The 288,358-nt window shown below is 42.7% G+C and overlaps 1 protein-coding gene across 7 annotated transcripts; it reads right to left on the bottom strand.

The window, feature by feature from the left end:
• Nucleotides 1–93,432: 93,432 nt before the first annotated feature.
• Nucleotides 93,433–274,333, bottom strand: CDK5RAP2 (CDK5 regulatory subunit associated protein 2). 7 transcript variants are annotated; one of them, XM_063081771.1, is made up of 38 exons: nucleotides 274,133–274,333; nucleotides 264,679–264,746; nucleotides 261,732–261,799; nucleotides 244,974–245,084; nucleotides 241,287–241,363; nucleotides 234,804–234,927; nucleotides 232,136–232,290; nucleotides 226,665–226,827; nucleotides 225,437–225,487; nucleotides 224,469–224,588; nucleotides 221,942–222,034; nucleotides 215,805–216,023; nucleotides 193,931–194,101; nucleotides 191,405–191,548; nucleotides 182,989–183,086; nucleotides 177,664–177,794; nucleotides 176,028–176,137; nucleotides 173,615–173,743; nucleotides 167,878–167,973; nucleotides 165,413–165,597; nucleotides 156,854–157,286; nucleotides 151,252–151,483; nucleotides 147,481–147,603; nucleotides 142,529–143,102; nucleotides 140,466–140,698; nucleotides 129,998–130,046; nucleotides 127,091–127,263; nucleotides 122,431–122,550; nucleotides 117,985–118,101; nucleotides 115,724–115,913; nucleotides 114,633–114,754; nucleotides 113,267–113,515; nucleotides 110,341–110,424; nucleotides 109,075–109,334; nucleotides 106,097–106,240; nucleotides 98,748–98,874; nucleotides 93,983–94,029; nucleotides 93,433–93,529 (listed from the first exon to the last, which is right to left on the bottom strand). In XM_063081771.1, exons 1-38 carry the CDS (start codon nucleotides 274,186–274,188, stop codon nucleotides 93,473–93,475), a joined length of 5,703 nt encoding a protein of 1,900 aa, XP_062937841.1. In that variant the 5' UTR covers nucleotides 274,189–274,333; the 3' UTR covers nucleotides 93,433–93,472. The 7 variants fall into 7 exon arrangements, with proteins under 7 accessions (XP_062937841.1, XP_062937842.1, XP_062937843.1 ...); XM_063081772.1 differs by having other exon boundaries at nucleotides 176,028–176,134; XM_063081773.1 differs by having other exon boundaries at nucleotides 234,804–234,924.
• Between the last annotated feature and the right edge of the window lie 14,025 nt (nucleotides 274,334–288,358).

The following is a 288,358-nucleotide window of genomic DNA, read 5'->3' as shown; positions in this document are numbered from 1 at the left end:
ACTTTCTCTCCTCTCTTTCCCTGATCTACTGTAAAAATCTGAAGTACATAAAATGTATTTTCCATCTTTTTAATAAAAAAAAAATAAATAAAAAAAAATAAAACCAAAAAAAGAAAAAAGAAAAAAAATGGTTGTAGAAGCAGGAGAAGATTTTCACATGAGGCTAAAAGTGAATTGTCTGTATTTGGCTGGAAATGCTGCAAATGTCATCTGACTCTGCCAAGGAATTGTCTTTCTAAATCACACAGCTTTTTGAATGAATAAGAAAAACAACGGGGGCACCCAAGCTGGATGGCTGATTTAGGACTCAGGTCCAAACAAGAGGGCAGACATTTCCCTGAAGGATGGATGGGAAAACAAGCAAAATATTTGCTCTCCCACAAATTTCTCCAGCATCACCTAGACAGTTTGATATAACAGAAAACCTACAAATCCCAGGTCTGCCTTTACCATCTGTGCACCCTTGAGCAAGCTGCTCCACTTCTATGAGTGTCCATTTCCTCCACTGATGAGAGGCAGCACAGGACCCCCCCTCAGGGCTGGTGAAGGATAACCGGGATGCTGTGTGAAAAGCACCTAGCAGTGCCTGGCACAGAGCGACCACACAAAGTGTCAGCTCCCTTTCCCTCACTATGTGGAGCAGGAACCCTGCTTGCTTCGGAGTTGAATGATTCCTATATTAGTCAGCGTTCTCCAGAGAAACAGAACCAATAGGATGTATCTATGCATAGAAAGAAATTCGTTATGAGGAATTGGCTCATGCAATTATGGAGGCTGAAAAGTCCCAAGGTCCTCAGTTGGCAAGCTGGAGACCCAGGGGAGCCGACCGCATAGTGGGATTCCAGTCTGAAGGCCAGCAAGTTTGTGACCCGGGAATTGCTGATGTATCAGTTTGAGTTTAAAGGTAAGAAAATAACTGATGTCCCAGCTCAAAGGCAGTCAGGCAGGGGTAATTTCTTCTTATTGGGGAATGAGAGGTCGGGCTTTTATTCTATCCAGCATTTCAACTGATTGGATGAGGCCCACACACATTGGGGAGGACAACCTGCTTTACTCAGTCTATCAATTAAGTGTTAATCTCATCTAAAAACACCCTCGAGGAAACACCCAGATAAATTTCCACCAAATATTTGGGCACCCTGTAGTCTATTCAAGTTGACACATAAAATCAGTCATCACAATTTCTAAAACTCATCTCTGGTGCCAAGATCATCCAAGAGGACAATGTCACATCTTGCATAGAAGTGTAAGTTTGAATACTTTCTATTTTCCATGCTCCTGGGAGAATCACAGCAACTAAAACCCAGGAGGTATGGCACCACAATCTTTTGCCATAAAAAAGTCACTCTCTGAGTCTGTTTCCCACTTTGTTAAAAGGAAACAACAATGCCTTTGATAGTAACAAGATACTATCAAAGGGTTAAAAGGAAGAATGTTATGCATGTGTGTGAGAGTAATGTACTGTGAAGTGCACATGTGCAGGAGAACTCAGGGCATGGCCCCTGCACTGGTTGTACCAGTTGGCATGTATTCAGCTGCAAGTAACAGAATAAGCCGATAAACCATTCTTTGAGCAATAAAGATACATAATCATCTCACATAACATGAATCCTGGATTCAGGTCCAGGATTGATTTATTCAGCAGCTCAATACCATTCGAACACTGGGTCAGCCTCTCTGATGTTCTCATGGCCTTTATGTCAGAGTCTCAAAAGGGCTAAAGTAGCTCACGTTCATCACAGGACAGTGACCAACCTTGGAAAGGAGGGAAGGATTGGGGAAAGGGCTTGCTCCTCCTTCATATTGTGTTCTCAAAACAGGAAAATCTTTCTGGGACTCCCCCAGCAGACTTTTCCTTCCATCTTATTCACATGACCTTTGCCATGAAGAATAGTATCACCATGATTGTCTTGGATCAATCCTGATTAATCCCCTGGTGTGGGGCACATTGCCCCCGTCCAAAATCAAGACTTGGCAAGCAAGAAAGAAAAGAGAATAATTGGATGTTCAGCCAAGACTGTCTCCCACTGCTGTCTATGGGGGCTGGTCAATTAAGAGCAGTAGGTCAGTTCGAGGCAGTGTGTAACATGGCTCTGAAAATAAACAGGACTTGGGCAAAGCAAATTTGTCCTTAGATGAGACAGGCCACTTTTTTTTTTTTTACTTAAGGACTGTGTCTCTATCTTGAGCCAAGAGGATCTCAAAAACCATCAGGAGATGGGAAGGTAGCATGAACTAAAGAGAATCTGATTTTAGAAACCACAGGCAACTCTTAAGCAATAATATCAAATTGACGTTATATGATCACCAAACAGGCTTGGGGAGGGTTGAATTCTCAATAGTAAATAGCAGTTTATTATTAATTCCTTTACTTTGCTCTAAAAGGTATGTCTTATTAATTTTGTATTATGCTTACTTGGTTTTACTATTTGCTCATGAATAGTTTATCTTTTGTTCATAAACTTGTAGAATCCAGAGTTCTTGTTTCTCTTGTTTCTGAATCAAAGATCTACATTCGTGGAGCTGCACTGCCAGCCTCTTAGATCATCAGCCGTCAAGCACCTGATGCCTGCTTGCTCCTGGGGGCATCTGACACCTGTTAGCCCCCAGGGAAGTAGTATCACAAAACAGAGGTAAAACTCTGTTAGAAATCTGTAAGACTGAGTCAGAAACACTGCTCATAGTAGGTGCTCAATAAATGTTTGTTGAATTAACTAATTTTCAAGTCCAGTAAATAAATCATAGCAAGAATATGACATCTTCCTCAGCTCCCTCCTGGAGTAGGTTATAAAGCTGGTTGGTTGGTTGGTTGGCTGGTTGGTTCCTACTGTGTGCAAAGTACTCTGATCTGTGCTGATCCTCAAAGCCATCTGGTGTGAATCGGACGTGCAGACTAATTCATCCATTTCTTCACCTTCTTCAAGGCAGGACCTATGCTGAGCTCTGGGGAGAGAGAGAGAGAGACAGAGAGAGAGAGATAATACCCAGTCCCAGCTGGAGGAGAGATCGTGACAGAAACCAGCAACAACCATCCAGAGATGAAAGTGTTGGGATAGAGGGTGGAAGCGTCCTGTGAACAGCAGGAGGCAGCAGATCACGTGTTAGGCACATGGGTTCTGGCCTCTTAGAATCTCCACACTACCTCTGGCTTGCTAGGTGGCTTTCTATGAGTCACTTAACCTTGCTGCCAGGGTTGTGGTGGGAATTAAATGGAAAATGCATGGAAAGTATTCAGCACAGGGCCTGGCCAAGAGCAAAAACTCAACACATGTCAGTTATTACAATTATTCTCAGGAAAGCCAGAGGAGACTTGATGGGGTGGGGGAGGGGAGCACTCCAGCTGAGCTGCAGAGCCTGAGTGGGTGTTTGCCAGGCAGGACCTGGGAGCGAGGGCATTGGGGACAGTAGGAAGAGTGGAGGCGAGGCAGAAGGGCCAGGTGTGTTTGGGGAATTGTGAGGGGCTTGGGATGGATGGAAACAAAGCTGGGTGGACAGGAAGACAAATGCTGAGCTATCACCAGGCTGGCTCCCTCTCCCAAGACCCTTCACGCTCCTGCACTGAAGGAGCTGGATGGGGAAGCCACAAAGAAGCAAGAAAATGGTGAGAAACCCCTTGGGAAGTGGTCTTTTTCGAACAGGCATGAAAGAGTATCTTTGACCTAAGTGAGGAGGCAGCCCAGCCAGATTGCAGGCAGACAAAAAAGGAGAGGGCAGGTAGAGGTCCACTCTTCCTTCTCAGCCACTGTTGTCTTCTGACAAATGGTGTCTCTTCTATACCTGCAGGGACTCACACCTGTGGCCCAGGTATCCTCAGGAGTAAAATCAGAGATACAGGAATCCTGTGCTTGAGAAAGGCGAGGAAAGAGAGGTGGGGGCTACATAACTTCCAGCAGTCCCCTCCCCGTCCCTTCCCCCACCCCCCGCACTCCCAGGACAGGGGGGACCACAGTCTAAGAAAGGTCTCCTCCAAATGCTGCTTTTGCGGGGAGCAGCGGGTGAGGCACCAACCCGAGGACCTGTCTGGTGGGGTGAGGGGTAACTGGCTATGGTTTTATGGTGCATTTCCTGAAGTTGGCCATCAGCCATACACGTTGCCTGTCAGTAGCCCACATCCTCAGGAGGAAAACACATTTATAGAGAAACATGACTAGATATCTGAGTATCACAGCTTTGCCAAAAGAAAACAACAACAGCGTTCTGGAATATAGATTCTATCAGAAATAGAAATATTATGCTAGAGGGAACAAGAATTTAAAATTAACCTAATCAACATATGACAATAGGTAAAGGAAGATATTAGCAATGTGAAACACGAAAAACAAAACAAAAACAAAAGGACCAAGCAGAAATATTGTGTATGGGAAATAGACCTATTTAGATAATAACCAGAGCAGTTGGGAGAAATGGCTGGAGAATGAATTATACAAAGGGAAAAACATCCAGGAAATCTCTCCAAAGGAAGAATTAATTAATGGCTGAACTAATCAAGTAGAAGAAAAGTTAAGTGAGACGGATGCAGAAGCAGACGTGCTAACACCCAGACAGGAGGGCAGGAAAGGAAATGGAAATGGAGATGGAAAACCATTTGAGATAATAATGGAGATAAATGTCTGCAGTGTAAAAAAGGATGAAAGAATTCAAACTAGAGAGTTTAAGAGAGCAAAGAGAAGAGGCCGGGAAAAGCCGCAGCCAGATGTCTTGTGGTGAAACGTGAGACTTGTTCACGACAACGGAGAAAACAGGACGGAGTTAAGATGAACTGGAGGGAGAGGAGGGAAGAACGGTGGGTCCCAAACCTGAGCCTGGCCTGAGCCCCCACTAGTTCCCAAATTAGAGAGCGACACACCCACTCGGTCATCTCACGGTCCCTGTGGTTTTCCTTCAAGTCCCAGTTTGTCAGGCGGGCCTCCTCCCGTGATTCTTCCTTCAGTGTGAGCATCACAAGGACAAAGACTCCACCTTTTTGCCCCCAGCATAGATGGAACGCACACAGGCGCCACTGAATAGCTGTCAGTCAAGTGGACTAATTCATATGAGGGGTCTTCAAAACTTTATGGCAAGATTTGTATTATCCTTTAATTCTATTGTTCCACAGACTTTTTAAAGTACTCCAGTATTCCAATCAGAGCGTCTCACTGCCCAGTGACCATTCCTTGTGCCCCAGTCTCCTTCCATGGAAGCCTGGCCTACTTGGCTGGGATCTTGACATCCCATCTAACCATGGCCAGCTCCCCATCCCCCAGAGGACTGGATCCGGCTTCCCCTACCCCTCCATGTCAATCACAGGTTGGAATCTAATAGAATCCAACCAAAGGTTCGAAACAGGAATCTGTTCCTCCTCACACTATCCCCTCCTCCCCAGTCCACCTGCTCAGTGCCAGTATTGGATTTCATGGTTGCAACACTTGCCTAAAACAGACCAAAGTCAGAGAAAGGAAGGCATTGCCATAGTCACAGGGCACCAGCTGAGAATCCCCGGGTCTCCTAATTTCCAAAACAGTATGCTCTGTCCTGCTCCACATTGCTTTTAAAGGACACCCAGGAATGCAAGTTTTCCAAAGTGGGTAACTTTGGCAGTGGTGAAGCGCAGATACTCATAAAGTCAGAAAGCCACTGCTGTCCTCCTTCTGTCACCCCTGTGTTTAGCTCTGGAGTCAGACAGATCAAGGTTCCCATCCCAGCTGTGACACTGACTAGTGAGGTGACCTTTGACAATCACTTCTCTCTCTGAGCCTCAGCTTCCTCTCCTCTAAAAGGGAGGTATTAATCCCTGAGTCGCAGGTGTGAGGATGAAAGCAGATCATGTGTCTGAAGTGCTTAGCACCATCTATGGCATACAGTAGGCACTCAATAACTCCACCTTCCCTACCTGCTTTCTTCCTGTGGCTCAGTGTTGCAGGGAATTCCAAGAGCACTGGGCCTTCTCTTTCCTGCTCATCACTGTATCTCCACACAGTGTCAGAGGCATGAGAGGTGCTCAATGGATATTTGTTTACTGAGTGAATGAATGAGACATTTTCCACTCTGATTATGCTAGGGGATTGATGGGAGGTGTTAGGTTGTGTAATGGCCTTTGTTGGTGTAGAATAAGTCATTGAAATGGAGCAAAGGAATCCTTTCTGTCCTATTACCTAATTCAAGACTATTCTCACCCAGGAATTTATTGGGCCAAGCCCACTGTGTCAGGAAAATGATTAAATTCTTAGAAGATGAGTAGTCTGTTATGTCACACAATATCAGCCTCTAGTACTTAACATTATAAGCTCTGCTAATAACTCCAGGTCACCTGCCTAGGGAAGAAAGATAAGGTTTTGAAAATTTTGCATATTAGCATGTATAATCTACCACCCAATGTTGTTGACGCTAAGACCCAGATATTTTAATTCACTTCCCCCCACTTGCCTCTGAGAACACAGTTATTTCAGGAGATGTAAACGCAGAGGGATGGCTGCTATATGGTTCCACTGTGGAACATTTATATCATTCCACGTACAGGCAGTTTCCACATGTATTGCCAAGATAAGCCCCTTCCCTACAGGAAGGAAATGCTTCTGGAGCTAAACATGAGCAATAATATCCTCAAGTTTGAGTCTGGGCTCTCCTAGTGATCTTCTGTGACTTTCTGCAAATTGTGGAATTTCTCAATGTAACTTCTCAATTATTCATTTATTCACTGCTTTCTTGCACTCTCTTAATCCACTCTAACTTAATACTGGAATATCGAGGTACTCTTTTGCGGCAGATTTAAGATGGCTGCTAATTAGCGACCTTCCTCCAATCAAGAGGTGGGCTGTATGCGCCCTCTCTTTGAATCTGGGCGTGCTCTGTGGCTGCTCCGACCGACAGGATAAAGCAGAGATGATGCTGTGCCCGTTTTCAGGCCCAGACTTTAAGAAACCAGCAGAGTCTACCACTTGTATTCAAGACCATTCTCTCTGGAAGCTCTGAATGTCCTTGAAAGAAGTTCAACTTCCCTGAGGCCACCACATTGCAAGCACACATGTGAGTGCTCTTGTCAACAGTCTCAGCTGAGCCTAGCCTTGGACTACGGCACCAGATGTGTGAGTGGGGAAGCCATCTCGGAAGTAGCGCCCCCCAGCCCCAGCTGTACCAGCAGATGCCACACTGGTCAGTGATTAACTGCCCTGCTGAACCTTTGCCAAATTCCTGACCCAAAAATCATGAGCAAAAAAATAAAATGTTTTAAGCCACTGAGTTTTGGAGCAGCTTGCTAAACAGCAACAGATGACTAAAACATCATCCTACAGGGAGCTTCAGAGCACGTCATGATTCAGTCTGAAGGCTTGTTTGCTCTTGGGTTGTCGTTTGTTGTTCATTCAGAGAACCCATGTCTGTAGAAAAAAATCGAGAGAGAAGATAACACCTAGAAAGCAGGAGATCAAAACAAACAGACCACTTAGAAAGAGAAAGTGAAATAGCTAAAAAAGATTACAGTATTTATTTGACCATTCTACTAAGGAAAGAAATGCAAAATTGAAATAAGAAGAAATAGTCTTTCACTTATAAAATTAGCAAAGTTTATTTTTAATGATAATCGTCTGAAGGGAAGTGGGGCATTGGATAACCTCACAGAGCGCCAAAAGGAGTAAAACGTGTGTACAATATTTCTGGAAAGCAAATTGCTGGTAAGTTTTAGATCCGGGTATCTCTCCAAGAAAAGTAATCTGACACATGAACAAAGATTTATGCACAAAATATGCTCATCACAGTGTCATTCATCACAGTAAAATATTATAGGTAAAAAATCTCAAATGTTGGATTTTGGGGAATGGCTAAGTAGACTGAGCTGCGTCCACAAGATGGAATATTGTGCCGCCATTATAAATGAAGCTTATGAAGTGTTCTTAATGACACGGAAAAATGCTTAATGACATAACATTAAGTAAAAGAGCAAGATAGAAAAAGGTTATAAAGTATGAGTTCAACTACTTCGAAAAGCATAAAAAGACTGGAAGGAAATACGATAAAATGTTAACAGTATTTATCCGTGGGAAGTGGGATTATGGGTGGTTGTTTTTCTTATTTATTTTTTGCTGTATTTTCAACATTGGGACTGCATTACTGCTGCAATCTGAAGTGTTGTTTTTGTTTTTTGTTTTTTTCTTTTAAAAAGAAAAGGGATGGTCAATAGCTATAAACATTACGTCCAAGTGAAGAGGCATGAAAATGGAGAAAGCGGTATTGGAAGTTTTTTGGGAGTCCCTGGGATTGAAAACCTGTGGTAATACAGACCTTTCAAGGTGAAGTTTGCTTTTCTCCTCATCTATGATAGGAAAAATATTTGCTGAGCACGTGAATGGTGCAAACACAGTCTGCTTCCTCAGCGGGGTTTGAATTGATAAATAAACCCCACCTCATTCCCAGGATCTACCTCTGTGCTCACTCACCACATGAGACTTGTTTGGAACTGAGAAACAGAAGTTCGCTGAGGCAAATAGAAATAGGTCACAGTCCAGGTAAATTGTCTTCAGACTCAGAGTGACAAAGACCTTGAATTTCAGAAACCAGGAATCTGCTTCTGTGTGGGTCCTTGGGCACCTGTTTCAGGCTTTTCTGTGGCAATTTTATATGGTGTTATTTATGAAGAAAGGAATGAGAAAGCAGAACTCCTCAGATACTTAGAATTATAAAATCTTGGGTTTACAGGGGAATTTCAAGATCATATTTCTAGTCCAAATCTTTGTTTTACTAATGAGAAACAGCAGCATAAAGAGGTGAGGTGCTTTGCTAAAGGACAGTCAATGAGCCAGGGCAGAGCTGGAACTACAGCCCAGGTCTCCCGACTCTCGCTGCACTACCCCGTTTCTCAGCACTCCCTTCCCTGGGCCTTACTGGCATCAACTCACTGGGTGATGTTCAGCTTATTTCTTTGTTTCTTTGCTTGTTTATTGTCTGTATCTCTCCATGAGGGCATGGACCTTGTCTACCCGGTTCATGGTAGGTACTCAATGAAAGGAAAAGCCCTGGCCTGAGCACGAAAATAAAACACACCAGGAGACAGGGACTCAACCAAAGTGTATTAGGCAGGCAAAATGAACAAGCGGGCTGCCCTCTCGGAAGTGGGAGCAGGAGCCAGGAGAGTCGGGGTGGGCCTTTTATATCCAGTTAGGCTGAGCTGGGCTGTTCCTATTGGCTAGGAAGGAAGGGGAGGGAAGCGAGCGGGGTTTAAGCTGAGCTGGGATTTTTCTATAGGTGGAGAAACTGGCACACATGGGAAGGGGATGTGGTGGTGAGGAAGAAGGGGGTGGGGTTTTTTTGTGATTCTTGGAAAATGTGCTATTCTAGGGACCTGAAACTCTCTGCAGCCATTTTGGGTGTTCCTCTCGTCTGCCCGCCACCATCTTAGCCTAACACTCAATAAATATTTATTAAATGGACAGACAGATGATAGATGGATGGATGGATGGATAAATGGACAGATGGATAGACTACCTGAGGCAGAATTATGTAATGAAAAGATCATGGGTTCTGGAGTCCTGTTAACCTGGGATCGAATCCCAGCACTGCTACTTTTCAGCTGTGTAACCTCTAACAAATAACTCAACTTCTCTGAGCTGCAGATAATTCTCTTATAAAATGGTGGTGATAACACTTCAAAAGGGTTTCTGAGAATTAAATGATATATCTCATATATATATATGAGAACACTTTTCTCTAAATTCCTGCCACCTAGTAATTGTTAATTAAATGTTACCTTCTCTTCTCCCTTTCATAAAACAAAGTGATGGCTACTGTCACTTGAGTGTTGACAGGGAGTTACCAGTTTTATCTTGGCTTCTGATGTTCATGTGTGATGAGCTCATCTGCATATTCTGGGACAAAAACTTCTCATATTATGTCCACCAAAATAAGTGTCAGGTCAGTTCGACAGGATTTGTCAAGCATCTACTGGGTGTCCAGGTTGAAGCTAAGACCTAGGGAGGACAAAGAAGTATGGTCTTTGCCTTCAAGTTTTCATAGAGAAAGACGCCATGCATGTTCAGCCAGTGAAGAAGTCTATGTATCCATGGTTTCCCAGGTCAGAGGAGGGGTAACAATGTCCCTATAGCAGGCACTGATGGTTATAAGACAAACAGCTCCAGCCTGCTCAAAATTGTCCCCCTTGTACAGGTATTCCCAAAAGACATGCCCCATGAGCTCAGACTCTTAGATCTCCTGGATGAGATGCAGTGTCTGCTATTTCCTCCTCAGTCATGCTGTGTCTGGCCTGTGGATTCACCTTCCTCCAAGCTCAGTGGTGATGTCAACACATGAAGAGCCGCAGATAAGACAGAGCTCGCTATGTGATGAACAGTTAAGGATATTAATCTCTCCTGGAAGAGAAGGCCTTTGGCATCTCTTTATATCATGTGTGCCTCCACTTACCTGTCTCGTCCCATCAGTCATGGCACACTTTACACTGAGCTCAGAATCCTTCTCAAACCCAGGGCCATTCCAAACAGATCAGATTTGCAAGTAAGAGAATACCTCTCTGCCGCTCTTGAGTCAGTCACTGATTTGGGGTGAGATTTGGGAGATGGCATAATTTAATAATAGAAGTGTAACATCTTGAGTCAAACAGACCTGGTGTGACTAGTTCTCCCATTAACCTGCTATGTGGCATTAGCTGTGTCTGTTTAGTCAGGAAGTCTTCCCTCTCTGAGACTTTGTTTATTTCTTTAACAAACACTTCGGTAGCACTTACTCTATGTCAAGCACTCTTCAAAGCACGTCATGAATTTAACTTATTTATTCACCACCACCCTGAAGGTGGGTGCCATAATTATCCCCATTTTACAGATGAGGAAATTAAGATGCAGGAAGGTTAAGCAGCTTTCCTGAGATCAAACAGCTAATAAATGAGGGAGCCATGATTTAAACTCTGCCCTTAACCAATATACTACAATTCTTCAGTTCCTTTGGTTGAAAAGACAGGTTTTAAAATGCCTCTGGGGGGAGAATGAGAGGTTGGTTAAGGAATACAAAAGTACAGCTAGATAAGAATAATACCGAGTGTTCTACAGCACTGTAGAGTAACTATAATTAACAACCATGTATTGTATAGTTTTAAGTAGCTAGAAGAGAGGATTTTGAATGTTTCCAACACAAGGAAATAATAAATGTTTGAGGTAATTAAAAAAATCAGCGGTTGCCAGGATTTCAGGGAATGAGGGAGGGGTGGGTGGAGAGGGATGAACCGGGGGAGCACAGAGGATTTTTAGGGCAGTCATACTATTCTGTATGATACTGTAATGTTTAATACATGACATTATGCATTAGGCAAAATCTATAGAACTGTACAATACAATGAGGAAACCCTAACGTAAAATTAAATTAATAATAATATATCAATACTGAGTCATAATTGTAACAAATGTACCACACTAATATAACATGTCAACGGTAGGAGAAACTGTATATGTGGGTGTGGGGAAGGTATGGAAATTATCTGTTCTTTCTGTTAAATTTCTCTTTAAAACTAAAACTGCTATAAAAATAAATAGAATAAATAAAATGCCTCTGGAAGAGCAGATGTAAGAATGAAGTGAAGTGAGATAAAGATAAAGTGAGAAAAAGATAACAAAACTAAACAAATACAGTATCCCCCCCTTATCCATGGGTGATACTTTGCAAGACCCTTAGTGGATGCCTGAAACTGCAAATAGTATATAACTATATACTATGTTCTATGTTCTATGTTTTTTTCCTATACACACATACCTATGATAAAGTTTAATTTATAAATTAGACACAGTAAGAGATTAACAACAATAACTAGTAATAAAATAGAACAATTATAACAATATGCTGTAATAAAAACTATGTAAATGTGCTCTCTCTCTCTCAAATCAGAACCTCAGATAAGGGGGGGGGGTCTATTGTACAATAGAGTTCATCAACAAAGCCAAAAGTTGATTCTTTGATTTATCAGAATGAACCACATGTGTGGCTGTAATACAAATCTCAACAAATTTCAAGAACTGAAATCATGCAGAGAAAGTTCTCAGAACAGTGACAGTAAGCTATAATTTAATACTAAAACAAAAAAAAAGTTTGCTAGAAAAGTTCCTATACTTTGAAATAAAGAAATATATTTTTAGATAACCCTTGGGTCAAAGAAGAAACAACATTGGAAATTAGAAAATATGTTTGCCTGAATGATAATGAAAATACTACATCTCAAAACTTATGAGATGAAGCTAAAAATGTGTATAGAGGGAAAATTATAGCCTTAATCGCATATAGCAGGAAAAAAGGCTGAAAAAATAATTATCTAAGCTTCATCTCAAGAAATTAGAAAAAGATAGCAAAGTAAAACTGAAGGAAGTAAGAAGAAAATAAAGAGCAGAAATGAATGAAAGAGAAAACAAAATACAATAGAGTTGATTAACAAAGCTAAAGGTTGATTCTTTGAAAAAGAATAATATTGATAAACCCCTGGCAAATCTGATCAAAAGAATAAGAGAGAGCACTAATAACCCATACCCAATGTCAGTAATGACAAGGGACATCAGCACAGGATCCTATAGAAATTCTAAATATAATAAGAGAATATTATGTAGTTCAAAGGATACAAAGTAGTAGATATGTAGAATGAACAGGTCTAGGTATCCAATGTACAACATGAGGACTATAGCTAATAAAATTGTATTGTATTAGGAATGTTTGTTAAATAAGTAGATTCTAGCTGCTCTTGTCACAAAAAAAATGTAACTCTGTGAGATGATAGATATGTTCATTTGCTTCACTATCGTAACCATTTTATTATCTATATATCTCCCACAACATCATGTTATAAGCCTCAAACATACACAATAAAATTTGTTCTTTTAAAAAAAGAGGATGTTACAAACAACTTTACGACAACAAATTTCCAAATATAATTGAAATTGACAACTCGCTAGAAAAACACAATTTACTAAAATTGACACAAGAGGACATAAATAATCTGACTATAGTCTACCATCTGTTAAAGAAATTTAATTCATAATGGAGATCTTCCCACAAGGAAAATTCCAGGGCTGCACAAGTGGCTTCACTAGTAAATTCCACTCAATACTTAAGGAATAATGCCAATCCTACAAACTCTTTCAGAGATTATACACCCTTTCAAACTCATTTTATTATACAAGGCTAGCATAATCGTGATACCAAAACCTGACAAATTAATTATGAGAAAAGAGAATTAGAGACTAATTTCTCTCATGAACCCAGATGCAAAAATTCTCAAAAAATATTAGCAAACATAATTTAATGAGTTGATACATTTCCCTTGTTCAAGGCAGCTTAGCACACTAAAGTGGCTCAGAATCCCAAACCTAGAATTAGGGGTAAACTGAGGTTTTCTTTTTCTGTCAGGAAGCTGGAGGCCCTAAAGGGTCAGGGATGCCATTATCAATAATTTTTGAGTACATAAAGAAAGAAATAGAATGATAAAAATAGAAACATTGTGATTTTTATAGGGAACAGAAATGAAGGGAAGACATACAGGCAAAATCACCTGCATTTGGCCAAATTCAGCCTGAGAGAGACCAGCATAAGTGCAAATGACAGAGTAAAACTGATCCCACAGGCTTTCTAGGATCCTTGACCTCATTGTGGCTTAAAAGGGTGGGAGCAGGAGAAAGTGAGTGGGGAAGGAGACTTCAAGATTCAGCATTTCCATATCTGATAATGGGCTTTAAGAGCTTTTGGTTTATGACGGAATCTGATATCCTGTGCTCCCTCCCACCTCTAGTCTCTTCCCTGAACAAGGAAAAATGCCTCTTAGCACAGCAGATTCAAAAGCAGAGCTTCAGTTGAGATGACTGTACACTCATGTGCCCACCCCTGGTTCGAATGAAATGATCTCATCCCCTCTGAGCTGGGTTGACTGTTGAGATAATCAGGGCCCTGCTGGAAAGAAGGGAGAGGCCATAGGCTGATCCACATTCCATGCCTCTGCTCTGAGCTCTCTGGAATACCAATGCATCTTCAGTCACTGGGAGTTGATAGGGACAGTTAGTGTAATTGAAAAAATGTCAGTGGATGGGAGAACTTCTAAGACAGACACTCCAGCCTTCTCTTTTCCCATGGGTGTGACTGGCCCAATGTTACCCAGGAATGAAAGGCCAGGTCCCTTTCTGCTCTCCAGCCACTCTCAAAGGAGCTGTGTTTTGTGGGAGATGAGCAGAAACTTCCACACTCAGTTCATCACTGACTTCATTTATTGGGCAGATTTTCTACCCTAATTCTTTGCCTCCTTTTCAATCTTGAAATGAGAGAGGCCATGAGCACTCTTCTAAGCCTCCGCCATTCTCTAACCTTTCTTTTATTCATTCACCCAACATCAAAGCACCCAGATATATAAAGCAAACATTATTGGATCTAATGGGAAAGATAGACCCCCAATACAATAATAGGTGGGGACTTCAACACCCCTCTCTCAACATTGGACATATCATTTAGACAGAAAACCAACAAAGAAACATTGTATTTAAACTGCACTGTAGACCAAATGGACCTTACAGACATTGACATAACATTCCATCCAACAGCTGCAGAATACACATTCTTCTCATCAGCAGATGGAACTTTCTCTAGTATCGACCACATGTTAGGTCACAAAACAAGTCTCAACAAATTTTAAAAATTGAAATTACATCAAGCACTTACCCAGCTAGTTGAAGTGAATGGGCCACAAGCTTTAGCACTCTGACACTAATTATCAAGTCACTTAAGGAAGTCAGTTCCCTTTCTCTGAGCCTCAGTATTCTCACCTGTAAATGGGGCTAACTTGAAAGACCAAACCTGAAAAGTAGTAAAGATTAACTGTGAATTTATTCCTAAAGCCTATGGTGCAATGACGGACATTTAACTGGTTCAATAAAAGTTCATTTGTTTCCTCCCTATGTCTTGGCACTGGTTTTATAAAGGTGAATCACATGTTTTTGCCTGACATCAAAAAACTCATAATATAACAAGGAAGGTTAAATATATATACAGAAGAAGGATTATAATATCTGGATAGAAGAGCATGAAAAGTCACATAAATGTATCCCAGTGCTAGAAAGTGGAGAGGAGAGGGAACAGCACAGCTGAGCTACCCAGAACAAATTCTCAGAGAACTTGACATTTGAACTGATCCTAAAGTTTGGGGGTGGGGACAAGATTTGGATATTCAGAAATGGGAGGGTGGTGGCACTCTGGCAGACAGGTAAAAACAGACCACTGAAACTAAGGTATAGAAGCAGGAAGGTCAAGGGCATGAACAGGGATGGAGCAGCAGGTGGTCTGTTCATCTGCTAAGTGAGTCTTTTAGACTACACTTTCCTTCTTTTGGGACAGATAATATAAGGGTCAAGGGCAGGGAGGTATCCATTTGTCCCACCTTTATTGCATATCATTAACCCAACACCCTTTCCAGCTGCTGCAGAGTTTTGACTCCTCAATTTCCTAGGGAGTGACATACTCTCAGCTGTATGTCACCCACAGAAGGGGTTTTAGTCTGGGGAGGTGGGGGCCGAGGGCATGCTCACAACTCAATGTCAGGTTCCTCCGGGGGCCCCATACCACTGATGGCCCCACCAGTGCCCAGACAAAACAGAAACTAGGGCATCATCCAGAGCCCTCTTTTTACCTCACCCCTTTCCTGTCAATCCCTAAGTCCCACTGAAACTTCCTCCTAAATATCTCTGATGTCCATCTGCTTATCTCTGTAACCACTGCCTCCCTGCTGGCTCAGGCCCCCATTCTCCCAGCCAGAGTTCTATCCAAATCACAGGTTCTGCACACCCTGTGCAAAACTCTTTACTGCCTCCCTTGGTCCTGGGACAAAATGCACACTCCTCTCCAGGGCCTTCAAGATTCTCCCAGATCTGGTCCATGCCAATGTCTGCAGCCTCACCCCCTGCACTCTCCATCGGACCCCATTAACATTCAGCAAGAATGGACAAATTTTAGTTCCTTGAACCCACTGTATCCTCTCTAACCTCCAGGCTTTGTACACATTGTCCCCTGCAGCTGGAATTTCTCTCCTTCCCTCCTGACCCTCACCCCACAATATTTGCCTTCACCCAGTGTTAAAGGTTGCACTACATCCTCTCCAAATTCATGTTAAAGGCCTAACACGCAGTACCTGTGAATGTGATCTTATTTGGAGATAGAGTCGTTACAGAGGTAATCAAGTTTAAATGAGGTCATTAGTGTGAGTTCTAGTCCAATACTACTGGTGTCATAAAAGAGGAAATTTGGAGACAGACACACAAAGAGAGAGCGCCATGTGAACATCAAGGCAGAGGTCAAGGTGATGCATCTACAAGCCAAAGAACACCAAAGATTGCCTACAGAACACCAGAAGAGGAGAGAGCCCAGGAAGAGATTCTTCATCACAGCCCTCAGAAGAAACCAGCCCTACTGATACCTTGATCTTGGACTTTCAGCCTCCAGAACTGTGAGACCACAATTTTCTATTGTTTAAGCCATTCAGTTTGTGAGAGTTTGTTAAGGTAGCCCTAGCAAAATAATACATCCCATTAACTCTGAATCACCCATCAGAGCTCAACTTAGATGTCCTTCATCCAGGACATCTTTCCTGACCCCACTCACACACACACACACACCCCCAGCCTGTCCTTCCTTGTGTCATAGCACCCACACACTGCATGATCTCTGCTTGGGCACTTTTCTCTCTTGAGACAGCTCTGAGCACCACAAGGACAGGGCATCATCTATCCAGCTAACCACCATGTTCCAGAGCCCAGCATGCTGCCCAGGATGAGAATGGCTCAATATGTGTTAGTTGGAAGAATGAATGAATGAATGAATGAATGAACATGCAGAGGCTAATAACACCCAGGGCTAAAATAATGAATCCAAAGAGGAGTGACTAGAAATTCAAATATTCAGTGTCCCAAAGGTGTGGCACACTCTTGCTGGATGCAGGGGCAGCTCTGAAAACTCACTGCAGGTCAGGCAGACCCCAGCCTGGCTAGTGCAAAGTGGTTTTCAAGAGGTCCAGGAGCCAACTTGTGAAGGGCAGGGATTGCTGAGAGTTGGGTATGGCATGTGTATCCCAAATGGGAAGAGTTTCATCTGGATTCAAATTTCAGCTTCAAATCAGCAAAATCCAGACTGTGGGAAATTTGAAAGGACTGATTCCCTGGTTTCATCAACAAAATACCTCAAGGAAATAAAATAGAGATGGAGAAGGTATCTTGAGATCAAAATAAAATTAGGTTATCAACCTAACACAACATATAATCCTGATTCAAATACTAAAATAGAAAGAGTTGGGGAAATGTGGACACTGAGAAGATATTCAATATATTAAGAAATTATTGTTAATTTCATTTAGATGTGATAATGATATTTTTTAAGTTCTTATCTTTTCAAAAGACTATCTGAAATATTTACACATAAAAAAATTTTTTAATGTACAGCTTCACTATTTACATGCTGTGTGACATTGGCTCTTTGAATCTCAGTTTCCCCATCCATAAAATGTGCATTGCAATATTTCAAGGCAAAGAGCCTAGCAAATGGTAGGTGCTCAGTAAATGGCAGGGGTTATTAAACCAGCCCTTCCCTGTAGGAGATCCTCTCTGGAACCAGATCTTCTGACTGACGTGGCAGCCCCAGGGATGACCCTTCTGGTGGGGTCTCAAAGAAGAAGGAATCTGGATTTCCAAGGTGAGCCCACTGAGAGTTCAGACTGAAGGTCTCTCTGGACCAGAGTTCCAGCCCCACAGTGGATCCCAGACCAAGGCCAAGTCTGCCCCTTGAACCTTTCGTGAGCTCAGCCGCACAATCTGAAAGCCAAGAGACAGAGCTGGTGTCAGTACATGAAATCTCCTAGATGACAGTGCCTCCCCACACCCTCGAGCTCCAAGCAAAGCCACACAGTCCCATGGCCTATGGTCCCATGGTGGGGCATGGACCTGAGCAGCAGCCACCCTTCTGCTGTGATTATAATTAAATTGGTTTCCTACATCCTCTGGGGACTGCTCTGCCTTCTCCCTTTGGTCATTTAACCTGTCAGATGGTTCCCCAGGGTCACAAGCACTTCTCAGAAAGGCCTTTGATTAAAATCCAGTGAAGCTGAAAACCAAGCTAGATTCATAGGAGAAAGAAATCTCAGCCACTACCTCAGGGAAGTCAACTTAATTCATGTTTTGCACCAGGAAAAGGCTGGCACCAGAAGTGAGCCTTGGACCACAGGGACTGACATCTTTGAGCACCTATATACACACCAGGCCTATGAATTACATTCTCCCATTTGATTTACCAGGTGTGAGTGGCCTTCCTGTGCACCTCCCTCCCCTGGGAACCCTTAAAGTCAAATCAGAAACCACAGGCTTCTGCTCACTCTTCACCCTCTAACTGATATGTCATTCCACCGCGTCTCTGCCCAGAACATCATCTTTCCATGACAGTCAAAAGTGACCACCCCCAACCCAGCAAAATCAAGCCCCCTTTTCTCCCCTCCTGCCACCCATGTCCTTTCCGGCACTTACTGCACAGCATGATGGTAAGCTATACACATACCCACTGCCCCCATCACAAGACTACAAATTCATTGAAGGTAGGAAGGAAATAGGTATTTTAAAACTGGGAAATGTCAAAAGAAGGGCTAGAATAGTGGTGGACTGTGGAGAACAGTTGGAGGAGCTGGGGTGGAGAAAATAAGAAATAAGAATAATGATAACAAACATTTGTTGCATGCTTCCTACACCCTGGGCACTGAGCCAGGTGCTTGGCCTTTGGAATTACATCCTAAAGCCACCGTTTCACTACAGATGGAAACACTGAGGCTCCTTATGGAAGACATATCTCCTCCTGCACAAACACATGGAATCAGGAGCCAGAGTTTAGTTAGGGGACACAGTTGAAGACACCCCCCACTGTAAAGCTAGGGCTCACAGACCCCTCGAGTCTGTTGCACAGATTGGGTTACAGACCCTCCACACGCAGGTCTATGAGCTAGGTAATAGGGAAAAAAAATTCTGGGAACCATGGGTATAGAAAAATGAATGGGTTTTATTCAGATCTAGGAGCAACTGTCCTAGTGGCTTCTCTGTGAGCTCTGAGAAGCACTGCAGATCAGAGCTGTTAGTCTTTCATACTTAAGTCCACAACCCTGGACACCTGGGTGCCCATACACAGCTTACATTAAGTGGTAACAAGGAACACCTGAGGGTATTTACAGCAAATGCTCGGCAAGATTCTGAACATCTGAGGGGCCCTGACATTTTCCTATTTTTCCCAACACCCACCTTCACTGATTACATCCCAAGGACAAACTAGCAAGCTGGAAGGAAACCTACTCTGGAGGGTAGGGAGGTGCTGCCAAAATTGTTTTTCACCTATTCTGTTGGTTAGGTTGGTGGCTGCCATTTATTTTGATTGTTAACACATTGATTTTGATATGATACACTGTGTTGTTCAGATGTGGTTTTATCATCTTTCATCAACCAAATTATTATTTTGAACTGAAATGGCAAAATATTGTCTAGAACTATTTTTAAAAACTCCCTCATGATTTGACCTCCTACAAGAAAATAACTAATTGTGAGTTTAAGATGCTTTAACCCTACCCCCTTTCTGCCCTCCTTGAAATATTTCTAAAAGACAATTTTTCAGAATGTGAGTTTTCTTAGGAATGTAGTTGTGTGATAGCTGATCAGGCTGTATTAATCCCATTTTACAGAGGAAGAAAGCAAGCAACAGGCTAAGTGACTAGACCATAGTCACCACAAAGTTAGGAGTGGAGCTGGGATGCATGCAAGCGCAGTCTGGCTCCAAAGCAAATCATGTTTCCACAAGCAGGAAGCACGTTGCCAGAGCCTGGCACTCTGCCTGGCCCATGATACTCAATCAATGGCTATTAGAAGAAGATGAAATTTGGACTTCCAGGGAAGAGCTCTTTTCTCTTCTTTCTCAGAAACAGTCAAAATGCCTTCAACTCCCTTCTCCAGATCAGTTCAGATGTCAGCTCTTTCCATCATTGTGGTAAGCAGAATTCTAAGATTTGGGCACCCAAGACTCCCAGACCCTCGTTATTCAATCAAACACTAACTGCTATGAAGGGATTTTGCAGATGTAATTAAGGTAACTAATCAGTTGACCTTAAAATAGAGATAATCTAGGTGGATCTAACAAAATCACCTGAGTGCTTTAAAAGTAGAGAGTTTTCTCTGGCTGGCTGGTAGCAGAAGGGAAGTAAGAAACTCAAAGAATGCCAGGGACCTGATATGCTGTTGCTGGCTTGCAGCTGGAGGGGGCCACATGTGGGAGCTGAGTGACCTATGGCTGACAGCCAGCAAGAAAATGGGAACCTTGGTCCTACAACCACAAGGAACTGGATTCTGCCAACAGTCTGCATAAGCTGAAGTGGGTTCTTCCCCAGAGCCTCCAGATAAGAACCCATCCTTCAGGTATCTGTATTTCAGTTCTGTGAGACCCTAAGCAGAGAACCCAGTCAAGTGTACCCAGACTTCTGACTTAAAGAGCTGTGAGGTAATAAGTGAATGTTGTTTTAAAAACTAATATAATCATATTAAACTTTCAATATGTTAGCTGTATGTATGACCTCACCTAGTTTGACCAGGAAATCAATTGATTTATTATAATTACTTACAGAGCAGGTGGTACAGGGCAGAATCTTTCCTACCTTCCCAGAATTGGCAGTGAGCATCACAGCTGAGAAAAAGATTGTTAAAGGCCTGGAGTCTTGGTTCAGAAACCAGTCACTGTGAGATAGTGGCATTGGGGTTCTGTTTCTCCTTTCTGTGGGCAGACTGGGGATGAGCTGGTGGGTACATGTTAAAAGTTTAAGAGTAACTACTAAAATAGTAGCAAAACAGTGAGCAACTTCCAAATCAATAAAGAAAAAGGAGGGTGTTGGGAAAAATAGGAAAATGTCAGGGCCCCTTGGATGTTCAGAACCTTGCTGAGCATTTGCTGTAAATATCCTCAGGTGATCCTTGTTACTACTTAGTGTAAACTGTGTATGGGCACCCAGGTGTCCAGGGTTGTGGACTTAAGTATAAAAGACTAACAGCTCTAATCCACATTGCTTCTCACAACTCTCATAGAAGCCACTAGGATAGTTGCTCCTAGATCTGGATAAAACCCACTCATTTTTCTATACCCACGGCTCCTAGAACCTTTTTTTTTCCTATTTCCTAGCTCACAGACCTGCGTGTGGAGGGTTTGTAACCCAATCTGTGCAACAGACTCGAGGGGTCTGTAAACCCTAGCTTTACAGAGGGCATAAGGAAAACTTTATCATTCAAATGGAAGATAGTAAAGGAAAGAGAACAAGATAAGCAAAGAAAGAAAAACTGGTAAATAGAAAACATGGGCAGCAGTAAGTTCAAACACAGCAATCACGTAATATAAACTGACCATGCTCCACTGTTTAGAAAAAAATTTTTCAAATTAGATTTATTTTAACCTTCTTGGATACTAGCCACACCTAAAATACACCTCCCCTGCTTCCCTCCTCCCCCCCACCCCAAAACTAAAAGTGAAGAGGTAAGAGAATATATTCTAGAAAAATGCTAGCTGGAACAAAAATTCTATAACAATTTTAATTTCTGGCAAAATAGGCATTAAAACAAAAATATTATTAGGGATAAAAAATAACAATTCACCTTGAAGATTCAGTAATTCTGAGCCTGTATATACCTAACAAATAGCCTCAATATATATGATACATACATTGACAGAATTATAAGAAATTGATAAATTCTCAGTCTTTGTCAGAAATGTTAATACACCTCTTTCAGAAACTGATAAATCAAGTAGACAAAAAGCTAGAAAGAGTTGACAAGATTTGAGCAATTTAGGGATGAAAGGGGGAAAGGATTACATAGAATAGAAAGTTTTTTTTAAATATGAACAGTGTTCTGGAAAAAATATATGTATTACAGAAATTCATTCCACAAAAATGGAAAACATGAACACATCAGAAAAGGCCAATATCATTTACATAACGCTAAAAGCCTAAATAAGATGTGAACTAAAACTAGCAATTTTTTTCTAAGACAATTTAGTCAAGTAGCATTTATCCCCATTATTTATGGATGGTTTAACCTTTAACAATCTATAAAAGTAATTCGTCCCATTAATAAATTAAAGAAGAATAGTTATATGGTAATTCCATAGATGCAGAGAAAGATATTTAAGAAAATTAATGTACATTCAAGATGGAGAAAAAATTCAGCAGGCTAAGAATAAAAGAAAATTTCAGTAGCTTTCTCAAATGTGTACATGCCAAGAACCAAAAAGCAAGTATTATACACAATGGTGAAGCATTAGCAGCATCTTTCAAGTTGGGAGCAAACCAAGGATGTCCCACTATCACAACTTCTGCTTAACATTGTACTTGAGGCCCTAGCCCACACAATAAGATAAGAAACAGAAAAAAGTGCGAAGACTGAAAAAGAAAAAACAAAATTGTCATCGTTAACAATTGCTATGTCTGTCTACACAGAAAATTCAAGAGAATCTACAAATTAATATTGAAACTAATGAGAATTAAACAAGGACACTGAACACAAGATCAATGTATAAAAATCAACCACTTTATATATTCTAGCAATAACAAATTAGAACTTTAATTTTAAATTTCCATTTGTAATAGTAACAGGAATTATAAGGTTCCTAGATCTTTAAGAAAAATTATAAAATGTTATTAATAATAAAAAATACCTAAATTAATGAAGAAATACAGCATGTTCTACAGGCGAAGACTCAACATTAAAATTGGCACAAATAAATTTACAAATTCAATAAATTCCAATGAAAATTAAAATCGGGATTTTTTTTTTTTTTTTTTTTTTTTTTTGTCGTTTTTTCGTGACCGGCACACACCGGTCAGTCCTATATAGGATCCGAACCCGCGGCGGGAGCGTCGCCACGCTGCCAGCGCAGCACTCTACCAAGTGCGCCACGGGTTCGGCCCTAAAATCGGGATTTTTCACAGAACTTGACAATCCTTTGTTTTCAGAACTGACAATCTGATTATAATATTCACATAAATCCGTAGAGAGTCAAGTGTACATTACTGAAACATAACTTTGTAGTCCATAAATAGGTACAATCAATACATATCAATTTAAAATTTTTTTAATAAAAAAAAGAATGATCAAAATAATTTCAAAAGAGGATAATAAGAAAGACTTGACCCGTATATCAAAATTTCCAGTAAAGCTAAAGTATTTTAAAGAGCATACTATTCCCCCATGGGTAAACGAATAAACCAATGGACTGGGATAGGAAGTATACATGTATTTCGAAGTATATATAATATATTGTATATATATTTTATATACGTATGAGTATATATATGACTTGGTTGGCATTTGCAATCAGGGGGATGAGAAATGGATTATTAAGTGTGAAAAGCAACATTTAAAACTTTTTTAAAATAGCCCTTATCTCTTACCTATAAACTAATATTTCTATTGATGACACGATGTCTGAAATTGTTTAAATACCCCCCCAAAAAGTGGGAGGGACACAGAGAAAACAGATGAGGCAAAAGTGGGATGAAGTTGGTGGTTGCTAAAACTAAGGGACAGGTGCATGGTGACTCGTTGCTTTATTCTCTCTACTGCTGCATACATTTGGAAATCGTCATAGTGGGTTTTTCTAAGTTTTGGAAGAAGATATATGAGGATATCTTTTGACCTAGGGTAGGTAAGGATTCTTAAATAAGACATGAAAGATACAAATCACAAAGAAAAAAATTGATAAATTTGACTACATTAAAATTTTAAACTAACATGTGGCAAAGAATGTCTTAAATAAAGGTAAAAGATGGGCCCAGGACTGGGAAGAAATATTGTAATGCACTACATAACTGACAAAAGATTAGTATGCAGAATAAATTAAAAACTCCCCACAAGTCAAACAACCCGACAGAAAAATTGGCAAGAGGTATTCAAACAGGGCTGGCCGGTTAGCTCAGTTGGTTAGAGCAGTGTCCTAATTCCAAGGTCAAGGGTTCAGATGCCCACACCAGCCAACTACCAATTTAAAAAAAAAAAAAAAAAAAAAAAAGATGTTCAAACAGTTCTGTAAAGAAGAAACATAAACATATGGAAAGATAATTAACCTCATTATTAATCAGGAAATGCAAATTAGAGTAAGATCTCCTTTCACACATCAGCTTAGCAAACATTAAAAGGTCGGATATTACTGGGTATTGGTGAGAAACAGAGAAATAATTCCCATATACTTTTCATGGAATTTTAAGTTGGTACAACTCTCTGGAGAATAATGTAGCACTCTGTAGTAAATTCAAAAATATTTATACCTTGCACCCCAGCAAATCTGCTTGTGTTCGTTCATGGTTCTTTGCATGCAAAACTAAGATAATCTCTAATGTATACCTAGAAATAGAATTGCTGGAATGTATTCAATATTACCAAATATCACACCTAAATCAATGTACGATTATACGATCAACAACATTTGAGTTTGCTAGTTTTTCTATCCCCTTTTTAGTGTATACCAATATGTAATAGATAAAAAGCAAATTCATTCTTATTTTAAATTTCACTTCCTTAGTTATGGGTGAGATTGTGCATCTTTCCAAACATTTATTATGCATTCGTATTCCTTTTTTCTAGAAAGGGCCTGTTTATACTCTTTGCCCACTTTTCTCTCTTGCTCTTTTCTTAGGACTTCTAAGAACTTTTATTAGTAAGGAAATGTTCTCTCTGCCATTTCTTGCACGTACTTTCACAAGTTCAGTATTTGCCTTTTGACTTGTTTATGGCATTTTTGCCATACAGAAATGTTTTAAATTATATGTAATGCATTTCTCTATATTTTCTTTTTTGGCTTCATGGTTTTATGCAATGCTTAGAAGAACCCTTGCCACTCCAATATTCTTTTAATTTCACCCACAACTAAATCTAGTATTCTATGGTTTCATAATTTACATTTAAATCTTCATTGAATTGCAATTTATTTTGTTATAATAAGTGAAGTAGGAATATAGCTTGCCCCATCCTCTACCACCAGCAACCAACCAGGAGACCCAATACCATTTATCCATCTTTTCCATCCTGTTTGAAATGCCACCTTATTCAACACTAAATTTCTCATGTTCTTAGATCTGTTTCTGGACTCTCTATGTATGCTCAGTATCATATTATTTTAATCATTATCATTCCACATTGTGTTCTAATATCTCCTAGAGTTAGTCCTCTCCCTCATTTTTAGATGTTTTCTGTTTTTTATCATATGTTTATATTCCCATAAAAACCCTAGAATGATTTTACCATTACCTATTAGCATTTATAATTAGTATCATATTGAATTTATAAATAAATTTAAGGAGAATTGCCAATTTTACAATACTGATACTTCTTATTCCAAACAAGTAGAGCCTTCCATTTAAATTTTTGTTTTAGTTGATGGTTGTTATGTGCTGAATTGGCCCCTAGAAAGTTTGTAAGTTGAAGTCCTAACCCCTGGTACCTCAGAATATGATCGTATTTGGAAATAGGGTTTTTACAGAGGTAATTAAGTTAAAATGAGGTTCTTAGAGTGGGCCCTAATCCAATATGACTGGTGTTCTCATAAGAAGCAGGAATTTGTTTTCTGCGCTTTTGAGTGTTTTTTTTCATCTCATTTTATTTTATTTTCCCACTCTTTTTTTTTTATCATTATACAAATGTAAACATTTTTTATGTCCCTTTACCAATTTCTCCCTTACTCTTCTCCCCCTACCAAGAAGAGGGAATTTGGACACAGACACATCAATATTAAGACACAGGGAGAAGATAACCATCTACAAAGCAAGGAGAGAAGCCTGGAACAGATTCTTCCTTCGTGGTGCTTAGAAGAAACCAACCCTACTGACACCTTGGTCTTGGACTTCTAGCTTCCAGGACTGTGAAACAATACATTTCTGTTTTTTAAGCCACCCAGTCTGGGGTACTTTGTTATGGCAGCCCCAGAAAGCTAATACAATTAGTGGTAACTTTCCAACATCCCCCTCCATATCAGTCTAATAATAACAATATCAGAAAAAGCAGGTAGAGTTGGCAGAACTGGGTTCAAATCCGAATTGTACTATTTACTAGCTTTATGACCTGGTCTAAGTCATTTACTTTCTCTGTGCCTCAGTTTCTTCAATTGCAATATGGGAGTGATCATTCTTTGTAGGTTTTCTGTCAAGATTAAATGAGATAATGTAGAAAAGATATAAGGAAGGTAGATTCAGTAGGACTTAGTAACCAATAGGGTGAGGAAAAGGAGGACCCTACAGTCTCTTTCACTGGGTGCTGTGGATTAATTGAATTGTGTCCCCCAAAGTTCACATATTAGAAGCTTAATTCCCACTGTAACTGTTGAAGGTGGGAAATCCTATTATGGTAATTTAAAGGTGGGGCCTTGAAGAGGTGATTAGATTGTAGGACCATACCATAGTGAAAGGATTAATAATGGCCAGGGTCACTGTTCTGAGGGCTTTGAACGCAGAGCACATGATAGTCTCTCTCTGCTCTGCCATTTTTTGCCATGTGAGACCCCTGCATTGCTGTAAAGCCACTACCAAGAAGACCCTCAACAGAGGTGTTCCCTGGACTTTGGATTCCCCAGCCTCTGAAACTGTAAGCAATAAATTTCGTTTTCTTACAAATTACCCAGTTCTTACATAATACCCAGGTATTTATGTTATAAGCAACAGAAAGGGACTAATACACGGAGGGACTCAGTAAGACAAGGAATACAGCAGAGAAGCAGGTTTAAAGACAAGATGATGAGGTCAGCTTCAGGCATGATGATACTGAAGAATGTCAGAGCCCTGAGGGCCACCAACACTTAAGGAACTCCCTACGGAGCTCACGCTAACAGAACACATCCTAGAATACTTCCCTGTTTTACAGGACTTGAGGATGACAGCATTTGCAGTCTCAGTTTACAGTTTCTCTGTAAAGAGTGGAGGAGTTCATCCTTCTTGGCCAAGTCAGCCTTCGGTGTCCCCCTCCTCTACCTGTTCTCTTCAACTATTGTCTGTAGCAAGCTCAATGCCAAGGCCTCCATCACACTTGTATCCATTTCCCCAATACTCTCCTCCGAGTGCTGACCCAGCCCTCTTTAATGGATTTCCCACAAATCCCCATTAAAATAAACCCACAAAAAATTTCTCCAGCCAGAAATGATGAAAGCGACTGACAATACCCTTACACACACTGAAGAGTCTTCTCCCTCAAAGAAGAATCCCATCCCCTGTCTCCATTTTAAATCTCTACCTCCTCCCCTACCCCCATCCTTTTTTTTTTTTTTTTTTTTTTTTTTTTTTTTTTTTTTTTTTTTGACTGAACACGCCTGTGGTGGCAGCAGTAAAACTTGAACTTATGGAGCTGAGTGGGAGGCAGCCCAGCAAAGGGATTATGAGCACACACAAGCCTGGGAGCTGGAAAGACCTGAGTCTGCATCCCATCTCTGTCATTTACCAGTTGTGTGACTTGGAGCAGGCTACCTTCTATCTCAGCCTGTGCTGCTATGGCAAAACACCTGACCCTGGGTAACTTATAAACAACAGAAATTTATTTCTAACAGTTCTGGAGGCTGGGACATCCAAGACCAAGGCACCGGCAGGTTCGGGGTCTGATGCGGCTCAGTCTCTGTTCCAAGAAGGTGCCTTGAATGCTGTGTCTTATGGAAGGGACAAACACTGTGTGCTCACCTGGAAGAAGGGACAGAAGGGCAGAAGAGTGCTTACTTAGTTCCCTCCAGGCCTTCCATGAGAGTGGAGCCCCCACCCCTTAACACTGTTGCATTGGGGATTAAGTTTCAACGTGAATTCAGAGGGGGCAGAAATACTCAAACCATAGAACCTCTCCAGACCTCAACTTCTTCATCTGTAAAATGGAAATAAAAATTGAACATTCCATTTAGGGTTATTATTATTAGGGTTAAATGAGATAACCAAAACACTCAGCATACAGTAAATCCTGGGTAAACTTTAGTTACCTGTTATGTCCCTAAAGGTTTGGGCTTGAGTCTCCACAGCACATTTCCCTAATTCACGGAGGCAATTGAAAGGCTCCCTTGACCTTGTGAAATCTGGAACTTAATCTTGAAGGTGTAAGAAATGCTTATGGGCTTGGAAGCAGAAAAAATCCAAGTGAATTCAATTCATCTCACAAGTTTTCATGTATCTGAACACCTGTGGGAACAATTATCCTTACTTCCATGGTTAAAGTAGATAATGAATAAAAAGTGTCTATATCAATGTCTGGCAACGAGTAGGTGCTTACAACTGAAAGCTGAATCAGCTTAAGGAGAAAGTAGAAAGAACTTTGTCAGTGCTACAGAAGAAAGAGTGAAGAGGGGACACATAGTCCACAACGAGAATATAAAGTATTAAACTAGGTTTTGTTTTTCTTCTTCAATATTGCTAAACTCTCAGAGTCTTCTATAAGAAATTATCCCAGTTCATTAAATCAGGCTAATTCCATGCAGGCCAAGGACAGTTTACATGGCTTTGTTTGGCCTTGGATGTTGACTTCCCTTGTGCAGAGTTATAGATAGTTTTGACATTTACTGCTCTGTTAAATAAGAAGTTGGGGAGAACACAAGGGGCGGGGGCAGGAACATTTTTTCCAACAGAAAAGGAGTGTCATTTATGGAGCAGTATCAGGCATCAGCGTTGCAGGGAACAATTCAGATAGGGAAAATTAAGTGAATGTTCTGTGATGAACTGTCTCTGCGCAATCAGTCATGTGACGGTAAATTTGGCTTGAGTGGCAGCCGTGTTAACAGACTAGAGAGAAGATTGATGCCCGTCCCAGGCCAGGGAATGCAAAATCCAAGTGAAGAGCTCTTTCAGAACTGTGCCAGTCAGAGTATAAATATGCATCACCGGCTTCTAAAGTGAGTTATGATTTCATTCTCCTACTGGTACCTGAAATCTAGAGAGGGCATTTGTCTAGTCCCTGCATCGGGGGTGACAGCTATAGCAACGTGGTCACACAGGGGAGATATCTGCTTGGCAGATAAATCAGACACCATGAAGGAACCTGTTGTTATCAATTTGATCTTGGGGAGTGGGGATCTCCCTGCGTACAGGAGGTATCATCAGTACATTGAACAGGTCTTCCCTTCACTGAAGCGTTAGCAGGCGCTGTTTTCTCCAGCCTGTCATGTCTCTGGATGGGCTGGTGTGCAGCCCTCTGTCTCCACACTTCACACAAGATATTGGCTGGCAATCCCACGAGAGTGTGGATAATTCAAGGGCAGATCCATGTCCAGTGTTTGTGTGTCCCCACATCCAGCACGGGAGCTACCACTGTTTGTTCATCTGAAATGAAAAGAGCTCGGGTCTGACATATATCCTGCACAGTAGTAGAGAAGACACTGGAATAGCAGCCCTGAGCACACAGGACTTCTTTTTCTGGGTCTCTGTAAGGAGGTCTATGACCTCTGAGTACATCTTCAATAGCCAGGGCTCGTTTCACCTTATTTTATTAAAAGTCATCAGTCAAGTTCATCCCCTTCTGGGGCTCACCATCTAACCATTGAAGTCACAGATTCCAAATCTCTACTTCAACCCAGACCATTCTCCTGGGGTCCACGCCCATATGTCCAACCTTCTTAAGGACATCTCCATCTGCATGTCAAACTCAGCCTGTCCACGTGAAGCTTAGCACCATGCCCCTCTTCGTCCCATGTCCCTTGTCTCAGTCAACAACATGGTCACTTCCCCAACTGCTCAAGCCAAAACCCCAGCAGGCATCCTTGACTCTCCCACCATAGCTTGACATCCATGATGAGCAGATTCTAGAATGAAGTTAGATTTCTGTTTGGGTAGAGTGAGTCCTGACTGGGGCACTCCTCAGAGCTCATATTCTGAGGCTTATCTTCCCTTTAGGTTGTCAGAGTGGACTTGGCAAGGATGAATGAACAGAGCTGACTCCATCATTCTCCATAAAAGGAAAGGGTTGAACAAGTTGAGTGTTTCCAAACTAGCCCCGCAGAGCTCTTTGTCTGCAGATGGAGAAACCACATGCTCAATGATCTTTGAATTTGAGAAAATCATAAGGCAGACTCCCAGGAGGGGATTCTTTGGAGACTTTTGTGCTCTCTGTTTCCCATAAAGTATCAAGAGACAGAACCTGAGGCTTTGCTCCCTTTCCCCCATTGTGGAAACCCAAAAGGTAACCCTGAAAAGGAAAAAATGGAGGGAGGGATGGCTGTCCCACATGACATCATTCGGATGATTTCAGCAACAGCATATTGTGCTCAGAGGCAAGAGGGTACCAAAGAGATCATTGCCTCTTAAACCCCTGTCACTTTCCACCAGGAAAGCTCATGGCTAGGTGCTCACCAGATCAGGGTGAAGACCAGCTTAGCATGAAAGTTAAGAGCACACACAGGCTTTGGAGCCAGACAGCCTTGGGTCAAACCCCAGTTTGGTTGCTTACTCACTGCGGAAGCTCAGGCAAGTCACTTCATCTCTCCAAGCTTCGGTTTCCTCATCAGTAAAACGGGATCAGTGGCTCTACCTCACAGGGCTGTTGTGAGAATTAAGTGCAACTGGACATGTGCAAGTACTTTGTCTAATAGCGAATGCATAGCAGGTAAGTGGTTACTCTCGCTTTTACTAATGACCACAATCATCTTTCTACTTTGAATTCTAAATCCTTCCAGTCCTTGAAGGACTGTCTCAAGTTCCCTTCCTCCCTGAAGTCTCCTTGGATAACTCCTGCCCTGACCACCTGACAAGGAACTGGCACCTTCACTGAGCCAGATGCCCAGCCAGGAGCTGGGGAGACAAAGGTGACCGAGACTCACTCCTGCCCTCAGGTGGGTTATGGCCCTCAGCAGAGTCCAAACACCCTACCCACCACTTCTGCACTGTGTGAAGCAGGAAATTCTACTCTTCTGAGCTCAGATTTCTCATCTACACCCACATAAAAGAGATGCTGCTATTCCTTACCTTCGTGGGTGGTATTGAGCATGGGAAAGGCAGGCAGGCAGGCAGGAAAGGGGAAGGAAGTGAGGCAGGAAGGAAGGGGAGGTTGGATAGGAAGGGAAGGAGGGGGAGGAGAGGGAGGGAAGGACTAGGAGGGAGAGAGAAGGAAAGTGGGAAGACCAGCCTGCCCTGAGATGTGAACGGGGGAATGAATGAGTCACTGAGGCGTGAATCATATTTGTCCCGGCTATCTCCAGGTCCCACAAGCCATGTGGGAGGATGCCCGATGCCATGTCTTTATCATTCTACCTGGAGAGAGATTTCATTTTCCCCATTTTACAACCCAATTTTCAATAAGTGAAACTTGTTTAAAGGCCCGCTGCTCCAAGAAACAGCATCATCAGACAGACAACCCGTACCTTCTCCCATTTAGGGATATTAATAATGCATGGCAAAAAGCAGCAGCTTTATTTTATTTTGTCCTCCAAGTCAAGCTCTTTAAATCAAATATTTAGGGAGGGAATATTTACTCACATGTCCTCCAGGAATCATTTCTGGTCTTAAAGGCAAACGCACTCGGCAGCAATTAAGGGCTGGATCATACAGCAGAGGATTCATAACTTCCTGAACTCTCACAAAAACCCAGTGAGGTGCCACTTTCAGCATCGCCATTTTTTACAGAAGGAAACTGAGGCTCAGAGAGGTTAGTCAGCTCATAAGCAGAAGGGCAGGGACTCAAACCCACGCTGTCTGACTCGGAGCGTGCACCCAGCCTGATGGGAGTCGGGGGAGGCTGAGGCCAGAGGCTGAGCAGGTGTCAGCCAGGCTGTCTATGGGTGCCCACCCTTGCTGGGGGCAGGGCAGGGGCATGGGGGTGACATGAGAAGAGGGAGCAAAAGAAGTGAAAGCCCTGATTTAAGGGTGATTTAGCCCATTTGCAGAATTGAAAGAAGCTGCGGCCGTGGCCAGTGCTTGGAAAGCTAGAGGGAGACAAGAGCCCAGGAGGGGACTCAGGGGGCTGGTGAAGGAGCTTGGACTTTATCCAAGAGTCCTGGGAAATATAGGAGGTATTGGAGAGCCAGGAGCATGGGGGTGACCAGCACTGTGTTTTAGGACAATCACTGGAGAGGAAAGGACATGCTCTGAGGTGCCGTTGCCCAGCCCTGGGCCAGGAGGAAAGGATGCAGAAAAAAGGATGACCTGGGCCTTCTCTTGAGAAGGGGCAGCAAACTAGTGTTTACTGGACACTTACTCTGTGTCAGGCACTGAGCTAGGCCCTCTACACAGGTCATGTCCTTAAAGGATGGCCCTTAAGTCCCCACTTTATGCAGGAACCTACTGAGGCCTAAGGTTATGCAGGAACCTACTGAGGCCTAAGGAGGTCAAAGCATCCACAGCCTAATAGTGAAGGCGAATACAAATATGGCCAATACAATGCACTGTAGTCAGAATAGTGGTAGCAACCAGCATTGATTCAGTACTTTATTAAGTCCCAGTCACTGGGCCGTGCATTTCCCCAATAACTCCTCTCAACAGGTCTGTGGGGAAGAGATTGCTATCCCCATTCTACCAATGAGAAAAGTGAGGCTCAGAGAAGTTAAGTAACTTGCCCAAAGTCACACAGCAGCAAGGGGCAGAGCATGCTCATTCTTTGCCATCAGGTTTCACTGCCTCTTCTGCTCACTGTCCTGTCGCAGTGGTGTGTATCCAAGGAGCACCAAGCGCACAAAGAAAGGTGCTTAACCAGGTCAGTGAGGGTTGAGCTGGGCTTCAATGAGAAGGCATATCCCAGGCAGAGAAGGAGGGAAAGGGCGTTGCACGCACTTGATAGCACAAGACAGTCAAGTGCAGGAGGGTTCAGACCGTCTGCAGTGGGGGGAATGTGGCAGGAAATGAGGTCAAAGAGAAGCTAATTAGAACCTGCCAGATGTTAACGCCAAGCTAAGGAGGTGTGACTATTCCTCAGGCAATCGGAGACTGTCAGAGGGAAGGGGTTCAGATTCCTATGTCAGGGAACAGTTTTGGACACTTCAGGGAGGATGGATTGGAATGCAGGAAGATGGCAGCCAGGACGCTGGTTATTATAATCATGATTTTGATGTACCCCCATTGACTGAGCACCGCCTGTGCCAGGTACTGTACATACTTCCTGTCTTCCCATTGTGCAGATGGGGAGATAAGCTGAAGTAGGGCATGCCCTGGGGGAAGGTCCCCTCTGCAAGGCAGCAAATTAAAGCTGCTTCTCCTACCTTTGCCAGGTCAATCTCCCCAGTGATGAACGAACCACCTCTACTGTCCTCCTGGGAGACTAAGAACTGACAGTGACTTTTGTTCCTTCACACCTGCCTTCTACGGGTCCTCCCTGGACACCTACCGTGTGCTGGCCCCACATTGGGCTCTGGGAAGGAATCCTGGGCAAGACACACAGTGTTTTTATTGCTGAGTTAATCAAAAGGGAACAAGTCACTCTGAATCCTGGGCTTGCTGCTCCAGTGCCATCCCCACCCCCCAACTCCTGGGCTCTCTAAACAATTACATCCAGGCACATTAGCAGCCATGAGCTAAGTGCTAAAGTGTGTGTTTCCTGCTCAGAGGCATGGTTATCGCTGACTCTGCAAAGGTTGCTCTAAGTGCTTGAGAGCTGGGGAAGGGTCTGGCAAGAGAGAGAACCAGCCAGAGGGTGGCCCACAGCTCTCCCCTCGTGGAGCTCAGAGCCCCCCATATTCAAAGAGCAAGCGCTGGTGGGGAGGTTTGGGAGGGGATCTTGCTTAAATGCATTTTTAAAAGGCATGACACCAGGCAATCTTTGCAAGCCACAAATGGAGAGAGGGATGGCCAGGGAAGGAAAGGGGGGCTTGTTAATGGAACAAACAGGTATTGGAGTAGAGAGTAGAATGAGGATTGTGGAAGAAAGCCAAAGCCCTCTCTTTGCCTGGGATTAAGATGTTTCAGAGGGCTCCCAGGTCTAAGAGACCAATCAAGCTCCATTCACATCCACAATATTTATTGAGAATCTACCTTGATGAAGGTCACTCCACTGGCTGCCAGGATCACCTTGCAGCTTTGAGAGTCAAATGACATTAGCTCTGACCCCCAACTCACCATGCAGGTCAGAGACCCCAAATCACCTCCCTCCTGCCTCTGGGCCTCCTGCGAGTAGGATTTAGATTTCTCCCTAGACCACCCTGGTTCCCGGTATGTGTTTTTGCTACAATGACTCTGCTTATGGACTGCACACACTATCCCTTTTCCATGCTGCGTCACCCATACTAAACACATCCTGACCTACTCTCCCTCTCCCACTAGCACTCCTGCCCTCAGACTGTGTGAGGCAGACTTTGCTGAAGTTGTCTTTACAACTGGCAGAATTCCCAACACTCTCCAGCACACACATCTCCATCCAAGGCACCATCCTAGGTCCAGACATCCTGCTCTCTTCCTATGTGGTCTGGTCCCCACCTTTCTCCTGCCTAGTCTCACCCACTCTCTTGCACCCTGAGATTTTTCTTCACTTTCTTGAAGGTGTCATACTTCATCCTGCCTCAGGACCTTTGCACAAGACATTTATCTGTCTGTAATGGTCTTTCTTTGTTTTTCCCCTGGAGGACTCCTACTCAGATCTCAGCACAAATGTCACTTACTCAGTGAAGACTCCCATGACTCCCCAAGGTAAATGATACTCCCCACCCACAATCTATCCTGCTACTTCATTGTTCTCTTGCTTTACTGAGCATATCACAATTTTTTTTAAAAAAATGAACGGTAAGGGGATCTTAACCCTTGACTTGGTGTTGTCAGCACCATGGTCTCCCAAGTGAGCTAACCGGCCATCCCTATATAGGGATCCGAACCCGTAGCCTTGTTGTTATCAGCATCACACTCTCCCAAGTGAGCCACGGGCCAGCCCTCTGAGCATATCACAATTTATAAGCGTGTGTATATTTGTGTGGGAGGAGGGGCGTGTGTGTGTGTTAAATGTCTCTCTCCCTCACCAAACTACAAGCTTTATGAGGGTATGGATCAAATGTCTAGTGGACAGTCAACAAAATTTGTTAAATGAATCAGTGAATGAATGAATTGCCTGCTTGGAAGACAGAAGTAGTGTATGAGGAGCGATAAGTACCCCTGTCATATTGAGAGAGAAAGCAATGCCTCAGTAGGATTTTGAAGTACAAAAAGATGTTCCCAGAGGGCTCAGATCAGAGAGCAGGGGCTGACAATCCTCAGAGAGAGAACAGCCAGGGGATCAAACAGAATGGATGTTTGGGGGAATCATGCATGGTGTATTAGTCCATTTCTGTTGCTTAAAACAGAATATCTGAAACGGGGTAATTTATAAAGAAATAGAACTTATTTTGGAGGCTGGGAAGTCCAAAGTCCAGGGAACATATCTGGCAGGGGCCTGTTTCTTGGTGATGACTGTCCGCAGCAATGCAGTGTGTCACATTGAGAGAATGAGCTGAGCAAGAAAGCTAAGCTGCTCACTCACTCTCCTTTTAAAGCCATCAGAACCATGCCCATGACCACCCATTAAACCACCAGTGGGTTAATGCATTCACACAGAGACAGTCTTCACAATCTAATCTGCTCTTCAAGGCCCCACCTTTCAGTCACCATGATAGGATTTCCCACCCTCTTAACACCATTACAATGGAGATTAGTTTTCCAATACATGAACTTTGGGGGACATATTTAACCCATAATATATGGCTTAGTCTGACTGGGAAGTTAAACGTAAGAAAAAAGGGGTTTGGAAAGAGGCTGGAAAGATGGGCTGGAGATGGAGTTGGAGATGACAAAGCAAAGGGGAGCCATTGAAGGGTTGTGAGCAGTAGAGTCATGTGACCAGAGGTTTCAGAATCAGGACTGTGATGCCACTTGGGAGGGCTGTGCTGGCCGGGCCATCAGACACTGCTGTGATGGCAGGGGTGGTGGGTGCCTGGGTGACTAGGGTGTGTGCGCTGAGGTGAGCATTCACCCAGGAGCAGGACAGACTCACTGGGGGAGATGGATGATCTGGTTTGGGACATGTCAGGTGGGAGGTGCCAGAGTCATCCAGATGGATGTGTCTGTGAGGCCACGGGATCTGTGGATCAGGAGCACTAGGGAAGCACCTAGGCAGGCAGTGTCAGCATGGAGGTGGCAGGTGAAGTCAAGGGCATGGGTGAGAGGACCCAGGAAGAACAGCTACAGAGCTAGAGGTCCCTAGATCCTTTCAGCCCTGAAAGCAATGTCATGAGTGCTGGGAGCTTTGTTTGTGAGGCGCAGGGGAGGAGTGGAGTTTACACGCTCTGCTCCAGACCCAGGAGCTGAAGGGAGTGGGAGGGATGGAAGGGTTTATTGTCCCCCATGTCCTTGCATCAGGCGTCACTCAGGTTGGCATCTGATGGCTGGCACTAATGAAAAGGCATGCCTGTGGCCCGTAATCAGGGGCATGTAGAGCTGGGTTGGGCTGCCAAAGGCTTCTGGCTCTGTTCCCCTGGTAGGTTTGAACCTGATGTGTCTTTAGGGGCTTGTGGCTGGTCTTCTGCTATGGGGATTTTTATTCCAGATGCTGGCCTTACAGAGGGTCATAGGTCAGAGGAGTGTTCAATAGCAAAGGTCAGAATCTATATTTCATAAGGGACAAAATAGAACTAGTGTGCTCAACCTAGAGAAGACAAAGCCACAAATCCCAGGAGGCTGCCCTGAGCCAGGGGTAGTGAGCTCTCTGTCACTGTGAGTTATAAAGAGAATCCAAATCTTGAAGAAGGGACTGACCAATGTGACTCACTGGGCCCCTTCTGACCTCAGATTCTAAGACTTTACAATTCACATGCAGGGTTTTCTCTGGGTATCCACTCTCACAGCTCAGGTTCTGGAAAGTTCTACCTAGCATCTCACCTCAAACCCTCTGGCTACAGTCTCAGCTACGTTTGCTCAGGTTAAGCATTCTGGAGCCACACAGTCCCCCTTAGCCCAATCCTCCCAGACCCTCCTTCTGCCCAAAGACTGTCCCCCCACTGCCCCATCTGTGTGGTCCCATGCAGGTGTTTGGCACCAAGACAATGGAAGATAAGCAGCCAGTTACCATCATTATGCACATGGAAATCCATCACTAGCAGACCCAGTTTATGCACCTCCCAGAAAACCACTGTTGCTGGCAACCCTCTGGGAAGAGTACTTGGCCACGAGTATGCTTCACTAAGCCACAGAGGAGAATTGGGGACGTTTACTGGAGGGACTTTCGTTGAGCTTTATCTCCACCTTCATGGTGGGGGTTCTGGCATCAGCGTGTTCCACCTACACAGCTGAACAGAGCTGCTGTGGCAGCTGCTTCTAGCCCAGTGTTGCTGGGTTTGACCTGATAGCCTCTCTCACCCCTCGTCCCTTCCCTGTGGCCATTGATCTGCTAGACGCCATGGGACATGCTCAGTGACCACAGGGAGCACAGGCTCACCCAACCAGGACCTGAGGCTGCAAGACGCAGGCAGACAGGTGGATGCACTGCTGGCTCACGCCCGCTCACTGGCTGTCCTAAGATTTAGCTCCCCCAGGGGCTGCTGAAGGGGTAAAGTGGTGCCACCTGGAAGTGCAGGGGAGTTTTTATCACATGAGAACCAAGTTTAGCCAGTAGCAGAAGGGAGCCAGCAGAAAAATTCTTCTGCCTTCCTCCCTAGAACAGATTTTTGAAGATATAATAGCTTCAGATGGCCCCTCTGATTGTATCTTGGGAAATTGTCATGAGCTGCACAAAACTGTACAGCTCAGTGATGTACTCCCATAGATGTGCAGAACTTCTTTGCCACCTCACCTTCTTTACCCCCATTCGTACTTTCTTTAGAAGAAAGGGAAATTCCCCATTAGTGATAATATGTAAGCTTTCACCTCTGGTTCTCTTTTCTAGGGAACTCAGCCTAATTGATTACAATGTGGCCAGTGAGTTCTTCATCCCTCAAAGGATGAACCGCAAGGACCCAAGGTTTCATCTCATTGATTCTCTCTTTCAGGGCCCACCAGGGGGTTTTCTCAGGTTCAACTTTAGTGACTAATAAGAGTATCCTAGCCATCCTCAGCCCCAGTCTACTCAGAAGGGTACAGGACAGGGACATTACTTGCCAGCAGGGCAGTGTCAGGGGTTCCTAAACTGCAGGAGTCCTTGAAGTGGTCCACACAGAAGTACAGCTCAAGTCATGGAGACAAGACCCACATCAGGCAAGTTCAAGAACTTTCTTGTCCCACAGGAGCGATATTCTTGTAACAACACTTAGGGCTTCCTAAAAGGGACACACTCAGCTACCAGGATCATGGCACTCAGTGAAGCTCAAAGATATGGCTTCCTGTCAGATATCCATAGTTCTGTACATTCACATGAAGTCTCCCAATAAGGAATCATTTCTGCTACAAGTGACATTGCCTGGTAACAAAATTGACATATCCTTTTTATCTGGATACCAGGGGAACAGAGCTAGCAAGTTAACTGAAGGCAAAATTCTCATGCAGAAGAGGAAAGGGCTCTGTTAACCCCTCTCATCCATACCCTCATTACATGAACTCCAGAGAAGCAGAGACTTGCCCAAAGTCTTACAAGTCCAGGACAGGGAAGAGAAAACATTCTAGGTACTTTGCATACCAAAAGGGATTTAATACCTGGGATTCATGGGACAAGACATGGAACTGTATCCAAGGAAAAGAAAGTCACTGCCCCTACTGCTGACACACCTGCTCTCCCCTCTGAGCTGGTGACTAGAACCTGGAACACAAAGTCAGCTGCTGCAAACACTCATATCTCCATGTCTTTGCTTGTGAGCAGCAATACAGGGATGAAGATGGCCTCCTCTTCCTCCTCCTCCTCCTGACTTTTGCCTTCCATAATCTCATGAGTGCATCTCATCAGTGGAACCTAATTTACACCCACACCTAGCTGCAAGGGAGTCGGATGTTGATACTAGGTGAGATATTCAGTGCCCCTGGCATATGACTGGTGAGTCCAGGATCTACCCACTGTCCCTCCCTTCCAGGCCAGGCCTCCCTTTTCTCTAGACCTTCCTGGTTCTTGGTCCTTTCCCTCTGAGCCTTCAAGCATTGCTCCTAGCTCTTCAAACAATTCTCCATCTTCCCACCTATCATGGCATAGTACAATAGCTCCCAAATGTCCAGCAGCAGAAACAAAGTGGTCATAGGAGCAAGGTGGCCAGATGCTCCTTCTCAGAGCAAGCTGATCTCTTTCTTCTGGGATAATGATCTTCCTTCATTGTTGATGTTTATTCATTTTGGATTATTATTATTATTATTACTATTATTATTTCCTCTTCTCATACTATCAAACCCTCAGTCTGCCTTGGGAAAAAACTGCTTAGCAGGTCATATTGAACACCTCCTCAACCTTATCCCCAACATGGTTTTCAGTAGTGGAAAAAGGGAAAGACGAGGAGTCTTGGGCAGCCTCACACTGCCTGGCTAGGAATTAGACAGCTTGGGGAAACCTGGGTGTGGAGATAGGAGACAGGGTTATCTCCTTGCCCCAAGACAGAGGAGGGAGAATATACAGGAGGGGGATTTGAAATCTACTATTGCCAGGTCTGTAAATCATAGACTAGAGCAACCAGTAGCCCCGCTGAGGTAAGTTGTATTGGTGGTGCCAATTCTTCATCTCTACATTCATAACCCTTGACGTGTAACTTTGCAGGATACTCCTATTCTGAGGAAGGGAGCAGTGAGGGCAAATTCTCCTCCCCCTGACTCTAAGCTTGGCTATATGACTTACTTTAACCCATGGGAAGTGAGCAGTCATGATGGAATCTAATTCTTAGAAGTGCTCATACTTCTCTCATCGCCAGGAAAAAGACATGCCCAAGCCAGCCCACTGGTCCCAGGAGGAAGGGAGAGGCAAGTGGAGCAAGCCCCCCCACCAAGACAAGCCAGCCTGGATCAGCAGGTCCCAGCCAAGCCACAGGTTCACAGCAATGAATCAGTATTGTTTTAAGCCACTGAATTTGAGTTTGTCTGTGATACCACAATTTTACACAGGTAAATAAATGATAGTGCAACACAGAACCATCCCATAGGCCTGATCCTTCTCTTGCCTTCCCCACTACCCCCATGCACCCCAACAGTCAGGGGGAATGACCTGCCTACCAGTCTCTCTCAGGGGGCATTAATCCTAAAAATATTCTGTCCCAATCAACATTGGCCTCGGCATCAGGAGATCTGGGTTTCATGCCTGGTGTTAAGCTTCAGTTTTCTCAACTGTAAAATGGACAGAATGTGGTCACATAAGCTTATATTTGTAGAACATGCGTCATGTGCTGGACACTGTCAGGCCTTCACACAATTTGGGGAGGTAGTTGCTTTTATTATTCATGTGTTACAACTGAGGAAGTTGAGACGTGGGTGACATGACTTATCTAAGATCACGCAGTCATCAAGAAAAGGAGGCAGGATTTCAATCCAGGATTTTGAGTTCTAAACCTGAAAATTTGAATCCTGGCTCCTTCATCTGTCACTAACTGGTTCTTCTAGTGTGTTTCTGAACTGCAGAGTGGGGACCTGCCAACTCCATTTCCTGGACTCCTTTATAGCTGGGGTTTCGAATGTGATTAGTTTCTGCCAACTAGACATTCTCATGCAAGATTTGGGGAAAGGAAATGCCTCAGCTGCTCCTTCTGCAAACAAGCCAGTCACAGGGGTCTCTGAGGCAGCAGTTTCCAGAGGTTGGCCCCTCTCCTCATAGCTGTCAAAGGCAGGGCTCAGGCATGAATCCTGGAGAGGTAGCACAGCTCTAGCCTGCAGGGAGCAGAAGGGTTGGGAGGGGTGTCTCAATCTCCAGGCACCTTTCTGACTCCTCAGCTTCCTAATCTTAGCAGTGGCAGCAGCAGCTCCCTTGGTGACCCAGTTCTGTGCATGGTTTTGGGAGATGCTTCTGCAATTTCACCCTAAAATCTGTTTCTTCAATGCTTCCAATGGTTCTGTAAGCAATATAGCACTTGGTGCTTGCCAGGTATTTTGGTGATGTTTGTGCCTGAACCCCAACCAATACAAACACAAACATCGCTCCCAAATTTCTTATTCCAACATGGCAAAACCGAGCATACAATCCAGCAATCCCACTTCTGGGTATATACCCAAAAGAATGGAAATCATCATGCCAAAGGGATACCTGCACTCCCATATTTATTGCAGCTCTATTTACAGGAGCTAAGACTTGGAATCAACCTGTGTCCATCACCAGATGATGGGATAAGGAAAATGTGATATATGTACACAGTGCAATACTACTCTGCCATAAAAAAAAGAATGAAATTCTGCCCATTTGCAGCATCATAGATAAACTTAGAGAAAATTAAGTGAATTAAGCTAGGCATAGAAAGAGAAATACCGCATGTTCTCACTCATAAGTGGGAGCTAAAATAAAGAAATAAGTAAGAAAGAAAGAAACAATCATAGTAATACATTGAACTTTCAAAAAAAGAAAGAGAACAGAACTGTGGTTATTGAGGCAGGAAAAGGGGATAAGGAGGGGGGTTAGCAAGCCATTAGTTAAGGGTCACAAAGATTTATTACGTTTTGTAAACATGAGTATACTAATTATTCTGATTTGATCACCACATATTGCGCACATGTATTGATATTCAATTCTGTACCCCACAAATATATATAATCAATTATGTTTCAATAAAAAACTATCCAAAAAAAATAAATACATACATACATACATATGTTGAGGGGAGGGGAAGAGATACATATGTTGAGGACAGCCAGAGAAAGCAAGAGACTTAGTCAAGATCCCCGAGTGCTGGCGTGTCCCAGACTTTCTGAGTCCAAGCCTGGGCTCCTTCCTTTCCACCTTTAGTAACAGGAAAGGTAAAAGCCAGGGGATGAGTAACAAGAACCCACGAGCCCAGGTTCAGGGTGCACTTCAGACAACGAGTCTGTTGGTCTGGAGGCATCTGTTCTTAATTTAGAAAAAGTTGTGTAAGTTGGCACTGAGTGTTCCAAGGAAGATGTCAGGCCTAAAGCCAAGTTTCCTGACTGTAATCCCTGCTGGTCCCCAGGTGACCTGACTACAAAGCCCCACACTTGGCTGGAGTGAAAATAGGACATTATTGGAGAAAACAATAAAAGGCTGATAAATTGTTCAAATGCAATAAACACAAGTTCTAGAAGACATATGCTTCAAAAACTAACCAGATTTGTCAATATTAAAAGCTATCTCAGTAAGAGTGAAAAGCGGTCGCCTCCAGTGAGTACAATTGCAGGAGGCAGAGCCTGCTTCTTTTCTTTTTCAGGCATATCACTTGATTTTTAAAGCTTGTGCATGTATTGTTTTTATTAAGCAATATTTAAGTATTAAAATAGTAACTAATACATATGTAAATAATTATGTTATACATCAATATATATTTGAATATATTTTACACATATGTAATATGAGTGTATGTGTAAATATGTACATATATTTGGAAAGTGCTAATTTCATAACAAAAGATACTTATCTAAGTTGAATAAATTTGGCTTTACAAAAAACTGATTTTTAAAAAATGTACTACTCCTGAATTACCTTTTTCAGGATTCATAAATATATTTTATCTTATACCAACTATATCCCCTTTTAAGTTTTCATGCCAGCCCTGGTTTACAATGTGATGTCTTTTTTTTTCCTTGCATTCTCCTTCATGTTATTTTTGCAAGGCTTGGCAAAATGCTTGTGTAGCAGCCTTTCCATCGATTATCACGATGTTAAGGGCACATTTTTCTGCTTCCATTCTAAGAAACTCTGCATTAAACGGATCTCTTCTGTCCCATAAATTTTCTTAATAATGCATCTGTTGGATTTTTTAAATTAATTAATTTATTTATGTCCCATAAATTTTGAAAGTTTGGAGTACAACTCTTTGGCTCCAATATCACAAAGCTGCAGTTGCTGAGGACTCCCGTCCATTCACACACGAGAAGGCAAATTTACCCGACTGTCATTGCCCAGATTTCGGTATCATCTGAGCCTTGGCTCTGGAACTTCCAGGACTGAGGCCGAGGATGGCATTCAAGGCCCTGCTGAGAGTAGTGTCCTCAAGGCCTCTAAAGTCTGGCCACAACCTGCTTTTGAAAACTTATGTCTTGCTTACTCCCTATCACCCGTCACTCCAGCCAAATGCACTCTCCTAAGCCACACCTGTAGCCACTGTTTTCTCCTGCCAGAATGCTGTCCCCTGACATCCTCACATGTCCACACCCTTCAAGGCAAGCTACAGTAATAAAAACAGACAATAATTTGAGCATTTACTACATGCCTGAGCATACCTCCAGGGATTGTAAAGTAGCAAGCCTTTACTAACTCATATATAGTAAGTCCCTTGTATCCATTTCCATTTCATCTGCCCAACCATCCTATGAGGCCCACTCAGGAGAATGAGTAACAGAGTTAAGTAACTCACCTGAGGTCCCCCACCTAATAAGGAGTGAAGCCACACTGTGCACCAGGCAGCATAGCACCCGAACCACACTCTTCTCCGTGACACTATATAGGGTTCTGGGGAGGCAGTAGGTACATGATAATAATTGTCACCATGGAAAAAGGCTATAAACACCTCAAAAAGTTAAGCATAGAATAACCATATGACCCAGCAATTCCACCCCTGGCTATATATCTGAGAGAAATGAAAGCACAGGTCAACACCAAAACCTGCATGTTAATGTTCATGGCAGCATTATTTACAATAGCCAAAAAGTGGAAATAACCCAAGTGCCCATTGACAGATGAATGGATAAACAAATTATGGAATTAGCATAGAGCGGAATGTCACTTGGCCATAGAAAGGAAGGAAGCAGTGATACGTGCCACAGCACGCATGACCCTCATCACTGCAGGGCGTTGACTGGGAGGCTGTGCATGAGTGGGGGCGGGGGAATGTGGAAATCTCTGTACCTTCTGCTTAATTTTGCTGTGAATGTAAAACTGCTCTAAAAAACAAACTATTTTTTTAAGAAGTCACAGCATGAGTTTGCCAGGGCTGCCCTAACAAAGTACCACTGACTGGGTGGCTTATCTCCTCTCAGTTCTGAGGACTAGAAGTCCAAAATCAGGGTGTCGGCAGGGTGGCTTTCTCCTGCGCTCTCCTTGGCTTGTACATGGCTGTCCTTTCCCTCCGTCTTCACATGGGCATCCCTCTGTGTGTCTCTGTGTCCTAATCTCCTTTCTATAAGAACACCAGTAATATTGGATTAAGGCCCACCCTAAGGACCTCAATTTAATTACCTCCATAAAGACCCTTCTCCAAATACAGTCTCATTCTAAGGTATGGGGGCATTGGGACTTCAGTGTATGGATTTGGGGAGACACAATTCAGTCCATAAAAGTTATATACTATGATTTCTTTTATATGAAATGTCCAGAATAGGCAAATCCACAGAAACAAAGCAAAGCAGATTAGTGATAACCAGGGAAGGAGAACAGGAGAATGGGAAGGGATGGGGTGAGGAAATGTCCAGACACTGGACAGAGGCGGCGGCCGCAGGGCCTTGTGAATCATGAACTGCAGATGGTTAATTGCATGGTGTGTGAGTTTCGCCTCTGGAGAGCCCCATTCCCCTCCCCTCCCTCCCAGCCAAGCTGCGAGGTCGCTGTGTCTCTTCGCCCAGGGGAAGAAAAGCTCCTGGGGGCTGACAAGGCCCTGAGTTTTCCTAAATATGACATAAGATTGTTTGCCAAAGAAAGAAAGAAAATGGCCCCAATTTCACGGGGACGTAAATGAAACCAAAGCTCCAAGCAGAATATTAATTCAAAGAACCAACTGGTGTGTGGCTGAGATGGGCCAGGTGTGAAGTCTATTCTTTGGTTCTGGGCCCCATGCCAGCGCTGGCTGGGGGGCTCTGTAAATGCCGTCGGATGGCCCCAAGCTTGGACCTTTCTATTGTTCTCTAAAAGGACAACCGTTTCCCAGATTTTGCCTGAAAGCAGGAGTCAAAAAGATGTGTTACTGAATGGGGAAACTCAGCAGACTGTATTACTGCCTCGCTGGGGCTGCAGGCTCCAGGGCTCTTGTGGGTCTGGGTTTCCTCGACAGTGTCTCATTCCATCCTGGACCCTCAGTGACCTGCCCCAGGCCTGAAACAAAAGAGATGCTCAACTAAAGTTGGTGGAGAGGAGGAAGGGGGGAAGAAAAGAAGGAAGGCATTTAATAGGAAGCAAATAACATGGTTAGAAATGATTTATTTGATCTTGGTTTCCAATCATCCCAGGCCCAGTTCCTAGGTGACCCAGGCGAGAATGTGCTGGGAGCCTTCAGGAAGAAAGAGGGCTAAAAACCTTGATTCTTAGTGTCTCTCCAAGTTCACGAACCTGATTTGTTTCATCAGATACTCTACCCACCCCCTAATACACACACGTCAGGGCCCACACACTTGCCTTGGCCTCTGAGAGTGCTCCCAAGACAGAAAAGAACTCCTGTCCAGTGATGCTCTCCCATGTGCCCAGGGGTAGAGCTGTAATCTGTGATCCCCAGTAGGACATTGAGTCTTTCCTCAACAGTCCACACCACAGCTCCTGACTTCCCCGGCAATCCCTCCCCTCTCTCTAAGCTGCTCCCTCTTCACCTCCTGCCCTCTTGTAGGGCCTCCATCTTCTGGCCGTCTCCACTGGAGCTCTCCAAGGGACCTGGATGCAGGAGACCAGCATCCTGGCTCCCTTTAAAGCTGCTCCAGATCCTGCATTCTCAGCTGAGGTCCTGGCGTCACCTCCAGTGGCTCCCTCTCCCACCCCCACAGTCAGTCACCCACCATGTCCAGTCATTATCACCCTTCTCGTCTCCTCCCATGCTCCACCCACCACCACCTTTCTCTAGAACTGCTGCAACAGGTCTTCCGACCCCAAATCTTGCTCCTCCACAACCCTCCACGCTACAGCCAGAGTGGGTTCCCCAACATGATGGTCTGACCAGGGCAGCATCCTCCTCCCCCAGGATGAAGTCCAAAGCCCCCAGCCCTCCTTCAGCTGGTGCCAACCCACCCTTCTCACCCACCTCCCGCCTCTCTCCAGCCCAATCACTTCCCGCAGTCACACTCCCCCTCCAGGCATTCCCCACACGAACCGCCCCTTCCCCTCTTCCACGCCTTCGCACACGCTTTGTCCTCTGCCTGGGATGCCTTTTCCTCTTCTCTGCCTAGTAAATTATTCCTCACCCCTCCAAAAACATTTGCTCAAATATCAGCTACTTATGAAGCTTCTCCACTGTCCCAGGCAGAGGTAGCTGTTTCTTTCTCTGTCCTGTCATAGTAGAATGTAGAAAGCATCTGTCAGGACTTCCATCACAATGCATTATAATGACCCACTTATGGTATTTGTCTCACCCACTCAGTGATGATGAATGCCTTGGATTCAAACTCTATGTCTTGCTCGGAAAGTGCTGAGGAATGTGCTGAGAGTAGGGTAGATGACACTAAGTATTTGTCGGGAGGAGGAGAGGGAGAGAGAGAAAAAGAGAGGAAGAGAGGGAATGGGGGGGAGGGAGCAGGAGACACATAAATAAATTCATGGTGGAGTCTTATCTGCCCTCTTGGATCCTCAGACTTATTGCTGAAGAAGGGAGTGCTTTCTTGGGAACAGGAAATCCTTCTTGGTTCCTCAGTTTCTCCAAAGAGACCCATCTCCAGAAGACCAAATAAATAATGTTCTGAAGATGATATGGGTTCAAACAAGCACAGGCTTTGGAAGACTGGAAACTGTACAAGACTCTGTTCTTCCTTCCTGTCAAGACCAGCCTAGGCATTCACAGCACAGGCCGCATCACCCACCTTCTTGGAAATGAAGAGACTTCCCCTGTAACCCAGGCCATGACTGTGGTGTCCTCCATCCTGGGCTCCTTGACAACATCCATCACTTGAGGGATGGGGAGAACTGTCATTTACAAAGCACCTGCTCTTGACACCTGCTCTTAACCATCTCGTGAAGAGATCAGGGAAGCTAAGATCTCGCAGCCAGTGGTGACAGAGCCAGGAACTGGAACCCAGGTCTGTCTGAGTCCTCACACTTATTATCCTCACCACGAGCTCCTGAAAGTGCTCAAATCTCCAATTAAGTGCTGTGTTTCTAACTCCTTCCTTGACCACATGATCTGCATCTCTGGCTTGTCAAGGATTACATCTCAGGTTTCCCTTTGTCCTCAGCACTCACCATAGTGTCTCGCACATGGCAAGTTGTTGCTAGGTGACAAAGGCAGGGGGCCCTGTGAAGTAGAGAGAGCCCAGGACTGGGGACTGGGAGACCTATGTCACATCCAGCCCAGTTCACTAACTAGCTTTGAGTGTTAACTGAATACTTATTCTCTCTGTTCCATAAATTCCAAATCTGTGTTTGGGCTCAGCCTTAAATGACATGCTCAGATTCTTTTTTTAACCAACATATATTGAGCACGTGCTGTGTGCCCACATATACTGTGTACTTTCCACACACAGACTCACTGAATCCCATACGAGATTGCAGGATTCCTCCTTACTGGAAGGAAGAGAAATGTCTTTGAGGTCAATGTTTTTTGTTTGTTCATTTTGTATGATCTTCAATTCTTTTCAAATGTGCGTCTGTGTTTTATCTCAGTGGTGGTTTGCAATCTTCTTAGAATGTAAAATTGCGGAAGCAGGCCTGTCATGTTAATTCGTGCTAAATTTTGGATTGTTTGCACTAAGACTTTTTATGACTATTACTTAGTGAATTTTCCTATTTTATGTTGGAATAAAAAAATCTGGGAGTGTACCAAAAATGTCTAGAAATTACTTGGTCTTCAGGGACATCTAAATGTAATGTGAACATGGAATTGGACTTGAAATGTGCTATAATACAGTTGTACTTTGGATTTTTATGGCTGGTTCACATGGAGCTCAGGCCAGCTGATAGCATGGGAGCTCTGCGATTTTATGAATATTGCTCCTTCTGGGTGGGAGTTTACATGTTTCATGTCTTAGGCTAATCTTTGTTAATAACTTTGGTAAAAAGGAGAATGTAGAATCTGATTTTAAAAGTATGTACCAGAGGGACTCTAAGAAATTGGAAGGGTAGTAGAGGTAACAATGGTTATAACAAAAGGAAAAATATAAAGGAAAAAGGAAATAGATTAAAAGAGTGAGGTTCCATCATGAATATTGCTGGTAGGAATGTAAAATGGTGCCACCACTGTGGAAAAGTCTGATGGATCTTAAACATAGACTTACCCTATTACCCAGTAGTTCCACTCCTAGGATATACCCAAAAGAATTGAAAATAGAGACCCAAAATTCATTGCAGCATTATTCACAATGGCCAAAAGGTGGAAACAACCCACGTGTCCATCAACAGATGAATGAATAAACAAAATGTGATATGTGTGTGTGTGTGTGTGTGTGTGTGTGTAACGGAATATATATGTGTACTATGTATATATATGTAATGAAATATTATTTAGCCACAAAAAGGTACACATTATATGATTTCACTTACATAAAATAGGACAGGCAAATTCATTGAGACAGAAAGTAGATTAGAGGTTACCAGGGGCTGAGGGGAGAGGACAGTGGGGATTTATTGTTTAATGATGCAGAGTTTCTGTTTGGGGTGACAAAGACATTTTGGAAGTAGACAGTAGTGATGGTTGCCCAGCACTGCAAATGTAATTAATGCCACAAATTATACACGGAAAAATGATTTAAATGGCAAGTTTATGTTATATATATTTTCCTACAATTTAAATTAAAATTTTGGAACAGAGGAAGAGGAGAACTAAAAAAAAATGCAAATAGGTATCTGTGGTCTGACTAGGAAACATTTTGGTTGTTAAATTACTAATACTTTGTATTGTGTTCATAGATTTATAAATAACATCAGTAATTACAGAGTATCGATTTCTGTTCCCTTAAAGTTTTTTTTCCAAGTCTGGAGGAGGAGGGGGAAGGCAGGGGGGAAGAAGAGCAGTAGTCATGAGGTTCCAATGGGGAAAAGAAACCTAGGGGAGATTTTTAAACAAAGTCTTGAGCATCGGGATTTGTCTGTATTCAGCCTTTGATTGTCACCTTTATTAGGCATTGGGAGATTCTGTCTGCGATACTAGAAGTGTATGCCCCACATTTGACCTTTAGCCTGAGAGCAAATTGCAGTAACTGCCCACCCCATAGAATGTGACATTTGTGATAATACACACTGCAGGGATGCTTAGTACAGGAGGAGTTGACATGTAGAAGTCAAGGGGCCAGGGCAGGTGACTCCTCCTCCTTCCCAGCACGCGGACCCTTTTTAATTGTTCTGGCTACAACTTTACTCTTGATTCCCCAGAGTACTCTGAAATGCAATGGAAACAAAGGAGTTTGTCAGCCCCCAGGTAGCAGAGTGGTGAGAGAGTTTAAATTTAGAAGACATGGCACAATAGTGAAAGATGAACTGAGGGGTGGCAACACCTGGAACAAAGAGGCCATTCACAGTGGTCAAAGGAGGCTGCTTCTGGGCCTGGCAAAGAGGCAGCCGACAGGATAGTTGACACTTTCTGTTGCTTTGTATACACAATTATAATATTTCAGAGGATCATTACTCTAATGTCATTCATTCATAATGACAGCAAAGTAATAAGAAGGAAGGAAAGAAGGTAAAAATGGAGGGAAGGAAGAAAAAAACCAAGGGTAGTTGAGGAAAACTACAAATGAGCTCCTTTTTATAAGGAGATAAAATACATAAAAGGACACTTGGGAGAAGTGGGGGGATGTTGAATGTGAAGTATTGATCAGGAGGAATCTATGGTATAGGAGATTGGAAGAGTATCACGGTGGCTAAAACAAAACAAAACAGCAGTTGGTAAATTCAGGAACAAGTCTGCAAATCAGTCAGATGTTGAGAGGAGAGAGAGAAAAGCAGGCACGAAAACAAGCAGAACTGTGCAGTGGCCACATTGTTTAATTTCAAGAGGGAAACCCACTTGGGAGGGACAAAAATCGCCATCAAAGCCACCTGCTAATACTCCATTACCTACCTTCTGGTAATGACATTGTAATAGGGGAAAGACAAATAGAAATGAAAAAACAGTAAATGTGGAGTACACTCATTTCCTTTTGTCACTGTAAGAAATTGCCACAAATGCAATGGCTTGAAACAACACAAATTTATTACCTTACAGTTCTGGAGGTCAGAAGTCTGAAATGGGTCTCACTACACCAAAATCAGGGTGTTTGCAGGCCCACTTTCCTGCAAAAAGGAAGGGCTCTGGAGGAGAATCCTTGCCTTGCCTTTCCCTCCCTTCTAGTGGCCATCTGTATTCCTTGGCTCGTGGCCACTTCTTCATCTTCAAAGAGATGTGTTTGAAAATGCTATGCCATTTTCTAACTATGACTTCTCTTCTGCCACCTTCTTCCAGTTTTAAAGATTGTGATTACATTGGGCCTGTCTGGATAATTCAGGATAATCTCCCTATTTTAAGGTCATCTGATTAGCAATGTTAATTCCATCTGCAACCTTAATTCCCCTTTGCCATGTAATATAACAAATTCCCAGGTTCTGGGATTAGGACACAGATATTTTGGGGGTTGGATATTATTCTGCTTCCTACAGGGGGGGCCACACACGGTGCAGTTAGCACCATCCTATAAAAAAAAGTATGAAGAGTTGTTCGGTAGGAGATTTGCCACAGACAAAATTGATATCTAGGGAAAGACTATGACTTGTGACCAACTTGACACTCCAGCCTAGGGAAAAATTTCCCTTCCAAGTCCTGTCGATCTGTTGTTTCTCCCCCTAGCTCTAGTCAAAGTCTGTGTTCGGTAATAAATCACGTGGCCATATATCCACATCGCCTGGGCAGGTTAACCCATCTGCATCACTGCCCAGAAGCAAATCTCAAATCCTCCTCAGCCAAGTCTGGAGACCAACAGATGCTCACCTTCCTGGGGCTCCATGTAGGGAAAGAGTAGGGAATTCCACTGCTTATACTTTTCCTCTGTCTTTACCATCACTCCAGAAGGTTGGACCTATCCAGAGATGGGGAGTGAACCAGGAGTCCACAGTAGGTTTTACTATTAGACCATTTGTAAAGGTGAGGAAACTAATGCATAGAGGGATTGAATTACTTGTCCACAATCAGCTGGCTAGTAAATGGTAAAACTGGGATTTGAATCCAGATCTGTCTGACCCTCAAAGCTGAATTTTTCATTCAATAAGTATTTAAATGCTTACTATGGGTCTGCCCTTATATTGGATTATACACAGATATAAGACTCAGTAACTGTCTTTTGTTTTTTGTGTTTGTTTGGTGGCTGCCTGGTACAGGGATCACACCCTTGTGCTTGGTGTTATTAGTACCTTGCTCTACTAAACTGAGCTGACTGGCCAGCCTTCTCAATAACTGTTTTCACTGGCTTTAACTTAAAGGAGACACTGGCATGTATTCAGACAATTAAATAAGGCGACATAGTTGTTTGTAGATCAGAAATCCTTGGAAGCTGTGGGAACTCATAGGAATGACAATTAACCCTGCCTTGTTAGCCAGGGAATGTTTTCCATAGAAAGGGTCATCTAAGCTGAGCCATTAGATTAGGTGGGAATTACCTAGGTGACGAGGTTAGAAAAGGCATTCCAGGGAGAGGAAACAGCTTGGGCAAAGGCAAAAATGTAGGAGAGATCCTGGAATAAATGAGAAACCACCAGAAGTAGATGAGGCTGGAGAATATGGTGAACTGGCAAACTAGGGAGAGGGGAGAGGGAGATATGAGAATCCAGGCTGTCAGGAATCACAGGTTCCTGAATGCCTAGCTAGGGGCTTAGACCTCTTAATGCCTAAGAGCCATGGAAGGCAAGTGTCAAGACCCAATCAATCCACATCTTCTAAAGATCATTCTGACAGCACCATGGTGGAGCACGGATTGGGGAGCAAGCCTCAAATCAAAAAGCCAACTTAGGAGATTGTGGCTGTAATTCTGGTGAGAGAAGATGAGGTCTTGGATTTAAGGGGTGGTAGTGGGACAGAGAGGAATGAATGGCAACCTATTAAGGATGAAGAGTTGGCAGCACCTGTGGTCTAATTAGATGTTGAGGGTGAGGGAGGCCAAGACATCTGGGATGACACACCTGTTTTTGGTTTGGATGGAAGGAGCTGCCAGTCACTGAGATACTGGAAACAAAGGATATTTGGGGCAAAGTAGGATGAACTTAATGGCATTGTAGGCGAGCAGTAAATCTTGGTGACTTTGGACATGTCACTTAACCCCTCCAAGCTCCAGTTTCTTCCTTCCTCAAATGGAAATAAATAATATACCTCTGGAGTTCTTGGGAAGATTGGGATGAGACGGTGGATGGGGACCCGTCTCATAGATTCTGGAGTGATGAGGGAAAGGTTATCAGATGAAAATGCCATTCGGTTCCGTCAAGTGAATAGGCTAGGAGCCCTGTTTCACACTGACCACTCTCCCTTGGTAGAGACATCTTCGTCGGGGCGAGGCTGCGGGTCTGCGTCAAGGGGTTCAGCACCTCGGAGAGCGACGGCACCTGCGTGCCCGCTGCTTTTGGTGGGCGGGTGGGTCCGCTTTCGCGAACTAACAAGGATTTGCATGACGGTCTACGATGTCAATGCAGTCTGTCCCCCGACTGGCGCGCTCCAGGCGCCTGTTGCTCAAATGCACAGCCAAAGCAATGAACTTTGGCGGCGGGAAAGGCTAAGGTTGGTATGAAAAATGACAAAATACTCATCAGCTCATAATTACCATTCCAGACGTGTTTGTTGTTCTCCGACCCCAAGCCTCGCTAGGCAGTGCCCAAGACAAACGGACAGACTCCCCAGGTGACAACATTCAGAGAAGGAGTCATCATCAGGCCAACCCTGTGAGGCATAAAGGGCTGAGATTCTCAGTCCAAGTTTGCAGAACAGGAAAATGAAGCTCTGCGACGGAAATGACTCGGCCAAGGTCACAGAGCTAAAAAGCCACAAAGCTCAGCCTTGAATCTGGGACTGTGGGCTCCTGGTCCTGCCTGCCTCTACATGTGCAGTCATTCATTCAACTTTTTAGTATATTCCAACATAAGTGCCAGACACTGTGCTAGAATTACTACAAAGTGTCATATAAAGAAGTGGTTAGGTGTCACATGTAGGAGGAAGGGCATAGTCAAAGGGAAGTATCACGTTAGAAGAAGCAGACAGTTTGCATTCAAGGTCCAGATCTGCCTCTTTCTACCTGTGTGAACTTGGGCAAGACAATTCACCTCACTGAGCCCTGGTTTCCTCATCTGTAAGACAGGCATAATATGCATAATTACCACCAGGATTATTCTGAGGGTTGAATAATAGAATGTTTATAAAGCATCTAATACAATGCCTGACACATAACTGGCACTCGATATGACTTTGTTAAATGAAATAATTAAGAAAAAGCATCATGGGGAAGGGAACTTATGAACTCAGTGATGGTGGTGAAGAGTCATCGTTTTATATTCACGTGCACTCTCAAACAAATAACTGCAACACTCAATAGCCCTAAAGAAGAATTATTTTTCCCCTAAAACCCAGAGACCTCTGGGGAGGAGCTTGTGGTCCATTGAACACTCCAACTCATCACCCGCTGCCATGACAATAGCAGAAACATGGTTTAGCTAATTGCAAAGATTGGAATATGTCTCTGAAGGAAGACAGGTAATTGATGCTCTCCAGAAAGCATTTCTACCCCCAAAGTCTGTGCTTCCACTTATGCTGCAGGTTAGTAGGACTCTAACATTTATGCTTTGGCCCAAGAATAAAGAGACTTGGGATCTAGTGCCAGCTCCATCACATATGAGCTGTGTGACAGGTAAACCAACAAAGCCTCATTCAGTTTCTTCATTTTGAAGTGGTGATGACAACATTGTCCCAAGAGCAACTGTCTATCCTAACTTTGATTCTCCCAAGGTGAATTTATCCGATATGTGCTTATTGAGCACCTGTGTATACACTGTCCTCTCTTAGGTGCTGAGACCCTAATGATTAACTAATGCCTGGCTTCTACCATCCAGAAGGTTCCAGTCTAATGGAAGAGGTAATGTGTAGTAGGTTGTATTATTGTTCAAAATATTCACTGCTCCTCCCTGTAAGAAGAGTATAGTTTGAGCATATTGACACCTTTTCAATAAAATATAAGCAAAAATGATGGTGTATTTTTTGAGAGGAGGATTTAAAAGTTATTGTGTGGTTTCCCCATATCTCTTTTCCCTCTTCCCCAAGAATGGCAATGTTCTAGAAAAGAGTACTTTTGGAATAAAATTAATGTGGGATAGAGCCACAGCTGACCTGTAATAAACATGAAGCATGAGCAATAAATTAACCTTTATTATGAAGCACTGCGCTTTGGATATTATCTGTTGCTGAGGCATTACCTAGCCTATCCTGACTGATAGAAATTGGCACTAGAAGTGGAGTAATGACAAAAATAATAATAACAATAAAAATATATGGCATTAGCTTTGGAGCTAAATGGGGCAGCAGGAAAACTCACTGGAAGCTGGAAAGAAAATACCAATGATATATGGTGTGGAGTGTTTGGTAAAACCATTTTTTACGATAATTAGGACGGCAGAAAATACACCAAATTAATTTGTGGGTTTAGGCAAACAGTCTGGAAAATACAGTATTTGTAGCATTTTTTGGTTATTAGTCACACTTGACAAACTAGTTCAATAAAGAAATGAGCTCAGAAAATATTTAGCCTGTTTAAAAGCAGAAACGAAAGAGACTAGCATCTGTTTTTCACTTCCAACTGGTGATTGATAAAACTTAGAAGCCCTTTGAGTATCAAAGGCTGATGAAAACTCAGTCTACTGGTAAAGACCAAATCAAGATTATAATTATAGGTTTTATTAGAATCCCCGAATTGACTAAGGTGGCACCCAGTGATTCCTTTCTGTTGGACGAAATGGCTCAGGGAAAAGAGATTAAGAACATTGCTCTTCTACAGAAGTCTAAGATTCTCGAATATCTGCAATTCAGACAAGAGAGAGATGTTTCTAAATAAACTATAGGCATGGCTAATGGTACATAGGGCTAACTAAAATTTTGAGAGAATGGTGCTAGCAATGGAGCCACCAACCTATACGAAAAGACACTGTCAAGATGGAAAATAACCCAAAGGCAACCAACCTTCCGTGGTTCGATGAAAATAATATTTCCCATTGCCTTTTTCAAATGTAGCCAAAGAGAGTAACGAAAAGGGAAAGACCTCCCAGGAAGTAGAAAGCCATTGAGAACACTGGATGGGGAGCTATTCCCAGGGCACAAGCACAGCCTCAGTCAAGGAACGTTGCCCCTCCTGAAAGTAATGAGCCTTCATGACATCTGCTCAGCAAAAGGAGAATTCCTATGGACCAGTGACTGCTGGGTGCCACATGCTTTCCCTTTCTGAAGAGGAGAGTTATTGTGGTTATCCTGTCCCTGATCAATCATCATATATTAAGGGCGTTAGCAACAGAAAGCTTGTTTTTAGCTCATAGGTCACCAGATCAAGAGGTCCACATCAGACCTGGGTATAGAGGCCATCTCACGACCCTGGACTTGGAGCATGATGATAAAATTGGAGAGACTTAAAACTTATGTCCCTTAGGGAAGGAGTAGATTCAAAAAGAAAGAAGGTTGTGACCAAGATTGTGACCAAGAGGGATGACTGTGGTAGCTGTGTGATCTTTCAAAATAGTCATAGCCCCTCCCAGGGGGAAGATTCTATATTGCGCTCCCTTGCCATCAGGCTTGGCCATGTGACTGGCTTTGGTCGATGAAACATGAGCCAACGTCACACTTGCCTCTTCCAATCATAAGCTATAAAGGCCATGGTGTAACCTGATTTTCCTCCTGCCAGGAGACCAGCACAGGCCCAGATAGGGGCCTCTTCTTTAGCTGGATCTCAACAGAAGTGACCTGGGACAGAGTTGAGCTGACCTGTGATGGTTACATAGTGAGCAAGAAATAAGTAAGTGGTTATAAGCCACTAAGGATTGGGGGCTGGTCAGTTACTGAAGCAAAATCTAGCCTATGCTAACTGATATACAAAGTATGTAAATAGTAAGGATAAGAGAGGTTAGAGACGCTATAACAGAAAAAGCAAAGCAAGTGTCATGGGACTGCAGGAAGAGAAAATTCCTGCCAAGAGGATCAGGGAAGACTTCCAGGAGGAGGTGATATTTGAGGAAGGCTTAGAAAGAGGATTCGGACATATGAAAATGGAAAGAGGCTCTATAGAAGGAGAAAAATGCACCAATTCCCCACCAGTGTGAGAATGTCAGGGCATAGATAAATACATGACAACACGGTTCACACACTCTTTCTCAAGGCAGAGGTCCCCAGATGGATTCTTGGGGTTCTGTAAGTTCTTACAATGATATTTTAATTTAATTTTGTCAGTAATTCATTTGTATAACAATCCTCTAAAACTATATTTCAATAATTTTAACTGTATTACATATATTTTAACTGTATTTCCCAGATCATCATGATGGCCACCCTGTTTCAGTGTCCATGCTGTCCTTTGATCTGGTTGGCCTCATTAAGTGATCAACTAAAGTAACAGCATTTAGCTTTTAATGCTGAGGAATAGAGATGTATTTATGAGCTCTTGAGTTTGTGAAGCTCTGGTTTAGACCACATAAAAGTGTAGAGAGAGCTAAGTGTAGGTCAAAAAGTCCAGAAAGAGGCAGGAAGTGTGGCTGAGAAGATACCTGAGGGTTAGATGTTGAAGGCCTTGAAGCCAGAGTGGGGATACAGTTTTTCAATTGTCCAGCTTCCGATACTCCTTAAACACAATCCTCCAGATATGAAGAAGAAACTCTGTGCATCACCCACAAACAACAGTGTGCGAGTCAGGGAAAGGGTAGGTTCGGCTGCAGGAACACGCAACTCCGAGGGCTCATTTCTCTCACACGTTGCATGGCTGGGACAGGTTAACCGTGACTCTGCTCCACGTTGTCTTCTCTGCCAGTCCCAGGTGATGGAGCCTCTGACCGTCTGGGACATTGTCAGTCTTACCAGCAGAGACAACAGAGAAGATCATGGCAAGCCATGTACTGGCTCCTACAGTTTCTGCTCACAAGTGAAACGTATCACTTCTCTCCACGTTTCATTGACCGGAGGAAATCATGTGACCAAGCCTGATGAAAATAGGTGGGACAGGGAGGATCAGGAAGTATAAGTGAGTAATGACGTAATCTGCCATACAAAGTGAGCCAGAACCTGGGGACAAGCTCAAAGCCTGAATTTCACGTAACCACCAAAGCTCACATAGGATTTGATCTTTCCTTCCCAGAGGCAAGAAATCACTGAAGCGAGGGAAACGTTGAGTTGGTGACAGCGCTGGCTGGACTGATTCCTGGCTGTGGAAGCAGCATCCCTCCAAAGGTCTCTTCGTAATAAACGAATAATAAACATTCCACTGAAATCTTTAAACGGATAGAGGAGTTTAATTATAATAATTTAATTTTCAGAAGCAAAAGCTGCTTTTATACAATTATAGTGAGGCAACTTTTAATTAACTTTGGAAACTTTCTTTTGCTTGAAAAACCTAATTAAAAATACTTAGGGAACTATTAACATAACACAAGATTCAGGAGGGGTGAGAAATAGTATTGGGAAAGTATGAAAAAGAGACATAGGATAGTGTCTTTGGGGAGTTAGGGTCACCTAAGTCTCCCAAAGCATTGAACAGTTCCTGTCCCTCCCTATGCTCCTGGGACACCAAGTAAAGAATTTGCCGACAATAGCTTTGCAGGATTCCTCTAAGCAATGCGGTCTGGTGAGAGTTATGCCTTTTTTTTTTTTTTTTTCTACTTTGGGGGAATACAGAGGAGGGGTTGGTGGTTAGATTTGAGGGTCTGAGGAAATTTCAGAAAGTGAAATGACACCAAAAATTAGCCTCCCCCAAAAGAAGACAGCAGAGTGTATGTCTTCCCATGTTGCAACTTATTTACTACTGAAGAGTGCCCCAGGGCATAAGAGTATGGTCCCAAACACAGTCAACCCTCAGAGAGTGGCCCATGATCCAGCAACATCAGCATTACCTGTGAGCTTGCTAGAAACACAACATGGATTCTCAGGCTCTGCCCCAGATCTACTGAATCTGAATGGGCATTTGAACACGATGTGTACTTGATGGGTGTGCACAGTAAAATCTGAGCAGCACTGGGCTAGGCCACAGTCATCTCCAAGTGCGATCTGCCAAGGACCCACTTCACAATTCCTTGGGGGGTTGGTATAGAAAGCAGAGCCCCAGGACCTATCCCAAACCTGGTGAAGAGGAATCCCTGGAGATGTGGCTCAGGAACCTGCATTTCAAACCAGCTCCTCCAAGAGATCTGATATATGCTAGAGTTTGGAAACCACGAGCATATTCTAGAGAACTCCATGCTTGGGGTCAGGAGACCTGGCCTGCACCTTCTGGGGAGCCCCTCCACCTTTTCTTGGCCTGCTTCCTCACCTGTGAAATGAAGAGAGCAGCATCCATCCTTGGAAGTTTGCTGAGTGGCAGCTGAGGAAGTGGATGGGAGCCACTCTGTAAAGGACAAATGGTTATGTAAATCTTAACATTCCTTGCTGAAGATGACAGTATCATCCTAGGCTGGTTCCACTGAAATCAGAGAGCCAGTGGGAGTTAGTAGACCAAGATTCTAGCCTGGATTTACCACTAACTCACTACAAGGCCTTGGGCAAAAAAGACCACCCTCTCCGGTCTCTGTTTCTCAACCTTCTCAACAACCAAGCCAAAAGCTGCAAAATGTGCAGGACATCAGAGATCGAGGTCATCTTTCACACCACCGAGGGCCCTACAATCTGTCATTTGCAGAGAAATGCCCTCTCGGTGGAACCCACCTTCCCAGGTGAAACAGGCAGAGTTAGAGGGGGCTCTACAAGGGGGGCTTCAAGCCCATGGGGGCTTTAGGAAAGGAGAGCAGTCCTCTCGACTTCAGACATGTGTTTACAAATCATTCCCCATGGCTTTCTCAGTAAGTTTCTTCTAAAACTAAAAAAAAAAAAAAAATTGATTCTCAAGTGACTGCAAATCCCCCAGCCCTCCTGGCCTTGCACCTGCCCACCAGGGCTTCCAAATATAATCAGCTGACCCCAATTCCTGAACCCAAGGGCCTCCATTGGGGCTGTGCAGGCACCGCAGTCAGGAGGAAATTTAATGTTATACTGACCCCCTGTGGAAGTCAGAGGCGCCGCCCTGCTCCCACCTCGAGCATCCCCCCCACACACACGCTCCTCACACCCACCCCGCCTTCTAAATTGGGCCCTTCTGACAGCAGCCCTGGACCCCTCAGGAAGGGCTATCCTCCAGCTGCCCCCTCTGAGGCAGAGACCACTGGGCAAATCTAGCGGCATCCTGGAGAACCGCCACCAAGATCAGAGGACAAAAGAAGCACGTTCTCCCTCCCAGCCCACTGTCACCTGCCAGCACACCACCATCTCCAGCCAGACATCGCTACAGCCTTCTCAATGCCTCCCAGCCCCCAGATTCATCCTCCTTTGGAATAAACCCTCTCTCCTGCTCAAAGGTGTTTACCAGCTCCCTGTAGCCTACAGGATTAAGTTCAATCCTTGGTCCGGCTTCCAGGACTCCCCAGGATCTAGCCCCAACCTACCTCTCTAGCTTCTCAACAAGCTCAGCAGGGCCAGGAGCGCAGAACTGCTCCCACACCCCATGGCTCGCCATGCCATGCCGTTGCTCAGGCTGTGCCCTCCACCCAAGGACCGGCCCCAGTTTCCTCTTCCAAGTCTTTCCCAGACTTGGAAGCACAGCAGAGATGCTGTCTCCCGGAGAAGGCTTCCCTGATCACTCTTGCTCCTGACAGTAGGAGGCCAGCAGTCTTCATCTGCACCAGCTCCTGCCTCTTCCCAGGTGTGTGACAAGTCACTTCCCCTCTTGGAGTGTCAGTTTTCTCAGATACGGAGTAGAGGAAATAACTCCAGCCCAGCCTGGCTCCAAGGCAGGTATTGAGATGTAATGAGATGATGGAGAGCTTTGGAGACCATAGGTATGGGCCTGTGTTGCCTCACGTTATGGTGGCTTGTACCATGCTTCATCTTGTGTCACACAGAGGTTTTGTTTCACACATCAGCGTTGAATGACTGAGAGTAGCCATTGGAGCCACGAATGGCAAAGTCGAGCCTGGAACCCTGAGGTCCAACTCTGTGTTGGATGCTGGTGCCACCAAGATGCCCACAAAGAGCCTCCCACTAATGAAGGAGATAGTCTCATGGGGATTACAGTCCAGGTTGATGAGGGCTGGGATGGAGATCGGCACCATAGTAAGGCCCTAGACCCAGTCTTGAGGGTGTGGGAAGGCTTCCTGGAGGAGGTGACATCTGAATTGGGACTTGAAGGACCAAATTGAGCTGGCTGAGAGAAGAACATGAGGATTGCTGCGTGTATCCATGCACAAAGGCCCCAGGGTGGGAGAGGCCTAAGAGCCCAGCGTGGCTGGGGCCCAGGTTGGGAGGGAAAGGTTAGCAAGGCAGGAGGGGCCAGATCATGCTGAGGACTCCAAACATGAGCACAGTGGGAAGCCAGAGGTGACATGGTCAGTTTATTATCCCAGAAACGCTCCTTTGACTTCAGGGTGCAAAGGAAATGGGGGTGAGGGGGGAGACTGCAGATAGGGAGGAAGTGGAGAGGGGGTGGGGCAGGCATTCCAGGTGACAAAATCCCTGTCTCTGGACTTTCTTCAGCAAAGGAAAGCCCCACTTAATGCTTCAAGTGTAAAGGCCTGTAAAGAGGAGAGTGCCTCAAATACCTTCAGATCACAGAGGCCAAGAGGGCCCACACATCAACCCTCCCTAGCCCAGCCCCTGCGCCTGGCCCTGCCTCACCTCCCAGCCTCTGCCAGCTGTCATGCCACGTGCCTGTGCGAACTATTTCCCATGCAGAGACGGCAATCCCATGATATCAGTGAGCAGATCTCCACCAGCCTGATTTGTACCCCAAAATGTGGGGGGGCTATGGGGACATGCTGAAGGAGGGCATTTTCTGGGCCGTGAGCCAGAGAAGTGGGAGCTATTAGTGCCCAGAGCCTGAAATGGTAAGCATACCTGCTTGCCCAGCCTCTGCCTTTCTGCTGGCTGTTACATCCCATCCTCATGAGACTTGCTGGCATCAAGTGTCAGTGGGATGGAAGAATAAAATATGCCAGTGTGAGGACCCAGGCCAATGACCATAACACCCACCATGGGGACAGTAATGGGACACCTCAGAGACAGCCTCCTAGCTTCCTTCACCCATCCCTCAGACCCTTTAATCTTCACAGCTGAGAGTTTTCCCTCCATTTGCAAATTTCTGGCGTGTGTGTGTGTCTCTGTGTGTGTGCATGTCAAGGTTCTGTGGGTGGAGGTGCTTGTATAGAAATGCATGTGCATATGATATAAGGTGTGCACAGGTGTGAGTTCCATTGTGGGTCTGTTATCTACACCACAGGCATCAAAGACAACTTTCTAAAATACCAATCTGACCCCCACATCCTCTTCTCTCCTTGATTTTTAGGACAGCATATTGGTCTGTCCACGTGCAGCCTGGGAACATAGGGCACAGTGGTTGGTGTCCATGATCTGAAGTCAGGCACCCTGGGTATAAGTCCCAGCTCACTTCACACTAGCTGGTAACCTTGATCAGATGACTTGCTGGCTGAACCTCGGTTTACTCCACTGTCAAATGGGGACGACAGTCAAGCCTGCCACTGGAGGAACTGGTGCATGTACCGGGCCTCGCACATGACTGCATGACGCCATCAGCTCTCATTCCGAGCCCGCCACTCACATGAGCAGGTCACCAGCCCAGCCTGGCCTTCTCCATCAAGCCTGCTCTTTGTCCAGCCATTCATCAAACACCCAACTGGCCCCTGTGTGGCAGGCACTGTGTGAGTCATGGACAAGCTGTGGGCACCTGCCTTTGCAGTCCCGGGAGATGCTAAAAGAGAGCAGGCAATGACCGAGCCACTCAGGAGCGCTGTGGGAGCGCAGTGGAGGGCTGGGGATCAGGGGAGCCTTCCTGGAGGAGGTGGTATCTAAGCCATAACCTGAAGGATTAAGAGGCACCAGCCAGGAGAAGGCAGGAAGGAGAGAGCACCAAGCAGAGGCACAGCCTGGGGAGGTGAGAGAGACAGAGGCTGAGCTGAAGAACTGGAAGGAAGGAGGTCTAGCTGGAGCAGAGAAGGTGAGGGATGGTGTAGGGAGAGGGGACATGGGGAGGCCAGCACAGACATCCCACTAATCAGAGTGGGCATTAGGGAAAGGGAGCTGGAATCCTCAGAGATGCATTTTGGCTGCAGAGAGGAAGGTGTGTGGGTGGAGACCAAACCAGACACAGGAAGACCAGGGAGTGTTTACTGTGCACCAGGCCCTGCCGTCAGCACCTTGTGTGGTTATTAACTCCTTTCCTCCTCACCAGAAGCCAATGAAGGAGGTCCTTCTATTATCCCCATTTCCCAGATGAGGAAGCTGAGGCCCAAAGACTTTAAGTAACTCGTCCAAGGCCACACGAGACTAAGTATGCAGAGTGAGGGGAGAAGAGCCAGGCCAGCTTCCAGGACCAGAGCCAGAGTGTTCCAAGGCCTTGAATAAAGGGCTGCTTGGGGGCCAGGGCTCCACCTCACCAAGCTGGGCTGGGATAGGGTTCCAGAACCCTGGCTTTGGGGCAACAAGACCTGGCAAGACTTTCCTGTCTGCTATTCTGCAGCTAGTTGAGTTCCAGCAACTAATGTCTCCTCTCAGTTTTCTCGGCTGCAAAATGGGCGTGATGAACCCCATCAGGCAGACCTCTCATGAGGATGAGTGAAAGGCGGGGTGTCTGGCTCAGAGGAGGTGCCCACGAGAGCTCTTTCCCTTCCCTCCCTGCAGGGCAGCCTGCTGAGGTCCGATGGGCAGCTGGCAGTAGAAAGCAACTCCCCTATCCTGCTTCATTCATACCTCATAGGCTCACTTCAGTGCCCTGAGGGGGAGCACCATGACTCGTGTTCAAGAACCTCCTGGGTACTCACTGTTGTGCTCACCGAGAGCATGTTGTGGAGGACGTTATTTATCACAGCTGGGAGGAGCCTCTCCCTGACACCCAGGAGGAGTGGTTTTCTTAGCTTTTCTCAGGAATAGCAATGGCTCCTCTGGGCAACAAGTAAGATGTAGATGCTCCTTTCCCTCTTTGCTTTGGCTGCTGGGGAGCTCAGAGCTAAGTATAAATTTGATCATTCAGCCCTATCAGTTTCCCAGTGCCCATTAAGAAGAAACAATGTGGGGGTCCTTTCCACAAATGCAGACAACTTCCTGATACACATTTCGAGAATAAACTACTCTTATGACACTTGTTTACTCCTAGCCTCAATTTTCTTATTTTTTCCCAAAAATAAAAACACACATACCACTTGAAATTCCACCCCTCAGAGATGAGTGTTCACGTGAACATTTTAGTGAACATCCTTCCCGACAGGCATGAAATGAAAGTATAAATTTATAAAAATGAGATTGTATAATTGACTCAACTATATATCATGGATAGTTTTTCATGTCAATGAATATAAATACATACGACTGCACGTTATTCTATAATATAGATTACCATAACTTATTTAGCCAGATCCCTATTTCTATGCATTTAGATTCTTTCTCATCTTTGTTAATTACAAGGCAAGCAGCCATGGAATTCCTGATGCAATCATTTTTTTTCTCATTTGTGTGATACTCTTCTTACAAAAAATTCTTAGAAATGGTCTCTTATTTTGTTTTTAATCTCTGTTTTGAAAGTGATTGTGAACATGAACACAGAATTCTACCATATTTTGTGAACAAGAATAAAAAATAATGAGAAAATAAAATAAATGATGACATATTTATCCATTTATCAAAATAATGAAATATTTCACCATAAAAAGGAATGAAGTACTGATACACACTGCAACATGGATGAACCCCGAAAACATTCTACTGAGTAAAAGAGGCCAGTAACCAAAGACCACATATTGCATGACTTCATTTATATGAAATTTCCAGAATAAACAAATCTACAGAGACAGAAAATAGATTAGGGGTGGCCTGGGGCTGGGTGGACTGGGGGGTTGGAGGGTGATAGCTAAAGGGTATCAGGTTTTCTTGGGGAGATGAAAACGTCTGAATACTGATGGGGTGATGGTTGCACAATTCTGTGAATACCGTTCAATCGTACCATTGAATTGCTCACTATGAGTGGCTCAATTGTCCCACTGAAATTGTTCACCATAAATGGGTGAATTACATCTCAATAAAGCTGTTATGAAAATAAATAAAACTGTGAACAAATCCCAGGGAGCCAGAATGGAGACCAGGGAGTGGCTAGAGACAGTGGAGAGAGGGGAGCTGGCATCACAGTGTTTCTCATTCTGGGGAAGGAACCAAGAGGCAGTGTCTCAGCTTCCTCATCCTAAGGCAACAGTGGCAGCAGTGTCCCTCTGAGGTTTTGGAGGGCACAGGAGACATCCCAGGCCTGCAGGGCCTCCCACCAGACCGGTGGCTGTTCCCAGCCCCACCTTCCCAAGCAGCTGGTTCCCCCCACCCCCAGCCCTGAAGGCCAAACATAGCGCAGGTGGAGCCTTCTCTGGTGCTCACATCCCTCACATCGTGGATGGCTCGAAGCACTCTGATTACAGCCAGGCTTTGTCGTTTCCCTGAAAGTTACTAATCAAAGCTAAGAAGCAGCAAACTGAACAGAAGAGAAGAGGAGGGAAAAGAGCTCTGAGAGTCCCAGCGGCCGGGAAGGGCAGGAGGAGGAAGTGGCCCAGTTGTGACAGTTTCTCACCCCTGTGTTCTGGGCTGGATCTTTGGGATCATCTGGGGATCTCTCCACCGCAAGTGGAAAGTGGGTGGGTGTGGCCAATAATCGCACCCGCAGCTCCACACGGGCATCAGCCTCCAGGTGCCTGGCAGAGAAACGAGCCACGGAAACCTACCGTCTGCACTCCAGCAGCGGGGGCACGGGGAGAAGGGTGATCGCCAGCCACAGGCTACCAGGCAGCTCCCGACACCCCAGGGATCTGTCCCCTTTTCTGTCACCCTCCCAAGAGCCTTCCCCGCAGCTAGTCAGCCCACTGAGTGGGCTGGAACGTCACATGGGCTTAGAGTCAGGCGGAGCTCCCATCCCATTTACTAACTCCAGGACCCTGAGCAAGTGACTTCCTCTCTCTGAGCCCTGGTTTCCTATGAAAAGGAATGATGACCACAATCTACATTTTTTTTCCCCCGAAGTATTGTGGAGATCAAATAAGCCAGCTGCTAGGCAAAATAAAAGGATTTAGGGCAGCAGTTTCTAAATACCAGACCAACTGCCCCAGAATCCCTCTGAATGCATATTAAAATACAAATTCCTGGGTCCCCACCCCAGAAAGGAATGGTTCATTGGATGTGGAATGGATCCCAGGAATCTGTATTTGGAACAAAAGCCCTTCTAGCACTTCTAGTGGTGGAGTGGCCAGGCATGGGGAAACTCTGATTTACAAACCCCAAGGAGGGGGGTGTCTGACAGTCAATGACAGGTAGTGCTGGGCAGCCCTGCATGGGAAGCTGTCAGCTGAGCCAAGTTACTTTCCTACTCTGAGCCTCGATTTCCTCACCTAGAAAGTAGGTGATCCCACCTACCTTTCAAGTTTGATTGATTAAGGATGCGAGGTACTCCACACATAATGGGATCCTTCCATGACAGTATATTGATCTATTGACCTAACAGCTAAAAAGTATTTCATTAAACGGGTGTACCGTGATTTATTTAACCAGGCCCCCTCTAATGGGCATTTAGGTGGTTTCTGATTTTTCTTATAAACAAACCTGCAATGCTCATCTTTGGACATGAACCTTTGCACCCAGGTAAGCAGTCCTGGGCAGCCACCATGTACCGGGTGCCAAATACTTAAAATGTATTTATCTCATTTGAAATTTACCACAACTCTGTCAGATTTGACATACAAAGAAACTGAGACTTGGAGTTTTAAATCACATGCCTCTGTTCTCATAGCTAGTAAGTGACAGGGCCATGATGAAGGCTGAGGTTGATTAATTGCATTGGTGGCTCCAAGTTTTGGTGCCTCCCTGTATCCTGCCCTTCGGTAGGCCCCTCCCATGCTGATTCTGGGTGTGGCCATATCACTTTAGCCAATGAGACAATAGCAAACCAGATGCAAGCAGAATTTTGAAAAAGCATTTGTATGTTTCTGCTTCCTCCCTCAAGCCCCTGTTGAGCCATAAGAACACGTCCAGGCTAGTTTCTCAAAGAATAAGAAAGCACATGGAGCATTCAACCCGAGGCCATCCTAGACCATCCAGCCCCCAGCCCATCTGCCAGCTGATCTAAGATCCGTGAACGAGCCCAGCCAAGATTTGCCAATCCATCTCAGATCAGCAGAGCAGCACAGATGATCTGTGGACTCTTGAAAAATAATAAACAGCTCTTATATTAAGCCACTAAGGTTTGGTATGATTTGTTATGCAGCAATAGCTAACTGACACAAAGCCAGCCTCTGACTCATAATCCCCATAATCTCCAAGACCTCCTGCCTTCGCTAGGGATTAAAGCCCTATACATAGCCCACATGTAACAGACACTATGCTGACAGACCTAGATATTTAAGCCTAAATAAGATACGGCCCCATCATTGAGGAACTGCTCATCCACTGAGAAAGAACCTAAACAAATTATTACGGTTCACAGATAGGAACCTGAGGCTCAGAAGGGGCCTCTGATTACTTTTGTGATTGCACTGAAGTGACAAAGAGAAACCCCAGGACTCCTGACCCTAAATCCAGAGTTCCTGGGGCCCCTCAAACCTTTAAGCATGTTTGAGTACTGCCAAACGATATGTGCCCAGGTCCTGCCCCTGACTATGCAGGACAGCACCCCCAGAGACAGCATCCTCCTAATTTAGTGAGTCGGGTAGAAGAGCTCTAGTTTCTGTCTGAGGGCATTAACTGCAAATTTATATCTGAGGCCCTGTGTGCAGTTTTTTATGCATCCTTAAATACCAAAACATAATTACCAATGTCAATACATAATGTTTATTTCTTTCAGAACCGACATTTTAATTTTCCCGAGCAGGAGGGAAAAATGATGTGCATAAAAATAATGATAAATATTAAAAGTCTCCCAAATAAGAGACCAGGATCACCCACGTAATCCTAAATTTAAATGCACTCATGATCACAGCCACATTAAAGGTCTGATAAGCCAAATTAGGTTCCATGTAAGCATAATTAATCTTCTTTTTCAATGAAGATATTACAAGGGCGTTAATTTGAATCCTAAAGGCCTTTGGGAAATTGAATTATATAGATAAAGCAAATATTTGACCTTTTGCAGATAATTACTATTTAAAAAAATTCACAATGCAAATGAACACCAAGTAAACCTTGGGTGTTACCCGGCCCTGCCAAAATAGAAGTCTTTATAAATATTCAACGAGAGAAGAGGCAGGTATTCTGATCTATTTAGCCTCCCAGCTTTTCATTTCAAATTTGGAAGCATAAAACTCCAGCCAGGGGTCCTGGCGTTTATTAACAAATAATTGAATGAAAATTGGCCAACACCGATTATGTCAAATTTGCAAATTATCTGTTATCATTCATAGGTCATTAAATTTCAAAAGACAGTGAGTAATGGAGCTCTGTTGCTACAGCTATGATCCCTGGGCCAGCATTAAATAGGGCTAATGCTCATCGAGGTAAATGACTTGGCAGCATTACTGGGGCTTCTGTCACCTCCGGGTCAGGTTTCTGGATCCCCAGGCAGGGTGGGAAGGAAGAACCTTCCAGAATATCACCTCCCTTCCTCGTGGCCACCTGACATGGAAGAAAAAGCTGGGGCCAAATCCTGGTCCGGCAGCTCACAGGCAGAAGGATGTCACACAACTCTGGATTTGGTTTTCCCAACAGTAAATGAGTAGTATCACACCAGTGGCCACGACCCTTGAGAATATGAAATGAGATCAAGGATTTTGAGTGCTAATGCCTGAGGCACAGGCTACAGAGTTGGACAGTTGCATTCTGGTGCCCCCGCTGATGATCAGGTTTCCAAAGTTTCTCAATCTGTAAAATGGGTCTACAGCAATAACACAATATCCTGAGATTCTTGTGAAGATTAAATAAGAGAGTTTATAAGACCCTTGCAGAGAGTAAGTGTTCCCTGAGGGTTCACTCTGTTTCAGAATGCTGCTTCCCTATGCTCCCAGAGAGTAAATATGGTGCCTTGCCCCCCTTCCCAATTCCAAAGCATACAGCATCTCTGGGGCCTGAAGCAACACTGCTTAGGTCCAGAATTTCACACAATTCCTCCTGAAGACTGTTCCTGCAGCTTTCGGAGTTAACCCATCTCCAGAAAGATGTCCAAACAGCCTAACACTGAGTTCTAACCTATGCACGATTCTAAGGGCTTTGCATGGTTATTTCATTTAATCCTCTAACGATCATCTAAGGAAGGACTGCTTTTATCCCCATTTCACAGATGAGGAAACTGAGACACAGTGAGGCTAAGGAAATTCGTGAAGTGGCAGCACCAGGGCTCACACCCTTAACCCATATGCGGTGCTGCCATCCACACCATCCACAAGGCCAGGCTGGGGCCATGCCATATGTTGTCACCACCATTACCCTGGCCTCCATGTCCTCTCTCAGTGGACACAAAGATAGGAACTCACTCCTCTCCAAAAGCAAAGGCTTTTATGTCCATCAGCCCACTACAGCACATGCCCTAAGGTCCCCCTGGCCAGGCCTGCAGTTCCAGGGGACCTTGTATGTGTGACACAAGGGCCTGGCCTGAGGATCTACCTGGTCCCCTGCACCACCAACACTGTAAGATGGTGCCTGCCTGAGGCCCACATGCTAATCTCTTTTGGAAACACCCTCATAGACACACCCAAAAATAATGCTTTGCCAGGTTTCTATGTATTCCTTAATCTACTCAAGTTGACGCTTAAAATTAACCTTTACAATATTATTGCCCCCATCGTTTTTGTCTTTATCCTTTTAGTCTTCCTTCAAAGGGGGCTTGTTGAGATTGTCCTCGACATCGCTGATTTGACTTTCCAAAAGTCAATTCCACCATCGATGCTTACCACTGTAGTGATTCTATTGCCTTTTAGATCCCTTGCAAATCTCCCTTATCTCAGCCATCTCTCTATATATTTTATCAAAGTATCTGTTTATCTCAGCTCTTCTCTCCTTATGGCTTTCTGCTCTAATTTTATAAAAGCCACTTCTTCCTGGCATTTGGGTAAGGGTCCGCATGTAATTCCAAAATTTCCTTATGGATCCAGAGAAAACACTTTTCAGAGGCCTAGCCATCTTCTGAACCTTGAACAATATTCTCATTCGTTTATTTGGGAATATTTTTTCACAAGCCCTAAACCATTTCTTCAAGAAGGATGCAAAATATTGATCAAATATTTACTAAGCCTCATTATTCCCCAAGCACTGCTCAGAGTGCTGGAGACCGGCCACACCTGCCACTCGGTCGCAGGTCTTCTCTGACTCGCTGTCCTTGCTTGATTCTGGACATCCACCATCAGGAGCTCTGGCTACCCACTGGTCCAGAGAAATTTGAAATTTGTTTTTTGTTGGTACATGGTGTGGCCTGAATGTTGGTGTCCCTTTAAATTTATATGTTGAAGCCCTAATTCCCAATGGATGGTATTTGGAAGTGAAGACTTTGGGAGGTAACTAATTTAGGTAAGTTCCTGAGGATGAGGTCCCCATGATGGGATTAGTGTCCTTATAAGAAGAGGAAGAGACCAGAGACCTCTCTGTCTCTCTGCCATGAGAGGAGACCGTGAGAAGACAGCCATCTAACCCCTCCCTATTTTGCTAGCATGCTTGAGATCTTATCAGAATAGAACAAGCAGGGGCTTTGGCAAGACAATGATTAGGACAGAGGTTTTGTTCTCAGCAAGAGAAGTAATTCCTAATATTCTCAGGCCAGTAGGAAGGTCCTCTAGTAACAAAGACTAGGAAGAAGCACCGTATAAGATGATTAAGGTATACATATGGCTAAAGAGCTAGCACAGTACCTGCCTTTAAAGAACATATATAATTTAGTAGAGGAAAAAGACAGAACACCAACCACATCAACCAAGAAAATGTTTGCTTGCATATTTGATTACTTTACAGGTGTACCAATTTTACATGTTTTAGCAGCATATACTGAAGTACAAAGGGGTGAAATTACTTGATGTCTGGGATTTGTCACTCAAGTGCAGCCCTAGGGGACATTGGTCTCACCTGGGAGTTTGTTAGAAATGCACGTCCTCAGGTCTTACCCCAGAACTACAGAATCAGAAGCTCAAATTTAACAAGATCCCCAGATCATTCCTTAGCACAATAAATATTGAGAATTACTGATTTAAAGGGCGGGGGGAGCACTGGTTTAACAAAGAGAAAAAAAAAAAGAAAAAAGAGAGTAAAGCAAATAGAGAAGAATGTTGATAACTGTTGGATATGGATCATGGGCATGTGGGAGTTCATTGTGCTAGTCTCTACTTTTGAATCGGTTTTTAAATATTTGAAGTTAAAAAAAAAAAAAAGGCACCAATGGGTTGGCAGAGGAAAAGTAGAGCAAGACCAAGACTGTAGAGGTCACCACAGGGCTTCCAGGGAGGCTGAGAGAAGCTCTGGGCTCCAAGTCACAAATGCAAACAGCTGTGCTGGCCCTAAAGATGGGGACGTCATCAGGTGACCTATCAAGGGGCTGCGTTTAAGATGCTGGGGATACCTATAGTAGAGCACCAACACCATTCAGGATCAATGAAAAAGACTCACACAAGTCTGAGATTTTGGCACTCTGAAGACAGAATATCTTAAAGGCTTCCAGAGAGCAAAAACACACAATGTACCAAGGTTACCCACACCACTGGATGCTGTAAGCATGGAGCAAGTCCTTGGTATTAGTTTCCTAAGATTGCTGTAACAAATTACCCCAAACTTGGTGGTTTAAAACAACACAGACTTATTCTCTTACAATTCTGGAGGTGAGAAGTCTGAAATCAGTTTCACTAGACAGAAATCAAGGTGTCTGACTGCATTTCCTCTGGAGGCTCTAGAATAGAATCTGTTTTCCTGTTTCCTTGCCTCTTCCAGCTTCTACAACTGCATTTCTTACATTTCTTGGCTCATGGCCTCCTCCTTTGTCCTCAAAGCCAGCAGCAGAGCATCTTGCTTCAGTAATTACATTGCCTTCTTCTTCTAGACAGATCTCCTTCTACCTCCCTCTTATAAGGACACCTATGATTATACTTAGGGCCCAACTAGATAATCCAGGGTAATTTCCCCATCTCAAGGTCCTTAATCACATCTGCAAAGTCCCTTTTGCCATATAAGATAAAATTCACAGGTTCCAGAGATTAGAACCTGGATATTTTAGGGGGGCATTATTCAACCTACTACAGCTTCTAAATCTTGAGGAAAACTGGGCCGACCCTGTGGCTCACTCAGGAGAGTGCGGTGCTGGGAGCGCAACGGTGCTGGGAGTGCAGCAGTGCTCCCGCCGTGGGTTCAGATCCTATATAGGGATGGCCAGTGCGCTCACTGGCTGAGTGTGGTGCGGATGACACCAAGCCAAGGGATACAATCCCCTTACCAGTCACAAAAAATAAATAAATAAATAAATAAATAAATAAATCTTGAGGGAAACTGGTTTTATCCCTGGTGCTGTGGATTGATTGAATTGTGTCCCCACAGTTCTTATATTAGAAGTTTAATTCTCCCTGTAACTGCTGAGGGTGGGAAATCTTATTATGGTAATTAAAGGTGGGGCCTTGAAGAGGTGATTAGATTGTAGGATCGTGCCATAGTGAATGGATTAATAATGGTGGTTATGGGCATGGTTTGTAGGGCTTTAAAAGAAGAGTGAGTGACGAGGTTAGTGTCTCTCTCTGCTCCACCATTTTCTGCCATGTAAGACCCCCGGGTCACTGTCACCACCACTAAGACCCTCACCAGACGCATTCCCTGGACTTTGGACTTCCCATCCTCTGAAACTGTAAGACCAGGGTTCTATACAAAGCCAAACTATCAAACAAGGGGAAGGGCAAAATAAAGATATTTTACAATTCCCAAGAACTCAGAATATTTACCACTTCTGCACCCAAATTTATGGGTGCAGAATATACACCCAAAAGCATGTATATTAAGAAGCTTCTACAGCAAAATAATAACAATAATTTTAAAAACATTTTTGGCAACAAAAAGACAAACAACTCAATGATAAAATGGGCGAAGGACTTGAATAGACACTTCTCCAAAGAAAATACCTGATGGCCAACAAGCACATGAAAAGATTCTCAGCATCATTAGCCATTAAGGATAATGCAAACAAAAGCCAGAACTACCACTTCACACCAAATACGATGGCTAGAATTTTTTTTAAAATGGAAAATAACAGTGTTGAAGAAGATAGGGGATGGGGAGAAATTGGAACCATCATACATTGCTGGTAGGAATGTAAACTGGTACAGCCATTGTGGAAAACAGTTTGGCAGTTCCTCAATAAGTAAAATGCTGAATTACCATATGGTCCAACAATTTCACCCCTAGATATATACCAAAGCAGTAACTCAAACAGATACTTGTATATAAATATTCATAGCAGTGCTATTCACAATAGCCAAAAGGTGAAAACAACCCAGATGTCTATCAACTAATGACTGGACAAATGAAATCTGGTAGAACCATATGACAGACTATCACGCAGCTATAAACAAGGAATGAAGCAGTGATACATGCTACAGCATGGATGAACCTTGAAGAGTTTGTTACTTGAGAGAAGCCAGACACAGAAGGTCACATACTGCATGATTTCATTCATAGTAAATCTCTACAGAAAGTAGATTAATAGTTTCCAAGGGCTGGGGGGAGGGAGGGATGAGAAGTGACTGCTTAATGGGTACACAGGTTTCCTTTTACGGTAACAGAGAAGTTCTGGAATTAGATATCAGTGATGGATGCATAATGTTATGAATGTACTTAAGGCCACTGAATTTTACACTTCAAAATCATTAAAATGGTAAAATTTACATTAAAAAAGTGTTAAGGAAGAGAAAAAGAGTAGATACAGGAAACAATGACATCTAAGAACAAGTTATTGAAGGAAAGTGCAAAGCAAATTAAAAGAGAATCTGCTGACCCTGGTATTTAGAACATCCCCTTTGAGCAGTAAGGGGTTCGTGACATAAGATTACATTCTCTTCTCTACCGCTCTAATCACATCTCTTGGTTCTGCAGCGAACACTTCCATAATCTAAAGTGTATAAATGATATTTTTATTGGGTTTAAAATTTTAGAACCAACCTATAGAGAAATCATGAAAGACCATTATGGTAACAGAGTGAATATAAATGTTACGAACCTTGACAGTGGAAGAATAATTATTTAACAAGAATTAGGTATAGGCAGGAGAAACAGAAGAAAGTGTAAGTACACTGATCTCTTTATTTTTCATAGCAGAGATCAATATTCATAATCCAAAAGGAATAAATCAAAAAATACATGCTTAGTACATTATTAAAACTTAGAAAAGCAATCAGTAGAAGAACTAAGAATAATACCTTTTACTACAAAATTCAATAAGGGACAGGAAAGGTAGAAGACAGTAAAACATGCTCAGTTCCTCGGTGTTCTTAGCAGGAAGGCAACAGGTACTTTCTAAAGGAGGCGAGTCAAGAAATAGAACTGCACTTGAAACATCAATTGTTGGCAGACGTCTGTTTTTGTCTGGTGACAAAACTCTTCTCTCCTTGGAGATACCCATTTGTGTGGTTAAGGTAGGGAGACCTGTCCCTTTGACCACAGGGATGGTCACATGATCCAGCCTGGCCAATCAGAGTCTTCTCTGGGACTTTTTGGCCCACCTTTTTGGGGAAAATGCTGACTTTCAGCCAGAGTGGTCAGGTCGAGAGAATGTAACTAGTACTTTCTGTGTCCATCTTCCTGCTACTGGGCACGAGTCCATATACAGACTGAAGCAACCTCAGAGCTGACAACATTATTGAGTCCCTGGATGTGTCTGAAGCTTGTGTCACCTTTCGGATTCTGTTATCTTACCCAGTGAATTCACCTTTTGCTTAAAAAAAGAAAATGGCTAGGGAAGCCATTTGGCTCATATACTGTGCTAATGTGTGGTGCTAACCCAAGGAATCTGCCAGAAGGAAAGGGAGTTCACCAGCATTGAAAGGAGTTAGAACAACAGCCCATGTGATGACCCTAAGACTTTCAGGATTAGGCCACAGATGGTTTTTAGCAGCGAGAATGTCACCCAGTGGGGTGATGACAAGGGGTGTGGCCAGAACTTGACATTTGATGGCCAGACCGAAGTGCAAATCTCACCATCCAGGAGCTGTGCAACTTAGACAAAATTCTTAACCTCTCTGACCTTAACTTCCTCTAATCTGCAAATAGAGATAGTAATATCTATCCCATGGAGTTGTTGAGATGGTGGAATAACGGAGGAACGTGCTCTTCATAAACTATACTGTTTCATTTTTTATGATGACTACTTCAGACTCTGTGTTATCAGTTAAACTGATTCTGTTCTCTGACCACAAATTGCACCCCTAATTCTACCCGACCATCCCATAAATGTTGCCTTAGAGCCCTGGCAGTGAAGGGGAAAGAGTGAATGACTCGCTGCAGCCGCATCCAACTACTGCAGGAAAACAACTATCTCAGCAATCACAGGTCACTCAGCTGGAATTGTCATTTTCTCCTCCTGTCTCTCCTTCCTCTTCCTGCCAGGTACCTTACCCTTCTGTCTAATTCTTTTTGTAACTCTATGGCGCATTTACAAATGCCATCCATCCTCATGCAGAAGCAGAGGGATTTTTGAGGGCAGCAGGATATGATTTAGGTCATCTGAGCCTTTGGATATAGTAAGAAAAACCACCGTGGGAGGAATGGTAATGGTTTTCCACTAAGACAGTGTCACTTGCAAATTATGTGGTATTGGCTTTCTTTTGTAAACTTTTATGGGAGTTTTTTTTCTTATTATAAAAGTAATATTGTTTCTTATAATATTTTTATTGTAAGTAATATAAGTAATATTGTTTATTGCAGCAAACAGAGAGAGATAAAGAAGGAAATAAAAGTCACCCAACAATCCCACAATCCAGATTTAAACGCTGTTAACATTTTGGAGGAGTCTTTTCCACTCGGTTTTACTAACACTCCTGAAATCCTATCACATATTGCATCCTGCTTTTTCCATCCGACATTATATTGTGAGCCTATCTCCATTCCACTAAAAATTCTTTAGGATTTTATTTTTGGCCAGCATCATACTCCAGGGTACCAAAATCTATTTAATCAAGCTCCCGTTATTGACTATTTTAGGTACTTCTAGTTTGTCACTACTGATCACTCAGCCTGAAGTTTTCATCTGTTCAGTAAAAGACTTTAACTGTTTGTATGCATTGTCATGACTGATGCCTTTAGCCCTGCAGCTCTCTTGGTTCACAGGAACATGTCCAGGAAGCCAGGCCCCAAAGGGTGCCAGCACCACCCACACAGGGAAGGAAAAGCCCCCTTTCCCCAAAGGCAGGGTTATTTTCCAGACTTCCCTGCCCTTCCTTGCTTCTGATCCTCTCTGAGAGCCATGCCAGTTCTCCCCGACCCATCTCCCCAGTTTTGTGTCTCTAGCAGCAGAGGCTGTGGTCTCAGCTGTGCCCTCCCAGAAGGCTGGGGGCTTCTTGTGCAAATAAATCCCTCCCTGTAAGCTCCCAGTCCCAGATGGTAAATGTGCAGTTTTTTAAACCCCCAAATCAGGTCTTACATCCTAACCCCAGAGCAATAGTGCCTACTGACTCTGCATGACTGTCTCTCCCCCCAGCTGTCCTCCCTGCAAGAGGAAGGGCACCAGAGGAGGTTAGAGGGCCAGGGAGGACCAGCCAGAGCTCCTGGAGCGAGCATCCCATCATTCAGGTCAGGAAATAGATGGAGCTCCACTAGGGAAGGGATGACATTGCCTGCAGTTTCCACTTTTCTCAGGATCTGTGCCCCTCGTCCAGCCGAACGCATCCCCAGCAGTGGCCTCCCTGTCATGGGCCCTCACCCGACAATGCCTAGCAAAGGCCCCCAGCGGATTTCAGGCCCTGTAAAAGGAGCAATTTGTAATTTGGGCTCACTAATGGATCCCTGAACGAAGGAATTAATTACTGTCTGTCAAAATTAGACTTCTCCCTTCCTTCGAGATGCATCTTCTTTTTATTCTTAATTAATTTTTAAAATTACGACGTCAGTGCGAAGTCTAATTTATTTTACTTTTAGCATTATTTCTCTGATAAGCAGTTTCATTTTATGCCAGGCACCCACCTCAGTGCCAATTTGTCACATCAGCTCTCACTTCGAGGGGCCGCATCAGACCTGACAGAGCAGGCACCGGAGGTCTCAGCCTGCCCCGCACCGAGCCATGAATGCATCGCACTAACCCACTGCAGAGGCCCTTCCAGGCTGTTCCATGAGCATCTCCATCCCAGGACTGATGGAGGGGGCGACCCTGAGGCCACGGCCTTGCGAATGAACAGCCGGCTGGGGTTGGTAAAGAGCATCCGTGTTTGTCATCTCACAGACCCTAAAGAGACCCTTCTGAAGCAGAGCCTGCCATCCCCATTTTACAGGTGAGGAAACTGAGGCCCACAGAGGAGAAATTCCCAGGCTCTCACTCCAGATCTGATGACTCTTCTACTTCACCCTGGTACCTATCGGGACTTTTTGTAAACTGTGAGTTGAAGGCCTTTGATTTAGACCCAGATGCTGACACAACAGGTCCTGAGTGACGCCAGCTTGAGTTGACTCAATACCCCTCTTCCCTTCTGGTAAACACCTCCCCTTCTCCACCCTTGTACGGGGCTCTGCTCCCCTTGGACCACCTTCCCATACCCCCTTCTGGCCAGGAGTCCAAATAAGAGGTGCTTGCTTCATTGGGACCCCCTCGTCCTCAGAGATTGCTCACAGCATGGGCCCACGTCTCTGTGCAAGCCAGCTGGAGTCTTCCCTGGGATCTGTGTCTCTGCAGCTGCAGGGTGAGAGGCGCTTTCCTCTCTGGCTATGAAGCTGAGAAGGTGTGAGCCTGGCAGCTGCTGCAGCTGTGTGTCTCCACTCCCAGCCCACCTAGGAGAGCAGGCAGTCGGCCCACAGGGGCAAGGAGAGACGAGAGGCCTGGGGAGTCCCCAGTGCCAGCTCCTTCTGAGGCTGCTCCGCCCTGCCCCCCCGCCCCGCCCCCCCAGTTGATTACACAAGACACTAAACACCCTTCATGATCTAAATTGGTTTGAATGGGCTTCCTTCTGTCACTTGTTACCACAGGATTCTGAGTGATACAGATGGGCTTGTAGAGCCTGAAGAAAACAGGAGTTCAGCCTGATGTGCCCAGGAACTGCCTCTAGTCAGGTGACACTAACACCGCGGACTAACGGGCTACAAGTGGGTATTCTGAACCTAGAAATGACTTGTCCCGGCTGCTCAGTGCCCTTCTCCCTTCCTCAGGATGAAGCCACAGGTGGGCAGCTGGTATGCGAGGCCCTCAGGGCCAGGCCCATCTCCCACTCCAGTGTCTTTACACACAGCCTCTGCATGTCACTTGCACGCAGCAGCATCTCAGTGGGGACAAGATCTCGCCATGCTTCTCCTTGCCACCACACTTCTGCACATTGGCCCCCTCAGCCAGGCCCTCCTACCCCCACCTGCCTGTTCACTTCAGATGACACCTCCTCTGAAAGACCTCTCTGGCCACCCCAGAAAGAGCAACTCACCAGTCCTCTCTCTGTTGTGCCTGTCAGCCTGTGGTCACTTCCAACACCTAAGTGGGAATTGCCAGCTCATGTTGGTCCCCTACCATGTCGTGAGCTATCTAAGGACCATGCATCCATCTCAACCCAGTGCCCAGCCCTAGACCTAGCACCGGGGGAGCATCATTCATCAACAAGTATGGTTGAGCCAGTGCTAGGTGCCAGGCACCATACCAGCTGAGCAAGAGAGACGAGGTCCCTGCCCTTGTGCAGTTTACAGTCCACGGCAGGAAAACAGATGGTAAACAATAAGCGTCACACACACGAAAATGTCACAGCATGAAGCAGCTAAGTGGAGTCAGGCGTGCAGGGGGCGGGCGGGTTGTGATTGGGAACAGGGGGTCAGCGGAGGCCTGAGGCGAGGCCGGAGGCCATGTGGGTGTCAGCAGAAGGGCTTCCAGGAAGAGGGAGCAGCTGGGCTTTGAGCAGAGCGTGTCCAGCGCGTTCAGGGAAGAAGCTCAGGAGCCAGGGTGGCCGGTCTGGATGGAGAAAGGAGGGAGGGGAGGGGCTGGAGGCAGGAGGCTGGGAGGAGCAGGTGTATTTGGTTACGGAGCTCAAGAAGCGCTTGTTGAACAAATTGTACTGAAAATTGAGAAAATCTGTTACTGGACTCAGGTCCGGCTGCCCGTCCTCTTGCAGAGGAAAGAAAAAACTCAGGAGTCAAATGGTTGGTGTTAGAAAAGCTGATGCATGCAGCTGAAGGAGATGGTGGGCTGTCCCATCTCAAAGATTTACATTTACTGAGGGGTTTTTAAAGGAAGGGCAGAGGGAATGGAGTGTGGGAGGTGAAGAGCAGGAGAGCAGGAGACGTGAGCTACAAGGGGTCCGTGTCTGTGGGTCACGTACAAGGTCTCGCCAAGGCCTCATCTGGTTTCTGTTCTCATCTTCGCTGTTATCTCAGGACCCTGCAAGATTTTGATTTGTGCCGGTGTACTTGGCTGGTGCCCAAGGTCAGCTTCAGTCATTTGGCCTTGATCATGTCTCAAAACTCTACAAGTCTCAAAGAAAGAACTGTTAGCTTTGCAAAGTACTAATTAGCTTCTCAGCCTCGTTTTCCTACTTAGCGAGCGAGATAAGAAAGTCAGGGGATGGGAAGAAAGAGTGGGGAGGAAAAAAACTGTCCTTTTTAAAATCCTCTCCCCTCTCCCTCCAGGCAGCTTTAGGTCCCAACATGGCTTCAGTCCTGCTCACTCCAACAGATCCTTATAGTCCAAGTAGCAAGAATTACATAAATCACTAAAATCGGGGAACACAAATGGCATCACGTGGCCATATGGCGATCGGAAAACAGTTGGCCGGAGGAATTCTTGAGCCAGGAGTGGGACTGGTGTCCACTTGGGGCTGGCAGAGTGGGCAGCATGAACAGAGGCAGCAGAGGCTGGATTCGATCCCTGGGGCTGCCATAACAAAATGCCACAAAGGCTGAGAACAACAGAGATCTATTCTCTCATACTTCCGGAGGCTGGAAGTCTGAAACCAAGGTGTCGGCCAGGCCACGCTCCATCAAGACTCTGGGTGGCATCTTTCCTTGCCTCTTCCAGCTTCTGGTGGCAGCCGGAGTCCGTGGCATGCCTCAGCTGGCAGCTGCCTTGCTCCAGTCCCTCCTGTTGTCAGATGGCCATCTTCTCCCTGTGCCCATGTCTTCACATGGCGTTCTTCTCCCTCGTCTCTCCCTCTTCATCTTATAAGGCACCGGTCAAATTTAATCCCTTAGACCCACCCTGCCCCATTATGACCTTGTTTTAACTAATTACATCTGCAATGACCTTATTTACAAATAAGGTCACATTCGAGGTGCTAGAGCTTAGGACTTAACACATCTTTTGGGGAGACACCGCTCAACCAGAGGCTTAACCTACCTCCCAGGGACTCAGTGGGTGACTTTGGGTGCTCCGCTGTCCCTCTCTAGGCCTCAGTCTGTCCCCTGTGAGACGAAGAGCTGGCACGTCATCCGCCAGGCACGCTGCTTGCGGTTCTCCAGCTCCTTTTGAGGAACCTGCACCCTCCTCTTCTCACTGCGCCACCTCTGATCTCCAGCCCCGCGGCGTGGGGACAGGAGCGCAGATGATTCCAAACTGTATCTTCACCATAAAACCAATATTTTGAAAAGCCTTTTGATGTCACTTTAATGGAGTGCGGAAAACACCATTCAACCCCCCGCATTTTTAATTTCATCCTTTTTGCTAGTTTTTTTCTCCTTGAAAGCTTGTGTTTGCTTTCATGTTACACATTTATTTATTTAGTTGCTTGTCAATTAGTGTCTATTCTCCAAGCGACAAGCACATTAGCAGCTGCAGAGATTGGAATTAAAATTTGCAGCCCAGTTGGTGCCACCGAAGCCGCGCCTACCCCACTGAGAAAACAGCACCTCTTTGTCATTTCAAAAGATGACCTTCCTCTGTCCCTTCTTCCCGTTCCTGGCTTCAGATTTAATTCCTACTGACTCCTCCACGGTCACTGCACAGATGTGATGGCTTTGAGACGGAATTTTTTCAATGCACAAAAGAAGAGCATGTTAACAGTGGCCTTTGATAACAGTCAGTGTAAAACAGGAGTCAGCTGGATTTGAATAACACACTCTAAATTGCCAGTCTGGGGGTTCTCACTCAGCCAGCCTAACACTCCAAGCCTTCATTCAGCAGTTCAGCAAACATTTAGCAAGGTGACGCGACATACTGGAAGCAAACAGCCCTGGCTCCAGTACCAGCTCCTTGATTTCTTGGGTACATGGCTCGGAGCAAATGAATTAACCTCATGAGTTTTACTTCTTCTGCAATATGGGAGAATCAAGCCCAACTGCAGAGGGACGTTGTAAGAACTGAGATCGTTGGTGCAGAGCTTCGCAAACTGGGCTTTGGTGTTTGATTCTTCCAATGAACTTGAGGCATTTACTGGCATGTGTTAGTCGCGTAGCCAGGAGGGCTTTGAAGAGAAGAGATGGACAGAGGAGAGGAGGAGACAGGGTGGAGACGTGGGCCTGTCCCTAGCCCATCCTAGGCCTAGATCTGACCACTGTGCACCTAAAGGCTGCAGGCAGACGGTGGAAGGATCATGAGACCCCAGCCCAAGTTCAGAGCCCATTGGCTCAGAGCCCAATCACAAGGCAGACAACCAAGTTGCTGCGAGGGCAGCATTTTCCCTTTCTCTGTTCCCAAAATGCTACTGCACAGATTTGGGTAATGGAGGTTTGGGACAACTTTTGCTCCTTCACTGTGAGCTCAGCAAACACTTGTTACCACCACATGTCCCTTTGAAAGGAATCTTTCTCTGCCCTCAGTCTCTTGGGTGTTGGAATTGTTCCCTTGTTAGCTCCAATAGGATAAGAAGAGGTCCCAGGAGACAACATACCTGAGTGGGATTCTTCCCAGATCACAATAGAAAACAGCGCCTGCCTGGGACTGATGTTCTCTCTCTGCTAGAATCAAAGCAGCCTGGGGGTAACTGTCCCAAGGATCCCCTTCAGTGAGAAGCAAGGACAAGACCTGGCTTGAGACTTGGATCCCAGGACCCGCTGTGTGACCTCGGGCAGTTCTCTCCTCTCTGAGCAGTTGCTTTGGGAATGAAATGAAGATGAAGCTTCAGTCACAGGACTGCTGTTGAGAGATAACAGTGAGACGATATACTTAAGAGGGCTTAAAAGCGGTGGCTCAAGCAGCTGGGCTGATGAAGACAGCCGTGACGATGATGATGACAACATACTGAGAAAAGACGACTTTTGTTATCCAACGCGCGGCAGGCAGGACACCAAGGGTTCCCTCTTTTCTTCAACATTCTTCCTGGCTGGCCACACCCTGGCCATGTGGAAAACCTGAGGGTCAGTCTGAGGCAGGGAGGCTGGGAGACTGGCATTCCTGAGCTGGGTACGCTTAAGCCTCCTGACTCGGAGCCAGAGTGATGCGGTGAAAACCTAAGTCAGAGCACACCCTCCTCCACTCCAAACCCTCCAACACCTGCACATCTCACTGAGAGTCACGGCCAGAGGCCTTCCAAGGGCCCTCCAGGCCTGCATGGGCCCCGTTTCCTTTGAGCTCATGCACTGCTGCTCCCCACCCTCCACACCCTGTCTTCCTTCCTGCCTCTCCTCAAAGACCCAGGCTCCCCAACCTGAGGCATTGCTCTAGAAGTTGCTGCCTGGCCTGGGACCCCCTCACCTTGTCTCTGCTTTGCTCACTCTCTCCCCTCCCCTCCCCTCCCCTCCCCTCCCCTGCTTTCCTGTCCCTTTTGCCATAGCACATAGCAGAGGAGGCCAGTCGCTGGTCTGTTATGCTCCCTCACTGCTGGACTCTAGGCAGGGTCTTTGTGTTGTCCATGGAGATGTCCCAAGAGCCTGGAACAGTGTTTACCACAGAGTAGGAGCTCTGCAACTATTTGTGGAAGGATGACAACTGCAGGTGATGAGGCCTGACTCAGGCCCAGGAGGGAGGTGCAGTGAGCAGCCCAGACCTGAGAGAGGTTCAGCGGGAGGAAGCTCTCAACCTGCTCTGTGCAGCAGCAGCCCCAGGGCTTCCTGCGAAGAGGGGATTCCTGCACCTAGCCACAGACCCACCATACCTTTATCTCTAGGGCTGGGACCTCTGATCTCTAGGATTAACAAAAGAAAGCAGTCAGGGTTGAGAAGGCAGCTTTGTAAGCATGAGGGAGGGGTGCAAGCCGAGGGGATGTGAGTGCTGATCCCAGCTCTGCCCCCAATTTGGGGTCTCTGGCAAGCACTTGCCCCCACAGAGGCTCAGTTTTCCCATCTGGACCAGGAAGGTGTTGGGCTGCTGGTTTTCAATGAGTGTCCCTTAGAGCTCTAGTGCTTCATGGAGGGACCTCAGCATGGGGGTGGAGGCTTAGCAGGCTCCCAAGTGGTCAGGACCCTGGGTAGCCCACCTTAGCTTCCCCAGAGCTGACCCCTCTGTCTAGCTGGTATATTGTGGTTCCACATGAGATTCTCTTTGAATAAAGGGTTCCAATTCTCAAAGATGTTTGGGAACCATGGGCCCAGATACTGGTTGGGACTCCAGGAATGCTGGCATTAGCAGTTCTGGGTGTTAGGCAGGTGGCCTCGTCCCTCAGGGCTTCACTTTCTCCATCTATCTAATGAGGGGGTTGGACCAAATGACCCCAAAGTGACTTCCCACCTGGGAAGCTCGGTTATTGCCGTTTCATGACAGTAGAAACATCATGAGGAAGCATGGGAACCAGGTGAAAATGGGGAGATGGTGTCTGCAGACGGACAATTATCACAGAGTATAACACTCCAATGGCAGAGTCTTTTATATTAGAATAGACATTATGGAGCACAGTTCCATCAAATGAATATAATAGACTTGTTTTATATTATAATGCACACTGTAATTACACATTTCAACAATTCCTTCAATGCATTTTCTAGAAGCTTTCTGAAGTAATGGAGTCCTGCACCCATATATAATAACTGGCCTGTGGGGAGGACACTGTGGCTGGGGACAGTGAAGCCTCACAGCCAGCAGGCAGAAGCAGCTTCCGGCCCTGGGCCCCGTGCCTTCTCACTAATCTCTGGAGGCTATTTGGAGGGAGCTCTCTGTCCAAGCATATGCCCACCTAGGGGGATCCTCTCTATGACATTTCCAAAAACTACTCACAGCAGGCAGCCTCTGCATACACCTTAGGGACAGGGAGCTCTCTACCTCACAGGCTGTCTATTAAACAGGCCCTGTCCCCAAGAAATTACACTACAAGTACTTGGCAGATATAGTGGATTGAATTATGTCCCCCCAAAACTCCCTGAAGCTTGAATTGTGTCCCCCCAGTTTTATGTGTTAGAAACTTAGCCCCCACTGTGACTGTTCAGAGGGTGGGAGATCTTATTATGGTAACTGAAGGGTGGAGCTTTGAAGAGGTCATTAGATTATAGGACCGTGCAGTAGTGAATGGATTAAAAATGGTGGTCAGGGGCATGTTTCTGAGGCTTTAAAAGGAGAGCACGAAGAGTCTGTCTCTCTCTCTGCTGTCTCTGCTTCCACCATCTTGCAATGTGAGACCCCTGAGTCACTGTCACCACCATCAGATGGACTTTGGACTTCCCAGCATCAGAAACTGTAAGCAATAAATTTCATTTTCTTTATAAATCACCCAGTTCCGTGTACTTTATAAGCAACATAAACGGACTAATACAGCAGATGATCTGTAAATTCATATGATCATATTTATATTGACTATTTAAGGCACTGTATTAGTTTTTACAGCTGCCATAACAAATTACCACAAACTTATTGGCTTAAAACAACACCAATTTATCTCACAGCTCTATAGGCTGAAGTCTGATATGGATCTCACTGGGATAAAACGAAAGAGTCAGCAGGACTGTGTTCTTTTCTGGGGTCCAGAGGGGAGAATCTGTTTCCAGACTTTTCCAGCTTCTGCAGGTCACCTGCATTCCTTGACTTGTCTCTCCATCTTCAAAGCCAGCCACTCTGACCCTCTTCCCATTGTTGCGTGTCTCTCTGACCACAGCTGGGCAAGATTCTCCTCTTTGAAGGACTCTGTAGTTAGAGTGGCCCACCTGAATAATCCAGGAAAATCTCCCATCTCAGCGTCTAACTTTAATCACCTCTGGATATTCCCTTTTGCCACATAAAGTCACATGTTCACAGGTTCTGGGGATGAGAGTACAGGCATCTTTGGGGGCCACTGTTCTACCTACCATAGGCACTGTTTTATCATAATACCACACAGGCCGTGAGTTCCTCTTCATCTATAAAAAAGACATAATAATACCTTATAGGATTAAATTTGACAATATATATGTAGTGCCTGGCATATACATATTTGACAAATGGAAAACAAATTTGATAAACCAGGGGCGAAAGCATCAATGATAAAATCCACTTTGTCTATGACCCTGCTCAAGCAAGGCATAGGAAATGAGCACAAAGCTCCCAGAGCAATCTGACAAGTCATGGACAGAATGAGACTATCCACCTCTCTTGTTTGGACTCTACACCTCTATTAATGCAGCCAAGCTACCATTAGCACTTAGATACCTTCTTTCATCTCAATTAACTTAGCTGCTTACAGATGATTAAACCCTAAGTCTGTCTTCAGGTGCAAGGGGGCAAATGGGATCATGCCCGTTTTATAGGGGGGTAAATTGAGGTTTGAAGAATGGAGGCCCAGAGGTGGGCGATGCCTGAGGTGCATCTTTAAGGAGGAGTGGGGGCGGCCCAGGATGTGGGAGACAGGCATTTCAGAACAGGAGACACATGTGCACAGCCCAGAGCTGCAGGAGAACACGGCCTTCAGGGGTCTGTAAGGAGTGTGGCAAGGTTGGCAGCTCATGGATGCGAGCAGGGGCATGCAACCCAGGATGAGCCCAGATCAATGGGAGATCAAGGCCGGGGTTAGATAGCGGAGGGCTGGGGTGCCAAGGAGGAGTGGGGACTAGGTCTTGGGAGGGTTTGTGAGCAGGGAAGGGATATGGCTGGGCTTGTGGTTGACAAGCTCATCCTGACTGTGCACCAAGACCCAGTGGAGCAGCAGGCAGGGGAACCCATGGGGAGGCTGCTGCCCTCACCCAGGCAAGAGGCACCCAGTGCCTAGCTGCAGGCAAGTGGAAGAGGTGGGGATGGAGAAGACAGGACAGAGTGGAGAGAGGTTGAGGAAAGAAGCTGAATACACTGGGCTGGTAAGAGGAAGGAGGCAGCCAGGGACGACTTCCCGCAGAGGCGTGGAGCAGCTTCAGGGACAAAGGAGCTGATTCCAAAGCCCCAAGGGAGGTGGAGGTTTGGGTAGAAAAAGGGAGGTGTTACTACCCCCATTTTAAGGATGAGGAAATTGAGGCCGAGAGAGTTTCGATCACCTCCGGAGGTCAGGCAGCTGGCCAGGCAGCTCTCCAGGCAGCTGCTTGAACCTCCCTTCTGTCTCAGGACAGAGGAGCTGCCTGCAGCAGGTCACCAGGTCACTCTAGAGCAGTGCCCAGAGTCAGCATCTGAAACAGGGATCCCAGGCAAGTCCCGAGGAGCCCACCCCCAGGCTGGTGTCCTCCCCACTGCCCCGTGTGAGTAGGAGGCTGGCTGCCTTTTCTCACCAGCCTTCCTGCAGCAGCAGGAGAACACAGCGGGCATCTGTGGCCTCACACCCACCCATGGGGCTCGCCCACCTTGGAGGTGATCTTTCCCCTCAACCCCAACTGGCCTCACATCTAACCTTGTTCCGTCTGTCTCCTCCCTGGGCTTTCTCCTTTCGCTTGCTGGAGCAATTACCAATAGTTCCCCTCTGCCAATAAAAAAAAAGGCCTAAATCCTGAGCACTTCATATCCACCCTCACATTTGATGCCCTGGCCACACTTCACTGTTGCTAGGGTTTGAATATGGTTTGTCCCCACCACAACTCATGTTGAGACTTGGTCTCCAACGAGGCAGTGTTAGAACTGGCATCTTGAAGAAGTGATTGGGTGGTTAAGATGGATTAATCTTTTTCCTGCAAGACTGGGTTGGTTCTAGCGAGAGTGGATTATTCCCTGCGAGAGCAGGTGGTCACAAAGCGAGGCTGCCTGGCCTGTTTGGTGCTGTTCGCACACGCCTGCTTTCTCTTCCACTTCTCCACTATGTGTGACACAGCACAAGGCCCTCCCCAGAAGCCAAGCAGATGTGGATGCCATGCTCTTGAACTTTCCAGCCACCAGAATCGTGAGCCAAATAAGCCTCATTCCTTTGTAAGTTACTCAGCCTGAAGTGTTCTATTACAGCAACACAAAATGAGCTAAGACAAGTACTATGGGTCCCTCAGCAGCCTCATGCCTTTGCACAGGCTGTTCCCAGCCCCTGGAGTGCCCTCTTCCCACCACACCTGTAATATTCTGTGTACTTTGAAAGATGCATTAGTCACCCTTCCATACTGTTCCCTCCCCATGAATGCTGCCACACCATTGCCTGAGCCGGAAACCAGCAGCCTGGACCCTCTCCTCTTCCTCACCCCTATCCCCAGGGCATATCTCCACAGACACACACAGGTCCCAAACCCTCCTAAGTGTCTTGAGTCCACCCCTGCCTGTTTCTGGGCCCTGCCCAGGTGAGGACACTGTGGCCTGGACCTCTCAGCAGCTTCTATCCCATCCCCTCTCCCAAATGCACATCTACCCATGTTTCTTCTGTGCTGCTCCATGATGAGACCCCCTGCCCCCCAGCCCCGCCAACATTACTGACTGGATTCCTTGCTCTAGCCAGTCCAATGCACCATCTGCAGGCCTCTGCCCTGGCTGCTTCCTCTGTCTAGAGCCCCTCCCCCCAAACTTCTCCACCCCACAAATTCCCAGTTGTCAAGCTCACAGACCCTTCAAACCTGTTGGACAGACTGGTTCACAGACCCCTGTTGGGCTGGGTCATAGAACCTTCAAACTCATTGTGCACAGACTGGGTCACAGACTCCTTAAACCCGTTCTGTGCAGGCTGGGTCACAGACCCCTCATATGCAGGTCATGAGCTAGGTAATTGGAAAGATCCTGGGAGCCGTTGGCAAGGTCGACATGCTTCATTGGGACACGAGCTCAGCCCCCAGCCTCCTGAGCAGCAGCAGTTTACATCGGTCTCCAGCAGCCTCTAGCAGCAGCAGTCCCCTGGTGTCCTGGGGGGGGGGGGCACTGTGGATTAGAGCCATTTGTCCTTTATACTTAAGTCAGATAACCATCGACACCTAGGTGTGAGTCAGATAACCAAGGGACACCCAGGCACTCATGCACGATTAACATATTTACATTAAACAGGTTAGGTCATGCTCAGCAAGATTCAGAACATCTGAGGGAGCCTGACCATTTGTCCGTTTTCCTTACATCAGTCATAGGGTCACCTTTGCCACCCACCTCCAAGGCCAGTACATAGCCCCTTTTCTGGGTGCCCATGGCCCTTGTCTCTATCTGTCATGATGTAACATAGTTAACTATGTGTTCTCCTCTCCCCAACACCTAACCAGAGCGCCTCAGGGGCATACACCGGGCCTGGCAGCTCTGGGCAAAAGTAGGTGCTAGAAAAGGTTGAATTTGATAAAACCAAATGTCTCCATATACCTCCCCAAACTGAGAGTATCCACACTGCCCCCAACAAGTGTCTCTCTCTCTCACAACTAAACACACACACACACACTCCAGTTGGGCTCCCAGTCATGGCACCCATTACCAAGGAGCCTGTAGTCTGGTCACCCCATATCTGTGGCCCTTGACCCCACCACTGTTTGAAGAGGGAGAGGCCTGGGTGACTCTGTTCTCTTTCTTCTCTGTGTCTGCCATCACCGGTCACCCAATGTCACAAGTGAGCTGGGACTACACGTTGTTCTGTTTGGAAGGAGAAAGTGGCATTAATACAAACAGAGGAATTTTTAAAGCTGAAAACATGTAATTAAGCTCTCGTGTGAATGCTGTTAACCATGATGATTACGGCATCTGAGAAAGGAACGTCTGGGAAGGTGGGTGGCACCATGGTGCAGTTTTGTTAGCACTGGGATTAAGGAGGAGGACTCACCATGCCCAGTGCTGCCCTCTGGGGTCAGTCGGGGGCAGTGGCGTCCCCAAGGATCCGGTCGAAATGGACAGAGATGACAGGGACCTGGGAAACAGTGAGAACAGAGAGACCTACCAGGAGAGTTAGAGGTCATATTGACAGCGCAGAGACTGGCCGGGGCTGGGCTGCGGATCACTGGCGGGACCCTTTGAGCAGGCGCGATCGCACTCCAGCCCCCGCCATCTCCGCACTAACATACAGAACTGAGCTCACGCCAGCACGGGGGGGTTGGGGGGGTCTGTGTTCTTTAGCCTGCAGACCCACATTTTAATCCAGCTCCACATCCTACTGCCATGCGATCTTGGGCAGGCCATCAGGTCACTCTGTGGCCCAGTCCTTCATCTGAAAAAAGCAGTACCTCCCTGACAGGGCTGTCACGAGGATTGCCTGCAATAATGTTCCGGAGACTGCTTGGCTCCCAAGACCCCTGAACAAGTGTTCCCTATTAGTAGTAGTACTTGTCTGCTCTCCCTACCCATCTGAGTTCTTCCAGGAGGTGGGAGCACCTCTGGAAATGTTTAGTGAGTAGATGTATTTGCTGGCCTTGTGCCAGATACCAGGGCTAGAGGGGTAAGCAAGTCATACCAGGTCTCAGGCTAGTGACAGAGAGAAGCATTACCCCCCCCCAAAAAATCACACTCACATGCACAATCAATCTAAAGTCACAATGGGGACCAAGTGCCATTGAGGGAGAATCACCCTGCTATGACAGTATTTAATAGGAGCTCCTGATGGGGAAGACTTTCTGACTGGCCTCTGTGGCATGAGTAGGAGTCAATTAGCAGGGGAAGCCAGGGTGAGAACATGCTAGGTGAGGGAAGCATGTGCAAAGGCCCTGTGGCCAAAGAGGAAAGCCCTAAGAGGCTGGAGCACAGGGAACTGACAGCAGGCAGCTGGAGACTGAAGGAATGGGCAGGTTTCAGCACCCTCCCGGTCAGGCTGCCATGAGACACATCCATTTTTAAACCAGGCGGAAAACATGATCAGCGCTGCATTGTAGAGAATCACTCTAGCTGTGGTAGGGGGGGCATTTGGAAAAGGTAGGGGTGGATGTGGGGAGGCCAACTGGGAAGCTACTGCAGTTAAGTGGTCCAGGTGAGAGTCAAAGGTCCCTTGGACCAAGGTAGTGGTGGAGATGAATGAGGCCATGGTCTTGGGAGATAAAGCAGATAAAGTGGTCCTGATCACAGACAGGATAGGAAGACAAGAGAGGTAGTGTGACGGGGTCTCCAGCATACGCTGCTGGCTGGAGGCAGAACCTTCACTGAGATGAATCAACAATCCCGTTATTTGGCCAGTGTCCGGGCTCCACAGTGAGCCAGTACTCATCTTTATCTTTCCACGTCTCATAGTTTTTCAGATAAGGAAACTGAGGCTTAGTTCTATTAAGAGCCCAAGACACTGGGCCTCTGGAGCTGCCCACACCCACCTCACCTGGTGCCCAGCAGAGCATCTGTGGCAAGAGGTAAACACGTCTGGACCCTAAGGCGGAGTCCTGGGCTTCTCAGGAGACAGGATGAGTAATCTTGATAATTGAATTTTTGAGTTAGACTTAAAATATGGCCAAGATTAAAGAGGCAATTTGGCAGGCCTGGGATCCCCCAGGCAGGTTTCTCGGCCTCCACAATGCAGAGAACTTACTAACAAGATCGGTCTTTCTCGTGTTCACAGGCCCATTTACAAGCAGTTCTTGGGGCTGCTGTGTCGAGGAATTCAATTGTGGGTCCCTGGGCCCCTACTCTGGTCTCAGGCGACCATTTGTTGGAAAGAATAGGGTGAGAATACTTGGTTTGGTAATGCAGGGAAGGACTGCAGTTTTTCAAACAGACAGCATTTCAGGGGGACAGGATAATCCACAGGACAGATTTTAACAGACTAAAATTCAAATCCTGACTACCCACCCCTCCACTCAGTTTTCTCATCTGTAAAATGGGGCGGTACAGATTAATGAGATGACTGCTACCCAGGGGGGTGCCGGTCTGCAGGGGAGAGGATTTCTCCTTTCAGGCTCATGACAGGGAAGTGGGCAGGTGAGCTTTAGAAGTTAGCTCCAAGCACCCCTCCCAAGGTGGGGCAGCAGGAGGCCCCATGCCTCTCTCCCCTCTCCCTCCTTCTCTCTATATATTTAGCCCCTGCAGCTGTTTCTCTCAGGTGCGGTCCTTAAGCACACCTGGTGATTAATTTCACCAAGTGGAAATTGAAGCATATTCTGATCACTGCTTCAAAGCCTCCTGAATTCAGTTACTGGTAAAATTAACTCACCAGGGACAATGGAGCTTTATCCAAGGTCCAAATTGTCCTTATTTGCAGTTTGCTCTTGGCCCTAATCCAGCCCCCCCCCCCCCAAAACAGGCTGCTTGCTCCTCCACCCACCAGAAGAGGGAGGACCTTCAATAGCCCAAGGGTGTGAATATTTTACATGACTCAATTTAAATTTGGGGATAAAAATATACTTTGCTTTGGATTATGGTGTCCTACAAAGCTGTGGGTGACCTGAAGTGAAAGACCAGCTGGGCTCCCAGAGCCCTCTCCTCTGCAGGCCCTGCTCCCAGACACGCCTGGGCTTACCAACCAGATGGGCCTGGGATGTAGCAGAATCAAATGGGGATCTTGCCTCACATGCCCTTGCCAGTGACCAAGTTCAGCTCCCATAAACTGTGTACTAACCATGTGCCAGGCAAGGTAGTATCACTCCCCCGTAGGTATGTCTGAACCCAGGTCTTACTTCCTAGCCTTGTGTTTGCACATTGGCCACGGGAACTTAAAATGGTACTTCAAAAACTTGCCTGAGACCAGCCACTGACAGACTCTGAAGAAGAGACTGATTTTTGGAAAGGCTCTTTTGTTCAGCTACTTCCACATTTTGAGGCTCACAACAACTCTGCAATCAGGACTGGGTAGAAGAGTAGCTCCCGCTTTACAGGTGCAGAGACTGCTGACAGAGCAAGAGACTTGCAACTAGAACCCAGGCCTCCTGCTCCCTCCACAGGGCCCTGCTAACCCATCTCCTCTGCAGACCAAGCTTCCATTTAAGAAAGTCAATTGGGTGACTTCTTGAGAAAGGAACTCCACATGACATTATGCCTAAGTCTATTTTCACACACTGGCATGTATTAAAATGAGGTACATGTGTGCAGATATTTCTCAGGAAGAGAGCATAGGTGACAGGAACCCAAACATGAAGGTTCGTACTGACCCTTGCCTCAGCCCCTCACTTAATGGATGGGGAAACAGGTGGAGAAGTGGGGCGCCCACAGTGAGAGGCCCACTCCCTTGACTCCCGGCCTGGGCCTCTACTCCCTATGCCTCCAGCTGATGCAACCACGTCACCACCAATAATGCTCATGTCTGGGGAGCTGCGGAGGCAGCAGGGGACAGCACAGTCTGGGGTTTGGAAGGGTAGGAGGAATCAAGGCCTATGGATGAGTCACTCAGGATGTCCTGTGAAAACAGGAGTGATCCTGACCACCACCAGAGTCCCCTACCCAGGCTATGGGAGGCTCCAATGAAGTCACGGGGGGAGGGTGCCTGTAAACCATACTGGACTAAACGTTAGTGGAGGTGTTACACTCCCCTCAGCAACTTGGAGGCAGGGTCTCCCTCCCATCAAGCCTCCTCCAGGGCCTGGTCCTGTGTTTGGCTGTTTACTGAGCACCTTCCATGTGCCAGCACTGGGCCAGCTGGTAGTTCTGTGGGGAATGCAATGCTCTGCTCTCCAGGGCTCAGGGGAGGATTCACAAACAAGGAGTATGGGGGCTGCAGAAGCAGAGGGGAGGCACTTTACTCAGTATCAAAGGCTTCCGAAGACGGGGGTGGGGGGATTTCTGAAAGACCATTCAGAACTAGCTAGAAAAATGGTGGGACATGCATTCCAAAGAGGGAGCATCCTGGGCCGAGGCTGGGAGGGGCAGCGTGGCCCGTGCAGTGAGCTGGAGACAGTTCAGTTCACCTGGAACATGGAGTGACGGGCTGGGGGTGCTGGCACAGGCCAGATCTGGGAGCCTCGTAAACCTTGTCATGGGCTGAGGCTTAGAGCTGAGGGGAGCAGAAGCTACTAAGGCGCTTTGGGCAGGGGAGCTTCCTGGTCAGAGGCATGATTTTTCTCAATACCTTGACTGTTGCAGGGTAGAAGAAGTAAGACTTGAGAAACTGGATGTAAAAGGAACTGGAGACAAGGAGCCAATGGATAGGGGACAGGAAAAGGGACCAGAGAGTAGGATCCCCAAGAGGTCACAGCAGGAAAGGGGATGACACACGAGCAGTCTAGAGGGACAGGAGGTTGTAGTCAGAGGGCAACATGTCAGAATCAGTTATTTCAGAGAGAAAACTGAGGGGCATCCAAGTGGACACTGAGATCCCTGGAATGACAGCGTCTGCTATGTGGCATCTAGCACTGGGCTTGGGGCTGTGAGGCAAGAGTAGTACAGCTTCATGTCAAAGCGTGGCTGGGGAGTCCCAATCTGTCACTGCCTCTCAAGGGAGCCTGGGCCATGCTTAAGCCTCATCTGCAGACAGGGCTATGCCCTACCCTGTTACTTCTCAGGGATACCAGGAAGCTCAGGGCAAAGGTGAATGACAGGGTTGCAGCAAGCAGGCGCACCAGGCAGCAACGCGCACAGCTGAGTGGCTGATCACTGTCGTCATTGGGACAGGGTGAATGCCAAGACGCAGCTGCGGGCTTCACTTTGCTCTTTCCTAAACTGGGAACAGCACCACCTCAGAGGGCTGCTCTATGCCAGGACAGAGAAGCCGAGCACGTTCAATGCCTGTGACCACACTGCGCAGGGTTGATCCTCTGTGGATCCCTGCATGGGCTGCGCAGTGAGCTTGGGGCAAGATCTGAGGGTCATGCGACTGCCTGCCCCAGCCTGTCCCATTGGGAGTTTCAGACCTGGGTTCTGTGGCTCCACAAACAATAACTGAATCATCAGGTTGACATGAAATGAATACTTAATGAGAATCTTCAAACCACGATGCTGGCTGAGAATTAAGCAGATCCAGGGTGGTCGTGAAGCCCAGCGACATGTGCAGCCTCAGTTCCAGGCACCTGCCCCAGACCCAGACGCAGCGCCCCAGAGCCCAGGGCCTTTTTCATACCTTGTAGCAGAGCACCTGAGCCTTCCTGACAACAACCCTCAAGCCAACTTTTGGACAGAAAACATTACGGGAAAAAATAGATTTTCTTTGTCCAGACAGCCCTTTCTTCTTCAATAAATAGGAACCACGCTTGGAACAAAGAGACAGCGTGAGCTCGGCGGGGAAACACAAGCTTTATTGGCTGCAAGTTCTCCTCAGGATCCTGGTCTGCTGGGACTGGATGTTCCTGGATGAGCACCCCCGGGCCTGAGCTAGGAAACAGGAGGGAAAAAAGGAGAATCGTAAGCCCAGTGCGAGGTTTCTGAAGTAAGATCCCTGACAGAGTTAAAAGCGAGATTGTTATTCTGAAATGGCTTTCAAAGACATACTGTTTGACCAGTCAATATTTATACCACAAAATGATAATGAGATCATCCATTCATTCAAGAAATATTTATCAAATGCCTACTATGTGCCAGGCACTGTTTGCTGTATTTCTCACTGGTAAAAATAGTATACGGATTTAAAAATTAGGACAACCACAGACAACATGGCATGATAAAATGAAACTTTTCATGCACTGCTGGCAGAAAAACACAGCTCTGTGGAGGACATGTCCCCTGCTTTCACTTTCAACTTCATTTTTCAAAAGAAGTCACTTCTGGCCCTGCACCCATCCCTATCCCCAAATGGCTTTCTAGTGAAAAGACTCAAAAGGACATTACCTCCAGGTTTCCTCTGGCCTTCCGAAGGATTTTGTGGGTTACGACCACTGAGGAGAAAGCAAAGAATGGGATGATTAGAGACAGAGAAGTCCAGGAGGTCAGTGTGAAAGCCAAGTACAGGAAGGAGCCCCCAACCCCAAAGGGTTCAGACAAGTGGACAACCCTAAAGCAGACCAGAGAGAGGTATGACTGCCACCCACCTCCCCCCGTCCCCCGCCCCACTGCATATCCCAGGACCAAATAATCCATCAGAAAGGGTGGACCACAGACACCTCTTCAAGTCCTCTCTAAGCCACAACCTCACAGTGATACAGAGGGCAGGTATCCGGCATTCTTTGGTTTCCTGGGCCCTCTGGGAAGCAGCTGTGGGAAGGGGGAAAGCCCCGCTCCAAGCAAACCCATATGTGGAGTCCCAAGTCCAACATCAAGGAAAGTTCTGTTAAGTCAAGTCTTTACACAGCAGTTCTTAGAGAGAGCTCCTAATGGCCTGCGGCAGGAACTCTGGGCATGTTTTCCTCCTTTGCCTGCCCTTCAGCTGGTAGATCAGCCAAACATGGTTCCCCTGGGCAAGTCACACTCTGCCTGGACAGAAGCAGGTTGGGTGGGATGATTGCAGGGGTCCCTGTCACCTCTGACACGCTGAGCTGTGCCCTGGGCAGACCCCAGTGTATCAGAGCTCCCAGGAGGAGCAGGAGTGCCCTACCTTTCAGGAAAGCAACTGTAAAGTAAGGTCCCTTCCTCCCTCAATCTTTTTCTCACCCAGCACAAACTCCAGCAGCGGCAGAAACGCCACCGTTGAACCTAGTTGGGAATCTGTTCTATATAGGGCTTAGTGACGCTGGGGAATCAGCTTACTCTTGGGTGGGACAGACAGAAGGCTTTTGGAGCCAGGCCTTCAGCCAATGGTGCCCAAGACTGAAACAGATTTGCCTCAAACACACACAGCCCAGCTCCTCAGTGGCTTAATCAGAATAGGTGCTATGCGGTGGCACTGAGAAAATATTTATTTCTTGCCTCACAAAAATTTCCATGTGAAGGTAACAAAATCTATGTACAGTCTGTGACACTGGGGAAAGGGACAGATGCTGTAGACTCTGTTTTGAACTGAGCAAAACGAATTTCAGACATGGCCACTGCCTCTCTGTGCCCCCACCCATACCTCATGCTGCAGGGCAGAAGTTCTTAACCTGGAACCATGGATATGCTTTGGAGAGTCCTAAATCCCAGGACACTATATGCAAATCTGTGTGTGTGTGGACATAATGTGTTTTTCTGTGGAGAGAAACCATACCTTTCTCGAGATTCACCAAGGAGCCAGTGACCCAGAAAAAATTAAATATCGTGGTTGTAGAGGTTAAAAATAATTTTAAAAGAATAGTGAATGTACCTGAAGAAAACTCACAGTAGAAGAGCTAAGGATCACCTGGCCCAAGTTGTGAAGGGACCCTTACATCTGAGCAGCACCGCCCACACTTCAAAGCACAGAAATCCCCTCTGTGAGGAGAAGACTGAGGGACAGAGCAGTAAGGAACTTGTCCCAAATCAAGACTTGCCCCAGTGCACAGACGTGACTCGCACCCCGGCCTGCCTGCCTCAGCAGAACGCTGGCAAAGAAGACACCAGGCTGAGTGGTGTCCCCCTGGCGACAGGCAGTGTGCCAACCGTGACTCCACTGAGTACCCCCAACCCTAGGCGCAGGGTCACTGCCCTCACTTTGCAAATGAGGACCTGAGGCTTGGAAGTGAAGTGGGTGGTTCCAGGTCACGTAGCCATTCCAAGTCAAATGGCCAGTGAGTGGCAGGGTCCTCAGGTCTCACTGGGACATCCTTTCCTTTCACTGGGAGCAGTATGGTATCAACTCAACCCAGGCAGGGGACTGGCCCTGGCCCTCACTCTTCTCTGTCACTGTGTGGGGAAGGAAGAAGCGGGGACACTATTTTCACTTAGTCTCTTTACAGCCAGAAGCAGACCTGTGAGGCTGGCAGGATTTGGGAAATTTCCTTTTTTTTTTTTTTTTTTTGTCTTTTACGTGACCGGTACTCAGCCAATGAGTGCACCGGCCATTCCTATATAGGATCCGAACCCGCAGCGGGAGCGTCGCTGCGCTCCCAGTGCCGCACTCTCCCGAGTGCACCACGGGCTCGGCTCGGATCTGGGAAATTTCTAAGGACCTGACTTGTCAGGATGAGCTGTGGGGCCCGGCACAGAAGGAGCAGCAGGCCCGGGTCAGCCACCAGCTGTGCGACCAGAGGCAAGCCCCTCACCCCACTCTGAGTTGAGCCTGCTCCGTGCCAGGCCTTGGAGATATGGGCAACACCATCTCAGGAGGGACAGTGCTAGGAGACGTTGTGGGTTTCTTACTATGAATGATTTGCCACCCCCATACATAAGATTCGGTCTGACCTAATGGAAAGAAAGAGGAAGAGAACTCATAGTTGTTGAGCATCTACTCTGCCCCAGGCACTGTGCTAAGTACAATACAGTGTAGACAGCATCTTCATCCCCATTTAACAGATGAGAAAACCGAGGTACTTTTTTTTTTTTTTTTAAATCAAGCTGTGATTAGAACCCAGGCCCACCTGGCCAGCTGAGTCCTCTGGAATTACTGTCTCCATCAGCAATGAGGAATTTAAAGCTCAGAGTTAAAATCGTTTAACCCAGGTCACACAGGAGAGCAGAGATTTGAACTCTGTTCATTCAGTAATTGCACGCTCACTGACCCAGAATGAAGAGAGCCAGGGTTCTGTCCTCTGGATCTGTCACAGTAACTTAACCCATGTGAACCTAATTCTGCCTACATCTGCAATGTCCTCCCCTGTAAAGAGGGTTACTACATGTGCCCTGGGGCTGCCTGGGGCTGGGCTGCCGAGGAAGAGATGCTAATGCAGAAAGTCTGTTCCTGGACTTGGGGGTTGTACAGAGCATCCTTTCCCATCCCTCTGCTGCTCAAGAATCTAACCCAAATGTTCCGCAGCTACCTCAACATGACACTGACTGGCAATGTCTCCCTCCAGGTCCCCTCCAGTGCTCCTCTTCTCTATGAGGGACATGAGCCCTTCAGCCAGAACACTACAGACATCCATCACTCCGCTGGGTCAATGACCTTACTGTCTTTCAAAACCATCCCCTCTCTTTCGTGGGCCTGCCCCAACCCCATCAGGCCTCTCCACTGCCCGCCTGGGGGACTGCCACGGCCCCCAAAGGTTTCCCCTGCCTACTGGCTCCTCCATGCCTCTAATACACAAATGGGCACATCAGTCCCTGCTGGCCCATAAGGCTCCTGGCCCCTACTTATCCCGCTCACAGCAAAAGCCTTGGCATGCCCTGAGCATGTCCCTGAATACTCAGTTCTCTCTTGCCAGATCCTGTTCCTGTCCCTTTGCTGTATGACTAAACTACTCACCCCTCAAGACCCAATCGGTCTTGAACCAGAGGCCTGAACCACCTCTCCAGCTACCTGAGATGCACTTGGCCAATCATCCTGCAGCTAAAGTTTGTACCCAACCCCACTCGCCCCATTAAGCCCAAGCTCCTTGCTGGCAGCAACTGTCTCATTCTCCTCTGTCCTCAGAGCCCAGCACCAGGGGCAGAGAACAGGAACTAAACGCCTGCTCAGTGCCTGGACTTGTCTTTTGCAGTCTCACAGAGTCTGTCTTCAGAAGGTCCCTGGGGGTGGCTAAGGAGAACTCCTACTCGGCAATAATCTATGTTCTGTGCTTCCCAGAAATGGCCCAGAAACGTTGGCCTTTGATAAGAGAGCAGTGCAAGGCAGGCTGGCACCTCCAGAGAGGAAAGCGCTGCAGTCGGCACTTCTGAGACAGGTAGATGACACGCAGACACGTGGGGCCTGGCCAGGGCTGCGCTGCGAGAGGCACTAATGGCAACTCAGCAACCGCCTGCTCCTCTAAACATGCAGGGTACGGGAGTGCTGGGGGCTTCAACCGGGAGACGGGGCTTCTCCCAGACAATCTCTGAAGTAGCCAGACCAGAGCTGGGGCTGACATGACACAAGCTGCTTCATCTCCCCAACCCTGAGTTTCTGTATCTGCCTTGAGAAGTATTTCTTAAATCTTCCCTCACACCCCGCCCCCAATCCTCACTCTCCCGGCTAAGGCCCTCTTTCTATCCTGTCTGACTAGTGACAGATCTCCTCCTCACCCATGGAGCAGCCACCAGCGAGCCTTTCTTGCATGCAGATGTGACAGGTTGAGCCTCTGCTCTACACGCAAGCCACCTGAGCCTGCCACCTCAGGCCTTTCACATGCAGGCCCTGCTCTCCCCAACCCCTTGCAGCTTTTATTCCACCAACAGGAACTGGTTTTGGTTTCTCACATACAAAAATTTATTTCTTGCCTCTGTACCTCTCTCCATGCTGTTCCCTGCCTGGACTGCCACTCCTGTTCCATGTGACAACACCTGCTCCTCCTTCCAGACTCAGTTCAGGTATCACTTTGTCCAAGACACCCATCCCACTCCTACCTCAGTGCCCCCATGACACCCTATGCATGTTCCAGAGCATACCACACACCCGTCTCCACAACAGCATGACAGTTCCTGGCACCAATTGGTCCCTCTACAAAGGTCTGTTAAGTGAATACATTTGTCTGTGTGGGTCAGAAAGGATGAAGTATTTAAAAAAAAAAAAAACAAATAGGAGGCATGATTATAAATGGTCTGGGCTCCGAAGTGGGCGGTGCAGGGCTGCACTGTTAGCCCCCGGGGCGGGGAGCGGTCGGACAGGGCAGCCGCCCCAGAGCTCACATACATTGATCAAAAACGGCTTTCTCCTGGTGCTTGCTCAGCTGCAAAAGCTTCACAGTGTTTTGCAACTTCTTTTCCTGTTCAAATAGTTTTTTATGTAGTTTGCTGATCTCTGCCTTCATTTCTCCAACCTAAGAAGAAGAATAATTAGAAAATGAACTAAGAATATAAAATGTCATATTACATAGGAAGAATTACAAAAACGTATAGAAAGATACTCAACTTCACTAATAAATATATTTGAATAAAAACTAGAAGACTTTTTCTGCTGACCAGTTTGGCAAAATTGGACAAAATCCAGGAGGGTGAGGGGAGAGTGCTCTGGTGGCCGGTGTTGGAAATGTAAATTGGCATGGCTTGGCCAGAATGCTCTGGCAAGATCTACCAAATTGTAAAATGTGCTAACTCTTTGACCCAGCAATTCTACACTTGGGCATCCATTTACCCCAAGGAATAGTAATCTAAACACAAGAAGATGTCTACATACAAGGATGTTCATCTCAGCATTATTTGTGGTAGGAAATAATAAATGACTTGATTTGCTTCAATATGGATCTGGATAAATAAATTATGGTACTTACATATAATGGAATAATTTTGCAGCTATTAAAAATGATGTTGTAGAGAGTCCTATTTATTGATATCAAAAGATGATCATAATTAGTGACAAAAAGAGCCCAGAACAATACACACTGTATATGAGGCATTCCTGATTCATAAAAACCGAATACATACATATGCATAGATGTAGATATCAAGACGTCATCAAAATGTTAATAGCGATTATCTACAATATATAATTTCAAATTGAGTTATTTTACAAAAATGATAATGCTGATTTAAATTTTTTTTTTAATGTTTAAATCTTAAAAAGACTGTATAAAAGTATTATTAGGACGATATGATCCATTAGGAGAACCTATTTTGATTTTTCAGAGTAGAGTGTGGATGGGCAGCAAAACCAGTCCCCAATCTTGAGTGGAATACACACATAATAGAGACTCTCTTAACCAGCTCCTAGGGTTAAGGACACTCACTTTCTCTCAGTAAATACGCTGGCACAGGCTACTCTCTGCCAATGCTCCTGAGAGGAGAGAGGTTGAGTGGTCAGTTTATGAAGAGTCACTTTAGTTGTTCCCAAACTTGTTTATGGTAGTTGTGCTTGTAATCAAATTACATATTTTAATTAAATATTAAGTGAACCCATTAAATATACATAAGAAAAGAGAGAACCAGTTGTATGAAAACTAACAGATGCTTCAGGAAAGACTTGATAAAGGCAAGTCACTAAAAAACACATTTCTGGCAAATTAGGTGTGGGTGACACAACTATAGAAAATGTGGGAAGAACCTAGTCTAGAAGAATTCTATATTCAAAGTGCTTTGCAAGTGTCTAAGATTTCTCTTCATCTTAAGGAAACAGAAATTGGAAGTGACAGACATACATTATAGATGTGGTTTATGAAAGAAGAAGATGTGCAACTCCAGTCAGCAGACCCATATTCAAAGAATAGGCCCTGGTCCTACATCAAAAGAATAGCAAATGAATGTATTTATCTGTTTCAAGTTAAACTAAAATGTTTAAGGTATGTATCATTTTTTTGATTCCCTGTCTTAACCTACTTTTAAGATTAACCAATCATGTCAGGTACAAGGACTTCAACGGCTCTTCCCAGATTCTAATCTTAAACATTAGGTTTGCTTTGATTCTCTTCCTCAGGCTAAGAGCACACAGAGATATGGGTTCTGGTCATGGCTCCAGAGGCCGCACATTCTTGGACAAAGTACGCTATAGTCATGGCCTTAGACCACATTTGTAGAATCAAAATGATAACCCCTGACCCATCTATCATACAGCAGTAGAGTGAGACTCAAAGGAGAAGGTGGAAGACAGATCGTGCCCCCTGGCACGATCATTTCACAGCTGCCTGCCTAACCCCTATTCCTCTTTCTAAAGTCAGCTCAGGCGTCTCCTCATCCAGGAAGCTTTTGTTGCCACCCCTTCCCCACCAGGAGTCTAGGCTGGTGACTGCTCCTCTGGGCGCCCAGGGCGGTCAGTGCCATGCCATAGTGGACTGTTGTAACTGATCTTTACTTGTTTACTTGCCCCACTGACTACAAACACATTTTGTCCCTCGGATCACCAGTGCCTGGCACAGAGTAGGTGCCGTGACACTGTTTGCCAACTGTCAGGTTAATTTTCATTGGCTCTCTCCTAACACGCTGTACATATTCTATCCAGCACTTAAAACAAGGAATTTTAATTATTTATGTGTCCACTGTTCCACTGGATTCAAACCCTCACTTTTACAGGATGAATACACTATGGTAAAAACAGCATGGGCTCCAAAGCACAACTCCATCACTTCCGAGCTGTATGATGTTGACCCAACTCATTTAACCTCCTGGAGTTTCAGTTCCTACTTCTGGAAAATGGGAACAATGTTATCTAAGGTCATAGTAATAATACCTGAAGGTCACAGTAAGGAATAAAACGAGATGCTGGGTGTAAGCAGAGTGCTTGGCGCCCAGCAGGGGCTCATCACGACAACTCCTACTGAGAGCCACAGAGCCAAGCGCAGAGCCAGAAGCTACTCCCCTCTCAGAGGCCTCATACTTCTTTGTCAGTTCTGACTTCTGGGGCAGGTTTTTTTTTGCTTGTTTGCTTTCCTTTTTATGACAAAAAATCTCAAACATTCACAAAGGTAGGCAGAATTGGATAATGAACCCACAGGTACCCATCCAGCTTCAGCAATTACCAGTTCATGGCCAAACTTGTTTTATCTACATCCCTGCTCCTCTCCCCAAGGTTACTTTGAAACCAAGCCTAGTAACCAATTATGTCATTTCATCTGTAAAATATTTTAGTATATATCTCTAGAAGAAAAAAATTCTTAAAAATAAAATATGACAATTCCTTAGTGTCACTAAATACGGAGTTAGTGTACACATTTCCCTGATTGCTTCATATTTTTTTTAAACAATTGACTTGATTCAGGACCCAAATAAGATCTACATTTTACATTTAGCAAATAACTTTCTTTTAATCCAGTGGTTCAGAAAGCTACCTAGAGGGCTTGTAAAAACAGACTGCTACAGCCCACTCCCAAGAGTTTCTGATTCAGTAGGTCTGGGGTGAGGCCCCAAAACTTGCATTTTTGACAAGTTTCCAGGTAATGCTGATGCTGCAGGCCCAGAATCCACACTTGGAGAACTACTATAAATCTACAGGGTTCCCATACGACCCAGCTATCCCACTGTTGGGAATATACCCAGAGGAATGGAAATCATCAAGTCGAAGGTATACCTGTACCCCAATGTTCATCGCAGCACTCTTTACAATAGCCAAGAGTTGGAACCAGCCCAAATGTCCATCATCGGATGAGTGGATACGGAAAATGTGGTACATCTACACAATGGAATACTACTCAGCTATAAAAACGAATGAAATACTGCCATTTGCAACAACATGGATGGACCTTGAGAGAATTATATTAAGTGAAACAAGTCAGGCACAGAAAGAGAAATACCACATGTTCTCACTTATTGGTGGGAGCTAAAAATTAATATATAAATTCACACACACACACACAAAAAAAAAAACTGGGGGGGGGGGAGAAGATATAACAACCACAATTACTTGAAGTTGATATGACAAGCAAACAGAAAGGACATTGTTCGGGGGGAGGGGGGGAGGGAGAAGGGAGGGAGGTTTTGGTGATGGGGAGCAATAATCAGCCACAATGTATATCGACAAAATTAAATTTAAAAAAAAAAAAAAAAAAAAAAAAAAAAACTATGTTAGCAGCCATGAGAAGAGTCCTATAAGAGGATCCTGTGCCAAGATCTGAAAACAACACTATCATTATCACTATTTTCTAAGGCCCAGGGAGCTTAAATAAACCTTCACAAAGTAGCTCAGCTAGTAAAGTGGTACCACCAGGATTTGAACCCAGGAAGTCTGACTCCCAAGTCTAAAATCTTACCCCTCTATTACTGTATTCTAGTTGTATTTTTGTGTGTGTGCTTATGAGACATTCTCAGACCTGTTGAGAGTTATCATTTTTTAATTCCCTTTGTTTTGCATAAGAATATCACATACATTGGTTTTTAGTAGATACCATAATAAAAGTGTATGTCTTCTAAAAAAAAAAAAAATCTATAGGGTTCCCTCCCTCTTCCCTTTTATTTTTTAATTGGCTATGAATATTCATGAGATACAAAGCTGATTGTCACCCCTCTGTCCATGATGTGGGGGCCAGATTCAGACTGGCAGCATACCCATTACCACAAATTCCATTTGTACCCCGTGTTCCCCACCCAATTATTCCCAACCTCCCTCCACCTCCCCTTTCCCCTCCAACTCCACTTTGTAGCCCAAGGGATGTTCTCTCCCTCTGCAAGACCAATGCACCACTGTGGTCTTTCTTTCCTTCCTTCTTTCTCTCTTAGCGCCCACATATGAGTGAGTACATGCAGTATTTATCCCTCTGTGCTTTGCTTATTTCATTCAACATAAGTTTCTCCAGGCTCATCCATGTTGTTGCAAATGGGAGAATTTCATTCTTTTTTATGCCGGAGCAGTATTCCATGGTGTAGATATACCACAGTTTCCTTATCCAATCTAGAATGAAATATATTCTAAGTTCATATTGTACATTTCCTGCCACAGACCTAGAATCAAGCCACTTTTTCAAGGAGCCCTAGTTCCTTTTAGTGGGAAAAGGTACTTAGAAACCACGACTTGGGCATTAGGGGGGCTCATGGGCACTGGATCGAACATTGTTTCTAAAGTCTTTTATGTGGAGAGAGTAAATTTTTATAACAGAAAATACATTTTGAGTTCATACTAATATTGCAATTCAAATTTAGGATTACAGGGTCTTCATTTCTTTGATTTTATGTCTTTTCTCTTACAGTAAAAATCTCAGTTCCTGATAAAATTAACAGTTGTTTTATCTCACAAATGTATTAGCTTCAGAATATCAATAAATATTATTATGATTAACAATATAACCACTGAAAACAGTTTAATTTTATTTTTTTTCCCAGTTCTTTTTGCCCTTAGAGTATTCCTACTAGGAATGTATGGTCAAATTACCGTGTTTTAGTCATTAAAATGTTTCTTCTTTGTGCAGTTATACTCCCAATGCCATATACAGTAAGGTTTGTTTTTCTCATCTTGCTATATAAATTTTTAGAAATTGGTTTTTTCCCCATTTTTACTTACTTTATTTATAATTATGTAAACATTTATATAGTTTCAAAGTCAAATCTATAAAACAAGGTCTATTCACAGAAATCTAACCCTCCAATCTCTCCCCTCCAATCCCTACAAGTAGCCTGTTTTGTCCTCCACTTTTAAAAATTATTATATTTGTATCCCTCCACACAATTCTCTTAGATAAACTGATGCATATGACACATTCTTTCCAGTGCAGTCCTATGAACTGCATGGGATGGTATATTAAATGCAAAAGGCAAATTAACTACACTCAGAGAAAACGCCAGGTAGTAAAAAAACAACTGGGGTTGCTGGTGAAAACTTGGAAATCTGATTTACACACATTCCACACCAACCAAAGCACCGTATGAAACATAGGCAGTGACAGAAAAGTGGCTAGAGGCAATTTAACACCACACAGGGGGTCTGTGTACACCAGCAACCATACTGGAACATCTCTAAGGTCCTTTTTCTAGCTCTAAAAAAATGTATGATTCTAAAGTGAGCATCATCAATTACCAAAGAAACCCTTGGAAAAAAGAGGTGAACTGTCATGAGGAATGACCAGTCCCTGGACTAATTTGCAGGCAGAGGAGGATCAATGTGGGTACAATCTTTGTGTGTCTGCATCTTATATATTATAAACGTGCGTGCGTGTACACAGACACACATATATAATAAGAACCGTACAAGTGTTCTATTTAACACTTAGCACTACTATGTGCTAAGGACAAAAACATTGCATTCAGAGTCAGTTGTTAAGCTCAGGCATGGTTGCTTTAAAAATCATACAAGGCAAGTATTAGTTTGGGAGTACGGTAAGAAATCACTCCTTCATTCAAAAACATGAACAAAATAGACATGGTCCTCTGAAAGGAACTAGGGGAAGATAGACAGTAAACAAACATATATAATTTGTGATAAGTGCTATGAGGAAACAGAAGAGGACACTGACTGAGTGATCAGGAAGTCCTCCGACTATAAGGTAACATTAGGCTAAGACTTGAAAGGTGAGAAGGAGCCAGCCAGGAGTGGGGTATGAAACATTCCAGGCAGTCAGACCATCTGTGTCACCTCAGCCTAAGATGGAAAAGTGCTTGTTGGGTCAGAAGAAAGGAAAGGCAGATGTGGGGCTAGAAACCCAGTGAGTCCCACTCTTCCTCCCAGACATTCTGTCTTCCACCCGACACCCACACCAGCTAAAAGTGGGTAAAAAATGGTTTTTCTGTGCAACAAATGGTTATGAACTTCCTTAGCTTAGTACCTCCAAACTTACTCCCCAGGATCCCAAGAGGGAAACAGGACAGGTTCATTAGAACCTTCAGAGCAGAGAGAGCTGACTTACTGGCTACTCCACGGCCACATTTGATAGATCTGAGAGCTGTCAAAAGGGGTTTAACTAAATGAGGTAAGGACAAAGAATGCAAATTTCCCTTCTGCCCTCCTGCTGGCCTTTGACAAGAATTTATAAATTAGATAAATGAAGCAGAAAATATCTATCAGGCCAGCAAGTAAAGAGTTCTAACTCTTCCTTAACCTGCATGCTCCTTCTTTCAGGGAGGCTTCTCTGATTAGCCAGAGTGGGTGCTCAACTTCTCACAATACTACATGAATCCCACAGACAGAAATCAGGGGGTAGCTTCCACTCCGCCTGACTCCTGATTTGAAGCCTGTCATTCCTAAGTAGTTTAAACAGATTTTGTATAAGACCCACTCAAATATGATGATGAAAGCTATCAACAGGAATCAGAAGGTCCAGAGAAAGGTATCTAAAATGAAAGGAATTATGAGTAGAAAAGAATGAACTAGTCCATGAGGACAAACTGGGACTTAAAGCTTATAAAATAAAAGATAAACTTTGGGTTCAGATATTTATGCTTTCAGACAGGGTTCCACTTAACAAAGATGCCACAGGAGCGGAACACAGGCAGGTCAGAGCTGCAAGCCGAGCCCACGGGGTGCTGGGGGATCAGGTAAGAACACTGTGAAGCCATAATAAGCACGGTGCCTTCACTTCTGTCTGACACACGCCCCAAAGGTGCAGCCACTGTGGGCCAGGTCCTGGGCTGAGCACTCAGACACAGGACCCAGTAGCATCCTTGAGCCTGGAATCATGTGTCATCACCTACCTGCTCACAATGAAGGGTACCCTGGCCATCTGTGGGGAGGGAGACTCTCCAGAGAAGCTTTAGCAGCCTCGAGGCCTCTTCCAGGATCAGCTTGGCTGTGCTCACACTGGTGACAAACTTGCTCAGAGGTGCCAAGTATGAACCCTACGTAGACGGATGAGAAGGCTGTTACATGCAGTCTTGAAAAAGATTATGGACAAGCAAGCTTTCATGGGCAGCATAAATCTCCAGACTGCAGGGCTTGTGTTTCACATGCTGAGCAAGAGCCTGGTGCCACACGACACCAATTTACTGTTCTTAAAGACTGATGAATTATAGATTATGGGAGAATTTCAGCGGTGATTTAGCCCAATCAGGAACCATGATTAATAACCACCAGCATTAACTATAGTAACTACGCCAAGAAGAGGATCTGTAGTAGAGCCACTCACACCACTCTGCCGCCCACAAAGAATCTCCGGAGCAAGTGACACCAACAGCAGGTGAAGCAACATAAATGTGTTTGTCATTAGCAGTCCCTGTTAAACAGCCCTGCTTACTACAAATATGATATAGGGGCCTTGCAAAATCTCTCTCGCCCTTTCTGCTGGCAGATGCAAATAAAAAATGGATGATGTAAAGGGCATGAGAAAACAAAGAATGTGACCCAGAGAAGGGGAAATGCATAAAAAGAGGAAGAAAAGAAATTAAAAGAGCATTTGTCTTCACAAGTAATAAAATAAATACAAAAATAAAACAACACACCCTTTTAAGATATCAAATTGACAAAAAATCATTATAAATAAAAATATTCAATGAAGGACAAAGGTGTAGTGAACAGATGCTCAATCTTTGAACAGAGATAGAATTTTTAAAAAAGTAATACAGCAATTATGTTATCATCAAGAGCCCTAAAAAGTTCACAGCCTTTGAACTAGCAATTCTACTTCATACCTAATCAAAAATATGATCAGAGATTTATGTATAAGAATGCTCATCACAAGTCCAACAACCAAGTGCAGAGTAAATAAATGATGGGATATCCACTTATTAGCTTACTTGGCAGCCATTAAAAGTCAAGTGCTAGAAAACACTGAATGAGACAGAAAAAATATGAATATGATGTTAACCAAAATATATGAACGTCATGTATTTATGAGTAGGTTTGATGAATTTTACGAATGACCTAAAAGTATATACAGCTGATCCTTGCACCACATGAGTTTGAACTGCATGGGTCCACTTATACACAAATTTTTTCAATAAATATGTATACAGTACAGTAAATCCATTTTCTCTTCCTTGTGGTTTTCTTAATAACATTTTCTTTAGCTTACTTTATTGTAAGAATACAGTGTACAATACATATAACATACAAAATATACGTTAATTGACTCTTTATGTTATTGGCAAGGCTTCTGGTCAATAGTAGGCTGTTCACAGTGAAGTTTTGGGAGAATCAAAAGTTATACAGGGATTCTGAATTGCACAAGGAGTCAGCACCGCTAACCTGCACACTGTTCAATGGTTAACTGCAAATCAAAATTTGAAGTGCTCACCTCTAGGTGGTATTTTTATAGATGTTTTGTTATTATGCTTTTCTAGAGTTTCTAGCTTTTGTATAATAAAGATAATAATTAGCAAAGAACAATAATCTTATGCATATTTATTAATCTATTCAACAAATATTTACTAAGCACCTATTCCATGCTAGATTCTGCACTAGGTAGTGGATATACAACACTGATCAAAACAGACACTATCCCTGCTCTCCTGGAGCTTATTAACTAGTGGAATATAAAATACAAAATTGATTTTTATAATATAGTAAAACAAAATAAAACAAAAAGTAAAAACAGGTATCACAAAGCAGGGGGCTCAAATATCTCCTGTTAGGACCTGAGAAGAGGAACCAAAAAATGCAACTCATGGAAGCTCAGAGGTCTGGTCCAGTCTGGTGGGGGCAGGGAAGAAAGGTGGCTGAACTTTGCAGGGCGTGAGTAGAGGTACCTCAAGTACCTGGCGCGGGCCCTCGACACGAGGTAACTGTGCAATGAGGAGGATCCTGGGGGAGAGCACGAGGAACGGGGGGAGGGAGAGGCCGGGGGAGTTCCCAGCCAGAGGGAACAAGAAGAGCCAGGGCTGCCGATAGGACGTGGGTGGCAAGCAGGGACAACGGCACACGGCCCAGCCTGTTCAGAGTGGAACACTCGGGGGGACAGCGGGAGATGACAATGGGGAAGCAGGCAGAAGTGAGAAGTCCCTGGAGTCAGTACCCAGGGACAAGTGGTGAGGGAGGTGACCAGTGCTGCCCTGTGAAGTGAAGCAGCCTCAGGACCCAGAAAGAGGCCCCGTGGAGGACAGAGAACTGGCTTCAAACACCGATCGCCGCCAGTGACCTCACCTCAGCCTCTTAAGAGTGAATGACATCACCAACTGCACAGGTTGTTCTGAGGAGGAACTAAAAGAGCATATAAAAAGCTCCTGTGCAAGAAGAGACAGGAGCTGCCAAGAATCTTGAGGGGGATGAAGGATGTCTCACTGGCAAGCTGCTCACAAAGCAGTTGTAGAAATGAAGGTAGGGTAGGGTATGCTTCTTGAGGATCAGAACCTGTGTCTTCACCACAGCAGCCCCAGAGCCTGAGCACACAGGACTGGGTGGGGGATGGACAGGTGGACTGGGCGGATGAATGGCTAGACACGCTGAAGGGCAGGTGGACAGAAGGATGAGTGAGAGACTGGAGGAAAAGTGGCCGTCGTGGGAGCAGTACAGCAGATACCAGTGAAGCAGTCGTAGTAACACATGGTACAAACCTCAATGAGTTGCCCCCCACTGGACCTGACCTCTGGGCCTTCCTGGGCTACACTTTCTGGTCCCTCTTCTCAGGGCCTTACCAAGGACAATGGCGCCACTTGCCTCCTAGTGCCCTCAGCCAACCCCTCCCACTTCCTGCTCCCACTGAGGACCACCCTTCTTCCAGCTCTGTTGCTCACGGTACCTTTGTTCCTAGCTCTTGACCTGTGGGGCTGGGAGCCTCTTGGGTTTGAATGTCCATTTCGGCAAGGAGCTTCTGGCCCTGGCTAATCTGCTTGCACAGGGCATCATAGTCCTCAATCAGGCCCAGGATGTGGCGGCCACTCTTGCTGGCCCACAGGCGGTGGCCAGTGACCAGGAGGGGCATGCATGGGGTGCTGGTTGCTGAGCTTCCACTGTCGCAGGAGAGGGAGTCCATGTCATTCCCAGAGAGTGGAGGAGTCTCTGAACATGCAAAATGAGAGGCAAGATGTCAGACCTACTTGGGGCAGCACACCGTGTTCAAGGAGCCTACAATGTTGAAGTCAGCTAGGAGGACTAAGCGACGCCTCCATGTCCAAATGCCACTCAACACAAACTCAGAAGGGAAAAGAGGACTGCCTTCTGGACCTCAATCTGTGTGTTACCCCACACTGGGCTTACAATTCATCTTGTGGGAGAGGCTGAAGTCAATTCAACCAACACTTACGAACTGCCCCCTCTGCAGAAGACCCACAGATGAATCAAGCTGGTGCCTGCATTCCAGCAGCCCAGGGTCTAATGGGAATATGGGCACTGCAGGAGGTACAACAGCAGTGATAACGAGCCTGAGCTCAGAGAAAACACAGTCATCTTTGCAGAGAGGGAGAGATAGGGGAGGCTGCCTAGAAAAAGCAACAGCTGAGCTTGAATGAACAGGTAGCAAGAACTACGCTATACAGCGGTAAAAGCCTGCTGCTGCTTTTTACCTTTGGATCAACAGAAGTACTGATGAATAATTCTGACTGGGGACAACAGGAAAGTCATTTCACAGAGAGCTCATGATGAGTCTTGAAGAAGTAGTAGGACTGTGACTAGCAGAGACTGGGTCAAAAGGGGTCTGAAAGTCACTGTGAGAGGCGAGTACAGGCCTGGTTGCAGGGTGGTGACCCATCTGTGTGGGTACACCAGTGCAGAGGGATAAAGCTGGACAGGCCCACTGGGACTGCATCCTGGAGGGCCTCAATAACCACACTAAGGTGGTCACACTTTAATCTAAGGCTACAGGGACCCAATGAAGTTGCTGAGGTTGGTTACACCTAGGAATGGAGTAACTGGCTTGGATTAGGAAACCACCAGCTAGAGATGCTGAGGACCTGAAACTCCAATTCCCTGCCAAACCTCCAGGAGCTGGGACCAGGGACCCCCTTTTCTTCAATCTAAAAAGTCCTCCTACCACACCCAATGTTGCCAACAGGCTTCAGCTTTATACCCGATTTTGGTGTCAGTGTCACTGCCTGGATGGAATCAAACAGATCAAATGAATTATCAATTGCCACAGGACATTTGTCACCATCTAAAAAACAAGGGAAGAAAAATAAACTGTCAGTTTCACTGGCATCAGCATAAGAGAGAGAAGTAAATGAGAACAGAATCCACATACACACACTGATTTACTCAGATGCACACAAGCACTCACTGAAATCTTCACTGGGCATCTGTTCTGCCAGGCCCTGTGCAGGACACAGGGAGTCAGAGTGAACAGGCCCGGCCCCTTCTCTAGAAGAACCCTCTTGTCAAACAAGTAAACAGACAGTTTCACTTCAGTGGGATCAGGTGTAGGGGGAGGAAAGTAAGGGGCTGTGGGAGCTCAGGTGAGAGGCACTAACCCCCTCTTGGCTTCCCCAAGGCTAACACCTGCGTTATGTTTTAAGGCTGATTGTGACTGACCTACGGGAAGGAGGAGGGAAGGAGATGCCGGGCAGCAGAATGAGCAGGTGCAAAGGCACAGAGGAGTGAAACATCATTCAGGGAGGAATAAGCAGTTCCTATGGCCAAGGCTGGGCTGCCAGGAAAGGCAGTAGTAGGGTACGAGGCCACAAGCATGAGTTCTTTGCAGTCCACTCAGGGGCCGTAGGCAGGGCAATGTCAGGCTGAGATCTACGTTCTGGATGAGGGGAGTGAGTCTGGAGGATGCTGCAGTAACCTAAGCGAGAGAGGAGTGACCCGCAATAGGATTTGGAGGAGGACACATTTGAAACACTATAAGTAGGCAAAATTAACAGATGCTATACAGATGACCTGCACAACACATAATTTGGAAAGCACTTTCACATCATCTGAAATGGCAGAATGGCAATTGTAATTCAGGTTTCATGGAAGGGGAGACCAAGGGGAAGAGACAGGAAGTGATCGGCCCAGCATTACCCAGCACGTCAGTGGCAGAGCAAGGACTGTGTGCAGGTCTTAGTATCTCCACCTGAGCTCCTTCCCCCACCCAACCCCTAGGGGCGGACTGACTGCACACCAGCATATCCCAAGAGTGCACTGCGATTCCCAGGGCTCAGTGGAGCTGGGCTCTGAGAAGAATCACTCTCAGCCAAAGACAGTGGCCTTGAGAACAGAACTTTCAAGCAAGTGTGCTTTAAATACAGTCCTGAAAAGTCTTCTGCAAAGGAAAAAGTTGCTGCCTATGATATAATTCTAATCTTGACTCAAGGCAACTGGAGAACTTTTGTACTGAGGTGGCACCATGAATGTGAGTGCTCTCTCCTGGATGCCTCTTGCCAGACATGCCTAGGGCCGCCTCTGGACAAATCTCAAAAGCAGGTAAAGGCTGCTCAATGGCCTCCACACATCAGCTGCCCAAGTCTCCTTCCAGAGCACCCCAAGCACAGACATTCTCCCTGCTTCAATTTTCCCTAGCAGACCCCCATAATCTCAAAGCCTTCAAAAGGGCCAGAAGCACCTATATTTAATAATGCTCAATGCTGATGAAGTCACGCTAAAACCACTATCTTTATACACTGTTGATGCAAAGACCATCTAACAGGCGGCAATACAGCACATTTGCAACCCTTTGAGATTCCCCTAGTAAAACTGTATTCTAAGAATATTGTTTAACAGCAAAAAGCATATTAACACTGATGTTTATTAAGCTCCAAATCAGAGACCACTTTAATAATTAATGGGATAATTAATGGTTTGATGACTGACAATCTATAAAGAATCTTTAGGAAGCCCATGTGCAAGCAAGAGGAACATTTATGATATAATATTGGGAAATATCTATGATGTAACATGAGCCAAGAAAGGACACAGAATGGCACAAAAAACAATTTGAACAATATGAAGTCATGCTTGTATCTGATTAACAAATGAAAAGAAACATGCAAAGTCAAGAAAATGATCAATGTGTAGAATCATGAAGGATTTTTTTTCCTTCATTTTTTTTTTTCATATTATTTACGGCATCTTTTTGGTTAAAATTTTAAAATCCTTATCAAGGAGAAATCAGTGAACCAATCACTACAAGTTCTAAAGCAGACTGGGTGCTCCTTAACAGATGTTTATTTTTTAACTTAAAGGCAATAGACTTCATTCCCATTCCAAGAAAAGACAAGTCCAAACTCTTGTACAGTACTTCTTTATAAAATACACTGACTTTCCTTGTCCCACCAGAGGCACAACCCACCCTGTGGGGTTTAGGATGATAATCCCCAGCACCTGAGGCTCCAGAAGTTCAGATGAGGCTCAAGAACAGCCCTGACTCAAAGCTGGAAATGGTTTCTAGCTCTAGCTCTGCCACCTACTTGCTGTGTCACTTTGGGCAAGCCCCATAGACCAAAGAGAATGGCCTGGCTGACTGCTCTGAGCCCAACATTTGCTGGTTTGTTCTAGGCCCTGTGCTGGGCAAGTTGTAGAGGTGTTTTCTCCTCTTTCTGCTACCCTACGCAGCCTCTCCAGGGCTAGACAATAAACCCACAACACCAAGTGCAAAACAGAACCACTTTTAAACCTACCAGGATGCTTTCTGGATCCTGAAAGACACTGAAAGCCAGAGTAAGAGGTTTAGATTCTCTGTTAAAGGCAGTAAGAGGGACTGAAATGGATTTCAGCATCAGAGTGCTGTGGGCAGCACTAAATGGATGGGAGGGAGCATGACCAGAGGCAATGTGGGTGGCTGGAAGCCCAAACTCCACTTCCCTGAGAATCAAGACGCCCCAGACAGAGATTACACCATTTTGCCAAAGGTGACAGCTAATTAGTGGTCAGATTCCCTGGCTCCTAGGGTATAGCATGTCTGCTGTCAATGGAAAGACACCTCCATAGGGCCAGGACATCATTCTGAAGTTCACGTCACACACAGATGGCACAGAGCTGCATGTTCAGAAAGTGAGGAGAGGCACATGCAGTACCATAATCGTCTAGCTGAATGGGCTGCTCGGGGATGGACAGGGATTGAGAAGGCAGGGTGGAGGCTCCTTCCTGCGCCTTCTTTGCCCCCTTCGCCAGCTGCTCCTCGAGCTTGCTCTGCAGGGTGCTGTTGGTTTCGATGCTCCTTTCCAGTTGTGCCCGCAGGGCCTGGATCTCTGTCAGGAGGCCGCGCAGGTCACTGAAAGGATCCTGCCCTTTCCAGCCTTCTCCTGACACCTCTGCTCTGGCCTCTGCAAACAAAGGGAAGCCTTTACATTCTCCACGATCAAAGGGTCAGCCATCAAAGGAACTCAGCAGCGTTTTAAACCTGCCACCACCCTCACCCTCACCCTCCCCTTCCTAAGAACTAGGTACAATTTAAAATAACAACTTGACTTGAAAAACAAAAATATTGGCAGACTTAATTGCTGCTATTCCACAGGCTAAATAAGAGCTAGAAATTAATTCTCATTTCTGGCCATAAAAGCCTAGCAAATTGCACACCAAACCCCGAAATTATGTCTAGTAGTAATAAAATCTATTTGGCTGGAATTATAGAATGAAAGGGGATGATTTTTAAGAGCCACAGTATATTAAAAAGGCACAACAGCAAGAATAAGAAAAGCAACTTGAGGAGAAAATGAAAGCTGTGAGATGACCCTTTTCTAGATAAACTTTCAATAGGGAGAAGCCATCTGGAAAATTAGTTTAAAAAAAAAACCTGCCACAACTCAGTACTGATTCTGAAATACTCGACTTTATAGTCGATTCACTCTGATCTGGTATCTCTCTTGGGGTATAAAGAGGACCGAGGCCAACAACCATCCCCAGAGCAATGTCTAGCACGTGGGAGGTGCTCCACAAATATTTGCTGAATGAATGGGGAAAAAGAATTACATACGAGCAGGAAAATTATAACGAAAGTTATTTCTTGAGTGCCTACTATGTGCTAGGTACTGTACTAGGATGGTTTTAAGAAATGGTCTCATTCAACTTTCACAACAACTCTACACCATGGACATTAATAGACATGTTTCACAGAGGCAGAAACAGGCCCAAAGGGTGATGTGACCTGCTGAAGGTCATGTAGCCGGGAATGAGGGAGGGAGAGTCCAGACCCATGCTGGCCTGACTCCTGAGACTAAGTCCTTCCATGTTTCCTGCTGCAGCTTCAGAAAAAGGGTGGGTCAATGAGCTTGCTTCAAAATATACCTTCTCTGCCCATGAGGCAAGCCTGGGGTCTGATGGCAACACTGCAGGAAGGAGCACTGCACCCTGCTGTTCCTGCTGCCTGTGGCCTAGGTGAGCTCACACCCAAGACACAGAAGCCCCAGGACAAGAAGAGCATCAGACCAGAGCGCCCAGTACCTCTCGGTCTCCTGTGCTCTTCATCCAGCTTCTCGTACACCTTCAGCTCCACTCGGAGGGACTGGAGTAGCTCGTCATTCTGTGAGAGCATCTGCTGCCTCAACTTCACCTCCTCCTGCACCCTGAAAAGGACCCACCAGCAGCACAGGAGGGTTTAATTCTACCTCAGGGCAGCTTACTCAAACCCCACAGAGCAGGCCAATTCCACACTCAGCCAGAAGAGTGCTGACAAAAACCTGACAAGTATGATTAAGAATTCCAGTCCCAGCCACCATTTCCCAAGTGCCCCTTGTGCCCAGCCCTTTACATACGTTATCTCATGTCATCTTCACAGACACACCGAAAGGTAGGCACTCTCTAATCCTCCATTCAGAGATACAAGGAAGTGACATTCAACAAGGTTATGTCTCTTATCCAGGGGTGCACGGCTCAGGAGAAGAGCCCAGACTTAAACCCAGGACGTCTGTGACAAGATGATCATCTGACTACATCACCACACCCCCTGGGTAACTGAGCATGAGGATGGGACTCTAAAAGAGTGGGGCGTTCACGAGCGGGGTAAATTGCAAAGAGCGATCAGTCTGATCCTGTTAAAACCTAAGGCAGACTCATGTCACTCCTCTGCTCAGAACCTCCTGGTGGCTTGCTATCCCACTCAGGGTAAAAACCCACAGCCCCTTCCATGGCCCTTTCTCCAGATGCACTGGCCTCCCTGCTCTGCTTGGCACAGGCCAAAGCCACTCTGCCTCAAGGACCATGCCCCTTCTGCCAAAAAGACCTTCCCCAGCTAGCTGCAGCTCTCACACCCTCACTGTGTTCAGCTCTCTGTTCAAACGGCATCTTTTCAAAGAGGACTTCCCTGATCCATCAAGGAAAAAAATAGTAACCTGCTCCCAATCTCCTCTCCTCCTTTCCTACATGATTTTTCTCCATATATTTTATGCCCACCAGACATACGATGGGTTTGTGTGCACTGTCTGTCCCTGCACACTAGGGCAGGGGCTAGGGTAGGGTGCCTTGTTCCACCGCTGCATCCCCAGGGCATGACCGTGGGGCCTGGCCAACAGGGGCCGGGTGATCTCGGCCACTACCTGCTCAGCTCGTTGCGGCTGTTGCAGACCTCCTGGATCAGCTGCTGGTTGTGTCTCTCCTTCTCACTGACCACCCTCTGCAGCCTTTCATTCTCTCCCTTCACACTGGCATACTCTTGCTGAAGGTGCTCAAGGTTCGCAGTCTTCCTGGAGAGAGACTCTCGTAATTTTTCATTCTCCTTCTGTTTATCTGCAAACGCAAAAAAGCGCCTCTGAGAAGGGACATCATTTGTTTTTTCCAACCTTATTACACAAATATAGCACTTCAGCTCAAGCACTCCAAGAATACAAAAAAGAATGAGATTTAATCTGACATTTATGATTTTGGCATTCCAATTATCTTATGCATTTTGGGCAGATAAATCTGTCAACATCAAGGCTGCGGATTAAACGTCACTGGTGTGAAATGGGCCTGTTTAATTTTCTATTAAATAACGGGCCATGCAAACCTCGTTATTTTGCCTTCACAGAGCAAACAGTGGGTAGAAAGCACAGACAGAAGCAAGAAATAGGGCCCACAACTCTGGCCATGGGTGTTGGGACAGTCTGCAAGCCTTCCACAGCCTCCCACCAGGAGGCCAGCAGGGCTGTACAGAGGGTACCCTGGAGCCCCCTCACTCTGCAGACCATGAGGACAGACTCCTCCTAGGGAATAAAATAGACCCAGAGGCAGAGGAGACAAAGTGGCCAACAGCAGGGTGCTTCAGGCAGAGTGGCCAGGTCCAAGTGCAGCTCTGTTTACTGACTCCATAATCTTAAACAAGGTTCTTCACTTCACTGTGCCTCAGTTTCCTCACATGAGTTGTGAGGATTAACTGAGCTACTATCTGCAAAGGGCTTAGCTCAGGGCTTCATAAGCACTTTGGAGGCTGTGTGACACAAGAATGCTCTGTCAGCAGTGCTGGTGGTGACAACAGCGAGCATGTATCAGCACGAACAGTGCAGGCATTACACTCACATGTATCATCCACTTCCTCTTCACAGCAAGCTTGAGGTAGGCACTATTATTCTCCCCATTTTCCAGATAGGATACTACGGATTGATGAGGTTCAGACTCTTCACAGTCATACGGCCAGTAAGTGGCAGAGCCAGGATTCAGACCCAGGTTTTCTGACTCCATTCTTAACTGTGACACAGTAATTTCTAAGCAAGCTTTCACCTCCTCCCTTGACATACCAAGCTCCATATAACTCCTGATTGGTCTATACTCTGCTCACCTCCAGCCCCTAGGCCTTAGTCTGCTCTCTTCCTTCTATTTAGAAGATCCTGATCCTCTAAATCTTAGGCACCTTGGCTAATCCCTCCTTATCCTTGAAGACTCAGCTCTTGCAGACCAGCCTCTCCTGGGTCAGGAAGCCTTCTCCAGGGTTCTACAGCTCCCTAGACTGCCTTTATCATGGCTTATCATGGCCCTGGCCTGCCAAGGGTTGTCTGTCTCTCCCATCAGACCATGAGTCCACTGAGGAAAGGGACCAGGTCCCATTCATTTTTATATCAGAGTCTACAACAGCCCTGACATAGAACAGGAGATGGAAAATGTTTGCTGAGTGAATGAATGACCTACAGAAACCCCAGTCTCATCACTTAGGACAAAATCAGCATCAGTATCCTCCAGGAGAAGTGGGAAGAGCTGGCTCAAGCTCCAGCTCCACCCACCTTCTATTTCTGTTACCAGAGACCAGGCAACTCTCTAAGCCTCAGTTTAATAACCTCTAACCTGTAAAATAGGGCTAATAACACCTCATTCCAGAATTATTTCAAGTATTGAAAGATGACGTAAGTGAAAGTTCCAAATAAAGCTAAGCTCCAAATAGAAGCAATTGAGACACAGTATCTTTGTAGGAAATCCTGGATACACTTTGCTGACAGTAGGAAATCTCTGGCTGAGATTTTGGCAGTAATATATTTCCAGCCCTTCTCTCTCCCACTGTGAATTAAGACAAAGGAGAGGTGGCTGTATAGAGGCGAGGAGTGACAAATAAATAAACATTTACTGAGTCCCTATGAAAGACTCTGTGCTGAGGGCTTTACACAGTTTAATTGTCACACAGCCCTGGTAAGGTATTCCTTAACCTCTCTGAACCTCAGTTTTCTCAGATGTAAAACAGGAATACCTCAGAGGGCTATTGCGTAATGCTGTAAAGCCATCACAGAGCCACAGGATTCGAACCTAGGTCGGGTCAGACTCCAACGCCTGCTTTCATTCCAAGACACAGAAGGCTTTGGGGCTCCAGGCTACAAGTGGCTCCTTTAATTCCTACCTCTGGATCCTTTAACGAGCATCGTATTGAGGGCCTGGTTCTGCTTCCTCAGGAAATGAATTTCTGATGTCAGAGAGTTATGTAGCTCTGAACCATAAGCAAAAATGTTTGTAGAACCTATAAAAACAAACATAAACAGTGATTTATCGATGAGCCCCAGGTCAGTAGGAATGGAACTTTCTAGAAAACAGCTTTGCACATTGAGTTTCCTCATTGTTTACTGAAAAATCATTCCCGTGAACTACATATTACCAGACCCCAATGAGAAATGAGAGAGAGCTTCAAAGGAGGGGAGCACATCTTACTTGTCCTAAGGGTAAACAAAGCAGGAAACCTGGGCCAGGAGTGGGGTGAGTGGGTGACAGTATCAACCTTCACAGATATCTCTCCTGAGGTTCAAATCCCTATATCCAGCTGCCTGGCACCTCGGGCCACCTTTCTACCCCTGCTTTCTCGCATATATTTCTCACCTCAGGCAATGGTATCACCACAATCCCTAGCCCGAGCTCGAGCCTGGGAGCCATTGTAAACTCCCCTCTCTTCCCTGACCAGTCAGGCAATCACAACTGCTGACTCTTCCTCCAAAATGCCTCAGACACTGGCCTCCTCTTTTCTGTCCCTAAAGTTCGGGCCTCGACACCTTGCTCTAACCTTGCCTCCCCGCTCTTCTGCCAATGCGGTTATCATCCTAAACACAGTCCATTCATGTGATTCTCTGCTCAAAAACATCTGATGACCCACCACTGTGAAAGACAATCAAACAAACACAGGTCCAAATTTCTCAGTCTAGAATCCAAGGATGTCCATATTTAGCTCCAATCTCATGGTATATCCCACTCCCTCTCTACCCTGGACCCTAGCGCCCTTAAATGCAGTCACTGGGCCACTTCTGTGCATAAAACACACCAGGTGGTCATACCCCTCCCTGACTTTGCAGAATGAGGCATTCCCATTGCTGGAATGCCCACCACCTTCTTTACCTGTCAAAATCCCACTCTTTCAACTCTTAGCTCAAATTCACTGCCTCCAAGTGTATACTGTGAAGACCAAGGTCTAAAGCTCGACAGACTGGGTTGGAGGTCACTTCCTTACCTATACACACCTCACCAAGCTGTTGTCTACTTCCTGAAATCCTATCTTGTCCTCTAAATCCAGCTTAGATGCCACCTCTGTCAGACATCTCCCCTGCCACGCCACCCCAGCACTCCCCACCCTCTGAGCTTTACATGCCTGCACCATACACAATTCACCTTCACAGGGACCCTCCTGAGAGCACCTATTGTGTGCAAGGCTCCTTCTACCAGTGGCAGGCAGATGCTTCCCCTCCCCATCTTCCATACTGCTTGAGTCCACTTCCTGCACCACAGAGCCAAAAGGCCAGATCTGCTTTTCCAGCCATCTATAACAAGGACATGGTCCTGTGCCTCTTCTGGTCAATGAGACCTGCCAGGAAGTCTGCTGGGAGCTTCTGGGAAAGATTCTCCACCCAGATGGAAAGAGAAAGACAGGGAGAAGCCCCATCCTCTTCTTCCCCATGCTTTGGACACTGTCCTGAGAGGATGGGATGCTTATAATTACTACAGGCATCACAGATATTAACCCTAAACCCAGCTATCACTGAGCCATAAAACCTGTCATGGAACTACCTGCCTCTAGATTTCTTGTTATGTAAGAAAAGATAAACTCCTGTTGTTTTCATCAGTTTTTACTCATATTCTGTTATCTGCAGCTGAAAGCATCCTGGTACACAACCAAGCACCTGTAATGTCCAAACTCCTTGTAAGCAAGGTATGACAGCAATTCTCCCAGAAGGTCATACTTGCTCCACTCTGCAGCATTCCCTTTTCTTGTGCTAAAGATTCACTTATGACAATGTCATATAATTTTTTATTCACATATGTCTCTCCCCACCAACCTCCTCCACTGCCCCCTATGAACTCTGGTATCTTTTCAGAGACAATTGGCTTTGAACCATAGCTCTGGCTTTTTAATAGCTGCATGACCTCAGGCAAGTCACAAAACTTCCCTAAGTCTCCATCAGCTCAATGAAAATGACTGACGTTGTTATTGCTATTTCCATTTGTATTAATATCACAATGGATGATAGACTGCAGCCAAAATAGGATCAAAGAGTAACCTGAATAGGCAGGAAAAATTCTACAGAAGTCTACAATGGCCAAAGCTAAGGCAGTCACTTTTGAAAGGAATAATTAGGTCAAAGAACAGTTCCTCACACAGTCTAAACCGAAGCAGCCAAACCTGAGCTAGCAAGGTCTACTTCTGCTGCTAAGAGGTCAGTCTTCCTTCTGAACGCCATCACTAGAAGCTCCTGTAACTGGTGACAAGCTGGAAGCTCTAACACATGAGATGACGGTTTTTAACAATATTCCACCTCAACATTACCAGGAGCCACGCCTTTCTCAAACCCACTCCCCCAAGGTGAACATTTCACAGCAGTGGGGGTAGAGCCCCTTTTATTCCTTTGTCTTTGTGGAGACTGTGACAACATGGTGAGAACAGCACGTCTTCCCACCAGTGTAAATACTTTATGAATGCCTTTCTGTAAACCTTCCTGTCAGAGTGAATTACTCTCCAGAGCAACTGCCTGCTCCATTGTAGCTGGTGGCCATTTGAGCCCCCAAATAATTCTATAATTGGATTTGCCAGGGAAAATGTAAAACAGAATGAATCTAATTCAGGCATTACCAAGAATGAATGTGAAGGGCCCAGGCATGTATTTCTTTCCTGTGTTTGATCCAACTAATAACTCAGATTAATCAATTTCCCTGAGGGTGAGATGGGGAGGATGCAGGATGGGGTGGAGTGAGTGAGGGGGAGGCAAGGAGGGAGGGTGGCAGGGAACAGGAGTAAGGGAGCTATTGTGTTTACCTTGCAAACTGCAGCACCTACAGTACTCCAGAATAATGTCCTTCCAGGCTGATGTCTATGACAGGCCAAAGAGGAATGAGAACTGGCCCAGGGGTCCAAGGACTCAAGTGCTGCCAGAGAACTATCTTTCCAGAACTCAGTGATCTTATCTCTAAAATGGGAATGACATTAGGGTCCCCAGAGCTTTGCCATGTTAAACTGGTAATGTTATACAAAATACAATAGTAAGCTAGAATTGATAATGGTGAGGAAAACAACCATTTATTGAGTGAGACACAGAGCAAGGCGCTATTTATAACATTGCCTCATTTGATCTCACAATGACCCTGTTTTATGAAACAGTTAAGATGGGAGAGGTGGGATGAATTACTCAAAGCCACAAAATTAATAAACAGAAGAGCTGGGATCCACGCCCAGGTCAGTCCAACTCCCAAACTCAGGCTTTCCTGAGTGTACCAAGCTGCTTTCAAGATATGTTCTTTATGGAAGAGGATACTCTCTTTGGAGCAATAAGAAAAGATGTTCAAGATATACTGTTCAACAAAAAATGGGACAGACTAGTAGATACAGAGTATGCTACCTTTTGGACAAGTGAGGGGGAGAATAAGAATACATACTTATATTTGCATTTTTAAAAATTCCTATAAGGATACAGAAGAAAACCAACAGAAGTGGGGAGGAGGGAAGGAAGAACAGGGGTAATGGGTAAAGAATGGAGGTTTTAATTTTGAACCATGTGAATGTCTTACCTATGAAAAGAAAAAAAAATTTAAGTTCTTCATGGAAGACCATTCCATTCAGAGCTAACTGTGGTTATGCAGGAATATTGGTGACCTTTTGAGTGGCATGTGAGATTTACGAGACTGCTGAAATGCTGATATTCTTATAATCCATTATTGATGAAAAGACAAAATACTGCTTTGTTTTATTTTAAAATACTGCTATGGTCTGAATGTTTGCCCCTTCCAAAGCTCATGTGAGAGCTTGATTCCCAGTGTGGCAGTGTTGCAAGGTAGGGCCTTTAAGAGGTGGTTGATCCTGAGGGCCCTGCCCTCACGAATGGATTAATTCATTAATGGGTTAATGGTTTCATGGGTTACCATGGGTATGAACTGATGGCTTATAAGGAGAGCAAGTAAGCACATTAACAGGCCCTTTTTTGCCATTCTCGCCATGTGATTGCCTGCATCACCACGGGACTCATAGAGACTCCTCACCAAGAAGGCCTTCACCAGATGTGCCCCCTCAACCTTGGACTTTACAGCCTTCAAAACTGTTAAGAAATAAATTTCATTTTCTTATAAATTACCCAGTTTCAGGTATTCTTTCATGAGCAACAGAAAAATAAACTAATACAAATACCTACCTCTTTCTCTAGAGCTTCTAAAGTCAAATGAGCAGCCAACCACAATTCAGGACACCAGAAGCTGGCAGACTTCTCCAATGATGGAGAAATTCACATTTATCAAGTACCTACTTTCTACTCAGACTGCTTATTCTAGCAAATATTCTAGCACTCTCAGGCTTGCACTGCCCTCTGGGAAGGTTCTTCCTTACCTTGATCAAATTCAGACCCTTGCCGTTCCAGCTGTTTACGTAGCTTCTCATTTGTTTTAATAGACTCTTCTAAACGTTTTCTCAAAGTTCGAATTTCCTGTATATGTTCCATTAGTAAGTCTACAGGAAGGAAGGGCATTTTTAATTTAAAGTCTGAAGCCCCCAACAAATTAAATAATTTATAGATTATGCAGGGATCTTGAAATTCCAAATAGTATTAGATGTATTAAGATAGTCAGCTACTGGCAATTCTTTCCTAGACATGGGAAGGCTGAGCTATTTCCCACAGCCCACAGACACGGTTCTATAATGATTCTCTGTAGGCCTCCATGAGGAAGATATTTTACATCACATGGAAAAATTATATTCCATACAATTTTAATGCTAACTCTAATGTAGCCTTTTATTCTTCTAAATATCAAATATTAATTTAAAATCTTCCTTATGGCAAAACTAACAGATCACTTTCAAGTCTGCTTGAATTGCCTGAGAATTGATTAAACTACCTTCATAATGAATCCAGATATTTTCAAGACTAATTTTTTGAAAGGAATATGTTATCCATTTATCACTTACCAATTTAAGACTTAAAAATAAAGCAAAACAATGCTAATGAGAATGGTAATAAGAAGGATCTCAAGAGGACATCCCGTTAGTGTGAGTAAAAATGCATATGACCTTTTGGGACTATTTTTATCATCAGCCTTAGAAAAGTTCTTTCCGGTGTCTTTTACCAAATAATTCTACTTCTAGGATTCTATTTAAAGAGTTCACCAGAGATGCTGATCAGCGTTTGCTAGAATGCATGAAAATGTTCATCTTAGTATCGTATATAACAGTAAAACCTGAAATAACTCAAATTGTTAAATAAACTGTAGTATATCCATCATGATGCAGTATTACATAGCTACTAAAATCATGTTATGAGGACTATATAATATCATGGAATATATTATTATATCATTATGGTAAATCTTTAAATAGATACAAAAATGGTTACTCTAAATAATCACAACTCTACTAAAAAATGTGAAAGAAAGGAAAGACTCAAATATACAAAAGAAGGTAATACACCTAAATACACCTAAATGTTAACAGCAGTTGTCTTTGGGTGGTAGATTTTAGATTTTTCAAAAATTCTATATTACATTTTAATATAATATTTAATAACATAAAAATTAAACATTTTCCACATTTTCTAAAATGAGCATGTATTATTCTTTCAGCCTCCACCACATCTCACTTTAACAAAGAAAGAAAAAAGCAGAGTTCCAATCCAGAGGTAGGATTTTAGAGTCAGTGTTTAAAGCATAATCACATTAAGTATCCAAAGGCAAAACTAATGTCTTTAATTCATCAATTACGGTATACTCAGTATGTCTTAGTAATGTTTGTTTTAAAACATTATACTAATGTTATGACCCAGTTTTAATTCCTCCAAAATGACTTTCACTTAAAAGTAGCACAATGTTACAGATCTTTTCCTAATTAAATAGTAATTTTGCCATGAATTTGAATGTTTATGAGATGACTTAATTCCCAGACCTTCAGTATCTCCTATTAATGCCAGAAGTGTGGCAAGTAATGTGGTGGAATGTCTGCGGCTCTTGCTGCAGTACAGCACTGAAGGACTCTGCCTGCAACAAACCCTTGGCACACCCCAGCGCCATACCTCCCCATTCCTGCCTTGGTGCCCTGCAAATCTTCTTCTGGTGGCTAGTCAGGTCAGAGTCAGTCAGCAACTTATCTATTTTGACTGCAACCGTCCTTGCTGGTTTATCCAAGTCACACACTGCTGCCTTTTGGGGTAATAAATGATCAGTAGCCATTGATACACGTCATCTTCCACTGAGCCCTTGGCCAGAAGCTGAAATCATCACTTGCACTTTAAGGAGACATTCCCAGTCAATCGGACACCATTCATTAATTATGCAGCCACACTGAGGAGAAGGAAACACTATACCAGCCTTTACAAAATGGGAAAAAAATATCTGTCCCTCAAACAATAATACCCTTGTAACAAATGCTAACTCTTTAAGACCATAAATAAATACTATAAGAAGTCACCACCCAAAACAAGTATACACTTTTTGCCTAGTAGTTCTAATTTATAAAAATCTATGTTAAGGAAATGCCTGAAAATAAGGGGAAAGCTTCATGTTCAAAGATACTGCTCCCCACAGTAATGTTTACACTTGTGAAATTCTGAAAATGACTTAAATGTCCAACAGGGGAACATAAGGAAAACTAGAGATCAGCCATTCAATGGACTACTCTAAATCACTAAAAATGGTGTTATGTAACAACATGTCAGAAAGCTTATGATATAATATTAAGTGAGAAAAGGAAAAATACTAAATTATCTCTCTACACAGATTACAAATATGACAACGGGAAAAACAGATGCAGCGGATAAAAGGCTAAAGAGAAAGACACTAAAAAAGTAACAGTGGTTGTAATAGGATGGTTCCAGAGAACACGTCCCCACTCAAGGAAGTGCCTGGTAATCCACTAAGAGGACATAATGAACCCACAGTTATGGGTCCCCAGAGGAATAAGAAATAGAAGAGATGTCTAAAATGCTCTACATTAGAAATAAACAAGGTTAGGGTGGCAGACAGGGTGAGAGGCAGTCAGGAGGAAGAAGAGGGAATTGCCCAGTTCCACTGCAGGAGAGTTTTAAAGAACATTAAATATTCTCATTTAAGTTACTTGGGTTGCTGCATTGTAACCACCACCCTCCTTCTAGTTGCTCAAACCCTCAATCAAGTCTGCACAAAGGCCTTATGAGAGTGGTCCAGGGGGAGGGGTTCTTGGAAAGGGACTGAGTTCTACACTGTATTGGTAACAGTGCAGAAGGAGGTGGCACTAGGGACAGGGAAATAATTCATGGTCTGACCGAAATTAGGGGAAAGCAGAATGTAGAGCCAGAACTGGCCAAGAAAAAACCAAGTATTCAGAAGTCACATAAATTGCAGAGGGACACAGCCAGAAATCCAAAGAAATCAGGTCTAGATGACTGCTTGCTGGAGGACTCCAATTGACACCTGAGTTACACTGAGAATGTGCACTTCATGCTCCAGATGTCTTCACACTGTGGTGCTCTAGGTGCTGAGTATCCTCAAGGAGTCTCGGAGGCCACCAAGGAGACAAAGGCTCCACTGGTATCTCCTTTACACATTGGGTAGAGCCTCTACATAAATTTTCATCTGCAAAAGGGGTCGTGTTGCTAAAAAAAGATTTCCAATTTTTGAAAACAATGCTCTACGTGATCAAGTGTCAACAAAGAATTTTTAGCAGGGACGCGCCAATGTATGATTTGTGCTAAATGAAGTCCACTCTGGGTGCCTTGTAAACAACCCATTGGTAGAAAGGAGGGACCAGATGATTGGCAGATAAGGTACAGAGTCTATGCCAGCAGTTGGAAAACTACAACCTGTGAGCCAAATCTTTTTATAAATAAAGTTTTATTGGTGCACTGCTATGCCCATTCGTTTACACTGTCTATGGCTGCTTTTGTGCTGCAACAGCAGAGCTGAGTAATTGCAAAAGACTGCATACCCTGCAAAGCCTAAAGTATTTACTATCTTTCCCTTTATAGGAAAAGTTTGCTGATCTTTAGTTTATCTTGTCTGGTCTATATAACTCCTTGTACCTTTGAAATATATTGGATTACAAAGACTAAGCCCTACCAATTACCCCTACAGGAGAGTATCAAGACTGCACGTACAGAAAAGGTGAACGGGAGATAAGGGGCAGGTTCCTTGAGAGGCTGGTTCTACCAACTCAGTCCATGGTCAGAGACAGAACAAGGGCATTATGGACCGAATGTCTGTATCTCCAAAATTAATATATTGAAACTGTAAGCCCCTATCTGATATCAGGAGGAGGCGCCTTTGGGAGGTGATTAGGTCATGAGGGTGGAACCTTCATGAATGGGATCAGTGCCCTTAAAAAAGAGACCCCAGAGAGCTCTCTTGCCCTTGTATGTGAGGATATACTGAGAACACGGCAGTCTGCAACCTGGAAAAGGACCCTTGCCAGAACCCAACCATGCTGGCTAGCACTCTGATCCTGGACTTTCAGCCTTTAGAACTGTTAGAAATAAATTTCTGTTTATAAGCCACCCAGTTTATGGCAGTCTGTTATAGCAGCTCAAATGAACTAAGACAAATAAGGCTTGACCCAATGGGCCAAGGGTCACACTAAAGGGAAACACAACAGATCTATACAATCACAAATTTCATATTTGTACAAAAATATCAGAAATTATCAGTGGATAAGGTACTCTTGGGAATGTGTACAATTCAAAGCAGAAGAATCTTTGAACTGATCCTGCCTTAGGATAGGTATGAAAGAAACAACAGGAACTTAACCAAACTTGCATGGACACACAACTCCAGTGCGTTTTAGTCTGCCACTGTTAGAAAAGAGCAAGGACATGGTAAATCATCATTGAAAAAATAAAAATGACTTTTCTCCAATCACCAACACTTTTGACAACCATAGCTTTCTCCAGTGATAAACACTATTCTGAATGACCAGCTTTGGCTCTCACCTTTCATCAGAGAAATGTCACCACACTCTGCTTACTACGGCAAGATGGAAAATTACTGTTTGAATTTGGCCATGTTTAAAACACTTAGTAAGCTTAGCTTACCTTGAGAAAAATTATTTGCCATAACTGAAGTCTTCTCAGTCTCACTGTCTTGCTTCTGGTCTCGCGAGAAGAAGGACTTTTCAGACATTTCATAATCAGACAATGCATGAGAGGCTGAAGGCTCAGGAGATTCAGGTAGAATATGCTGGTAGGTTAAGTTGTCTTCCTCACTCCTTAATCATTGGGATTGAAAGAGAAATCATTTCCCACACTGAAATCCCAAGCCAGAACCACAACTTAAGAACACTTAAGATTACTTCATCCTTTGTAACTTCCCTGCGTTTGCAACTTCAGACAGACTTTTTGTTTCCCTACAGTGTTAAGCAATGACATTATAAATACAAAAAGGGCTCAGCGGGCTTGAGTTTGGAGCCTATGAAGAAGGGCAAGTGAGGGGACTGTGCCTGTCCCACAGTCTGGCTTACAGGGCAGTAACCCACGGGAGGGTATGGGTCTATGGCAGCTATTTACCAAATCCCCACTGTACCCACCATTTTAGATCTTATTTGGTCTTCACAGAAACTCTTTCACGGACGGATTACTATCCTCACTTAGAGTCGGGGAGACTGAGGCGCATCATAAACTAACCAGTTGTCTCACAGCTTGTAAGTGGCACAGCTCAGATTTGAACCAGGTCTATCTGGCTCCAAGGCCCCAGGAGAATGTGGGAATCCAGCCCAAAACTATGAACTGGCCTTATGGATTTAAAAATCTCAGAACCCTCATGGTCCCCAAGTCGATCCCAATATCATCATTTTGGAAATTATCTGATTATTAACTTGTTATTTTCCAAGGACCACCTAAGCCATGAGGCAAAACATCCTGAATGCTGTGAAAAGCCCACGTGAACCTCCATTATAGATAAGCTCCTTAATTTAAGCTTTTTTTTCTCTCACTTTTTCCTATTATTTCTTGTCAGTGGCCACAGTCTCATTATTCATGAGCTCAGACAAAAGCAAAGGATTCCAAAGCTGCAATGCATTCATTAACAGGTAAACACCAGACACAACTTTGTCCAGACAGCATGATGGATGCACAGGCTTCCTGCTGGCTTGTCAAAGTATAGAACAGGCCAAGGGCACCCATTTAATTAGCCTGAGAGTGACCCAGGTGAGTGCTAAGCCCACAGCTGAAAAAGGTAGAACAGAAGGAAAGAAAATGAATCTGTCAGAAATGGAAAAGGGGGACACATTGGTTGAGGAGGGCTAAAAGAGGTTCCCTGCCTCCCTCAAACCCCTTCATTGAGCCACCACAGTGGTCTTCCAAAACAGCAAATCTGATCATGTCTAGTCCCAGCTGACCCTCCTTCAAAGACTCCCCTTTTCCTGCAGAATAGAGTCTGGACTCTTAACACAGCATTTGAGGACCAGCCCAGCGTGTCCCAGCCTGCCTCTCCAGCCTCAATGCTCTCTGCACCAGCCACACTGCTCAAAGGGGCCATGTCTCCCCCGCCTCAGGCACGGACACTTTCCCGACAGCCCCTGGCCCCTTCATCTCTCATCCTTTAGATCTCAGTTAAGACTGGCCCCACTCTGAGAAGCCTTCCTTGCCCTCTCCACAGTCTGCCAGAAGATCTGCTATCATAAGGATGGAAGTGGAAGGCTGAACTAGGAGGGATCTCTGACATTACTACAGTAGTAAAGGAGTACTTTTAAATTTATAGAAGCTCTGATTAAAATGTCTTCCAGTGAGCTGTGATACTTCCCTGCCTGGTCACTTTAATGATGCTGGTGGCCTTCGTGATGCCAACAAAATCTAAAATTCTGTCTCCCAGACCGGTCTCTATTTATTTATTTTACCCCCAGAAGCCCAAAGCGCGATGTCTCGAAAGAGAAGGAAAGTACCCAGCAGCATTAATAGCATTCAGAAACTTTAACAAGTAAACAGAGGAAGGCAAGACCTTGGCATTTTCAGTGGCCATAGAAGTAAGCTAAGAAAATATATAATTAATTTATTCTATGAACACTTTTTAAACTACAACTACATGCCAGATACTTGGAGCTGGAGCAAGTAGAGATACTCAAGACATAGTCTTTGCCCTCAAAAGACAATTTGAATAACAGTAAGAGCACAGGCATTGGAGTATGTCAGAGTCAAGTTCAGATCCCAGCTCTGCCTCTTAATGGCAAGTATGCAACTCTGACCCACAGGCTCCTCATCCTAAAATGGTAATGAAAATGCTCACCTCATAGGGTTAGAAGTAATAAATGTGAAATGCCTAGGACAGCAGCTGACAACCATGAATACCCAGTTAATACTAGCTAGCTCATGTCCTTCTTCAGAATTCTGAGAGTGGAAAGATAAATGCAGAAAGTATTATAATACCATGTGGTAAGTGCTGCAATGTAACTGATCCTGGGACGTGGTGGAGAGGTAGAGCATTGGGGGGAGCCATGTTCATTTCCACTTGAACTGACTCTAAAGAATAATTTTCAAACTACAAGAGGAAGAGTGTACAGCTTTGCACAGCCATGATCTAGAGCACAATAAGAAGCTAGATAAAACTGTAGCATGGGGTACACGCTGGGAAGCAAGTGGGTAGAGGAGAGACAGGAAAGGGAAGGAAAAGGGCAGGGCAGGAAGAAGGGCCTCAAACGCCAGGCTGAGTCTGGAATTTATCCTACACGTACCCAGGAGCCAACAGAGAGAATATGTCACCTGGTTCAAATCACCTGACAGAAATGCCATGAGTAACCTGAAATGAATGAATGAAGGATGCAGGACCCCCAGCATGAACTCTTGGTTTTGTAAGGCCACTGTCAGTTCCATAGCTGTTTATGCCTTATTTACAAGAAGCAGAATGGGAAACTAACAGAATGGGAGGGAGCTGGAAGATTTAAAGAGGTGGCAGGCAAACCAAACTCAGAAAGTCCTGGAAAGACTTCTTAACAAATGCTACACACTCACCTCTCTATCTGTCCGTTCTCGGTGCTCATTTCCATTCCAACTGATTTTCCTGAAAGCAAAGATAACATCAAGAATAAAACATTTTTTTAAGTGTTCCCTGATAATTTCTTCCTCATGCATTTGCAAAGGCACTGTTTCATTTGTTTAAACACTCTATAACAATCCTGGACATTTAAAGCACGATTACCAAGAATACAATTCAGACTACAGGCTGCTCCTTTATCACTCCTCCGGCATTAGATCTAGGTGACAGCCCCAAATCTAAAAAGCAGTCACCAGGGCATTGCTGGTACAGGTTCAATTTCCTTCTCTAAAACTCTGGTTCTACAGAATATATGCTCATTGTAGGAAATGGGTAATAGAATCAAAAAAAGATCACTATCTTCCTGCTACCTCCAAAGACATGTTATGGATTTCCTCCCATTCTTTTCTCCATGAATTTTGGCTCTGATGATACCGTATTATGACTTAAATTTTTCACTAAGGACTTTATAAATGTCTCTTACTAAATTTGCTTTAGAAACATCATTTTTAATGATTATACTAAAATTCCATTGTAGGCATGCATGTACCACAGTTTTTTCCATTTCCCTACTTGACATTTAGGTCATCTCCAAATTTTCCCTTTTATAGATAAATATCTTATGCATACAGCTTTATCTGCATTTAAGTTATTTCTTTAGGTAACACTCTCAGAAGTGAGATTACTAGGGGAAGGCGTATATAAGAGCAGTTGAAAAAGCCACTGTCTAAAGCAAGGGAAATGACTAAAAGAAATGACAAAACAGAACAAAATAAAGCTCAGAGAAGTTGGGCAAAAGAGGCTCTGCTCTGTTCCTGCATGTCATCATTTGCTGTTTGAAAGGAAGCACATGAGCCTAGATTTAAAAGAGACTAACAACTTTATTTTAAAAATACTACAGAACTCTGGAAATTGCAGATGGGATGAGTTCTTTGAAGAAACTGATGCATGGCTAAAGAAAAAAACCAAAACCTTCTCTAGCTGTACCTGAAAAATGAGACTATAATTAAACTGCACCCACACATACAATTTTCAAAACTACTTCTAAAAGAAAAAGTTCTCAACCACCACAGTGTGGAAGAAAGATCACCGGAGCCTTGCACATTTGCTTTATGTCTAGTGGTTCCCGCCTACAAACTCACTAGGCCAGTTGGCATGGCTGTCCAGGCTCCCTCTCCACCCCCCAGGCCAGCCACCTGGGCACAAAGAGTCACTGCAACACGCCAAGTGCTTAGAAGTCACCCACCATTGCAGGGCACTGTTGCCATCAGGAATGAGTCAAAAGGGCCTGAATAACTGGGCGACAGACCCTGAGTACAGTCCTTTAATATCTGCTATCCCCTTAAAGCTTCACCACGATCCTACAAGCACAGTGTTAGTATCTCCATCTTACTTCAAAGAAGTGAAAATACAGGAGGTTTAATGTTTCAACTCTCTCACTTTGCCCAATTCATACTCTTACTTACTTTACTGCATTTTACAGTTAAGCAAGAGTAAGGGAGATATTCTTGTAGCTAGCTCTGTCAAAAATCTATGCCTTGATCCTCTTGGTTACATCTGGCCCAAAATGGTGTGATCTTTGGTTTTCTTGAAAGGTAGAGGCTGATAGGCCTCTATCACAGTGGATGCTCTCAGAATCTCCTCCTTTCCATCCTCTCCGTTCCTCCTCAAGGGGGGAAACCCACATCTGATTCGGTCAGATTTCAAGACCTTTAAGTGGAAGCCCCAGATTGCAAGACCATCCCTAATGGGCAGGGACAACTGCATGTTAAAAAAAAAAACAGCTCAGATGGCATTTTTCATCTCACGCCTGACACCTGCACTGGGGCTATTGATGATAAGACTTTGACCCTACAGACCCTGAGGACAGGCCATCTGCCACAGCCCAGCCTTCCAAAAAGCACAGAAGTTATACATGCACTAACCAGGCAAACAGTAACATGACATCCTGTTTCACATCTACCATTAGGAGTATACCTCCCTTGGGAACTTCACAGGGCGGACTCCCTTGGTTTGTGGCAGGCTTTAACCATTCAGGGTCTCCTGACCATAAACCCATCTTAAAACCATCAAAAGCCTCTCCTCCATTCCTAACAAAACCCATGATGACAGAAGGAAGTGCCCCGATGCCACCAGAAAACACGTGTTTCCCCTTCCTCACATAAGAGACCCTTTGGGGAGCTTGCTGTAACTCAACAATTGTATTCTACACGTTCCCCTATCACAACAGCTTTCTTTAAAACCAAATGACAAATGGTTATTGTGGGATTCACAGGGAGATCATAACAATTGATGCATTGAATTTCTTGGCGGAAACTGCTTTCACACAGGTGACAGGGTACCATCTGTCGGGCTATTCTAAAAGCTTAGGATGTACATCATGAAAATGCTGCTCCCATCTCTCAGGCAAGTCTTGTTACTACACCTAAAAGCTTCACAGTGTGTGGCAGAGGGGGTACTTTGTCTTTTAAAAAAAAATCTGGTTATCGCATTCACATTTGAACAAGAGAGGACTATCATGCAGGACAGACTCGTAACTGGCTGACCCACCTTCAGTCTCCTCTCCACACTGATTGATCCTGTGTACTGCTACCATTTCAGAAGCCTCTTTTAAAACAGTACTCCCCACCTCAAAATCCATCAATTGTACGGAGTTAAATCAAATACCAAAGCCCAGCATCTCCTCCATGGCCTAAATGTTTCTTCCTTTCAGTCTCACTAGTAACTGGTAGTAAATATTTGTAGTGCTCCTCATAGGTGCACTGAGATGAATGAGGAACCATCCTGCCCTCAATGAGCTCACATCTGAGAAGGGACAATGGACGCAAAAGACAATTACACTACAGTGCTGTGATAAGTGCAGCATGGATACTGTGGGAGGGCACACAGAGGAGACAAACATAATCCGGCCTGAACCATTGGGGAAAATTCAGAGGAGGTGGCAACCGAGCTATTATCTTCAAGGCAGGACAGAATTGCTTTATAAAGCTAAGAAGCAGCTACAGGGCTCAGGGGAGGGCAGATTCAGGGATACTTAGGAGAGAAAATCCTCCATTTTACCTGATGGCCTGGATCACTCCACTAACCATAACTCACATACCCCATCATCACTGCTGTCACCTCCTGAGCTCTCACTGTTTGCCAAGCAGGACGCAGATACTTTAAATAATCTCATTTAATCCTCACTAACAACTGTACAAGACAGGTGCTACTACCCTCTTCCAAGAAATCTGATTCTTCAAGGGGTAAACGACCTGTAAAGCTGGGATGAGATCAGATCTATCTGACTCCAAAGGTCCTGTTCTCTCCAACCTCTACATCCTTGTGACAGCCTCCATCACAGTGTCTGAGTGAATGTTGTGTCCCAGCTACAAACAACCCAGAGATAAAGAAAAGGAATAGACTTTGCTTTCACTTGGGGTAAACAAAGAAAGCTTCCTGGAGGACAGGCAAAATTTCTACAAGTGGAGAGTGTAGTGGATTGAATTATGTCCCCCCCAAAACTCCCTGAAGCTTGAATTGTGTCCCCCAGGTTTTATGGATTAAAAACTTAGCCCCTACTGTGACTGTTAAGAGGGTGGGAGATCCTATTGCGGTAACTGAAAGGTAGAGCCTTGAAGAGGTGATTGGATTGTAGGACTCTGCAGTAGTGAATGGATTAAAAATGGTAGTCAGGGGCGTAGTTCCGAGGGCTTTAAAAGAAGAGGAGTCTGTCTCTTGCTCTCTCTCTCTGCTGTCTCTGCTTCCACCATCTTGCAATATGAGACCCTGGGTCACTGTCACCACCACCAGATGGACTCTGGACTTCCCAGCCTCAGAAACAGTAAGCAAATAAATTTCATATTCTTTATAAATTACCCAGTTCCAAGTGTTTTGTTATAAGCAACACAAAACGGACTAATACAGAGAGGGAGTAAATGCCTTACAGAAAAGAGACTGGTTTGAACAGAGTCACCAAAGTGGGAAATGCAAGGCCTGGCCCGCAGAATGCTTGACCAGTGCACCGTATGTGACAGGAGTGTGAGAAGCACGGTAGCATGGTGGTGAGAAGGGTAGGCTGTGGAAGCAAACTGCCTGATCTCAAATTCAGACACTGCCACTTCCTGTGTGACTTTTATCAAGCAAATCAACCTCTCTTCCTCATTTACTAAATGAGGATAATAAATATGCTAGGCATTGTTCTCAGGCTGTGAGAACAATGCCTAGCACATAGCAAGCACTCAATAAAAACCAGCCTTCCTCATTTCCTCATTGTTCCTCCATCATCATCATTAGTATTGACAGGGAAGTAGGCTGGAAAAGGCAGACTGTGGAAGGCCTTGAGAAAACTGAATGTTTTAGGTTTATCTCTGTCAGCAAAGAAGTGCCAAGGCAAGGGATCCGAGCAGCTGTCTTCTGTTCATGTAGTGAAACCCTGACACACACAGTGAGCTCACTGAGGAAGGGACTATCTCATAATCTTCTTTGTACCCTTCCCAGTGACTAACATAGCTTACTCAAAAATACCTGAAGACAAGATACTGCTTTCCTTATACAACTGGTCTTAGGAGGCACCATGCACAAGGATATGGTGAAAAACCTGGCTGCAACACCAGTTCCTAATCTACTTTGGGTCCCAGCCCTCATTGGCAATCTAAAAGTTACAGACCCTTACCTCAGAAAAGCGTACATAATATACTCAAAATCTTACAGGGCTCCAGACCCCCTAGTGGAATCCCTAGTTTAATGGAGCGAAGGAAGATCCCCAACTCTATCCCTTAGAAGCATTAAAAAAAAATCACTATTATCCTACCTCTTGGATTTTACCAATTAAATATTTAAAAAATAGCAAGGACATGCACAAAGATTCCAATACAGTGATCTGCATAATAGCCCAAAACTAGAACAAAATGTCCATCTAATGCAGAATGTTTAAATTATAATACATTTATACAAAAGAATGCTCTGCAGCCACTAAAACTTACAGTGTATGTTAATATTTATTATCTATAATTGAACAAAGGGAGAGGATGCAAACAGTACCATTTCCATAAAAAATACACATATGTATAAAAAAGGTCTGGGCATATAAACTCCAGGGTGTTCACGCTTTGCTGTGTGAATGATGCAATTATAGGAGTATTTGCTTATCTGTTATTCTACAGTAAACACGTATTGCTTTGTATTAGTAAAAAAAAAAAAAGGCTATATTTAAATTTTTAAGAACTCATGCTATGCAACTGCCTCACATATAAAACCACATTATGATAAGCTCGTTTCATAATTCAGGAGCCAGACCCCCTACATGGCTTTTAGGAGAAAGACCCACCTCTATGCTACATTTTATTCTCTAAGAAAAGGAGCTGTAGTGAGGTTCCTGGGACTTTTTATGCCTTTGTAGAAGAAAATAAAGTCCTATGTTTGTGTTGTCTGCTAAGCCTGAAATGCTTCTGCCTTCAGAACCCACAGGAAACAAGAAGTAGGATCTCCTTAGACTTGTCAAGGTAAATAACTGAAAAATAAATCAAGGGGGGCAGCTGGTATCAGAGGCTGGCTCTCTTTCAGCCTCCCCTTTCTAGGGCCCAGGATGAGGGCTTGTAGAAAGAAAGAGACAGATATGGAAAATGCCTCGGGCCTGGAAGATACAGCTTTATCATGAGGACCCAGTTATTTCTCCACTAATGAAATGAAGACTAGCTTATTTGTAAAACCTTAGTCAGAAGAAAGTAAATTTTTATAAAGCTGGGAAAGTCAAGTGCTCCTATATCCTGGACTTCAAAGGTCCTGGGGAACTGGTAATAGGAAAATCAGCCTACACTGGTTCTAAGCTGTTGGGGGCCCTTTGGAAAAATTGGGAAAAAAATATTCACCAGGTCCAGATGCGCAAACTATCCCACATGCTATCCTGGAATTAAACTGAACATATGTGGACCCTCATGAACCATCTGTTTTGTACATATGAAGATAGGAGAACAGGGTCAAATCCTGGTTCCACCAAGTCAGCTGTGACTTTGAGCAACATACTACCCTTTCTTAAGGCTACGTTCGTCTGAAGATTAAGCCCCAACTCACAATAAACACAAATACTAGTAAGCAGTCAGTATGCAAGAGCCATGTACCAAGCACTGAGCAAAGGCTTCGCATCCATTATTTAATTTCACCCTTAAGACAACTCTGTGAACAGGTATTAGAATACTACATTTACAGGTGAAGAAATTGAGGCAAGGTGTGAAGTAATTTTCCCAGGACACAGAGCTGACAAGTAGGGAGCCAGAGCTCTAACCTGTCCCGTCCAACTCCTATGACTGCATTCTTCACCACTGGACCCACTTGTTTAGATATGTAAGATAATATTTCTGTGCCGCAGGTTCATCATCTGTAAAACTGGGTTAATACCACATGCTTCCAAGGTCATTGTGAAGTTTAAATCAAACAACATATATGATACCAAGTGGAATACAAGGAGATCTAGTGAAAAGAGTCTGTTGTCCAGGGGCCTGATTTGAAATCCCAGCTCTGCCATTAACTCCATAAATGATCAAGATGGGTCGTTTACTTGGGCAACAGTCTCCACAAGTGTAAAACTGAGATTCATTAATTCACTCAATCATTTATTTATTCCTTAAAAAAGTATGTATTGAGTGTCTACTACCTGCCAGAAAGTCTGTGTCCTAGTGCTACTGCAACAAACACAACAGACAAGATCTATGTGACCTGTGGGGCTTACTCTCCAACAGGGGAGGCAGAATAACAAGTAAGTCCCCCCTTATCTGCAGTTTCACTTTCCGTGGTCAACCATGGTCCAAAAATATTAAATGGAAAATAGCAAAAGTAAACAATTCACAAGTTTTAAACTGCACACAGTTCTCCTGCTGTCCCATCCTGCTCCATCCCATCTGGGACATGACTCATACTTTGTCCAGCATATCCACACTGTATACACTCCCCACCACTAGTTGCTTAGCAGTTGTCTTGGTTATCAGACCGACTGTTGCGGTAGTGCAGTGCTTGTGTTCAAGTCACCTTTATTTTACTTCATAATGGCCCCGAAGTGCAAGAGTAGTGATGCTGGCAATTCAGATATGCCAAAGAGAAGCCAACAATGCTTCCTTTAAGTAAAACAGTGAAGGTTCTGGACACAAGGAAAGAAAAATAAATTGTATGCTGAGTTTGCTAAGAGCTATGATAAGAACGTATCTTGCATCCATGAAATTGTGAACAGTATATTGCTTTGTTTGTTCTATTTTATTATTAGTCGTTGTTGTTAATCTCTTATTGTGCCTAACCTATAGATACACATGTATAGGAAAAACCATAGTGTATATAAGGTTCAGTACTACCCTCATTTTCAGGCATCCACCAGGGGTCTTGGAACATATCCCCTGTGGATGAGGGTGGACTACACAGTAGGTAATATGCGAGATGCTGACAAGCAAAATAGAGGAAAATAAAGCAGGGTAAAGGGAAAAGGGAATGCCAGCGATGGGGCAGAGGAGCCTTGCTGTTCAACAGAGTTGTCAAAGAGGGCTTTTCCGATAATATGACATTTGAGAGAAGGCCTTGAAGGGATGGGAGACACCAGAGAGAAGAGAAAGCACAAAAGCCCTGAAAAAGGAGCTGCTCTGGTGTGATGGAAAACTGTTAAGGGCAGTGTAGCTGGGGTGGTAGGAGATGAGGTAAGAGAGGTGGTCAGGTGACGGCACAGGGTTTTGTGGTCTCTTATCTGGACTTGTACGCTGAGTGAAAAGGAAAGCCTTTGATTTTTGAGCAGAAGGGACGTGATCTGACTCACGTATTTAAAAGATGACTCTGACTACTATGTGGAAAACAGACTGCAATGGGCTGATGAGAAGCACAGAGGCCAGGCAGGAGAGGACTGCAACAATCCGGGTGAGACGGTGGTGGCAGCTGCAGCCACGGGAGCAATGAGGTCATGAAGATACAGAAGATATGCTGAAGGTAGAGCTTCAAAGGGCCAGGGAGGGGAAGGAGAACTGAACTCACAGTGGGGTCTTTTTAGAAGCCAAGTGGGCAAAGGATTGCCTCAAGGAGGGAGGAATCGACCAAGTCAAATACTGCTGGAGTCTGAGTAAGATAAAGACTGAGAACTGATGTGCCCAAGTAGACACTGTTAGTGACTGCTGGGATGACTGAAAGCCCAATCCCAATGGGTTTAAGAGAGAAAGGGGGACTAAAAAATACTAATAAAGGAGAGGAACAAAAATAATGACTTCTAGAGGCAATTTAAAAGGATAAAAGTTTTAACTTTGGAACTATATTAATGTTTTCAATATTCAAAAATGAAATTAGATAAACAAGAATAGGGTAAAAAAACCTAAAATTAAATACCAAATTAATCTAATCATATTTCAAATGAATAACATAACGACACTGTAGAAAGAATGAAACCAAGTAACTTTTCAACTCAATACCTGACTATAACCCTTAGCCTAAAAACAAAAATAACTATAAACAAATCTTGAACTCTCCCAGTAGATTTGTTTTTCAGAGTGGTATGGGTGGAGCAATTCTGGAACTATTTGCATATATTTTCAAATTGAGCAAATCAGCAGATATGCTTGTGTTGTGAAAGCCAGGGTCCTTACTGTTGAAGAAGGAAATATAAATATGGAAATGAGAAAGACAAGAAAGAACTCAGTTTGGATTGGAATTGGAGATATCATTGTGAAGTAATGATGTTTTAAATAAATTATACATTTATACACACACACAAACACACACATCCATACCAATCTGCCTTGCTAAAGGGCTTAGAAACAAAGACATCTTAGTAGCAATGAACACACCCAGCACTAAATCTTGGTTTTTAAATACCATTCCTCAATAAAAAGAACTAAGGCTTCTTGGAGAAGTGGCTAATTCAGGAGCAGGAACAGTACAAGATGAACGTGGAACATCTTTTTTTTGTGCCAGAAAGTGAGAAAGTACTCTTGAAAAGATGGACATGTGTCAAAAAGAACTGCCACTTACCAAATCTAGCACAATGTGAATGACAGAACGGATAACAGCCCATTAAATAAAATAAGAATATATAAGTCCATAGTAATAGTAAACAAACAATAAATACATAAATAAAAGGAGTTGAATTGAGAATGCATCCTTCTAGTAGATGCCACCTAATAATAAACGACAAAGCAATGATGGTGTTAGGAAAAAAATCACCATATTGCCACCATCACTGTAACATCTGAGTTAGCCAAGAACCATCGATGTATGGTAAAATTCATTGGTAAAGGTTTGAAGAGAAACAGAATATTTACAGTTACAAAGTATCACCCACGAATTACTTATCACACAGGGAAATATTATAATTCACAGTGGAGAACTCTGACAGACACCACCTTAACCAAGTGATCAAAGTTATTACCACCAAAAATGGGACAAGCTGGTATCATGTGCCTCCTTAACATGCCACCATAAGGACAAAAAGTCACCTATGTGGTATTCCTGCCAAAACTGTAACTAACCTAAGCAATATAATCTAGTCATTTAAGGAAACAACAGATAATCCCCAAGTAAGGGACCAGGCTGAACTCAAGTATGTTAATGTCATGAAAGACAAAGGGTGAGGAACTATTCCACATTAAAAGATACCAAAGAGACATAGCAACTACATGTAATGTGGAGACCAGATCCAGGATCAGTGTCAGAATCAGGAATAAATAGTCATAAAAGACATTACTGAATCAATTATAAAAAACTAAATATAAAATGTATATTAGATAATAGTACACTAGATAATTCTATTTCTTATTTTGATAACTGAACTGTGGTTATATAAGAGAATGTCCTTGGTCTGAGGAACCATACATTGAAGCATCTGGGGAAAGTGACATGATATTGTCACTCTACTCTCATAGGGTTCAGAAAGAAAATAAGTGTGCATGTATGTATAAAGAGACAGAGAGAAAGAAAAAACAAACATGGCAAAATGCTAACAACTGATGAAGCTGGGTGAAGGTATACGGGAGTTCTTCATTGCGGTGTCAAAAACTATTTAAAAAAAATTTTAATGTAATAACATTTACTGAAATACCTAGCACACTGCAAAGGTTTATTAGCAAAGGATTTTTGTCCTTCTTCTTACCACCCCTTACCCTTGGATATATGTTTTAACTGAAAAAAGTTTTGCTTGTCTGGTTGGGTTTTTTTGCTTGCCAACATTTAAAACTCATGAGTTTTCATGAAAAATACCCAATTTTCATCTTCTCTGGAAAATGTGGAAGAACTGGCAACCATGTGGCCAGTGCTGAGAGGCAGCACCTCCTGGCTAGCTTCACTCCCATACCTCACCAGCCCAGCCCTGGAGGCATCTAAGCTCACCTCATCAAGGCAGAGGGACAGGAGACAAACAAGGCCAAGGAGTCAGTTCCTCCTGTGCCCCTCCAAGAAGTCCTGGATCAATTACTGAGGTGGCTTAGGACTCACGTGCCTCACCCCACTTACCGTTGAGAAGCAGCTTTTCCAATTTCTCCAGCAGTTCCGCACATTGATTCAGCTGCTCCTGGAAACCCTCCGCCACACAGCAATCCACATCACTGGCCTGCAGCAGCTCCTCAAATGCCTTAATCATGGTGTTCATGTGTTGACGATAAATGACACAGATGTCATGGCTATCCTTAATCTGCTGCCGTTGAAGGGAGAGCTCTCTGGCCTGGGACTGAACTAATGAATCGTATCTGATAAAAGGGAGGAAAGAAAATGCTCATACCATTTTAGAATTGAATTTTTGTGACCTTAACACTAATTGGAAAAATGACAGAGCCCAATTTTTAAAAGCCTGCAGCTGTACAAGTACATATACTTTTAGAAAAATTGAAACTGTACAAGGTCACTCCTTCGATTTCAAAGAGCCAATAAATGCTGGAACAAAGATTCTTCTACAATATTTTTAACCTTATAAAGCCCTCAATTAAAGTGGATTGGCAAGGACACAGGAGAACAATTAGTTTCCATATACTCTTCAAAAATACTGTTCTGAATTACAGAAATATATGCCCTGAGGGTCAGGGAGATCTACCAAAAATTCTAGTGAAGTACAAAAAAAAGTGTAAGACAGGGGAGGAAAAAGAAAAAAAAAAGGTAGGCCCCTCTCCTCCTAACCAAAAGGTAAGGGGATAATCATGATCCTAACTACCATTTACTTAGGGTCTCCACCTGTCAGTCACTGAATTAGGTCTTTCATAGAAATTATCTGATTCTCCCAGTCTTCCAACAAGTGTAGGAATGCCCCCCACAGAAGAGGAAACTGATAGCAAAGTTAAGTGGTGGATTCAAACACAACTCTGGCTTCAAAGCTCTGTTATGCAGTCCTCCCCACTGACCACCATGTGCCATCTTTTCCTATCTGTGAAACTGCAAGATTTAGTAGGCACTGAGAAAAACACAAGTTAAGCGAAATGTAGCTCATATAAAAGTAAACTGTGGCCACAATACCCTGGCTCCAGAGAGGAGCCTGGCAAAGATGCTGGCACTTCCATTCAACATGTTCTCCCTTCCCTGAAATGACAACAGTATGTGAGCCTAGCAATCACCTTTAACGCTGAGTATGTACATACAGATCATGTGACTCCTATAAGAGAGATGGGGGTGGATTTAAGGGAAGAGAAAGAACACAAGTATTGGAGGGGGGTAAGGTGGGCTTGAACGCTGGCAACAGCTCTGACCAGCTCTGTGAATATTCTCCGACAAGTCACAGCAACCTCTTTGAGGCTCACTTTCCTTATCTATAAAAGCATGTTTAAGAACACCTCCTTCTCAGATGATTTTAAAGATTAAATAAGAAAAGTGCCCAACCAGGGGCCTGACACAACAGCCCTTCAATAAATACAAGCTCCCTTCAATCTCACTGCCTGGAAAGTCTTGAAAAATTCACTCTGGCTCCTGACAATTCAGAACGATGTGCTTGTCTCAAATTAGTGACAAATGAAGGTCAACTTTACAAATGATCCCCTTTTTGCCATATCTCATGAAGCAAAACTGTATCTATCTATACTCATAAAGCATTATCTCCATGACCTAAGAATTCTTCTCTTTCAACGCAGGCTTATTTCTCTAAGATGACCTTAAAGGGTAAAGATATGGAAAATATTTATATTCTTCCCACCCTGCCTAGGACATCAGTTTTAGTTCCACAGCACTGCAAAAGCCAATAAGAGTCCAAGAGTAAACACTGCAGTTCAGCAAAAGCACTACCACTCACCAAGTAACTGGTATGAAACCTTTACCTTGAGCCCTATGAAACCTGAGAAGGGCAAAATCTGCCATGCCAACTACAGAGGACACAAGACTTGTACCTGACGTTCACGTGGGCGGGCACTATTCCTCGTGTCCCCATCGTGTTTCACTTCTCCAGGAGGCCTGGCTGTCTGAACCCCACCACCGAGCCTCCCCCAGTACATATTCCTCCCCATCACAGAGCAGCATCCCTTTCAGCTCATGGGCTCCCGCCTAGTGGCAACATCAGGAACTGCAGGCTTAAAGAAAGAGAAGGCAGAGGTAGAATGTACCTTGAGGGTGAGATATCTCTGAACTTATTCTGCAGGTTATAGATTTCACTGAAAAGTTCCATGTTCAAATTCTGCTCTTTCTGCAGCTCATATTCCTGGTCCACCAGCTGCTGCTTGAGGCTCTCTAGCATCCTGCCCTCAATCATCTCTGGGGCCAGAGGATGGAGGATTTTCATGTGTTTCACATATCGTACTTGGTGCAAACTTGAAAAGGTCATTTCTTCTTCATCAGTACTGCCCTTGGGCTTGTTCAAGCCGTCCTGGGCCCCTTCTGTCCCACACAAAACTGTGATAATGGCCTCACTGCACTGGGAGTGCTTCTGAAGCTGAACTATGAAATTCCGGTAGCCCTCCAGCTCAGTTTCCAAACCACGGATTTTCTGTTTTAGGTCATCTGTGTCATTTGAGATATCGATGTCCTCAGACTGATCAGTCCCAATCACACAGACCTTAAGAGAAGGTTGATTCTTAGAACTCAAGTAAGTAGCCACTGAAGTTGGGCCCAGAATATCTTCAGGATTCTCTCCGCATGTCGGCAAGATGGCAAGGTCATCAGGCAAGTAAATTTCAGAGTCTGAAAATCAAATACATTTATATCAGTATGTCCTTCGCTGAAATCACCCCTCTCTCTCCTTCCTCACAGCCATGGCCAAATCAAGACCATTGAATGAGCCTTCTAATAAGCCTCCCTGCCTCTAGTCTTTCCCTTTTACCTCTTAATCCATTCTCTTCCTCCGAGCAACTGGTCTAAAAAGTGAATTTACCTATGCTTAAGCACCGCCCCCAACATACCTTAGACTCATCAATATCCCCACTCTCTAGCTGAGACCCTCCAGAATCTAGTTCCAGGGAACCTTTCCAGGAATATCCCTGGTATCACCTATAGAGATTCCCTACTAAATCAACCATGATTCCTTGCACATTCCATGCTGTTTCATGCCTCCATGATTTTGCATGTTCTGTGCCCTCTGCCTGGAATACCCTCAGCCCTCTATTCTACTCCTACTCAATGAACTCCTATTCATTCTTCTACACCCAGATCTAATTTTCCTTCTTCTGCAAGCCCTCCTCGAGCTATGCAAAAGTCATTCCCCTCTGTGCTTCCACAGCACTTTATACATATTACTCAAGACAAACATACTACATGCTGGCTACTAATATAGGAATTACAACTGGCTTATTTATTTACATAGCATTTGTTATTTGGATTCTTCTCTCCCTCACCAGACTGCAAGTTCCCTCATAGCAGGGACGTAGCCCTTCATCTTCACATTTCTACACCTAGTACAGTACCTAGCCCAGACCAGAAGTCAGTGGCAGTCTAAGAAATATTGACAGACTCAGTGAAGCAATGTTAAAGAGTAGTAATTCTAAACACCCAAGGCAGGTGACAGTTTTCTTTTCATTTCCATGTCCACCAGTTTCTAAGATGCCATGATGTCTCCTTTAGTGAGCTGTTTTGCTGACTCACACCCTGCCAGGAAATATTTCCTTATAGCTAGCTTAAATCCCAAGAGATGAAGCCAAATTTTTGTTGAGAGGGGGAGTGGTAGAGCAGAAAGAATATAAACTTTGAAGCCAAAGACAAGTAGGATCACACCCACCTTTGCTACCTGCTGGCAGCATAGGCTTAGGCAAGTAATTTACTATCCCAGTGCCTCAGTTTCCCTGTATGTAAAATGACGAAAGAGATGGCTAATATGGTTGTAGTGAGGCTTCAAGCTCACGCCTGACTCCAGAGTTCTGTCCTTGGCCACTACAACACACTGCCTGCTGTCCAGGGAAAGCTCAGCTCAATATAAGGAGCTGTTTGATTACTTAAAAGGCAGCAGAAGGTAGGAGAAAAAAACCCATCTTTGAAACTCAACAGACCTGGTTTCAAATCCTGGCTCTGCCACTTACTAGCTGTATGGCCTTAGCCAGATTACCTAAGCTTTCTGAGCCTCAGGAGTTTCCTCTGTAAAATGGAAAGAATATCATTCACTATGAAGAGTTGTGCTTGCTCATTTTGTTTTTAGAATTATACGGAACAATATCTACAAAAAGGCTAACAGTGTCTGGCATATAACAATAAAGAAAACCAACTAATATGAACACTCTTTTGCTTCTCCTTGCGTTCAAAGCTGGAAGGAGATGTTCGCCACTGGAGGATGCAAGCGAAGGCCTGCGTGGGGAAATGCTGCATAAGCAAGTGTGGGTTGGACCGGATGAACCAGAAGAGCTCTCAGAAAGAAAATCTCACAGAAATCCCTGTCAGACTGCACGCTCCAATTTCTTGTTCTGCAATCTGCTCCTCGTGACTTTAGGTCTACTCTTGTCTCTATTCACAGTGCAAATACCATAAAATAAACCTTTTCGTTTTAGAAAGCAGCTGCTACACAACCTAAAGGAAGGATTCCTAACATTGCATTTTTCCCGTGCACAATTTTTTATAATCACTAGTCTGTGAGGTCCTTGAAGGTGGAGACCATGTCATCCATCTCTGTTTCTCCAGAGTCTGGCAAAGAGCCTGCAACAGAGTACTTCAGCAAGTACTTCTGGCTGAGCGAGTATAAACGAGAGAGCACCAGGGAGAGAGATCTCTCAACAAGACTTTGGTCCAGTGAATCATCCTTCAAGACAAGGAAATATCTTTGCTATAACAACCTCATGATAATGGAATGTGGTCCATATTTCACGGTAGGAAGCAATGTTTACTCGGAGGAATAAGATTAGTTGTGATGACTTTCACTAAGTAACTATGAGGCAAAGACAAATGTCCATACAAATGTCCTTTTGTGATATAAACTGTGGCCAGCTCTGATGTTTAGCTACACACACCCCCTCAGAACGCTTGAGAAGGTGTGCACATTCTCCAGCCCTCCACTTTAAATTTTGCTGCTAGCAATGCAACAACCATAACCTTAGACACTTTGTACTTAACAGTTTTGACTTCAGAAGTGCTCCCAAAAGTCCACAATCTACAGCAATTTGTAATTTGGCAAAGGTAAGGATTTGATATCTAGGCATCAAGGCCAGAAGACAGTAAGTCTCATAGCCCAGCACCAGCATGGTGATGTGGCTTTGCTATTCTCTGCTCAGTAGCCCTTGATAAAGGTCTGAAAGAGCTGCTTCCATTCAATTAAATATCATTGCATAGAGGGTATGAGGAAGGAAGGATTATAAGCTGTAGCGTACATGTGAAACTGCAGGTTTACCATGGCCTCAGGACATATAATTATACACTAGGACCTGGCCTAGGCACCAAGCACTTCACCTATACTATTGATTTGCCACAACCCTGTGAGGCACCACTAGTATCTCCATTTTACAGAAAAGAAGGTCAAGGCTTAGAGAGATTAAGAATTTGCCCAAGGTTCAGGATGAGTGAGCAGCAAAGCCCGTCGTCAAGCCTGGCAGCCTGCCTCCAACACTCTGAATGCTTCTTCCTGACATAACCCTCCTGCAGCTGGGCCTCCTGTATCAGGGGTGTATAAGCAAAGACAGAGAGTTCTTAGCCCTCAATGTGAAGGCCAATAACACCTGTGAAATCCCCTTCATTCAGTTCCCAAGTATCTATCAAGGGGCTCCTGAAGAACAAACAGCAGTGAAGATGTTGCACAGGACCCAGCCTGCGGAGGGCAGTCACTGAGCAGGTGGATTCAACACTAGCTGGTACTGGGGAAGGGTAAGCAGGGGGGCTGATGTGAGTGCCCAAATAACTGGGGACTCAGGACGTGCTCCCATGATCTCTGAGATCTAGGCAGGCATTGGAAGGATGAAGCATCAGCTAAGCAACAATCTAAGGGAGGAAGTTCAGGCAGAGGCAACAGCACATGCAAAGTCCTGAAAGCACATTCAGAAAAATGAAAGAAGTTCAGTGATGAAGAGATACTGAGAGGGAAAGGGAAACTGTCAATCAGTTGAGAAGTCTTTATTGATCACCATGAACAAGAAATCAAAAGATGTCCCCAGCATCAATTATTTGTACTATAAGAAATACTGTAGGTTCTAGAACTTTTCACAATTCAGCTAAGGGGTACTTTATTGCCCAGTAGGGTAGCTTTCTTCTCAAAGCCCAGAACACTCAGAAGCATGTGACCACATATTCACGGCACTGACTTCAGGCCTGGGGAAAGGACACGCCACTAAGACCAGGGCCCACAGCCAGGTATTTCCCTAGAACTGGCATTCTCATGGCTATTTCTTGACAAATTTGGGATTTCTGAGGACAATTATTTCTTACAGAGTGAATGAGATCCAATAATAGTGATTTTTTTTTTTTTTAAACAAAGGGAAAAAAAAGATCTAAGGTAAAAAGAAAAAACGTAAGCATTTGCTCATTCTGGTTGAATAAGAGCATGTGTTATTTGTTACATTATGCTTTGTGTTTATCTGTATGCTTACAATACTTCATCAGTCAAAAAAGAAAGGAATACAATCTGCCTGTGGCCTCCCTTTCCCACTGACCTATCTGGCAAACCCCACACAGCAGTCTCAGCTGCCGGCTCTCCTCTGCCTCACTCCTCCCAGCATAGGGAGGCCACCTTTATGCACGCCTCAACAACAGCCAGCCCCAGGCTGCATACAGAGGGACTGTGGGATGACTAGCTGCATACAGAGGGACTGTGGGATGACTATCTCCTCCCATTTGCAAGGTCCCTTGAGAGGAGGCATTGTGTCTTCTTGTGCTGACCCCTCAGTGCCCAGCCCACTGCCTCGGACAAAGTGTCTGACCAATGGACTGGTAAGCTCTGACACATCCTACTGTACCTCGATTCTCCCACCTATTTGCCAGCTGGGTAGCCCAGGGTCAATTATTTTTAAAACGTCAGCTTCCCCATGTGTTAGATGAGAATGATAATGATGCCCCCAGAGCTATTGCAGGCTTAGTGATAATTTTTACATAAAACATCCCAAATGGTGCCTGACACATGGTAGATGTTCAATACATGTAGGGGTTGGATTCTGACCATTCTCGTAGATTGTTTGCTGGTCACTGTCCATTTCCTTGTCTCTCCAGACAGAGGGTGTGGTTTTAATTCCTTTTTCGTCTCCTGGGCTGTCCTGGTAGGCTGCTCCCACAAGAGGCTGAGCTACAGGCATTTGCAAAGAGAAATTAAAATAAATAAAACCATAGACTTGAAACTCAGCCAAGCATCTGAGAAGAACACAAAGATACAATAGGGAAATAAAAACACTGGGGAAGCAAAATGCAATTTATAAGATAAAATTAATCTATCGAGCTGCCATAACAGGACATAAAAAGCATAAATATACTTCAGCTTGTCTGAAATGTTTTAAGTCCAGGCTCTCAAAAAACTATGAGTGAGAAAATGAATTCTATCAACTCGTGCCCACTTTTCCCAAGAAGAGAGAAACTCCAGGATCTCCTGGGCAACTGCAGGAGTAGCTCCTGGCTAAGGCACTCTAGCATCTAAGCAAGAAGTAAAAAGTGCTGAGTGAAAATGGCAAGCCCTGGGCAAAGTGCCAGGGCCTCTGTTGGGCTGAGTCACCTTTGACATAAAATTCTTCCTCCAAAGACCCCCACACCCCTGCACTGACTTAACTACCTGCCACCCCCTAATCTCTCACTGGACAGGGAGCTCTCAGAAGGCAGAGACTGCATCTGATTCCTCTCTCTCCCACACCCAGTGCATGAGGATGGGACTCAGCAGGTACTAGGAGAATGTTCACTGAATGCATAAAAAGATGGATGGAAGGATGGGTGGGTGGATTAAAAGAAGGTGGAAAGGAGGGAGGGAGAAATGAGCAATTCTGCCAAAGGCCAGCTTATCTTGAAACTTCAACTATGGTAAATCCAAGAGGGAACCTAAAATTAAGTGGAAGATACCTCTGGCTAGCGATATAATAAAATCCACACAAGATGTATGGTATACTAGGCTTTATGAAAGAGTAAAGAAAGCAGGCTTTGAAATCAGGCAGACCGGTTCACATCTATCTTGGGAAGTCAGTAACAGTATGACTGTAGCCAAGTCACTTTATCTCTGAAACTGCTGCCTCAACTGTAAAATGGGGATAATTACTGTACCTGCCTCAAAGGACTGTTGTGAAGACTCAATTAGATCATGTATTTAAAGCGTATAGTAGGGCTCGGAAAGTAACAGGTGCTTGTTTTATTAATACCATGGGAAGTGTGAGGCTCCAGAATCATCTCCAATCCCTGAACCACTCTAGAAATCCCCTAATATGATGCAATCTCTCACTCCAGTACTCGGACCCTTCATTCACAAATCCCAAAGAACACCAATCTCCCCTAAACATTCATCTCGCCCCCTCTTTCTACATGACCTGGGCTGTCCACTGAGGACACTGCTTCTCCTTCAGGCTTCACAGCACTGGCTGTTTCTTCCCCACATCCCTTGCATCATGGGCCCAGAAGTGTGTAAGTGCCTTGGCTCCTCACTGCCACTTCCAGATCATGCTCTCTTTCCTGAAAACTCTAGACTATACCACTGCCTACCCCACCTTACCGCAGTCGTCCATGGTCCCTACTGACTGAATCCCTTGAGATTCATTGATGATTTGGCTCCTAACTGCCCTGCTTCTCTACACCTCATTAAGGTACAATTCCTCAGAGTTGTCAGTTCTTGCTGTCTCCAGTTTCTCTCCTCAATTCATTTTCTGGAACCTATGCCAATCAGGCCCTGCCCACTCCATGGAAACAGCTCTCTTCAAGGCCACCAATGACTTCCACATTGCTAAATCCCAAGGCCAATCCTCAGTCCTTATCTTACCTGTCTTACTAGCAATATCTGACACAATTAATCTATTCTTTACTCAGCTTCTGGGCTGTCATCCTGTCTTGACTCCCCTCCCATCTCATTGGCTGCTCCCTCTCAGTCCAATCTCTAACCAGTGGAGAGTCCCAGTCTCAATTCCTGGACCTGCTCCATATGGCACCAAGTCACATAGCCTGAAATATCAGCAATATGTTACTATTTCCTAAGTTTATAACTCTAGCCTAGACCTCTCCCCTTGACTCCAGACTCATCTGTCTCCAACTCCCTACCCAACATCTCCATCAGGATGGTCAACAGGCATCTCAAATAAGTCCAAAATCAGACACCTAATGTTCCACCCTAAGTTTTCTTCTCCTGCAGGCTTTCCCATCTTGCTGTATGTCGATAACTCCGTATTTCCAATGGCTCACATCAAAAGTGACCCTCTAAAGCAGAGGTCAGCCTACTTTTCTTAAAGAGCCAAATAATAAGTCTTTTAGGCTTTTCAGGCCACAAGGTCTCTATCGTAACTACTCAACTCTGCCCTCATAGTGCAAAAGCAGTCAGACATTCTGCAAATGAATGTGTGTGGCTATGTTCCAATAAAACTTTATTTACAGAAACAGGCAGCAAGCTACATTTGACCCACAGGCTGTAGTTAGTCAATTCCTGCTTTAAGGCTTAAGTCAGATCATGTCGCTCCACTGTTCAAAACCCTCCAACAGTTTCCAATCTCACCTAGAATAAAAAAAAGTCCTAGAATGGCCTGTGAGAGCCTATCTGACCTGCTACCTCCCTGCCTGACCTTACCTTCTAACTCTCCCTCTTTCTCATTGCACTCCAGCCACGTAATAGGCCTCCTTCCTATTCAACCAATTTCCCAAGTTCAAAGCAACACCAAGGCCTTGGCCTTTGTTCCTTCTTCCCAAGATGACTAGTGCACTCAATTCCTCCCAGTTACCTTTCGAACGCCACCTCATCACAGAAGCTCTACCGCTCACGTACATTAACAAATGCTACCCCCATTCCTTGTTCCCCATGTCCTTAACCCGGCTTTATTTTTCTCTACAGCACATATTTTCTCGCACATTATATATACTCTTATCAGCTTACTGTCTTCACACACACACACACAAGAATGTTAGCTAGATACAGACTTCAGCTGTTTTGTTCAATCCTATCTCTCCAGTGCCTAAAATAGTGCTTGGCACAGAGAAGAAGTCAATAAATATTTTTTGAATAAACCAAAGATTACTGTTGTTGTTCTTGTTATTGTGTTGCTGCCATTTGCTTATAGCAGGAGTTCAAAATCAGGAGTCAACGTATGTTCTTCTGCGGATTCATGAACCCTCAGGAAATGCTGTAAAACGCTACTTATGTGCTTATTTGCATTATTCTGTGAAAAGGTCCTCGATTTTCTTCAGATTCTCAAAAGACTGGTGGTCCAAAATCTCTAAGCACCACTGTCCTAGACTAGAAGACACCACCCAAGGTGCTTCCTCCAGGTCTCTGGGTTCTGACTATTCAGATACAATTTAACCCAAGGGCTCTCTATTTTCTTGGCCTCCAAAAGAGCAGAGGCAGCAGATTCAAAGTGGGTGGGGAAGAACTCTGCAAAGAGGACTCTCGCTCGCATACCTCTGATGCCACATGCCTGAGGCTTCCAAAGACCAAGCCAGGCAAAAAAGCCCAGATTCAAGTCATTCCACAAGTGGTCCACCTGCAGACAATACCAAGTGAAGGCAGCAGGGACCCCCACAAGACCTGTGAGCACTACAAGTCCCCTTCATCCAGACTCTAGAATAAAATAAAAGCAACAGATTCATTTTCTTTATTGTGTTCCCTCTGCTGCGCATTTGTCAGGAGTCAAGATTAATCACTGCAATTCATAAAATTTATACTCAAACTTATTGCAATTCTAAACAACAAGGTTGACATTTCAAGCAGTTCTACCGGGTCGTTCGTCTAGCTCATGCAGAATACATTTTTCTTGGTGCTTACCATTCAGTAGCATTTTGTTGGGCACTGGCCTCCCCTCCATCATTGCTTCAGTCAGAATTAACTTTTCGTGAAGGTGCTTATTACGAGTTTTAAACTCCTTCAGCTCTCCCTGCAGCTTCAAGATCTGGCCTTGCAGCTGGGCCACCACCTCCTGGGTGACAGGGAGGTGAGACATACTTCCTAATGACCGGGATGGTTTTATTAGGATCGGCAAGCGGGACTTTTTAATGTCCTAAAAACACATGGATATACAACAATGAATATGCTTCCTTTGGATGCACAGTCAACATTCTCATGCCCACCTTATAAAACAGGATTCAAGCTCGCTGACCAGATTTCTGGTTCCTTTAATGGCATCTATGTTTATCCCCCAACCAAAGAGTTATGTATCTGAGCAGGTCCCTCCTCTGACTGTCAAGGGCCAAGCTTCTCCTTCTCAATGCCCTCTTGGCCCCAGCCCACTGTCTCTCTGGACAATCCAGATGCCCCATGCTCATATAGTGCAGTTCTTCTTCCAACACAATCTTCTCGGAAACTTTTTTGCTCCTTATCTATTTCCTCATTTCCCACCCATTCCTCAGTCTAAACTGACCTGCCTCCTCCCACCCTTGCTAGTCCCCCAGAACCACCCCTTACTTCAGAGGCTACTGGGTCCCTAACTCAGTAGATATTTCCCAGGCTCAGAGTTCCCAACCTGCCTATCCCAGACATCTTCCTTTGGTTCACAGGCATTCCAAAGTCAAATGAAAACTCACACCTCAATTTCATTATCCCCTGTCCCCACCCACAAATCTATACCACTTCAACAATCTCTGTCTTGGTGAATCACATAATCATCCACTTACTGCATGATCCAGAAACCAGGGAGTCATTTTTAAACTTCCTTTTATTCTTACCACCCACTTTCATCACCCATCAGGTTCCCTTAATTCCAACTCCCAAGGTGTCCCCCAATTCTTTCAACTCTTCTCACCCTCCACTGCCACCACCCATCTCCAAGCTGCTGTTAGCTCTCACCTGGGCCACGGCAACAGCCTCCTCAGTGGTCTCCACACATCCACTTTCACCCTCCCTAACCCACTCTTCATGCAGCAGCAAAAAGGCAAACCTACTATTCCTATCCTCTGCTTAAAAAACTACTTTAACTGCTTCCCAGTTCTCTGATGACAAAGGTCAATGTCCATACTACAGCCACAAGGTCCTTCATGACCCACAGCTTGAGTCACTTGCCCCCTCCCAGGTCACCCCACCTCTAGCCACACTGACCTTCTATGGCTTCCTTAAAATGCCATGTTCTTTCTATCTCAGGGCCTTGGCCTATGCCAACTCCTCTCTTAGAACAATCATTCCTGCCCACCCCCTCTTCCTTCACTGTCTCCAAATAATTCATTAGGACTCAGCTCAAATGTGCCTTCCTCAGGAGAACAAGCCTTGATTTCCAAGACCAGGTCAGGTATCCCTGTTATACACTCACCAACCCTACTATTCTCCTCAGAGAATGTTACTATCATTATAATTAAATGCCTGTGAAATCACTTGTTCATTGTCTATCTTCTGCACCAGCCTGTAAGCTCTGGGGCTCAGGGGTTCTACATATCTTGGTCATGCTCTATCCACAGCTTACAGCACAAGAACTAGTACATAGTAGATGTTCAACAACTATATGTGGAATGAACACACAAACCATAGCTTGTGAGACCACATAGGGGTGTCTTGCAAGTGGGGAATTTTAAACATATTCAAAAGCTAAGGAGAGGGACTTGAATCTGGAATATATTAAAAACTCAATAATAAAAACATAAATAATCCAATTAGAAGATATGCAAAAGATCTGATAGACATTTCTCCAAAGGAGATATACATATGGCCAATGAACAGATGAAAAGATGTTTAACATCACTAGTCATCAGGGAAATGTAAATGAAATCACAGTAAAATACTATCACTTCATACCCATTAGGATGGCTAAAACCAAAAAATCACAATGAGCATTGGTAAGGATGTACAGTAATTGGAACACTCTATGTTGCTGGTGGGAATGTAAAATGGGTGCAGATGCTTTAGAAAACAGTCTGGCAGTTCCTCAAAAAGGTTAAACACAGAGTTACCATAGGACACATCAATTCTACTCCTAGGAATTCTACTTCCAAGAGAAATGAAAACATTTCTGTACAAAAATTTGCACATGTATAGCAACATTGTTCCTAATAACCAAAAAGGGAAAACAGCTCAAATGTGCATCAACTAATGAACAGACAAATAAAATACGGCATATCCATACAATACAATACTGCTTGGCAATCAAATAAAGTACTGCTACATGCTACAACATGAGTGAACCTTGAAAACATTACACTTAAGTGGAGAAGCCAGTTACCAAAGACCACATATTGTATGGTTCCATTTACATAAAATATCCAGAATGGGCAAATCTAAAGAGACAGAAAGTAGATTAGTGTTGCCTTGGGCTGGGGGTGGGCAGCTGGAGGGAAATGGGAAGCGACTGCTATAAGTATAGGGTTTCTTTTTGGAGTGATAAAAATGATCTAAAACTGATTGTGGTAATGGTTGCATGACTGTGAATATACTAAAAAGCCACTGTGTTGTACACTTTAAATGGATGAATTGTATGATATGTGAATTATATCTCAATAAGGCTGTTATGAAAATTTTTTTAATAGCAAAGAAGGAACCTGAGAGGAAAACAAGAGATATTTGGGACCCAAGGAGTGGGGAGATCACCAAGTTCTCTCAAGAAGAAAAGAAGAGGAAAGGCCCCTTCTTTAATATTTTAGGATGTAAAATGCTTTCCGGCACATTCTCCCATAATGCTCAGGTAAACTCTGCATTCCCAAAGCTCACAGGATAACAGAAGTAAGCTATCATGCCTATTTTCCAGATGAAGAACTGAGATGTCAAACAACTAACTAGTCCAATGTCACACAGCAAGAAAGTTCAAGAATCAGACCTCAAACTAGCTCTTCGGACACCAGTGCTCAGTTAAGAAAGGTCAGTTACCTTTTGTCCTGAAATTCCAGGGAAGATCAGACAGCAGGTTCAGGGACAAGAACTGTTTGAGGTGGTGAAGGGGACCACTTGGGAGGAAGTGGATGCCTCATCAAAGAAGGCTGGAAAATAACAGTCATTTGCTGGGTCCTCAGTCTCCACCAATCTTTATTCTTGGATCAAAATCTGTGTGTCATATGGCAGCAGAAAAGATATCTGCAAGTGCACAAATGCCAAAGCCAATTTCAAGCTGGAAGACTGCCGTCAGTCAACCTAATGCTGGTTCTAAAATAACACCACACAAAATGCTACCTTCTGGACTCTGAACAGAGTCCCACCTACCACCTTATTCAAGATGTCATGCTAGAACGTCTCACTTGCAAATAGAAGGGGGACAGGAACTCACACACTCTGAGCTCCCACCATGTACAAGGTCCTGTACTAGGCACTTGCCACTCATTACCCCATTCAGCCACCAGGCCAGCCTCAGGTTCTGGTTCACAGTGAATCCATTCAAGGCCACTCAGAAAGGGGAGGTGACTTACTATCCAAGGACTCAAAGCAGGTAAGTGGCCAGGCCTGATGCAAACACAGGTATATCTATAAAGTCCATCCTCTTGCCTCTATAACTAAACAACTGGAAGTATATCTGTCTCCTTGTCTCGCTCCCAGGCTGCAATGATGTTCCTTTTAACAGGATACCAGAGTTCTGGTTTAAGCCACAGGATTATCAATTCCTTGATTACTGAAGACCACAAAGAAAATCATTAGAATTTCTTCTACTCTGCGTAGACTGGATGCCACGTTGCTGACCAGAGCTCCTTCTTCCCTCAGAAAAGCAAGTGTATCTCTGTCCGACTCTAGAACCAGACTTCGGTTTATATCCCTATCACTCCACTTACCAGCTGAGTCACTCTGGACAATTTTTTGAGCCTTTTGGAGCCTTATTTCTTCATATGTAAAATGCAGGTAATACCTACCAAACTTGTATGCTTGTTAAGAAGATTAAATGAGATGATATATAGAGAGAGTATCTAGCACAATTCCTGGCACATATAGGAGATGCTAAAAATAATAATAAATAAATAAACACAGTTTCCTACCTTTTGAAGACACAAGCAAGAAAAATAATTTCAAACTAAAAAACAATTTTTAATTATATTTGGGGAAATTAAGTCCATTCAATTATTGACTTTTCCTGAATATAGGATGACATCTCCCACAAAACAAAACAAAAAAAAAGCAAACAAACAACACAACAAAACAAATTTTTAAAAAACTAGATTTCTTAATATACAGGTACAAACTGAAGGAGCTGGGTCAGATGAGAGCATTTCTATTCCAGCCAAATTGCACAAATTTGCATTTTGAGTACCATTAATATAATGGCAGTGTCTTTTTTTTTTTTTTTTTTTTGTCTCTATTGATATCTTTAGAAAACCCTTTTTTAGAAATTACAGTTTTGGTGCATAATTTAAAACAATCAAAAGCAATTTTGCTAATGATATATCTAACTCTCTTTGGTATGCACACAAGCAGTAATTTAGTGGTCAGAAAATAAACTTAACTCTCCATTCTAATGCTGTGAAGCAGTGTGTATAGTTGATTTCTCAGATACAAAACACCCATCAGAAACAAGATGATCAACAGCCTGCAATGGAGCTCTATTTCCTCCATGACCTACTTTCTTCTCTATCAGAACATATCTCCTTGCTATAGGGATTCTCAACCCCAACTCCTGCCCCCAAGAAGATTTTAGCAAAATCCAATCAAACATTGCCAAAGAGTCTGACTTTTAACCATATGGCACATTTGATGGTATGGCTGGAGAAGCTTAGCGATAATTCCTACATTGAAGGAAAACCAACACACAGATATTCACCCAACAAAGCTGGACTGCACATTTCAGGCCACCATGGCTGGAAAGTAGCTTGACCCAGGGAAAGAGTGTGGCTGTGCAGTTAGGCCCAGTGTGAGTCCCAGCTCAGTCCCTTCACCACTGGCTAACCATATGCATATGGGATCTGGCTTCCTCATCTTTGACAAGTGTTGTAAGAGTAAGAGAACATAAACAAAGCCCTCAGAATAGTACTTCTCCCACACAAAGTCTGCACAAAACAAAATGTAGGTTCTCATTCCTAACCCTAATGTCAGGTTATCACAATTTTACCACAACTTGAAAAAGCAAAATGCCCATCAATAGGTGAAAATTGTATAAATTTTGGCACAGCCACACAATGGAATCTCATGCAGAATATTCCTCATAACGTGAAAGAGAAAGCTACAGATATATAAGCATGACTCCATGTCTGTTTTTTCTAAGGAGAACACATAAATGTCATGATATGCAGATAAATGAGATAGGGCTGGGATGGGGAAGAAGAGGTAGAGGGATGGCAGTGAGAGGAAGGAGAGAGGGAGGGAGGGAAGGTAGGAAGGACCCACACCTCTAGGTGCAGGCCAGGGAAATGCAGGCAGAGGGCAACACCAGACTTTCTCTTCACATAAATGGAAAAAAGTGGTGAAACTGGAGGTCATTGTTAAAGTTTTCTCTTTCTATAAAGTAAACACATAATTAACATATGGAAAAACTTACCTTGTTGGTCCTGCTGGGGAAGGAAAGGGAAATGTCCTGCTGCCCTGGCATTCTGCACAAGTTCTCTGGCTGATGCTCAGCACTGAATATGGAGTTCGCTGGTTTCTCTTCCCAAGCCTCTCTCTTTCCTTCACGTGTGAACCTGAGCAGGTCACCCTCCATGGCCACAGTCTGCACTGAGGCATCTTTCAGTTCCACCTTAGACACTTCATCCACCTTTGCTAGCTGGGCTGCCCGAGATGACTTCGGTTCATCACGTGGCTTGGAAAATGAGTTGGCTTGGATGATATGTCCAAGCTCACCTCTTAGCTGAATGGGCACTGGCTTAAGTGTCTTCTCAGTTTTACCATCAAGGTGTTCTCCAGAAACTTCCTGCTCAGTCAAGCATATCCATTCCAAGAGCAGTTCATGTAGCCCTTTCAGAAGGTCTGGCCTATTTTTCCAAAAGGGAAGGAAGTGGGAGAACTAAGCTTTCTGCTACAGCCTTGTCCCCTACCCAGTTTCCCAAGTTATCCCCACCTACTCTTGCGCAGATTCTGTCTTCACTATACAGTGAGTACCCACAATGTGCCAGGAATCAAGCAAAGTTTTTTTATCCCATGTGACCTCTCAATAACCAAACAAGGTAGGTGCTACCACATCTATTTCATGGATAGAAGAGTAGAATTAACTTGACACATGGTACACAGCAAGTGAGTGGGCCACATGGATATGTGAATGAAGGCTAGATCTAGGTAGGAGCAAATAGGATCACAGGTGTCCATGACAATTATAGGGTCTCCCCGCCCCAGGGTCCTGGCCCCATTCCTACATCCAGAGACAAGCATGGCTTTGGATGAATCTGGTTAACCTGGCTGGTCCATCAGTGACCTGATCCATCTTGGTGCACAATGGGTGCTCAATAAATAGATGTTAATGAAGGGGTGCTTGTCTACAGGCATACTAGAAAGCACACTGGCTGTGAAGGCAGATAAAAATGGCTTCAAATTCTAACTCTACAATTCTTCGGAAGGAAGACAAATCTTCTTCCACGGGATAATTACAAGGATTAAATGAAATAGTATATGGGGAGCAGATTCTTTTCGTGTCCCTTGCCACCTGTCTTTGGCCCACCTCTGATTTCAGCTGCAGCTGTGTAGACACTTACCGCTGACACACACAGTCCCACCTCAAGCACCTTTTACATCTCTGCTGCTATGGGACTTTTTCCAAAGCTCTCTGAGCTGGTCAGCAAGGCACTGTGCAAGTGTGGAACAGTTTATACCTCTGGGGAAACCCTCAACCACTGGGGAAAGAGAGCTGTTGGGCAAACATCCAAGTCTCCCATCTTTCAGAGGGACAACGGAGGCACATTCTGTGCAGTCCTTCAGAGGGTGCCCAGCCTGAGGCCCAGCTGCCCACAGCAGTAGCCAGAACAAGAGTGCCCTTACTGGCTTTGTTTTCACTCATATCTTACTCTCCTGGAGCCCTCACTCCTGCTCCCTGGTGTCACACCCCAAATAAATCACTTGTACCCAGGTCTGGATCTCAGGTTCTGCTTTCCAGGGAACCAAAACAAAGCCAGCAGGTAAAACACTGGGTATGGTGCCCAGCGTGGAGTAGTTTAAGACGACTCCCTGTGGGCACCAGGGATACAAAACTACCCACAAGGACTTAGCCCAGTGTTACGAGACAGATATGTAAACAAATCGCTACTCCACAGGTAAAAAGGGAAACACAGGCACCGTGGAAGTTTAGGAGGGCAACAGAGCAACCACCCCAGAGTGTCCAGACTAGGGGTGGCAGGGAGAATGTCAGAAGAGGCCTCCAAAGTTAATGAGAGGCTAGCCGAGGACAGGGGGAATGGAACAGTTTATGCATGGAGAATAATATGTACAGAGTCAATTATTTGTGCGTGGAGAATAAGGAGTTGAGGCTGGAAAGCTACACAGGGGAGAAATGAAGAGTCTTGCATACCACGTTAAGGAAAGGAGAGCCACTGAAAGGCCCTGCGATGATGTGTCCTGGTCACAAATGACCTTCAGTGACTCTGGCTGTTGTGCAAAGAATTGAACAGAGATTTCCTGTGAAGATGGTGGTATGAGTACACACAGGAGATCCTCCCACTCTGGTCTAATCATATATATACGATAGCAAAAAATACATAACAAAAAATATTTTATGATGTGCTACAAGACTCAAAATCAAGATAAAAGTATCCAAAGATCAGAAACAGAGACAGAAACCATGAGAAGGGGGTTGGAATGGGAGGCACTTGCAGAAAGCAGTAGAGCCAGAGATTCAACTCCCATGGTAGAAAAGGAACCATTCAAATTTCATTTCATAAGCCCTAAAGTAAGACCCTAGAGGGCCATGTCAAGGCAACTTCAAAACCACCACACCGGGAGGGGTGGGGGTGGGGGGGATCCCTGCACAGGGCTGTTAACACAGGCAAACCAGACTTGCCAACAAATCCATTGTTAAAAAAGACAACAATCCAACAAATGAAAGAATCCACGCTCAAGAAAATAGAAATAATAAAGCAATCTGTGTTTAACTCATCCAAAAAATAAAGGGAGAAAACAGATCTATAAAAAAAGAAGAGGAAGTTATGAAACAAAGATAAAAAATTATGGAAAAAGGGACTGGAGGGCAGCAAGCACAGAGGCCAAGGCCAGCTGGAAAGCTTTGCCGGCTTCCAGGAGAAAGAAGACACAGGTCTAGGCGAGGCAGCCACAGCCAGTAGAGAGAAGGGGACAGAACAGGCCTCATCACTGCCAGTTCTCTTTTCTCCTCCCTTCAGTTTCTCCTGGCCAACTTATCTCAAGACTCTACCAACTCCTTCAACATACCCTGCCTGCCTCCTCCTATGATCTTTATCACCACTGGCGATGGTAGGCACCCTTATGTTATCTTCTCCACTGAACCCTCTGAGGGCAGGGGAAAGGCCCTCCTCATATCTGGATCCCTATCATCTACATCAGGGGCAGAGTCAATTCAATTCAAATTAAACAGCTACAGCACACCAAAATGGGGCTAAATAAACAAATAAACAAACAAATAAATAAAAGCATGAAAACAAAATTAAGATGTATGGTACATTTTTCATTTCTAATGCAGAACCATCTAGACTACACAAACCATCTTAGACTACAGTAAACCCAGGCTTTAAAAATACTTCTAATATTTCAAGCATCAGAAAATGTTAAACTAAATTTTCCTTTCCTCTCCCTCTTTACTATAGATTACAAATAATGACAATTGTTATTCAGCCAGCCAAAGGAGAACCATTACTTACCACCAAACAACACATAATAAAACCCAGGAAAAAGACTTTACAAATGAGTAGTAGAAGGTGGTGAAAGAGGCCATTATAATATACTAAAGTGGCAATGCTATTAAATAAAACATCTCAAGTGTTACTTTACATAGAAATCTGAACAGCGTATTCATTAAGCTGTCACCATAACCAGGACCTTTTGAATGGTTCAGTCCAAGGGTCTTGTCAGAGGCCCAAATATTGTTTATACACCCTTCCTGAGCATCTTAGCCATGTCGAAGGTGTAAGGCGAAAGGAACTGACATTTACTAACCAGCACTTAACCATGTGCTAGACCCTTTAAGTACATTAAATCCTCATAATAAGACTATGAGATGGGGACTATTATTAAGCCCATTTTACAGATGAAGAAATGGGCTCAGGAAGATTCAGTATCCCCCAGCAAAGTGGCACAGCAAAGATTAGAACCCAGTTCTTTCTGACTCCAAAGGAGCACTGAACTCTCTGAAGTTTTCTAAACTTACCTTTTGCTATGATGTTACCTTTTGCTTTTAATTCTCTGTACATTCATTCAAATATTTACCAAGTACCTCCCATTTGACACGTAAGGCAGTGGAAATGCACGACGAATAGGAGTAATGGGGCTTACATTTCACTAAGGAGGAGACAGACAGACAGTCGTACATATACTGATAACTAAATAAGACAATGTAAGGTAATAAGTACTATGAAGTGAAGGAAGGAAGGGAGGAAGCAAGGGAGGAAAAGGGAGTCCTGAGACAAAGCACAGAAACAGGGATTCCTTTTAGACAGGGTGGTCAGGAAAGGCCTCTCTGCACAGCTTATACCCAGCTGAGACTACACCAGTCACGTATACATCTGGGAGAAGTGCCTTCCAGGTAGAAGGAATAGCTTTCTTTGCAAAGGCCCATCGGTGAGAACAAGCTCAGATGTCTGAGGAACAGAAAGAAAGCTAGTGAGGCTGCAGCCCAGTGAACAATAGTGCAAGGTGATGAAGACAGAGAAATGGCAGAGGCTGGGTCAAGAAGCTCTGATTTTATTCTAGCCGCAATGGAAATCCATTGGAGTGTTTTAAGCATGGAAGAGATATGATCTGATCTAAGTTTTAAAAAGACCACTCTGGCTGTTAGTGGAGAATGGACTACAGAGGGGCAAAAACAGAAGCAGGGAGACAATTAAGGAGGATGTGCTGCTGAAGGATCCTAGGCAAGAGATGATGCCAGCCTGGACTAAGAGGGGAGTGGAGGAGATGTGAAGTGGCTAAATTAGGGTTGAATTACTGATGGATATGGAGATCAAGGAAACTAGACTTTTAGCCACAGCCATTAGGTAGACAGCAGTGCTCTTACCTAACACAAACAAGGAAAAACAGGAAAGAAACAGATTAGACCAGAGAGTTGGGTTTTAGACAGATTAACATTGAAGTGCCTATTAAACACCCAGGTGGAGATGTCAAGTAGAAGCTGGCTGCATGATCTGGAGAGAGTGGCCTGCTGCTGCTGAAAGGCTACACTGGCCACTGGATTTCAAAATTTGGAAACTGTAGCTGACTTTGATAAGCAAATTGAAGGGTATGAAAGCACTTGGAATGTGATAAAGAGAGAATGACAGGAAGAAAGTGGACACAGTGAATGTAGACAATTCTTTTGAGAAATCTTGTCTTGAAGGGGAATAAAGAAATGGGGGACATAGCTGAAATAAATTGGGGGAGCAGGAGAGACTTTTCTCAAATCGCTGATATGACGGCATGCCTTGTACTTATGGAAATGATTCAGTGACAAGAAAAACTAATGATGCAGAAAAGTGAAAGGGCTGAGAGAAGATACAAACTAAACCATAAGGGGAAGGGTGGTCTTGGAGAGGAGCAAGGATATCTTATTTTTTCCCCTCCAACAGTAGAAAATAAGAGTTTGCAGGTACAGAGGCAAATAAGCACTGGTGGGGAAAGTGAGGTAGCTTGAGTTCAGTTGTTTCTGTTTTCTCAATGACGTATACAGCAAAGTCATCGGCCAGGGAGGGGTGGGAGCAGGGAGAAGGGAAGTTACAAAATAGTCTTGTGCTGGGCGATGTTGAGTTCTCATTTTGAAATTAATGATAATAAATATAAAGTAGGACCTGTCCCAAGAATGGCTGTAACATGAGTACCTGCTCAAGTCAAGGTCTTAAGGAAGGGCTGGGATGCGACAAATGAATAAGAACTAACTTAGGCCTCAGGGTGGGGGTGCATAGGCAGTAGACAATCAGTAGTATTCAGAGGGACCAGCATGTGCAAAGGCTCTGAAAAAGAGGAGCTCTGAAACAGAGGACCCTTGACCCATTCTAGGAACTGAAAGAAGGGCAGTGTGGCCAAAGCACAGAGAGCAAGGCAAGAGCAGCATGAACAGAGCTACAGGAGAGGGTTATCAGATTATGCAGGGCCTAGCAGGACTTTGATCCCAAGAAAAGTGGAGAGTCTCTGAAGGGTTTTAGGTAGAGCAGTGACACAACCGCATCTAAATGACTGCTCTGGAAGCCTTGTAGCAAACAGTCTGGAAGGGGGCAAGGATGGCTGCAGAGGACCAGTTAGGAGGCTGCTGCAGTGATTCTGCAGAAATCTGACAGGAACCAGGACTGGAGAGGGAACAACAGGGATGAAGAGAAGGAGATAGATTCAAGAGCTGTGTAGGAGGTAGAATGGTCAGGACTTAGATTTGAGAGATGAAGGAAAGGGGAGAGTCAAAGAGGATCCTGGGTTTCTGGAGTCCTGTTGAGAACCCAAAGGTCTAGTCCCTCTATATAACAAGGAATCTATCTTCGAGCACTTGCCAAGTCTTCTCCCCTGCAGCCTATACATGCCAAGTCTCTCCAGCTGTTTCTGCTGACCTCTTAGGCCCCTTGCCAGCCTCATGTTTCAGTGGTACCTTACCTATCCCTTAACCATGCTCACAAGAGCAGAATCAGATTTCTGAGGAGTTAGCCTTTCTACATCTACTATTTGGAGCTCAAGACTGCATTAGCCTTTTTAAAAACAAATTCTTAAACAATTATTTCATCCCCAAGGGTTCCCTTTCTAAATTTTTACAACTTTTTAGGTATCAAATATCACACCTAATTTTAGGCTGCAAAGATCAAAAAATTTAGGGGGTAAAATCCTAAACCATGTCCTCCAAGAAGTGACGGCCAAATAAATAGGAAGCACACAAAGACAGGGCTGGGACTCCACACACAGTGCGTGCCATGGGAGAGAGCCAGCCAGCCCATTCTCTACAAGCCAGGCCAGGGCTGCGCTCACCCTTCCACTCTGACTTCAAGGAATGAGTTGCCCTGGTTGGGCAAGACAACCAACTGGGCAAAAGTAACTAGCAGACAAGTTGCTTCCTGTTCCATCCTAGTGGATGGGAAGCTGAATCAGAGTTACTCCTGGGTCCTAGCTACTCTGCTAGCCCCTTAGGCCCTGGGGTGGATGGCTAGAAGGAGGAAGAGCTCAATGGCTGAGAGGAAGTCTCAGGCCTAAAGTCTATCCAAGCTCTGCATTGCGGTCATCAGATACTGGCTCAGCAAAAGATACAGAGGCATGTATCACTCGCTGGCTAGCTGCTGTTCTTTGCATATGGCATGAATCTTACCTGGAGTAAGTGGGAAAGGACAGGAATAACTGGCAGAGCAAAATTTAAGCAGTAATATCAACAAAAATCCACTTGGTACCAACTTGGATCTATACTTCATATCCATTATTTCATTTAATCCTTTCAAGATCCGTATGGGGTAAATAAGTATCATCACCCACCAGTTTACGGATGAAGAAACCAATATGGGGAGATACGGCATAAGATCTAAACGGTATATGTGGACAGGAGCCTACCTCTGTCTGACCCTAAAACCCTACTTTTTCCAGTGTACCAAAAATACCACCCTCCTGGAAGAAATTCCTGAGCAGAAAAATGGTATTTCCCTGACCAATCAGAATCCTGGTATCCCAAGGAGCTGGCCAGAAATGGCCTGGAACAGGTAACTGAATGGCAGATGTCATAAGCAGTTTTGGCCCATAAAGCGCTTTCTTAAAAAGTGTAATTAGGTCTAAATTTTTAAAAATCAAGAAATTTAGAATACAAATTTGGGGCTTCTCCTGGAAGACTGGAAGGTCAACACCCATGTGCTGGGCTAACAGAAACTGGGGTTAAGAGCTCCTGTCAGCTAGAAAGGAGCACACACTCCCATCACAACCCACCTACTTTCCCTGGTTCACATCAGCCAAGTGCATTCCTACATGGCCCTTAGAGAGAGAAATGTATCTTTCAACTCTGGTGTAAAGTTTGGGACCTTGACATTTAGGAAACCCTCCATTTCTCAAGCACCAACTCCCTATGATCATAAACCAGAATGGCCACTGCACACGTCCCCCAAGAGGACTCATGGTAGAAAAATGTTAGAGATATGTCAGGGATTGGGGAGGGGTTAGTCTAGCTGAGCTCACAAAAACAGAAGGCTACAATCCTTCTTTTAGTTGAAGAAAGAATACTAGTGTTTCTGGCTCTTGCCAAGAGTCATGGGCAGTAGTTACTGACTCTATTTCTCTGTCTATATTAGAAATAACTGAAAACTTTTCTTGAACACACACCACGTGCCAGCCATTTTTCTTAAACATTTTTTTCTTACTCTTCACAGCAATCCTAGAAACTGGTTAGAGAAACTGAGGCTCTGAGAGATGAAGGCACACCTCCTTCTGGCTCCAAAGCCCAAGCAGCTATTATGGATGGACTAGAAAGAATATGATAGAAGGAAAAACTTCTCCTAAAGGATCAATTTTTAAAATATAAGTGTACTGAATGTTTCTCCATTTTTGTTTTAAGGAAAGCAACCTGTAGTATTTCCTCACATAGCAATGACTCCCAGCAGATATAATGAGAAGAGAATTTTAGTTCAAGCGCAACATAAAACAGCAGAGGCACAACTACAATGGCACTTTTTAAGCTGTTGTGGAAACTGAAAGAAATTTCAGTAGGGCAGATTCCTCTCGCTGACAGCAAGGCAGCCCTTTCTGGGGCTCCCAGGAATAATTCTCAAGGAAAGCTTTCTTTCTCCTCTTTATAATGGGTTTGCATGCGACTTTGCTGAAGTCCCCTCACAGCCATAGCACGCAGCCTAATTACCTAACTGCATCACTGGCAAGATTCCTTCCAAGCCATTTCAACAGCTCTCTCAGGTAAATTACATAGCACCGACATCTAAATCTATTTAGCAAAATGAGTTTGTTCTCCCCTCAACCTAGAGACAAAGCAATGCTCGAGCCCCACGTCTACCTGGATTCCAGTAACAACGCGGCCTTCTCATTGAAGAAGGGGGCTAGTAGGTTCACAAGCTCGCCTTCTGGACTCTGGACTCCAGAGCAGCCAGGTTTGCGGGCCCCATCGCAGTCCAAGATATTGGAATCTGTATGCCTTAAATATCCGTTTTTGCAGCCCTCTTTGGAATAGTCCTCCATAATCTACAAATAAAAGCATTCGGTCAAATAATGGAATATGGAGGAGGGGAAGAGGGTGTGTGCAGGAGAGAAAGGATGGAGACAGAGGGTAAACGAGTGAGGGCAAGTAAGGCAGATGCACCGAGCCAGAGAGAGAAAGAGAGAAAACGAAAGGGGGAAGAAAGAGGCATGACGATCCACACACACTCACTTTCAGCAGGGAGATGTTCTGGCAACAGCAAAGACATGTCTGCATCACTTTCCTTGCCATCATGCTCCTCCTCTACAAAATGGGGAAACGCTACCTCCTGGTTGTTTAGGAGAATGAAATGAGATGACCCACCTAGACCACGTCTTACTCACCACAGGTACACACTGAATGTGCATTCTCACACCCCATGGCCACTCCCTGTAAGTTCTTCCTAAAAACCACATCATTAACAATGCTTTGGATGTTTATGATATACTTCTTGCAATGTATCCCTTTGTTATGTATCAGAAAACTGATTTGCTCTTTACAGACACGTACTAATTAACATGGCTTTGATTTGTCTCATTAGGAAAGTGGAGAGTTCCTAATTCCCATGGAGATGTTATTTACGGATCCACCTTCTTGGGTCACTGAGGGTCCCAGGGGAGTGGTACCACGGACGCATCTAGTTAAAACCTGTGTTGGGCATGTCTTGAGGTGCTGGAATTTGCATTCCTTCTCCCCCCAGTCCAAAGCTGTAAATTTCTTCTACCAGTCTATAAATAACTCCTCTTAACTTCATTACCACTGATGATGTACACACTAGCCATCGCCCCCATCTCTCCATACTGGGAAAATGATTAAGATTTTTAAATGAACAATAAAACCCACACAAATGAGCTGTTATTTATGGGGTCTTGTTTGACACCAATCTAGTTATTAAAATTCATCAAATAAGTGATTGCTAAAGTAGGGAAGGTCTAAAATATAATAATAAAAATAGTAATTATTATCATTTGCTGAGCATTTATTACATGCCTTTCTATTTAGATATCACAACATTCCTAAAAGGAAGTATTATTATCCTCATTGATAAAGAAATTCAGGCTCAGAGGGTAAGACAGGATTAACGAAGTTCACAGAGAAAGTAATGCTAAAGCCAAAACTCAAAATTAAGTCTATCTGATTCCAAAGACCCCACTTTTAATTAGTGTGCTGTCCAAAACTATCTACATTTTAACATCTCCCATTCATGACTTCACGAACTTAAGTACTCCAAAGGCCAAAAACATGCCAAATGCCAAATCTGTAGCCTCCTATTCCCACCATATCCCAGTTTTTAGGAAGGTTCTTTCAATCTTGGAGACTGTTTGCTCCAAATGTTCAGTATCTATGTAACTGGAAGAGTGTTCTATGTGGACAGGGTTTGAATTCTCACACTGCCCAGATGACACCAAGCTGGATTCCAGATCAAGAGATGGCAGAGGGCCCCTGAGAAGGGGAGTTCGGTTCCATCAGTGTTTTTTTGGTTTTGTTTTTGTTTTTAATTTTAACTGACACATTGTAATTACACATACTTATGGGATACAATTTGATGTTTTGATACATATATATTGTAGGGTAGTTAATGTATCAGTCTCCTCATGCATTTATCACTTCTTTACAGCAAAAACATTCAAAAGCCATTCCTCTAGCTATTATGTAATATACAAAACTTAACTGTTAACCAGTCACCCTACTGTGCAATAGAACATCAGAACTTATCCCTCCTATCTAATTGTAATTTTGCACCCGTTGACCAACCTCTCTCTCCCTGTTTTCCCTCTTCCCCCATCCGCTCCCCAGTCTCTGGTAACCACTGTTCTACTTTCTGCCTCCATCAGTGGCTCTTCACACTGCAATCAAATGATCTGGAGGTGTGCAGCAGTCCAGACACAAGGCCTCTTATACCAACTTGGTCACTTACTGATTCTGTGCCCCGGATAAATCATCTCTCTTTGTAGGTCTCAGTTTCCAATTCATAAAATAAACGGGTGGGATTAGATCTCTGGAGATCTGTCCAGGTCCAGCATCCAAGGCCTGTTATTCTCCTATAACCACCCCATTTGTATTTGTAACTATATGTTTGTTTTTACGTTTCATGACTGGCTCTATCACCCAGTTTGTGACTTCTGTGGGGGAAGAGACCTAGTCTCTTTGCTCTCACTGGCACACAGCAAGCACTCGATACAGGCAGAATGAACAGAAAACTCTCTGGACTCATTCCAGACTGGAAGACTGGCTTAGGCACAGAGTGGGGTGGACGAAATAAGAAGTTCACCACCACGTCCTACCTCATTCCTCTGCTCCAAATGCTCGTCACTCAGGAAGTTATTCTCATCATCCTCTCCAATTCTGATTGTGTCCTCGTCCTGCTTGCTAGCCAGAAGCTACATGGAGCATGGAATGGTGTGAAAATGCAACCCAAACAATTGTGCAGGACGAACATGTATGAATAAGTCAGTGAGGTCTTTTTTTAAAAAATGCAAAAGAAAAAACAAACAAAAAAGAGGCAGAAACAAATGCCAAAGCCATGAAATAAAAATTAACCAAAGTTAGAGTTGCTAGTTCTGGCAAATCACACACAGCTGCTTGAGATCAATCATAATTTAAGGACAAATTTCCCAGCAAATAACTAAAGGCCTTTCCCCTTGCCCTTGCACGGCCTTTCCTAAGCCATTGTAAATTGAAGAGATGTTGTCTGTTGTGCCACTGCCATTCCTGCCTTTGCTAAATTAACTTTCAGATCATACAAAAGTAACAAAATTTTGGAAAAAGCTATTGATGGAATTGAAAATATCACATAGCAAGAAAGCAGTAAATGAAATTTATGGCATGCCCAATTTACGCATCACTTCTACTTAGCACAAGGAATAAACCTCTTGTTGGACTGTCACACATCTGAGATGGACAGTCCCAGCAACACTGTAATTTTGCTGACAAAAGTTCCTCATCACTAATGAGAAGAGTATAAAGCTTGCCTGATGATGGCTTTATGCTTTGGGAAATGAAGGAGTTATTTATAAAGAACGCATAAATCCCTAATGCTTTAAAGAGGTGTAAATCCCAAAGTTTCTGCACCCTGCATTCTACAAAATGGAGAGTACAAAGTCAGATCTCAGATCTCTGGCAAAGGGAAAATTCCAGTCATGGAACAACAGGATTAATCAAATAAAAAATGAGAGGAAAGGTAGCCAGGCCTAGGGAGGAAGTCAGTCAAAGCCATTTCAAAATTACACCAAACTTCATCTCACCAAGGAGATAGTTAGCTCTGTGCTGAAGGTGTTAAAACCACAGAGCACTGGGTCACTTGCTGGGCATGCTGTACATATGTAGAACCTATGATTCTATCTCAAGAGTTTTATTTTATAAATTCCTACATTGAGTCAATTATCCCCCTAACTATTCCTGTTCAATTTAATTTCTTCTCATCTTCCCTTTTAGAGGAAAAACCTTGTTTTGGAAGAAGAAAAACAAAATAAGCAAACTGACTTCAGAAAGTCATTTGACAGAAAATTTTCCCAGGGTCAAAACACATTCAATCTAACCATATCCAAATCCGCAATCAGGATAAAACAGAACTGATGATCAAAAAGCAGATCCTGCTATACTATCAAGCATTAAACAGATTAGACATGTATAAATATACTTACTAAGGCATAAAAGTTCACAAATATGGGTGAAGAACCTTCTCCTGCTATTGGCTTCCTCCCTCATTATTAAAACATTCTCAAGTGATACAGACTGACTAGGACTATTAAACTTGTTGATGGACATGAGAAGAGTTTCCCCTAAGTTTAGCAGAGCAAGTATTGTTAACCCATGTCATTCCAAGTTGCAATCAAAAGCATCAAAGTTATTCTGCATTTCTAGATCCACAACCTCACCATTACTCAATACAATGAAATAAAAAATTAACCTTCACTTCTCTTTACCTCTGGTGACTCGGTCAAAACTAAAAGTAGACTCTCAATATCCAGCAATGATCAAGAAATTAAAGGTTGTGGACAAAGAGTAATGTCCCTCATGCCATATGCAACTAACCAGTTTTCAAAGACACAGAACAAGATGTGAGAAAGAACTATGTATGAATCACTCTGCCCAGGCTCTGCTTCCAGCCCAACCACCAACTAGAGGAGTGACCTCCACACCTCCAAGTGTCACCTGTCACTTGGCTCTATCTTCATTTCCTCACTCCTCATCATTCCTCTATCCACAGCAAGCTGGCATCTGTCCCTCTCACTCTGATAAAATTGCCCAGGTCATGTGACTCACTGGAAAGTCTCAGTTTTTTTTTTTTTTTTTCTTTCTTTTCAGAGTACTTGACACAATGAAACACTCCCTCCTTAAAACTCCACTCTGCATTCTGCTGCTTCTCCCTCCGCCTCATGGATTATTCTGTTTTGATCTGCTTTGCAGCTGCCCTGCCTGCTCCAGGAAGAACTTCCCTTGACCCCTGAAGGGAGGTCTGGGCACCTGTCTACTGTCTACATGCTCCCTCACGACTCTGCATTTGCTCCATCTCGGCCCTTGCCACACTCGCTGCAAATGCACCTCTGCTTCTCTGTTTTACTCCTCAGACAGGGTAGGGACCACGTCTGTGTTCATAGTTTTAACATCAATGCCTGATGCTCAACAAAACACTAATGAAAGAACAAACAAGTGAATAAAGATTTTTTCAAAATGAAAGCAGGAACTGATGGTTTTCAGGATTAGTGCTGGTCTTGCTACTCAAAGTGTGGACCTCAGAGCAATAGAAGCATCATCACTCAGAAGCTTGTTATAAATGCAGATTCTCAGGCCCCATGCCAGGCTTCCTGAACCAAAATCTGCATTTTAACAAGATCCCCAGGAAATTCACATGCACCTTAAACTTTAGAAATACTCCCATATAGTGTTGTTAAAACAACTCTGAAAAGAGTCAAAAGAGGGTCACAGTTCTAACTCCGCCACTAATTTAGTACAAAAAAAATTAAAATAGCTATATTTTATTGAGTGCCTAATACAATGCCAGGTACTGTACCAAGGGCTTTGTAAATCATGTAATCATAATAACTTATTTAGTCAAATTATTAGAAAGTTCCTCCTTCTAATAAAATTAAATCTACTCTGACAAACCAAATTTTATTGTTATTATTAGCAGAATACTTAACAAACACCTTATGCTTCTGACTACCATGTCCGTCCCCTAGAGTCACACAAGGTCTATTTCTTGTTCAACATAACAGCCTTACAAATACCTGAGTTTAATTAAACTATGCCCTTTAATCCATGTTTTCTCTCCATGCCAAAAAAAAAAAAAAAAAATCTTAGTTTTCTAACCATTCCTAATAATGACAATATAAGTAAATAATAATACAGGTGGAATAGCCCTTATCAGAAACGCTTAGGACCAAAAGTTTTCAGATTTCAGATTTTTTTGGATTTTGGAATATTTGCACTATACTTACTGACTGAGCATCCCTAATCCAAAAATCTGAAATACTCCAACAAGCATTTCCTTTGAGCGTCATGTAGGTGCTCAAAAAGTTTCAGATCATGGAGCACTTAAGATTTCAGATTTTCAGATTAAGAATGCTCAATCTGTAGTAACTAATCCTTTTTCAGCACTTGCAATGTACCAGTACCTGTGCCAAGTGCTTCACACATATCCTATCACTTAGAGATGGTAGTTCCACATGTTACATAGTTCATGGTTTTCAGTGCTCACCACCCTGACTGTACTTTGCTGAAAGCACTCCTATATGATGATTGTCAACCAAATTCTTCTATAGTACACAATAACTAGCAAATAAATACAAGAAAATAGGGGCAATCTCATTAGAGATTTTTAAAATGCACATTAAAACAACAGGATACCTGTTCTTGGTCTTTTGTTTAGTGGTTTCTATGTGAACTGTCAGCATGCAGGGAATAAAACCATCATGCCCAGCTGGTGGGGTCCCATGCCAGGACAACTGTTTTGAAAAGAAACTTGACAAACTCTATCAGGGCCTTCAAACTACTTATACCCTTTTTCAAATTAAAAGTTACTGGGGGACGGTACAGGAAAATAAATTTTAAGCCTATTGCAAACCTGTATCTGTCCTTAGACCATTCACCAATTTAAATTACATATCTGGGAATATAGTCTAAGGAAAAAAAAAAACCTAAACACAGGAAAAGATTTGTGTCCAAAGCCATTCATTACATAATTTAAAATGGTGAATCACTTGAAAAATCTACATGTCCAACAATAGTGAGGAGGTTAAATTTCAGTGCATTTGTAAGATGGAATAAGATGCTACAACATAATGCAACTGGAAAAAAACAGGACACAAAACTGTTTTACAGAGTAGCTGTGTATATGCACATGTTCATACACAAACACAGAAGGAACAATTCCAAAATGTTAATTAACTGTACCTGCTTTAAAGTGACAGGATTAGAGGTAATTTCTCTGTTTTTCCAATGTTAGGTAGTGCTATGGGTTTATTAAATATTGGAGAAAAAATGCTGAATTTAAAAAAAACACAATATATTTGCTTTTCTTTCTCCCTTTCTGATTTATAGGCTCCTGAGAGCAGGAATCGTGCCCAGCCCCCACTCTGTAAGTCCTGCTGCTCAGAAAATGCTGTGGACAATATAAGCATTTCCGATTTGTTTCTGCCTTGCTTCTCATCAAAGGAGAACCACAGGCAATCCCAGAGAACAGCAGGCTCCCCTCTCTGCCATCCCACCCTTACCCCTAACTCCCTCTGCTCCCTCAGCTCGAAATTATTGTGGACACACCATCTTTCCCACATAGATCTTCCCATCTCATTCCGGGGGAAGATGGAGAGCTTGTACTACTCGTATAAACGACAAGGCTACTCATAGGGAACATCAACTTGAAGTGCAATCTGACAAATGACTCGAATCTGAATCGGCTGGTATTAAGATCTTAGAGTGGGAAGAGGAAAAGGCTTCTATCTGTTCTCCAAAGGACATAATGGGACATTAACAAATTTTTTTCAAAGGGCAGATGAAGAAACAAAACTCGCCATTTAATACTCAAATGAAGTCAGTGAAAAATGAGCTGCTTATTAAATGCTGCCTTGGAGGAAGGAAACCAGGAGACTTGTTTCTCCCTAAATGGACTACAGATATTGTTGGTTTTCAAAATTTTCTAAAGCCCTGGAGGCTAATATCGATAACATTCTCTCTCTCAAAGAGAGCAGATGGCCAGGGCACAGCATAAATACCTTTGAGCATTTCCCACTTTGAAGGTAGGAAGAGTCGGCTTAAGGCTGACAAATCTTTCCCAAAAAACGATGTGGCAATGAACGTGAGACCTCCATTTACCTGGTGCTCCAGGTCAAGTTCAAGACAACCCCAGCCAAGAAGATTCCAGTGCTGTACTTGAGGGACCCAAGTACAAAAAAGCCCTACTGCACAAGGGAACAGTCCCAGTCTTCTGAAACCATGCTAACCAACGCATGGAGCAAGATTCTTCCTACGGGAGAGGTGGGCCAAGGGGAGGAAACAGCATGTTCTCCCTCCCCTCACAACTTCAGGGTCCTCCCACTGCACAGCACAGGTCACAAACAGAAAATTGGAGACCACACATCATCAAGATCAGCACTGAGACCAGAAGTCATCAAGGTCAATAGGGATCCTCTCTCCATAGCTGCGGTATGTGTATGACTGTTTTTCAATGTTACTGGATTCATTAAGGCTCTATCTACACTACCCAAATTATTTGGGTGATTTGGAAAGTCTCCAGATCCTTCTGAGACCACATCTCTCATCCAGATGTGCCATCTGCAGCACAGATCCAAGAGCTGACCAGAGTGAAAAGCATCATGACATATCAAATGTATCCATGAAGACATCACCCAATCCTGAAGAAGTCTGTGTATGGACAGACCTGCTGACCTAATAGGGCCCTCAAAACCCTGTCCCAAAAAGGGAATTTCATCTAGAGACCTCCCCAGGACAGATGTGGTCTTGAGAAATTTTGGTGGCTTTATATTTTTGTAATTAGCACATGACAACAAAAATCTTTCTTACCTCTGTTTGTTCTGTTGACTCAAGTCTGCCATCTCCCTGGAAACCCATGCAGGAAAGATCAAAAATGGTTTTCTTCAGGTGCTGGTTGTCTGCATATAGTTCCTTCACTAGCTGTATAAGGTCACTAACCTAGGAGGGAGGAGCAGGGAGAGGACTGGTTACCCAGCAGCAGACTTCAGCTTCCTGGTGCCACTCCTAGAACAAAAACCTTCCTATGAGCAGACTCTTCAGCATCACAGTTATGGAGTATCAGAATGTCTGATTCTAGCCTTCAGGCCACCCTGGGTACAGTGACAAAAACACTGGCTTTAACATTTGGCATATTCTAATCCCAGCACCACAACTTCAAGGTAAAGAGATCCTGAGCAAGCTACATAATCTAAGCCTCCATTTCCTCATCTGTGGATTGGGTTATAATGAGAACTGAACACATAGTCACAGTGCACTGAAGTTCGCAACACATTTAAGTGCTCAGTCAATGACAACTAATACTATTTCTATCTTGCATTTGAAATTCTCTGGAGGAAAAGTCCCCCAAGGCTGAAGTTTCTGAGACTGTGTAGGAGCCTTATTTTACAGCACTGACCTTCTTCTCTGTATACCTATCCAGCAATGTCAGTAATAACAGTTGTCAATTATAAACAAATTTATGCCTACTAAAATCCTCCTGACAAGCTTTAGTCAATCATTCCTTGCAAAAATCCTGAGAAAGTCTCCATACCAGCCAGCCACCAAAAAAAAAAAAAAAAAAAAAAAAAAAGATGGAAAACAAACAAAATTCCTGAGGAAGTGGACAGGCCAGTGTGCCTACCCCATTCTACAATGAGGAACCAAAGATACAAAGAAGTTCATCGCCCAAGGTCCCATAGTTGGGGTATCTGAAAAACTAAATGAGATATACCAATGGCCAAAGTGTCTAATCATGTGGGAAAGGAGCTGCTGCCTCCACAGACTCAGAGCCAGGCTCAGATTTGAGATTCCCAGGCTTCCAGTTCAGTGTTCCTCCTTACGGCACAGCTAAATACCTAAGCAATTATGCAGACACCACCTTGGTTTCCTGCAGGCTTCGAATCCCAACAGCTAGTAATTCTCCAAAGACTTCCTAATGGGGCATTATTAGCTCTTCAAGTAAAGTGGAGAATCCCACCCTGACTGCAATAGATGTACAAAACATCATAACATGAATAAAAATTGAATCCAGTCCTGCAGGTGTTTACAGTGGGAAGAACAGGACATCGGGTTCTATAAATTTACTAAACGCCAACCAAGTGAACTGCCTCCTGCTCTAACCACGACTACAATACGTACTAGCGGCAGCTATTATCTCCATTTTCCTCATCTTGAAAAACTAGCAGCTGCCTACCAGTGCTCCTTGCCCCACTCCTCCCAAAATACCCGAGTTTTTATAGTTCTCCTTGCTATTTCTTACTCCTGTGCCTTCACAGGCTGTTATCTCTTCTCTCGGTGGAAAAACTCTCCACCTGGACAAACTCCAAATTCATCCTTCAAAACCCACTTCAAGCCTCACTGCTGTTGAGAAGCTTCCCCTGATCAAGTGAGCACCCCCTGCCCACCAGTAATTAACCTCTCCTCTGCTGTCTCTATACCTTTACAGCTGCCTATTATAACAGCCCCTGTATTCCATACTGCAATTACTTGTTTGCATGCCTTTCTCCTCTACCAGAGTGCAGACTATTCCAAGACAGGAAATGAATGGCAGTTATACATGTATGGTAATTTTATAATAAATCATACAGTCTCTTCTGTGCTCACACTTCCTATTCTTAACAATGGTTCTTAGAACCTTGAAACACTAAACCACTCTAACCACTCAACAGACTGAAAAACCTTTCCAGTTTAAAAAAAAAAAAAAGATTTATTGATCACCTGGAATTTCATTCATTCAAAAAGCATCTGTTAGCTCCATGTGTGCCAGGTACTGGGAAATCAGAATAAAATAAGGTATAATCCCTAAGTCTAAAATGTTCACAATATAGCAAGGAATATGATATAGATGAATAACCAGATAATTACAGATCAGTGTGAGAAGGACATCCACTAGGATTAGGTACAATAAGAGAGGTGAATGACTTGAGGGAAGGGTGGCTAAATTTACATGGACGGGCCAAAGAGCTTTTCCTCAACGAGGTCCGGCCTGGGCTGGGTCCTCACACCTGGGAAGGAATGGATCAGACATGGGGGAGGGCACCTTAGGTAATGTACACAGAAGGAACAAAGACAATAAGGCAGAGAGGAGAGGGAAGAAAGGAAAAGAAAGGAGAGGAGAGGAGGGGGGGAGGGGAGAGGAGAGGAGAGGAAAGGGACGTTCAGAATCTCACACCTTTGATCAGGAACCCAAGAGACAACAAATAACCTTAAAAAAAAAAAAATACTAGAAGTTAATAGTCAATACCTTTTTCTTAAGTTCTTCTTGAGAAAAATGCTCCACTTGGAACCGATTGTGTTCTTCAAGGCAAATACTTAGATAAGATGTTTGATCACTATAAAATGAAAATGGTTCTTCTGCCCCAAAAAAAAAAAAAAAAAAAAAAAAAAAAAAGGTGGGGAGGAGGAAGGGAAAAAGAATATCAGAAACAGATCTTTCCAAGACTGATCCCAATGCAATCCATCTAAAGCAATTTAAATAGGGGGGAGTACAGGGGTTGCATTAATTACACACAGGGAGTTTAAAGCACCACCTTTGGAGCAAAAGTAATTTTCCCTCTCTCTACCCGCTGATATTTCAATGTATAGTTTTATCTTTGGCTGGAGGTTTTCACTGTGGCCAATTCTGAACTATAATTTGCACATCAAGTGTTGTGCCTGGAGACCATTCTGAATGGCACAAGCAAATGGTGATTTCAGTTTAAATGAGGGAGTGATTCTGTTTAGGCAAGAATTCAGGAAAATTAGATGTGACCCTCAAGGGTAGAACTCAAGGGAAATAAAAGTGCCTGATGTATTTTTTACTGGCCGCAGAGCCCTCGTGAGAAGCAAGCACACTAAGTGCAGAAATTGCCTGCCAGAGTTAAGATAAAAGAATCTTTGGTCACCTATGTAAAGGTCTGCTTCCTTTGCAGCAAAGGTCACATTCTCATAGAGAGGAAAGAAGTGGAGGAAGGGGAGGATGTTTATTGAGCCAGGCATATCCAAAAACAATATCTCATGTAACACATGTGGGTAAGAGGTGACATCCCTAAAATACAGCGCAGAATGCTAGAAATAACTAGACTTCAAAAGTAGATACTTGGCTCAAATCTGGGCAAATCAAACCCCACCCATCCCCCCACCTGAGCCTCAGTTTTTTCAACTGTAAAATGAAGTCAATGCCTACTCTAACTAATGGGATGGTTGTGAGGATCTAAGATGAGAAGTACCTGGCACTGTGCCCTGTGCACAGTAGGTACTCAAGAAATGTCAAACCCATCACTGCTATTACCAATTTTTACCATACGTGCCAGGCACCAGGCTAGAGATACAGAAAGGAATAAGATACCAACCCAGGCTTTAAGAGGCTCAGATCCTAGCAAGGGAGAAGGCCAAATATTACTGTGCCAAGTACAGCAATGCCAGTCCCACAGGACCCTCATCTTGTAGTGCGCCCTACATGAATCTACCATGCTAAAGTCAGTCTACCCCACATGTCTATGCAGCCCTAGGCGCTCTGCAGTGGGTGCTGTGGTAGGCAGAGCCCAGAAGTTTTGGGCAATGAAAGCTGTTTAGCAGAGAAAGGGGATTACAAATCCCCAAGGTAATCTGGAGCTAGGAGTATCAAATGATGCAGAAAATAGTAGAGGCAGCAAGGACGCAATCCTGCAGCAGACCCTCTACAGAATTAACATGATTTACTGGGCTCTTCTACCACAAAGGCCAAAGCCAGATGGATGCAGACTAGGAGAGCCAACATCAACATAGTCACCACAAAAAGGGTCCCTGAGCGAAATCCTGTAGGTGCTTCATCTCCTAGTGAAGTTTTTGGACTCTTAAAGTTCAGCCAAGGCCTTCCAAGTGGAAAAACCAAAGGGAAAAACATACAAGAGAGTGTGTACCTTCCCGTCTCCGAATTTCGCTGATCTGTTCCTCCAGAGTCTTTTGCAAATTCCGATACGAGAGCACATCCTGCTCCAGTTGCTTCCGCAGGGCAAAAATGTTGTTTAACTCACCCTGCACGCTGTTGACACTTGGTAAAACAAGATACCAGAAATTTTAAAACAGACCTATTTGTGCTTTAAGATGCAAACCCCACCAGGAAGCCTTCCTGTGATTTTTTTGTCATTTGCCTTTTTCTGGTTATAAAAGTAAATACATGTTTATTATAGAAAATTTTAAATATAAAAGTATCAAGAAGAAAAAAAATTACCATGATCTCACTGCCAATTATACTGGACGTACAATGCTGAATTGTGCTTTCCTTAGTTAAATATTTCCCTCTATTTCTGGAAATTATTTGCAAGCATCATCTTAATGACTATATAATATTAGATCAAGTGAATATCCCACCGTTTTCTTTAACTCATACTGTATTAGTGGACATATGGGTCATTTCCAAATGGTTGCCACAGACATGACTAGGTGGAAATAATTTAATTCTTCAGAATGTTTCTCTGTTTGGAATAATGACTTGAGAAGGCCTGGGTATAGAAGGAGGGCTCCCCAGGGCCTGGCTGTCACCTGGCACCCAGGCTTCAGAAGACAGGGAGACAGAGGCTTTCTGTTGTGTCACTCTCGAGAAGTTCACATTGAGAGTACAGGTGAGGGACAAAAGGGAAGAGAAAAAAATAAAGGAAGAAGAGTGAGTCAACAATAAGAGGGAGAAAAAGACCAATACAGAGGCCAACTGTACTCTTCTATAGTGGGTTAACTACTAAAAAATGCACAGCATGAATGGATTTGTATTTTGGGAGGTGCATGTCAAGTTTCACATTTGGGTCAATGTGATACAGTGCTGAGCTGTACAGAGAGCCTGAGTGGAACAAGAAACCCAGAACCCAGAGGAGGCCATGAAAATACACACTTCCCAGAAGGTGCATTAATCCTAGGGAGGCCTGTCCAACAGAACTTTCTCCAGGGATGAAAATGTTCTATTGAGCATTTGAAATGTGGCTAACATACCAAGGAACTGAATATTTAATTTTACTAAACTTGAAGTTTAAATTTAAATAGCCACATGCATAGTGGCTACTCTACTTGGACAGTGAAGATCCATAAGAAAAGCTTTGGACTTCTGCTGATGTGCAACTGGCAGAGATCTGAATCACTTAAATCCAGCTCTCAGAGGAACATGGAGACCCCAGCTGACATCAATAGCATAAATAACTTTCACTGTACATCTCTGTGCCTAAAACCTTATTTGACATTCAGATTATTTTCTTAAGAAGGATTCCCATCAGTGCAATTACTGGGTCAGAGTATATGAACATTTTTAAGACTACTTGAAACACATTAAGAAATCAGAAAGCCTCCTTTTTTAAACACCAAGGAATATATTACTCTCTGTCCAGCATCTGACCCACGGTTCCCTAAGAAGGTCTGTAACAATATATGAATATGTGGATTTTTCTAGTGAGAGGGACCATAAACTTTCATAGGATTTTTTCAAAAGGGGTCCATAGCCCCCAAATGGTAAGGAAATATTGCTCCAAGTATGCATGCCATAGACTCAAGTCCCACTTCTCTTTCAGAGATTTCTTCCAGCTCCATCTGTCGAACTGCACACATAAATCAACACATATTGGAAGGAAAATAAACCATTATGTCTAATCTTCTATGCTTGCTGCTTTGAGGATGGTTCATTGTGAAGCAGTCTTCATGTAAGGCAAGGGGCCCTACTAGCAACTTATACCTAGTTCCATTTCAAGACAATCATAATGATCAATTTGTGAGACTGATGGAAAACCTTACAGAGGTTTCATAGCACAGCACTTGCTTAGATGTGGTTGTGCTGCGGAGACATTTAACCAGTAAAAAAAAAGAGAGAGATTGTTTTAGCGAAGTTCCTGCGATTAGGTCTGGGGAAAGCTAACTGCTTCACTCTCTCTTCCATTTTCTGACAGGGTGAAAAGTACACAGCTACTGCTCCTCTGTCTGTCATTTTATGTTTTCCCAACTCCAGAATCTTTTCAAGGTGTGAGGAGTCAGGAGAACAAAAGGTGCTTTACTCAGAAAGAAACAAAAGCACTGGACATTCCTCTTTCTGGAACTGAGACCGGGGAGAGGTGCAGGCAGGCAGGAGCAGAAATGAGGAGTCAGAGAGATCCAAGCTCAAAATGGCTCCATGACCTTGGGCAAGTCAGTCAAACCACCTGAGTCCTGATTTCTAAAATGGGGGTAATAATACCTTCACTTTGAGATTCTTTTGAGGATTAAACAAGATGTTATATGGGGAAAAGCATAGCACAGTGCCTAACACATACCAGATGTTCAACAAACATCATTTCCTTCCTTCCACATATCCCAACACCTCACATACAAAAGATGATACTTATGAGCCAGAATTTCTGATCCTCATGAGTTACAGCAGTGATTCTCATCTGGAGATGATTTTTTCCCCCAGGGGCAATGTCTATAGACATTTTTGGTTGTCACAGCTGGGATGGAAGGGGGCAGGTGTGCTACTGGAATCTGGGTAGAGGCCAGGGATATTGCTAAACATCCTACATATGCACAGGACATCTCCTCACGACGAAGTAAACCCAGCCCACTAATCCTAATACTGTTGAGGTTGAGAAACCAGAGCTATAGAAAAGTACAAACTGTACCAGTCCTCAAGATGAGTGGCGTATCAATTAAGGCCTAAGCTCAGGCTGAGGAGATTTGAGCTCTGATAATTGTTAACCGTAGAACCTCGGGTAATACACTTAACATCTTAGAAAGCATATTTCAACTTTGGTAATATGAGGATAAAGCCACTGACTTCTAAGTGTTGCTGTTAAGAATAAATAGTAAAGGTGAAAGGATCAGGCACATAGCTGCCCACAATGAGTTTCCTTCTTCCCTGCCCTCACTTTCCAGTTTAATCTCAAGTATATGTCTCTAGAGTCAGCCACCTTTACTGGCGGTTTCCAGAGAGTGAGCAGTGCTGGAGTTACAAAAGGGAGCTCCGCCTGCCTTAGTGCACACTTCTGTCTTCTGGGTATGCCAAGGTCTGAATATTCAAAAACCCCCTACAAGTGCATATAACTTACAAGGCATGCCTAAGCTTTTCACATAGTTATTCTTAATAATATGCCATCATTTACTGACTGCTTACTACATGCCAGGCACTATTACGACTTTACAGAGTATCATTTCTTGTTTTGAAACAACACCGTAAGGTAGGTAGGTAGACTGGCAGGCAGGCGGGCAGGTAGGCAGGTAAGTAGGTAGGTAGATAGGCCAGCCAATCTCAACTTTACAAACATACACTGAGGTTCAGGATGAGAAATGAATTACCCAAGCGCTCAGAGCTGCTGAGTGGCACAGCTGGGATCTGGACCCAGGTCTGTCTTCCCCTAAATGTATTGTTCATCTGAAGATGAACAAGAAACCTTTTAAGCATCCTAAATAGTCATATCCCGGGACCACCTCGGTCCCATCAGTGTTTTCATTCATGAAGAAAGAACCTATACAACTTGGAGCCATTCATGATGCTGAAGGGACTTGAGAGCAACCATTCCACCCACAGGGCCTCTCAGTGCCCACAAACTAACCTGGCTCCAGCCAGGGAAGCTGCACAATTAACATTAAATTTGTCCAATCCCTCTTTGAGTTCCCCCACATGACTCAACCCCTCCCCCAAGTGAAAATGACCAGCAGCTGAGACTTCTTGAAAACACTCACTTTCAGAGAGCGATGCCTGCTCCCACAATTTCATCAGCATGTTTTTATTTTCTCTCAACTCATTTCAGATTTAAAAATCTGGCAATTATCTCCTAATTTAGAAAATCAGTGTTGAGGAGGAGGGGAACTCCTACACAGAACACTTTCCAAGTGCCTGCTCTATACCAGGCCCGGGGAAAGGGAGACAGGAAGAGGGGCATGTGCCCTGAGGGAGCTCCAGTGCAGGTGAGGAGGCGGCCAAGTCACACACGGCTCCTCAGGGCGGAGCAGTTGTGGGCAGGGGGAGAAACACGGAGGGGGCAGCTGTTCTGGGGCTGAGCTGGGCCTCCTGACAAGGTTAGCACTCAAACCGAATTCTAAAGGACTAATGGGAGACAAAGCAGGGGAAAGGGTGGGAGGAAAACACACATGCAGGCCAAGGCAGGAACACACCGCCCAGGGAACAACAAGGAGCCTGTTACTTGTTATGGCGAGAGCGAAGAGCACATGAGAGGGAGAAACAAGCAGTGACAGTTTTCAACTTCTTATCACAGAAAAGTTTAGACATACACAAAAGCAGAAAAAGGAACGTAATGAGCCCCTGCTCCATCCACCCACACCCCAGCCTCAGCAATCGGGGAGCCAGGGCCAGTCTTGTTCCATCAATATCCCCACCCACTTCCTCGCCTCTGTACTGTTTTGAAACAAATCCCAGACATCATATCCTTTCAAGTATAACTATCCCAGGTGTGTAGAGAGATGATTCCTTAATATGTCAAATCCCTGAGGCCAACCCTGCATTTACAGATGTGTAATCAGAGGCCCAATGCGGCCACTTGCCTGTGGATACAGAGCTAGAAAGTGGGAACCCCAGGGCTGGAAAGACCACCAGCTGTTACCAGCTCTCCTCACCATGTCTCACTGGCACCAAGTCATTCCAGCAATTCTGCAGAGACACAAGTCACTCTAAAACACGGAGAGTTGCTTGTAACCCAGGGTTCTGTCACTCAACGCCTGCGTGACTTGGGCAAGTCACGTAACCTCTATTAGTTTTTATGGCCTTACATAAAACAGGGATAATATCATTACTTATCTCACAGAACAGCTGTAAGAATCATATGAGATAATACACATAGAAGCTCTTTCTAGGGCCGAGGCCGTGGCGCACTCGGGAGAGTGCGGCGCTGAGAGCGCAGCGACGCTCCCGCCGTGGGTTCGGATCCTATATAGGAATGGCTGGTGCACTCACTGGCTGAGTGCCGGTCACGAAAAAGACAAAAAGAAAAAGAAAAAAAAAAAAGAAGAAGCTCTTTCTAGATATATAATAAAGTATTAAAAAATATGAGTAATTAAGATATTTTAATGCTAATTTTGTTGCCCAAAATCATACAATTCTTGATAGAAAACAGGTATATCTGACTGTTAAGTAGGGTAATCAACATCCAAGCACTTTGTAAGCTCCCTGATCAAACTGGTAGGCCTTTTCTGCTTCAGAAACCGCCAGCACTTACTCAAGACATGTGTGTGTATGTATGTTCGCAGTCACATGGGTGTGATGCCCAAACAGAAACACTTACCTGTCTGAGTCCTGCAGAGATTTTACCAGATGGGCATAAATGTCCTGCTCTTTCTTTAAGACGTGAATCAGCTCTTCATAGTCTGATTGTTGCTTTTCCTGGAAATGACAATGGGCATCTGACATTAAAGGAAGAATTTTAGAAGAATGTATCCTTTTATTACACAAACATATTTAGCTAGTTCTGGTTTTTAAAACCAAATGAAGGTGAGGCCCTGTGCCAGGCTCTGGCTCAGGCCACAGTCACAAAGCGCCACCTTCAGGAGGCATGGGGAAGGACTGCCCATCACTTGCCCCAGAAAAAAACTGGGAGCTGTGCTTCCACCACCAAAGAGCGCTGCAAAAGACCCATCAGTTAGTTATCTGATTTGCCCTTCATGAAAATGCCACCCCTCCATGCTGGTGGTCATCGTTTCACAACACTGCCAAGGATGCCTTTCCACACTTGCTCTTGTTCCAAAGAAGACAAATTCACAAACCAAAGCCTGAGGAGTATTGGGGACAAGGGACTTACAGTACAGTAGAAGAGGTCAAACGAGTAGCACTTGGGAGGCATCCAGAAGAGTGAAGACAAAGATCTGAGTTAGTTCTCAGCCACTTACTAGTGGTGTGACCTGAGGTAAGTAGTTTAACAAACCTTGATGATGGGTTCAGTCTCCACATTTACAAAATGAGGATGTAGTTTTGTGAACTTGTGAACGACCATTCCTAAATGTAATTTTTTTTTTAAAGTTCATATTTTGGCTTTACCACTTACTAGTTCTGGGACTTTGGCAGTCCTACCTGTAAAATGGTGGACAGTAACTACCACCTTATGAAGTTATGAAACAGATAAAAGATAAATTGAGTACTGTAAGAAACCAGAGATATCTGCAGAAACAGCTGATTGGGACGAGGAAAATCAGGGACAACAGAAGAAAATCTACAGCATTTTGTTGTAGTAGAAAATAAGTGCTTAAAGACTAGAACAGTGGTTGCCAGGGGTGGGGGAGGGGGAAATATGGGGGAAATGGAAGATGTTGGTCAAAGGGTGCAAAGTTTTCGTTAAGCAAGATAAATAAATTCTGGAGATGTAATGTACAGGATGGTGACTGTAGTTAACAATACTGTACTGTATACTTAAAATTTGCTAAGAGGGTAGAGAAAGAAAGACAGAGTGACATATATTAATTAGCTTGATTATGGTGAGTATTTCACAATATATATGTATATCAAAACATCAAGTTGTATATCTTAAATATATACAATTATTATTTGTCAATCATTCCTCAAAAAAGCTGAAAAAATAGAAGGAATTTTTTTTTTTAAGGATGGAATGTTGGCAAAAGGACACAGAAGCCAGTTTGAAAAGGCTCCCACCAGCCAAATCTGGGACAACTTGAACATAAAAATAAATGACAGTAATGGATTATAACCCACTGATATATAGCCCACTGATTAAAAGAGGAATTCATGAATCCATACAGATATGAATGAACGAACAGGAAGACTAGGCTTTTCTTTATAGTAAAAATGATAACTAATAAATGTAGAAAAAGTGATGGAATTAGAAAAATCACCATTTGCCAGCCATCACGGTAATAAATAATTCAGCCAGATTGCATATTGTATACAACTACTGAGTCAACTTTGTATCCCACAAATATGTATAATCAATTACGCTTCAATAAAAATAAATTAAATAAATAAATAGAAATAAATAAATAAATAATTTGGCCAAGAATCAAAAAAAGGATGCTAAAACTAGTGGGTGAAAGTTTGAAGATCAGGATATTTACCTGTGTAAATACTGAAAAACCTCCCCCAAAACACTTACTAAATAAAAAAGAAAAAAGTAACTGGACAGTCAAGACACCTGCCAGACACCACCTTCACAAAGTTATCAAAGTTAGCATGGACAGTAATAGGACAAATCCAAATCATGTGCCATCAGATAGGACACAATGAGAAGAATACAGCATCACTACTGTATTTATTCCTACCAAAGACGCACAGATTGAATCTGATCATCAAAAACAGATCAGACAGACGAACCCAAACTAAAGGACATTCTACAACATAACTGGCCTGGACACTTCAAAAGTACCAAGATCATGAAAGTCAAGGAATGACTGAAGAACTGTTCCAGACTAAAGAGTAAAGAATCAAGACTATTAAATGCAAGGTGTGATCCTGAATTGAATCTTGCAAAGGATGTTACTGAGAAAACTGATGAAATACAAATGAGTCTGAGGATCAGAAGGTAGTGATAAGTCTAGGATAATTTCCTGGTTGTGGTGGCTGAGCTGAGAGGTTATAAAGGAGAATGTCCCTGTTTGCAGGAAATACATACTAAAGTATTCAGAGGTGACAGGGCTTCAAATGGGCAACTTTCTCACAGATAGCTCAGAAAAAATAAAATCCTTTACTTTTGTCACTTTTCTGTAAATTTGAAAATATTTCAAAATAAGAAAAAAATGTTAAATAAAGTTAATGTACAGAATACCCAGTGCGTGGCACAAACTAGGTACTCTCTAAATGCTGGAAGGGGGATATTCAGTTAATGGAGAGACTGGAGCTGAATACAGTCTTTGCAGTTCACACTGACTTATGTTTTCTCCTAAAAGTTAAATATCACCTAGGAGAGGGGTTCTTAAGCTGATTAAAATTTAGGGGCTGCATGAACATGAACAGGAAAAAAAAATTACATCTATATTTCCACTACCCTCTAAGTGAAATTTAGCATTCCCTCCAATTATGAATTAAAGGAATACTGCTATCGCTACAAACCATAGTAGTACTAGTGGTATTACTGTAACTTTGTCATCAAAAGAAATATAGTTATTTTGTATATGTTGCAGATACCTCAAAATATTTATTCTTATCACTACTTTAAAACTACAGTAGTCCCTATGCTCACCACTACATCTTGTCATTTAACACATTAATAAAGAACCTCTATTTCTATAGCATAATTTTTTATGTTTTGGTAACTGAGTTTCGAAATATTTGGTTTCCTTTAAAATCCTTTGTATATATTTTATGCACTTGAACATTTTTCCAAGGAAGGGGTCCTTGACTTCAGGAAACTGCCAAAGGGAGGCAGAGGTCAAAAAAAGTTAAGAACCCCTGATCTAGGAAAATACTGCTGTGCTTCTAACCCTGATAAAACAAAGCCAAGGCACCCTCTGCTAGTTAAAGATTTTAAATGCTAAACCACCAGTTTGGTCATGATAAGTTAGTCAACCAGACTGCTAGAAATGTCAGGACCTTTCATAAGCCACGCCACATGTCACTAGCACAAGGAGCTCCCAAATGCCTTTTGTACACAACAACAAAATCATGTGGGATTCTCTCAGCTCCCACCTGCACACAACCATATGTGCAGCCAGAGGATGGTAGAGAAGAGAGTGGGTAGGATTTGAATAGGACATCAAGACAAAAAAGGCTATCAAGTCCTCAGTACGTCAGCCACTGTGGTTAGCGCTTTCCAGGCATTTTCTCATTTAATCCTCACAGAAACCCTATGTGCTCATGTGTTACCAAGCTCCCCATTTTAGAGATGAGGAACAGAGGGCTAATCATGCCCAAGGTCAGGGTGATGAGGCAAGGTGTGGGCTCCAAAGCTCGTGCTCTTCAGTCTACCCATCACTGCCCCGGAATGGGTGAAAAACACTGGGTGCTTGATGAGTGATAATGTTACAAGGGCAACATCACCGTCAGCCACACAAAGGACAGCCAAAGAAAATAAAGAAAAGCCAATGACAAAATTTTAAAAACCTACAACTGCTTGAGCACCTAACAGGAGAGGCAGTGATGGTTAAGCGTATGTGACCTTATTAACTGTGTGACCTTGAACAAGTTAGTCAACATCTCTGTGCTTCAATATCCTCATCTATAAATGGAGGTAATAATTCTAACTATCTCATAGAGTTGTTAAAGAGATTAAATAAGTTCATCTATACATAGTTCCCTGAACAATGCCTGGCAAGGAGTAAACAAGTGATAAATGTCAGCTGTAACTACTATTCCTATGCTCTAAGTGCTATGCTAAGTATTTGACATTTCTAATCATCACGACATTCCAGAGAGGTATATTAATCTTCACATTTTTGAGAAGATGAAATGGATTATCTGGGAGCAGAGGTAACTTGTTTGCATCCACTCAGCTAATAATTGCTAAAGTCAGATTTGTGCTTAGGTATGTAACTTCAAAGCCAAGCAAGAAGGTCTACGAAAAAGACCAATTAATACAGATTTCTGGTCGATGAAGTAGAGACTCCAGGAATGTATGGATGTGGAATGTATGTGCCCAGTGAAAGAATCCCAACCCCATATCTTAACTGGATCTCTGTAGGCTGAGCTCTAAGTCCTAGAGGACAACCCACTGCCACAGCAGGGCCTGGATGCCCAGCTCAGCTCCCCTCTCCTCTTCTCTCTGGCAGCTATTCCAAATCTTCACCAGGTTTTTCAGGCCACCATTCTCTTCAATTCCTGCTCTCATCCTTTCCTCCTGCCCAGTTCTCAGTGCAACTGGGAAATCCCTCCACTTGAGCCCCATAGAGGAACCCATCCCCTTTCTTCAGAGAACAAGTGCCATCATTTACCACTCTCCATTGACATACCCTAGGGCACCATACAGCATCCGCTCAAGCCAGACCTCACCAGAAGCCTTCCTTGACTGAGAAAGATGCCTTCCTCCAGCCACCACGGCACCCTGCTTCACATTCACCCCAGAGCTACTGTACCAACCTGTTCACAGGTCTGGGAGCTCCTTGTGAGCAGCAGTGACCCAAGCCAGGCACAGTGTCTGGCACAAATCAAATGCTGCCACAAATACTTGCTAAACTGATGATTAAATAGGTAAGAAGGGAACTCAGGGACCAATATGAATCTTAAGAGCAGAGATTCCTGGGGATATTTTGCATAATGGAAGTCAGAGTGAGTCAACGTCTTCCTAGAAGCAAACTGCTCACCCGTGTTAAATAAATGAACTCTTCAGAGCCATTTGGGTCTCATTTCATCAATCACCTATTCACCTTCGTTGAATCATGCCCCATTAGAATGAAGTCATTTGGCTCCCTCAGCAGAGCTGACAAACCAGTAGATCTCCTTGCTATAGAGGCAGAGGGCCAGGCAGCCCAGAGGGAATAACAACAAACACCTGCTCTGCACGAGCAACCAACCCCCACCCTTCACCCAGGCCCTCTAAATAAGAAGCAACCCAAACAGGAGGCCACTCATCCCAGAGAAGCCTCATCACTACCCACAACTACTGTGTCTAACTCTGCAGTGTGCTCTCCACAGCCCTTGGAATGACACCCAGTCACCTCCACTCCCCTGTCTCATCTGAGAACTGTCCCTAAAACACAGGAGCCAGTCCTGGGAAGACACCTTTCCTTTGTGAGCCAGGCCCTGGGCCCAAGCTAAACCTGTACAATTCTCTCCCAGGAATTCAGAGATTTAAACGGAGATACCAAGAATAGGAGCTGCGGAGTGTGTCACGTCAACGACAGAGCCCTGTAGTCTACAGCTTCTGCTGTCAAGGTCCATGGGGCTGCCATGGTTTTCACCCTCCCAATGGTGTGGCTGCTCGACTCTTGCCTGGCATCTGTGAGAGCCTCCAGTATGTTCCCAATCAAAACCACCTTTCATTGTTGTTTCGCTCAAACTACTCAATGTTAGATTTTGTAGCTTGCAACCCAAAGAACCTTAATACACTTACGTTATTTCTAATCCTCTCAGAAGGCAGACATGTAATTCCTCCCTTTACAGATTAGGAAGGTGAGTTTCGGAGACATTAAGTGACTTGGCCAAGGTCACAGGACTAGTAAGTAGGAGGACTGGCATTCGAACACAAAAGCTGGGGCATTTTCTACTCTACCATAGTTTCCTTAATGACTGGAAGGAAACCCATGTAATGTGCAGACCACAATCTGATGAGGCAGCAGTCATGTAAAGAAAAGCCTTATGGATCATTTCTTGGTAATCAGGGTAATTTAGTGGCCTGGTAGATAGACGGCATCTACTTCTGTAGCTATGTCACAGCCTTGCAACAAAGACATTTATTTTAATACTCAGAAAATTCAGCAGCAATGTCCCAACCATGCCAATAACCGAGCTATAAATCTCTGACTGCAGCAAGTTAAATCTAGTCAGTGTGTTTTACTCTCTAGTCTTCAATTCCCAGATATTCTAGCATTAATTCTCGAGATCACATAATCATTAGAAGGAAAACAGACTGCCCAGAGTCTATGGAGACATCATCATAGCCTCAAGTTCTTTGTAGAAATGGGCAGAGGATAAATCCTGAATCAACACAAAATGGCCAAGGGCATTGCAGAAGAAATCCATGTTTTCTACAAAGAAAGAACTACGATCTGAAAAGCTTACCATTCTCGGGCAGAAAAAAACTGTAAAGCTGTTGTAGTTGGGATTTCTTAAATTGACACCTAGAAATTTATAATTCTTAAGTGATAACATAATTCTTTACCCACAATTTGCAATCAGTCTTGCAGAACAGAATTAAAACCTTTGCTAAAACATTTAGGTATTCTGCACAGTAATTTACACCAGAATCTGATACTACCAAAATAGCCATGCAATGACTTTGAACTTGTGGTTATACAAAGTACAGACATCACCCACCACAAAAAGCTAAAAACAAAATGGTGCAGATGATAAGACTAGTGAAATTAAATTTAAATATACTCAATCAGTTCAATAAATTTATAAATATTTTGTTCATCATTTGACAGTTTTTATATGACTAAAATGTGATTCAAAATAGCAAAATTTAACTAAGTATATTCAAATTAGTGAAGATATGTCCATCTAAAATACCTGATGGGCTGCTTTCTTGTTTCAAAATGGATTATGCCTTATTACAGGTAAAGGTGAATCTTAACAGCCCAACTAAATTGTATCAAAATCAAATAGCTAAAAGCAAGGTAGAATCACAAAATATTAGTCCTCTGAGATTTAGTTATCAAACTTGCCCAAGGTAACCTAAGTGAAATGACAGTGCTAAGAGAGAAATCCAGGCCTTCAGATTCCTGACCCAGCCCAAGGGCTCCACTAGTCCATGCTGACATCCTCAAGAGAACCAGCAAAATAGAAATATTCAAATGGTCAGAATTAAGAAAGAGCTCTAGCTGTTCAGCCAGTGATGCCCCCAGGACCAGGTCTGATACTGAGCTGATACACAGCACAATGGCTCGTACTCATTGCTAAAATACTAAAATACTTCTATATCAGTTGGAAAACAAACCCTGGTCCATCCATTCTAACCACCCCAGCTGCCCTGGCCCCTCCTCGTGGTCCACTAGGGACCTTCCCATGATCCAATAACTACAGGACTGGTGGTTGGCGCAAGAACAGGCCTCCAGTTCCCCACTCCAGCCCTACTGCCTGAGTTTGCTCTGAGGTCCAATGCCTGTGCTGCACTGGTTGTTAATTATTTTGAGAATCACCCTTCACAAAACCACAAGTCATGATCAGAGCCATTCATCAGAGTATTAATTTGCGTAAGAGTTCTCTATCTTCTGAATGTATGAACTTAAAGCCAGGTTAAAAAAAAAAAAAATTTGGCCTACAGTCAACTAACTCCTTTCCTTTCCCATATCTGGCTGCCTAGTTGCATTATTCATTTACTCACTCAACAAACATTTACAGAGCCAGGCAATGGGCTAAGCATTGGGATTCAGAGATGAGAGCCAGTCCCCTACCCCTGAAGTGCCTGCCTACAGCCCAGGTGAGGGGAAACAGAAAGGTGGTCCTATAACACCAACACAAGGAGTAGGTGCCATGATAGAAGGGTGCCCAAAGTGCTATGAACCAGAGGAAGAGGGGACCTCACTTCTAAGCAGAGCCAGGGAAGGCTTCACAGAGAAGGTGACACTACAGTGGTACCTGCAGAGATGTTCAGGATTTAGGAGGTAAGCAAGGAAGGAAAAGACATTCCAGACAGATGGAACAGCACATGCAAAGGCACAGAGAGATACAAAAATGGTGGTTTCAGGATTCTGCAAGAAGTTAGTTGTTGCTGCAGATGAAAGAAAATGAGACTGGAAAGATAATTTGGGTCCAGATAAGAAAGGGCCTGCTGTGTTATTCTATGTGCATCTGAACAAGAAAACTTACATAACACTTGGGATTACATAGTTCTTGAGAGGTGAGCCCTGACTGGGCAAATACAAGGCTCCTCTTTTAACAAGCTGTGGTTTCTCAACTTTGGGTGCACTGCAAATACTAATGCTCAGCTGAAGAATATTAATCTGTAAGATGGATAGACTAAGAACTCCTCCTCCTACCTGCTGCAGGCTTAATTATCAGCAAGAAGATTTGAGGATCTCTAGATCAAAGGAGTTATCAAATATGTTGTCAGAAAAGAATACGAATACATTCACCTGTGAACATCTAATTTTAGTCAAGCTTACCCCAGAGAAGACGATTTTGCTGCCTGGTGACTGTTGAGAAGAGCACTTTTCTGTTATTAAGCCTTCGCTCCTGAACTTGAGATCCTCCGCAGTCATTAAATAACTGTTCTGCTGTAATACTTCCAAATCTTGTTCATTGGATTTCTAAGGAAACAAAACAAATTATAAGGAAGATTTCATCAAGAAAAAAATAGTAAGAGATTGTCCCAAACTCTTTAAGATATTTTATTTTTTCACAATACCCGTATGTTCCCTAAATAATTTCTATCATCCCAAAACATGAGGCAATTACAAAACTATACTGCAACTCCATTTCTGTTTTACAACTTGGAGAACAGCAGCATGCCAGCAAGGCAGAGACAAGGATTGTGGCAGTCGTCACAAACCTTACTTATTCACCACCACTGTGACTGCCTTTCAGTGTGTGTGGAGGACAAATCCCAGGCTCTGACCAAACAGAAGTGGTCCCAAGACTGGGTCTCAATGGACTTCCCTCCAACACATCCCAGGTGAACTCCCTACTTTCTAGATCCCATGTCTCTCTCTTTTTTGGTTATTCCCTCATTTATACAGAATCATCCTCTAAGAGCTTCCTGCAAAGAGTACAGAGGAGGCAGATGATTTTAGGCACCAAATGTCTGGAAAAGCCTTTATTCTACCTTCTCACTTGAATCACTTTTCCTCAAAATCTAAAAGCACTGTTCTTCTGTCTTCTGGTTTCCAGTTTTTCTGCTGAGAATTTTGATGCCATTACAAGTCTGGGTCCTTTGTACGTGACCTATATTTTCCTCCCTCTGGAAGCTTTTCAGAGCCTCTTTTTCCCTGTGTTCTGAAATTCCACCATGAAATGTCTTGAGGTATGGGTCGTTTTTCATTCACTGTGCAAGAAACAGAGAAGCCCTTTTGAATGTAGAAATGCCCGTCCTTCCACTCTGGAAAATTTTTTCTCATTACTTTGAAATTTTGCCTGTTTTGTCTTTCTGAAACGCCTGTTAGTCATATTTTAGAATTCTTGAATCAAGCCTCCAATTTGCTTATCTTTGCTCTCCCATCTATTTGTTTGTTTCTATTTTTTTTTTTTTTTTTTTTTGCTTGTTTATTTATTTTGAATTTTCATTTCTGGAAGAATCACTCAACTTTATCTTCTAATTTTTCTAACTCTTCTATTAAACTTTTTATATCTGTAATCACACTTTTAATTTCCAATAGGTCATTCTTCTTTTCCAAATACTTTTTTTTATTAGATCCTGATCTTATTTCTTAACTAAAGATGTTATAGTATTGAATTTTTTTTTTTAAAGATGTCTAGTTTTCTTCTCCTCCTTGCACTGTTTCTATTTCCTCTATGTACCTCAGTTCTATCTGTTCTGGCCTTTGTCTTCCCTCTTAAACACTTTTCTCCTATTTGATGAACTTGGGCCATCTACCTACTTTTAAGGGTTAAAAGTGCTCAGAAGTAATGTGTGGAAAGGGCACCTCGTGGCCTCACTGTGAGATGCTCAGTGGGGACCCATCTGTTTTGTTGGAGGGCCCCTACACCCCTCAAAGGAACCTCACTGCTAAGTATGCCCACTTCTACTCCCTACCCATTTTCATTCCAACAATACTGCTTTCCAGTATTGCATCCAGTTGCATCCAGTGACCCTCAGGCCAGAGCTTCTCTGATTTAAGGTCTCCAGAGATCTTGGGGTAATAAGGAGAAAAGGGTCACCTGCAACCACTTAGAATTCCAGACAAATCTGTTTTCAAAGGTACCAGGTACATCTAAAGCCTGCTGAGCCTTTCTGGGGTTCTGTAGCATAAATCAGCTTGCATCTTGCTGGTTTTTCATCACAAAGGCATGTAGCAGAGTAGAGAAAGCTGAATCCTACCTATGCAGTTACCACTTGCCCATCCACTTGTCATCCAGAATTTTGTTGAATGCACACCTGCTGTTGTACCTACTGCCATTGTCCTGGTTAGTCCTTGCGGTTTATGCGTTCTCATTCCTTCAATGTTATTTTAATGAGGTTTCAGTAGGTAGCAGAGTTAAACACCTATGATGTATGTTTCACGGTTATTGTCAGTCTGAGTTCAATCCCAAAAACTTACTATATGACCAAATAAGAAGGCATTCCTAGACAAAAGGAACAGTTAGAGGACAAGTACAGAGGAGTGAAGGGCACGGCACAAATAAGGAACGGCAAGAACTCGCAGTAGAAGTACATCACTGAGGTGGGCTGGGCACCGGAGCAGACAGGCCAGGGCCTGAATCCAGGCTCTACCATTTACTAGTCATACAACCCAGAGTAAGTTCTTCCCTTCTCTGAGCTGCCCTTTCTCCGAACTTACTTCCCTGGTGGCTGAGGCCCAAATTATATAAAGAAAGCTCTAAAGTGCTCTGAAACACAGCAATGAAGACTATAACCATAAATCTTCCTGCAAAAGTTTTTTTTTTTTTTTTTTTTTTTGCGGGGGAGGGAGAGAGGAGGAACAATGCATGCTAAATCAAAAGATTTAAATACAAAAAAAAAATTATTATGGTACCTGAAGCAACAAGTCCTCTTGATTGGCACTTTCTGTCAGACGTTTGGTCACTTGCTCTTGACTGTGCAATTTTTTATTGCTTTCACCCGGAAGACTCTGATAACGATTCTCTATTGCTTTCTCTCTTTCATTCACTTCATTGCGTAATTTTTCAACTTCATTTCTAAGGTCCTACCAGAAGAAAAAAAAAGAAATTTACTTTACAAAAATTTCAATGTGACATCTCTTACCTGTTTGACTTGCCAAAATACTGCTATAAGAGAGCAGCTAATAGATTTAATGTATTTAACAAATGCATACTTCCTTCTCATTTAAAGTCTTACAAAAACTAACTTTAAGAATAATCTGAAATTTGGAAAAAGCATTATGTGCAGATATTTATCACAACATTATTTACAATGCTGAAAAACCAGAAAGAAACTAGATCGGCAACAGAGAAATAATTATGAAGAGTAAAGTAACAACAACAACAACAAAAAAACAGTATTATGAATAAAAGCAAACCAGGATACCAAATTATATATAATATGATACTGATTTTTTTAAAAAATATTTACACACATGTTGTAAGACTAGGTGGGAACACATCAAAATAATAACAGAATACGTATGTAGAAAGGTTATGGGCGATTTTCAGCTGATTTTTACTTCATTATTTTTCTGAGTTCCCAAAATCTATAAATAATCCTGTATTACTTCCATAATCAGAAAAAAAAAATTTTTTTGTCTTAAATAATACCATCTACAAAAAATTTATAATAACATGGAAAATGTTCACGTTATAATGTTAAGGAAAAAATAAGGGAGAAAGCAGTGTACAGTATGATCATGACTACCTTAAAATATGTACTATTTGTAATATTGAAGCAATATTCATAACAGCAAAAGGCTATAAACAATCCAAACGTTCACCAATAGAGAAATAAACTACGGTACACTCTCACAATGGAGCACTCTCAAGCTGTAAAGGAAAAGGAATGAGAACTCTATAAATACACTGCCCTAAAGAAATCTCCAGAAAGTATGGGGGCGTGAGCGGGCTGGTCTGAGGAACCCAAGAGAAATAAGTATGGACAGCAAACTGCCATTTATTTAACCATAAAACAAATTAAATGGTTGCCTATAATATATAAGAGAGAACAAGGCAGAGGAGTCTGAAATAAAATTCTTGTTACAGACGTGATGTTGGAACCATTTAAATGTTTACATAATTACCTTAAAAATAAAATAAAAATCTCCCAAAACTGAAAGCAGAGCAAACAAGCAAACAAATGAATCTATCTTTGTATTGAGTTGATTGGCTAACCAAACAGTAAGGAATTATTTCAATAACTTTAAAACAGAGTAATTTGTACATTCCTAGTGGGATATTTCTCTAAGGACAAACAGGAATGCAAAAAATCTTAAACTGTTTCTAGTAGTCATGTTTAAGTAATAATATTGGCATTGTTATTCTGAAACTGTGTGTATATATATATATATATATAATATATATTTATTAAATAAGGGATTATTAGCGTCATAAAAACCAAGACATTAGACATAAGAGAAAAGAAATACAAACAAAAAAAGTTAAAACTTGTAATTCTAATTTTTTTTTTTTTTTAAGATGACAGGTAAGGGATCTTAACCCTTGACTTGGTGTTGTCAGCACCACACTCTCCCAAGTGAGCTAACCAGCCATCCCTATACAGGGATCCGAACCCGTGGCCTTGGTGTTAGCACCACACTCTCCCAAGTGAGCCATGGGCCAGCCCCTGTAATTCTAAATGCGAATATGAAATACCAATATGAACTTATATGTTTTGTTATTTCCTTCCTTCCACTGAAAAAGACTAGAATCAGTGACCTCCCTGGTATCCAGACTGTAGTCTTTAAATACCATTTCCTACCCCCAAAAAAGCACAGCATTCTTCAAGCAGTAATTCTCAAAGTGTAGTCCCTAGAACAGCATAATCAACATCACCTGATAATTAAATATACAAATTTTGGGCCCTACTCCAGACCTATTAAATCAGAAACTCTGAAGGTAGGTGGGGCCCATCAATCTATGCTTTAACAAGCCTTCCAGGTAAATCTAATGCACTCTAAAGTTTGCCTCAGAGAAAGAGATGACTGCAGACCTGGGGCAGGAATGTACAATATGGTTCCAGACATCTTTTCATATCAGAAAGGAAGAAAACTATCAAAGACAATAGTGTTCACCTCCAAGCAACTCAGGAATCAACTACAATAAGCCTTCCCACTGCCCAAATAAAGGACAATTAGAGTTTTAATAAGAATAATAACAATAAATTAAAAGACATCAAAAATGTTAAAAATCTATGAATTCATAATGAAACTTTTTTTAAAAAACACTTTTGGTCACTCTGATAGACAAAATAACAGGCCTTCAAAGATGTTCATACCCTAATCCCCAAATGGAAAAAGGAAATAAAGGTTACAGATGGAATTAAGGTTGCTAATCAACTGACTTTAGAGAAATTATTCTGGATTATCTAGGTGGTCCCAGTATAATCACAAGGATCCTTAAAAGTGGGGGAGGGAAGCAGGAAAAACACTCCACCAGCCAATGTTGGCTTTGAAGATGGAAAGGGGCCAAGGGTCTGGAAATCAGGCAGCCTCTAGAAGATGCAAAAGGTAAGGAAACGGATTCTCCCTGGAGCCTTCAGGAGGAACACAGCCCTGCCAACACCTTGATTTTAGCCCAGTGAGACTCATTTCAGACTTCTGACTTCCAGAACTGTAAGATAACAAATTTGTTTTGCTAAGCCACGAAGTTCGTGGTAATCTTTGCAGCAACAACAGGAAGCTAATACAGGCTTTGCAGGATTCTAGGGAATTCATATTTTTTCTTTCCTGTATGAATTGCACTTAGGGAAACTAAATAAATTATGAAAAACAAGTTTCTCTTTAATAGAAGTTTTCAGCTATAAAGAAGGAATAATGAAATTATCACTATTTTGCAAATGATCATCAATGGCTAATAAAATCAAGAAAACAGGAAATATCAAATATTTGGGGATATCCACATGTAGAAGAATGAAACTAGACCTATACATCTCACTATACACCAAAATTAACTCAAAATGGATTAAAGACTTAAATATAAGACCTGAAACTATAAAAGTCCTAGAAGAAAACAGAGGAGAAATGCGAGGAATTGGTTAATGGACATAAGAATGATTACATTTTGTAATGATGAATATCCTAGTTATCCTGATTTGAACATCACATTACTGTACACAAGTACTGATACTCAACTCTGTACCCCACAAATATATATGATCAATTATGTTCCAATAATAAAAAAAACTGGAATCACGAACGACCACCTATGATGTAATCTTGCCAAAAAATTAAATCTGCATTTGTTCCTCCATCTTATCTAAATACCAATTTACTAAAAATGGAATCAGCAGAGACACGACTTAAATGATGTTACAGAGACAATCAGCAAAGTCCAGAATGTGGAAAACTCTAAAGGATAAACGACCAACTTATTCAATAAATAAATTACAAAGAAAAAAAAAAGGAGAAGAACCTTTTTTTTTTATCATGGATTAAGTGATAAGAAAGTTAGGGAAGGCTAAGATGAACTCTGTCGAATCAGTATGAATTCATGATTGCACACAGAGAATTTTGGACATATATAGAAATACAGATGTCTGCATGCATGTGTCAGCTCTGTCCACTGACAAGGCCTAAAGGCAATGACACCCCAGTAGCAGTGAGGATACCTATCCTTCAAATCTTGGTTCCTAAATATCATTCTCCAATAAAAGAAACCAGGGTTCCTTGGAGAAATGGTTGATTCCAGGCCTAGAGCAGGGAAAATACAAGATGAGCCCAAGATATCTTGTGATCCTAGAAAAAAAGTGCTCCAAAAATAATGGGGCATGTCAAAAGGACACAGGAATTGATTTGAAGGAGCTCCCAATAACCAAATCTGGGATAATTTGAGCAACAAAAAAAAAACAATGATAGTAATAGCTTACAGCTCATAGAATAAAACAAATATCCATGAGTCCATACTGATATAAACAAATAACTAAATAATCAATAAATGCAGGAGAGGGAAGAGAACAGTTCTTTACGCTAGACTGAGAACTAATAAGTGTAGAAGGAATGATGGAAATAGAAAATCGCCATTAGGCAAACATCACAGTAACAACTGTTGCAGGTAAGAATCAACAATGGATGCTAAAATTCTTGAAAATATGAGAAACAGGATATTTACATAGTCTCAAAGTATCTCCCCATACAACAATTACTAACTATAAAGGGGAAAAAATAGTAACTTTATAGTGAAGAAACCTAGAACCAAGATCCCACCTTAACCATAACCTCACCAGTATTAAGACCAACTAATATTATGCACCTCCAGATCTGATACACCGAAAAGAGAACATCACTTCTTTGCCATTCTTGCAAAAAATGTATAACCTCAATCTAATCAGGAGAGAAACATTGGACAAGCCCAAGTTTCATGACATTTCACAAAATAATTGACTAGTACTCTTCAAAGCAGACAAGGTCATGTAAAACAAAGACTGAGCAACTGTCCCAGACAAGTCTAAAGAGACATGACAATTAAATGCAGTATGGATCCCTGACCAGAAAACGGGCACTAATGGGAAAACTGGCAAAATTCATGTAGAGTCTGTAGATTAGTTGATTAAGTACTGTTTCAGTGTTAATTTCCTGGTTCTGGCAAGTGTGCTACAGTTAGGGAAAATGTTAACATTAAGGGAAGCTGTGTTGTGGACATAGAAGAACTCTGTATTATTTCTGAATCTTTCCTCTATGTCTAAAATTACTTCAAAATAAAGTTTTTTTAAAAGAAACACACCAGTCAATGCAATGTGTATACCTTGTCAAGATCAGGGCTCTTAAAAAAACCATTTCAAACAATTTGTTTTAGCAAGACAATCAGGAAAATCTAAACATTAACTGGCTATTTGGTAATTGTAAGAGATTATTAATCTTTTTGAGGTGAAAGTGATATTTTTTAAACATACTGAAATTCTGATGAAATAGTATGTCTGGGAATTGCTTAAAATAATTCAGGGTTAAAAGGGAAGGAGTTGGGGAGGGTAGAGATGACAAAAGGTCAGCTTTGAGTTTGTGACTGCTGACCCTGGGAGACAAGTACATAGGGGTTCAATGTACATTCTCTCTCCTTCTGTGTGTATTTGAAATTTTCCATAACGATCAATTTTTTTTAAAAAAAGCACTGATTACAAACCTGAAAGAAATACCAAAACACATGACTATGGATGATTTTTTTCTAGTTATGTTATTCTTTATCAATCTTTAAAATATTTCATACAGAGTATAAACTATAGTCATAATGGGTGAGTAAAGACACATTTTTTAAAGGAAAACACTTAAAAAATTAAATGTTAATTTTTTTCTTGGGCAAACAGATGATGATGAGATTGTCCTAAACCTTTAATCCAAAACAATGAGCCCAAGAACCTATCATGAACTATAAATGTCAGTAAACAGAAATTCAATTCTGGAGGGGAAAAGACGATTTTCTTATTCTTATTATTATACAAATAATACTAAAGCAACATTAACAGAATTCTAAAATTAAAAAATAAAAACATTTTCCTGCAATAGTCATGCCAAAAAATTAAGCCATTTTCAAACTGTTGTCAGTCCTTGTCCATCTGCAGCTACAGTTTTTATACAACGTTAACTCTGATTTGGACCTTTTCCCACTTTATTTCCCCACTCTCTTCGACCATTTGTTCTTATAGATACTACAGCAAAGAATAGCTCTATACATAAAACAAATTTTTTTCTATCTTTTTGCTTTCTTAGGCTAAATCCCCAAGAGTGAATGACCAGATCAAAGGGTAAGCCTGTTTTGAGGATTATTTGTACAAACTGACAAGCTTTCTTCCAAAAAGACAGTGGCTAAAATGCCACCAAAGTGTAAGTTTTTGTTTCACCACATCCCCACCAGCACTAGTATTTTCTTAAATGTTTGCTAATTTAATTGGTATACAACAGTCTTCACAAGTGTTTGAATTTGCATTTCCTTAACTGCCAATCATGCTCTATATATTTGACTATTGTTTGGATTTCCCCTTGTGCAAATTGTTCTTGCAAATTGAACAAAAATATTTTCAAGAACAGTTCAAATGAAAAGTGATCTCTCAAGAATCACCCAAGGTGTGCATACACAAACATACACACACAAACTCATCTTCCTCCTACATCAGAAAATCTACCTACTTTAGGACAAAGTCTGTCTTACTCACATTATTAGAGAAGAGGTATAATATGAGGTATATTACTATTGTACTTCATTATTTTGTTGCCTTCCCTATTGTCTTCTGCTGGCCACGTTTCTACTCAGAATGCATTCATACGTCAGTGCCAGAGGAGCAGCTGTGGCTGACGCGTGGGCAGTGCATAAGGACCCGGGAGCTCCCACACTTGGGTTCTACTGATAGCAGAAGCTACTGTGTGTCAAGCGCCTACCATTGTTCCAGGCAATGTGTGCTTTCATAATTACCCATTTAATCTTCACGACCTACAATGGCCTACAGTGTGCTACACCAGCTGGAATACTACCTGGCATACAGCAGGCACTATGGCAGATTAAAGAACCATATCAAACAGGTTGCTGCTTCTAAAAAAAAAAAAAAGATAGCCATAAATTCTTTGACCTTCCTCTCACCAAGAGGTGTGGAGTCTGCATCCCCTCTTACTGAATCTGAGCACCACCAACAGAATATGACAGAAGTGACACTGTGCCAGTTTCTAGGCCCAAGCCTTAGAAAATTGGCGGCTTGCAACTCCTCTCTCTTGGAACACTCTCTCTGAGAGCCCTGAGAGTCATATATCTAAGAAGTACAACAACCGTAACACTGCCATGCTAGAGAGACCACAATAGGTGCTCCAGTAGACAATCTTGGCTGTGCTTAGCTTTCCAGCCATCCCCAACAAGGACCACAGACATGTGACTAAAGAATCATGGATCCTCCAGACGAGCCCATCTACCAACTGAATACCATGAGAGACTGGGCCCTTATAGAGCAGAAAATCACCCAGCCCCCTGCCTAAATCCTTGACCCACAAAATGAAATATAATAAAATAATTATTGTGTAAGATACTAAGTTTGGGGTAACTTCTTATATAGCAATAGATAACCAGAAAAGTACTCAATAAATATCTATTGTATTGTATGAATGAACGAATGAATGAGATAGATGGAATTGCTCCCATTTATGAATGAGAAAAGAGGCTGAGAGAGGTAAAGAAATATACCCAAGACTGCAGTCACTAAGGGACAGTATCTGCCTGATTCTAGGTCTCTGATTCCAAAGCCTCTCAGTTCACCTCCACACTATGGCAAGGGTTTGGATCTCTTTTACATTACCCACTGACGCAATGATCCCATTCCACTTAACTGAGGTTCATCTGACACCCACTTTTCTTTTTTTTTTTTTTTTTTTTTTTTTTTCTTTTTCGTGACCGGCACTCAGCCAGTGAGTGTACCGGCCATTCCTATATAGGATCTGAACCTGCGGCCGCTGGGAGCGTCGCCGCGCTCCCAGCGCAGCACCCTCCCGAGTGCGCCACAGGCTCGGCCCTGACACCCACTTTTCACCTGTCTCTGAAAACCTCTCCTGAAGAGTGACTATAAAATATTGCATTCGACCAGCCATTTAGGCACATTTTTAAATTCACAATAAATTTAAATGCTATCCTAGAAAGATCATCACAGAAAAATCATGCCTGCCTTTTAATTTTAATTATAAATATTTTTATTTAAGTTTTCACATTTAATTGACAAATAATTGTATATATTTATGCAGTACAATGTGATGTTTTGATATACGTATACATTGTGGAGTGATGATATCAAGCTAATAAACATATCCATCATTTCACATATCATCTTTTTGTACTGAAAACATTTAAAACATGTTCTTTTAGCAATTTTGAAATATATATTACTATTAATTATGGTCACCAAGCTGTGCAATAGATCTGAAAAACTTATTCCTCCCATCTAACTGAAACTTCGTACCCTTTGGTCAACATCACCCCATTACCTGCCATCCAGCAACCCCAACTTCAGGAAACCAGCATTCTAACTCTCTATAAGTTCAATTTTTTAGGTTCCACATATAAGTGAGATCATGTAGCATTTGCCTTTTTGTGCCTGGCTTATTTCACTTAGCATAATGTCCTCCAGGTTCATTCATATTGTTGCAAAGGACAGAATTTCCTTCTTTTTTAAGGCTGAATAGTATGCCATTGTACATGCAGTCATGTATCACTTAACGACGGGGATACATTCTGAGAAATGCATCATTAGGCAATTTCATCACTGTGCGAACATCATAAGTGTATTGACTTAAACCTAGATGGTACAGCCTACTACACATAGGTTATATGGTATATAGCCTGTTGCTCCTAGGCCATAAACCTGTAAAGCTGTTACAATACTGAATACTGCAGGCAATTCTAACATATTGGTATTTGTATTATTTAAATATATCTAAACATAGAAAATGTAAAGTAAAAAATACAGTATTATATCCTTATGGGACCACCATCACATACACTATCAATCATTAACCAAAATGTCATGCAGTGCATGACCACATATATATACTACATTTTCTTTACCCATTCATCTACTGATGGACAATTAGGTTGATTCCATATCTTGGCTACTGTGATAATGCTGCAATGAACATGGAAGTGCAGACATCTCTTCAACACACTAATTCTAATTCTTTTGGATATGTGTATATACTCAGAAATGGAATTCCTGGATCATATGGTAATTTTATTTTTAGTCTTTTGAGGAACCTCTATACTGTTCTCTATAATGGCTGTATTAATTCACATTCCCATCAACAGTATACAGGGTTCCCTTTTCTCCACATCCTCTCCAACACTTATCTTCCATCTTTTTGATAATGGTCATTCTAACAGGTGTGAGGTGATATCTCACTGCGACTTTCATTTCCATTTCCCTGATGATTAGCGATGTTGAGTATTTTTTCATAAACCTCTGGCCATTTGTCTATCTTCTTTTGAGAAAAGTCTGTACAAGTCCTTTGCCTATTTTTTAAGCCGATTTTTTTGCTATTGTGTTGTTTGAGTTCCTTACATATTTTGAATATTAACCCCCTTATCAGATGTATGGTTTGCAAATATTTTCTTACAGTTTGTGGGTTGTCTCCTCACCCTTTTAATTGTTTCCTTTGCTTACAAAAACTTTTTAGTTTGATGAAATCCCACTGGTCTATTTTTGCTTTTGTTACCTGTGCTTTCAGAGTCATATCCAAAAAATCAATGCCCAGACAAGTGTCGTAGAGATTTTTCCCTTTTGTTTTATAGTTTCAGGTCTCTTTTTTTTTTTTAAAGATGACCAGTAAGGGATCTTAACCCTTGACTTGGTGTTGTCAGCACCATGCTCTCCCAAGTGAGAGAACCGGCCATCCCTAAATAGGGATCCAAACCCATGGCCTTGGTGTTATCAATACCACACTCTCCCAAGTGAGCCACGGGCCAGCCCTACAGTTTCAGGTCTTACATTTAAGTATTTAATCCATTGTGAGCTGATTTTTTATATATGGTGTGAGATAAGGGTCTAATTTCATTTTCTCCATGTGACTATGCATCCAGTTATCCCAACACCATTTATTGAGGAAATTGTTCATTTTTATGCCAGTAGCATGTTGTTTTGATTACAATAGCTTTGTAGTATATTTTAAAATCAGGTAGTGTCCTTCCTTTTAATTCTAAAATGTTCGTGTGTTATGCCAAGTAAAAGGTATGCACTATTCATGTGCACAGTAATTACAGGTCGGGTCCACTTACCTCATTCCCCAGATTTGGTTCCCTCCTTTATACAAAAACCTATCAATCCATATTTTGATGTCTGTTTCATAGTGTACGTGGGTCTAGTCGGTAATCATTCATTCCATCCTTTTATTTGCTTTTAAATTTTTAATTCAGCCACCTAGGTTAAGAATTTCTTGCATATTTTAAGTGATAAAGGCTACTAATGTTGTACCAAATTTCTCCCACATGTTCCTTGAACCTAACAGAGATGACAACATGAAAATGACCTGTTCCAGAATTCTACAAAGGACATGTAGTTTTGTCATTCCCCAAGATTAGAGTTCTTAACCTGAGGTTCATTGACTGGGCCCTGGGACCCTGTGCTAATTTGTACATGTGTATATTTGGGGAGACAGAGGGCCCACAGCACCAGCAGGATCTTGAGTAAAGTCAGGACACCAAAGAGTACAAACCACATGTCTTATTCTAATCATTAGTAATAATAAACACCATTTACTGAGCATCATCCATGAGCCAAGCATGGGTCAAGGCATTTTTACATGCAACATCTTTAACCTTAATGACTGCCTACTTGGTAAGTATTATTAGTCCTATTTTTACAGAAAGAAAACTAAGGCTCACAGAGGTCGAGAGATTTTCACAAATCTTTACAAGTAAGTTCTAGTGCTGAAATTCAAACCCAAGTCAGTATGATCCCTGATTCTGTGTTAAGGCCAAAGAAGGTATAAAACCATTCTGTGACAGGGGCTCCCATTGCTCAATAATTCCAATACCCCAAACTAATTTTATACTTGCTTAAGAACTCAAATTGATGGACTATTCAACCTGAGACTGAGACCCTCCTCCTAACCAATGGGGCGGGACCAAGGATCTTGAACCTCATGTGAAGAGAAGTCAGGAAAGGCTGAAAGGACTGCTGGGGAAGAGGGGAGGTGTGTCCTGAGGTGGCCTTGAGGAGGAGTGGCTGCCATGGCAACATGAAGACAGCCAACAGGATGCTGTGCTTGCCACCAGTGGAGTTATAATAAATGTTGTGGGGAGACATGGAGACGGCATGTCTTACCTGAGCAAAATAATCAAAGCTGAAAATTGATAATCTTGGGTGGTTTCCCCAAACCTCCTTCAATATTCCTGGACTGTGAAAACAGAGAGACCTAGCCTTGAATCCTGGCTCTACTGCTAACTAGCTATGTGACCACAGATAGATAAATTAAATCTTTATGAGTGTTTTCCTTTCCAGTAAATGGAGATGATAAATGCATATTCCTAGGGCCCTTGGAAGGTTAAATGTGAGACTGGAGGACAGGTGTGGGCACAGAAGCCGGTGCAGAGCAAACAAAACTGTCTCACCTCCCTCTCTCCCCACGCGTATCAGCCAGACTCAGCCCTACTCCCAGGTTTTCTCATGTGGCCACAGCACCACCATCTACCCAGCCACAAGGTTGTCCAACTGGCAACCCAGGCCTCAAGGTTCAGCCCATCCTCAACACAGAGCCCATGAGAGAAGAAGAGTATGGACTTGGTGCTTTTTGTGGCCCAAAGTGCCCAAACCCAGCCCTGTCAGCCACTCTTGCCACCCCAGCATTCTGAAAGGAGCTGCACACAAGAAACAGCAGCAGAACGGAAATCAAAGCACAATTCTGTGACAGTCTCATATCCAAAGCAGCGCTTTCTGATAAATTAAAAGGTTTGGGGTTTTTGTTGTTGTTGCCATTGTTGTTACTGTTTTTATTTTGTTTAGGGGAGGATGTATGCAGCTTAAGGCAGCTGCCTGAGTCATCTTACTCTGGGAGAGGCAGGAGTGGACAAAGATAACTAATGAGGAAATGAGGAAGTCAGCCTGCCCAACGAGCACCAGGCCTGGCTAGTTCTGAAGCAGCAAAGCAAGAAGATCTGGAACTTGGGAACTTGCCTTAAGGGACAGTAACACACCCATTAACAAGGATGGCCTGATAAATATCCTGGACTCTGATTAATCAGGTTAATAACTCCTCCTCCCTTGAGAAGGAATTAGAAAGGAGAAAGGGTAAAAGCTGCAGTATTGAGGGAGCGAAATATCTCTCTCCCCCACCCTCCCAACTCAGCCTCATCCTCTCCCTCCATCCCAGGCCCATTGCCTTCCTCAGAACTCAGCTCTCATCTGGTCACCTGCGACAGCTTCCTGTCTCCCTGTCTCTAGGTTCATCCCACCAAACCACATGTAGTGTTTTGAGCACTACATCTTTGCTTGGCATTCTCCAGTGACTCCAAATTAACCACAGAACGAAGCTACCAGAACAAGCAGTCCATTCAAAGTTCCTACCAGTGGGATCCAACCAGTTCCCCTCTCCCAACCACTCTATTAACATACTTTCCAAGATCTCTGTCTGTATCCACCCAGTCCCCTCCACGTGGAAAAAGTATCATAAAATCTCCCAACCCCCAATTCTGCCTAGAGAAAGCATGCTATCTTTCAAAGCCTAATCCAAGTGCCAGCTCTTCTGCAAAGCCCAATCTGATTACTCTGGCCTTCAGCAATCATCCTCTCAAAATACCACCCACCACTTTTTTTCTACAAACCTGTACAGTATTTAGGAGACTGCTGGGAAATTTTCCTCTCACCTCACTCAACTCTCACAACAACCCTATGAAGCAGATACTCTGATTATAACCATTTCACCAATCAGAAAATTGATGTTCGAAGAGCTCAAGCAACTTAACAAAAGTAACTTAGGTAAAAAGTAATAAGAATCAGGATTTAAAACCAGGTCTATTTGTGTTCTTTTCACTACACCAATAGTTTTTCTATCCGAACTCAAGCAGCCCTAGGATTAGGAATACCCAAACCTGGCTGGCTATCAGTAATATCTAACTACATGTTCCTGGGCCTTCCTTCAGAAGTTGACTCAGTAGGCTTGGAGAAGAGCATAGCAACTTGTATTTGATATTAACGCAAACAGCCACCATCCTAAGGAATCTGCAGAGTCCCCTGGGTCCATCTGTTTTATTTGCTCCTGAACAAAGGGTTTACATTGGGAAAAAGTTTGTAAACCCCCATCCTACACCAGACTACCACCTTGCTTTAAAGGGAATGCTGCCACAGCAAGATTTGTGTGATGACATCAACAGGCCTCAATTTCTACACTAATGGGCAATTTTCCTTTAAGATTCACTGGTGCACTCTGGTCCAACACTGAGCTGAGAGCTGCCTTTGCATATCAGGGTTCTCTAAGAGCAGACTGGCTGAGTAAAAAAAAAAAAAAAAGTGGATTATTTGGAAAAAAAAAAATATCCATAAAATCTTAGAATCACATTAGAAATGAAAGCCAGGCCCTCTCACTTCCTTCTCCAGCCAGCTAGTTTGTTTTATCTCTGGCCAGGTGGAAAATGAGAAGGTTCTCATCCATCAAATTTCTACCTTATCAGGTTTCACTGTGAGAAAGCCTGTCAAAGTGCTCAGTGGTTACCTTTAAAAATACAAAAGAAATTTCTCCAAAATCTTAATGAAGTATAGGCACTCAGTCATATAAGGAGAATAACTATGAGATAGTGGTGTTCAAGTCACATTCTGTGGAGTCTCACTGCTCCTGGGGGCCGCGGCAGATGGAGGACATGGTGCGGGGAGAGTGGGTGCCAGGCCTCCTACCTCACTTCACCCTGATCAGTTCCACTTTTATGTGTTCTCCCCATAAGAGTTCATTTGAACAAAGAATTCATAAGCTTAGGAGAAAAACAAAAAAACAACAAAAAAAAACCACAACGGAAGCCCTGGAATGAGACAGCCCTTGCCACAGAGAACAAACGTGCCTCGCCTGACTGTGTGGTGCTGGCTGGGAAGAATGCGGAAGTTCTGAGCAAGGGGCTCGATGTAGCTCTCACTAGAAGGCTGGAGAAGAATGGACAGAGTTGGAATTCAAATTATGCAGGCATCAAGGCTCAGCTGGGTCAGGAACCAGGGAAGACACCACACCTCTCTAAAACCCCACCTGCAGGAAGCAACAGAACATACCTGCCCCCTCCTCCAGCCCCGCTCACTGTTCCCCATGCTCCCCAAGCCTTGGTACAGGCTTTCCCTCTACCAGGAATGCATTTCCATCTCCTGTCCCCCCGGGAAACAGTTACTTATCCTCCAAGTCGCAACTCAAATCCACCTCCTCTGTGAGGTCTTCTTCCTTCTTCCCCCCTCTGATCCATTCTCTGTGCTCCCAAAGCATTTGGTCCATCCCACTATCAGCACTTATCATACTATATTTTAATTAGATCTTTGTCTGCATTTCTATTATATTCCTCCACCAGATTCCTTCAGAGACTGTGTCTGATCTGATTCGGTCCTTTACTCCCAGTGCCCAGGACAGAGCATGGCACAGAAATGATAAAGTAAGGAGAGATAAGAGAAAGTCTTCCTGTTGGTGCCCCATAGAAATGACAGTAATTCCACAGGAAAACTGATAGGGACAGCCTTTTAAAGCAGCTATATAAACAGCCTCATGCATGAGCCACTGAGATACTCTGGAGTCTCTTGGTCTCAGAGTGTCTAACTCCCTTCCTGGAGGACCAATCAGCTGCAAAGGAACAGACAAGCACTCTCTTCAGGGCAGAGCTTTATGCTGATCAAGAAAGAAATGTACTTTAGTGACATGACTGGTAGAAGGGCAGACCCCATTTATTAATCAACAGTATCCAGTAGATTCCAGTGGGCTATGGTTTGTCACTCAAAGTCCTGAGCCAGCATCTGCTACACAATTAACAACAGGAAAAGAGGAAAGAAGAGAAAGCATCTAATACACTGAGCATCTAACTCTCTGGACCAGGAACCAACAGTAGGCATTTTCTCACACATTAAATTTTATTATTCATTTGTTTAATCCTAAAATCCCCCATTTTAGGGTAGTAAATATTAATTTAGAGAGGTTAAGTTGTTGGCTTAGAGGTTAAGCATCTCTATGTGACACTGAGATTCCAACCCAAGTCCAGCAGTTTTGCACTAGTCCAAAGATACCTACTAAAATTGCTAAGTTTCTAGTGCCCAAGGTAGCAACATCATCATCAAAATAGCTAAATGTATTGATCATTTATGATGTGTCAGGTATTATGCTAAGTGCTACACTCTACTTCATTTAATCTCTACAACTCATCCTTTTTTTCTGATAAGAAATGGACACCACGGTTTGGAGAGGCAACATTGTTGGTGCACAGTCCAAGGGCCAGTAAGTGATGGAGCCAGGACTCAAATCCAGTTGGATTCCAATGTCTCTGCACTCAGGCTCTCTTACAAGAAAATGGAATTTACAAAGACAGAACTTCTTCCCACAAAGGTCACTGAAGCTGTACATTATTCTACAAGGATACCAACTCAAAATCTTCACACCTGATTTAAAAAGCAAAAAAAGAGGCAAGGGGAACTTTGACCCTCAGGAAAAAGCACACTATTTCAGGTCTGTGGTCTTAGCCTTAGCCAACCAGACTATTTGTACACTTTCTCCAAATGCCATGTTTTGATTACAGTTAGCCAAGAGATGTTCTAAACCTGTCACTTTCTCACTGGGAGCTATCCATCAATGAGGGCATGTGAGAACTAGAGGGATTAAGGTTGAACCACCCTGAAATTAAACCCCTTCCTGTCAAAGTACACGGGATTAGCCAGTTGGGTGACGGGTACAACTTTAATTAGATTTTTGGGCTTTAGCCAGCAAATGTATCTCCACAGAGCTAAGTGCCCAGGTACTGAAGCACACACTTGTCAGGGCAGAGGATGACAGGTCCTGTAACAGATGACAGCATTCTGAGACAGTCTGGGGAACACAGTTGAGCCAGCATCTAAAAGACATTGCTTATGAAGAACTAAAAGACTATCACTAGCTCCTCTCCCCTACCCACTCTGAATAGAATACAGAGTAACTGAACCAGGGCAAACACACCTAAAATAAAGATTACTCTCTCTCACCCTTCACCAAACACATGCACATTCATACGCTAAACGGAAAGCCTTAAGTCTCTGGGGCCAAACCATGCATGAAATTCAGATATGAGGGCAGGGATGTGAGAATCCACACAGTATCGCTGTTACAGACCACAGAGGTCAGGACACTTTAAACATCACAGTTAGGACATCGAGCAGGGACAAGAGATGCTCCTCAACTTACAATGGGGTTACATACCGATAAACCCATCATAAGGGGAAAATATCTTAAGTCGAAAATGCTTTTAATACACCTAACCTACGCCCGACAAAAAAAACTTAAGTTGGGGACCATCTGTACTGGTTTTTTTGCAAAGGCTCCTGAATTTCCTCGAAGCAATATGGGTCCCTATGGTGGCAAAGAGGTATAATACAATACAGGGGAAACCTATCTGTGACCTTCACTTTTCAACCTATCTCATTGTAAATAAGATTCCCAGAATCTAACAACACTGCCTGCACCATTGCAAATAATAAATGTGTGCTGAATAAACAATGAACCAACTGCAAATTATAACACCTGCTGAGTCAACTGGCACTAGGTCACTACAATCACAGGCAATTAGAACAAACATGCCCAACTGACTCTCATGGCCCAACTTCTCAGTGTTCATGCAATCAGATGCAGTGAATTCATACACCTCTGATCCAAGCTGCATTTTCAGCAAAGGCATTTTCTCCCTCCAAAATGCTAAAGAACATGCACAATAAGACTGGCAATAAATGCTCTGGCATGAGCAAAGGATGGTTTGATCACATCCAAAAGAGAACTGGATGGCTTACTGTCAGAATTCAGAAAATGCTATAAAACCCAGGACTGCTCAATCTGGGTCCTCTGTGCAGGCTTTAAGTCAGGGCTCATCTACAAACAAGTCTGCAGTGTTTCCAACTGATTGTGCAGTTCTTGTTCAAACAAAAAGAGAATGGGAAACAGCTACATATAGTCCCAGGGCCTGAAAACCTTCCTACTTACAAGCTTACCGACTTGGATAACATTGATCTGCCCTGTGCAGAACTGCTTTTATTGAATGGGGTATTGTTGAAGACTTTGTACAATGCTCAGAGTACTCTTTATAAAAGCCCACCAGAGGCAATTCTTCCCTCAGGCTTCAGTGCCAGCAAAAGCCGTCCATTTTTCTTAACATGTTCATCTTACAGACGCTGGAGACCTTGTAACTGAATTTCCCTTTTTACTTTCACTACCAGTAACTACCAGCTAAAATCTAAGTCCTCTTCTTCAGCACTGCAAAGGATATCCCAACATGCATTTTTACATACCCACTCTGTGGTTCTATTTTACTCATCACCCTTGTTTTCCCTTGACCTTAACGCATTTATTTTTAATCTCATTTGATTTTATGACTTTCTATAAACCTCCACAAATGTTTTTGAAACATAGAAAGGAACAAGTTACAATTTTTAATGCTTCAATTAACCAGAATACTTCAAGTTCAATGTTCTTGAGAACGACTTATTCTGATCTGCTAAAAAGCATATCATTGTTCCTTTCTGCCAAAAGCACAGTATTCTTCACATCATTATTGATGGCTTGCCCTAGCCACAGCGTAGTACCTTAGGTGAAGCTGTGAAATTAGAGTCCATAGACCTGAATCCATGTCACATACATATCACTTTTTATGTGACCATGGTCAAACCATTTAAATTCTGAGGCTCAAGTTAATCAGTAAAATGGGAATAACATTCTCTATGCCCAAACACAGGGTGGTGTGCATCACATGAAAAGAGAGGTAATCCTTTATATACTGTAAAGTACCATCTACATCTAAGGATCATATTTGCTTTATTTCTATCACTCTGAATAGCAGTTTTCATTACCAAAGAGAGTGTTGAAGATTGAGGTGAACGTGGGTTGAGAACAATACCTGTGTTTTGGACATGTGGGATGCATCAAAGTTTGAGTAAATGTAAGAGAGACCCAAAACTGAATATACAACAGTCCTCAAGGGTGAAACTTTGAACATGCACCGAAGCAAGCCCTAGAAGCCATACCTGAGCATCCGCATTACAGATGAACAGGTTCCTTCTCTTCCTCCCCTCCTCTCCACCCCCCAGAGCTAGACTTGTGTGTCAAGGAAACGCCTTTTCTCATCTTCTTGTCTCCTGGCTTTCCCTCACCAATCCATCCTCCAGACATCCATCAGACTAGTATTTCTAAACTACAAATCTGACCCTGTCAATTCTCTGCTTAAGGGTCCCTACTGCCTGTAGGTTCCAAGATCCCAAACTCTGCATCCAAGGCTCTCCACAAAACCAACTTCTCTCCAGGTTAATATCCTGACATGTCTCTAGAGGCAACACCTTTCACTACAGCCCCAAACTCTTCTTTCCCTAAAACACCATACTCTCTCCCACCTTTGAACCTTTGTCTTCTGTACAAAACCCTCCTCCCTCTTGCCTATCTATTAACCTTTAGCTCAAACTTCAGAACCAATACAAAAGTTACTTTTCCCAGGGGCCTTCTCGGTCCTGCAAGCCACTTCCTTTCTCTGTGTTCCCACAGTAGTTTGTTCATTTATCTGTTATGGAATTGTCCCCATGCCTAGTATAGGGCTTGCATAAAATGTTCAATGTTGCTGAATGTATGAATGGATTCCTTTCCTTTGCCAGGGCAGAAATAAAGATCCCTAAAAGTTCTGGGTTTTTGTCTGTTTCAATGCAAATGCAACACCAGTAACAGCTGGCAAGTGGGAGGCGCTCTAGCTAATTAAAGAGCCTCATTAACAGAAACAAGCTAATATACGCAAAGCTAGTGGTTTATGCTCGGCCTGTACATTCATCCTAGCATCATAAAGCAAAAACACCACCCCTCCATGTTTCCTCAGTCTCTGAATAAGCCACTACCCCCAAGATCTGGTGCCAAACATTCATGTGAGATGGACAGAGCCAAATTCTTAAATTATAACAAGAAGTTAACTAGAGATACCATTGTGAAACAACATATACGTGAAAAGAAGGAAACCATGACCAAATCACCTTGTCAGAAACATATATGTAACTGGATATATAAAAGTAGTCACAATGAGATGCCAGGAAGCTCTGAGTCACAGGCATACTCACCTGAGGTAAGTATTTAGAGTGCACAGCTGTTGTTTTGGTCTGCCCAGTGCCGTGAAACAAAATACCACTTTCTCTGGGTACCTGCTAATCCCCATCCAAACACGTGGTTCTGGAGGAGGCTGCCAATGAACACACACACATACACACACCGCTGCCGATACAGGATGGGCATGTGACCCACGGTGGGCCTCTCAGTACCTCCCCAGTCTAGACATCCTGGCAGCAAGACAGTGGGGGAGTAAAGTGTCAAAGTCCTCCTTCCTCTTCTGCAATAAACTGGGAAGATGTGATCCCAGCAGGGCTGGCCATGAGGGGTCCAGCTATTTGGAACTGGAGTAAGCAGATGCAAGAAAAAGCAGCCACCCCTCAGAGAGACGAAGTCGGTCCTGGTGGTGCTCCAGGGCCCATCCTTCCAGCAGTTTAGTTACACAAGGCAATAAAATTCCCTTTTTGCCAAAGTTAGTTCAAGCTGGGTTTCTGCCACTCACAAGAAAGTCTTACCTATAGTATACTTTACTCCAGTACCCCAATCCCTCTCCTTCCATTCCTTGCCAAATATTTTAACCTCCCTATGAAGAAGTATATACATTATGTAGGGATACATCTTTTTATCAACAGCAGCCCAAAATTCTTTTATAAGTACCAGGGTTTACATGAATAATGGGATTATGGAACCAATAGAGGGATACGCAAGTAAATTACAGCATGTCAACTTGATGTAATGTTAAATAGCCATTTCAATTGCTTACCAAGAGTAAGTTATAATGTAAAAAAAAAAAAAATACATATTATACAAGGGGCCTTCAAAAAGTCCATCAAGAGATTTATAGTATCTTTTAATTCTAATTTTCCACAAACTTTTTGAAGTACCACCCAAATATTGCTGAATAAACATTTTTATGATGGGGGGCAATTTTAAACTAAAAAAAAATTGTTACCAACAGTGAATTGACTATGAAAACTGCAACTTTATAAAAGGACCCTCTTAACCAGGCTTTTCTTTGACTCATCCCTAAAGGCACGCTACTCAAATGTTATCCTTCTCATTCAATTCAAGTGTCACTTCCTCCTATAAAGTTTCCCTGACTACTCCATCCCACAAGGATCTTTTATGCTGAGTATATATGTCACATTAATTAGCTCTGGATTTTTTTTTGGTTTTTGTTTTTGCTGCTGGCTGGTATGTGGAGCCGAACCCTTAACCTTGGTGTTATCAGGCTGCGCTCTAACCAACTGTTAGCTCTGGATTTTAAACTGTTTTGCATTTTGTCATGTATAACATTTGCATCTCGCTTAGAAAAATAAAACCTTCAGAAGTCATGCGTTGCATTTCTATCAGCATCTAAACTAGATATATTTGGTGTTCAATAACATTGAATAAATATGGGAAACAGGTATTTTAATAACATGCAATAAACTGGTGCACTCCAGTGTTGCTGGTGGCAGCAAAAATTGTGGCCAGCCCTTTGGACAAATAATTTGGCAGCACGATTAACCAGTATAAAATATTTGTACTATCTGACACAGTAATCTCACTCCTCAGAATTTATCCTAGAGATTTCAAGAGAAAATGCCTTTATGTGCCCAAAGATATTCATTGTGGCATTATTTAAACACCTAAAATGTCTAACAAAGGAGGAAATTATTAAGTAAATCACATGAAACCTATTCAGTGAAAGAGTATGTACCATTCAACATGATCATTTTGGAATCTACACAACATGGGAAGGAACCTATGACAGAGCAAGTGATCAAAGAACACAGAACAGTGTTTATTTAGCCTCAGATTAGACGGGGAGCCCAGATGCACCAGGACCAAAGGGAAATACCAAAAAACAGAAAGAGTTGCTTTGTTAGGGTGGTGGAATTGTAGCTGACATTTTCTTATGTTTCTAAATTTCCATTATTGCTCTCTTAATGTCTTAAAAATTTCATTAAAATACACAAACAACTGTATTTCAATCCTTTCTTCAGTATTAATGTTGGGATTTCAACCTATGGATCCTGGCATCCCTGCCAATATCAGCCACTAGAGAAATAACCACTGGTACCTGTGCACTTTCTTTTGAGCCCTCTACTCTGATGACTGTCCACTGCAGGTGCTAGGGCAGGCAATTAACCATAGTGTCAATGATCGCTCAGGCTCAGGTTCAGACCCTCTCTTACCTTACTGCACCAAGGCTATGTATCTGGATGTGACTCTCAGGAGGGATTAAATTAAAAGATGCTGAATACTTAAGTTTAAATATAATTGAAATTTAATAAGCCTACCAAATTCCAAGAAAATTTTTAAAAGCTAATATCCAATGCTAAATAGAGTACAGTCTGGATAAAAGATCACATAGAGAAAACTGGTACGATCTTTTGGGAGAACAATATGAGCGTATCTGAAAAACAGCCTTAAAAATATTCATACTCTTTGACCCAGTCCAGTAATTATACCTCTATCGGAAATAATCAGGGGACAAATATTTATGTATAAGGATGTTTGCTGCAGCATTCATTATAAGGCAAAAAAAGTGAAACAATCTAATGCTTTACAATAAGGGACTAGTTAAATAAATCCTAGCACACTCAAGTGATGAAACATTATGCTGGCACCCAAAAAACATGTTTTTGAAGAACATTCATGACATGACAACACACCAAATAGAGAACACTGAATTAAAAAAACAGAATACCAAACTATTTTCAGCTTGATACCAATAATGTGTGTGTGTGTGTGAGTGTGTGTGTGTGTGTGTGAGAGAGAGAGAGAGAGAGAGAGAGAGACAGAGACAGAGACAGAGACAGAGACAGAGAGAGACAGAGAGAGAATAAAAGGACCGAAGCATCAAATAGTTAAGATGGTCATTTCTAGGAGATGGGATAATAAGTGAAATATTTTCTTCTTTATATTTCGGAGGTTTTTCTAAGTTCTCTGCACTAACTATCACCCTGCAACCAGAAACAGTCACACAGCCGCAGCCCAAACGCGCTGGCCCCTCCATCAGAGGACAGGCAGCACTCACACGAATGGTGCAGTCTCCTTTCCTCTTCTCTCGATGAGCTTCCTCCAGGTCCTTCTCTAGTCTCTCCCTCTCCTGCTTCAAGTCACTCAGCTCCTGGGTGACCTTCTTAATGTTCCTGTGCAGTCTGTGGTTCTCTGAACTCTTGGTGAGGTTTTCTGAGTGCAGCTTAGCCAAAAGGGCTTCCTTTTCTGACAGAGCAGCCTCATAGTCTTCAGACCTCTAGAAAAGAAGAGAGGGAGGGGAGATGAGCCGATTTCCATACCTCCTTAAACAAACCAAGAAATCTGGGCTCCTTTCTCACCTTGGGGGGAAAAGGAAAAGAAAAAGATTAACATAGATAACATTCAGGATCCAAAGCACAAATAACACAGGATAATGTTTGTTATGATGTTAATGTTCAGAGGGAAAAGCCTACAGTTGTATAAAGGAAGTATTTTTAAAAAAGACCAGAAGAAAAATGTTTACACTAATTGTCTTTAGTGAGGTGAGAATATAGTTGATTTTGTTCTTCACTTCTTTGTATTTTCAAATGTTCTAGGATGAGTGAGCATGTTCCTTTCATAATGGTTAATAAAATTTTTAATTAAGTCATTTAAGGAAGGTAAGAAATGAAGAGCTTTATTTAAAAAGCAGAGATGGAATCCAGCACCAGCAATGTTCATCTGTTAGAATGGCTAAAACCCAGAGTCAGCTGGAGAAAAGGAAGTGGTCAGCACGGTGGTCCAATGGCCACCTTGAGAGGCTATGACTTCAGCAAAGTCCAGGGGCTAAATGTCAAGAACATCTTTATTTCATTAATACATAATTCACTAGAGAAAATATATATTCTTCCCTGCACCAGCCAACTGCCAAATATATATATATATGTTACAAACATACAAAAAATGTTCTAACCCACCAATAGTCAAAAGGAGCAAATTAAACAAGTTCTCATTTATCAAGATTGTTTTAATGAGACTATCCCGTGCTGGCAAGCTTGTTGTGAAACAGCACTCTTAATATTCATTCTTCCAGAACTAGCCACATACCTAGAAGCCAGGAAATATGTTGGCAGGAATGTAAATCGATATAACCCCCATGTACAGATTATATATACACAGTGCAAGTGCATAGTATAAACATGTTCACACTCATCCCAGTAATTCCATTCCTAGGAATCAATCTCAGAAGAATCCAAAGTATGGGGAGCAAAAAAGCCTTATATACAAAGTCATTCACCACTGAACTACTTCTAAAACAGTAAAAAATAAAAACAATCTAAACATGCGGTAATATAAACAAAAATGGATAAGATTGATAAAGACACACAATGAAATCTTAAAGCTATATTTACAAAGAATTGATAATATGGAGTTATTTCAAAGTTACAATGTTATATGAAAAAATAGATGACCAAACTGTAAATGATCTAAAAAAAACCTATGCATGGAAGAAAGTCTAGAAGGAAAAATATCAAAATGTTAATAGCAGTTAGGTGATTTCTGAATTTCCCATTTTTTTCTTACTAGTCTTCTGAAAAAAATTACAAAGCATATTAATAGTTCTAATCAGAATAAAATAAACTTTTATTAACCTGCTCTTTGAATTAGACTGAAGCTCAAGATTAAGAATTCAAAAAAAATGACAGTTGAGCTGTCAAGGTTGCAACTCAGACTGTGGAATAAAGGTCCCAGCTTCTCGGACTTTCTAGGAAATCCATCTCTGCCACCATTACTAGTTAAGTCTTAGCTGTTCAGGTTGTCAACTCAGTTGTTCAGGAGAGATGGGCTATGACCACAGTTAATCTGGAGGCCAGGAGCCTTGTTGCTCCTAAACGACCTAAAGCCAAGACTTCTGGTCCTGTGTTCCCCTCTCTGCTATTTAGGACACAGCAACAAGAACTGAGTGTGAATGCCATTCAGATTTCAAAGTAAGTTTATAAAAGCTTCTGGTTTTGTTTCCTTTGAAATTAAAATAAATAAAAAGAAGCGGGAAGGGCTGGCCCATGGCTTACTCAGAAGAGTGTCATGCTGATAACACCAAGGCCACGGGTTCGGATTCCTATACAGGGATGGCCGGTTCGCTTACTTGGGAGAGCGTGGTGCTGACAACACCAAGTCAAGATTACCGGTCATCTTTTAAAACAAACAAACAAACAAAAAAAACCAAACAAACAAAAAAAGAAGTGGGAAATGTCGGTCACAAGCCCCCCCCCCAAAAAAGATACCTATGGCAGTATGGCAGTGCTTATTTAAATAAACTCAACAAACAAAAGAAGGTAAACAATGACTGGAAAATGCTCATCTTGAACAATATTCATAAGCACTTATACATGAGGAGCTAAACCAAGTGCTCTTACACCCATTAAATATCTGTTTCTCACGACAAACCTATAAAATACACATTATCATCCCCATTTAAGTAACTGAGGCTCTGCTAAATGACTAGTCTGTCATCAAACCATAAGTAATTAAATCTGCAATTCAAATGACTACAGAATCTGTGTTCTCTCCACAGCACTATACTGCCTTGCTCTTATCAGTGGAAATTCCTATTAACAGCAATAAACTAGCAATGGTAAGATTTAAAAGGAGAATGAATTGGTGGGGGGAAAGCTAGAAAGAGAAACACCAGTTAGAAGCTTGTTAAACCAAGGACAGCAATGGTTATCATTAATAAACTTCCAGGCGGAAAATATTTGGCCCAATTAGACATGATCAGAAACTGACAGCCAAATATAATACTAAACAAATTGTTCTTGCCCACTGTGTATAAACATGAGTTTAATAAAGAGAGCATCAGAAAGCCTGGGGTTCTAAGTCCAGTTCTAGCTGTGTGACCAGGGAAAAGCTAACTTCTCCCTGGTTCAGTTTCCTTATCTGTAAAATGGGAAGTAATGACCTCTATTTCACAGCTTGTTGTAAAGTTTAAATATGAAACCTAAAGTGCCATTTCAATGGATACAGAATAAATAAATCTGGTTCCCCTTTTCCTTCACTTACTCTATTATCTTTCAGTCTGAACAAAAAGATAACAGAGAGGTTCCTCAAACCAAAAGCTACGTGTATAATACCATTAACAAGAGAATATGAAGAACAGTTAAAAATAACTATTTTATTTTTGTGCCAGAAGCCTACAGCATCCAATTTAAGGGTGAGCTAAGAACATTTATTGAGCTACTACCTTGCGCCCAGATACACTTCCTTGTTTAATCCTGATAAGGATTATTTGACCTAAGTGTGATTATCCAGATTTTATAATGCACAAACAGGCTGGAGAGCTCAAATATCCTGTTAGTGAAGAGCAGAGTCATGATTCAAATCCAGGTCCCACCCCATGTTCTTCCCAGTAAAAATAATAGGGTACATACATACAGTGGACTATATACAGCTATTTAAAAACACTGGGTAGCACAGGGCTAAACACACATACACACACACACACACACAAATGAGGGCATATCAACTACTGAAATCTGAATAAGGTCAGTGGACTGCACCAATGTCAATGTCCTGGTTGTGATATTATATCATAGCAATACAAGACGTTACCTCTGGGAGAACTGAGTACACAGAAATCTACTGCATGTGAATCTACAATGATCTCAAAATTAAATTTAAAAAAAAGTCTATTGCATGTGAATCTATGATTATCTGAAAAGTAAAATTAAAAAAAAAAAAAAAATAGACTGAGTAGATTTACATATATTGCCATGGCAAGAACGTTAGGTTAAAAAAAGGTTATAGATCAAAATACAGATCATGACCCTATTTAATTTTATAAAGTTTATATGTATGTATATGTATAAATATGCATTGAAAGAGTCAAGGAATTAACAGTGAACACCTTTAGAGGTAAGTTTATTGGTGATGTCTATCAATATTTTTCTAAGTATTTTACAAATTTCCTACAATGTGTATTTTTATTTTTATAGCTGGAGGGATTGGAATGCTATTTCCAATTTGAAAATAATTTGTTTTTAATGAGTGTGGAAGTAGCACAAGCCAGCCCACACTGTAACCTTCAGAGTCACACCTGTGATTAGAATTCATGTCTCTGTGCCTCTGAGCTTTAGCAAGAGTTTAAATATCACTTGCTATTGCTTCAATGTCAGTCTTGATGCCAACCCTGTGAACTTTGGCTATTTTACTCATGCTGCAATTAGTTCAAATCACATGATATCCCAAAAAGGTCCCAATACACAAAAGAAATCGCATTTACAAGTGTCTGTGCAACGTTAAAACTACGCACACCTCACAGTGAAACAGCCAACATAAGCACATAGTGTGCATTTACTCACACACACAGTCATATCAGTGGAAAGAACAGACTTGAGTTAGAGTCCTGACACAAACTCACTAAAGTTCATAAACATGCTCCTCCTTGGGTAAGGATTAAATGAGAGTTCTCCAAAAAGCCAACGTGATACATACAATCTAAGCAGTCACAATAAGTTCCTGATCTCTGTGTATTGCAAGACAAGGAAACTGACCAACAACTCATTATAAGACCACGAAAATCATTCCTAAAGTCTTTTGACTAGGACTGAAAGTAAATTAATAAATGTATGTAATAAATCTGGGCAACATTTAAATACACAAGACTCCGTTTTTCCTTCGAGGCCCAGCATAAGTAAAATATTACAACACTTATCAGGACGTCAGATATCTCCAGCTATCAATTGCCAACATATATACTTTTTTTCTCAAGCAATGGAAAATATGGATGGTTTTCCTAAGAATTCAGCTTTTAAACGTTGTTATCTTCTAAGCAAGGGAAAAAAAAAAAAAAAAAAAACAGCGTAGAGTGTAATCTCAGCTCCATTTCATCAACCACTGTCCAAACAGTGGGAGAAGGCAAGTCTGAGATCCCAAAAGCAGAGATTTGTCTATGCTCCCAGCATACCATGACTTAAAGCAAATTACTTCAATTATTCTTGCTGTAAACCAAATCTCTGCAAAAGATAAGGCATGGGATACGAATCTTGGGAATCAAAGTCTTAAATTAGATTTAACTTCTAACTTCTACTTTACAACCAAAAGCAACATCAGTGCAGAGGGTCAGAGGAGGCAGCTTTAATCAGTATGAACTTATTTTGATAATGGGACTTTATTGATTCATTAAATTATTTGTAATGGGTATATACAGGGAAAGTAGAAACAATGGAAGAAAATGTTAAAATAATTAAAAACACAAAACTAAAATAAGGAAGAGAGAGGGAAGATCAAGGGGATGATCAGGAGCCCCTGCAGTACAATGCCGGAGGGAAAGAAAGAGAAAAGGTACGTCAAAAACATCAAGGGGCTGGCCAGTTAGCTCCGCTGGTTAGAGTGCAGTGTTATAACACCAAGGTCAAGGATTCGGATCCCCATACCAGCCAGCTGCCAAAAAAAAAAAAAAATCAAGGCCTGGAACAGAAATCTAGAAGGGAACACGTAGGACCAAAGCAGCCTGGTGAGGGGAGGAATGCAATGACGAGTAAAAGCAAAGGCTCTGCAATACAAGAGGCTCTGGGCTTCAATCCTAGCTCCATCACTCCATCACTTACCAGTTTGGGGACCCTGAGCAAGTCACCTTAATTTCTCAACCTGGATTTCCTCAGCAGTAAAACAGGATAGTAGTGGTGCCTGCTTCACAGAGCTGTCGTGCACAAAACTGAGATAATCTAGAGAGCACTTGGCAAGGTTTGGCACATAGTATGTGTTCAATAAATGCCTGTTGTTATTACTAGCAATTATACATTTAGATCCTGGCCCTGCCACTTGCTAGCTGTATGACAGTGAATGCGCTGCATAACCTCACTGAGCCTCAAAACGCTGTAAATACAAGGGGGATGATAATCACCTGCCTCACAGCTCTGTGAATATTAAATAAGATAATCCATATACCTTGCACTGTCTGTCACTTGGCACAGAGTAATACTTGGCAATCCTAACTGTGGGGATAGTTGTCATCATTATCATTACATTGAGGAAGGGGCTGGAGAAATTCCCAAAGCTGGTGGAGAATTTCCCTTTAATTAGATTGAGCTAATTCTATCACTAAAGACCACCCACAGTTTTCCTTATTAAAGTCATCCAAGTTCCTTTCAGCTGCAATGTCCTAACCTCACCAGGAGTAAGGATCAAAGAGCCATTTACACCAAAGTGAACACTCACCTGGAATTTCTGGGTCTGTGCTATCTGTGGGGCCTCTCTGGCTTTAGCAAAGGCAGCACTGAGCACTTTGATTTCAGAGTTAAGTTCTTCAACCTGGAGAAAGATAAGAAATAGTAGCCAAGTATGCGACTAGGCTCTCTGCAAAGCCCAAATGCTTTTCTGGCTCAATTGTGTAGTGCTTATAAGCAAGGGCTTTGTAGTCAGAAAAGACCTGAGTGGGATTTCTGGTTTGGTCGTTTACACTAGATGACTGAGATACTTGAACCTCTTTGAGATTCAATTCTTTCAACTGTAAAATGAGGATACCACCACTCGACGAGCTATAGTGTTGTTAGGGTCAAATGAGGTAAAATGTATTGGTACTAAAATAGTGCCTGGCTCATACTAAGTGTTGCTATTATTATTTTCCATATAAGCAACCCACCCAACTACTTAGCCTGGCTAGTCCCATAATTCCTCATCTACTAGTGGCATTCTCCTATACCTCAATCAGCCATGAACTACCATGGCCACACCCTGGACTTTGCCAGCACCCACCACTGCTTCACCACTGGTGTCATGACATATTGAAGGTCTCCACTTCAGCTGGGCCATGAACTCCCAACACATGATATAAATTAAAACTACTATATTATGGGCCACATCTCTGTGGCATCTGACACTGGTGATTACTCAAATTCTTGCACTCCTTTAGCTTCTTCAGCACCAGTTGCCTGGTTAGTTTCTTACTTCTGCAACCATTCCTCTGTCTCCTTTGTGCATTCCTCTCCCTATTCCTGAAATGCTGATGTCCCCTACAATCCCATCTTCAGCCTTCTTCTCTCCCATTCTACACTCTCCCTGGATAAGGAGGTCAACTCTCTGAATTTTAACTCACACCTGTATATGAATGATTCCAAGATCAACTTCTTCAGGCCTGAGCTCTCTCCAAGCTTTAGACATGCACATCCCTCTACCTCCTGGACATCTCACCTGGATAGTCCCCGGGCTCCCAAGTCAATACTGTCTAAACAGATTCATCACCTCCACCACCGCCCCAGCTCGCCATCACACTCCATTTGCTATGTTTTGAACTGAGTCGGTGGTGCCACCATATCCCTAATCACATGAGCCAAACACCCAGAAGTCATCCTTGACCTCTCCTTCTCTGAAATCCTACACCTCATCATCAAATTTTCTCAACTTTATTGCTAACTTATAATTATTCCTAATTATTCCTAATTTTATTTCTTGAATAAGCCCCTCCCCCTCATTCCTACTTGCTGTGACCACTGCTCTAAATCAGCCTTTCTTGGCTCTCAACTAGGCTACTGGCCTCCCTGCCTCCATTTTCTCCCTCCCTGCAATCCACTCTCCCCGTCCTGCAATCCACTCTCCAAATACGGCCAGAGACAGCTCTAAAATGAAAATGTGATCATTTGAGAGCCTTCGGTGGCATGCCACCCAAGCAGCTAAATATCGAGATTAGCTCCCCCACCACCCACTGGCCCCTTGCAGCTGCTCCAACTTCTTACGCCTCGCTTAAATTTTGCACTTTGTGCTCTGGCAACCCCAAACTGTTTTGTGGTGCCACACACACAGAGCAGGCTCTTTTCTAATTTAATACCTTGACTGATGTTTTCTCTCTGTCCAGAATGGCCTCCCTATCTCTGCTTCCCTGCTGAACTAACTCCTACTCATCCTTTAAGACTCAGCTCAGGCATCTTCTCCCCTAAGTACCACTCCCTGCTCCCAGCATCCACACCTAATCTGGATCAGATCCCCTTCTCTCAGCCTCCCCAGCCCCTTGAACTTCCCTCAGTCACAACACCCATCACTCTCTTCCCTGCCAGACTTGCACAGAGAGCTGGGTTTTCTTCTCTGTGTCTGTGCCTAGAACAGTCACTGGGACCCGACAGATGGTTGTATTAACTAATGACCAAAAAATAGCACAGAATCATCAGCCACCACCCAGGATCACAAAGAAAACAACCCAGGTAGCTCTCTAACTGGTTCATGGTCATGGCCTTGCCTTTCAAAACTCCTTCATCTCAATTTTTTGTTAACCTTCAAAAGCTTAGACCTCCATTGTCCAACAGGGTAGCCACTAACCACATGTATCTCTTGGTACATGAAATGTGGTTAGTCTGAACTGAGATGTGCTGAAAGCACATCTGGACTTCAAACACTCAGTTCTGGAAAAAAAATGTTAAATACCTCATTATTACTTTTGTTTTATTGATTACATGTCGAAATGATAATGTTTGGGATATATATATTATTAAAATTAATTTCACAGTTCTTTTTACTTATTTTAATGTGGCTACTAGAAAACTTAAAATTATATATGTAACTCATATTTTTATTGGACAGCACTGGAATACACACTCCAAAAGAATTTCCAATTGACTACAGGATCCTTTCCCCAGTTTCTATACTATCGTAGCTTGCTTTTAAACTTTTTATCTAAAGCTAAAAATTCAGGGTAGAACAGGCCAGTCACAGAAGCTAATAAAGAAAAATCTCACTTCAAGTATATCAGGCATACCTCTTTTTCCTTTGATTTTAATGCCATGGTTAAACCCTGAATGGCTTTATCCCTCTTTAAACTATTTTTCTTCTCTGTAGCAATTTCTCTTTCCTTCTCTCTTAGGTCCTCCTGAAGTGCCTAAATTAGATTAGAAAAAGATTCACTAAGTTGATGCGTTCCAACCAAAAAGCACTGTAAATATATCTTTAAGAGCACACTCAAATGCAGTTATTCTATCTTATTCCTGTCAACCTGTGATTAATGTTTCCAAGTCGAGCTGAACACAGTGGCATCAGCTCCAAGTTACTGTGTTACCGCTCACGGCAACAGGGCTGGGTGATGGGAAGGGGATCAGATCAGTGAAGATGATGACAGCTATTGCTACGGGAAGGACTCCAGTGCCTTCTGGAATTTGAATACAGTCACATTAGAGTCTTTGAAACCATACCAGGTTATTTGGGGAAAATAACAGATCATTAATTTCATTCCTTAATGTTACAAAAGCTAGCAGAGAATTTGGTTTGATGGAGACTGAACTATACATTTATAGTCTGAGTTCGCTTCTAAAGATAATCACTGCTGCCTCCTTCCCGGGCTGTTGTGAGGATCAAATGAGATAATGGATATGAAAGTGCTTTCTAAGCTGGCAGGTACTACACAAATGCCAGCTGTGGTGACTGGGGGACCACGGAGCATGGGCATGTCTGAATCCTTGCTATAACCTCTTCCTAGCTATGTGATCTTGGGCAAGGGCACTCACCTCTCTGAGCCCCAGGTCTATCTGCAAAATGGGAATGCTTACTTCACAGAAGTATTGCAAAGAATGAGAAACCCTCTCTAAGGTGCCTTAAGTTTGACTGGTACACAGTAGCACCCAATAAATGACAGCTATTGTCACACAGAATTCTCTTTTGCACTCAGAATAAAACAAGAGGCAAGAACAGGATAAATCTTCGATAATTTTTTAAAAAATTGTACCAACATACCTGGATCCTCTCTTCAAAGCGATTTCTCTCCTGGTACTCCATTTGTGCAGCCTAAGAAAAAACATTAATTGGTGCCCAGATGGGACCCACAATCCAATAGCTTCCCCAGAATAATTAGAATGAGCACCTCATTTTCTTACTTTCTCCCACTGTTAAGGAATTTATTAAAACAAGTGTTTCCTCCTTCTCTCTGCCTTACCCAAAGTCCCACCTGATTTCAGTGAAGAAAACTGTGAAGACAAGCAACCCACAGTGGTTGATCACTGGCCCCACAGAAAGTAAACCAAGGTGCTGCGGAACGAAGTGAGAAAGGCCTACTCAAGGACAGCGCCAGGAAGTGGGAAAGAGGGTCAAAAGAAGGAGCAGGAACCAACGGCTGATTACAGTCGAAAATTAACTGGTGAGGCTGAAGAACTCACCACTGTGGCAGGGACAAAGACTCTGCTCCATAAAGAAATCAAAATTTTTCATGAAAATCTGCACATCCCCTAATGTGAAGGTACCACACGCAGCAGCCACCCTTGGTCCAACAAGAATGGAAGTTCTAGACTAAGACCTACCTGTACTTCCCCGTCCTGCCCATCCTCTTACAAAATAGCTTGCCATGGAGGCTGCCTAGTGTGTGGGGGAGGAGTCCAGGGAGGATTTGGGGTCAGGTACTAATAACCCACCTCTCAGAGACTGAAAAGTTTTAAACTCCTCTAAGCCTGTTTCTAAACTCAACAAGGGGACCATGATCTCTACCTATCCAGCTGGCTGAAAGGATTAAATAAGGTGGTCACTGAACCCCTCATGTGCTGCCAGGCCCAACATGGGTTAGTTCCCTTCCCCCACTACCTCTGAAGTTTCAGACCAAAGTTGGCCTCAAACCTGCCTCTAACTATAAAGGTAAAACAGACATGTACGATGCATCACGATCTTATCCTAAGAAAACCTAACTGATGAAAATAAAGTCCCTAGGCAACAACAAATTAATGCATGGTAAAACAGAGGCAAGCAGATATAGGACTGTTTTCTTAACCAACTCTTTATATGAATATGAGGCTGAGGGGAAAAAAAATGCCAGGGCCTCTGTCAAAGATGATTTCTGCTCATTCCTTAGCTGACACAGAGCTAATATTTAGAAGCCGACCATGTGTGAACCATGAGGACTGAATGTGCATTCCATCTCCTGTGGGGGGGTCTGGTCTGCTCATTAAAGTCCCCCCTTCATGTCCCATCACCTCACCTCAGTTTCTCTCTCCTTTTCTTCCCTCAGATCAGCAGAGAGTCCTTGGAGCTCTCCAGATGACACATTCTCATCAGAAGATGCCATCTGAGATTTCTCCTCTTTAAGGCACTGAATTAAAGCATCTTTGCTCTTCAAAGACAGCTTCAACTCCTCAATCAGTCTAAAAGAGAACAAAATTTAAATATTAATTCTAAGCTGTTCTCTTCGCTCAGTGGAGCAGGAGGAGGTAGGAAAAGGGGCCAGACATCTTCAAAGTATACATGTCCAATGACTGAACATAAATAGAATCACATTTTGCAGGTCAGAGATTAAGGGCCAGAATTGGTGTGACATTTAAACGGTCCAGCCTGGCCCTAGTTGATCAATGATTGCTACCACCAACAGCAGTGGATTACCAACATTTTTGGTCAAAAAATCCTCTCTCCAAAAGAAATCTGTCACCAAAGACTAAGCAAACAAAACCAATAAAGCAGAGCTGTTCCAGAGAGCATGGAAAAAAACAGGAATGTCTCTCCAAGGCTTCTCAAGGCAAAGTTTAAACAGACGCTGACTTTCAAGATAAAGGCCAAACTCCTCAGCAAGGCATTCCAAGCCCTAGTTCTTTGGGCCTAGAAGGTCAGAGGCCCCTGCTGACAGCTTCAGTCTCATCTCACAGGAAGCCATCACCCTCTCCTTTGCCATCCAGTAGCCTCACTCCCAGGTCTCTCCCAAAGCCAGGCTGTTCTGTGCCTCTACGCCTTTGCTCATGCCATTCTGTCTACCCAGAATGCCCTTGCCAGCCCTACTCCCACCTCACCTGATAAACGCCATTTGTCCTGCCAGAGCTAATTAAGCATCACCTCCCCTCAAGGACATTTTGCCACTCCTTCACCATGCCAAGTAATTCAACCTCTCTGAGCCTGTGTTTCCTCAGGTATAAAATGGGATGACTTGCGAATGCTGATTGGAGATAATCTATGTAAAACAACCCTACACTGCTCTTGGCACATGCATACAACTGCAGCAACAAATGACAGTTGCTAAAATTATGTTTTTTAACATTCAACAATTAGCATTTTGTCAGAGGACCCTCAGAAGAGACTTTCTGTAGCTAAGCCTAGAAAGCAACTTAGTTTGGTAGAAAGAACAAAGACTTGGAAGTCTGGCAGAGCTGCCCTGATGGAGTCCCAGATTCCCAGGGTGAAGGTGAGGAGGGAGGTAAAGTAGCTGAGACACCTGGCCACGCGCTGGGATGGAGAGTGCCAGGCAACACCCGTGCGATGTCCCCAAGAACCTGGAACGAGGAGTAAGATTGCCCTCTAGGGGTTCAACTCTGAAATCAACACATAATCAACTACAGGGGTAAAAAGTCACCAAACCACATACTTAAAATAGATGCACTGTGCTGTATGTAATTTATACCTTGATAAAATTGATTTTTTTTTTTAATTATCTCAGAACAAGTTCTAGATAAGGGAATGGGAAAAGTGGGGCAGACCTGGTGGGAACTGTAGCCAAGCTGGAGCACCTGGCCCATCTAAAGTGAGCAGCAGCCTCACCCCAGCAAGACTACAGGCCAGGGCCACCATATCTTCTAGGTTTCCAAAATAAGCTGGAAATCCATACTTTTATGCAAAATTCAATTTTTTTAATATTGGCAACTAATTCAAATTTTTAAAAACATTGTGAAGGCCAAATAAAATATATCTGTTAGCCATATTTGACCTGCAGGGCTCCCCAGTATTTAAGTATCCTTAAAGATACAAAATAGCTCAAAGGCCAGATTGAAGGAAATAAAGCAGCTAAAGCATGTACTTTTGAAAACAGTAGTGGGAGCCCAGAAAGATATCATCAGTGCCCATTGAAGTGAGGGTCCTGGGCCCTAAAGATTCTACAGTCTGCCCTGCCCAACAGTGAGTCACTCTGATGAAAGATCTGGATCCATTTCAGCAGGGCACAACCAAGGACCCTGCTCCAATTTTGTGCTAACCTAAACTTTCTGACCTTGGTGTAGCTTCCCAGGCAGGCCTGCCTTCAGGGAGGGAACATACTGATCTTAGGCCCACCACAAAGAGGGTCACGCCCTGAGCAGAAATCCTGTATTGGTCCCTTGGAGTGTGGCTGGGGAACATCTATCCCTGAGAGACAGATGCATTCGCGAAACTGACAAATCAGGTTTCTGTGGCTATCTAGCCAGAACTACGGGAAATCCCAGAAAGAGGCAGCCTTCTGCAAAGCCCTGACCCTACCACCCACATCCATGGAGACCCCGCCACCCAGATCACAGTCAGTACCTGATAAATATCAACCCTTCCCAAATTCCCTCACCCAAAAAAGATGAGAAGTCAAGCCTCTGCGGCACATGCTAACAGAGACCACTTTCCCCTATGATCACCTTGAAAACACACCAGGCTCTCTGTGCCACTCTCTCTGCCTGGCAGGGTGTCCTTACCCAACTCCCATGACGCCTCCTCTGATGAGCCTTCCCTGCCACACACCCAAGCAAGGCCAATCACTCCCTTGCTTTTGTCACAGCACAGAAGCCTGAAATCACCCTTATCACAGCATCTATCACAAACATCTGTCCCGGCTCCCACCCTGGGAGCTCCATATAAGCAGGACAGTGTTCATCTCTGCATTCCCGGCATGCATGCCCAAAGCCAAGCTCACCAGTTGGTTAAGGAATGAATCTATACCTCCTTTAATTCAAGACTTAATTCATACACACAACAACCTCCTAGACTCTATTCACAGATCCCTCAAATCCAATACATCCCAATTGGAAAACATCATCTCACTATTACCTCCACCCAAAAGCATTTCCTCTTTCTCCCTCTGTTCCCCACAAACTCAGCAACCTCCACTACCATCCCACAGCTGCTCACGCTCAAAAGCCAGGTGACAGGTATCCCTGCAGCCTTTTCCTTCATCCCCTAAATCCAGTTTTCAAGCCCTTCAAGTCCATCGTGTCCATCCTACCTTCTGTCTATCTCCACCTGTTCTCCTCCATTCCTAGTTCTGTCACCTCAGTCCTGGTCACCATCATTTCTTGTCTGATTTTTGTATTAGCCTGAGAACCACTCTTCTACCCAGCCGTAGAGCCAGAGGCAGCCAGAGGGATCCTTCTGAACTTAAATCTGATCCTGTCATTCCTCCAAGCCCCACCCTTAACTCTTCAGTGGCTTCTCACACACCCTGAGGATAAAACCCCCAATTTTTTTTTTTTTTTTTTTTGTCAATATACAATGTGGTTGATTATTGTGGCCCATTACCAAAAAAACCCAAATTTTTCAACAAGGCCCACATGAGCTCCCCAGCTCCCCTCTCCTCACCTCTTCCCACCTCCCTTCCTGAACACAACACTGGGCCATGCTGTAAGTCTTGTCATGCCTTGATCATGCCATGCTCCCTCTCACCTCTGGACTTCCTTACGCCTGCAACCCCCTTTCTTCCCTTTCTTTGTCCAAGTAATTCCTCCTCATCCTAGTATTTCCTCCAGGAAGCTTTTCCCAATCCCTCTAAACTGAATTAGATAATCAGCCAGCCTTTCTCCCACACAGTCCTTTATCATTCTGTTCCTGCCCTCCACCCCTTCCATCTACCTAGATAATAAGCTTAAAATCAGACAATGAGACTCCTGGGGAGAGAGACCTAGTCTGCATCACTCTTATATTCTAATCACCACTGTGTTGAGTGGAAAATGCTCAGCAAATATTTGTTGAACAAAGGACATAATGATCCAATAGAACCAATGAATTAACTGCTGAGCATCTGTCAGGACCCTCCTCACAGAACCTTTCCAGTTAGCTCTGTCCCAGGACCTCTTTTAAACCCATCCCTAGCCCTCTGCTAGCTTACCCTTCACAGGTGCCAGAAATTCTGTCTGTTGTCTTCTTTGTTGGCTGCTCACACATTCTGTCCTATTCCACAGGCCCCCTACTGCACATTTAACTGCTGGGGACCTGTAGTTCTCCCAGGAAGACAAGCCCATAAGCCTTCTAAAGGCTTCACTACTGATCAGCAGGGAGGGATACAAGGAAATATAGAAATGAATCGTGTGTAATTTCCAGTCTAGTGGCTCCAGACTCTCCATGCACAGTGCCTGGAAAGGCTGGTGTTCTGAGGGAGAGGCTCAGGGAAAAGGCACACCTCCAGGGAGGTTTCTCTTCCTAGCCATGAAGTCAGAAAAACCCAAGGTCTCAATGGGTAAACTGAGGAGATCCTCATTCACTCCACTGAGGTTCACAGACAACTCAGGGTCCTCACTCATCCTGAGGTTAAACTTCCATCTTCCACACAACTTCAATTTTCTAAATCAAAACTAATAAAAGGCTGCAGAGCTCCAAAATGTTAGCTTGGGCAGTTAAATAAATGCAGACCATGGGCTCTCTCTCAGGGTCTATTTACTCCTCTTTTACAGATAACCCTAAAAGGTTTGCTCATGTGATTTCACAACCCATAGATGAAAACGAGTAGCAGGCTCAAACCTAAACAACACGGTGTTGCCAGTCAATGCAGGAGGCACTGAGTAACCAAGAAAAGGGAACCACAGTCAGTATCCTCTGAAACAGACCATCTGCTTTGGAACAATTTCTATCAAATTCCAAACAAGCATGGTTCTCCAATAGATAGGTCACAGGTTAGCCAGCAGTTTCACTCATGTTTAGTTCACTCAACATTCCACTTCGTGACAACCAAAACAAGGCAAGAGTGTCAAAATGTAAGGTTCATGGTAAAAAATAAAATCTCAACTTTCTCCTGACAAGTTTTTATCAAAAGTTTGATTGCAAAGTATAATGAGCATTAAAGACTGTCTAAAGGCCACACTGTCCATCCGTTTCTCTAAACTAAATGGTGCACGTTTCATCCTAGATCATCAAAGAGCTCTGTATTTGGTCTACATTGTTTTGTTTTCGGTCCCTTGCACTATACTAATTTGGGCCCTCAGCCTCATTAAAAGATGTAATGAAAAAGAGGCCACACAAAATTCACTTGTGTCTACTGTGGGGATGAAGTCAGTCACTGTTTCTTTTGGGAAGAACCACAAGAGAAATTTCCCTCTGATAGTGCCAAGTAAAACTGGGCTTCTCCTGAGTTACTGGTTTGTGAATCTTGTGTCTACCAAGACTGTTTTTCCTCTTTTTCTCTGGCTACTGAAAAGCTTATAGCCAAAACTGTATGCAAAAGTTAGTATGTGAGTAGAGCTTTTCAGCATGAATTTCTATCTACGAACTCTAATTTTTCAACAAGGCCTACATGAGCTCCCCAGCTCCCTTCTCTCTTCACATTACTATCCTATTCCTTTTCTCTCACCCTGATTTTCTCCCTAGCTTTCTATCTTACACTGCTGGACATGTTCCGGTAAGTCACACAAGCCGTGTGGGGAACAAGAAGAGAAGGGAAGGAAAGAACAGAAGGAAAAGGAACAATTCTTTCTCCGCGCTGCCAGATAATGGGATGTCAGGGTATTGCCGGGACAAGAGCCAGACCTGTCTTTCTCTTCTAGGACGAGGACCGTCTTCAAGTCCCTCTCCTGCATCTTCCTCATCTCCGAAAGCTTGCTTTCCAAGCTCAACCGAAGAGCCTTCTCCGTTTCTGTCCCTGCAAAGGCCTTTTCCAGTTCTGCTTGGGCGGCTTTCACATCCTAGAGTTAAATTAAATGCATTGATGCAATTTTTCAATACAATTGGGAACATTTTGAAAGGAAATTGGATTAAAATATAAATATTTATGACTTTTTCTCCGGCACATTTCCCCTCCCTGGATTGTATTATATACATGGAGAGAATCAGTAATAAATACATGTGCCAGCCATTTTTCCCTCTTGTATCCTGAAGAGTAATAGGTATTTCCAATGGAAAAGACTCAACTCTACAAGAACTGTATTTTTCAGTTTTGAAAAATCAGATCAATATTTACAGCTTCAATGAGAACTAGGAGAAATGTAGCTCTTAATACTAAATATACATAAATTCCAAAGAGTCACCATGATTTCCATACAAATTCATCCCAAACCCCACCACCCCCCCATTTTTTTTTTTAAGATAATGAGTACACAATTCCAAAATACATTTTCTATATCTCCAAGGTGATCTATGTGGTGAAAAACTTTATGTTCTTCCCAAGAACTCAGAGAAGCCAACAAGGAAATCATCTAAATTACTCAGGCAGTGTCTGCATTAGGGAACAAAACCCCGTTGCTCACGAAAGTGACCTGGAAATAGACATGAATCTCAAACTATTCATGCCACTGCCTCTGATTACACCACAAAGATAGAAGTCAAACAGAACCGGGTTCAAAACCCAGTTCTCACACTTACTTGCTGTGAGACACTGGGTAGTCACTTAACCCCTCTCAGCCCCAGCTTCCCAATCTATAAAGCAGGGAAAACCACCATCCTATCAAAGAGCTGCTAGGAGACTCTGTCAAATGCCTGCTGCATCACGGGAGGCCCAAAAATGTTGGCTTCTTCCTCCCTGCCCTTTCCCTCCTCGGTGCCTCCGCCAGCACTATCTCCCCAAGATAGTGCTTGCCTGTCAATCTCAATGAAAGCTGGGGAAAATCATTTCCTACACTCTTAGACAACGAACAACAAAGCCTGCTATTTACTGAGTGCCTACTAAATGCCAGTCTCTAAGCAAGGAGTTTTATTTATATTATCTTTGATCCTCACTCAACCCTAAAAAGTTATATAGTGAGACAGTAGAGCACAGGAGTTTAGAATGCAGGTATGCAGCCAGACTATCTGACATTTACTGCCTGTGTGACCAAATGACTTAGCCACTCTGTGCCTTGTTTCATCATCTGTGAAAGAAAGAAAAAAAGAATGGAAGGAAGGAAATGATAATAGTATTTACCTCATAGGTTTACTGAAAAGATTAAGTCAGCTTATGTAAAAAGCATAGAAGGGTGTCTCACACAATGGTAAGTCCTCAATAATTTGTTAGTACAGTGTTCTTACTACAACTATTACTGCGAAGTAGGTACCACTATCCTCATTTTACAGATGAAGAAGCAGATGCTCAGGGAAGGCAAGTGATAAAACTAGTAAGCGATAGAGCAGAGATCCAGCACCTTAAAATATTGGGAAGCATTTACTAGGAAAATAAGAAAACTAAACCAACAGGTTACGCCCTTTAAAAGTCTCACAATTACATTTTAAATAAAATTCAGAATTTGGGCTCAGAAGACCTTTATTTTGGTTCCAGCTCTACCACTTATAACCTAGATTAAGTTTCTCACCCTCTCTGAGCCTCAGTTTCCTCACCTGTATTTCAGACCTAACATCTATGCACAATATAAAGGATGATGTGAACATCACGAATGGAAAATTGTACACTGCAAAGCACAGTATCCACTTTTTGTATCCAGAAGTGCTTTCTGGTGCCATTTCTCTTCATATCCACTAAGAAGAAGCAGAGTTTCAAGTAGAGAAAATGAGATGAAATAAGAGTCTTTAAAGACCAAGAATTAAGTACTCCTTAAGACTAGGTTAAAATAGAGGTAAACTTCTCAACATCTATGAGACAGGAATTTTTAGCCAGGAAACATCCTGACACCCATCACAATCATAGGAAACACCTAACTGAGAATAAGCAGGAGAAGCCACATGCAGCAACTAACGGAGAGAAGACATTCAACAAGCATGGGCAGGACGGCTGGATGGAGGCTGCTACCAGGGACAGGAGCTGGATAGGCAAGCAATGGCCTAAAAGTCAGGAAATCTGATTCCAGGCTTGGCTAATGTTAGGTAAGTCATTTCTCCTTTCTGGGCCTCAGCTGCCTCATCTTTAAAGTAAAGCAACTAAACTAGATAATAAGCAGAATGGTGTTGCAGTAAGAGCACAGGCTTTCAAATAGGTTTAAATCCAGGATTAAACCTGGACTAGTTAGTACTCCTCTGTCCTCACATGAAGACAATAATGGAGACATTGTTGGAATAAATACAACAGTGGCCAGTTTGCAGGGTGTAAGGGTTATAAATTATGCAGATAAAGTACCTAAAATGGGGCTGGATCCCACGAGATGCTCAACAAGGGCGACAGTTGTTTCTGCTGAAATGCTGACAGTTTAGGAAAAAAAGGAACAAAACTGTTCCCCACCCCATTATTCACCCACTGTAAGAAATACACTCCCTTCAGGATTTCCAGACTTGCCTCTTCTAGAAGGAGTATCCTTTTGGTTAGGAGATCTTCCACCTGCTGCACCTTCTTTTGAGCATCTTCTTTTACCCGCTGAATTTCAGAGTCACCCCCTTCAGCTAAGCTCTCCACTGCTCTGCTGCAAAAAGAGGCAAGAAGGTAAAATGCCTCAGGGTGACAGTCTGATGGTAATTTCAACAGCCCCCAAAAGAAAAGGAATATTTGTTAGTCATTTCTCCCACAGACCTGTGTTGAGCTTATTTTTTTAGAAAATTAACACTTGTAATTCAAAAACATAGATGAGGAAAATGTAAGAATCATCAATAATCTTCTCATTAGGATAACTCAGTCAACATTTAATGTATAGCCTTTCACACATTTTCTACAAAAATAGAACCATTAGAACATATCTGTGAACTGATTTTATTACTTAATACACTATAAACATCCTTTTGTGTAAATAAATATAAATCTATTTCATCATTTTTAAAGGCTACATATTAATTCACTGTATGAAATATACTACAATTTATTAAATCAATTCCCTATTTTTAAAACATTTAAACTATTTCTGATTTAACATGTTTGTATGACAACATTCATAAAGTTCTGAGAACAGTACCTAGCACAAATAAGTTATTGTTGACTATAATAAGCAATGTTATGATAAAAGCATCCTTGTATGTCTACTATCCAGTGATTTCCTGAGGATAGATTCCTTGAAAGGGAACTGCTGAGTCAGAGGGTAGCCATACATTTAAGACTTTTGATAGCCATTGCCAAATTTCCCACCAGGGAGCTTCCAACAAAGTATACTTCCATCAGTGGTGTAGGGAAGGTAGAGAGCTGGTTTGACAAACCATCGAGCAAAGGAACAGTGTGCAACAAAAATAAATCTGCAGGATTAAGGGTTTGTATGATTCAACTTCTGCCAACTGGAGGGGAAAGCATTTTAAAGACAGCATAATCAATCTGTTTGAGCACAAGCTACCACTTAGGGCATTAAGTGGGGATATTATGCAAGCAGCCTACACTCCGTGTTATTCTAACACAAAACGCAGAGTGCACACTGCTGGGGCAGCACAGAATATCCTCTCTCTGAGTGACGAGCAGTGGTGGGAACGGCACACCAAAACCAGACACAGGACCACAACCACTGATGCCAAAAGGAAAACAGTGTCTGACATGAATTTGTAAGACTTATACTCTAAGCAGTCCTCATCGGATTTCTGAAATGATTGCAGGTTTCCAGAAGGCAGAATAATAAAGGAAATGGCTCCACCTAAAGCTGGTTTCTCAGAAAAACTGCAACAGAACAAATCTACTCACCACCAGCCTCCCATGCCCTACTTTAGAGACATATAAAATTTTCTGACCAAGAGCCATGTGATCAGACACTCACATGTACAGGCCATGTGAATTTTGTACTGAGAACAATGGAAAGTCAAGAGGGCCATACTTGTTGTCCAAGTCTCAAACATGAGCTGGCTGAAAATAAAGACTTTATTCATATCTTCCTTCCTTTCACCAATAAGGCTTCAGAAAGCCCCAGTGTCATGATATCATTCTAATGGAATTCAATGTGAACAATCAGAAAGAAGGCACATGGGCTCTGAAGCTGAATGATCTGCTTCCAAATTTTTACCCTATTATATCCTCAGTGTGACTCTGGCTGCATTACCTAGCCTCAGCAAATTACCTTGTACGCCTCAGTTTCCTCATGTGAAAAATGAGATGATTACCTCTTAGAATTAATGTGCTAACACATGTAGCGCCTCTTCCTTTGTGATCTGAGCACTCTGCATCTAACCTGCTGCCTCTGGGGCCAAGGCAGCACCAGCCCCTGCAGAGCAGCCCCTATTGAGCTGCTGTGGAAGGCCTGATGCAGCCCCTCTGCTGGTTCTGAGCTGAGAACAGATCACCTGCAGGCCAGAACCAAGGCTACCATTTCCACTTCCTGATTAATGCTATTAAATGTCCTCAGCCCCCACTCCCTCAGCTCCTTTCTGGAACAGTACTGTCTCAAATTCGCAGTGATTCAGAGTCATTTTTATCATTCCTCAAGGGGCATTATACATGGCCAAAAGAATTCTGGACTAGAAGCCCCTCCTTCCCGAGCCTTAGATACAAGATTTTCCCAATAATAAATTTCTGATACCTACTCATTAATGCTTTAGTCCTGGGGCTTTACACATCCTCCTCTATTATCTCTACCCTCACCCCTCCACCCCTACCCACCAAAGTGCAAATACACCTTTCTCCCTCCTATCAGCCCAGACCTAACCTTTGTTTTACAGTCAGAATCATATACATTGTCAAGAGGCTGACTACAGTTTTTAACAAGTACTGATATTATTCAGTTTGTTTGTGTTTTAGTTACACCAATAAAATATACTCCCTATAATAAATGTTCTAACTTTTCATTTATCATCTTTGTATTTTACAGTTACTATAGCAATAAAATTTAACTCAGCAGTATGGTGTAATTTTCCTGTACTAATGGAATTATTATTTTTGTTTGTGTTTTAAAGCTACAGAGATAAAATTTACTCCCAACAATATGACTACTTTTGTTTTTGATGTTCCCTCATTGTAACTGATAAACATAAAAATGGAAAACCAGCAAATTAATATGTTCACTTCACAGCAAGGCAGAGTGGGCTCTGGACCAGCTCCCAGCTCAGTTACGGACTTGGGCAAGGTCCCCCACTCCTCTGGGCTTCAGTTTTCTCCGCACTCATGTGGGAATACTGGCTGCCTCACATAGCTGCTACACAGATCAAATGCAATAAAGCACGTCACACGCCAGGCAAGGGGTTGGAGACAAAGCAGGATCTCAATATTTGTAAGTTTCCTTCCTCTACTCTTGCTTTCCTTATAGAATCTGGGCTAACAGACAAAGTAGACAGCAGGACTAAAGGAGAGGAAAGGTTGAGAGAAATTGGTCTAATCACTTTCCGCCCAATACAAGAAAGAATCTTCTATAAACTCAACCCTTGCTACCCTTTTTAACCTTCAACATTTTCTCTACAGTTCTTTAGGGAAAAGTAGGGGCTTTTCCTATGGCAGGTCCCATATCCTGCCCCTGCCTTGAACAAAAATCATAAAACTGAAAAAGGGAGTTGAGGGCATTATATTAACAAAAGTATTTTCCATCAACAAGTGTCTACCACAGACATGCCACAGACTACTGGTTGCTAGGTACTTCGGGGTAAAGAGAAAGACACACTTAGCAGTTATGTGGTAGATACTGTCATTGAACAGAAATATAGGTATTATGTATATACTATGTTTACACATGAAAATTTTAAAAAGAACATGAAATCTAGTGCCGGACTAGAAGTTAAGAACTTGGGTTCTAATCCCAGGTCTGACCTTCTGGCTAGGAGTCATGGCCCTTCCCTTCTCCAGGCATAAATTCGATCCTCTATAAAATGAGGGTATTCCTTGAGACCACCTTGCTCCCAGGATAATGATGGGATGTAAATGGATGTGAAAGCGTTTTATAAACTGAAAGTGCTACACATATAGGATCGTCATTATATGCCAGAGAGTGAGTGACTGACATGCACTAGAGGAAGTCACGTGTGATTCACCACTTGAGCCTTAACAAAGGGCTGAGAATGGACAGGCATCTGAGCTGGGAGGGGATAAGAGGGGGAAGAGGTCTGCTGGGGCAGTCAGAGCCGCAGGAACAAGAACAGCTGTAGTACCCATGAACTGTATTTGGGATAAAGCACTGGAGGAGAGGAAGTTGCTATAAGCATTCTTGAACAGAACTCATGATCTTAACCCCAGACAGGACTCACCCTTGACATCTCCCTTCCCATCCATCACCAAGGCCTGTTGATTTTGCTTCCTAAATGTCTTTCCAATTCCACATAGCCACTCCATCATTTGTCTCTCACCTCAAGCTCTAGAAGAGCTTCCTGACTGGTCTCCCTGCCTCCACTTGAGCAAACTCTATGATCCATTTCCCACCTGAGAGACCTACTCAAAAGCAAAACTCTGATTGTGTCACTTGCTTAAAATCCATGACTGCTTTCCATTTGACCTTAGGATGAAGATCAAAATCACTAGTTGTAGTGGATTGAATTATGTCCCCCCAAAACTCACTGAAGCTTGAATTGTTTCCCCTACATCTTATGTATTAGAAACTTAGCCCCCACTGTGACTGTTAAGAGGGTGGGAAATCCTATTACTTTAAATTGAAAGGTGGAGCCCTGAAGAGGTGATTAGATTGTACGACCGTGCAGTAGTGAATGCATTAAAAATGGTGGTCAGGGGCATGGTTCTGAGGGCTTTAAAAGAAGAGGAGAGTCTGTCTCTTTCTCTTGATCTCTCTGCTTCCACCATCTTGCAATGTGAGACCCCTGGGTCACTGTCACCACCACCAGATGGACTTTGGACTTCCTAGCCTCAGAAACTGTAAGCAATAAATGTCATTTTCTTTATAAATCACCCAGTTCCAAGTATTTTGTTATAAGCAACACAAAATGGACTAATACACTAGTGTTCTAGACTTCTCATACTTCCTCAGACCTATGTATTCCCTTCTCCTTGAATACTTTTTCTGGTTAATTCCTATTTATCTCTCAGATCTCATCTCAAATGCCACCTCCTCAGGGACACCTTCTTCGCTATATATCTACACCCATGTATCTACTCCCACAGCTACAAATTTTAATAGCTCCCTTTATTTTTCACATAGCTCTTTTCCTGATTTGTATTTATACATGTATTACTGCAAGTATTTTATCACCATCACTCCCACTAGAATGTAAGCCTCCTGTACCTTTGTGCATCACCACTGTATCCTCAAGAACCTAGTCAAGTGCAGCACACAACAGCTGCTTAATAAATAATTTTTGAATAAATTAATAAAGCTGGTTAGACCACAAAGGGCCTTGAACACCAGGTTGGGCAGTTTGGGAAATATATTCATACAAACTTGCACACAAGCCCCCAAAACATTCAACCCTGTGTGTCGGTATTGAGGAGTGCAAGCAAGCCTTTGTGAGTTGGGGTTTCCACGTGTACATGCTTTGCTAAAAACATGTCCTAGCCAAGACCTGCAGCAAGCAGAGCACTGAGTATGAAGCAGATCAAATTCTATTACTGATCTTCGGGCTTGGTAAAGTAGATTTGCCTCCCTGCCCAGAGAATGATGTGCCTCCAAAATCAATCAATCAGTCAAAAACTTCTTAATCTGGTTATATTTATTAATTCATTTACTCTTTGAGAAAATACCATGTGTGCAAGTTCAGTATATCTTAGAGATGAAGCCTGGGATCCTCTAGTCTGCTCAAGCCAACGGCAGGCCATCTTCCAGCTGCTGGACCCTGTGGCAATGAAAGGAATTATACTGGTCCAGAGCAGTGCAGCTGTGCCCTAAGCCAAAGGCTCCATGCTCCTGGCCCACCATAGCCAGCAAGAGCTCTGCTGCCATACAAATGAAGCATTTCCACATAGGCTTTCAGCCGGATCCTCAGTGGAGCAGCCCTGGGAAGTCTCAGTCCACTCTCACAGAGCAAAACTGAGCACACTTTAGCATCTCCACTTCACCCACAGACACCCTCTATCACTGTGCCTCTCTTACACGCTGTTTGTTTACAGGTGTGATGTACGGCTCACTAGTCTTCGATGAGCTCTTAGAGTAAGGGGTGCCTCCTTTCAGATCCTCAATGTGTGGCACAAGTAATCACAAAACAAATGTTTATGAATCAATGAATAATAACCAATTTTCAGACTGTATTTTCTGAACTGTAATTGTTGTTCAATAAATATATGAATAAACGAATTAATGGAAATACTAGTTTGCAAATGTTTTTTTAAGCAGTAGAATCCTTTTCAACCAAAATATTACAAGGGACCCTAGAACATCTGACAGATAAAAAAAAACAGTTACTCTGGATGAAGCCCCACCCTCTGCCTCACCCACCAGGACCCCTTCCAATCCCCTAGGCTTTTACAAGAACGAGAATGATTGAACTACAGATATAATTAACAACATACAGGAACCTCACAAATATATTGCTCAGGGAAGAAGCCAGATACAAAAGAATGCATATTACATAATTCCATTTACATCAAGTTCAAAACCAGGCAGAACTAAGCAATAGAGGTAATAGTGGTCAGAACAGTGGTTATCTTTGGGGGAGAAGTTCTGAGAGCACAAAGGGGGGCTTCTACGGGGCTGCTAATGTCCTCTTTCCTCATCTGGATGGTAGCTTCACAGGTGTGTTTGCCTTGTGAAAATTCATCACACTGTACCCTTACAATCTGTTCATTTTTCTATAAATATGTTATACCTTAAAAGCTTGTTGAAAAGTAAATTTAATTAAATAAAAACAAAAACCTCCTTGGGGGTCTTCAGAGCCTAGATAGAGGACAACCAGCTTAGGAAAGCATAAGGTTCTACGTTACTGACCAACCCAGTGCCCACCATCAGAAGCCCTGCATGATCTGCAAGCTTTTGCCAGGATGGTAAGTACTCACGAGGCTTTGATGAGCAGCTGCTCTCTCTCTTGGAGCTCCCGCTTCAGACTTTCAACTTCCACCTTGAGCTCAATGTTCTTCAAGACAAGATTAGGAAAGAAAAGAAACATTGTAAAATACAGGACCTATGAACATCAACAGTGGGGATACCGCTTCCAGCACAGACTGACTATGCCTGACTATCTGATGCTTGTAATAGGCAGATGTTAGATTCAAAAACTTCATTAGCCGCAGGGCACAGGGAAAAGGGAATTACTAAACACTGGTGGTCTCAAAAGAAAGCCCTGGAGTTCTCAAGACTTGGAACAATTATGTAAATGTTCCAGGCTTTTAACAGCCAAAGCATTCAAATATCAAGGCATAAATGTCATACAAGTGAGGCTGATTTAAAAATTGTTTGCCCTCCGCCAAGCAAATTTACAAGCAGTTCTGCAGTTTGCTTTTACCATTCCAAGGCAATTACTTCTAGTTGTTTACAATCACGCATGTGACGGATGTAGCAGTGGGAATGTGTTACAGCTTAAAAAAAGTAAAACATGTGGATGGATAAGTGGGAGGTCGCATCATGGCCTCTCATTTCAATATAAGATTTCAGTGTACTCACTCACAAAAAAGCCACAACTGCATGGGGGCAAGCTGTCTATGAGGGACACCACAGTGCTCTCCAACCATCTTCCTCTTAACTGACTAGAACAAGGGAGTCACACATGGCCTTAGGCTTACAACTCACGTGAGAATCGACAGACAAAATCCTTGGCAAATGGAATGCAATGTGAGACAGTGGAGCAGTGGTGGGTTTCTCAAACTTATCCGCAAATGCATCCCAGATGGAATATTAGATGAATTCATGTAGTAGGGATGGGGGTCTGGGTGCACAGTTTGCAAAGGATTGCTGTAAATCCAAGATTTCTCTGAAATTTCTCTCTTCTTTTATTTTAATAATTCATACCAATCTTACATTCTACTCTTAACACATGTGCATTAATTTAAATAAAAATAACATTTCCAATAAAATTTACAATCTCGGAAGGACATGCCTCCCTCTTTTCTGCCAAGTAGCCCTGGGGCAACAAGTACCTCAGGTTGAGAGTACAGTCAAAATGGAAAAGTCATGGGCATGGGACCAGAAGGACATGGGTTCAAATCCCGCCTCTACTCTTTACTAGGTGACTGTAGTAAGTCAGAGGATGCTCACTCACTCGTTCACTTCACAGACACTTATCAAGCACCTGTGACAGGCCTAGCACTGAGGACACTGGGGTAAACAAGACAGACGCAGGCCCTGCTGCAATGCTAACATCGAATACAAATCTGCAAGTGTGACCCTGTAACTGTCCTAAGAAGGACAAGTCCAGGGGGCTAGAAAGCAACGTTTCTCCTTTCAGATCCCTCAAGTGTCAAGTGAATAACATAAAGCCCACATGACATAAGGGACATGAGGACTAAACAAGCTAGTAAATGAAAAAAACCTAGGGGTCAGGGCTCAAAATAGGTTATTTTCTTCACTGTCAAACAACAGGGACTAAAGAAGTCATCTATGAGGCAGAACTTTTTCTAAAAGAAATTGATCTTTGTATAAAGAACACTAAATGGCAGTACACAATGTCTTCAACTGTGGTTTTGTGTAAACTGCAGAAACACCCTTCAAACAGAGGATTCCTTTTCTGGCTCTCAGAAGGGCAGACAGCTTCCAAGTATGAGCTGATATATTCTAAGTGCTTTATTTTCTGATAAACCAACTGGCACCCCAACCTAATAAATTTAAAAGAATGAATAGCTGATACGTCCATTAGACTATTTTTCTTGAGCCCAATATCTCAAGTTATAAACTTATATACATGGTGATCGTAATTTCCAAACCAAAAGTCAGGACACCTTCTAAGCATAAAATGAAATATTATGAAGATATAAAAAAGAATGAGGAAGCTCTTAAACTACTATTAAGGAAAGATATCCAAGATATCATTACATGAAAAACACAAGGTGCAGAACAGAACATACTTGCATTTATGTAAACAGGGCACTCATAAACACACACACACACACACACACACACACACACACACACACACACACACACACACACACACAAATATATATATATATACACTTGCTTGTACATGCATAAAATTCTCCTGCTAAAGGAACTAATAATTTTGGTAAGATCTAGGGGACCAGGAGACACAGGTGGAAGAAAGTCTTTTCAATGTACAGCCTTTAGGCTTTTTGTATTCTTAACCACGTGTACCTATCAAAAAATATAAATTGAAAAAAAGGAGGGGACAGGCAATTAAATTAGGCTATCTAGTCAGACAATGGAAAAGAATAGCTGAAACAGCATAATACAATGAGGTAAGCAGACCTGGGCTCAAAACCCAACTCATATAGTAGCTATATGACATTAAGCATGTTACTGATCTTCCCTGGGCCTCAGTTTCCTTTCCTGCAAGATGAGGATAAACTCCACTGCAGAAGGCAACCTTGAGAATTACAATAAGATGATGAAAATACAAATGCCCAAGACAGTGCCTAACACAGAGTCAGCAATTGACATGTGAATTAAACTTCACCTGGAAGTGATGAGATACATGACCACCATACTTACATTAAAAAATGCTCTTTAGACTACTGGTTTTCCTTTAAATTTTTGATTATATCACCACTCCCTTCCAGAAAAGGGGACATCCTTGTTGCCTTTTCACCCCCACACTAAAGGAAAAAAACTGTGCCTTAAGGGACAAGGGAGCTTTTCAATTCTTGAAAAGGCTCAGAAGTATAGTACAATCCCTCTTCAAGACAAGTCTATTTAAGTTCATCCGCTGAAATTCAAGGAGAGTTCTTTTGCCTCCTTCAAAAGTTTCCACTGGTGAAAACTTCAGAAGAGAAAAGATGGAATAATTCCCAGGCCAAGGGCTAATCTACTAAAAAAGCCAAGAAATGGGCACTGAAATATTGTTTGTACTCATGTCTTTTCAAGAAAGCCAAGTTCTTTTTCAACTTTCAGAACCAAGGTTTGTTTTCCGACGAAGACCTCCAGGTCAAGACTTCAAATGGGAAAAGACTTTTTTTTCTAACAGTTATAAGCAAGCATACAGAAATACAGAAGAGTTGTATCACAGAAAAACTGAAAATCCTAACTTTGTGCTGCCAAAGGAAGATTCTATAAGACAATGATGATAATCGTCAAGCACTGACTATGTGTGCTGGAGCTTTTCATCTGATATCTCATTTTAATCCACACAAATAACCCTATGATATGGGAATTATCACATAACTCTGAAAGCAAGCCCAGAGAGCTGAAGTGACATGCCTAAAGTTATTCAAGTTAAAAAAAAAAATTAAAAAATAAAGTTACTCAAGTTAGTCAGTAACAGCAGGATTCAATTATAAGCCGTTCTACAATTCCGCTGTCTGTTTCTAAATAATAAATAATTATAAAGAGGCAATTAAGATACAGATAGTAAACCAGAATTCTGATTTTAAAAAGAGTAAAAGATGTCCTTAAAATTAATCATGCACCTCTTTTCTTTCATCCTAATATCATTACGCTCCCCATAATCAATTCATTGTAAATGAAGGCAGCTCTATCTATTCATGCTAACTCTGAGAACAAATATTAACCATATTTCTGCTTGGAATGACAATAAGAAGAGGCCCAAGGGACAGAAGGAGAAGTAGGCCACTCACAGTTTTGTAGATGTGTTCAGTGGGGCCATCAAATTCCTGTTGCATTCTTTCCTCAAGGAAATAGATGCGGAGCTTTAGGTTAAAGTTTTCTTTCTTCAATTCAGTGATTTGCTGGAAAATAAGCATAGAAGGGTTATCTAAAGCAAACAAAAGGCAGAGGGTCTAACAGATGGTGCCTACAATAATCCTCACAGATTCCGATGCTACAAAATGGATCCAAATGTTGAATACTAGAGAAAGCTGACTTTTGCTAAAATTATACCAACCCAGAATAATTAAGTGCTTCCCACTAGCCAAATTTAGGACAATTTGAGTAGCAAAATGAATAACGACAAGAGTAAATAACGACTGAATAAAGAATTGATGACTTCCCACTGATAATAAGTAAATAAGAAAGAAAAGAAAGGGAGGAGGGGAATCTCTTCTTTACAAAAGAAATCCAATTAATAAATGTAGAAGAATAACAGGAACAGAATATCACCATTATTCAGCCTCTATAGTAATAATTTATTCAGGTAAGAATCATCAAAGCTAAAAGCATTAGATGAAAGATCACTGAAGAACTTGATATCCACACTGTCTCAAGATATCACCCCACAGATGGCTTATTAATTACAAAAGGAAAAGGTTCCTTTACAATTTAGAAACCTTGCAAATACCACCTTAATCAAGAGAATATATCTATTATCACCACTGATGGAACAAACTCATATTACATGCCTCCAGAAATAAATTACTGAGAGCAAACGATTCCACCTAAAGTGCTTCCATCTATGTTTAGCCTGCATCTAATCAAGAGGAGTCAATCAGACACATCTAAATGGAAAGACATTCTGCAAAACAACAGGTTAAACCCTTCAGAAACCTTATTAACTATCTTCTTTTTCTTTTTTTTTTTCTTTTTGGCAGCTGGCCAGTATGGGGATTGTTGGGAAAATAGAATAATTTAATAAGGCCTGCTCGCCTTAGGTCTGGTTGGGGGTGGTGTGGGCGCATTCTTTGTAAACAGGTTGTGCATAGGTGGAGTTAGCGCACATGCACGGGCCAGTGCCATAACCTGGCTGGCGTCTGCCTCGGGCCTCTGCCTGCACAGCCATTCTCTCCAACCTACAGCTTCCAAGGACCTGTTTGCCAGTTACCTAGCTCATAGACCTGCGTGTGAGGGGTCTGGTGACCCAGCCTGGCATGTGAGGTGTCTGGGAAACCAGCCTAGTGTGTGAGGGGTCTGGGGACCTAGCCTGGCATGTGAAGGGTTTGTGATCCAGTCTGTGAACAGGCTTGAGGGGTCTGTGAGCACCAGACTCAGCCCTAGCTCAACAATTGGCCTAGTCGGTAGGATTACGGGCAGATAAAAGAGCTCGACAGGGATCCAGACCTTAATGAGAATCTTAAGGTGAAAATGGTTGGAGAACTCTTCTAAATAAGTGGAGGTTAAAGATGTGTTACTACTAAGTGTAATGGAATCTCAAATTAAAAAAAAAAAAAAGAAGAACCAGCTATATGACATATGACAATAACTGGGGAAATCAGGTAACACTATTATGAGAATGTCCTAAGAAAGAGACACATGATGAAGTACTTAAGGGTGCTGTGTCATGATGTCTACAACTAACTCTCTAATGAGCAGGGAGGGAAGAAAAAAAGACATAAAGCAAATGTAGAAAAATATTAATCGGTGAATCTAGATGAAGAATGCATGGTTGTTTGCTGTACTATTTTGCAACATTTCCACAGGTCCTAAATTTGTCAAAATAAAAAGTTGGGGAGAAAAAAAGAACATATTGAGATGATATTTACTGAGAACCTACAATGTAAACAAGCACTGAGCTAGATAATTTATATACAATATCTTAATCCTTAAAACAACACTGTGAAAGTTCTAACCCCACTGTACACACGATCAACGATCACACCATCAGTGGAAGAACTGGGATTGCTATCCTGCTGACTCCAGTAACGAGAATCATCAACTAAATCTCACTGCCTATGGAAAATATCTGGTTTTTTGGTTTGGTGTGTTCAGCAAATTCTTCTGAGCAGGCTAATCTAACTCCAAGAACAGACATTGCCCTACACGCTGAAGCAATTCCCTAATATGTTTATATCACCATATTTAAATAGCTAAATGTTTTTCAAAATCCTACCACCATCCCTCCAAGTTCTCCCTCTCTGTTTCACATATCTTTGAGTTTCCATCTTGTGAAAAAAGACCATTACCACCATTATAAAGAGAATGATAGAAACATAAGCCAGGAAGGGATTTAAATTAGTCCACGAAAATGGTTACCTTTGGGGAGGAAAAGTGGATTGTGTTTGGCAGGAGCCACAGAGGAGACTTCTGGGATGCTGATAATGTTCCATTTCTTGTCCTTGGTGATGGGTACAGGGTTGTGTTCTTTTTTGATAATTCATTGAACCATTCACAAATGATCTATGCGTGTTTCTGTAAATATGTTACACTTCATTTTTAAAAGTTTTTAAAGTCAAATTGTCTGTTTAATTTAAATTATTATAAGTCAACTAGTCCATGGTTAATTGAACTTTGGTATGTCCACTCAAAAGAATCTTATGGAATCATAAATAATAAGAGACCACTTTGTGTACTCCCAGGAAAATATCTCCAATATACATTGTTAAATAAAAACACTACGGCATAGAACATTATATATGGCAAGTTACCATTTTAAAAAGGGCGGGGAGGGAGGTGGGTGGATGGTGAAAGGGAAGATGTCAACCAAAGGTTACAAAGTTTCAGTTGCAAAGGAAGAATAAGCTTTAGTGATCTATTGCACAGAATGGTGATTATAATAAATTACGCACTGTATATTTCAAAAAAGGGCAGGGGGTATGAATACTTGCTTATTTGCTTCATACAATGGTATGCATCTGTAAGTACGCTGTATACACATACCCTCTTTACCTTTTGAATTTTGTGTCATATGTTTCCTAATAAAAAATAAAATGAACTTAAAGTAATAGCAGACAAATATATCCTTCTTTAAGACTATTTGAATTGTGAACAAAGTGCTGATGATGTTTCACTAAATCCAGTGCATCTGCTCACACAATAATTGATGCATCTGTTGTTCCACTTCATTCTTAAAGTCACTACTCAGGCTCAGTTCTCCATGGTAAAGCAGAAAGACAAGGAGGCTTAGGAGACAACATGAAGTTCAATCTTAACTCTTTCTCTCACAATGCAACCTCAGACATGCTACCTCTCTGAGTCTCAGTTTCTTCATCTGTAACACAGGGATAATAAAATCAATCTCACAGGTTTTTGTGAGAAGAAAATAAATAGATTTGACTACATCAAAATGTAAAACTTTTAAAGTCAAATGACTGTGATGTTTGTAATATGTAAAACCATGTTCCACAACATAAGAATGAACAGTCTTGAATTGAATGGAAAGACAGAAAGTCTTAGCAGAGAAACAGAAGGTATAAAAATGAACCAAATAGAAATTTCAAAACTGAAAAATACAATACCAAATAACAAGTTGACTGCATGGGCTCAAAAATGGAAATAATCTTAAAGAGAGATCAACAGAAATTACCCAATACGAAAACAGAGGGGAATAAAACTTCAAAAAATATTAATATAGACTCAGAAATCCCTAAAGCAATACTAAAGATTTAATATGCATCAGAATTGCTAAAAAAAAAAAAAAAATAGGAAAAAGAGTGTGGTACAGAAAAAATAATTGAAGAAATAATAATTTTAAACTTTCTAATTTTGGAAAAAGGCATAAAACATACAGATTTAGGAAGCTTACCAAACACCAAACAGAATAAGTTCAAAGAATCTTACACCAGAGACTGATGAATACCAACAACCAAAAAAAATTCACAAAAGCAGTCTGAGAAAAATGGGACATTGCATACAGGGAAACAATCATTCGAATGATAGCATATTTCTCAGTCAAAACCACAGCGGCCAGAGGCAGTGGAACAACACTATTAATGTAATGAAAGAAACCATCAAGCCAGAATTCTATATCCATTAAAACTATCCTTGACAAATGAAGGTAAAATAAAGATATTCTCAAATGAAGGAAAAGTAAATGACTTCATTGCTAACAGACCTCCTGTAAAAAAATTTTTTTTGAAAATGCTAAGTAATGGAAGTTCTTGAGACTGAAAGGAAATGATACCAAAAGGAAACATGGAATTTCAGAAATGAAGGAAGAGAAAAACAAATGGTAAACATCTGTGCGGCCGTCTAGAAGAGCAACTCAAATGAAAAAGCCACAAGTTCCTTAAAACATGTCTGAGAGTTGAAAGCAAAGTTATAACATAGTCTGGTGAGGTTTTCAATGTACATTGATGTGATATATATTGGGGAAGGGCAGTAGAAATATTTTTACATTTTACTTACAGTGAAATGAAAAGTTAAGTATATATATTGTAATCTCTAAAGCAACCACTGAAAAATTTTTAATGTTTTTTAAATAAACTATACAAAGAAATGTGTCCAAAAACTCAACAGATGAATTTAAATGAAGTACTGAAACAATTCAAATAATCCAGAACAGTTTTGAAAAGGGAAACAAAAGAATGAAAAACACAAGGAAAAATAGAAAATAAATAAGAAAATGGTAGGCGTAAATAAAAACACGCTGATATTTATTAAATGTAAATGGAATAAACACATCAATTAAAATACAGAGATTGTGAGAATGGATAAAAAACAAACCCAACTATACGCTGTATATAAGAAAAACTATAGCTTCAAATTCATGAAGCAAAAACTGATAAAACTGAACAACTTCACAGTTATAGTTGGAGATGTCACACTCCTCTCATTAATCCATAGAAAAGGTAGACCAAAATCAATAATAATACAGAAGAACTGAGCAGTACCATCAACCAACAGGATCTAATTTATATTTATAAAACACTCTACTCAATAACTCCAGTGAACACGGAACACTTATCAATCCATCCTGGATCATAAAACAAAACTTAAATTTAGAAGAATTAAAACCAAACTATGTTCTCTAACCATAATGGAATTAAACCAAAAATCAATTAACAGAAAGAAAACTGAAATATCCCCAAATAGACATTAAAAAACACATTTCTAAATAATCCATGAGTCAAAGAGGAAGTCCAAGGGAAATTAGAAGACAATTTGAATTAAACCAAAATGAAAACACAATATATCAAAATTTCTAGGATGCAGTTACATCAATGCTTGGGGAATATTTATACTATGAAATGCTTTAGAAAAGAAGAAAGGTCTCAAATCAACAATCTAAGCTTCTACCTTAAGAAACCAGAAAAAGAGCAAAATAAACCCAAAGCAAACAGAATAAAGAATATAATAAACATAAAGAAGAAATCAATGAAATGGAAAACAGAAAAACAATAGAGAAAAATCTATTTAAAAAGCCAGTTCTTTCAAATGATCGATGAAATGCACAAACCTCTGGCAAGACTAGCAAAGAAAAAAGGAAAGAAGACACAAATTACCAATATCAAGAATGACAAAAAGCTTGCCAATACGGATCCCATGACAATTAAAATAATTATAAGGGAATAATGCATACAACTTTCTACACAAAAATTGGACAACTCACAGAAAAAACTCAATTCCTTGAAAGCCACAAATTATCAAAACTCACCAAAGAAAAAAGATAACCTGAATAGTCATATATCTATTTTAAAAACTGAATTTATATTTAAGTCTTATAAAAAAGAAAATTCTAGATCCAGATGATTTCAGTAGCAATTTCTACCAAACATTTAAAGAGAAATAACACCAATTCTACACAATCTCCTCCAGAAAACAGAAGATAAGGGAACTTTCCCACTTCATTTCTTGAGGAGAGCATTACTTTGATACTAAAACCAGATAAAAAACATTATAAGAAAACTACAGACTAAATCCTTCATGAATATAAACACAAAAATCCTCAACTGAATTTTAGCAAATTGAATAAACAAATTCATACATCATGAGTGGGATTTACCCCAGGAATGCAAGGCTAATTCCATATTCAAAAGTCAATCCATGTAATCTACCATACCAACAGACTAAAGAAGAAAAAATATATATGAACATATCAATAGATGCAGGAAAAGCATCTGACAGAACCCAAGGGCCACTCACAAAAAAAACTCAACAAACTAGAAACTAAAGTAAATTTTTGTTTTACAAAAAAGCTTTTTTGTAAAAAAGCCATACATCTACAAAAAACATATTTAATTAAAAATGAAAAGCTGAATACTACTCCCCTAACATTGGGAATAAGAAAAGGATATCTACTTTCACAATTCCTACTCAACGTTGTATGATTTTCTGGACAGTGCAATAAGGCATGAAAAATAATAATAAAAGTCATTTGGGCATTCAGATTAGAAAAGAAGAAATAAAACTCGAGGAATCTACAAAAAAGCTCCTAGTAAGTGAGTTTAGCAAGGTCAACATACAAATATCAATCATATTTCAATATACTAGCAATGAACAAATGAAAACTGAAATTATTTTTAAAATACCATTTACAATAGCTCATAAAAAATGAAATTCTTAAGTATAAATCTAATAAAATATGTACTATCTGCTTAAAACTACAAATTGTTGATGAAATCAAGAAGTCCTAAATAAGAAACTTACAGATTCATGGATTAGAAGACTCAATATAATGAAGAAGTCAATTCTTTCCAAGTTGATCTATAGATTTAACACAATTCCAATCAAAAACCCCAGCAGGATTTTCTATAAATATAGACAAGCTGATTGTAAAATTTATTTGGAACAGTAAAGGAACTAGATGAATCAAAACAATTTCAAAAAAAGAGAATCCAATGAAACAGAATACAGAATACAGAACTAGACCCATACTAATATGGCCAATTGATTTTTAACATAGGTGCAAAGACAATTCAATGAAGAAAGGGTAGTCTTTTCATTTTCAACAAATGATGGTTGAACAACTGGACATCCATAAATGTAAAAGATAAAACTATATAACTTTTACAGAAATACCTAAGAGAATATCTTTGGGATCTAGAGGTAGACAAAGAGTTCTTAAGCATGATCCATAAAGGAAAAAAAAAAAAATCAATAAATTGGGCTTCATCAAAATTTAAACCTTGCTCTGAAAAACAGTGTTAAGAGAATGAAAAGACAAGCTACACACTGGGAGAAAACATTTGCAAATCACATATCCAACACAGGAACTATATGCACAATACATAAATAACTCTCAAAATGTTACTGTAAGAAAACAACACAATTTTTCTTAAAAAAAGAAAAAAACAGCAAAAGACTTGAAGAGAAACTTCATAATAGAAGATATACAGATGGCAAATAAGCACAAGAAAAGATTTTCAACATCTTTAGCCATGAGGGAAATGCAAATTAAAACTAACAGTGAGATACCACCATACACCTATAGAATGGTTAAAAAAAATTTTTTTTTAATTGACAATACCAAATGCTAATAAGGATGTGGAGCAAATGGAATGCTCATCCTCTGCTGATGGAATGCAAAACAGCACAGCCACTCTAGATAACAGTGCAGCAGTTTCCTACAAAAAACCTACACTTACCATATGACTCAGCAATTCCACCTCTAGGTAATTATCTTAGATAAATGAAAACCTACATTCACACAAAAACCTGTACACAAATGTTTATTGCAGCTTTAGCAACAATCACCAAAACCTGAAAAGAACCCAAATGTCCTTCTAAGGGGAATGGATAAACATATGATGGAATAGTGCTTGGCAACTACGATACACACAACGTGAATGAATTTAAAAGACATTATGCTGAGGGAAAAAAGCCAGTCTCAAAAGATTACATACTGTAGGATTCCATTTATATGACATTCTGGGAAAAGCAAAATTTTAGGGATGGAGAACAGTATTAGTTGGCAGAGGTTAGGGATAAAAAGAGGGTATTGAAAGGAATAAAATTCAGCACCAGTTAAAGGATGAGACACAGAGGCAAGGCAGCTCGCCGGAGAAGGTTTTTTATTCAGCGGGCACATCTGCTTTTATAGGGTTAGAAAAGAGCTGATAGGTTTGCTGAGGGCACAGGGCGTTCAGGGATTGGATGGATTGTGTTGCTAAGGGGCCAGGAGCAGGGAGCCTGTGCTGATTGGCGTGCGATTCGCACCGGCAGGAAGGTATTGTGGCGCCGGCGGGAAGGAGAAGGCAGAAGAGAAGGGTAGCCAGCGCCATGATGGGGCGCGGCCGAAAGGGTTCTCATACGACCTAACAGGTATGATCACAAAGAGGCATCACACGGGAATTCTTTGTTTTTATGGAACTGTTCTATATTCTGTAGTGATAGTTCCACGTGCACAGAACTGTGCACACATATACAAAAAAATTATAATCCTATATATATATTTCTTGATTACAACAGTAGTTACAAGGAGTGCACATTTGTCAAAATTCATCTAACAAAATTGATGAATTTTATTTTATGCAAATTATATCTCAATTAAGTTGATTTTAAAATAACTAAAATGGGGGCTGGCCAGTAAGTTCAGTTGGTTAGAGCGTGGTGCTGATGACACCAAGGTCCAGGGTTTGATCCCTATTCCGGCTAACTACCAAAAAAATAAATAAATAAAGTGAAATATAGCAAAATGTGAATAGCTACACTTGAATGCTAGTACATCCCCACACATATACAGTCTCAGGTATTTTTTTCACCATTGTAAAAAATGATTTAAATACCATACAATATTCTCTTTAACAAACATAGTTTTATAACTAGATAAGAGAAAATAATAAGGATAATGCACATTAAGTATATTTTCAAACTATCTGTCCTTAGCCCTCGATTAAACCTTAAGGTTTCAATTCTGTGGCTAACAAGAACAGCACAAGAAACAATTGGTAGGTTCATTAAAGCCTTCTTCCACATGTTTTGAGGAAATAGCACATAAAACATTCATTCAAACAAAAAGTATACCCCACCAGATGCTTCCTATAATGAGAAACCTTATTCTATTACTCAGCTACCAATAAAATATTTATGGAGATTGCTTAGAATGACCACACTGTACACAATGCTAAAATTCTTAGCAACACTTGAAAGAATATTTGTCCTATTTATAGATAAAGAAGTTTAAAGGAAAAAAATAATACGAGAAAGGCAGATAGGCCTTCAGAAGGCAACTGCAAACACCAGATAGACCCAGATGAAATAAAATGAAATCTTTTCCACAATGGTCAATCTAGTTCTCTGCTTAATATCACTCCCCTCACAAGGTTTCCATTGATCACCCCCAGGCTGGACTGGAGACCCTTCTAAATGTTTCTACATACCTTACTTTCCTCATCACAGCAATGACTACGCTGGTTACCTGCCTTTCTACCCATCCCATCTCCGAGAGAGGGAACCATATCTATGTTGTGCATTCTAGTCTGAAACACAGGAGACAGTTACTAAATAGCCAATGGCTGGGTGGCTGGATGGATGGACACATTTAAGAATTTCTTTAAGGCAATGTGATGTAATAAGAGCCCCACAGGAGTCAGACTCAGACAGATCTGGTTCACCTCACTTCCCCGCTTAAACACTGCATTGTCTTTCTCTCATCACTCTTAGAATCAAACCCCCTGCCACAGTCACAAAGCACTGTATGGTCTGGCTCCTGCTTGCCTCTCCAGCCTCATCAGGTATCACCTTCTCTCCTGTTCACAGTGTTCCAGCCTCACTGGCCTCCTTTCTGGTCCTCAAATAAGCCAAAGCCCTTGACGTCCTGCATAGCTCTTCCTGCAGCACTTGCCAGGGTATCTTGGTCTCATTCCTTCCTTCTCATTCAGCTAAAATGTCACTGCCTCAGAGACAGCCATCCTAACTACCCCACCTAAAGAGGCACCCATTTATACCACCCCCAGCAAGTCACTCTCTAAAATGCAACTCTTATTTACTTGCTAGAATTTTCACAATTTGTATTCATCTTCTTTGTGTACGTTTATTACTTATTATCATGTTTATTACATGGATAAAATCCGCTTCTGAGGGCAGGGACTTAATCTTTCACAGCTGTTTCCTCCCAGGTTTCAGCACAGTTTCTAGAACAGCATAGTTATTCAATCAATGTTTGTTAAATGAATGAATACATTAATGAATGAATACAGTCCAGACTCCCTTATTAGCTGTATGACCTTAGCCAAGTTTATTTTTTCTAGGTACTTCAGTTCTTTCATCTATAAAAATGGGATTATAATTATACCCATCTCATAGAGCTATTATAAGGGTTAAAAGAAATTAATTAGAATGTTTAGTATTGTACCTAGCACCGCATAAGAATTTAAAGCATATTAATATTTTTCTCGTGCACTTTTCCCTTTAAGAGAAACAAGTTCAAGGAAGAAAAAAAACACTTGAGGTGAATAACTGAAAACAGCTTAACTATACAGTAGGAATAAACATCACCAAAATATAAAACCCACCAAATATGACTTAGAAACTTAATACTCAAAAATAAGCTAATGCAAGGGCTGTATTTGCCACATTCCAGCCTTTGGCACACAAGTGTTACTGTGGAACTGCAGCCATCTGAAACGGGAAACATCCCCTCACAATTACAGGGTGGTGCTTTCTCAAGCTGGAGAGGCACCCCAGCTCAGCAGTGAGAAGGATTCTGCAGGAGCTGTTAGTCATTCTGGCTTCCTCCTACCCCCACCGCCTGTCAAAACCTCGCCTAGCCTGAAGCTCCATCTAAAAGGGAAGAAAAACAAAAACCAACAACATAAAAAAGAATCAGGGCAACTCTAACCAGCCCCACCTGAACTGAAACGTAAGCAAGGTGCCTCACTCTGGCTATCAGTTTCAATGGCTGGCAAGAGCCTGGGCCTCCAAAGCTGAAGCTCACCTCATTAGATCATTTTTCTATCCAAGACAGCGGTGGCTAATAGCAAGGGCTCTGGGGTCAACAGAAACAGACTAAATGCCCAGTGCTGCTACTTGTGAGTCATGTGACCTTGGGAAAATTATTTAATATCTTTGAGCCACTGCTGGCTTACCTATAAAATGAAGATGAAAATCACTTACCTCACAGGGGTATGGTGACAATGAAATGAGCTAAAGCACCTGGAAGAGCTGGCACTTAGCAAGCAGTAAACACAGTATAGCCTTTCTCACTCTAGCCCTCAGTAAGCAGATCTTTGGGCCACCATCAATTTCTTAACCTCTTTGAAAGTGCAAAAACTGTTAGAGCTCACCTGGACAAAAACCATGACCTCTTGCTGCCCAAAGTTCATCTCTGATAAATGATGCTGCATGTAAGATAATTCTGCCAACAGCAGCTAATTCCAAAGTGTCTTCCTCAGTAAAATGAGGAGGATACTTTGGAATTAGTTTCTCATGCCAATACTCTCCCTTGTGTCTTCAAATCATCCAAAAAAACTGTTACTAGGCAAATATCTATAACAAACAATACTGTAGCAATAACAGAATTTTAAAACTAAACCCCCAAAAACACCTAGAATAGAACTACCTTATGAAATTAACTCTTTTCATATTCTTTTCAGCCTCTGCTCATGAATATACATTCTTACAGAATTATAACACAAGTGAATTTGTTTATTCCATTGTTTTCACTTAACATATCTTAAGTATTTTTCAGTTATTACAGAATTACACATAATCATCTCTTAAAATGACTGCACTAAATTCCACTGAATTGATTCATTTAACCACTTCTCTACTGAGCTCTCATGGACTCAGCTGGCTCTAGTGGAAAGTGTACAGGCTTTACAATTAGAAAGACCAGGTCTGATTTTTGCTTTCTTTTAGTTTCTCAACCACACCAAGCTCATGGGCAAGTCATTTAATCTCTCCAACCTCATCTCAACCTCTCTCAACCTCAGCTTCCGCATCTGTGAATTATCCTCAACACAAGGTTGTTGCAAGAAGTCAAAAAGAGAAGAAATGTAAAATATAATTTCCCTATTCCCAATTTTTCGCAATTACACACAATGTGACAACGAACACCTTCGTGAACAGAGCTTTTTACTTCCACTGGGTTGCTTCCTTAGGATAAATTTCCCCAAAATGGATTACTGGGCTCAAGAGTAATTTTATTTTTATGACTATCAAAATCTCTTTCCAAACGGCCTTCAAAAAGACTGTAAAAATTCACATTGCCCAGCCTACCATCTGGCCAGGTTTTTGGAAGGCATGTTCAGGATGTGCAGAGTGTTCAATTCAGTAGGTAGAAAGCCATCCTTGTACACAGATGAACCCCTGTACTTACCACTCACCAGATTCCCCACCAGCCAAAAGCCAAACTTGATCCCAAGTGCTGGCTTCTGCAAAAGCCCCACGTTGTGCGGGGAGCTTCAAAGAGAGGGGTTGTGACACTCACTCTGCCAGCTACAGCCTCAGTCATCAGGCACTTCCACTGACCTGCATCCCACTGGTTCTTGCTCTCCTGCCTCGTCCTCCCACTCTTAACCTCACCACGCCCTCACTATTGCTTGCTCTCCCAGGACTCTGGCTCTGCATGCCCCCAACCTCATGACAAGCTGTTTCCCTCTAGCTACGCCATCTCCAGCCGCTTTATTAACAATAACCATAGCAGCCGCCCCGTTTGCTGAAGATCTAGTATACCGGGCACTGTCCGAATATGTTACTCAATCCTCACAACAAGCCTATGAGATAAATATTATTTCTCCCATTTTACAGATAAAGCAACCAAAACTCAGAGGTTTAGTATGGCATACAAGGTCACACATTCATTCAATCAATAAATATTTATTAAGTGCCTACCATCTTGTTAGGTTCAGTGTTAGTACTAGACATAGAGTAGAGGAGACACATGTTAAGCAAGTATGCGAGTAAAAACATAATTATAGTCATAAGACCCATGGCAGAACAGACAGGGTGCTGAGTGCCTGCTAGACAAGAGGAAAATAAGTTGGGAAGGGAGTTAGGGACAGTCTCTCCAACAAGGTCACGCTGAAGCTGAGACATGAAGGTCCAGGGGCCTGTGGTTCAAAGAAAGGGAGAAAGGATGTCCCAGGCAGAGTGTGAAGGCCTCATCATAGGGACAAGCTGCGTGTGGTTGAGGAAGAGCAGCCTGTATGGCTGGAGCACAGTGTACAAGCGGAGAGAGGAACATGCTGAGCTCGGAGAGACAGGGAACCGCCAATCACACATGGTCACCTAGTGGACCACGTCAAGAAGTTAGAGATTTTATTCCAAGGTCAAAGAAACATCGTAGAAAGATCAGCCGAAACTGAAATCTGATGGGGCAGAGCCCAGGGATGGAATGCTATCCATGTCATTTCCCTGTCAAAAGTCAGAATTAAACTCTTCCATACATTGGTAAAGACAGCTACCTGGACTGAATATACTGTACCAGATTCTGGGTCTGCCCCATTCACTCCCCAAAAAAATTTTTTAAAGGCACAGAGAGAGATTCTAGCGTCCAGAACAGATCACAGCAGATAAGCACAGGCCTTCGCAAAAAGCTGCCTCAGCCAGGCCTCCTTTAGTCTGAGGAGCTCCCTACTATGTTATCTAGAAAGGACCAATAAGATAGGCCCCTCTCAAGACCAAACTGATGTACCACTTTCTACCATAAGGCCTGCCATATAGGTGATTACACCCTCAGCTGATGGGGATATTAGACAGCATGGATTACTAGTTTTAAGGCCCAAAAACTGGCATGTGGTTTTCATGTCACAGTGAGTACTTGCAGAAAACAACAGAATGAAGTAGAAAGGACTTCCTGTGCCACAAGACCTGGGTTCAAGGCCTGCATAAGTCCCTATCTCTCTCTGGGCTTCAGAGTCCCCAGTATGTCAAATGAAGGGACAGGATGAGGCCCGGCCCTCCAACTTCTGGCCCACAACACAGCGCCTTTTAACTCGTCACCTTGGCACCAGCCTTGCTCCCCTCCACATTCTCCTTGCAGTCACCAGCCTGGGTGACCTTTTGAAAGCACAGTTCTGGACATTTCCCTCCCCAGATTAAAATCCATCACTGTTTCCCTTTCATCTGCAAGACAAAAAACAAAGCAGTGCAACATTCAAGAACCCACACAATCAGACCCCGCCTGCTTCGATGGCCTGACTTCTCTCAAGCCCCTCACACAGCCAAAGGGAACTTATGGTTCCCTGAACTCATCATGCCCTGCTGTGCCTCTCTCTACATTTGTACATGTGAGCACCTATGCCTGAGGATGTTTTCCTAGCCCTCTCCACTTGGCCAATCCCTACTTGCCCCTGATGACCCACCTCGGGCAATACCTCCTCCAGGGAGATTTCCCTGAATCTCCCAGTCAGTTCAGAGCCCCTCCTCTGTGGCCCCACAGTGCCCTGTACTTACATCTATCACTGTACTATTTTCTTAACCATCTTCCCAATGAGACTGCAAGCCTCTTGACAGGGAGACTTACCACATTTTAATCCACTAGAGAGTCCCTAACCCCTGGCAGACAGCCTGGCACAGGGATATATTTGAAAATGTTCTTTGAACAGATGACCTCCAAGCAAAACCAGAAGGGGGCTTATGTCTTGCCAGATCTGAGCCAAATGCAACTCCTGATGTTCAGATATCAATCTGAGACGAGAATAAGAGGAATCATGAGATTCCCCTTTAAATCAAAAGTATTCCAGCCCCCCTTTTTAATATGCACGCTGACTCTAAAATTAACTTTAGATGCCAAGCACATTTCCTATAAGCATCCCCTAGAAAGTTCAGGCTACCACTACATAGAGATCATGCATTCAGTAGCTCAGGCCAAATGAAAAATTTCAGTGAGTAATAAAGACCTGAAAGGGAGACACTGTGAACAGTGTAGCCATTTCAATTTCAGCTGCAGAATTTGCTCTTGAAAATGCTACAATAAAAAATATTAATGCCATAAAAATCTAACAGCAGCCAAAGGACCACAGCCATAAAGAAAAAACATAAATCCTAAAACATACTGGCACAGAAGGCTCTCCCTCATCTTCAAGAAAAATGGGATTTAGGTCATCAAGAACACATCTGAGCAAGGGAAACAAATCACATGGCAAAGAAAAAAAACAATGACAAGTATAAGAATAAGAAGGAGAAAGAGAAATAGGTAACACAGAATGTACTCTGTGCTAGGAGGCATAAGTGTTTCAAATATATTCACTCATTTAATCTTCTTAACAGCCCTATGAAGTATACACTGTTATTATGCCCATTTTAAAGATGAGAGAAGTACAGAGGTTAGGTGACTGGCCCAAAGTAACCCAGCAGAAGTGGACACACAGGCAGTCTGGCTCCAGAAGCCACAGTCCTTGAGCAGCACAGACGGCCCCTGAGAACGGCTTTGCCACATCACATCCATGGGCCTCAAGTTTCTCCTACATATAATAAAGAGGACTGGATTCAATTCTAGGGTGACTTCCAGTTCAAAAGGCAGACAATAAAATGTGAAACCAAAATTTTAAGATTCTTTGGAATTTCCCCATTAGAAATAAAATTTAAAACTGTGCCTTTTGAAATGAAATAATAACTCTCTGTCTTGCAGAGCTGCTTTAATATTAATGTATATAAAGAGCTTAACACTTAAAGTGCCCAGCTCAGAGCAAGAACTCAATAAACAGTAGCTATTATTACTCTTATGATAAAACAGGAACAACCATTTAATAGTAGAGCATATTTTAATTATACACGATATGGAATAATCAAATCTCATTCGTTTGAGGCCCCAGACCCCACAGCATAGATCAAGTTGTACAGCTGAAATTATAACAACTCAAAGCTCAGAAATTACTTGTTTCCATTAGAGATCTGACAAGTCATTTCTTCAATTGGTCACTGGTGGTTTGCAGATAACTATTAGCAGTAATGAGTATTCTAAATTAAATCCAGAGACAGCACTGCTCCATTCCGTAAAGACAACTGGGGAGAGAGAAACATAATTGTGGAACATTCTTCTCTCTGTGTCCTCCATCTTCTCTCTGATAAATATCTCCTGTGTCTTGCATAGTATGGAATTCATTTGGTTACAAATGAAGAAGGGTCTGATTTTTCCCATGATAAATGAGAACGTTGAATAGGTAACTTGTGAAAGAGAATTGAAATTGGGAAAATAACCTCATTTTCCTGTTACTTGACAACAAACTCCCTCCGCTAACAAATGAAAGACACAATGCTGGAAGACATTAAGCATCAAAGCCAAATCTATCACCAAATAATCCATTCTCAGACAATTACTACACAGTCCTGGGTACAGGCTACTCACATTCCTTTCAACAGCAACAAACATAAAGTCTACAAAATGCAAGGGGAGGCACAATGCAGTGGAAAGAATAATGCTCTCAGAATCATTAAAAACCGGGGTTCAAATCCAAGCTTTGCCACTTACATGTTATATGACCATAAGCAAGTCTCTCCTAGTTTTAAGATCCCTAATCTGTAAAATGTGGATAATACAAAATACTTCAAGAGTCGTGGTGAGGATTAAACAGGGACCACAGCTACTATCCCTTACATTATTGTAAGGCCCTTGACAGATGTTAGCTCCCCTCAGCTGTGCAATGTGGTAACATCCTCACCTTCAGGACACCAGAAATACACCAAACTCCCCAAAGCTGGAAATTGCGATCCTGTGAGAACCCATAACTGGCCAAAGGACTGAATGCCTGGGTATGTAAGAGTCTCACAGAGAATGCCCACAAGACGTGGCATTCCTCCTACCTCTGGCATTATTCAGCTTAGTTCTCAAAAAATACAGCTCTCTCTAGACAGCAGTAGCAGACATGATTTGTTAGGGGCAATAATTTGGTATCTCCACTTACATTTTCAAAGTCCTTCATGTTCCGTGCTCTGGTGGGAGACACTGTTTCTTCTGACACATTTGGGAGCACTATAAAAAGATAAAATAGACATAGGAAAACATCACGGCATGCAAATTGCCCAACACTCCTATTAGGGAGTAGAGCCCAGAGAAGAAAAAACATGAACAGCAGAGTATACTCCGCTGGTACTTTCTGTCTGTTGTGATTTACTGATTAGAGTCCAGGGAAAGCTCTAAACCATTATATCCCAAGTATTTACAAATTACTTAAACTAACCCCAATGTAACAATGTACATGTGGTGTCAGAGGATGAACCCAGAAAATGCATCGGGCAGGTGGCAAAGCAGACTGTGCCGACATGTACTTCCTTATGTTCTAAAGTTATTTTGCTCAACAGGAGATCATCGTCACATGTCAGTAATTAAAACAAAGCATGTCTAACTGACTTGACAGTGGGGGTTGGCCAACTTTTTCTTAAAATGCCAGACAATAAATATTTTAGGCTTTGCAGGCCACACACAAACGCTAAAATCTGTCACAACTATTCAATTCCTCTGTTGCAGCACAAAAACAGCCACAGACAATTCATAAACAAATAAAGTGGCTGTGTTCCAATAAAAGTTTATTTTCAAAAGCAGGCAGGCAGTGGGCCAGAAACCATCAGCCCCTGCTTTAGAGTGAGTATAGACTTTGCCAATACCCAAATCTCTCCACAGCTTCTTTAATTCAACAAACATTTATTACGCACCTACCCTGTGCCAAGCACCATCCTGTGTACTAGAGAAACAATGGTGAAGGAGACACTGATCCTGCACCCAAGAGGTTCACAATCAGGTGGGCTAGACAGAGATGTAAACAAACTATTATCATGCTGTGCAAAGTGCTTGGTACTTTGTAGGTATTGAGTAAATGTGTGTTGAGAGAGTGACTGAATTCAATCTTCCAACAAATATGCATCAAGCCTACTTTCTGCTAGGCACCTTTCTACATGTAGACCTTCCTAGATATGGCTACATCAGGAAACAAAACAAACAAATGGAGCTGATACTCTACCGGGAGAAGACAATAAACAAAATATTAGGTCAATAATATAATATGCTAAAAGGTGATAAATGCTATCCAGAAAACTAAAGTAGATAAGGATAGGAAATACCAGGGGTGGGGTGAGGATTGCGATTTCAAGTCCGGTGGTTAAGGAAGGCCCCACTGAGAAGGTAACATCTGGGCAGATTGAAGAGAAGGAGCCAGATACCTGGGGGAAGAACACTCCAGCCTGAGGCAGGAGCATGCCTACTGGATCTGAGGAAGAGCCAAGCGGCCAATGGGCTGGAGAGCAATAAACAAGGGGAGCAGCAGAAGAGGACAAAAGAGAGGTACTGGGGGACGGTCTGTGTGCAGTCTTGTAGTCTCTTCTAAGGACACTGAGGAGCCGCTGGAAAATTCAGAGTTAAGGAGTAACATGATCAGACTTGGGCTTCTACAGGCTCCCTCTGGCTGTCTTGCTGAGAACAGACAGTAAGGGGTTTAGGAGAGAAATAAGGAGACCAATTAGGAGAATACTGGGATAATACAGGCCAGAATCATGGTGGTTTGGACCAGGATGGTAGGAGGATAAGTAGGTGAGAACTGGATGAATTCTGGATATTTTAAAAGCAGCCAATAGAAACAAATGAAATGAGGTGAAATGAAGTGAAATATATAATGTTCGGAGAGGAAATCACACCTAAGTAAGCCTGGGGAGAGCCAAAAAGATGGCAGACTGGAGCTGAGTCTTAAAGAGGCAGCAGGTAGGCACGTAGGTCCTACTCAAGCCTCAGCTCAAATATCAGTTTCTTGGGAAACTCTTGCCTGACCCACCTCCTCCACACCAGGGTACCCTATACTTTGTCACTCCTGACACTGATCATATATGACTTCTCATTTTTTTGTTTAGCTATCTTCTTGAATGGTAACCAGGTTCAAGGCTGAATCCCAGTGCCTAGCCCAGAGTCTGGCATGAAGCAGATGTACCATTGGCTCAGTTAAGGACTAGGCCTATTCTGCTTCTAACTGCCTGTGGGCAGGAAGAGTACAAACAAAGGTTTGTCGGATTTTGTGTTTAAAGTAAAAGTTAACAGGTTCTGAAGGAAAACCTAAAGTGGCCTACAAGTTAAGGTGTTCTCCAGAAATAAACCTTGTCACACTTACGCTGTCTGCTCTAGAAATGTCTTCCTTTTGTACATATCTCATCACTTTGGAGAAGAGAAAAAAACACAAGTCAAAATATCTCCAAGATATTTCAACAAGGCAAATTATTAGCACTACCCACAGAGACACTTAAAATAGCACTCACTTTTTTCAGAAATAAAAATTACAAAGAATGCTTAGCAAGACCCAGACTGTCAAGTCTCCTCATAATCCAACTTAAACACAATACACTGCTTATTTACTCAGTGCCGTCTCCTGTGGTCTAATCAGCCCTTTGTCTCCCTCCAAAGGGCAGGCCTGTGTAGGAATGCTGGATCTCAGTTGGCTAATGGAATCCAGCTGCCTGCCAGGAAGGCCTTGGCACACTAAAATCCAGACAGGAGCTCTCCTGGTCCTCCACCCACTCAGCAGTAGAGACCAACAGAACCCCTGATCCTAGTCTCCAATTCAATGCTCGGCCTCCATGCAGTCGTTCAGTTCAGCAAACACCGGCTGAATTTCTATGGACTTGGTAGCAAGAAATAAAACTCATGAAGTTATGGCCTAAAGGACATCAATTCCTCTAGTCCCGTTTTTATGTAAGGAAGTGGAGAGCAAATCAATACGTACATAAAATACTGAGCACCTACTGTGTGCCAGGTGTAGATAGACTCTGGGCCCCAGAGATATAAAAGCCTAGTCCCAAGACTCAAGGTGCTCGTGGTCTAGTGTCTACTTCCCTTGTTCTTACTCAAGAAAATGCCTGACTTTATGTACTTACCACCATTTCCCAAAACAGCATTGGGGCTGATGCCATCCAGGTCCTCTGGTAAATTTGGAACAAGGCCACTAGGAGAGAACAGGTGGGATAAGAGATGAACTAGTGTTTGGACAACAGAAACTTAAGACTGCTTGGACTGTGCATGACAACCACCAGACCACGGCCAAGAGGCATGAAGCACAGAGGTTAAGAACTCAGGCTTTAGGGCTGAGTTCTGGCTTTAGAACTAAGCTCCTGCTCTAACACTTGGTAGCTGAGTAACCTTCCACAAGGTCATTCATTTATTTAGTCATGCATCAAATGTTCTGTATGCCAAATATTGTGCTAGGTGCAGAAGCACTATGCCAAGTGTAAGCTACTTATGTTTCTAAGTCTCACTTTCTTAATCTGTTACAACATGGGGATACCACTCTCTCCTGTAAAAATTAAATTAATTAATGTGTATAAATACTTGGCATATAGTAAATGCTCAATAAATAGCACCTACTATTTTTACTATTATTATCATTAATATGCCTATCATAACTTCTGGGAATCAGGTACCAATTCTGATGCTTTAAGAACGTCAAACAAGAATGTACAATTCACTGAACCCAAAAGTTATGCTGGTTGAATTATATAAATAGGTCCAGTGAGGATCAGGAAGCACTGACGGAAAACAGGTGTGGTTTGACGCAAAAGACACTACCCTGGGTTCTATTCTAAACTCTGCCATATACCTCTCCAAGCCTCACTTCCTTCACCTGTAAAAAGAGAACAACAGCTACTTCATAGAGTAATTGGCAATTAAACAAGATATAAAGTGCCCCAGCAAGGTACCTAGCTTATTGTGGGAACTCCATAATGGGAGCAAAATATCAATCACCTTGAAACACACAGTGCTTTACAATGTATAAAAGATTTGCCATCATTAGAAAATGCCCAGTTCCCTAAGGGTTCACGCATGTTTCAGTGGAAGGCTCTAAGACCCAGACAATTTCAGTGTCTTAGCCAGAGTCACATGGCAGTTAAGTGAAGAACCACATCCACAACCCAGGCCTTTATGTCTAACCCCAATGACACTTCCCTGTGCCAAGCTGTAAACTCCAAGCTGATGGAAGCTCAACTTGACTTCTTGGCAGTTTGCTCTTTCCATGCCTCTAAATCCAAATTTATCCTGCTCCTGGGACAATTTTGCCTGATCACCAAACCTAGGAGTTAGAATGGACCTTCAAGATCAGGACTGAGCAAGAAATTAAAAATATGAAATTCCAGCATCAGGAAAATCATTACATAAAATGTATCTGCTACAAAAATAACTGAAAAAACTTAAATAGAATATTCTCAATTATAAAAAAGAAAAAAATGCATACATATACATTAAAGTCACCTCAAATCTTTTTTGGAACTGGGTGTCTGAAAATACATAACAAGACAAAGGAAATATACTTGAACATTAAAAGTCATCATTTATAGGGAAATGAGAGGTGGTTTTTTCCTTTTCAATGTTCTATAATCCTCAGTTTCCTCCAATAAGCAACACTAAAAGGACAAAGTCCATTTTCTAAAGTGAATTTTAAAAATTAAAATCCAGTTCAAACCACCTTTTGCAAATGGTGGCCCAGAGGCCCAAGGTCATATGCCAGGTTGTTGGCCAAGTTTAGCCTAGAGTGTGATCCTACGTTCTCAGTCTGGGGTTCTCTCCATCACAGCCAATATATTAACTCCTACTGGCTGAAATCGTCCATCAGCAACTCAAGCCAAGACCAATCATGGCTGAAAACTACCTGGCAGGCAAAGCAAAAGATTTTGGTCTTAGACAAGCTTCCAGCAGGCAAACATGAAGTTTGAAAAACGACATTTGACAACCCAACTCTGAGATGAAACCACTGTGTTATGCAGAAATTCCTGCCTGGTTCCTGCCAAATTTCCACTGGGACTTTACCTACCCACTTTTAAAATGCTATGAATCTCTATCACCTGCACCCTCCAGTCAGTTCCAACCACACCTCCAGCCCCACACAGCTCTCCCTTTCCATTCTGATTATTGACTCTTGGCCTTAGAATTAAGGTTGGGGCCTCAGGAGATCCACTACAAATAAAAACAATGCAATCAAAAGAGGGCTTTGGTATGATTTTATCATTGCATGCATGGGAAGATTGAGGCCCAGAAATGGGTAGGAACTTATTTTCTCAAAATCACAAAGGGTTAATGACAAAGCTGAGACCAAATCCAGGTTCTCAGTGCCCTTTCCATTTACTTAACTGTGTCTGGGCCACCCAAAGCTCCTATACGAATGTGGCACATGATGGAGTGCCAACTTCCTAACATGCAAAATAAAGCAGAATCATGAGAAACATAGCCTGTAGGTGGTACCTACGCTATGCAGGCACCATGTTCAGGGTAAGTCATTCAATCCTCTCCAAAGCCCTCCTGTAGTAGGTGGTATTTTTTAAATGTTGTTTTTATTTTTTATATAATGAGGAAACAGAAGCCCAGAAAAGTTAAAATGCTGGAAACCCCAAGCTGGCCTGATTTCAGACCCCAGGCTCTAAACCTCTACACCACCCCAGCACCCCTAATGCCTTCCTCAAGGGTGTGGTGGTAGTGCTGAGGACCAAATGAACCAAGGCAGAGGCTTCCAGCAATCATCACAGTGCACAGCCACCATGGCTGCTGTTTGTCAACTACCTGTTGACTGAATGAATGGACCCTCACCTGAGCTTCACCATCTCATCCTCCTCTCTTGCTCTATTGCCACCCAAAAGAAGCGATCTCTTTCTGTGCCTACATATGCCAGCAACAATTGTCCATTCACTCCACAAGACCCAACGAGGACTAAGCACTTCAACGATAAAGTGTTATGACAGCCATGGATGGGACTGGACATCACACTCAGAAAACAGTTACACCAACAAGTGCACTTTTGTTTGTCTTTTAACAATTCATTTTTCATTCTGTTACTCTTAATTAGAAAAGAAATAAATACAAAAAACACAGATGAGCCTACAATTCTCCTCGGCTACTCCTCATTCCCATCTTAGTTCCCTCCATGGAGGTATCCTTCCAGATCTTTTCCTGTGTATTTACATACATATATAGTTTTAATTTTGCAGCCTAAAAGTGAAACAAATGCAATCAAACTATATATGTTACCCTGCAACATCTTTCCTCTGCTTAACGTGTCCTAAAGATGTTTTCATGACAGTACAGATAGATCTGCCTCAATGTTTTTAATTTTTTAACTCCCACAAAGTATTCTTCAGCAGTTTTTCAAACTTTATTGACAATGATGCATAGAAATCTGTTACTCCTAATCCCTGAAATGTTTTCTATTCAGTTCTATTAAAAACAGGGCCAGCCCCGTGGCTCACTCAAGAGAGTGCGGCGCTGGTAGCGCCGAGGCCGCGGGTTCGGATCCTATATAGGGATGGCCGGTGCGCTCACTGGTTGAGCGTGGTGCGGAGGACACCAAGCCAAGGATTACGATACCCTTACTGGTTAAAAAAAAAAAAAAGATGACCCGTAAGGGGATCTCAGCCCTTGACGTGGTGTTGTCAGCACCACGCTCTCCCAAGTGAACTAACCGGTCATCCCTATATAGGGATCTGAACCCGTGGCCTTGGTGTTATCAGCACCACACTCTCCCAAGTGAGCCACGGGCTGGCCCTCTGTTCTATTTTTTTAAATCCTGGTTGCTACCTAGTAAACTGAATTTCATGAGCTACCAATGGGTCACAAACAGTCTAAAAGACACTTTTGGAAGGATGTGTACTTACCCAATCCCCTATTGATAGTAATTCAATTTGTTTCCAAGATTTTCTTTTACAAACAATGCCATATGGAATATCCCTATAAAGGTCCCATTGTGCACATGTATGAGAATTTCTCTAGGAGAGATAACAAGTGTAATTGCTGGCTCAAAACATATTCACATTTTCTTAAATGGGCAAAAGATCTGAACAGACATTTCTCCACAGAAAATATACAAATGTCTAATGAGCACATGAAAAGATACTCAACATCATTAGTCATTACAGAAATGTAAATCAATACCACAATGAGACACCATGTCACACACCCAAGGATGGTTATAATCAAAAGGACAGATAATAGAAAGTGTGAGTGAGGATATGGAGAAATTAGAACCCTCCCATACCACTGGTGGGAGTGTAAAATGCTACAGCCACTTTGGAACAGAGTTGGGCAGTTCTTCAAAATGTTAAACATAGGGTTACTAAATGACCCAGCAATTCCACTCCTAGGTAAACACTCAAGAGATATGAAAATGTATGTCCACACAAAAACTTGTACATGAATACATGTTCATAGTAACATTATTCATAATAGATGAAAAGTAGAAATGAACCAAACTTCCATCAAAATAAATAAACAAAATGTGATACGTGTGTACAATGGAATATTACTCAGCCATAAAAAGGAATGAACACTAACAACAACAACAAAAAACAGAAAATAACAAGTGCTGGTGAGGATAGAGAAATTGGAACACTTGTGCACTGTTGGTGGGAATGTAAAATGACGGTATAGCTGCTGTGGAAAACAGTACGGCAGTTCCTCAAAAAACTAAAAGTAGAATTACCATACAATACAGCAATTTCACTTCTGGGTATATACCCAAAAGAACTGAAAGCACAATTTCGAAGAGATATTTATACACCCATATTCACAGCAGCATTATTCACAGTAGCTAAAACGTGGAAGCAACCCAAGTATTTATCAACAGTTGAATGGATAAGCAAATTGTGGTACATAACACACATTGGAATATTATTCAGCTTTAAAAAGAAAGGAAATTCTGTCACATGCTACAACATAGATGAACCTTGAGGACATTACACTAAATGAAATAAGCCAGGCACAAAAAAAAAACAAATACTGTATGATTCCATTTACATGAGGTACTTAGAGTAGTCAACATCAGAGACAGAAAGCAGAATCGTGGTTGCCAGGGGCTGGAAGAAGAACGGAACAGGGAGTCACTGTTTCATGAGTAAAGAATTCCATTTTTACATGATGAAATGAGTTATGGAGATGAATGGTTGTGATGGTTACACAACAGCACGAACGTATTTATCCAACTGAACCATACACCTAAAAGTGGCTATGATGGTAAATTCTGTTATATATATATTTTACCACAATGAAAAAAATAATAAATTTTTTTTTAAAAAGGAATGAAGTACTGATATATGTTACAACATGAATGAACCTCACGAAAGACACGTATTATAAGACCCATTCATATGAGATGTCCAGGACAGGCAACTCTGTACAGACAGAAAGCAGACAGTGATTGCCGAGGGCTGAGGTCGGGGAGAGGGGAGTGGAAGAGCGGGAAACGACTGCTGATGGGCACAGGGTTTCTTCTTTGGATACTGAAAATGCTCTAAAATTAGATTATGGTGATGGATGCACAACTCCGTAAATATACTAAAATAATTAAATAGGTGAAATTTATAGCATGTAAATTATATCTCAATAAACTGTTTAACACACTTGGGCATATTTTTATTATTAATAGACAATGCCAAATTGTGTTCTTGAAAGACTATACCAGTTGACACTGTGTATACATTTTTTACATATCTTTTTTATGTATATACTTTTTCACAGTGATTACAAAGCAGCATTTCACTCCTAAACATGGAGTCTATACTGACACGGTATCTAACTTTTCAAACGGAGATTGAATAAAATGGATTCATTCAACAAATATTGGTTGAACCTCTACTACGTGTCAGACATGGTTCTAGGTGCTACTATGTGCCAGACATGGTTCTACAGTGGAAATCAAACGAGAAGGGCTCCCTGTACTCAAGGAACACTCTCCTCAAGCCTCACGGCCTAGGGGTACCCCCAATCCAAGGCCAGCTCTCCTACCACCATCAAACCTTCACCAGAAATTTCATCTCACCATCCTCTTTCCTGACCTCTTCTACAAAAGTCCATGAGGCACTCTTTGCCCAAGAAAGTACAGACTGTGCTTACAGGAAAACTTTTGTTTTTGATCTGTTCCTAACTAGACAGCAAGCACTTGTTGCTCCAGGCCATGTGCTGGAGGAACCCATGGATGAAAAAGCCTAGGCCCAGGCCTTAGCAAGCTCACAGCTGGGCAGAAGTAAACTCCAAGGCATGAAAACAAAGGGATGGACCCAGGGTTGTGGGCACAGACGATTCTGTCCAGGACACAGTGCGTGGTGGTAACAGTATAACAAAACTAGCTAACATTTAATGCACTCCCTAGTAGGTGCCAGGCATTTAACATGTACAATCTTACTACATCCACACAGCCACACAATAAAATAGGCATTATCACCAAAGAGAAACCGAGGTCAGAAGGGCTAAGTGAATTACTCACAATAACACACATAGCAACTGGCTGAACCACGACTCATACCCACCCATCCTGACTACAAAGTCCCGGTTCTTTCCACACAACAAGGCAGGACTTAGTAAATGGCATTAGTTTCGGCAAGGTCACTGAGGCTGGAATCTTGGCCTAACATCCTCAGAGCTGAAGCTGTTTGGGGCACCAACAGGTGATCAAGTTTGGAGGGAATGATGCACACTAACTAATTCAACAAAAATCTAAGGACAAACTGGACTCCAGTTTAGTCTTTAAAACTGGGGCTTGGAAATTCTCAAGCAGAAAAGTGTTCAGAAAGCAGTATATTAAGTCTCATGCTGTACCGACTAAGCTAGAAAGTAATATATTAGAATAAAAAGGGGTGACTTTATTCTAGGGATTTTTCTCTTCCATTATAATCACCTAATGGAGAACCTATGTCTCTCAGGATGTTTCTGCCACTCTCTATGGACCAGTTCAAGAGCCAGGAGCTCTGTAAAACCTTCCTGGAATCCTCCTAGTCAGAATTGGTTCAGAGAAGAACTAGTTGGAAGGCAGCAGAGGGTACTAAGAGCCAGGCTTCGGCATCAGTAAGCTTGGATTTAAATCCTGACTCAATTGTGTACTTCCTGTGTGATCCCAAACTGTCTGCTTCACCTCTCTGAGCCTCAAAGTCCCCAGTATAAAGGGGATAATACTCTCACCTCAAAAGACTATTGTTTATTCAGTGATTTAACAAATAGGCACTGAGCCTCTATTATGTGCCAGGTACCAGGTTAGGAACTGAGGTTACAAAAATGAACAAAATGCATTCTCTGCACTCCAATGGGTCACAGCCTGACCTGGGAGAAGATAAGTCAACATCTGCATTGTCCAACACAAGAGCCATCAGCCACATTTACTTATTAACCACTTGAAATGTGGTTAGTCCGAATGAGAAGTGCTAAAAATGTAAAATTCATACTGAATTTCTAAGAATTAGTAAGATAAAAAAGAATGTAAAATATCTCCCTAATAATTTTTTCTACTCCAAGTCACTGCAAAAATTTTTAAAAATTCTATTGATTACAAATTAGAATGATAATATATGAAAATATTAGGTTAAATAAAATATATTATTAATTTCACCTGTTTCTTTTTATATTTTTTAAAGTGACTGTTAGAAAATTTAAATTACACGTATGGCTTGTATTTCTATTGGACAGTGCTGGTCAACAAAATTCAGTGAGGTCAATAAGGCCTGAGATAGGGTCAGTGACAGGTGGGTGTGGTTGGTTGGGGAATGTCAGTCAGTGAAGGCTTTCTGGCAGTGATATCTAAATTGAGACCTGAAAAGAAAAATAAATTTTAAAAAGAAAATAAATAAATAAATTGAGACTTGAAAAATAATAGGTATTAATAAGGCAAAGGGGAAGGGACACCAATCCTGGCAGCAGGAACAGAAAGTGCACAGGCCCAGCAGTGCAAAAGAACAAGGCAAGATCGTTCATGACGAACAGTCTGGCAGCCTAGCATAGAGTGAAGGGCTTGGGGAGGACACAGGATCGGGAGAAAAAGGAGAGAGGAGGCTGAAGAAGTAGACGGGGCCAGATTATGAAGGTCCTTGGAAACAGTATTAAAAAACTTCACCCTGAGGATGGCAAGGAGCTAGGGAGGGTCTAAAGCAGGTAAGAGATTAGCTACCAGGATGTATGCAGTACCTGGGTCCTGCAAAAGCAGGGAGAGAAGGGAATGGAGAATATTTGATGATCTGTTGAGTAGGTACTCTGGGTCAGACACTCAGCAAACCCTTTTAGACTCATTTTAGTCCTTATGCCAACTCTGGGCTTTATACCAACCCATTTTACAGATGATGAAAACTGAGCTCACAGAGGATGAGAAGCTTGCCCAGGGTCATGGGGTCAAGTGGCACAATTGGAACTGAAACCCAGCTAGGTCTGGGTCCCCCAAAGCCCAAGTGTTTGGCCTACCAGCATTGAGATAAGAAGGGATAACAGGCTTTTATCTTAATGGCAATAAGAACCATTAAAAGTATAAAGCAGCAGAATGTGAAGATCAGATTTACATTTTAAAAAGCATCTAAATACTAATTGTGCCCATTTCACTCTGAAAGGCCTCCCAGTAGGCACAATAAATATCATGATCACCCTTTCAATTAGGGTCTGTTGGCTAAAAGCAGCAGGCAGTCACTAGCAGGACGACCAAAGGGGCCCATCCCTAGAACAGTCTACTCCGTCAGGGCTTCCTACTAGGAGAGACCCTGGTCCCACCAGCAATGGACTCCAACCACCCCTTGGGGAAGGTCCACTGGGAGACCACTCTCCACCATTATTGCCCAATTTGTATCACTATTGATGACAGTAATAATAATAATAATAATAATAATAATAATAATGGCAACACAGGAAAAAGGTTTAAGCACTGATTATGTGCCACGCACTACACTTGGCAAGCTAATTGCTGGGCAGGCATCCTTTCTTTTAATCCTCACCCCAACTCTGCTGGGTGGATATTACTATATCCATTTTACAGATGGGAAAGCAGGTGAAGTCACTTTACGAAGGTCACACAGCTAGTCAGTTTATAGGGTCACATTTGAATCCAATTCTGTCCAACTCCGGTCAAGTCTCTTAACCACTGTACTCCACAGCCTCCGTCCAAGGTGGCCACTAAGTGATCCGAAATTAAAGTCTGAGTATACCGACCACACTCCCCATGAGGAAAACAAACCCCCAAACCACAATGAACCATCAAGTGCCCTCAAGGTCCCTATCCCCCAGTCGGCCCCCACTAATGGCACACTTCAAGTACCCACCCCCCCAACTTTCAGAAAACCCTTTACATGTTCTTCACACCCTCTTCAAAGTATGTCCCGAAATACTAGAGGCCAGCGTGGTGCAGATCGGAACCCTCCAGCCCCCTATACTCAGTGTCACCTGGTGGGCCCCCCAGAGACCCTCCCCGAAGGAACCCACTGCACACACTGCCCCGGCCGCACACCCTGAAACACCCCCCAGAGCAAACCCCAAGGCCCCGTTAGAGCGAACCCCCACCAGCTAGAACCCCGGCCCGGTTACCGCGAACCCCCAATGCCCGGGCCGCACCTGCAGCCGCTGAGCGTTGGAAGGGTGACGTCCTCTTCCAGCACGGAGCCCATCATGGTCACAGAGGTGGCGACAGCGCCCCTGATTCCCAGCCTTCCGCCAGGCGCCCCAGGTCCCCGCCTCCTCCAACCCAGCTCTTGTTCTGACTCTGGCGGCGCCGCTGGAATTCAAACCACAGCCGCCGCCATCTTTCCCGGCGCTTCTTCCTACGGAAACGAGGCGGGTCACCGAGGCGCGCGCCGTGAAGCCGACCTGCCGGGGCCAGAGGCCGGGCAGGGAAGCGTCGGCAGGCGCCATCTTAACTAAGGGCAGAGCGTCCGCGCTTGGGCAAACAAGACTAAGGAAAGAGAAGTCGGCTGCCATTTTTTGTGAGGGCGCTCAGGCCGGGGCTAGCGTAGACGCCATCTTTGTTGAGGGCGAAAGCCGGCCGTGTCCGTTAATCTAAGCGGGAGACGGAAATAACAGCCCCTCACGGATCCTCAGAGTTCCTAACCCTGTGTTTGCTTTTCTAAAATGGTGACCCCAGAACCTTGGGTCTGTGCATCCAAAAGTCGTTGCCTTGAGTTGGAACGCAGATAATTGAGTACTGCTTCCCTTTAGAAAAATCCTACGGGCGGAATCCTAAAGCAAGCAGTAATTTGCACACTTAATTTGAAGCAAATAACATCCTGAGAGCCAAGGGGTCCGCCACACTCCCACTCCGAGCTCTTATTTAGTGATCCTCTATCACCGTTAGACTCAAACGCAAATGAATCAGTAAACCGAGGCCCAGAGAGAGGAAATGACTCGCCCAAAGTAATACACAGTAAGTCTGTCAACTGGAGCCAGGTCCGCAGCTCCTGCCAACTAGACGAGGGCTCCCTCCATAATCTTGGCTGTCTTTCTTAAAGCACATAGCAATCACCAAACACCTAGATAATTTTGGCAGAGCATAGCCAGTGAAACCAACCTTTCCTTCCCTGTCTCTATGTTGCTCCTACCTCTGCAGGCTGTTGGGAGAGTCCTGGATGAAAATAAGGAAAAGTTCCCCCTCAGCCTCAGTTTCCTCATTCTTCAATTAAGTAATTAACCAATTACTTTCCAAAAGAAGGCTTCCCTAATCGTTTAATCTAAATCAAGTCTCTTTCTTGTATTCTTAGCCACCCATATTTTTCCTTTGTAGCACTTACCACATTTTGCAATTATATATTTGTGTGTTTTTTTTAATGTCTTCCTCTTGCCCCATGAGGGAAAGACTGTGTTCTGAATTGTTCATTGCTATATTCTCAACAGCTAGCACTGTGCCTGCTACCCCACAGGTGTTTATGTTAAATGGATGAATGAATGATTCAATCAATTGATGAATCTGGAAAAATGGGGATAATAGCTATCCTGCAAGGTTTTTGTAAGATGATCTGAAATACCTTTAGGAGCCCAGTCAATAGTAATTTCATATATCCCATGTCTTCTTCTCTCTCTCTCTCTCTCTCTCTCTCTCTCTCTCTCTCTCTCTCTCTCTCTCTCTCTCTCTCTTTCTCTGCTTTAGTGAGGCCTACAAAACCCACAGTTCTGTGCCTGGTCCTCTTCTCCCTCAGATCTTCAACCACCCCTAGAATCAGCAATATGATAACAGCCTGATAGAGAGGGATTGGCACACCAGCTGCACTGCCCTAGAAAGGGGAAATCCTTGAAGCCCTGGACCCAACACTCCTTGCGAATGCTAAGTTCAACCCATGAGGTTAGTGTGTCCAAAAGCAGGGAAGCTGGGGTGTCAGGATTCCTACCCTGGCTCTGCCACTGACTGTGATCTTTGGCAGACCACTATTCCTCTCTGGACCTCAGTTTCCACATCTGCGACTCAATGGACCTCTCTTACAGCTCTAGAGGTGATTTTTGTGTTTACTTCAAAGCTACTAACACATAGCCAACTCTATTCTGGTGAGGGAGGATGAGTTACAAATCATCACTTCCCAAATGAAGGATCTAACTTTCCATCCAGCAGATGAAAGCTCTTGACAAAGAAAACAGGAAGAGGATCTGACTTACACACTTCGAGCATGTCTTAACATGCTGCTTGTGCCAGGTATATCACACGCACCGCCTCATTTAACCCTCACAACAACCTTTTGGAGTAGGTGCTACTATTATACCCATTTCACTTAAGAAGACTGAGGCTGAAAAAGGTAAAAACAACTTACTGAAGGTCCCACTGCTGGTGAGTGCCAGAGCTAGGATTTGAGCCCAGGTCCCTGTCCACCCGAATGCACTACTTGTTTCAAACAGCCTGTTTTCCCTATTTGTTTGTTTTCTCCACTTAAGAATTTAGCATTAAGTGGTGAAGTCTACATCCAGACAACAGTATTTAAGTGATGTGTTCACCAGACTCTACTGCTTGGGCAACTGCTTCAAGGTTGCTAAGAGGTGAATCTCAGTGTGGGCAGCATGAGTGCAGGACTGGAAGTCTGGACACCTGGATTCTGACCCTGGAAACTCTTCCCATTTAACCTGTGAGCTGAGGTCCCTTCCCCTTGCTACATCTTGGTTTTTCCATGTGTAAAGTGGGGCAGACGATGCCAGCTCACATGGTTGCATTATCTAATTAGATACTTTAGAAACTATAAAGAACCTGTAAGGAGATCTCAATATGATTAATCATTGCCCTATTCAGCAAGAACATGTTCCTGAATTGTGGGATAAATCCTTTAGTGAATTTGGAAACTAAAAATAGAATCAATTGCACAAAGGAAAGGCTATCTGGGAAGTTGTTTTTCCTGCTACTATAGTGCTTTCATGCTCAAGGACAGAGGCCTTGGCCTTGTCTCCGTTTTACCATGGCCTTTCTTTCTGCCAACCCTGAAGGTGACGTCACTGCCACCAGCTGTTTGGGCTATCTGGGGCCATCTCCTTGACAACAGTCACCCAGCACAAAGCTGGCATTATTATTTCCTTGGACAAGTCCATATCAAGTGTCTGGGAGGAAGTAACTTGCAGCCAGATGTTTTTCATTTGGGCAGAATCCTCCTGACGTTTTAGTAGCTCAAGACGCTTGACCTGCCATTACTAACAGTAAGAATCACTTTATAGGAGCAATACATGCACACTGGTACTTTGCACTATTCCATTTTATCCTCACAAAACTGTGAAGTGGATTGTGATGACGGCCTTGTTCTCTAGATGAGTAAACTAAGGCTCAGAGAAGGAAAAAGATCTGCCAAAGACCACGCTTACTTTCTTTCTTTTCTTTCTTTCTTTCTTTCTCTTTCTTTCTTTCTTATTTATACTTTTCTTTAGAAATAATTTCAGACTTAGAAAAAAATTGCAAAAGCAGTGCAAGGAATTCTTGATATAACCGTCACTCAGTTTCCTAAAATATTATCTTAGAGAACCGTAGCACAATTGTCAAAAGTAAAAAATTACATTGATACAATTCTATTTCCTACAGATCTTCTTTAAATTTAATCATTTTTGTCATTAATTCCCTTTTGCGGGTCCAGGATCCAATCCAGGATTTCACGTTGCATTTAGTTGTTGCACCTTCTTCCTCTCCTCCAATCTCTGACAATTCTCTTGTCTTTGTCTTTTTTGACATTGACACTTTCTAAAAGTTCTTGCCAGTTATTTGATAGACTGTTCTTCAATTTTTGTTTGTCTGTTGCTTCCCCATGATTAGATTCAGATTATGCACCTTTGGCAAGAATACCACAAAGGTGATGTTGTTTCCTTCTCAGCGTGCATGTCAGAGGCACATGATGTCAGTATGTCTCATTAATTGGTGATGTTAACCCTGATCTCTTAGTTAAGGTGATAGCTGCCAAGTTTGTCTATAGTGAAATAACTGGGTTTTTTTTCCTTTTGTAATTAATAAGAACTTGTAGGGAGATATTTGAGTCTATACATACTGTTTTTCATACTTTCATCTGTTAATTTTAGCATCTGTTGATAATTCTTATCCAAAATAAGTATTACAGTGGAATTTGCCAGTGGTGATTTTCTACGTTTATCATTCCTTATATATTTATTAATTGGAATTCTACTGGAAGGAAGGGATTTTTCTTCTCCCTCATTTATTTATATGTTCAATTGTTTACATCAGTATAGATTCATTGATATTTGTTTTATGGGTTATAATCCATTCCTATCATGATTTATTTTGTTACACAAATTTCCTAGATTTTGCCAAGCCACCCTTCTAATACATGGCTGTGCCAACCAAGATTCAAACCCAGGTCTGTGTGGTCTCAAGTTCAGCAGTATTTCTGGTACACAAGTCTGCCCCCTTGGTCTCAAGAACTCTTCCCAACCAACCCTTACCATCAGCAGTCCTTGTTAGGGACCAGTTCCCAATCAGTAACCTCTGTCTTCTCCACAGCATGCTGGTTTATCAAGCCAGTGATGCCTTTGGGCCCATCATCTAGCTCAAGGCTGTGCATGTACTAGGTGCTCAATGCCAGTTTGTCAAATCAACTCCAACTCCCAACTTTTTCTCAACATGGGAAGAGGAATGAGAAATTACCCCCATATCAATGCAATAGAATATAGATTACTGGACTGGAGAGGGTAACACATATCAACATAATACCTTAGACATATCAATTTAACTTTCTGGGCCTATTTTCTTATCTGTATACTGAGTGGATTAGACTACAATATTGAGGCCCTTCAATTCTAAAGTTCCACAAATAACTGAAATTAGCTATCACATATTGAGTTCTTCCTATGTGCCAAGCACTTTGTTAAATACTTTACTTTCAATCCTCACAATAACCTTATGAAACAAGGACTGATTACATACTTGACAAAATTTGTCATTGACAAAACTGAGGTTCAGAGAAAAGGATTTGCCTGGCCATTGAAGGGAATCAGAATATGCCATCCCAAAATATGCCACTTTTGCGTAAGGATTATTTTGAGCAAAGAAAATTGAGAGTCAGCAGATGCAGAAAGAATTCTCTGCCTTTCTTTTTTCTGCCTAAAAGCAGGGCATAAATTTCCCTTTATGAAGGTTTGCCCCTCCCTATCTTCCATTAGTTTCCCCCACATATCCCCTAAGTCATTTCTCCATGATTTATCATCCCTTGAAACCCAAACCCCCTTTCCTTTGTTAAAATGGTATATAAGCACCCCCCAAGTCTAACCACTTCTTCAAGTTTCATTTCTTTTCTGTGAATTTCTATGCAATAACTAAGAATAAAAATTGTATGCCTGTTCTCCTGTTAATATGTCTTTTGTTAGTTTAATTCACAGGCCCCCAGTTACTGAACTTAAGAAAGTAGGGAAAAAGTTTTCCCTCCCTGACACCATACAAGCAGCTAAGTGGTGGAACTGGGATTTGAGTCCGAATTTCATTCTAAATCCCATATTCTTAATCACTAAGCCATAGTGCCTTTCACTGAATTACTGGAATCCATGCCCTCAAAAAGCTGGTTAAAGTGCGCATAAATAATTATAAAACAAAGCAAAACATTTTAAATACTTTGTTAATAAAAGAAAAAATAACAGCAAGATTTGGGGGGCACTCAGAGAAGGGATTAAGTCATTCTGATGGAAGGGTTGAGAAAAAGTGTTTCACAAGTAAGATCTATACCCTGCAAAAGCAGGATAGAAACCTGTAGGTACCGTACGTGCCCTAGCTCTTCACTTTTTAAGGCTCGCAGAAATGAAATAAAATATCTATTTGGTGCAATTATTTTACAAAGCCCATGTCACATTCTTCATCCCTTGATGCTCCCTCACAACAGCTCTAAGACAAGTTCATTATCATTCTTGTATGGATAAGGAAATTGAGGCTTAGAGACATGAACCAATTTTCCCAAAGTCATACAACGAGCTAGTGCAAGGAACAGAACTTAGACCTCGGTTTCCTGATTCCCAAAAGCTGGTACTTCTGCGCTTTTTGAAACTTACAGAAGGTGTATGGATATATCCCAAGCCAAAATCTTCCTGCCTACATTGATCATCCTGAAGTGCCCTGGCCAGATCCCCAGGCATCTAAACTCAGGGGCTGGTTATAAAAGATCCAAAGGCTATTGAAAAAATTTTCCTAAAATGCAAGGGAGTGCTTTCAAGCAATCTTTCCAGCTGTACATTTGAATATGTAAAGCAATAGCTGTAGGCAAAGAAGGATAATTGAATTAATCAATTGTCTGGACATTTTGCAGATTAAAAGAAGCACTTAATGTCATCTGACTTGTAGGAGGGGATGGCAAACTTTGCCTCTCCCTTCAAAGCAGTGAATTCACATTGGGAGAGCAGTTCAGGACCTAGAGAAAGAAGAACACAACATTGGGGTGACTGTAGTACCTCCTTCTTCGTCTGGTATACCAGCAAGTACACTGCGTGGATTGTGCTCTGCATGAGTACATCCCGCCAAAGGACAAGTGGAGGCTGAAATTCAGCCCATGCTCTGTTTGACAAACTGTGAGCTCACTCCAAAGAGAGGATGCCTTTTTCTAACTCACCCAAAGGAACTATGTGCTAGTGGTTCTAATAGTCTGGAATATCTTTCCTTCCTCTTCTCTAATTCCCAGGGTCCTCCCATCCACAGTTTAGGAGAAAGTTTGGGGACCTGGTCTGGGTAGATGCCCCACTTCTGGACTCCTAGAACACGCTGAGCTTATCTTCATTGTGACACTTACACAGCTCTATAATTGCCTGTTAACATGGCTGTCTCTCTTACTATTCTGTGAACTTCTTGAGACTAGGACTTTATTTCAAATCAATTTTATTGACATAGAATTTACATATAATAAGATGCACCTACTTTAAGTATACATTCTGATGAATTTTAACAAACTTGTACACCCATGTAGCTACCATCACAATCAAGATATAGGACAGTGCTCTACAACAGAACTTTCTAGGATAGTGGAAATTCTAAGTCTGCGCTGTCTAATAGAGTAGCCACTACCCACATGTGGCTACTGAACTCTGGAAATGTGGCTATGTGACTGAGAAACTAAATTTTTAAAAAATTTTATTTTAATTTAAACTTAAATAGTTATACAAGGCTAGTGGCTATCACTTTAGCATAGAAATATTTCCATCACCCCCAAAAGTTCCCTGATGATCCAGTCCAAGTCAACCTCCCTTCCACCTTAGGAAATCACTGATCTACTTTTTGTCATTAGGGATTTGTCTTTTCTACAGTTTCATATAATGAGAATCATACAGTATACACTTTTTGTGTCTGGCTTCTTCGGAGAGCAGAGACTTTTAATTCTGTATTCTAGGGTCTATCATAGTGCCTGGCAGAAAATAGGTGTTAAATAAATGTTGATGAAAGAATAAATTAATAAATCTTAACAGAATTAATGATCTTATCCTAAACACCCTTTTCTTCACACCTAATGAATACAAGAATAAAAATGGCCCTCATAGGGAACATTTAACTAAAACTCTTGGATGTACCAATGGAAAACTGAGATCCAAATGGGTTCAGAGGGCTGCCTGAGTTCATTCAGTAAGTTTGTGATGGAGCTTGCATAGACCCTAAAAGTGCAGACTCCCAGGCCTGTCCTCTCCTCACTTCACAATATCTACTTCCCACCCATTTCCCATAGGCAAACATGGCAACTCTCATGGATCCCTGTGGGACCACAGAACACCTACAAGATGCCATGCTGCCTATTTCAGCCTCCTAGCTCCAGATCACCCACTGGAAACACAGAAACAGCATCAATTCCACTTAGAAAAGTATCTCACTTCATTCCAAATGTACCCCAAAACCTAGGAGTGGCCTTACTCCAAGACTGGGCTGTACATTGGTTTTCTAGTCAGAAAATAAGCCACCAAGTACCTGGTCCAATTCTCCACTCACTAGAGAAAGAATAACATTGCATTTTTTGTAGTTTTTATTGAAGACCTCTTAAATAAAAGGGAGAGAGGAAGGAAGCTGGGGTGCTTCACATATAAGATTTCACTTAACCTCATTGCAACCCTAAGAAGTCAACATCATTGTTCCTTTTACAGCTAATGACAACAGGACTAAGAGCTATATTAACTTGCTCAAGATCCTGTAGTTGTGAGGCCTGCACTGGAAACCACATCTCTCTTCTTTCAAAGGTGATGCTTTTTGTACTACAACCTATTATCTTTTAGAATCCAACAAAGGAGATTTTTCTGTTGATGTTCCAGTATGCATCCTTTAATCAGATAGTAACAGCTAAGCAATCTATGTTGTTGGTTGCTGGGAAGTTCACAGCTAAGTTGGGAGTCAATTGCTAACGAAGACTTTAGACTAGGTTTTCTGGTATATTTCTACTTCCTTCATGGATACTTAACTGATACTTTAACCCTTGATTTAAAGGTTGATCTCTATCTTTTAATACAAAAAGATGAGATACAAATTTTAAGTAAATGAAATTAATTCTTTACCCAGGGCAGTACCTGTTAATAATGCTACCTTTTCATTTCAACTTAAGGAAATTCAAAATGAGACTGTTGCCAAACTCTTATCCTTGTTTTGGAATTAAAAGGTGTTTCCATTTCAGACAACTCCTTTGGGAATTAATGACCCATTGGAATCTATACAATTTGCTTAATTGCCCCAAATTATTACTTCAACTAAAGCAGAATCTTATTAGACAACTCTTAATGTCTTTATCCTTAATGACTTTATTCTTGGAAGAATCTCATCTCTTTGCAAAAATAACTTCATCAAATGAGGCTGGATAATCCCCTAGCCATGTGATTAAAGATAACAATGGCTTATTTAGAAAATGTTTGGGAGAAATTAAAAAGATGAGGTGTAGCCTGTTGGTTCTGCAAGCTACTGAAAATAAAGGCAAGAAGGGGAGGGTACCCAAAGAATGCATATATTGGACGATATTTGAGGATATGCAGTCCAGTAAGTGGATGAGATCTCTCCGTGCTGAAGGAATGAGCTTCATCAGCACCATTCTAATGAAGGGAATTTTGTGCTCTGTGTTCCCAGGGTGACTCACAAACATCCCTACTTACAAGTGACTTGGTGCTTCCCAAAATAACAGTCTATTTGGTTTTTGATTTAAACTTGCACTAATTCAAAGCCAGCAAACTGCAGTATACCTAACACATCTTTACCACATTTACCAATGTAAAAGCTGATACAGTAGATTCATTTACTCATTCATTCACTAAGATTTATTGAGCTTTTTATGGTACCAGGGTCTGTGCTAGGTAATGGGATTAAAAAGATGAAGATAGCCCCAGTCCTCATATTGAACAGATAATCTGATGGCAGAGATAAAAACAAAAACAACAAAAACCTGTTTCTCTGTACCCTCACTCACTTCACTTCTGACCCAAATGTGTGGGTTTTCCACACCAAGTGATTCTCCAATTCTCTGTGGACACCTACTGAGTGTCCTACAATTTAATTCAATTCTGACACTATTTGCCTGGAGTTAGCATCAGATCCCACAGGTTAAAGGCAAGCCCCACAAGACTGCCCCCATTTCAGATGCCAATTGAAAGTCCTGGCCTCCTGTACTTCTGACTCACTGCCTATAAATTGGGGGTTCCTGTGACTCCCTCCTCAGGATTCAATAATTTGCTAGAATGGCTCACAGAATCCAGGAGAATACTTTACTCATGCTTATTGGTTTATTATAAATGAATACAACTCAGGAACAGCCAAATGGAAGAGATGCATAGGGCAAGGTATGGCGGAATTGCGGGGAGGAGGGTTTGGAGCCTCCATGCCCTTTCCAGGCATGCCACCCTTCCAGCACTTCCATATGTTCACCATCCTGGAAGCTCTCTGAACCCCTTCAGTTAGGATTTTTATGGAGGCTTCATTGTGTAGGCAAGATTGATTAAATCATTGGTGATTAAACTCAATCTCCAGCCCCTCTCCCCTCCCCAGAGGTTGAAGGTGAGGCTGAAAGCTCCAAGCCTCTAAACATATGGTTGGGTCCTCTGGCAACCAGCACCCCCATCTTTAGGGGCTTTCCAAAAGTCACCCCATTAACTCAGCCGTGGTTGACAGGATTTTATTATGTATAGCAAACAATGTTCCTTTCACCTTTAATACTGGAGCTATTTCAAGAGCCAGGGACAAGAACCAAATATTATAACAGAGTATACTCCTGTAGTTCTTATCACTTAGGAAATTACAGTGGTTTTAGGAGCTCTGGTCAAGAGACAGATGAAGACCAAAACATATATTTCTTATTGTATCACAGTATCACAGGAGATTATCATCATCATCATCATCATTTTTATCCTGATTAAATGCTGGATTTTTTCAGATGCTTTTTCTGCATCTACTGAGATAATCATCTCATGAATTTTCTTTTTCAGTCTGCATGAATTACATTGATTGATTTCCAAATGTTATACCAACCTTGCATCCATGGAATAAACCCCAGTTGGTCGTGAAGTACTATTTTTTTATATATTGTATATTTAATCTGCTTAAATTTTCTTAGAAATATTCACATCTATGTTCATGAGAGATAATAGTTTATAGATTTCTTGTGATGTCTTTGGTTTTAGTATCAGATATCATTGAATGAGTTGGGAAATATTGCCTTTAGTTTTTCAGGAAGAGTTTGTGTAGAATTGGTAATATTTATTCATTAAGTGTTTCTAGAATTCACCAGCAAAGCCATCTGGACCTGAGGTTTTGTTTTTGGAAAGTTTTTTAACTACAAATTCAATTTCTTTAATAGATATAGTGCTATTCAGGTTATTTCTTTTTGACTGAGCATAGTAGTCTATGTCTTTCATGGAATCTGTACATTTCTCCTGTCGTCAACTTTATTGGCATAAACTTCCCTTATTATCCTTTTAATGTCTGTGGCATCTATAGTGATTTCCCCTCTCATTCCTCATGTTGGTTTTTTGTGTCTTCTCCCTCTCTTTTAATTTTAATCATCTGGCTAGAAGTTTATAAATTTTGTTAAATTTATCAAAGAACTAGCTTTTATTTCCATTGATTTTCTCTATTTTCTATTTTATTCATTTTTGCTCTTATCTTCATAATTTCCTATCTTCTACTTACTTTGGGTTTATTTTGCTCTTCCTTTTCTAGTTTAAGAGCTTAGGTCATTAATTTGAGGTCTTTCCTATTTTCTAATATAGAGATTTTAGTGCTCTGAATTTTCCTCTAGGCACTGCCTTAGCTGCATCCCACAAATTTGACATGCTGTATTTTCATTTTCAGTTGGTTCAAAATACTTTCTAATTTTTCTTCATTTTTACTTTGACCTATGTTATTTAGAATTATGTTAGTTTTCAAATATTTCAGAATTTCCCAGATCTATTTCTCTTACTAATTTCTAGTTTAGAGATTAGTGGTCAGAGAACATATTTTATATGACTTAATATTTTTTAATTTGTTGAGACTTATTTTATGGCCCAGTGTATGGTCTTTTTTGGTAAATGTTCCAGGTGCATTTGAAAAGAATGTATATCCTACTACTGTTGAGTAAAGTGTTCTATGTCAATTACATAGTGGTGATAGTGTTGTTCAAGTATTCTATATCCTTACTGGTATTCTGTCTACTTGTTCTATATGATGAGAGAGGGGTTATAATCTCCAACTCTAACATGGTTTTGCCTATTTCTCTTTTTAGTACAATCAGTTTTTGCTTCATGTATTTTGAAGCTCTGTTATTAGGTGCATACACATTTAGGATTGTTATATCCTCCTGATGAATTTTTTTTTACCATTATAAAATAAATTGTAGTGGATTTGGTTTGTTTCTTTAGCATGGGCATCACTAAGTTATGATGTTTCCTTTCAGACATTTTCTTTATATATTTTTTTCAACATAGTTGAAATCATGTTGTATCCACCAGTTTATATCCTATTAAAGTTTTTCACTGTGTTACATTTATACTAGTGTGTATACACACACATATTGTTTAAAAAAGAATACAATAAAAGCCCATGTATCCACATACAGCTAAAGAAATAGAACATTACTGATATCTTTGAAGCCATCTGTACATCTTCCTCCCCCTTCCAAAGTTATCTTTACTTTTTTAGTAATCATTGTCTTGTTTTTCTTTACAGTTTCCCCACATCTGTGTGTATTTCTAAACAACATTATTATTCTATTTCCCATTTTTGGCCCTTATATAAAAGAAATTATACTGTATATATTCCCTGTAACTTGATATTTTTGCTCAACATTATGTTTTTCTGATTCATCCATATTGGTGTATATAGCTGTAATTCATTCAATTTTCCACTACTGCATAAAATTCTTTTCAAAGATAGACCACAATCTATCCATTCTTCTAATAAACAGACATTTGGACTGTTTCCAATTATTTTGCTATAAAAAATAATGCTACAATGAAGAATTTGAAATGTGGCTTCTGGTACACATACTTAAGAGTTTCTCTAAACCGTATACCAGGAGTGGAATTGCATACACACCTTCAAAATATCCAATTTTTCATCATTTAATCATTGATTCTAATGATTCTTCCTAATCCCTTTTAATGACTGTATGTTATCTCAACAAGTATATGCACCAAACTACATCTCTATTGTTGAACATCTAGAATTTGTCCTCCTTTTTTGGAACTTCATACAGAATTCTAAAAAAAATTTGTGCAGAAGTCTCTGCTTTCTAGCTCATTTTCTTATGAAGGATTCCTAGAAGTGTATTTCTTGAATCAAGATCAATTTACCAATTGTACTAATTTACATTTAATGGGAGAGTTTCTACTGCTAAAAACACAAAATAATCCCCATCCAAGTAGTTGGTAATCCTTTGGGGATCAGGGATCCTTTTGAGATTGTGATTACAGGTACGGATCTTCTCTCCAGAAAAAAAATCCCACACAATTGCATTCATAAAGACAAACAAACAAAAAAAAACATAGTTTCAAATTTCAAGGGTTTCTCAGATCCTCTGAAGTCTGCATTTTGACACCTCTCTTGAATAAGAAATATTGTCCTAACCACTGAATATAAGATTTCTTACAATACTTCACCAAACAAGTTCACATACTAACTTTTGTATTGTCAAGCACCTTTTGTTTTAATCCACCATTTACTGAGCACCCACAATGTACCAGCAATATGCCAGATATCAGAAATAGAAGAATAAGTGCTTCTGGTTTCAAGGAATATGGAGTCTACTGGGGAAGACACAGAATAACAAGTATTTACAATAAAATATGTGCAGTAAGAGAGGTATTCATTAGGCAACATGCAGGTACAAATTAAGGGTTAATCAATTTTTCTTTATCAAGGGGTTGCAAAGAATGAATAAACATTCTCAAGGTAGAGGAAACAGTATTAGCAAAGGGAGAAAGACAGCACATAACCTGAGACATACAGAAAATTATACATGAGTTTACTGTGGTTGGATTAGAATGGTAATGAATGTAGGGAAGGGCTGAGACACTTATTTGGGGCAGAGATTTGAAAATAATTTTCATATACACGATTTTAGCAGTTAGTTGGTCTGACAACACAAAGGAAACCACAAAAGAAGATCTCCTCCCAAACACTTCCTTTATTACCCAAACCTACTCCTATTACATATAAAGAAAACATTTTGCCTGTCTTTTTCTGCAACTGCCTGAAGTGCAGTGTTCAATTCAACATACAAGGTTTAAAACCTTATTATGATACAAACAACACAGTTTAAATTTAACACCATCTGATGGCTTTCATTTTGTAAGCAATATTAGAAAGCCTGTACAATTACTACAATAGTCTCTTCATAAAATTGCCTTGAAAAACTAACTTATGGGTAAAACTATAATTTTAACATTCACTTAGGATGTTGCTTTTCAGCCTGTCAGTTAACACTCCTAACAATATCATCTCATGAAAAACATTTTGTTTTTCATTTAGCTTAACTTTTTTAACACAACTAAGCACAATTGTTACTTCAAAGATTCTGATTTAATTATAATGGGGCATGTGGAATTTTTAAAAACATGTGTCTTATACTCCTATGGAAAATGAATACAACCAATTTTGATAATGCAATCTAGTAAATGTCTTTACTTGATAGACTTTCCTCAAAAGTATGAACAATAGTATAAAAGTTTTTTTTTACAATATTCCCTCTCCGTGTGGTAAGTTTGTAAGTATATTTACTTTCTCTTGAAACTTTGTTTAGTTGGATTTCTGCCATGCTTATTCTGTTCCCTTAATACCCAATTCATATATATCAGAGAACCACATGTATAAATATACTAGGTGTGATTATAAAGTAATAAACCACATTTTCTTGTATGACTAGAAAAGGAAAAACAAGGTTTTAAAATTTAAATATTAACCAACTGAAGGTG

Source organism: Cynocephalus volans, chromosome 17, assembly GCF_027409185.1.
Source record: "Cynocephalus volans isolate mCynVol1 chromosome 17, mCynVol1.pri, whole genome shotgun sequence".
In the NCBI taxonomy this organism is placed as follows: Eukaryota; Metazoa; Chordata; class Mammalia; order Dermoptera; family Cynocephalidae; genus Cynocephalus; species Cynocephalus volans.
This window is presented reverse-complemented; position numbering and strand designations above follow the sequence as displayed.

Coding starts and splice junctions, on each gene's coding strand:
- CDK5RAP2 (XM_063081771.1), bottom strand. CDS start 274,188: ATGATGGGCTCCGTGCTGGAAGAGGACGTCACCCTTCCAACGCTCAGC. Junction 245,085..261,731: donor ACATGAAGGACTTTGAAAAT/GTAAGTGGAGAT, acceptor CTTATTTTCCAG/CAAATCACTGAATTGAAGAA. Junction 194,102..215,804: donor AAGGAGACTGCACCATTCGT/GTGAGTGCTGCC, acceptor TTCTTCTGGTAG/GACCTTAGAAATGAAGTTGA.